Source organism: Mirounga angustirostris, unplaced genomic scaffold, assembly GCF_029215605.1.
Source record: "Mirounga angustirostris isolate CCGP_5_RB_7025 unplaced genomic scaffold, mMirAng1.0.hap1 SCAF_5, whole genome shotgun sequence".
NCBI lineage: Eukaryota > Metazoa > Chordata > Mammalia > Carnivora > Phocidae > Mirounga > Mirounga angustirostris.
In genome coordinates this window covers 164,566,400-164,797,764 of record NW_026991713.1, presented here as the reverse complement: position 1 = coordinate 164,797,764, position 231,365 = coordinate 164,566,400, and the positions used below count along the sequence as shown (strand labels likewise).

At 42.7% G+C, this 231,365-nt stretch overlaps 8 protein-coding genes, 3 long non-coding RNA genes and 3 other non-coding genes across 44 annotated transcripts; 5 read left to right on the top strand and 9 right to left on the bottom strand.

Moving 5' to 3' along the window:
- Positions 1 to 1,027: 1,027 nt before the first annotated feature.
- LOC135364575 (uncharacterized) lies at positions 1,028 to 73,152 on the bottom strand. Its single transcript, XR_010411968.1, has 4 exons — positions 71,897 to 73,152; positions 52,831 to 53,265; positions 10,316 to 10,733; positions 1,028 to 1,242 (listed from the first exon to the last, which is right to left on the bottom strand). It is a non-coding gene; the product is annotated as an uncharacterized LOC135364575 (long non-coding RNA).
- Positions 17,180 to 19,669, top strand: LOC123841772 (uncharacterized). Its single transcript, XR_006790289.3, has 3 exons — positions 17,180 to 17,555; positions 18,334 to 18,402; positions 19,285 to 19,669. It is a non-coding gene; the product is annotated as an uncharacterized LOC123841772 (long non-coding RNA).
- NUPR2 (nuclear protein 2, transcriptional regulator) lies at positions 64,674 to 65,592 on the top strand. Its single transcript, XM_045875452.3, has 2 exons — positions 64,674 to 65,030; positions 65,359 to 65,592. Exon 1 carries the CDS (start codon positions 64,728 to 64,730, stop codon positions 65,022 to 65,024), a length of 297 nt encoding a protein of 98 aa, XP_045731408.1. The 5' UTR covers positions 64,674 to 64,727; the 3' UTR covers positions 65,025 to 65,030; positions 65,359 to 65,592.
- A 2,991-nt stretch (positions 73,153 to 76,143) lies between the features above and the next one.
- On the top strand, positions 76,144 to 80,799 carry CHCHD2 (coiled-coil-helix-coiled-coil-helix domain containing 2). Its single transcript, XM_045875451.3, has 4 exons — positions 76,144 to 76,367; positions 78,134 to 78,383; positions 79,735 to 79,885; positions 80,498 to 80,799. The coding sequence occupies exons 1-4, from the start codon at positions 76,318 to 76,320 to the stop codon at positions 80,506 to 80,508; spliced, it is 462 nt and encodes a 153-aa protein (XP_045731407.1). The 5' UTR covers positions 76,144 to 76,317; the 3' UTR covers positions 80,509 to 80,799.
- Positions 80,800 to 83,900: 3,101 nt separating this feature from the next.
- PHKG1 (phosphorylase kinase catalytic subunit gamma 1) lies at positions 83,901 to 92,507 on the top strand. Of its 3 annotated transcripts, XM_045875446.1 has the most exons (11): positions 83,901 to 84,081; positions 86,228 to 86,342; positions 86,846 to 87,024; positions 87,462 to 87,516; positions 89,789 to 89,854; positions 90,110 to 90,273; positions 90,675 to 90,765; positions 90,903 to 91,056; positions 91,231 to 91,356; positions 91,745 to 92,006; positions 92,335 to 92,507. In XM_045875446.1, exons 2-10 carry the CDS (start codon positions 86,260 to 86,262, stop codon positions 91,985 to 91,987), a joined length of 1,161 nt encoding a protein of 386 aa, XP_045731402.1. In that variant the 5' UTR covers positions 83,901 to 84,081; positions 86,228 to 86,259; the 3' UTR covers positions 91,988 to 92,006; positions 92,335 to 92,507. The 3 variants fall into 3 exon arrangements, with proteins under 3 accessions (XP_045731402.1, XP_064449107.1, XP_054363589.1); XM_064593037.1 differs by having other exon boundaries at positions 91,261 to 91,356; positions 91,745 to 92,507; XM_054507614.1 differs by having other exon boundaries at positions 91,745 to 92,507.
- Positions 92,508 to 92,990: 483 nt separating this feature from the next.
- On the bottom strand, positions 92,991 to 103,909 carry SUMF2 (sulfatase modifying factor 2). Of its 5 annotated transcripts, none has more exons than XM_064593034.1 (9): positions 103,302 to 103,909; positions 101,446 to 101,602; positions 98,801 to 98,915; positions 98,338 to 98,511; positions 97,818 to 97,968; positions 96,924 to 96,979; positions 94,963 to 95,047; positions 94,630 to 94,774; positions 92,991 to 93,215 (listed from the first exon to the last, which is right to left on the bottom strand). In XM_064593034.1, the coding sequence occupies exons 1-9, from the start codon at positions 103,621 to 103,623 to the stop codon at positions 93,131 to 93,133; spliced, it is 1,290 nt and encodes a 429-aa protein (XP_064449104.1). In that variant the 5' UTR covers positions 103,624 to 103,909; the 3' UTR covers positions 92,991 to 93,130. The 5 variants fall into 5 exon arrangements, with proteins under 5 accessions (XP_064449104.1, XP_045731404.1, XP_054363590.2 ...); XM_045875448.3 differs by having other exon boundaries at positions 98,338 to 98,382; positions 103,302 to 103,439; XM_054507615.2 differs by lacking the exon at positions 98,801 to 98,915 and having other exon boundaries at positions 97,818 to 98,092; positions 98,338 to 98,382.
- A 548-nt stretch (positions 103,910 to 104,457) lies between these two features.
- CCT6A (chaperonin containing TCP1 subunit 6A) lies at positions 104,458 to 114,542 on the bottom strand. Its single transcript, XM_045875445.3, has 14 exons — positions 114,307 to 114,542; positions 113,833 to 113,896; positions 112,456 to 112,590; positions 111,281 to 111,454; positions 110,669 to 110,772; positions 109,952 to 110,062; positions 109,510 to 109,669; positions 109,346 to 109,428; positions 107,911 to 108,007; positions 107,448 to 107,595; positions 106,910 to 107,043; positions 106,100 to 106,202; positions 105,134 to 105,206; positions 104,458 to 104,861 (listed from the first exon to the last, which is right to left on the bottom strand). Exons 1-14 carry the CDS (start codon positions 114,441 to 114,443, stop codon positions 104,789 to 104,791), a joined length of 1,596 nt encoding a protein of 531 aa, XP_045731401.1. The 5' UTR covers positions 114,444 to 114,542; the 3' UTR covers positions 104,458 to 104,788.
- Positions 107,265 to 107,404, bottom strand: LOC123845139 (small nucleolar RNA SNORA15). Its single transcript, XR_006790974.1, has one exon. It is a non-coding gene; the product is annotated as a small nucleolar RNA SNORA15 (small nucleolar RNA).
- LOC123845145 (small nucleolar RNA SNORA22) lies at positions 111,557 to 111,690 on the bottom strand. Its single transcript, XR_006790979.1, has one exon. It is a non-coding gene; the product is annotated as a small nucleolar RNA SNORA22 (small nucleolar RNA).
- Positions 114,543 to 114,708: 166 nt separating the features above from the next.
- Positions 114,709 to 163,731, top strand: PSPH (phosphoserine phosphatase). Of its 15 annotated transcripts, none has more exons than XM_054507607.2 (9): positions 114,709 to 114,835; positions 134,481 to 134,628; positions 149,879 to 150,011; positions 150,260 to 150,406; positions 157,631 to 157,789; positions 158,504 to 158,638; positions 159,284 to 159,429; positions 161,056 to 161,204; positions 163,465 to 163,731. In XM_054507607.2, the coding sequence occupies exons 5-9, from the start codon at positions 157,650 to 157,652 to the stop codon at positions 163,570 to 163,572; spliced, it is 678 nt and encodes a 225-aa protein (XP_054363582.1). In that variant the 5' UTR covers positions 114,709 to 114,835; positions 134,481 to 134,628; positions 149,879 to 150,011; positions 150,260 to 150,406; positions 157,631 to 157,649; the 3' UTR covers positions 163,573 to 163,731. The 15 variants fall into 15 exon arrangements, with proteins under 15 accessions (XP_054363582.1, XP_064449109.1, XP_064449108.1 ...); XM_054507610.2 differs by having other exon boundaries at positions 114,731 to 114,856; positions 149,957 to 150,011; XM_054507611.2 differs by having other exon boundaries at positions 114,731 to 114,856; positions 149,957 to 150,011; positions 150,226 to 150,406.
- Positions 163,732 to 165,417: 1,686 nt separating this feature from the next.
- NIPSNAP2 (nipsnap homolog 2) lies at positions 165,418 to 200,291 on the bottom strand. 4 transcript variants are annotated; one of them, XR_010411966.1, is made up of 11 exons: positions 200,118 to 200,288; positions 190,179 to 190,318; positions 190,051 to 190,096; positions 186,532 to 186,626; positions 185,912 to 185,982; positions 184,957 to 185,097; positions 184,019 to 184,050; positions 176,862 to 176,956; positions 172,583 to 172,666; positions 167,818 to 168,028; positions 165,418 to 165,551 (listed from the first exon to the last, which is right to left on the bottom strand). XR_010411966.1 is itself a non-coding variant. In XM_045875434.3 (10 exons), the coding sequence occupies exons 1-10, from the start codon at positions 200,207 to 200,209 to the stop codon at positions 167,982 to 167,984; spliced, it is 843 nt and encodes a 280-aa protein (XP_045731390.1). In that variant the 5' UTR covers positions 200,210 to 200,288; the 3' UTR covers positions 167,414 to 167,981. The 4 variants fall into 4 exon arrangements, 3 of the variants coding, with proteins under 3 accessions (XP_045731390.1, XP_045731389.1, XP_045731391.1); XM_045875434.3 differs by lacking the exon at positions 165,418 to 165,551 and having other exon boundaries at positions 167,414 to 168,028; XM_045875433.3 differs by lacking the exons at positions 165,418 to 165,551; positions 167,818 to 168,028 and adding an exon at positions 170,168 to 171,333 and having other exon boundaries at positions 200,118 to 200,287.
- Positions 195,943 to 200,109, bottom strand: LOC135364574 (uncharacterized). Its single transcript, XR_010411967.1, has 2 exons — positions 199,656 to 200,109; positions 195,943 to 199,009 (listed from the first exon to the last, which is right to left on the bottom strand). It is a non-coding gene; the product is annotated as an uncharacterized LOC135364574 (long non-coding RNA).
- A 3,062-nt stretch (positions 200,292 to 203,353) lies between the features above and the next one.
- On the bottom strand, positions 203,354 to 206,668 carry MRPS17 (mitochondrial ribosomal protein S17). Of its 8 annotated transcripts, none has more exons than XM_045875424.3 (3): positions 206,550 to 206,668; positions 205,778 to 205,917; positions 203,354 to 203,982 (listed from the first exon to the last, which is right to left on the bottom strand). In XM_045875424.3, exons 2-3 carry the CDS (start codon positions 205,898 to 205,900, stop codon positions 203,713 to 203,715), a joined length of 393 nt encoding a protein of 130 aa, XP_045731380.1. In that variant the 5' UTR covers positions 205,901 to 205,917; positions 206,550 to 206,668; the 3' UTR covers positions 203,354 to 203,712. The 8 variants fall into 8 exon arrangements, with proteins under 8 accessions (XP_045731380.1, XP_045731381.1, XP_045731379.1 ...); XM_045875425.3 differs by having other exon boundaries at positions 206,468 to 206,605; XM_045875423.3 differs by having other exon boundaries at positions 206,487 to 206,602.
- Positions 206,669 to 215,088: 8,420 nt separating this feature from the next.
- LOC123845150 (small nucleolar RNA SNORA51) lies at positions 215,089 to 215,219 on the bottom strand. Its single transcript, XR_006790984.2, has one exon. It is a non-coding gene; the product is annotated as a small nucleolar RNA SNORA51 (small nucleolar RNA).
- Between the last annotated feature and the right edge of the window lie 16,146 nt (positions 215,220 to 231,365).

Genomic DNA, 231,365 nt, shown 5'->3' with positions numbered 1-231,365 from the left:
GGCGGAGACAGAGGCGGCGCGGCGCGCGCAGCGGGCGGGACCGAGGGGAGGGGCGTGGTCATAGGAAAGAGGGGCGGGGCTCTGGGAGGGGCGGGTGGGGCGGGGCCTGAGGGCCTTAGGGGATAGGGTGCAATGAATAATAAATTTGAAAGATACCACCCCGTGTGACCGAGTAAGCCCTTGGCCCCTCCCCCTGGGAGATGGTGATCAATTGCCATCGTACTTTACTTTTTTGTCATTAACATTTGATATTTAAAAAAAAAAATTTTTTTTTTTTTTTAAGATTTTATTTATTTGCAAGAGAGAGAATGAGAGACAGAGAGCATGAGAGGGAGGAGCAGACTCCCTGCTGAGCAGGGAGCCCGATGTGGGACTCGATCCCGGGACTCCAGGATCATGACCTGAGCCGAAGGCAGTCATTAACCGACTGAGCCACCCAGGCGCCCAACATTTGATATTTTTTGACCCAATCCAAATTAACCCTGGCCAATGCCCAGAGCTCCAGAACCATGTTTCCATTACCTGATATTCCCCAGCACAACATCCAAGCACCTCCGAGCTCAACAAGTGCGAACTTAAATATATTTTTTAAATTATTTATGAAAAAAACAAAAAATATTTATGAATGCCTTGCTTCTCTGTAAGGTGAACTTGAGATGGCTTGACATAATTAATGTAATATAGAAAAATGTAAAAATGAACTGAAAAACCAGGACAAAGAAAAAGACCAGTCAGAATAAAAGGAAACAACAGGAGTAAGAACACAGATAAGCAGGTCATAGGGTCTTGCATAATTATTAAAATTGAACCATAAATTTGGCTCTGAGGTTCCTGGTGTGTGATTGTCACCATCTCTGAGAAGAAAGAAACACACCATTCCTGGAGATGACCAGCTTTTCCCTGGTTGCAGCTCTCAGATTTCAGGAGCTTTATATAGTGATTTTGAGTAATAAGCAATCTCCTTGTATTATCTATTGTTGGGTAACAGATACCCCAATTTTAGCAGCTTAAAACAAAAATCCCTTATTTTCTCACAATTTCTGTGTGTCAGGGATGTGGGTGCCATTTTGCTGGGTCCTCTGGCTCAGGGTCTCTCACAAAGCTGCACTCAACTCAGCCAGGGCTGCAAGCATCTCAAGGCAGGAGAATCCTTTCAAGCTCACTCAAATGCCATTGGCAGGCCTCAGGTCCTTCATTAGTTCCAGCCACTTGTACCTCTCCATAAGAAGCTGCTATCTTCCCCTAGGGCAAGGAATAAGAAAGGGAAATAGAAGCCACAGTTTTTGTTGTAATCTAATCTCAGAATAGACAGCCAATCACTTTTACTTACTCTATTACTTAGAAGCTGGTCCACACCTAAGTGTCCATCAAGGATGAATGGATAAAGGGGCACCCGGGTGGCTCAGTCGGTTGAGCGTCCAGCTCTTGGTTTCAGCTCAAGTCATGATCTCATGGGCTGTGGGACCAAGCCATGTGACAGGGTCCCACTCAATGGGGATCATATGGCCATGGTGGAGCCCCTGCACGGTAGAGCCCCGGGACCATCGAGCCCCCCAGCAGGCTCTGTGCTCAGCGGGGAGTCTGCTTGAAGTTTCTCTCCCTCTGCCCCTGCCCCTGCTCTCTCTCTCTCAAATAAATAAATCTTTAAAAAAAAAAAGGATGAATGGATAAAGAAAATGTGGTATTGTACATACAATGGAATATTATTCAGCCATAAAACTGAAGGAAATCCTATCATTTGAGACAACATTGATGAATCTTGAGGACATTACTGTAAGTGAAATAAGTCAGACCAAGAAAGACAAATACTCTACAATCTCACTTGTATGTGGAGTCTAAAAAAGCCAAACTCAGAAACAGATAGTAGATTGGTGACTGGCAGAGGCTGGAGGGTGGGGGAAATGGGAAGATGTTGGTCAAAGGGTACAAACGTCCAATTATAAGATGAATAAGTTCTGGGGGTCGAAGTTACAGCATGGTGAATGTAGCTAATAATACTGTATTATATGCTTGAAAGTTGCTAGGAGAATAAATCTTAAACATTCTCACCACATACACATACAAAAGGTAATTACATGAGGTGATGAATGTGTTAACGGACCTTATTGTGGTAGTCATCTAACAATACATATGTATATCAAATCACATGTTGTATACTTTAAACTTATACAGTGTTATATGCCAATTATTTCTTAATAAAGCTGGAGGGGGAAAAAAGATGCTAGTCTCTAGGTCCAATCCGCACTGCACAAAAGCACGGAAACCAGGAGAGAGGATTACTGGGAGTTATCTTACAGGCTGCCTACCACAGTCCTCAGAAAGATCACCACTCTTAACTCTCTAGTGGTTTCCATAAATCTGAGTGAAGTCATTCTCCTGCAACCCCCCTCCTTCTATATTCCTTTCCTGACTTGGTGAGATCCATTGATCATCTGGCTTCTTTCACTATCATTATGTCTGTGAGGTCTATCCATGCTATTGTACATAGCTATTGTTATTTTTCATTGCTGTGTTATAGTTCATTATATGAATAACCCCTATTTTACTTTATATCTTATTTTTTTGTTTCAAATTTTTATTTAAATTCTAGTTAGTTAACATATAGTGTAATACTGGTTTCAAGAATAGAATGTAGTGATTCATCACTTATATATAACACCCAGTGCTCATCATAACAAGTACCCTCCTTAATATCCGTCATCCAATTAGCCCATCCCCGCACCACCTCCCTCCATCAACCCTCAATTTGTTCTCTGTAGTTAAGAGTCTCGTATGGTTTGCCTCCCTCTCTCCTCTTTTTTTTTTTTTTTACCTCGTCCCATATGTTCATCTGTTTTGTTTCTTAAATTCCACATAGTGTGAAATCATATGGTGTCTCTTACTGACTTATTTCGCTTAGTATAACACACTCTAATTCCATCCACGTCATTGCAAATGGCAATATTTCATTCTTCTTAATTGCTGAATAATACTCCATTGTGTGTGTGTGTGTGTGTGTGTGTGTGTGTGTGTGTGTGTACGCACCACATCTTCTTCATCCATTCATCAGTTGATGAACATTTGGGCTCTTCCCATAATTTGGCTACTGTGATAATGCTGCTATAAACATCAGGGTGCATGTGTCTGTCCCTTTGAATCAGTATTTTTGTATCCTTTGGGTAAATACCTAGTAATGCAATTGCTGTATCATACGGTAATTCTATCTTTAACTTTTTGAGGAACCTCCATACTGTTCTCCAGAGTGGCTACAACCAGTTTGCATTCCCACCAACAGTGTAAGAGGGTTCCCCTTTCTCCACATCCTCGCCAACATCTGTTGTTTCCTGAGTTGTTAATTTTAGCCATTCCGACTGGTGTGAGGTGGTATCTCATTGTGGTTTTGATTTGTAGTTCCCTGATGATGAGTGATATTGAGCATCTTTTCACGTGTCTATTGGCCATCTGTATGTCTTCTTTGAAAAAAATATCTGTTCACGTCTTCTGCCCATTTATTATTTTTTTAATTTTTTATTATTATTTTTTTTTATTTGCGAGAGAGAGAATGAGAGACAGAGAGCATGAGAGGAAGGAGGGTCAGAGGGAGAAGCAGACTCCCTGCTGAGCAGGGAGCCCGATGCGGGACTTGATCCAGGGACTCCAGGATCATGACCTGAGCCGAAGGCAGTCGCTTAACCAACTGAGCCACCCAGGCGCCCTTCTGCCCATTTCTTGACGGGATTATTTGTTTTTTGGGTGTTGAGTTTGGTTAAGTTCTTTCTAGATTTTGGATATCAGCCCTTTATCAGAGACGTCATTTGCAAATATCTTCTCCCATTCTGGAGGCTGCCTTTTAGTTTTGTTTGTTTCCTTCACTGTGCAGAAGTTTTTTATCTTGAAGAAGTCCCCACAGTTCATTTTTGCTTTTGTTTCCTTTGCCTCTACAGACATGTCTAGTAAAAGGTTGCTACGGCCAACATCAAAGAAGTTGCTGCCTGTGTTCTCCTCTAGGATTTTATGGTTTCAGGCCTCACATTTAGGTATTTAATCCATTTTGAATTTATTTTTGTGTATGGTGTAAGAAAATGGTCCAGTTTCATTCTTCTGCACGTTGCTGTCCAGTTTTCCCAGCATCATTTGTTGAAAAGACTGTCTTTCTTCCATTGGGTATTCCTTCCTGCTTTGTCAAAGATTAATTCACCATATAGCCATGGATCCATTTCGGGGTTTTCTATTTTGTTCCATCGTTCTATGTGTCGGTTTTTATGCCAGTACCATACTCTCTTGATGACTACAGCTTTGTAGTATAGCTTGAAATCTGGAATTGTGATGCTTCCAGCTTGCTTTTCTTTTTCAGGATTGCTTTGACTATTTGGGGGTCTTTTCTGGTTCCATACAAATTTTAGGATTGTTTGTTGTAGCTCTGTGAAAAATGCTGGTGGTATTTTGATAGGAATTGCATTAAATGTGTAGATTCCTTTGGGTAGTATAGACATTTTAACGATGTTTGTTCTTCCAATCCATGAGCATGAACGTTTTTCCATTTCTTTGTGTCTTCCTCAATTTCTTTCATAAATGTTCAGAGTACAGTTCTTTTACCATCTTTGATTAGGTTTATTCCTAGGTATGTTATTATTTTAGGTGCAATTGTAAATGGGATTAATCCTGATTCCTTGATTCCTTTTTCTGCTGCTTCATTGTTCGTGTACAGGAATGCAACAGATTTCTGTTATGTTGATTTTATATCCTGCGACTTTGCTGAACTCATATATTAGTTCTAGCAATTTTTTGGTGGAGTCCCTCGGGTTTTCTAAATAGAGTATCATGTTGTCTGCAAATAGTGAAAGTTTGACTTCTCCCTTGCAGATTTAGATGCCTTTTATTTCTTTTTGTTGTCTGATTGCTTAGGCTAAGATTTCCAGTACTATGTTAAATAACAATGGTGGGCATCCCTGTCTTGTTCCTCTCCATAACCACAATTTTATCTATCCATTCTCTCCACTGTTGATAGACATTGACCCTGTTTTAGCTGTTATGAATTAAGTTGCTATGAACACCCTGCAAACATCTTTTGGTGGACATAAGCACTCATTTCTACTGGGAATACATCCAGGAGTGGGATTAGAGTCAGACACTGTTAGTACATACTGCCTCTGTCAGTTCAGGTCTTCCACAAAGCAGATGCCAAGGTAGGATTAGATGTGCAAGGGATTTACGGAGGGCAGTGTCTGCCAAGGATAAAGGAGAGAGGGAGCAAGAGTGGCCACGGGGGACCTCCAGACCACAGTGCAGGTCTGACCACTGGGAAAGCCCTGCAGTCTCAGCCAGCATACAGACCGTCCATCACAGGAGCTGTCTGCAAGGCAGGATGGCCTGGAACTAGTACCTCTGCCACTCACAGTCACTGCTTTGGGGCAGCCTGGAAAAGGCATGGCGTCAGCATGAACACCGCGGTGGATCCAAAGGCATGGCAGCTGGGGGCTATTGGCTGACTGGCCCCCTTGCAGGTGGCTGTCTTGAAGGAAGACCTAAGCATGGTACCACCAGGGCCACCATACTACCCCACAGCTTTCCAAAGTGGTTATACCAATTTAAACTCCCATTAGCAGTGTATGAGATTTCCTTATACTCTACATCCTCACCAACCCTTGGCAATATAGACTGTCTTATTGGATTATAGAAGTTCTTTATATATTCTGGATACAAATCCTTTGTCAATATGTGTATTGCAGATATCTTCTCCCACACTGTGTCTTTCCTTTTCCCTCTCTTGGTGGTGTTTTTTTTTGCTGAACAATAGAAGAGACTTTGAATTCCTCACATACATTCCACTACCTCTCACCTTGGAGATTTCAAACTTCTACCTATTCACAGCTTACATAGCTCTTTCTTCTGGAAGGCTTTCCCACCTCTGTTGTAATAGTGAGGACTCTGGGGCGCCTGGGTGGCTCAGTCAGTTAAGCGTCTGCCTTCTGCTCAGGTCATGATCCCCGGGGCCTGGAGTCAAGCCCTGCATGGGGCTCTACTCAGCAAGGAGCCTACTTCTCCCTCTCCCTTTGCCATCCCCCCCTCCTTGTGCTCTCTGGTTCTCTCTATCTCTCTATCAAATAAATAAATAAAATCTGTAATAGTGAGGAGTCTGGTAACACACACCCAGTTCACCAGGCCAGGGACTCAAACCCCATCAGGACTTTCTCTGCCCATCTCCCACCTCTGTGTGTTGATTTTGTCCTCTCAGGACAGCTTTGTGCATTCAGAAGCAAAAGTAACCACTGTACTTCCTCCATCTTGCATCTTTGTTTTCTCCTACCAGAAAGGAACTGCCTATCATCCCTTCAACCAATTTTTAAAATCCTGATGAAGAATTCCAGGTTGACCAGCCTTAGGTCCTGTAGCTAGAAAGAGTGCTGAAGATGGCAGCCCCACACACCCATAGAAGATTCTACGAAGGAGCAGTCCTCCCAAAGAACAAAAAAGTGCTATTCCCAGAAGCAGAAAGAGGTGACTGCACAGACAAAAGAGGAGGCTAATCCATTCATTTATTCCACAAATATTTATTGAGCACCTACTATGTGCAGGAACAACTGCAAGAGTTGGAGCCATAGTGGAGAAGACAAGCAACGGCCCTTGCCTCACAGAGCTTACGTTGTGGGAGAAGCTAGGTGAGGGTGTCCCTGTCGGGGGCTCATAGAGGAGAGCCCCTGTTGTTGTAGAGAAGAAGCCCCTCTGCTCCCAGACAGGCAAAGCTGTTCATCAGCCTTTCTACAGTACCAACAGGGAACCAAGGTCTTCCGCTAGTGGGCACAACTCTGGGAGATTGATTTCCAATTCAAGAATGTAAACGTCAAAATTTATGCACAGATGGAAACTTCATACATTGCTGGTGGGGAATGTAAAATGGTGCAGTCACTTGGAAAACAATTTGGCAATTCCTCAAAATGTTAAGCACAGAATTACCATATGACCCAGCATTTCCACTTCCAGGTATATATCTGAAAGAACTGAAAACATGTGTCCACACACAAACTTATACAGGACTGTTCATGGGAGCATTATTCCTGTGGCCAAGGAATGTTCAGTAAACAGAATGTAGTATATGCCTACCATGGAATATTACTATTCGGCCACAGAAATACTAAATACTGACACATGCTACAACATGGATGGACTTTGAAAACATACTTAGTAAAGAAGACATAAAAAGCTATACTATATTGTATGATTCCTTTTAAATGAAATGTCCAGAATAGGCAAACCCCTAGAGAGAGAAAGCAGGTTTGTGGTAACCAGGGGCTGGGGTGAAGGAAAATGTGGAGGGACTGCTAATGGGCATTCAGTTTCTTTTGCGGGGTATTTTAATGTTCTGGAATTCGATAGCAGTGGTGGAAGCATACCTATATGAATATACTAAAACCACTTTACAAGGGTGTTTTTTTATGGTATGTGAATTATATCTCAATAAAGCTGTTTAAAAAGTGTGCATAAAGAGCTTCTGCATTGTAAATTGCTCACTTAACGCCTGTCTCCACTAACTGCAAATTCCATGAGGCCAGTGGCTGGGTCTTCTCTATTCCAAGTACCTGGCGCAGTACTTGGTGAATGGGTGAATGAATGAATGAGACCTGCTTGAATGCTACCTCATTCAGGAAACCTCCCAGTCTGTGCTCCCAAAGACTCTCTCCCCATTCCCTTTCATTCGGTCCGGCAGGGATCTCTGCTGTAGCTCATCACCTTGGCTTCTGGGGCCAACATCCACGGCGACATCCCCCCCGGACCACTGCCACTACAATCCCCTGCCTCTCCACTCCCTGTGCTGGTTTTAAGGTCTATCTTTCATCAACACCTAGAGATGTGCCTTTCTTCTGCTAAGCTTGGCTGTGTGATGAAGTTTTTTTTCTGAGAACTTTTTTTTTTAATTTCTTTGACAGAGAGAGAGAGAGTGAGCACAAGCACAGGGAGCAGCAGAAGGAGAGGGAGAAGCAGGCTCTCCTCCGAGTGGGGAGCCCAACGCGGGGCTCGATCCCAGGACCCCAGGATCATGACCTGAGCCAAAGGCAGACGCCCAATGGCTGAGCCACCCAGGTGCCCCTTCTGAGAACGTTTTATCCAATATTTCCGTATTAGTATTTTTGTATTTTCTGTGTTGGCTTAATCTACCATCCAAAAATGTTTCCATAAGCTCGTTCATGACCCCAAACCTCCTTTGCTGAGTTAGAATGCTCTACTCTACATTTTTTGTTCGGGGAAGTTCACAGCAAGGATATAGTAGGTCAGTATTGGAAGCAGCTGGTCAGATATCTTTCTACAGCAGAATCTGTGAAAGCCCAGGTCTCCCAGGGCCCTTCAGGAAAATACCACTCAAAGTAAATGTCCTATTGAGAGGATGGACGTGTCAGTTTCTCATTCAAGGGATAGTGGATTCTTTTTTTTTTCTTTTTTTAATTGTTATGTTAATCACCATACATTACATCATTAGTTTTTGATGTGGTGTTCCACGATCCATTGTTTTCGTATAACACCCCATGCTCCATGCAGAACGTGCCCTCTTTAATACCCATCACCAGGCTAATCCATCCTCCCACCCACCTCCCTTCTAGAACCCTCAGTTTGTTTTTCAGAGTCCATCGTCTCTCATGGTTTATCTCCCCCTCTGATTTCCCCCCCTTCATTCTTCCCCTCCTGCTATCTTCTTTTTTTTTTTTTTAATATATATTGCATTATTTGTTTCAGAGGTACAGGTCTGTGATTCAACATTCTTGCACAATTCACAGTGCTCACCATAGCACATACCCTCCCCAGTGTCTATCACCCAGCCACCCCATCCCTCCCAGCCCCCACCACTCCAGCAACCCTCAGTTTGTTTCCTGAGATTAAGAATTCCTCATATCAGTGAGGTCATATGATACATGTCTTTCTCTGATTGACTTATTTCGCTCAGCATAACACCCTCCAGTTCCTCAAGGGATAGTGGATTCTGATATCATTTCATAACTATCAGTACAGAGGAAATGCTCATTTTTAAATACTGATGAGGAGTGGACCAGTACACATCCTATGTATACAGATGACCTGCTGACCCACCAGGTGAAGAGGCTGAGCACACATCTAAGTGCTGGACACTGTGTCAGCCCCTTGATATGACATAATTAAACTTCCTAAGATCTGTATAGGGTAAGTATCATTATCTCCAGTAAGTCTCAGAGGATTAAGTTGCCCAATTACTTAAGAGGTAGAGCTTCACACCAGGTGTTGTATGGAAGTGTTGAATCACTATGCTGTACACCTGAAACTCATACTATACTGTATGCTATCTAACTGGAGTTGAAAAAAAAAAAAAGAAAAGAGGTAGAACTTCAATTAGGACCCAGGCCTGTCTGATTCAAGTGCCCTTCCTCTTTCCACCTATGTGGCTTCCCTCTGGGAAACCACCTCTCAATTTAACCTGGATGCTCTGCTTGTTCCTAGTGGATTGTTCACTGCCTCTCCCCTTCTATTCTACTCTATCAGTTAACTAAGTTCCAAGGTCTTGTGTCTGAGTCTGCGTCAAGGTGAAAAGAGTTATTTCCCTGTGGTCTGCAGTAGGCTGAACCCAGGGTTAAATCCTGAAGTCTGCTGAGATTTCATCTGCACACGGCCATCTTACATACCACGCTGGGGCAGCCTGAGGACCCTTGGATAGGTCTTCATGGAGGTCCCTTCCTCCCAAGATCCATCGATTCCAGCACAGGTATCCTGACTGATAGCCTAAGCTTGGTCCCAGAGCTCCAATAGGAACTCTGAAGCCTGTGACCTCCCCCACCAGGCCTCATATCCCTGTCCTCCTGTTGTAAGTTCTTTACCTGTATTAACTCATTTAATCCTGCCAACAACTGTTGATGTAGGAACTATTGTTTTCTATGGTTTACAGATTGGGAAACCGAGGCTCAGAGAGGCCAAACATCACATAGCTAATAAGCTGTAGAACTGGGATTCAAGTGCCAGCAGTCTGGCTTCCATGTTCTTAGCTCCTGTGCTATGATCTAATAAGAGAAGTCCTCCCCACAGGGATTACTTTTTTTTACCACCCCCAGAACCAAAGGCAAAACTCAGAAGCTTTTACAATAGTGTTTGCCCTCTCTGCCTTCACCATACTTCTCTCAAGTCCTCAGCTTTCCTGAGGATGTCAGTGGCCATGTGATGGCCATGCAATTCCCCTGACTCATCATCCCATATCTTCCTCATGTCTGATGACCTTTACTTTGATTCCATGTAAACTGCCCATAGGAGTGGCCCTTGTGATCCTTTTGAATGGTTAGATTTCTGAATTCTTAAGTTCCAATACTCTGCATTTTGTACTTACGCTTTATGGCAGACTGCATTTTCTAAGATGGCTGCAACGAGATCCCCCATGCCACATGTTCTTCTTCATGGTGATGTTGACCCTGCTCTGGTCAGGGTGGGGTCTATGTTCCTTTGAGTCCAAGAGGGTCTGTGACTGTGGCAGAAGTGACCCTCTGTACCTTCTGAGGCTAGATCATAAAAGGTGATACTCCTTCCTCAGGGTCTTCTTGGGATGTTTGCTCTCTGAACCCAGCCGCCATGCTGTGAGGAAGCCCAGGCCGCTGCATTTAGATCTCCCAGCCAACAGCCCCAGGTCTCCTCTGCAGCCAACATTAGTCACCAGACATGGGACTGAAGAAGGCTTTGCGGTAACTCCAGCCCCAATCACAGCAACAGCATGAGGAACCCAAGCGAAAACCACCTAGCTGAATCGTCAACTCCCAGAACCATGAAAGAAGAAGAAGAAAAAAAAAAAAGATTGTTTTTTAAGCCTCTGAAGCTAAGGGGTTATACATTATGCAGCAAGAGTAACTGAAACACACTCTTTTCCTTCTAGTTCTCCAGTTCTCTTACTTACCAAACCTAGTCTCTCGCTGGAGACCTGCTGTGACCTAATCAATGTTTTCCCCATAGTCCCAGCGGGAGGTTGGCTGGGGCATCTTTCTGTCTTCATGGCCATTTCCAGACCATTTTTCATCCTGCTGGGCTACCTAAATGTCTCTGCATTCTCCCACATTCTATCACCAAGAATATTCAATCTGTGTGACGGCAGCAAGCCCTGGTTTCATAGGGTTCTCTCCCTAAGGATTTCTGAGAGTCTCTGAGGAGGCTCATATGCCCTAAAGAGGTGAGTCAATTTGCCCACAGTCCATATCCCAGCCAGCAGCAAAGACATATGACGGCTGTACCCAGCTGTCCCTGCACCCCACACTTTCTTTTCTTGCATGCACTTCCCTCACTCTATGAGGACAAGGACACTTTCAAGCTAATCAATGTGTATGCTTTCTGTTTAAAGCAAAACACATAATAAATAAACCCCTGCCAAGATGCTGAATTCCTAGTGGCATCATGTGTTAAAAGCAGTTGTCTTCAGGGCGCCTGGGTGGCTCAGTTGGTTAAACGACTGCCTTCGGCTCAGGTCATGATCCTGGAGTCCCGGGATCGAGTCCCGCATCGGGCTCCCCGCTCAGCAGGAAGCCTGCTTCTCCCTCTGCTTGTGCTCTCTCTCTCTCTGACAAATAAGTAAATAAAATCTTAAAAAAAAAAAAAAAACATGGAGAGTTTCTTAAAAAAAAAAAAAAGCAGTTGTCTTCAAACGCAACTCCTATGAAATTTTACCATTTTGTTTAAAACTTCCTAATTAGAGACTTCCCAAGATACCCTATGACCTCCTCAACAATTCACAGGTAGCCCAAGAATAAAAACTCGAAAATCATTAACAAAAGGCTTTATTGTCTTTAATAATTTTGTTGGTGATCTTCCCTTGTTTTTTAGAAGGAACGAGGCCTCTTCCGACAACCTTTTGGCCAGGAGTCACACACAGCACAAGATAAACCTCTTTTATATTAGAAATACATCTCAGGTGCCTGGGTGGCTCAGATGGTTAACCGTCTGCCTTCGGCTCAGGTCATGACCCCAGGGTCCTGGGATCGAGTCCCGCATCAGGCTCCCTGCTCAGCAGAGAGTCTGCCTCTCTCTCTCTCTGTCTCTTATGAATAAATAAATAAAATCTTAAAAGGTACTTAACCTCCCTCCACTGTAAAATGGGGACGTGCGCACCTGCCTCAGAGGGTTTGAGGAGGGTTAAATACATGGTGCCTGGCACATCGTAGGTGCTCAATAAATTTTGACTATTGTTATCTTGGTCTCTATGGAGAAAAGAAAAATGCAGCATTCTGTGAACTTAAGTTTTTCCAAAAGCAATGGCTTAAAATAAACTGCTATTTGAAGATGAAGATTATCATATTGGGTAAATGCTATCCCAAATTGAACGGATATGTATTCCAATAACTACATGAAACACGTCGAATTGTGTAGTTACTTAAAGAACATTTAACAACCTAATGTAAAATGCAGATTCCTGGGCGTCGCTTCTTACCGGATTCACAGCAGAGCAGCAGCCTGGGAATGCGTATTTTTGCCAAGCCTCCAGGTGATCCTTATGATCAGGCAAATTCAGGCAATAACATCGATTGAAGGGTTGGTGAGTGCCTGATATTCCTGGGGAGGGTGATTAGTAAGCCCCACCTGGAATATTCTCTAGGTTAAATGATATTGGTCATAGAGCAGTTGTTTTCAAATTCTGATGTTGCTTAAGAATCCCTGGAGAGGGGCGCCTGGGTGACTCAGTCGTTAAGCGTCTGCCTTCAGCTCAGGTCGTGATCTCAGGGTCCTGGGATCGAGCCCCACATCGGGCTCCCTGCTCTGCGGGAAGCCTGCTTCTCCCTCTCCCGCTCCCCCTGCTTGTGTTCCCTCTCTCGCTGTGTCTCTCTCTGTCAAATAAATAAAATCTTAAAAAAAAAAAAAAACCAATCCCTGGAGAGTTGGTAAAAATTCAGATTCTGGGTACTACCTTTAAGAGATTCAGATTCAGAGATTCAGGTGGCACTTGGGAATCTGCATTTTTTAACCAGCCCCTCCCCTCTAGGGTGAGTCTTTGAGAAGCACTGTTTTTTTTTTTTAAGATTTATTTATTTATTTGAGAGAGAAAGCACGCACAGGCGCCAGCGAGTACGCGGAGGAGGGGGCGAGGGGAGGGGCAGAGGGAGAGGAAAAGAGAGAAAATCCCCAGACTCCTCTGCTGAGCATGGATCCCACGACCCTGAGATCATGACCTTAGAGTCCGCATCCAACCGACTGAGCCACTCAGGCGCCCCAGAGAAGCAGTTTTGACTCTTGTCATTCACATGCTAGAGAGAAGCCAATCGTATTTTGTTAAAAAAAGCTCTGACTTTCCTATGTAATTTGAATATCTCAGCCCTCATCAACTTGTAGGTACAAATAAGGTCACAATAAAGTTATAACTGGATCTTGTGAATTTTGAACACCAGATGGTTATGCAAGAATCAGTTTCCCTCCCCAGGTATATCTGGAGATCTAAAAACAAGTGCTTTCGTGTATGTATGTGTTGTCTTTTTGTTCGCCAGACTGACAGCTCAAATTTCAGCCTCACCACTTACAAGCCACAGGCAAGTTGTTACTTATCTGTTCTGTATTACAAATTATCCCAAAACTTAATGGTTTAAAGCAGCAATAATCATTTTTTTAAAAGATTTTATTTATTTATTTGAGACAGAGAGAATGAGAGACAGAGAGCATGAGAGGGAGGAGGGTCAGAGGGAGAAGCAGACTCCCTGCCGAGCAGGGAGCCCGATGCGGGACTCGATCCTGGGACTCCATCCCGGGACTCCAGGATCATGACCTGAGCCGAAGGCAGTCGCTTAACCGACTGAGCCACCCAGGCGCCCCAGCAATAATCATTTTATTATTTCTCATGGTGTCTGTGGTTTCAGAAAGGCTTTGTTGGCTCAGTGTCTTTCATGTGGTTGCAATCAGACAGTGGTTGGAACTGGAACAGCAGGGAATGGAGCAGCTGGGGCTCGCTGGGTGGGTGTCTCTCCCTCCCTCTTCATGTAGTTTCGGGACCTCTCTATGTGGTCACTGCGTGTGGGTTACTTTGAGCTTAGTCATAGCATGGTGGCCCCATGACAGCTCAAAGCTGCAGGGTAAGTATCTCTGTAAACAAGGTGGAAAGTGCATCTCCTTTCTGACCCTTGGAAGTCACACTGCCTCATTTCTGCCGCATTCTATAGGTTACAAGAGATTCAGAAGTCTGCTTGGATTCAGGTGGAGGGGAACAGACCCCATGTTTCAATGGTAGGAGGACCCAAGTCACATTGCAGAATAACATGTGGGTTAGGAGATATTGCTGTGGTCGCCATCTTTGGACAATGCAATCTGCCACATGCCCTGTCCAAGGCTGAGTTGTAGAAGGAAGATGATAACAATATCTACTTAATAGGGTTGTGAGGGGGCGCCTGGGTGGCTCAGTCAGTTAAGCCACAGACTCTTGATTTCGGCTCAGGTCAGGATCCCAGGGTCCTGGGACTGAGCCCCATGCCAGGCTCCCTGCTCGGCGGGGCGTCTGCTTCTCCCTCTCCCTGAGGGGCAAATGCCTGCTGATTCCCCCAGCCACGAATGTCCATGAAAAGCAAATAACAGAATCAAATAAACAAACAACTCCCTCCCTCAGTACTAAGCTCACTTGGGGAGGCTGGGACACTATTATTTGGGCCCCAAACTGATGGAGAGTAGTAAAACTGTTTTCTTAACTGACAGACATGGTCGCTCTCCCTGGAACAAAAACACTCCTCGGATGGTTTCTGACATCAGACCCAAGGCTGTTTCCTAGGTCCACCTGCTCTTTCCTCTTTAGCCTGGCCCCACTTAAACATCTGGCTATCACACCAAGTGCCATTAGGAATTTGATAATTTCTGTAGGTCTGCTTCCACTGGTCCCAACAAATCCTTCCTACAAATTCATAGAGCTCTAAATTGTGAACAAGGTTGAAGTTGATTTTTCCCCAGGGCCCCCCCTATGTAAGTCAGTAGATGCAGATGGATACTTGGGAGGAAGGGAGCCATTTAGGCCCAGACACGGGACACGTTTAAGTACCACCACTGCCTCTTAGGATACTCTGTCAGACCAGCTGGGACCCCCTCAACCACTTGCTTGTGCAGAAAATAGCGGAAATGCTCCATGTATCTAGGAAAGAGTGTCCATGATTTCCTTGACATCCAGTACGGTGGGCAAACTGTTACCCTGGCTGGGTGAGGAGGCTGCTCCAGGAACAGATTTAAGCAGGGGTTTTGGAGGAGGTGAGGAGGGGCCGCAGCTCAGGCTGAAGGAGCAGTTCTCACAAATGTTCCCATGGGCGCTGGGGTCCACACCATGCACCTTGGTGCACAAATGCCTTGTGGCTCAGAGAAGGCTGGAGTGTCAGGTGGGGCAGTGGGAGATCCCAGGTACCCAGGATCTAAACTGCTCCTACCCTGGGCAATGTCCCACCTAAGGAGGCAGAGCTCACCTCCCACTGAAAGAGCTGAAAACACTAGACACTTGCTTTTCCCAGCTTTGCTGGAGGTGGGGTATGGGGAGACCCACCGGCCTGTGTCAGGGAGAGTAGACGCATCTCCATCTAGTGTCTTCTGGAGAGGACAGTGACAGGGTCCTAGTGTCAGTGGGGACAGGCCAGGTGTCCTGCCAGGGCATCATGGAGACGGCTTTCTTCACCGTAAGAGCCCCCAGATAGGACCTGGACCTTTGTTGCTATCTATAGAGCTTCCCATCATGTTTTCCCTGGCCATTCAGGAATTTTGAAAACTATCCAATATCCAATATTGTTGTAATAAGAAGTTCCTTTTCTTTTTAAATTAGCCCAAGTTGGGGTGCCTGGGTGGCACAGTCAGTTAAGCGGCCGACTCTTGATTTCAGTTCAGGTCATGATCTCAGGGTCCTGGGATCCAGCCTCAAGCCCCAAGTCGGGCTCCACGCTTAGCTGGGAGTCTGCCTGAGGATTCTCTCTCCCTCTGCTCTTCTCAGATAAATAAAAATTCTCTTCTCTCTCTCAAATAAATAAAAATAAGTCTTAAAAAAACTAATTAGCCTGAGTTGATTGTGTTGCTTGCCCATAAGGCTTTGACCAATACTAGCACTTTTAAACATTTTTTAACTCCAGAAGCTTCAGAGCACTGTGCTCTCAGCAGGGACGCAAGTGTCTACAAGGATATGCCACTAGCCCAGCAGGGGTCAGGCCTACCAAGGGGCTGTGGACATCAGCCAAGGAGGGGGGGTGGCGCTGGGGGATGCCCTGGGGTAGCAAACCTGCCAATTCTCAGTAGTACCAGGAAGATACCCTAGGAGACTCCCCTTAATGGTGCAAGGATGACCCTATGACAGTAGGTGACGGTAAGACCCAGAGACAGCTGGGATATTCATGACTATCAACGTGACCCTCCATCTATCTGCAGGCTAATGCAGCCCCAGGAAATCCGTTACTCCACAACCACCTCCACAATACACTAGAGAACCCATCAACCAGGCTCTGGCCATGGACTGTAACCTCCAAATCAAGCCTCCTTAGAATGCCTGGGGCTGAGAAAGAAAGAATTCTGGAATGTGTGGTTTGTTCACATTTTTAATTGAGATATATCAATCTGGTTTTTGTAAAAGCAAAAAAGAAAAAAGAAAAAAACCTCTTTTAATGCCTTTGCCTATAGCAGGTGATATAGGAAGGTTTGAAGAGAGGGAGAAAGGGACAGAAAAAAAGGAAAATAGAAGAAAAGGAAAGATGTAATGTATGGGGATTAACATAAGAATAAAAAAAAAAGAAGAAGAAGAAAAGGAAAGAGGGAAGAGTTTAAAGCCAACAGCATCACTTTGGAACTCCCCTGGAGAATTTTTTTTTTTTTTAAGATTTTATTTCTTTATTTGACAGAGAGAGACAGCAAGAGAGGGAACACAAGCTGGGGGAGTGGGAGAGGGAGAAGCAGTCTTCCCACCGAGCAGGGAGCCCAATGTGGGGCTCGATCCCAGAACCCTAGTATCATGACCCGAGCCGAAGACAGATGCTTAACAACTGAGCCACCCAGGTGCCCCTGGAATTTTTTTTTTTTTTTTTAAGATTTATTTTAGAGGGTGAGGAGGGGGAGAGGGAGAGAGAGAAACCGTCTTAGGCAGATTCCGTGCTGAGCATGGAGCCTCACGTGGGGCTCGATCTCATGACCCTGAGATCATGACCTGAGCCGAAACCAAGAGTCCAACGCTTAACCAATTGTGCTACGCAGGCACCCCAGGGCATTGGAATTTTTTTTTTTTCTTGCCTGACTTGTTTATTTCTTCGGATTCTTATGCAGCCAGACACTTGGCATTCACTGCCCACTCTCCCCCTAATTCTTTAATTTCCCCAAAGCCAAGTTACCAGTGCTTCCCACGGCCATCACCTCACCCCCAATGAACTCCACTATTTCTTTGACCGAGAGAGACACAGCGAGAGAGGGAACACAAGCAGGGGGAGCAGGAGAGGGAGAAGCAGGCTTCCCGTGGAGCAGGGAGCCCGATGTGGGGCTCGATCCCGGGACCCTGGGATCATGACCTGAGCTGAAGGCAGACGCTTAACGACTGAGCCACCCAGGCACCCCACGTGATGTCGTTTGATTGGACAATTTAGTTCACTTACATTTAAAGTAATTATTAACAAGTATGTAATTATTTTCACTTTGTTAATTGTTTTCTGGCTATTTTTTTGTAGTTCCTCTCTATTCCTTTCTTTTTCTCTTGCTCTCTTCCCTTGTGGTTTATAACTTTTTTTAGTGTTATATTTAGATTATTTTCTCATTTCCTTCTGTGTATTTACTTACCATAACTTTTTGCTTTGTGGTTACTATGAAGTTTACATGTAACACCCTATGTATATAATTGTTTAAGTTGATAAATTTGAATATATATATACTAAATTTGAATATATATATACTTATATTTGAATTTTTACTGCCTCTTTTCTGTTTTTTTTTTTTTTAAGATTTTATTTATTTGACAGAGAGAGACACAGCGAGAGAGGGAACACAAGCAGGGGGAGTGGGAGAGGGAGAAGCAGGCTCCCCGCCGAGCAGGGAGCCCGATGCGGGGCTCGATCCCAGGACCCTGGGGTCATGACCTGAGCCGAAGGCAGATGCTTAAGGGCTGAGCCACCAGGCGCCCCTCCCCAGGAGAATTTAGGCAGAAGCATGGAAATGTCCAAGTCGGTCCATCCAGGGAGTGTGGTGGCAATGCCATCTTCCTAAGCTTAGGAGGCCTAAAGTTCATTCCCCAGTGGAGCTACTTCAGGGTTAAGGATGCCCTACCATTCATCTGAAGGAAGGAAATCCAGGGTTTGGCCGCCACTTAACCTGTCTCTGTCTCAGTGCCCTCAAAAAAAAAAGAACAGAAGGGAGGATTCGGGCCCATTTTAACTCTAAGTTCAAATGTTCTTTCAAAAGAAACAAGAAAGGCATCACAGATACGTCTCTAGTAATGCTACAAGACAGGAACCACAATAACAACAAATGGTAAGCGTTTGAGTGGGAGCCCGCCCAGGTGGGAGGCTGGCGGTGAGGACCCTGAGCTTCCCCGGAGGGGGAGGGGAGAGGAGCTTGCAGGGGTCAAGCAGCATGCCCTGCTCCCGAAACAGCTCACACCAGCAGCCCTCTGCCCAGCCAGTTAGTTCTTATGCCCGCAACTGTGGCCAATCGCCCTTCTTCTTTCATGAGGATGAAAAAGTGAATGATTCTTTTTTGGAGGGGAGCAAAGAATTTGACTCTGAAATTTACAGCTGAGGGGAACTTATGAAATGACTGAGTCCAGCCCCTTTAATAGCAAATTTCCATAAAATTAAATCTGTAAATGAAACACTCGACACACAAGAAGGAGTTGTGGAAGAGGAAACAATGTTAAGAGAGTGAGGATTCTTGACCATCTTGGATGATGTGTTGGCTATTTACTGCTACACAACAAATTACCCCCAACCTTAGAATCTTCATGCCTTAAAGCGACAATACTTATCACCTCCCAGTTTCTCTCAGCTGGGAGTCCAGGCTTCCAGAAATCCACATCCTAGCTGTGTCCCTTTCTCAGGGTTTTTACGAGGCTGCATCTAGTCGTCAGGCGAGGCTGCAGTCTTATCTGAAGGCTTGACTACAGAAGGATCTGCCTCAAAGCTCCCTTACGCGGTTTTGGCAGGTTCACTTCCTCACTGGTTGTTGGACTAAGGGCCTCTATTCAGGAGGCTACCCTTAGTTCCTTGCCATCCATATGGCAGCTTGCTTTATCAGAATGAGCAAGCAGAAAAATCAAGAGAGGCTGTCAGCGTGCTAGTGAGATGGAAGTCCCAATCTTTTGTGACCTAGTCATGGAAGTGATAGCCCATCACCTTTGTGCATTCCATTCCTTAGAAGCAAGTCACCAGGTCCAACCCACACTTAAGAGGAAGGCATTATGTGAAGGAGTGAAAACCAAGAGGCAAAATTACTGGGAACCTTGTCAGAAGCTGCCTGCAATAGATGTATATTGAAGGTAAGGAGAGGGTCAGAACCACGGAAATGTAAAATTTTCTGATTGAAATGAAAAGGCCCTGTAAATCTAGCCATCCACATGCTGCCTGAATTCCTGATATAGCTCCCTGCCACGTAGCTTATCATTCTACATCTGCACAATGATATGGTTAGAAATGGTGTCCTTGTTATACTTGGGCTAGAAACCACCTGCTTGTAACATTCATCCATGACCATGCAGGCACCCTATAACCTGTGAGAATGGTGGAAAGGTCAGAAGATTCAATTCTCTTTAAATGATGGTCAACTGCTTTGATGAAAGCTGTAAAGTAAATTGTAACTAAAGATTTGGTCTAGGGGTTCATGGGTGGCTCACAGTGAAGTGTCCAATTCTCGCTCTCAGCTCAGGTCTTGATCTCAGGGTTGTGAGTTCAAACCCTGCATTGGGCTCCACACTGGGTGTGGATCCTACCTAAAAAATTTTTTTTGGGGGGGTCTAATTTTTAAAGTAACCTGAAACATGTAGAATGTTTCTGCAACTATTAGTTTACATATTTTGACACATAAAACACAAAAGATCTCTCTAAGCAGCTGGGCGAATCAGCAAGTTTTAAAGAAAAAACGTAGCAGGAGTATCTAGTATTACCAAAACGAAAGTCAGCAGTTAAAAATTCCAGATCCGGGGCGCCTGGGTGGCTTAGTCGTTAAGCATCTGTCTTCGGCTCGGGTCATGGTCCCCGAGGTCCTGGGATCGAGCCCCACATCGGGCTCCCTGCTCTGTGGTAAGCCTGCTTCTCCCTCTCCCACTCCCCCTGGTTGTGTTCCCTCTCTCACTGTGTCTCTCTCTGTCAAATAAATAAATAAAATCTTTTAAAATAAATAAATAAATAAAATAAAAATAAAAATTCCAGATCCAAGAAAATAAACAGATCAAACAAAAGAGAAGGCCCTAGTGCTTTATTCTTTTGACATTAGGGATATTTTTCATATGGAATTCTGAATTTGGCAAGAAATGTGAACTGTGGCCTCATGACTGGCAGGCAGCACTTCAGAGTTCACGGCATGCTCTCTGGGAAACTGCTGTAGCCAAGGTTGTGGCCTCATGCTTGACCACTCACTTATTCACAAGACCTAGCTCAAATGGCTATTTGTAAAAGTCAACTCTAGTCTCAAAAGACAATTCAGGTTATCAGAAAGCAATAAAGCTAGAATGGAAAGAAAATGGGAGGGAGGGAAGAAAGGAGGGAGGGAGGGAAGTCGGGGGGAAGGAGGGAAGGAGGGAGGGAGGGAAGGAAGAGGGGGGAAGGAAGGAGGGAAGGGGGAAGGAAGTCGTTGGGGGGAGGGAAAGAAGGGGGAGGGAAGGAAGGAAGGAGGGAGGGAAGGAAGGAAGGAAGGAAGGAAGGAAGGAAGGAAGGAAGGAAGGAAGGAAGGAAGGAAAGAAGATTCTTTCCCTCGAATACTACCCCCCCCCTTATTTTGGGTGATTACGAGATTATAGGAACACACATAAGGCCTACCTTGAGGACCACAGAACTATTTTGGGTGGGTGCTTATTGCAAAACAAATCTCACTAATTAACTCATAAAACAGCTGAGATGAAAAGATTTTAGGGAACATGTGGTCTCACCCCTAATTTTGAAGTTGAGGAAATTGGGTTCCAAAGAGGCTAAGTAATTCACCAAGTAGTTGGGGAAGAATGACACTTAGATCAGCTATTCCCACTAGGGGTCCAATATGGAACAGCTAAAGCCAACTTGGTAATGTCTCCATCTCAGCGGAACAGTTCGTCCTTTGCCTTTTGCACCCACTCCAGCCAGAGGTATTTCTCAACATTGTGTTTATGCAAACTCTTGAGCAGCACAAACTCCTGAACTAAGAGACTCTCCACTCTGTGGTGCAATTGAGGGCAAAGGCTAGGATGGCTTGGCCCTGCTCCAAACTCCTTCCCCAGAGGCCTGAGGTGACAGAAAGAACACATGTATTTTTCCTAGTTAGGTGAGTAAAGACCAGGCTCATCAAGTAGGGGTGAAAGTTACTTTAGTCTTGAAGTAAACAAAAAGCATTCAAACTGGAGGGGAGCATTGCCTGTTCCCACTCGGTATGAGCCTTTACAACTGGCCATCTGTCAGGGAACAGGTGAGATAGGGGAGAAACCTGAAAAGATATTTGGTATCTATGCTAGCAGAGACGGAAGTAATTCATCTGCTTTTCTTTTCCTTTCTTTCTTTCAAGCTTCAGAGGTAGTTAAGTGATTCATCAGTTGCAATGTCTGCTTTTCTATATACTTTCTCTCAGCCCAAATTAAACTTAGCTTTTATTTTTTATTATTATTTTTTAAATTTCAGAGTAAGCACCCTGCTTTTTCCCAAATGCTCCACTCTTTGTTGTCATTGTTGTTTTAAGATTTATCTGTATGTTTTAGAGAGAGAGAGCACAGGGGGAAGGGGCAGAGGGAAAGGGAGAGGGAAAATCTTAAGCAGACTCTGCACTGAGCGTGGAGCCTGACTTGGCGCTCGATCCCAGGACCCTCAAGATCATGACCTGAGCCGAAACCAAGAGTTGGTTGCTCATCCAGCTGAGTCACTCAGGTGCCCCTGAAACTTAGCTTTTAATTCCCAATACAAGATAAACAACATGGAAGTACAAGACAGCACATTGAAAAGACCCAAAAGTCAAAGGAGGAAAGGAGTATCCAGAGATGTTTCATGAAATTGGAAGCTAAGAGATAAGGAAAGGAAAAAATGGAGTGTGAAGAAAGCAACATTTTGAAAGTTGAGCAGGGATTTTTATTAGAAATAGTGTTTATTGGACTCCCCTCCATTAAAATATTGCCCATGGAAGTAAGATTAACATCTTTTCCTGTTGGTTCCCGGAATATGAAAAGAGGAGGGGAAAGGAAGACAGGGGAGGAAGAAGAGAGAAAAGGACTTGGGTGAGAACGGGGGAAATCCCCAAGAAAGCTGGGGGCAGGTCCATGTTTTTGTTTCTCTGCTCTCCCTTCCAATTCTATAATTAGCACAAGAAAGGATTCCAAGCCCTACTTTGGCTTATCTCTTATATTCCTAAATCCATGCCTGTTCCTCAAGTATTTAGTTAGGAAGGAAAGCTGTGAGCTAGTGAAATCTGCTCCCCCAGCACCTCTGGAATTTTCCCCACAGAAATAGGACACAATAAAGGCAGACAATGCAAGCATTCACTCTAGGACAGCCAGGGATGCCTTTGTTCTGGTGAACCAGAATGAAGCTTAACTAAATATGTTGGGGAGCAACTTCAGCAAAGTGGAAGGAGAAAATGATTTTCCACTTCTAGATATGGTAAAATGCATTAGCAATAGCTTTGGGGTCTAAGGAAATCCAATGAGTTACAAATGATCAGTTTCATCGTGGCCTAATGAGATCACAGTTGAAGTATGTTAATGACGATTAAAGTTAATGAAAAAGGTGCCTACACAGTTTGTTTTCTTTAAAGTTGTGTCTTTTTTTAGCCCCACTTTATTGAGGTGTGATTGACATATAAAAAGCTGTGCATATTTAATGCATACCACTCAATGAGTTCAGGAGTCAAATCGCGTCCTTTTGGGATCATATGGTAATTAGAATTGCTTAAACATTTTAAACATACAGAAATGCTACATGGATCACTTAAAAGGCAGTGCATGATAATACTAAGTGTCTAAATTTAGCTGTTTTGTAAAGAGCTATCTTTGGTTAGAAGGAGTTTAAAAGACACTAAGTAGGAGTACTCTAGCCAGAAATGATAGCGAGATTGATACAGTGGCGGTGGGCTGAAGGAGAGGGGAGGCAGGCAGGAGAGATGGTCTGGAGGTACAACCAGATAGGACTTGGAGAACAAGCAGATCTAGTGGGGAGCATGAAAGGAGAGCCAAAGAAGGCTCCCAGGTCCCCAGGTTAGATGGCCAGTATGACATGTGGCATCAGTCACTGAGCTGGCAGGTGAAAGAGAAGGATTGCATGTCACCATGCAGCCGGTCCACACGCTCTAACCAAGTGCCTGCAGAGGGCCTTGTGTTCTCCAGATTGCTGCCAGATTGCTGCCAGACTGCTGCCAGGTTATGGACAACTCACTCATCCTGGCTGCCTATCTTCACAGTTACAAAATGAAACTTGGTTTTTGGGGTTTTTTAAATGTTATGTTAATCACCATACAGTACATCATTAGTTTTTGATTCATTGTTCCATGATTCATTGTTTGCGTATAACACCCAGTGTGCCATTCAATACGAAGCTTGTTTTAATACTCTAATACCATCATTGTGTTTAACAGTTGGTGTAGATATTCAGAAGCCCTCAGATAATGTGCACATTTAATGAATTTTATGAGTAGACAAATTAAATAAAATGAACTCTGTGAAGCCAAGAATTACGCCTTTTGGATATCCCATTTGGTAATCCCTCACTTTGCATACTTTGCCACTTAACAAGCATGCTGGGAGAGCAGTCCTTGGTGGTGTGAGAGGGGGGAGGGATGACAGGGGGGACAGGAGACTAAGGAGGTGGCAAGGAACAGAGGGACACAGCCATAGCGACATCCTCCTCTGCCTTGTCTCCAGTCTTGTACCCTTCCTTTCTATAATCCAATAATTTAAAAATGGTTTCCCAAGTGTATAATTTTTGCTTCATTCAATGACAGAATAGACCCTCAACGTTCGAATTTACTGAGAAGGAAAACAATTAAAATACCATTTGGAAACTTTTTAAAAAAACATACATAACAAAGAAACTGAGAAAAAAACTCAGTCAAAGGTTATTAGAGAAAGTAAAAAATAATTTTAAGGAATTTACTGTTTATGCCAATCAGTCTGGTTGGTTTCTTGTCCTTCTCTCTTTCCCATTTCTTTCTCCCTCTCAAAGTGTGGGTTTCATTGACAAACTTGGGAAAAGAGGTATAGGGGGAACATTCATTATTTAGAAACCCACTGCTGCCCAAGGGCTGCTTTGAGTCATAACTAATATACTTCAGCTGGCAGCCTGTAACAATGATTTCTCTTTCTGTGAACTCTTGAGAAACACACACTCCTGAGCTAAAAGACACTCCACTCACTTTGCAGTTGGATGCAGCAGATGTGTGATGAGAGACAGGCCATTGTCTCCAACATCAAAGGAATGAATGAAGATATTGGTTTGAGAAGCCAATGATTTCCCAAGAAGCCTCTACAGCCTGACCTCACTGGGCCTTCACAGGCACTGAATGTGAAGATGAAGGGATCTGGGCTGGGTCATATTTTCTCAGAGGCCCTGCTCAAAACTTGGCCCGGAATGATCAAAGGAAATTGATGTGGTAGCTCTTCACCATCGTCCTGCTCCCTCTCTTGTCCCGCCATGTCCAATTTCTCAACAAGCAGCTAGAATGTTCTTAAAACAAAGACTAGTTACTCAACCCTCCAACAATGCCAATATTCTTAGAATAAAAACCAAAGACCTTACTAGGGGCTCAGAAACTCTTCCTGACAGGCCCCCATGATTCTTCAGATGTCATTTCCTGCCTCTCTCTCCTGCTCTGGCCACATTGGTCTCTCTGCTATTCCTCAAACACACCAGGCATGCTCTTTTCTCAGGGACTCTGCACTTACTGATCTTCATGCTGGAAGACTCTCACATCTTTACGTGATTCTGTTTCTCACTTCATTCAAGTCTTTGCTCAATTCACCTCCTCAGAGAGGCCTTTCCTAATCCTTCCATCTAAACAGTGCCCCCTCACTCTCTATCCCCTTGCCCTGCTTTATTTTTCTTCATAGACTTATCATATCCTAACCTTACATTATATTTTTAGTGCTTATTGTTTGTTTACCCCCACCTTCTGGGAGAAGGAATTTTGTACTCGATGAATGAATGAATGAGTGAATGAATGAATGAATAAAAGTGATTGATGACAGCCAGCAAAAGGTTATTCCCTTTTAATTAGTTTAGATTCAAAAATAGGAAATACCATCAGATGAAATGTGTCAATGGTAGGTAGGATTTCCATATAAAGGTGGCAAAATCCCAAAATCTCCTTCCCTTGATACTCATTCATTCTAAAGACATTTACTGTATACTGCCATATAAAGGTGGCAAATCCCAAAATCTCCTTCCCTTGATACTCATTCATTCTAAAGACATTTACTGTATACTGCCATATAAAGGTGGCAAATCCCAAAATCTCCTTCCCTTGATACTCATTCATTCTAAAGACATTTACTGTATACTGCCATATAAAGGTGGCAAATCCCAAAATCTCCTTCCCTTGATACTCATTCATTCTAAAGACATTTACTGTATGCACCAACCACTATGCTAGGTTCTGAGAAGGAACAAGATGAAACTCCTGCCATACAGTGTTTATGTTCTAACTTGGGGAGGAGGACATGCAATTTAAAAAACAAATAACAAGCTAATTTTTTAAACGTGATCAGATTAGTTCCCTCTGCTCTGAGGGAACTGAGAAGGGTGATGTGATGGGAAGGAGGATTAGACAAGGTGAGAGAGAAATCCTCTGTAGAGCTGGTGCTTGAGCTGAGGCCTGAAAGAGGAGAAAGATCTAGCCATGGCATAGGAAGTCCATTTCATGCAGGGAAGAGCATGTGCAAAGGTTCTGTGGAGAGAAAACACTTGGTATTTATAGGAGCAGAAAAGAAACCCCTGTGACCAGAGTACAATGGGCAAGAGGAAAGGGTTAGGAGATGGCAGGCAGAACCAGATCTGGGATTTGCTCTAGTTTATCTTATCTTATCTTATCTTATCTTATCTTATCTTATCTTATCTTAAACTCAATTCTAAACCATTAAATGTTGTCAAGTGGAGGAATAACATAATATCATTTATATTTGAAAATCACTCTGTGTATCAGTTATTTATTGCTGTATAACAAACAACCCCAAGCTTAGTGGTATAAAATAACAGCAACACTCATTATTATCATTATTATTCTCACAATTCTGGAGGCTGATTGGACTCAATGAGGTGGTTCTTGCTCAAGGTCTCTTATGTAGTTGCCTGTAAATATTGACTGTGGCTGGAGTCATCTCAGGGTTTCTTGGCTCAAGTATCTGGTGGGCTGTCAGCTGGGACCTTAGCTAGGGCTGTCTGATGGAACACCTATATGCAACCTGTCCATGTGGCCTGGGCTCTCTTGAGGAATGGCAAATGAATTGAAAGAGAAACCATCCCAGGAGAGCCAAGTGGAAGCTATATCATCTTTTATGACCTGGGCTTGGTAGTCATGGGCATGTGACTAAGTCCATGTTCAAGAGAAAAGGAACTAGGTTCCACCTCTTGATGATAGAGTGTCAAAGAATTTGCAGACATGTTTTAAACCACCACATCCTGGTTCCTGAGTGGAAAATCAATTGTATGGGGGCAATGGTGGAGGAAGGGAGGCCAGCTAAGCATCAGTGCAGTGTCCAGGAAAAAAATGACAATGGAGTGGAGATGAAAGACATGCAGAATGCTAGACCACATTTGGAAGGTAGAAATATCAAGACTTGGTAGTGGATTGGATGTGGGACACGAGAAGGATGACTCTGAGGCCCTTGGTTTGAGCCACAGGGTGAGTATTGGTGCCATTTACTCTGATGAGAACATTGAGGGAGGAACAAGTGAATGGGAGGCAAGAGATGAAAACCAAGAGTTCTCTATAAGACATTTGGCTTTTAAGATGCATATTAAATATACAAGTGGAAATAGCAAGGAATCCATTGAAATTTAATTTGAGTTCAAGAGATAGGTGTACTCTTAAGGTATAAATATGCCAGTTGTTAACATATACATAGCATCCAAAGTCAAAGGTTAGAAGAAATCACCTAGCCAAAGGGTGTAGACAGACAAGAGGACTAATCTTAGAGATGCTACAACATTTAGGACCCTGTTTGGAAAGAGAACATAGCCCAAAATTAGAAGAAAATATCCCTACAAGTGCTTTGCACTACAGATGAATCAGAAAATAAGAGCACAAGGACAAGAAAACAACAGAACAAAATGAGATGAAAGGAAGATTATAGGACCAAGGAAGCGAAGAGAGGACCAAAATACCACCATTAAAAACCTAGTCAATTAGAGGGGCGCCTGGGTGGCTCAGTCGTTAAGCGTCTGCCTTCAGCTCCAGTTGTGATCCCAGGGTCCTGGGATTGAGCCCCACATCGGGCTCCCTGCTCCGCGGGAAGCCTGCTTCTCCCTCTCCCACTCCCCCTGCTTGTGTTCCCTCTCTCGCCGTGTCTCTCTCTGTCAAATAAATAAATAAAATCTTAAAAAAAAAAAATTCTAGTCAATTAGAAACAAGGAAGAGAATCAATATGATCAAAAATAAAAATTAATCTTGAGATAATCAAGTGAATTCAGAGGATAAAAGAAATAGATTAAAGCACCCCCAAAAAATTATTGATTATGGAAATTAGAAAGAGACAATCTAGGGTGCCTGGGTGGCTCAGTTGGTTAAGCATCTGCCTTTGGCTCAGGTCATGACCCCAGGGTCCTATGATCAAGCCCCACATCAGGCTCCCTGCTCAGTGGGGAGCCTGGTTCTCCTTCTCCCTCTGCCTGTTGCTCCCCCTGATTGTGCTCAATCTCTCTCTGTGTCAAATAAATAAATAAATAAATAAAATCTTTTAAAAAAAGAAAAAGAAAGAGGCAATCCAGGTTGTTAACTGGTGGCCCTGAGGTAGAGAATGTGAAAAATGAAACAGGAAAAGTTTGCAGAGATATAAAAGAATGTAATCAGCAGTCAAAGGGCACACCATATACCTGGAAAAATTAATATAGAATGACTGACTCAGAGTCAATCCCGGCTAAGCTATTGAACTTCAAGGATAAAGAAAGCATTCCACAGGCTTTTGGGCAGGAAAACATGACCTTCACATGAGAAAAATCTTCAGCTAGCCAGCCATTGTGAGGTGATACTAAAGTCATAGCTCAAAGGAAGACTAGAGTCATAGTGCAAAGGAAGGGAATCTAGAATATTCCACTCATAAAGATGTCATCCATGTATAAAATCATTAAGCAGAAACTCTCAAACATGCACCAACTCGGGAAATAAAGCACATATGAGCTAAAATGAAAACTGCACATTAAAAAGAATCATCATAAAAATTTCATTATCTTTTATATAACCTTAATGAATCTTGAAGAAACAAATATCACTTGTGCATAAGCATTTATCTGAAGTTCAGAAAATCCCCCACCATTAGTTTCATTTGCTTCTGTTATATCAAGCAAAATTAAAGTTAACATATGTATTTAAAATATATGTAAAATACGTAAAGTTATTTTTAAAAGATTTTATTTATTTATTTATTTATTTATTTGAGAGAGAGAGAGAGAGAGAGCACGGGGGAGGATCAGAGGGATCAGCTCGGAGCCTGATGCTGGGCTCAACCTCATGACCCTGAGATCATGACCTGGGCTGAAATCAAGAGTTGAAGCTCAACTGACTGAGCCACCCAGGCACCTCTGTAAAGTTATTTTTAATCTATTTGTCTATCTACCTGTTAAATTACATATTTGCACAGAAACAGGTATGAAACGATTATCACATAATGCTAAAAACAGGTTGTTGTTTTTTGTCTTTTGGTGGTAGGAAATTTCATGATTTGTTACTTTCTTCTTTGTACTTTTGTATATGACTTGAATTTTATATAATTAGAAATTATTTTTTTCAAAAACAATAGTTATTTTAAATTGTTTTATTTATTTATTTATTTATTTTTAAAAGATTTTATTTATTCATTCGAGACACAGAGATAGAGAGAGAGAGAGAGAGAGAGAGCACAAGCACAGGGGAGAGGCAGAGGGAGAAGCAGGCTCCCCACTGAGCCAGGAGCCGGACATGGGGCTCGATCCCAGGACCCTGGGATCATGACCCGAGCTGAAGGCAGATGCTTAACCATCTGAGCCACCCAGGCGCCCCTAAATTGTTTTAAATTAAGCAGTCATTAAGAAAGAGTTACAGGCAATAATATTTGCTCAGCACCTATTACATACTAGATACTTTGCACATATTGGTTAATCTAATCCACATGTGGGCGCCTGGGTGGCTCAGTCGGTTAAGCGACTGCCTTCGGCTCAGGTCATGATCCTGGAGTCCTGGGATCGAGTCCCGCATCGGGCTCCCTGCTTGGCAGGGAGTCTGCTTCTCCCTCTGACCCTCCTCCCTCTCATGCTCTCTGTCTCTCATTCTCTCTCTCCCCCAAATAAATAAAATCTTAAAAAAAAAAAAAAATCTAATCCACATGTAACTCATCAAGGTAGGAATTATAAATTCATTTTCCAAAAGAGGAAACTGAGGTCTATGGGTATTTGTTAATTTTCTAGAGTCACACAGCTGGTAAAGGCAGACTCAGAATCTTGCCTGATGCCAAAGCCAATGTCCCTCCTACTTGGCCTGCCTCCTGCTGATTTTACAAGCTCAACTCCCCACCCTCACCCCCACTTGTGTGCACGTGAGTGTTCACACACACATATTTCTGCAATATTCCATCTGCCCAGACCAGGAACTTGTCATGACAAGCCAAATGCAATACCCATTTCCTGACCAAAGCTGTTATTCAATATCTCTTTGATTTGGGGAATAGCTGCTGATTTCACCCTGACAAGGGTCATACTTCGGTCTTAAGAGAGGTAGTAATGACACAGCTTTCTGATCTATGTGGAAGGATATGATATTCAGATATATGCAGCCCTTTGAGATGCTCTGTTGGCAGGTGGTTGAAGTGCAAAGTACTATTGACTCATGGTCCTCTCTGTCCATTTTCATTAGTGATGATATTTTGTTCTTCTTCGATGTTTGTTCCAGGGATGGTTTCAAAAGCCCAAGGAAGCTTATCAGGTTCTTGGTATTCAAATATCTCTTTCACGTTGAAAGTTTGTGTGAAGATATATACATATCATATACTCATATATTCATTGTGTATTCATATATATACAAATCGAAAAGTGAATTCTTTTTTTTTTATTTAAAGATTTTATTTATTTATTTGAGACAGAGAGAATGAGAGACAGAGAGCATGAGAGGGAGGAGGGTCAGAGGGAGAAGCAGACTCCCTGCCGAGGAGGGAGCCCGATGCGGGACTCGATCCAGGGACTCCAGGATCATGACCTGAACCGAAGGCAGTCGCTTAACCAACTGAGCCACCCAGGCGCCCGAAAAGTGAATTCTTAATGACAGATGAAAGCAAATAGCAATAAAGGTGTAACCCATGCTTCCCAGGCCATGCTAATGCTAGCCTGGAGATGAAAAATGAGGCCACCACCATGGTCCTAGGAGAATGTCATTGGTTTTGTCCTACCCACCTGTTTTCTGGGAACTCCATCTGCTGTCAAATCCTGATCTGCCAAGGGCATGTGTCACATGTGTTCTTGGCTACTCCAGTGGATCTTCCTCTGATGTGGCACAAACTTAATTATATCTCGTGGCATTGTTGGGGCCCAGTGTAGCAATGACTGCCAGGGTTATGGCCCACCTGAGGACCCATTGCTGCCACAATATCCACACAAAGCTAACCCTACTTCCACCTGTCCCTCTACAATTTAGTTTCCACAAGACAGCCAGAGTGGTGCGTATAAAACATGAATCAGACCATGTAATTCTCTGGTTCCAAACCCTCCAGAGGCATCCCACTACACATCCTAAATGGCTCGCCATGGCAAGGTCTGGTCCTGTCTGCCTCTATAACGAGTCTAACATGACTGTGGCCTGGAGGATGATGGATGGTGAGAGGAACAGACTAAGCAGGCCTCTCAGAATTACTTTTCCCTTGACCCTGGCCCATCACTCTTGAACCAGACACGTGTGCTGTGGTTTTCTTCCTTCCTGATGAGTCCTCTATCAACAGACCCTGACAGCCCTGCACCAATCTCTGGGATTTGCCAAGAGGTGGGTGCTGGGAAGCTTCAATAGCCTTATCACCTTCAACATCCCTTCACTAAAGTCATGCCAGATAAATCACTATAGAATCAGGTAGCCACAACCCCCTCCAAACCCAACTACCTCCACCCAATTCCTGCCTCTAAGGCTTCTGAGGTAGAGACTCTGAAGCTGCTACAGATGAAAACTGCTATGGAAAAAAAGATGAAAAAAGGACTATGGGACCATGGATAGAAGTCTCCAACTTCCAACAGAAAAGTAAAGAAGATGGCATAAGTCTTAAGCCCAGTTTTTTTTTTTTTTAAAGATTTATTTATTTATTTGAGAGAGAGAGAATGAGAGAGAGCGAGTACATGAGAGCGGGGAGGGTCAGAGGGAGAAGCAGGCTCCCCGCCAGCAGGGAGCCCGATGCGGGACTCGATCCAGGGACTCCAGGATCATGACCTGAGCCGAAGGCAGTCGCCCAACCAACTGAGCCACCCAGGCGCCCAAGCCCAGTTTTAATGTTAAAGAAGAGTTATCATGAGGGCTTTGTATGTTAAGCTAAGCAGTTCTTTTGTTTGTTTGTTTTGTTTTAAATTTTATTTTATTATGTTATGTTAATCACCATACGTTACATCATTAGTTTTTGATGTAGTGTTCCATGATTCATTGTTTGCGCATAACACCCAGTGCTCCATGCAGAACGTGCCCTCTTCAATACCCATCACCAGGCTAACCCATCCCCCCACCCCCCTCCCCTCTAGAACCCTTAGTTTGTTTCTTAGAGTCCATAGTCTATCATGGTTGGTCTCCCCCTTTGATTCCCCCCCTTCATTTTTCCCTTCCTACTATCTTCTTCTTCTTTTTTTTTTTTTTTAACATATAATGTATTATTTGCTTCAGAGGTACAGATCTGTGATTCAACAGTCTTGCACAATTCACAGTGCTCACCATAGCACATACCCTCCCCAATGTCTATCACACAGCCACCCCCTCCCTCCCAGCCCCCACCACTCCAACAACCCTCAGTTTGTTTCCTGAGATTAAGAATTCCTCATATCAGTGAGATCATATGATACATGTCTTTCTCTGATTGACTTATTTCAGCTAAGAGGTTTTTTTTTTTTTTAAGATTTTATTTATTTTTTTGACAGAGAGAGACACAGCGAGAGCAGGAACACAAGCAGGGGGAGTGGGAGAGGGAGAAGCAGGCTTCCCGCAGAGCAGGGAGCCCGATGTGGGACTCGATCCCAGGACCCTGGGATCATGACCTGAGCCGAAGGCAGACGCTTAACGACTGATCCATCCAGGCGCCCCCAGCTAAGCAGTTCTTTTTTTTTTTTTTTTTTTAAGATTTTATTTATTTATTTGAGAGAGAGAGCGAGCACATGAGAAGGGGGAGGGTCAGAGGGAGAGGCAGACTCCCTGCTGAGCAGGGAGCCCGATGCGGGACTCGATCCTGGGACTCCAGGATCGTGACCTGAGCAGAAGGCAGTTGCTTAACCAACTAAGCAGTTCTTTTGACCAATTAATTAGTGGTAGCTGAAGTAAGCAAACACTCCCCAGGAGACTCCAAAAATAACTATTGAGGCATAGGAAGAAAATACTAGAAATTCTATTTATATTTCTTTTTACACTGCCCATTTTCATTCCTCTTTTTGTATATATTTTATAGTCATAATTCCGAGTAGAACATGTATATAACTTAATGTACATACATTGTGGTTGCATGGCCAAAAACATTTTACTAATGGGGTGCAGGAACAAAGTATAGAGACCACTGCTGTAAAAAATGGGAACCCGTTTGAAGAATTTAAGCCAGGGGATGACGAGATCAGATTTTATTTTAGTAAAATCGCTCTGTCTGAAGTGTGGAGAGTGAATTAATTTGAAGTGAAAATACAGGCAGAGGCCCTAGGTTTGGAGCTATCCAAATCCTCTAAGTGAAACTTCAACTGAAGCAGTGGGAAGGGGAATTGAGAGGGGGCTAAGGATAAGGATGGAGGGAATAGAGGATGAGAAATATTCAGCAGACAGAATCAGCGTGACCTGATGATCAGTATATAGGACAGCAAGGGAAACGGAGAAGTTTCATACGACTCTGAAGTTTCTAGCCTATGCGACTGAGTGGAACGAGCATCCAGGATAGGGAAGCCACCCATCAGGCAGGAGCTGGATACTAGAGAAACTAACTGCCCATGTCACAGAAGTCAGCCAACAGGAACAGATCGGAAGCAAGAAGGGAAACTTCCTGCAATGTCTTCTCTGTTACCCTGTACTGACAAAGCTGATCATCGTACCAGCTGGCCAAGGACACATATTTAAAGGGCCCATCTTTATTTCTGCAGAGCTGGCAATAAGAACGGCTCTGAGCTGAGAGGCAGTAAATTAATAATAATGCATAATTCACCTTTGGCTTCTCAGGTTCCATGAAAGATTTGCAGTTTCATCTGGGTCCAAATAGATGTTCCTATTCCAAGTTTTAGGATCATATTCTTTACCAAGTGATGCCTCAACTTTTACATAATTCCCTAGTTTCACGTGGGAATTTTTTACTTTCATTTGGTAAGACTGTAAATTCTTGTTGTAATTCAGCAACCTACATACTTAAATTTGTATTCAATTTTCAAAAATAGCCCTATGGATACAAGAAATAAGGAATTCTTTTAAGGCTGTCATGGCAACTCTTGGGTTCGAAGACCATGACTTAAGTGTTAAAGACTTCAGATTGTGGTTTTTCTCTCTGTAAGTGCTCGAGTACACCCATCCCACACCATAGTCTTCCTAGTCATCATTACTCTCATAAAGGTCAAGTGCAGCAACCACTTAGCTTCCAAGGTATTTGTTTCAGTTGCCATTTCATCACAATAAACAACAAGTGATAGCTTCATTAATTGTGATGTCACTTCATGTCATAAATTACCCACATCCCATTTTCCACTGACAAAGAGCTCAGCACTGCACAAGGGTGAAAGCATGACCAAACTTGTCACCAAATCCCATCTTTGTGGGTCTATCACCTGCTATGACTCCTGATACCAGTTCTGTGTCTGTCAGGGTCTAATCAGGAGACATAAACCACACAGAACTTGAACAGGTAAAGTTTAATATAAAGAATTATTATAACAGAGGATCAGAGTAATGAAAGACTGGCTAGTAAAAGTAAAAAGAACCTTAAAGAATATAAGAAGAGCAGATATAAGGAGTAGCTACTATCCCTGGGTTGACATAGAGTGCCCAAGGGAGGGATTCCCTGCCCCACAGGCCTGAGATCCAGACCTTTTGGAGGAGACACAGTTATGGGTTATTGAAGGCAGAGAAGTCATTGTAGGGCAGCGCTGGTGGAGTTGCTAGAAATCTGCCCTCTGGAACTTGCTAGAAATCTATCCTTCAGGGTTTTTTGTTTTTTTTTAAAGATTATTTATTTATTTATTTGTCGGGAGAGAGAGAGAGAGAGCACAAGCAGAGAAGCAGGCTCCCCTCTGAGCAAGGAGCCCGATGTGGGACTCAATCCCAGGACTCTGGGATCATGACCTGAGCAGAAGGCAGATGCTTTTTTTTTTTTTAATTCTTATGTTAATCCCCATACATTACATCATTAGTTTTAGATGAAGTGTTCCATGATTCATTGTTTGTGCATAACACCCAGTGCTCCATGCAGAATGTGCCCTCCTCAATACCCACCACCAGGCTAACCCATCCTCTCACCCCCCTCCCCTCTAAAACCCTCAGTTTGTTTTTCAGAGTCCATCGTCTCTCATGGTTCGTCTACCCCTCCGATTTCCCCCGCTTCATTCTTCCCCTCCCACTATCTTCTTCTTCTTCTTTTTTTTTTCTTAACATATATTGCATTATTTGTTTCAGAGGTACAGATCTGAGATTCAACAGTCTTGCACAATTCACAGCACTTACCAGAGCACATACCCTCCCCAGTGTCTATCACCCAGCCACCCCATCCCTCCCACCCCACCCCCCACTCCAACAACACTCAGTTTGTTTCCTGCGATTAAGAATTCCTCATATCAGTGAGATCATATGATACATGTCTTTCTCTGTTTGACTTATTTCACTCAACATAATACCCTCCAGTTCCATCCACGTCGTTGCAAATGGCAAGATTTCATTCCTTTTGATGGCTGCATAATATTCCATTGTATATATATATACCACATCTTCTTTATCCAGTCATCTGTAGATGGACATCTTGGCTCTTTCCACAGTTTGGCTATTGTGGACATTGCTGCTATAAACATCGGGGTGCACGTACCCCTTCGGATCCCTACTTTTGTATCTTTGGGGTAAATACCCAGTAGTGCAATTGCTGGATCATATGGTAGCTCTATTTTCAACTTTTTGAGGAACCTCCATACAGTTTTCCAGAGTGGCTGCACCAGCTTGCATTCCCACCAACAGTGTAGGAGGGTTCCCCTTTCTCCGCATCCCCGCCAACATCTGTCGTTTCCTGACTTGTTAATTTTAGCCATAAGAAGGCAGATGCTTAACCAACTGAGCCACCCAGTTGTCCCTATCCTTCAGGGTCCTACGTTAAACTGTTAAGAGGTATCTCACTGGAGGTGCTCCACTAGAAAACCACTCAAGTGGAGTCCTGGGGAAACCTGCTGACCATTAGGTGCTGCTAACCACCATGCACAGCCTGGTGCTGGGAAGCTCTCTACCTGTGGAGATTAGTACACCAGAACCAGAACAACAACAACAAAAGTCCCTTCCTCTTGCACTGTTTCTCTAGCATCCTCTACTGACAGTGTTTCGTATTGCGTCAGCTGGCAAAGGAAACGTTTAAAGGACCGACCTCCATGTTCGCAGAGCAGGCCTTGGAGGGTGAATTTGGAACTTAGAGGCAATCAATTGATAACCAGTACGTGATACATCATTTCCACCTGCCAAGGAAAGAAAGGAAGAAAGAAGAAAGGGAGGGTAGAAGGAAGAGAAAGGAAGCTGGGTCTTCCGGGTTTGCAGACTCAGTCTGAGAGGGACAGGAGAAAGACCATCATAACCACAAAGGTTGAGCCACTATAACTCCAAGACTGCCACCCTCCACTGGACACTTGATGCTTCCAAGAAGTGGTCTGCATGTCTCAAGCCAGCTTTTTATCTCCCCTGTTCCTCAGAAGCTTTTCTGTGCTCTTCATGTCCCTAACCCCAGCAGTCTGCCCCTCACTTGCAGACAGTAACTCCATCTCTTATTTCACAAAAACTTGGAAACCATCAGACAGAAACTTCCTCAACTCTTTGCCCCTAAATCTACCTACTATCCTTTATTTCATTTTTTTCACTCAGGCTATAAAGCAAGCGTTAACCCCCATCTGGTGGACTCCCTCTCACCTCTGGAACCTCACATCAAATGTTTTCCCACTTTCCTGTATCTTTAATCCATCCTTCTTTTTTAGTTCCTTCCCATTAGCATTTAAAATACTCATGTTTCTTCCATTTTAAAAAGCCCTCCCTAAACTCAACGTGTTCCCCTGTTGCTATCCCCCTCTTTCCTCCACTTCACAGCCAAACTTCTTCATGGAGTTGTCTGTGCTTGCTGTCTCTGCTTTCTCACTTCCCATTCCCTCTTCAACCCACCCAGTCAGTTCTCGCCAGTGACCTCCATGGCCCAGATCTGCCAGATCCTTTCTAGAATTTACCTTGCTTGTCCTGTCAGGAATAGTCAATGTCCTTGACCACCCCTGCCTTCCCAATGCAATTCTTTCTTTTGGCTTCCACTATACTTGTTTGACTCTCTCCTATCTCTAGCCCCTCTTGTTTTCCTCTGTGTTTGGTAATCTACATTCTACTATATGAAGAAGAGTTTATTTGTTCATTATTTAGATCATGAATGCCTATATTTGTCAATTGGTTTTAACAAGTTATTATCGTTATTTACTTTGATGGTCAAATTGTCCCAGATTTGGCAAGTAGGAGCTCCTTCAACATACCTTCTTTGTCTTTTTTTTTTTTTTTAAGATTTATTTATTTTAGAGAGAGAGCAGGAGAGTTAAGTGCAAGTGAGGGGATAGGCAGAGGGAGTGAATCTCAAACAGACTCCTCACTGGGTGAGAAACCTGACATGGGGCTTGATCTCACGACCCTGAGATCATGACCTGAGCCAAAATCAAGAGTGGGACACTTAACCGACTGAGCCATGCAGGCACCCCCCTTCTGTGTCTTTCTGGCATGTTCCCATCATTACTTGAACATTTTCTTCACAACAAAAATTTCCAGGTCCATCTTATACCTTCTCTGTCCAAGCCTTGTCTGAAATTAGTCATTTCTCAAGGAGCTCTGTTTTACTTTCAGTGGGGAGTAGTATTTAGAAGCTAAGATCTGGGCACTAGGCATGCTCACAGCTGTTAGGTGTCACTGCTCCCAGGCCTCCTTGGGACAGCACAGGGAATAACTGTATGTCTACCACTCCCCATCACACACTCTTATATCTATACTTATATCTCTTTCTACATCATAAACCATTAGCCACTGTGAAGAAGGGAGCAAAATAAGCAATTCCCTGAATGTCCTAAAGATAAAAATAAACCAATGTGCAATAAGAAATATAACTAGTGCAGGTACTGACTTCAGAAAAGCTTGGACAATGTAGAAGAAATCAGTAAATTCCTGGAACATATAAACTACCAAAACTGAAACAGGAAGAAGTAGGAAATTTGAACAGACCAATAACCAGCAAAGAAATTGAGTCAGTAACCAAAAAACTTCCAACAAACAAAAGTCCAGGACCAGATGGCTTCACAGGGGAATTCTACCAAACATTTAAAGAAGAGTTAATACCGGGCACCCGGGTGGTTCAGTCCTTAAGCGTCTGCCTTCGGCTCAGGTCATGGTCCCAGGGTCCTGGGATCGAGCCCTGCATCGGGCTCCCTGCTCTGCGGGGAGCCTGCTTCTCCCTCTCCCTCTGCCTGCCTCTCTGCCTTTTTGTGCTCTCTCTCTCTCTGTCAAATAAATAAATAAAATCTTTAAAAAAAAAAAAAAAGAAGAGTTAATACCTATTCTTCTAAAACTATCCCAAAAAATAGAAAAGGAAGGAAAACTTCCAAATTCATTCTATGAGGCCAGCATTACCCTGATACCAAAACCAGATAAAGACACCACTGAAAAAGAGAACTACAGGCCAATATCTGTGATGAACATAGTTGCAAAAATTCACAATAAAATACTGGCAAACTGAATCCAACAATACATTTAAAAAAATCATTCACCACGATCAAGTGGGATTTATTCCTGGATTGCAAGCGTGGTTCAATATTCACAAATCAATCAATGTGACACATCGGATCAATAAGAGAAAGGGTAAGAACCATATGATCATTTCAATACATACAGAAAAAGCATTTGACAAAGTACAACATCCATTCGTGATAAAAACCCTCAATGAAATAGGTCTAGAGGGAACATAGCTCAACATAATAAAGGCCTTACATGAAAAACCCACAATGGGGGCACCTGGGTGGCTCAGTCGTTAAGTGTCTGCCTTCGGCTCAGGTCATGATCCCAGGGTCCTGGGATCGAGTCCCACATCGGGCTCCCCGCTCGGCGGGAAGGCTGTTTCTCCCTCTCCCACTCCCCCTGCTTGTGTTCCTGCTCTCGCTATCTCTTTCTCTGTCAAATAAATAAATAAAATCTTTAAAAAAAGAGAGAGAAAAACTCACAACGGATATCATACTCAATTGGGGAAAATGGAGAGCTTTTCCCCTGAGGTCAGGAAGAAGACAAGGCTGTCCACTCACCACTTTTATTCAATGTAGTACTAGAAGTTCTAGCCACAGCAATCAGACAACAAAAAGAAATAAAGGACATCCAAATTGGTAAGGAAGAAGTAAACATTTCACTATTTGCAGATGACATGATATTCTATATAGAAAACCCAAAGACTACACCAAAAAACTGTTAGAATTGTAAGTGAATTCATTAGGTTATAGGATACAAAATCAATGTACACAAATCTGTTACACTTCTATACACCAATAAAAGAAATTAAGAAAATCTCGTTTTACAATTGCATCCAAAATAGTAAGATACCTAGGAATAAACCTAACCAAAGAGGTGAAAGACCCATACTCTGAAAACTATAAAACACTGATGAAAGAAATTGAAGTAGACACCAAAAAATGGAAAAACATTTCATGCTCATGGATTGGAAGAACAAATACTGTTAAAATGTCGCTACTACCCAGAGCAATCTACACATTTAATGCAACCCCTATCAAAATACCAACAGCAATTTTCACAGAAATAGAACAAACAATCCTAAAATCTGTATGGAACCACAGAAGACCCTGAATAGCCAAAGCAACCTTGGAAAAGAAAAGCAAAGCTGGAGGCATCACAATTCCAGGCATAAGGTCTATTACAAAGCTGTAGTAATCAAAACAGTATGATACTGGCACAAAAATGGACATACAGATCAATAGAATAAAACAGAAAATCCAGATATAAACCCACAATTATATAGCCAATTAATCTTCAACAAAGCAGGAAAGAATATCTAATGGGAAAAAGACAATTTCTTCAACAAATGGTGTTGGGAAAATTGGACTGCAACATGAGAAAGAATGAAACTGGATCACTTTCTTACATCATACATAAAAATAAATTCAAAATGGATTAAAGACCGGGCGCCTGGGTGGCTCAGTTGGTTGGGCGACTGCTTTCGGCTCAGGTCATGATCCTGGAGTCCCGGGATCGAGTCCCGCATCGGGCTCTCTGCTCGGCAGGGAGCCTGCTTCTCCCTCTGACCCTCCCCCCCTCATGTGCTCTTTCTCTCTCATTCTCTCTGTCTCAAATAAATAAATAAAATCTTTTAAAAAATGGATTAAAGACCTAAACGTGAGACAGGAAACCATTAAAATCCTAGAGGGAAACACAGTCAGCAACCTCTTTGACATCGGCCATTGCAGCATTTTTCTAGATATGTCTTCTGAGGCAAGGGGAAAAAAAGCAAAATAAACTATTGGGACTTCATCAAAATAAAAAGCTTCTGCACAGTGAAGGAAACAATCAACAAAACTAAAGGCAACCTACAGAATGGGAGAAGATATTTGCCAAGGACATATCTGCTATAGGGTTAGTATCTAAAATATATAAAGAACTTACACAACTCTACACCCAAAAAATGAATAGTCCAGTTTAAAAATTGTCAGAAGACATGACCAGACATTTCTCCAAAGAATACATACAGATGGCCAACAGACACACAAAAAGATGCTCAACACCACTCATCATCAGGGAAATACAAATCAAAACTACAGAGAGGTATCACCTCACACCTGTCAGCATGGCTAAAATCAACACACAAGAGGGCGCCTGGGTGGCTCAGATGGTTAAGCGTCTGCCTTCGGCTCAGGTCAGGATCCCAGGGTCCTGGGATCGAGTCCCGCATTGGGCTCCCTGCTTAGCGGGAAGCCTGCTCCTCCCTCTGCTTCTCTCTCTCTCTCTCTCTCTCTCTCTGTGTCTCTCATAAATAAATAAATAAAATCTTAAAAAAAAAAGTTAAAAAAAAATAAAGAGCTTGACATTTTAACCATTAAAAAAAAAAATCAACATACAAGAAACAGGTATGGGCGAGGATGTGGCAATGCAGACTGGGGCAGCCACTCTGGAAAATAGTATGGAGGTTCCTCAGAAAGTCAAAAATAGAACTACCTTATAATCCAGCAATTGCACTACTAGGTATTTACCCAAAAAATACAAAAATACTAATTCAAGGGATAAATGCACCCTGATGTTTACAGCAGCATTATCTATAATAGCCAAGTTATGTAGAGCCCAAATGTCCATCATCTGATTAATGAATAAGAAAGTTGTGGTATACATATGCAATGGAATATTACTCAGCCATACAAAAGAATGAAATCTTGTTATTTGTAATGACATGGATGGAGCTAGAGAGTATTATGCTAAGCGAAATAAGTCAGTCAGAGAAAGACAAATACCATATGATTTCACTCATATGTGGAACTTAAGAAACAAAACAAACAAGTAAAGGGAAAAGATGAGAGAGACAAAGCAAGAAACAGCCTCTTAATAATAGAGAACAAACTGATGGGTTACCAGAGGGTAGGTGGCTGGGTGGATGGGTTAAAAGGTGATGGAGATTAAGGAGTACACTTGTTGTGAGGAGCACAGGGTGATGTATGGAAGAGTTGAATTACTATATTGTATACCTGCAACTAATATAACACTGTATGGAATTAAAATAAAACTAACTGGAATTAAAATAAACACAAAGAGGGGCGCCTGGGTGGCTCAGTCATTAAGCGTCTGCCTTCGACTCAGGTCACCTGGGATGGAGCCCTGCATCAGGCTCCCTGCTCAGTGGGAAGCCTGCTTCTCCCTCTCCCACTCCCCCTGCTTGTATTCCCTCTCTCACTGCTCTCTGTCAAATAAATAAATAAAATCTTAAAAAAAAAAACTTACAAAGAAAGAAAAATATCAGCCTTTATTCATATTGGCCTTTGAAAAAAAATGTCTAGCTATGCTAGACAGACTTCTCTCAGCCAGAGTCTTCACCTTTGGTGGGTCTTTTATACTGGATAGTGAGTCTTCTCCTCTCTAACTGAGTCTTTCAGTTGTGGGTTTTCCATTGGATGGTGACTAACGGATCCAATCAAAACCCAAAAAAGGCTGATGATGGAAATCAGAGAGAGAAATAAAGACCCCCAAAATGAGAGAGTAGCTGGCTGGATACTAGAATTCCTGACAAGAAGTCTCCCAGTCTTCAGGTTGCCCAGCTTTTCCTTGTAACCTGAAAAGCTATATGGAATCAGTCCCTCAAAAAGAGAGCACAGCCTTCTCCCATCACCAAACAATTCTCCATGTGGGGGAGGGGAACAAGAACATATCAGAAGCCAGGATCTACACAAACAACTATGCACATACTGTAAGGGAAGTGTTATTACTTGCCTTTCACAGATGAGAAAAGTGAGACTCAGAAAGAATAAACAGAAGTGGTAGAATCCAGATGTACGCAGTTAACACCTTGAGTTATAAGCACAGTATCTGTTTTTATATCATTCTCCTGCATCACACTGTGAGCTAGTTGAGATCAAGACCAGTCCTACTAAACTTTGTGCTTCCAACTCCTGGCACAAAGCCTAGCACATAGTAGGCTCCCACTAAAGGCTGAATCAATTAGTCGATAACTCAATAACTAATTGACATGAGTTAATAATCATATATCCCAGATAGATACAATATTATATAATCCCACCCAACACATACATCCAAACTCTAATAACCCTTGGGAATTGTCTCCTGGCTCTGCTGCAGCTTCTGAAGAATACTGGGATCCCATGGACAGTCTACAGACTCTTGGTAGAAGAAAATGCATTATCGAGAATGTCAGTCCATGGTACTGGGACTTGCAACTTCATTTCAATGCATTGCATGCCTAAATTACTCAGGTCATGGAATAGTTAAGCAGATTTCTTTTTACTTAAAATTATCCCTCCCTCCACTCCCCCACACACTCTAGAGTCCATCAAAATTGTTGTATATAATTTGAATCTTTACGGATTGTACCCAGGGAAAAGTATGATTTTTTTTAGGTCCCAAGAAGCAAAGTGTTTCATGGCCACCTGATGTGTTGTGTTTTGTGCCTTTGCTGGAAACCAGTAAGCCCACTGTTCCTTAGTGTTGGCTCAGTGCTCCTCTGTATCAGAACCGATAGGCTCTATTCCTTCACCACAGCCAAGCACTCCCAGAGTGCACCATTTTATATATTATAAGTCATGAATATTTTAAACTGAGTGCCTGTTGCTATAAAGGCCCAGTAAGTACATTTATAATTTTCCTGTTTTCGTGACTTTTGAAGAAACCAAAACCACAAATAAAAACTGTTTTATTTGGGGCGCCTTCGTGGCTCAGTCGTTGTCTGCCTTTGGCTCAGGTCATGATCCCAGGGTCCTGGAATCAAGTCCCGCATCGGGCTCCCTGCTCGGTGGGAAGCTTGCTTCTCCCTCTCCCACTCCCCCTGCTTGTGTTCCTGCTCTTGCTATCTCTCTCTCTGTCAAATAAATAAATAAAATCTTTTTTTAAAAAAACTTATTTTGTTTTGCTTTATGATCAGTTACTTTTTTAAAAAAAGATTTTATTTATTTATTTATTTATTTATTTAGAGAGCACGAGCAGGGGGAGGGGCAGAGGAAGAGAGAGAATCTCAAGCAGGTCTGCACTGAGCAGACAAAGTCTGCCACAGGGCTCCATTTCACAACCCTGAGATCATGACCTGAGCCAAAATTAAGAGTCAGATGTTTAACCCACTGAGCCACCCAGGCACCCCTATGATCAGCTACTCTTAAAAATAAAAATTGAGGGGTGCCTGGGTGGCTCAGTTGGTTAAGCGACTGCCTTCGGCTCAGGTTATGATCCTGGAGTCCCGGGATTGAGTCCCGCATCGGACTCCCCTGCTCAGCAGGGAGTCTGCTTCTCCCTCTGATCCTCCCCCCTCTCATGCTCTCTCTCTCTGTCTCATTCTCTCTCTCAAATAAATAAATAAAATCTTTAAAAATAAAAATAAATAATAAAATAAAAATAAAAATCGATACCTCTGCATTAATTTACCGCCTCATGATTTATTAGAAAGTATTATCCCATATATTGGTTTATTTGGCCCTCGGAATAACCTGGGAAGTGTTATTATCTCCATTTTACAAGTGAGAAGTCAAAGTTGAAAGAGGTTTTATATCTTGCCCAAGGTCACACAGCTAATAACCGGCAAAGCCAGGACTAAAATCCAGGTCTCTGAATAGCAAATAGCATTCTCTTTACACTGGAAAGAACCTTAGTGATATTTAATTCGGAGCCCAAATGAGAAACTGTAGCTCGGAGAGGCTGAATGACCTTCTCCAGCTCATCTGTCTGGCAGATTTGTTCACAGCAGAGGGAGACTATTCAATCTCCCTTCTTCACGCTACCTTAAGGATCTGCCATGTTCGAAATCACACATATACCTAGAGGCACAGAAATGACTTGTGTTATTAATCATTTAGTGATTAGGCTGAGTGAACTGAAAAATACTGGTCACATTCCTTTATCACAGACTTCCAAGGGATTCTCCAAATATCTCAGCTGTGCTAAAATATTGTACCAGAGAATGCTTTTTTTTTTTTTAAGATTTTATTTATTTATTCGAGACAGAGAATGAGATAGAGCATGAGAGGGTCAGAGGGGGAAGCAGACTCCCTGCCAAGCAGGGAGCCCGATGTGGGACTCGATCCCGGGACTCCAGGATCATGACCTGAGCCAAAGGCAGTCGCTTAACCAACTGAGCCACCCAGGCGCCCGCGGAGAATGCTTTAAAAACGGGCTGAAACCATTTCTAGATGGTGCTGTGATATTTTTTGCCGTGCTCAAGTAGTATGTACTTTTCTGTAATTCGGACAGTGAAATTGATGCAATGGGAATTTTGTGACTGGTATGCCCGGTGCCGAAGTAGAAATGCCCTCAGAGAGCAAAATCCACGGACACTGAGGAAAGGAGGTCCCAAAAGAAACTTCTTTGATAGAAATACAAGGAGTATTATTTTGACGTATGCTATGGAAATTCAAGAAACATCATATTACTCCATTTGTTCTAAACGTTCACTGAAGCCCTTACTTTGTGCCGGTCCCTTTAAGGGTATCAGATAAATCCCATTTGTCCCTGTTGCTCCCTGTCTTGAGTCATACAACGATGTAGGATTATTTGGCAGGGCTTTGGGCCACATGGCTCCCCAGCCACCACACCGTTCAGCTTCCACAGCACCCAGCCCCCTGCCAGCTCCCTGGGCGGGCTGGACTTTCTCAGGAGTCACGTGGCAGTAAATCACAGGTCCCAGACCCTCACTGAATCCAACCCCAGAGGCCATCCCCAGTACTCCAACTCTTGAGGTTGCCATTCCACTTCCTCCATCCTCAGTACAGTCTCTTTGTTTTTTGTTTTGTTTTGTTTTTAAAGATTTTATTTTATTTATTAAAATGTAGAGTTTGTCCACTATAGCCAAACTGTGGAAAGAGCCGAGATGTCCTTCAACAGATGAATGGATAAAGATGTGGTCCATATATACAATGGAATATTACTCAGCCATCAGAAAGGATACCCAACTTTTACATCAACATGGAAGGGATTGGAGATTATGCTAAGTGAAATAAGTCAAGCAGAGAAAGTCAATTATCATATGATTTCACTTATTTGTGGAACATAAGGAATAGCATGAGGACATTAGGAGAAGGAAGGGAAAAATGAAGGGGGGGAAATTGGAGGGAGAGATGAACTTTGAGAGACTATGGACTCTGAGAAACAAACAGGGTTTTAGAGGGGAGGGTGGAGGGGGGGATTGGTTAGCCCGGTGATGGGTATTAAGGAGGGCTCGTACTGCATGGAGCACTGGGTGTTATGTGAAAACAATGAATCATGGATCACCACATCAAAAACTAGTGATGTATTGTATGGTGACTAACATAACATAATAAAATTTTTTTAAAAATGTAGAGTTTGAATTCTGCCTGAGCTATGGGGAATCTACAATATGTACTTAAATTTGTCTCTTACAAAATGGGTTTATTATTCAGGCACTCATACAGCATTATTTGGTACTACTGGTCCAATGCTAGAAACTTTGTCTTCCATTATTACTTGCTTTTATTTTTATTTTAAATGTTATTTATTTGTTAATTTAATTTAATTTTTTTAAAGATTTTATTTATTTATTTGACAGAGAGAGACACAGTGAGAGGGAACACAAGCAGGGGGAGTGGGAGAGGGAGAAGCAGACTCCCCACTGAGCAGGGAGTCCGATACGGGGCTCGATCCCAGGACCCCGGGATCGTGACCCGAGCCGAAGGCAGACGTTTAATGACTGAGCCACCCAGGCGCCCCTATTTGTTAATTTTAGAGAGGGAGAGAGAGCATGCGTGGGAGGGAGGGGCAGAAGGAGAGGGAGAGAGACTCTCAAGTAGACTCCGAGCTGAACAGAGAGCCCATCTGGGGGCTCGATCCCACCACTCTTGACAGCATTACTAAAACCAAGAGTCTGATGCTTAACTGCCTGATCCACCCAGGTGCCCCCACTGTTACTTGCTTTTTAAGCTTTGTTCAGCTCTTTGAGAAAATCTGCTTATGGCACTATTGACTTCAAACAAGTTATAGGTTTGATTTCCAACTTTAAAAAAATCACAATTAGTTTTATTTAAAAAACTGCCATACTGTCTTCCAGAATGACTATACCATTTTATATTCCCACCAGCAGTGAATGAGAGTTCCTGGTGTTCCAAACTCTCACCAACACTTGGTGTTGTCAGTGTTTTGAAACTTAGCCATTCTAATAGGCGTGCAGTCATGTGTCATTGTTGCTTTAATTTGCAATTCCCTGATGATATATGATGTTGAGCAAATTTTCATTTTTTTAAACTTTTTTTAAATTTAACTCCACACCCCACGTGGGTCTTAAACTCATGACCCTGAGATCATGAGTCGCATGCTCTACCAACTGAGCCACTCCTTGAACATATTTTCGTATGCATATTTACCATCTGTGTATTTTCTTTGGTGAGGTGTCTGTTCAGATCTTTTGCCCATTTTTAAGCAGACTGTTAATTTCCTTATTGTTGAGGTTTTTTTTGTTTTTTTTTTTTTAAGATTTTATTTATTTATTTGAGAGAGAGAGAATGAGAGACAGAGAGCACGAGAGGGAAGAGGGCAGAGGGAGAAACAGACCCCCTGCCGAGCAGGGAGCCCGATGCGGGACTCGATCCTGGGACTCCAGGATCATGACCTGAGCCGAAGGCAGTCGCTTAACCAACTGAGCCACCCAGGCGCCCCCTTATTGTTGAGTTTTAAAAGTTCTTTGTATATTTTGGATACCAGTCTTTTAACAAATATCAAGTTTTGCCAAGATTTTCTCCCAGTATGTGGCGTGCTTTTTCATTCTCTCAACAGTGTCTGTCACAGAGCAGGAGTTTTCAATTTTAATGAGGTCCAACATCAATTTTTTTCTTTCATGGACCATGTTTTTGGTGTTGTATCTAAAAAGTCAATGCAAAGCCCACGGTTACCTAGATTTTTCACCTATATTATCTTCTAGGAGTTTTATTTTTTTAAAGATGTTATTTATTTATTTGAGAAAGAGAGCACATGAGAGGGGGGAGGGCCAGAGGGAGAAGCAGACCCCCACTGAGCAGGGAGCCCGATGCGGGACTCGATCTCGGGACTCCAGGATCATGATCTGAGCCGAAGGCAGTCGCTTAACCAACTGAGCCACCCAGGCACCCCTAGGAGTAATATAGTTTTGCCAGAGGTTATCGGGAGGGAAGGACAAATACGTGGAGTAGGGGGATTTTTAGGGTGATGAAACTGTTCTCTGTGATACAGTAATGATGGACACATGTCATCATACATTTGTGAAAACACATAGACTATACTACACAAAGAGTGACCCCTAATGCAAACTATTGGACTTTATTTAATAATAATGTATGATATTGGCTCATCAGTTGTAACAAATGCATGACACTAATACAAGATGCAAATGCAGGGGAAACAGTGGGTTGCATGTGGAAACTTCCTGTACTTCTCTATCAGTTTTCCATAAGCCTAAAACAGCTCTAAATATAAACTCTGTTGATTTTTAAAATCACAACTACCCCCAAAATGACTACAAAATAAGCAAGTATTACAAAATGAAATTAGTAGGTGTGCCTGGCTGGCTCAGTCGGTGGAGCATGCGGCTCTTGATCTCAGGGTTGTGGGTTCAAGCCCCACGCTGGATGTAGGGATTACTTAAAAATAAAAAACCTTTAAAAAATGAAGTTAAATTCAAGGGAGGCTTTGTTTGTTCAAGATCATCAGGACTCATGCTTTACCAACACTGTGCGCAGGCAATTCTTTTTTTTTTTTTTCTTTAAGATTTTATTTATTTATTTGACAGAGAGAGACAGAGTGAGAGAGGGAACACAAGCAGGGGGAGTGGGAGAGGGAGAAGCAGGCTTCCCGCGGGGCACGGGGCTCGATCCCAGGACCCTGGCATCATGACCTGAGCCGAAGGCAGACGCTTAACGACTGAGCCACCCAGGTGCCCGCACAGGCAATTCTTGAAAGCCCAAATTGAAAGGATCAACTCTTTACCTTCATGGAATTGTTCCGTTCACTTCAAGATATGATTAGGATTGTGACATATGGAAATCTTCATGAAAATGATTATCTAATCCAATCTATGCTGGAATTGGGAACAGAGAGTTTGTTCATGAAGTATTTACTACTTCATTTGCCGTTATAAACTGTTGCCAGTGGCATTTACAAACCAAAAGCCTCACTCCAGAACTTCTTGCAGGGAAAGGCGGCATCTGGGGCAGAGGTGTTGAGGTCCGCATGCTTCAGCTGTGGGTGCCGAGTGGGACACATTTGTCCATCATCTTTCTTTATTCCAGCTACTGGGAAACTTTGGTTCATCCAGCTTGATAGGGTATCATTTGCTTTCACTGGGCAAGAACCACAAATGCAGGAATGGCCATGAAAGCGCAGGATGGTACTTGAGGGAATCTTGAACTTAGGTGAAGTTTTGTAAAAGGAGAATTAAATTCTTAAAAACTCATCCCAGTCTGTCCAGCCTTGGTTGATGGAGAGGGTCTTCTGGTCATTAAAGAGGTGTGGGTTTTTTTGTTTTTTTGTTTTTTTGTTTAATAGAGATTGATCATCAAGCTTGTTCATGGCTTCTTTCTGATCAGCAGCTTAGTTTCCCAAGAACCTTTACATTGGGACAGGAGTCCTTGGAGAGTGGGCCTGAGTTTTGAGGTTACTACAGGGGTAATGCCCCCTTTATAAAGTAAGAAATGGACCACCTGCCTTAAAAACCAAGAAGTTTCTTTTAGAAAGAACCTTTCCCTAATTCCCTACCTATGTTGGGAACATGAAAAACTAGAGTTCCTGGACCTCTAATATTGCGGGCCACGTTCTGTACTGTGGAGACCTCATTGAGGTAAAGCGCTGCCAAAGCACCAGCCCACTGTCTCTCTGGGTCACTCTGTGTGTCTATGGCTGTCATGTCCCCCAGGAGATGCTATATTCCAGCTCTCCCTTGTGTTTTGTATCCTGCACAGCTCCTGGCACAAGGCCTTGCAACATGGCAGGCTGCTGAGTCAATGTTGATCTACGGCAGCTCTGACTTCAGATTCCATCAGGGCAGTTTTTATTTCAGAAAGTAAACAGGAAAGAGTGGACCCAGCTCAGCACTGGCCACCTTAGCAGTCTAAAGATAATATGCTGTTCAAAATGTGGGCAGTTCTTCTGATTTTCTGGGTTTATCTTTGCTCCCAGGGCCCTTCCGATAAAATAAATTCACTTCTCCCAAGAAACTCTCAAAAATACACTCCCTACTGAGGGTGGATCCATCTATCTTTCTAGAACTTATATCTTAAATTTCCCCTCTTTATATTCTTCCCCTCCTCAGACTACCTCCCACCCTTCTGCAGGGATAGCAAACACAGATCTCAGTGGGGCAGGCAGCCAGTTTAAATGAGGAAAGGGCACCTGTTAATATGAGGACTGGTGGGAATTGTGGCAAACTGAAAAGCATTCACATTTGAAAGTTTTTTAAACTGTCCTGGTCAGGGGCGCCTGGGTGGCTCAGATGGTTAAGCGTCTGCCTTCGGCTCAGGTCATGATCCCAGGGTCCTGGGATCGAGTCCTGCATCGGGCTCCCTGCTCCTTGGGAGCCTGCTTCTCCCTCTGCCTCTCTCTCTGTCTCTCATGAATAAATAAATAAAATCTTTAAAAAAAAAATAAAAAAATAAAAAAAATAAACTGTCCTGGTCAAATCAAATGCATGAACAGGAAGTGCAGTGCAGTGACCAACAGCCACTGTGGGATGTTTGATCTACACTGTATGGTATGAACTGCTTCACATGAACAAAAGGGCCCTTCCCAACTTGGCTCCAACAGCCTGCTCTTCAAGTCCAGCACTCCTACCCATGTCCCTACACTCTGCTTATGTGACATACTTTCATGCATACTCTCCCTGTCACTTTTGCTTGTGCATTCTTTTTGTTCCCCAACATTTATCAAACACCTAATTTGTATCAGGCACTATGATAGGTGCTCAGGAAACGATGGTGAACAAAAGTGACTGACTTCATGGAGTTTACAGTGCAGTGAGGAGACATATATGTTAGACCATTGCCAGCCTGTGATAAGGGATATGAGAGAAGTATAGGGTGTGACTGAAACAAACACAAGGTCACAGAGAGCAGGTTTGGAAGGCTTCCCAGAGGAGTAGAGAGTGAAAGGGCAAGGGTGGGGGTAGGGAGAGGGTTTCCTGGAAGGGGAGCAGTACTTGTTTAGGTCCCTAAGGAAACTAACATTCCACGTGGCTGGAGAGCATGGATGTTCGAAGATGGCACAAGATAAAACTGGGAAGGTGAGCAAAGGCCAGATGTTCCCAAGCTTTGTGCCCAAAAAAGGAGTTCAGATTTTGTCCAAAGGGCAATGGGCAGCCACCAGCAGTTTTTGGTCAAAGACCATTTTGACCCAAATTTGCATTTTAGAAGAATCCCTCTCATGTCAGTGTGGAGAACAGGCTGAAGTGAGCAAGCCTGGAAGTAAGGAGGACAATTACAGGGGTCTCATCATAAACCAGCCAGAGATGATGGTGGCCTGGCCTGAGGAGCAACAGTGGGGTGGAAATCATGGACCAGACTTGGGAGACAGAGTTGATATAACTCAGAGATTGATTATGAGAGCATGAGGAGAAAGACAAGAGGTGTTACTGATGAACTTGGGAGTGCCCTGATCTCCTACTCCTTTCAACTTAATTCTCTCATTAGTCCTCATCGACCATCTAGGCACCTTCTTACCTGCTGCCCCCAGCACTCTGGTTTAGTACAGCATATTGTATGATGGTGAGAAGTTGTATGTTCTTCTTCCTTGTTGTGTTGGGCAGGGACCTGTATCAGTCAGGGTCAAATTAGGAGATGGAAGCCACACAGTAATTTTAACAGCTAAATTTTAATGTGTAGAATTATTAACTGTAACAAGGGATTTGAGTAATGAGGGGTTGGCTGGTAAAAAGTAAAGAGAACTCTATGTGGCGCCTGGGTGGCTCAGTCGGTTAAGCGTCTGCCTTCGGCTCAGGTCATGATCCTGGAGTCCTAGGATCGAGTCCCAATCGGGCTCCCTATTCCATGGGGAGCCTGCTTCTCCCTCTGCCTCTGCCTCTCTCTCTCTGTCTCTCATGAATAAATAAATAAAACTTAAAAAAAAAAAACAAGTAGGGGCGCTTGGGTGGCTCAGTCGTTGAGCGTCTGCCTTCGGCTCAGGTCATGATCCCAGGGTCCTGGGATCAAGCCCCACATCGGGCTCCCTGCTCCGCAGGAAGCCTGCTACTCCCTCTCCCACCCACCCCCGCTTGTGTTCCCTCTCTCACTGTCTCTCTCTGTGCCAAAATAATAAATAAAAATCTTAAAAAAAAAAAAAAGTAAAGAGAACCCTAAAGAACAAAGGATCAGCAGATATAAAGTTCATAGACCACCTCTGACGCTGATGTAGAGCACCCAGGCTGAGAACCGACCTTGCTGGAGAGGACATGGCTGTGGGTGATTGGATGGCACAGAAGTTGCTTGGTGCTGTGCAATAGTATTTGCTGGAAATTTGCCCTCCAGAATTTGCTGGAAACCTACCTTCTGAGCTGCCAAAGAAAGTCATTTCTCAGAAAGGTGTCTCACTGGAGGCACCCAGCTACAAAGCCAACCAAAGGGTGTTTCCGGGAGAAACTACCTGGCTCCCGGGTGTTGCTAACCACTGTTACTGTAGGAACCAAGTTCTGGAGGAGCTACATGAGCTGCAGAGCCATGGTGCTGGAAAAGTCATCTGCACTGCAAGAGCTGGGCACTGAGGAATCCATGCATACTGCAGGAGCCTGCTGGAATACACCAGAATAGGAAGGAAAACCCCTTCCTCGTGCAATTGCTCTCCAGAGCTCACAGCTGGCGAAGCTTAACATTGTACCACCTGACAAAGGAAAAATTACTTTTATAGGGTTCAGCTCTATTTTTGCACAGCAAGCAATGAAGAGTGAATGTGGAACCAAGAAGCAGTAAATGTGTAAACAGCAAGACCCCTTCCTGTTGATCATAGCTGCTGGAGTACCACACAGGCTAGAAATCAACATGTCAAGGAAGGTTCAGAATGAAGAAGTGTATAGTCAAGTCCTTTGCCCATTTTTATTTTATTATTTAAAAAAAATTTTTTTTTTAAAGATTTTATTTTATTTATTTGAGACAGAATGAGAGACAGAGAGCATGAGAGGGAGGAGGGTCAGAGGGAGAAGCAGACTCTCCGCCGAGCAGGGAGCCCGATGCGGGACTCGATCCCGGGACTCCAGGATCATGACCTGAGCCGAAGGCAGTCATCTAACCAACTGAGCCACCCAGGCGCCCCCTTTGCCCATTTTTAAACTGGGTTGTTTTTGTTGTTGGTGATGAGGAGTTTTATACATTCTGGATCTAAATCCCTTCTCAGATACATGGTTTGCAAATATTTTCTCCCATTATGTAGGTTGTTTTTTCACTCTCTTGATAGTGCCCTTTGATGCACAAAAGTTTTCAATTTTAATGAAGTTCAACTTACCTATTTTTTCTTTTGTTGCCTGTGCTTTTTAGGGTCATATCCAAGAACTCATTGCCAAATTCAATGTCATGAACTTTCCCCTATGTTTGCTTCTAAGACTTTTATAAAGTCTGGTCTCATGTCTAGGTCTTTGATTTACTTTAAGTTAATTTTTGTATATGATGTAAGGTAAGGGTCCATCTTCATTCTTTTGCATGTGAATATCCTGTTTACCCAGCACCATCTGCTAAAAACCACTTGACCATATATGCTTATTTCTGGGCTCTCTCTTCAATTCCATTGGTCTGTATGCCGGCCTTTATTCCAATACCATACTGTTTTGATTACTTTAGCATCATAGTTTGTTTTGAAATCAGGGAGTATGAGTCCTCCAAATTTTTTTTTTCCAATACTGTTTTGACTGTTCAGGATCCTCAGGATCGGCTTTTTCTATTTCTGGAAAAAAAAAAAAAAGTCATTGTGTTGTGATAGGGATGGCATGGAATCCGCAGATCACTTTGGGTAGTATGGAAATCTTAACAATATGAAGTCTTCTAATACATGAATTTGTTTTTTCTATTTTTTTACATCTTCTTTAATTAAAAAAAATTTTTTTTTAAGATTTTATTTTTAGTAATCTCTACACCCAATGTGGGGCTCAAACCTACAACCCTAAGATCAGGAGTCACATGTTCTACTGACTGAGCCAGCCAGGAGCCCCTATTTACATCTACTTTAAATTTTCAGCTATGTTTTGTAGTTTCCAGTGTGCAAAACGTCTGCCTCCTTGATCAAACCTGTTCCCAAGTATTTTATTCTTTTTGATGCTATTATAAATGGAATTTTCTTAATTTTCTTTTCAGGTTGTTCATTGTTGATGAAAAATGTGACTGATATTTCAATGTTGATTTTTCATTCTGTAATTTTGCTGAATTTATTAGTTATAACAATTTTTTTGTGTGTATGTGTGGACTCTTTAGACTTTTCTACATATAAGATCATGTTATCTGCAAACAAGAATAATTTTACTGCTTCATTTCCAATATATATGCCTTTTATTTCTTTTTCTTGCCTAATTGTTCTGGCTAGAACTTCCAACACTGTAATGAATAGAAGTGGTAAAAGCAGGCATCCTTGTCCTGTTCATGATCTTAGGGGGGGGGGGTTTCAGTCTTTTACCATTGAGTGTGATGTTAGTTGTGGGTTTTTCACATACGGCGTTTTTTACATTGAGGAAGTTTCTTTCTATTTCTAGCTTGCCAAGTCTTTTATCATAAAAGGGTGATGAATCTTCACAAATGTTTTTTCTGCATCAACTGAAATGGTCATATGGTTTATTTTTGTCTATTCTGTTAATTTTCTTATTTTTTTATTAAAGTATAACTGACATATGACATTATGTAAGTTTTAAGTGTAAAACACAACAATTTGATATTTGTTTACACTGTGAAATGATCACCACAATAAATTTAACATCCGTCATCATACATAATTACAAAAATTTTTTTTCTTGTGAGGAGAACTTTTAAGATCTACTCTCTTAGCAACTTTCAAATATGCAACACAGTATTATTAACCATAGTCACCATGATAGACATTACATCTCCATGACTTATTTATAACTGGAAGTTTGTTGATTTTCTTACACTGAAACATCCTTGCATTCCAGGAACAAATCCCACTTGGTCTTGGTCTATAGTCCTATTAATATGCTGCTACTAGCAAATTTTGTTGAGGATTTTTGCACCAATGTCCATAAAAGATATTGGTTTATAGTTTTCTATAGTGTCTATCTGGCCATTTATGAGGGTAATGCTGACCTAACTGAATGAAATAGGAATGTTTCTTCCTCTTTCGTTTTTTGGAAAGAGTTTGAGAAGGACTGGTGTTGATTCTCTTAAGGTTAGTAGAATTCACCAGTGAACCCATCTGGTCAAGGACTTTTCTTTGCTGGGAGGTGTTTGATTACTGATTGAATCTTCTTACTAGTCATTAATTTATTCAGCTTTTCTATTTCTTCATGATTCAGTCTTGATAGGTCTGTGTTTCTAGGGATTTGTCCATTTCACCTAGGTTATCCCATTTGCTGGTGTAAAATTGTTCATAGTACTCTCATAGTTTTTCTTTTAATTTCTTTTAGATTGGTAAAATGTCTCCACTCTCATTTCTGATTTTAGTAGTTTGAGTTTCCTCTTTTTTTTCTTAGCCAATCTAGCTAAATGTTTGTCCACTTTGTTGATCTTTTCCCAAGAACCAACCTTTGGTTTGGCTTATTTTCTCTATCGTTTTTCTATTCCCTTTTTTATTTATATCCACTCTAATCTCTAACATTTCCTTCTGCTAGCTTGGGGTATAATTTGCTCTCCTTTTTCTGGTTCTTTACAATGTAAAGTTCGGTTGTTGATTTGAGTCCTTTCTTATTTCATGTATATGTTTACAGCCATAAATTTCCTCCCTTAGCACTACTTTTTCTGCATCCCTTAAGTTTTGGTATATTGTTATTCTGTTTTCATTTTTCTCAAGGTGTTTTCTAATTTCCCTTGTGATTTTTTTTCTTTGATCCATCAGTTGTTTAAGAGTTTATAGTTAATTTCAACATATTTGTGGATTTTCCAATCTTCTCTCTGTTATTATTTTCTAGCATCATTCCACTGTAATCAGAAAAGAAATTATGTATGATTTCAATTAAGACTTGTTTTGTGGTCTAACATATGGTCTATCCTGGAGAATGTTCCATGGGCATTTGAGAAAAATGTGTATTCTGCTGTTGTTGGTTCAACTGTTCTATACATGTCTGTTAGGTTTAATTGGTTTACATTGTTGTACAAGTCTCTCTCTTTTTTTTTGAGTAGACTCCATGCCCACTGTGGAGTCCAATGCAGGGCTTGAACTCACAACCCTGAGATCAAGACCTGAGCTGAAATCAAGAGTTAGATCCTTAACCAGCTGAGGCACCCCAAGTCTTCTATTTTCTTATTGATCTTTTTTCTGGTTGTTCTATCCATTGCAAGTGGGTATTGGTATGTCCAGCTATTATTGTAAAGCTGTTTATTTCTCCTTCAACTCTATCATTGTTTGCTTCATATACTTTGGATCTCTGGTATTTTATACATGTATGTTTACAATTATTCTATCTTCTTGTGAATTTATCCTTTTATCAATATAAATGTCCTTCTTTGTCACTTGCAACAATTACTGACTTAAAGTCTTTTTTGTCTGATATTAGTATAGCTACCCCAGCTCTCTTCTGGTTACCATTTTAAAAAAGATTTTATTTATTTATTTAAGAAATAGAGAGAGCACAAGCTGGTGAGAGAGGCAGAGGGAGAGGGAGAAGCAGACTCCCTTCTGGGCAGAGAGCCTGACATGGGGCTCAATCCCAGGGTCCTGGGATCATGACCTGAGCAGAAGGCAGACACTTAACTGACTGAGCCACCCAGGTGCCTCTCTTCTGGTCTCTTTTTCCATCCTTTCATTTTCAACCTATTTGTGTCCTTAGATCTAAAACAAATATCTTGGAGGGCATCTGCAGGGAGCCTGCTTCTCCCTCTCCCTCTGCCCCTCCTCCCTGGTCTTGCTCTCTCTCTTAAACAAAAAAAATATTTTAAAGATAGAAGTACATAAAAGATTACATGAAGTCAATCAAAGGCAAACTTTAAGAACGAAGACCAAAAAGACTAAAAACTTGTATGATGGGCTGCAGAATAAATCAAGCACATCCTTGCTAATTTCAAAAACTACCAGTTCTTTATTGGTGAAAACATGAATCCAGATGGAACGGTTGCTCTGCTGGACTATTGTGAGGATGGTGTGACTCCACGTATGATTTTCTTTAAGAATGGTTTAGAAATGGAAAAATGTCAACTAATTTGGCTATTGCTTTGGATGTATCACTTGTTGTCATAACTGGCTGCTGCTCTTCATCCACACAACACCAGGACTTAGACATCTGATGTCATCTTAAACTCTTCATTAACTTGACTTTGATTTATTTGGATGGAGGCACTGTTTTCAAGAAAAAAAAAAGTCATGTACGTTGTCTAAAAATAAAATGCATTTAAACTCAAAAATAAAATAAAATATAGGATATAGTTGGCTCATTAAAAAAAAAGATCTATTCTGCCGGGGCACCTGTGTGGCTCAGTTGGTTAAGCGTCTGCCTTCGGCTCAGGTCATGATCTTGGGGTCCTGGGATTGGGCTCCCTGCTCAGCAGGGAGCCTGCTTCTCCCTCGTGTTCTCTCTGTCTCGAATAAATAAATAAAATCTTTAAAAAATCTATTTTGCAGGGCGCCTGGGTGGCTCAGTTGGTTAGGTGACTGTCTTCGGCTCAGGTCATGATCCTGGAGTCCCGGGATCGAGTCCCGCATGGGGCTCCTTGCTCGGCGAGGAGTCTGCTTCTCCCTCTGACCCTCTCCACCTCATGCTTTCTCTCTCTCTCAAATAAATAAATAAAATCTTTAAAAAAAAAATCTATTTTGCCAATCTTTGTCTTTTGATTAGGGAGTTTTGTCCATTTATGTTTAAAGTAATTGCTGAAAGGGAAGTACTTACTTTTATCATTTTGTTATTTGTTTTTGTATGTATTATAGAAAATTACACATATTATGGCTTTTTTTGTTCCTCATCTCCTTTATTATGGCTTTCCTTTATGTTTAATTTTTTTGTAGTGACACTTTTTTATTTTTTTAAAGATTTTATTTATTTATTTCACAGAGACAGAGATAGCGAGAGCAGGAACACAAGCAGCGGGAGTGGGAGAGGGAGAAGTAGGCTTCCCCTCAAGGAGGGAGCCCGATGTGGGACTCGATCCCAGGACCCTGGGATCATGACCTGAGCTGAAGGCAGACGCTTAACGACTGAGCCACCCAGGCGCCCTGTAGTGACACTTTTGATTCCCTTCTCCTTTCCTTTTGTATTCTATAAATATTTTCTTTGTGGTTACCATGGGGATTGCATATCAAAGTTATAACAATCTATTTCAAATTGATACCAACTTGACTTCAATCACATACAATCAAAAACTGCTCTGGATACAACTAACACTATCCGTTATTGATAACACAAATTACATCTTTATGTATCATATACCCATTGACATAGATTTATAATTATCCCCAAGCACTTGTCTGTTAAATCCTGTAGAATATAAAAAGTTGAGTTACAAACCAAAATTATAACAATACTGGTTTTTATATTTGCCCATGTATTTACCATTCACAGAGATCTTTAAATCTTTATATGGCTACAAGTTACTGTCTAGAATGCTTTCACTGTAACCTATAGGGCTCTCTGTAGCATTTATTGGAAGACAGGTTCCTTAGCTTTTATTCATCTGGAAATGTCTTATTTTCTCCCTCATTTTTGCTGGGTATGGAGTTCTCAGTTGACAGGTTTTTTTTTTCTTAGAGCACTTTAAATATTTAATCCCACTCCTTTTGGGCCTCCAAAGTTCTTGCTGATAAATTGGCTGCAAATTTTTTTAAAGATTTTAAAGTAATCTCTACACCCAATGTGGGGCTTGATCCCACAACCCCAATATCAAGAGTCTCATGCTCCACTGACTGAGCCAGCCATGTGCCCAGGCTGCAAATTTTATTGAGGATCTCTTGCACATGATGAATCACTTTTCTCTCACTGCTTTGTCTTCTCTTTTGATAGTTTGATTATAATTTGTTGTGGTGTAATCTCTTTGGGTTTAATCCTATTTGGAGTCACTGAGCTTCTTGGACTTGTAGACCCATATATTTCCTCAAATTTGTGAAGTTCTTGGTCATTATTTCTTCAAATAATCTCTGCCTCTTTCTTCCTCATGTCTCCTTCTGGAACTCCCATAATGCATATATTGATCCATTTGATGATACCCCACATGTTCCTTTAGCTCTGTTCACAATTCTTCATTTCTCTCCTCAGATTGGATAATTCCATATGTCCTATCTTCAAGTTCACTGATTCTTTGCCTGCTCAACATCTGCTGTTGAGCCCCTCTAATTAATTTTAAATTGTTATTGTATTTTTTAGCTCAAGATTTTTTTAGTTCCTTTTTATAATTCCTACCCCCTTTTTGATATTCTCATTTTGTTCACATATAATATTCATGATTTCCTTTAGCTTTTTGTGTTTTTATTTAGCTCTTTCGGGGTATTTAAAGATAGGTGTTTTTTTTTTTTTAAGTCTTTATCTAGTAAGTCTGATGCTGTGCTTTTTCAGGGATAGTTTCTGCCAGTTTATTTTCTTCCTTTAAATGGGTCATGTTTTCCTGTTTCTGTGTATGTCTTGTAATTCTGTTGGGGTTGAAAATTGGGCATTAGAAAGAACCCATCTCTCCTAATCTTTGCAGACTGGTATTGCACTCAAGCATTCCTTCTCTAGTTATCTGGCTCTTCTCTAGACCTTGAGATCAGCTTGAGGTCCCTTCTGGGGAGATGTCTTCCCTCAGCTTGTGTGGCTTTACTAGTTCCCCTGTATACATGGCTACTTTTGAATGTCTTAATTTTCCACAGACTCATCCAGCTTCTCGGGGCTCTAGATAATCTCTTCCCTCAGGCATCTGTAGGTCTGTAGTCCCTCTGCAGCTTTCTTGAGCACTGCCCACCACTTTTCCACCTGAGCTTTGGGTTAGACAAAGCAGATACAAGTCCTTCAGTCCCCAGGCAGGTTAGACTGTTACAAGTAAGATCTGCTCGGGGCGCCTGGGTGGTTCAGTCATTAAGCGTCTGCCTTCAGCTCAGGTCATAATCCCAGGATCCTGAGATCAAGCCCCACGTCAGGCTCCCTGCTCGGCGGGAAGCCTCTTCTCCCTCTCCCACTCCCCCTGCTTGTGTTCCCTCTCTCGCTGTCTCTGTCTCTCCATCAAATAAATAAATAAAATCTTAAAAAAAAAAAAAAAGCAAGTAAGTTCTGCTCTGCTCTCTCTGGTTTGAAGGAGGGAATTGGGGACTGGGCTGCTGCTTCTTTCTGGCCAAGACCATTGCTATGCCATGAAAGGTGTGGGGCAAGGACAAGTAAAAACAGTATAAAATTTCCTACTGTTTTGAATGTGATTTTTTTCTTGATTGGGTATTTATTTTAACTGTTTACCAGAACTCCTACAGGATTATTTTAGCCAGTCTCTGGGTGGTTTTTTGTTTGTTTGTTTGTTTGTTTCTTGGTTTTTGTTTATTTGTTCGTTTTTGGTTTTTTTTTTTAAGATTTTATTTATTTGCGAGAGAGAGAATGAGAGACAGCGAGCATGAGAGGGAGGAGGGTCAGAGGGAGAAGCAGACTCCCCGCTGAGCAGGGAGCCCGATGTGGGACTCGATCCCGTGACTCCAGGATCATGACCTGAGCCGAAGGCAGTCGCTTAACCAACTGAGCCACCCAGGCACCCTGTTCGTTTGTTTTAATGTCTTGTGTGGGAACAAGAGTTTGGAGCTTCCTAGGCTACTAATTGCTCATGTCACTTTTGGTGTCGTCATTTTGCCCTTTGCTCCAATACCACCTCCTCAAAAAGAACTTCTGTGTCTGAAATATCACATTCATGACATTTTCATGCTGCATATTTCTTAATTGCACTTATCACTGAGAGATCATCTATTACATATTTTTTATGGTCTGCCTCTTCTAGAATAAAATGCATGAGAGCAGGGAACTTTATCCTAAAAGTCTAAACAATATCTAGCACATGATACACGTTTAGTAAATATATTTTGAATGAATGAATGAGGTTTAAATTATTTAAATTTCACTCACTTTCATTAACACTTTTTAATGGTTTTGGTTGTTTATACATACATATATGTATTTATTTAATAGGCATATATTTTATACCTACTGTGAGCTGGAGACAGGGGTGGGGGCAAAGGTGTTTCTAATCTTATAGGGGAGCTAGAAAAATCCACAAGTAATGCAAATGCATGAGTAAATGGGGAAGAGAAAGAAGTGTTGAATATAAGCTGTAGTTACCTCTGAGTTTGCAAATGACTGGGCTGAATCTCCATTTTTCTTTCCAGTACCTTATGAGGTAGTTGCCATAATTCTTTAGAAAGTGATGAGATAGAGCTTTATAAACTGTGTGTGCATGGTTATGCTAACATGAAGAATTAAAGTCTGCTCCTGGAGTATGATTGTAAGTTGTTTAATCCCCTGGATCTGGAGTCAAACCACCAAATAAGGTACAAAGTCCACTTTAAAATCTTGCTGCAATGATATCATCAGAATCAATTCAGAGTTCTGGGGCAAGAGAGCAAGACAAGATGGTGGCACCTGCTTTTAAATATCATCTTAAATACCATCCTGCAAGGAGGGCAGGAATGTTTAGCAATCTGTGAACCAACAAGTAAGGAGTTTATATGAAGAGGCATAGTAATATGGAAGAGACAATTACCTAGGGATCAGAAGATCTCACTCTTAGCCTGGCTCTGCTTTTTTTTTTTTAAGATTTTATTTATTTATTTGACACAGAGAGACACAGCAAGAAAGGGAACACAAGCAGGGGAGTGGGAGAGGGAGAAGCAGGTTTCCCGCCGAGCAGGGAGCCCGATGCGGGGCTCGATCCCAGGACCCTGGGATCATGACCTGAGCCGAAGGCAGACGTTTAACGACTGAGCCACCCAGGCACCCCCTGGCTCTGCTTTTTATTAGTTATATAACCTTGGGGAAGTTGTTAAACTGTTTCTTCATCTGGAAAATTGGGACAGTAATATTTCACACGGCTTTTGTAAAGACCAAGAAACATAATACATAGCCTTAAGATTGTTGTGTCTAAATCCATTGTCTATACTAAAAAGATCAAGGACTCCTTGGGGAAATGGCTGATTCCAGGGCTGGGGCATACAATGTATAGGATGAGCCTGGATGGACATCTTGGTTTACCAGAAAACAAAGGCATTCTCCAAGACTACTAGATTAATGCCAACAGAACATAGGAATTACATGAAGGAGCTCCCACTGGCCAAAGATGGAACAATTTGAGCATTAAAAAAATTATAAAAATGAATGAAATGGATTGAACACATTGTGTTTTAAAAAGAGCCATGTCCGGGCGCCTGGGTGGCTCAGTTGGTTAAGCGACTGCCTTCGGCTCAGGTCATGATCCTGGAGTCCCGGGATCGAGTCCCGCATCGGGCTCCCTGCTCAGTGGAGAGCCTGCTTCTGCCTCTCTCTCTCTCTGCCTGCCTCTCTGCCTACTTGTGCTTTCTCTCTGTGTGTCAAATAAATAAATAAAATCTTTAAAAAATAAAAAAATAAAAAAATAATAAAAAGAGCCATGTCCATCAGAACCCTGAAAACCCATCTTTTTTTTTTTTTTAAGATTTATTTATTTATTTATTTGACAGAGAGAGACACAGCGAGAGAGGGAACACAAGCAGGGGGAGTGGGAGAGGGAGAAGCAGGCTTCCCGTGGAGCAGGGAGCCTGATGCGGGGCTCTATCCCAGGACCCTGGGATCATGACCTGAGCCGAAGGCAGACGCCCAATGACCGAGCCACCCAGGCGCCCCTGAAAACCCATCTTTAAAAGGGAATTAGGGGCACCTGGCTGGCTCAGTTGGAAGAGCATGTGACTCTTGATCTCTGGGTCATGGGTTCGAGCTCCACATTGGGTGTAGAGATTAAACAAACAAACAAACTTTAAAAAATTAAAGGGAATTAAACATTTGTTTTGCCTTTCTTGTCATAATGTATTTCAGGGTAACCAAATGGCCTAGGTTCATGAAAGAAAGAATTCTAGGAAATAAATGTGGAAGGAATGATTGAATTAGAAAATTACATTTCATAGCCCATAATGAAATAATAGCAAATGAACATAATAGCAAATAAAGCAATGAACTATAGATGAAATCATTAGATAAAAGTTTATGTGGAACCTCAATTTCAAGGAAAGGCTGTTACCACGTAAGTTCACTGATAAGTCATAACATCACTAAAATTGAGACAATGAACTATGGTGGATATCCTGGTGTGATGCCAACACACTTTACTTCCTAGGAAGTTTTCTTGCCCCCAAAATTGAATCTGAGTATAAACAAGCCTCTAGATCCAACCTCAATTTATAGGAAATATGGAAGAGAGAGGAACAAGTTAAATGACACCACAAAGAAGCAGACAAATCCACGAAGTGGGACATTTTACAGGACAACTGACCCAGTTTCTGCCACAAGTCAACGTCAGGGGAAAATGAAAAGGACAGGGAGACTGCCCTAGAATATGAGACTTCCAAGCAAGCTTCATGTATAGATTTCATGTATATTCTGAACTGTATTCTGATGTCTTTTAGACAATCAGAGAAATGTTCTGGACTGGGTATTAGCTAATAACAGGGGTGGTTGATTTTGTCAGGTGTGAAAATAACACTGCAATAAGTCTAGTTTTGTAGAGCTGTATATGGAGAAATATAGGGGTGAAATGACATTAGGTCTGCAGCAGAGGAAAACAGAAAGGGATATATATAAAGCAAATGTGACAGGATCTTGATAATTGTTGAATCCGTGTGATGGGATATGAGAGTTCATTGTTCTATTCTTTGCACTTTTAAGATACCTGAATATTTTCATAACAAACTGAAAAGATTTTTTTCAAAAAGATCATGCGTGGGAGAACAGTAGAAGGAGAAATATTAGTTTCTCTTTTTCGCAATAGCAAATGTAAGACGTGGGTGGAAGAGAAAATCCTCTCGGTATTTTATTAAAAACACTCTCCCGGGACTTGTTCATTTAAGGAACCACCAAAATTGCCCTCAGAGCGTGGTATGTAGGCCACGCCCCACCAGGGATAGGTCTTCACAGTGCCGAAGAAAAAAATCTCAAATCGGCAACAAACTCAGCAAGATCGAATATCTGGGAAGGCCTTTTTTTTTAAGTCGGGAATTATTTTTGATCTATTAAAAAGAAAATCCCCGAGACGATAGCTGCAATTTTTGTGGGAAGAGAATTATCTGGGCTAGTTAAACCTCACCCAAACGAAGGCGTTCTTCGCAGTAACTCCCTGAGAGCAGCGTTTGGAGAGACAGTTAACTAGGTAATGAGACCTGGGAGTCGCCGCGGAGCCTGGGGTGCCGCGGAGCGCAAAGACTCCCGCCCTGCGCTGCAGCTGCGGCCTCGGCGAGGGGGGAGACCCGGCCTTTTCGGGCGCCGTCACCCGGCCTGATTGCTCTCGCACCCCCGGGCTAGCCCGCGGGGGCCGGACACAGCTAAGTCCCCTGCACCGCCGCTCCCTACTCCGGGCCCTCACCCCAAATTGCCGGCGCGCCAGGCTAACAAGTTCGGCGTCCCCTGACCGGAGGACCTGGGCACCCGCGAACAATGCGAAATCGCGCGCCGTTCCAGGCTCTGTGGCAGGCCTTTATAATCTCCCGCTTAATACCATTCATTCATACTCCTTACCAAAAACGGGGACGGCGGGAAGGAAAAAGAGCTAATGTATGTGTGGCCTTTCCAGCCACAAGTACTTTTGGCGCTTTGATGGCTTTCCTTTCAATCTTTTATGTAGGTAGATGTTTTAAAAATACGTTACTGGAATACCAGAGATAGTCTTCAAAGCGAATTTTTCCCTTTACATCATTACTGAGCACTTTCTCATGTCATCAACAGCCTAACAAATTACTGCCGATAAAAGTCCTCCGGAGGAATGCATGGCCCGTGTTCTTTAAGCAGCCCCTCCCCGTTGTTGACACTTGGGTAGTTTTCCACTTCGGGCCGACAGATAACAAAATGTTCAGTCGGATTTTGCCAAACGCCCCTCTCCCGCCAGCAGCGCACAGGCTGCCAGAGAAAAGCGTCACGCTTCCTGGGGCCGCAGTGCCGGAGCCTGGCGTGCGCCTCCTTCCGGGCTCTGTGACGTCACCCGTCAGCCCCACCCCCCGCGGGCAGAGCCAATCGAAACGCGGGGCAGGTCCCTCCAGAAGCGCGCGCGCGCGGGCGGGCGGCCCCGGGGCGCGGCGCGATGGACGCGCTCCTTCTCAGCGCCCGGGCTCGGCTCCCGCCGCAGCCGCCCCAGAGGTGGCCGCCCGTGAGCTCCGAGGACGAGCTCTACGAGTGCCTGGATTACTCCTACCTGCGCGACTTCCCGGCCTGCGGGGCCGGGCGCAGCAAGGGTCGGACGCGGCGCGAGCGGGAACTGCGCACCAACTGGCCAGTGCCCGGCGGCCACGAGCGCAAGATCGCGCAGAAGCTCCTCAACGGCCAGCGCAAGCGGCGCCAGCGCCAGCTGCAGCCCCGGGCGCGCACTCGGCTCGGCTGAGCGCAGGTGCGTGCGGGCTGCAAGCGGCCGGAGCCCTGGGAAGCCCCGCGAGCACCCTGGCCGCCCGCGCGCCTCTCGCGTCGGCCGTCTGCAGCCGGGCAGTGTCGCCCCCTTCCGAGGCTGCTCCGCGTTGGCGAGTCACCGCTGGACCCCCTAAACGCCCCCCTCATCTCTGGGCTGCAGTCAGAATAGTGTAAACCGCTACCTTTTGGATTTTGTAGTTGGGAGAAGAGGCTAGGAAATGCAGAAAACATCTTTTTAAAAAATATAAGTGCAGAATTTACTTCCAGTGCCTATGCATGGGCTAAAGAGAATAATTTTATTTTTTTGTCAGTTTTCTGCAGGATACCCGAAGGCCCTGATAAAAGTATTTTCTCTGACTCCAGCTCTAACTGTGGTCGTAAGGGGGAGAATCCGTGTTGGTCGACATGACTTCTTTTCGACATCGCTTAAGTTTACCGCTTCAGTATCTTTTCCTTACTGATTGTTAATTAAGTAACATCCAAGTGTCCAAGTGGGTATGCCTTTTTAGGGTTTTTAATTAAAAGCAGCAAGAACGGCATTTGAACTCTTCTGGTGGTTTTGTTTTTTGTCTTTTTCAGTTGCTACGGTAACTCGTTTCAAGTCCGCAAATGAACAAATAAGTTCATCTTATGTGTAAACAAGATGAATAGGGGGGAACAAAGATAGGAATCTGTACAAGATTTCATAGATGTGGTGTGCAAGTTTAATATTTGCCAGAACAGGAATATTTTCCGTTGTAATAGTGTATATTGAACATTTGCTAGGTTCTCTGCAATGTTGATCTCACAACAAGCCTTTCAGGTGGACGCTGCTATCTCCCATTTTATAGAGGGGATTCTGAGGCAAAGGAGTTCAAGTCACTTTTCAGAGGTCATACAGCTAGTTACAAAGGACACCAGGGATAGCAGATACTCGAAAGCATTCCCTCCTTCCAGCATCACAGTTTTCCGCTATCATATGCAAGATTCTGTTCAGAACCACCCACAAACTCCACGTTCAAAGACAAGAGTTGAGTTGTGGCTTAAAAATTATACACACAATGTCAGTGTCATGGTGGCTGTCCTTTCTCTTCAGCCTGCATTCCGTTAGGCCTCTGTGCCCAGTGGTGAGTCCTTCTAAGGAGAGAAGAGTGCTGTGTACTGGAAGGAGCAACCTGAATTTTAATCCTCACTATGACTATTCATCGCTGTGGCTTTCGGCACACTTCTGAGGTAACTACTTTCAAGTTACACCACGCTTCTGGTTTCTCATTTGTAAAATGGGAATGATACCGGATTACCGTACCAAACTATGGATTATAGATTAAATATATAAATCATATCACACAGTTAAGGGCCTGGCACATGGCACATAAGAGGAACTCAATAAATAGCAACTATTTTTCAGTTTACAGAACACAATCCCTTCTTCCTCTCTAGTCAAAGTGTTATATTCTTCATTTACTATATTCAGAAGAATGAATAGAGGGCGCCTGGGTGGCTCAGTTGGTTGGGCAGCTGCCTTCGGCTCAGGTCATGATCCTGGAGTCCCAGGATCAAGTCCCGCATCGGGCTCCCTGCTCGGCAGGGAGTCTGCTTCTCCCTCTGACCCTCCCCACCTCATGCTCTCTCTATCTCATTCTCTCTCTCAATAAATAAAATCTTAAAAAAAAAAAAAAATTTAAAAAAAAGAAGAATGAATAGAGTTTGCTATAGTAGGAGTCCTGGCTTTGACGAGTCAAACACCTGTATGAACTTGGGCAAGCTGCTTAAACTCTTATCTGTCCCTTATCTATAAAATGGGTATAATACTGTACCTATTGCAAGAGCTCTTGTGAGGTGTCGGGTGCCTGGGTGGCTCAGTTGGTTGAGCGACTGCCTTCGGCTCAGGTCATGATCCTGGAGTCCCGGGATCGAGTCCCTCATCCGGCTCCCTGCTCGGCGGGGAGTCTGCTTCTCCCTCTGACCCTCTTCCCTCTCGTGCTCTCTGTCTCTCATTCTCTCTCTCTCAAATAAATAAATAAAATCTTAAAAAAAGAAAGTTCTTGTGAGGTGTAAATAAAATAATACATGTAAAGCTCTTAGTGCCTGGTATATAACAGGCCTTCACATGATTAGTATATGTGCTGCTGAAGCAAGCACAGCACTTACATCATTAGTAATGTTTCCATTGCCACTGTCTTGGCCTTCAGGATTTTTCCTTACTCCTATTCTCCTGCTGTGTTTCAGAGATACCATGTCCAGATTAATCTTCCTGAAGACCATTTTAAACATAAAAAAAACCCCTCAAGGACTGCTCTAACCCTGTAGGATAAAAAGCCTAGACTCCTTACATTGTGCTGGAAATCATCTATTAGATTTTCTTCAATTTTGTACCACAACTTCCAAAAACACACTTGGTACTTGACACAGATCTTCTGTCCTGTCCTCACCATATTCGATTCTGCTTCTTCATGTGAATCTGTGCTGTCCTACTTAGCATGCCCTTTTCCCCTTTATCATTTTAATCTTTCTAAAATAAATTCCACCTGTACTTATTTTAAGTGCCACTTTCTCTCCGAATCTTTCACCCACAGTGAATATCCATCCCTTTGAAATCCATAGAACTTCATTTAAACACCACCTAACCACTTGTGTATATAGTATTTTGTATTTTTGTTTTTTGTTTTTTGTTTTTAAAGATTTTATTTATTTGACAGAGAGAGCACAAGCAGAGGGAGAGGGAGAAGCAGGTTCCCCACTGAGCAGGGAGTCCGATGTGGAACTCGATCCCAGGACCCTGAGATCATGACCTGAGCCAAAGGCAGCCACTTAACAGACTGAGCCACCCAGGCATCCCGTATTTTGTATTTTTAGATCAACAGTTAAAAATTCATTCATTGGTTCATTCTTTTTTGTCTGGCATGTGCAAGGCACCACATTCACATAAGTATGTCTTAGTTATCCAATGGAGAAAATTAGATTTAGAGTGTAAGGACCTTAGTGTAAGGACCTTAGGGCTAATGTCAGTTCGTACACAATTCCCAATTCATCACAATCCCAGACAGACATAAGCCATGTTAAAGCAACACTCTGTAGGTGTTCTAACGAGATTTTGCTCACCTTAGATACTAAAACTTTCATAGTTTAAATATAGTAACTGTAGAAATTGTGTATTAGTTACCTATTGCTGTGTAATAAATTACTCCAAAACCTAGTGGCTTACAGCAACAGATACTTATCTTAGTTTCCAGAGGTAAAGAATTCAGAAGTGGCTAACAGGGTGGTTTTAGCTTAGGGTCATGATGTTGGAGAGGAATTAGGCTCCACTTTTTGAAAGAAGTGTCAAAGAATCTGTGGACCTATTTTAAACCACCATGGTATGCTTAATTACTAAAAGTGTGTTCATTTTAGACAAATTGGCAAATATGAACAGCAAAAACAACAACAAAAAAAGGAAGCAATCACTATCCAATCGGTAACATCACTACTTAAGTGTACATAATTCAAGTCTTTAAAATATGTATGAACTTTCTCAGAATATAAACATACTATGTATACCTACTCTTCCATTTAATATATTGTGAAGATACTTTCATGTCAGGTATTCTTTCATAATATTTTAAATGGCTGTATAACATTTCATCATGTGTATGAATCATAACATATAATTCTATATTGTAGGACACTTAAGTTATTTATTGATTTTCCCTATTTTATACAACTTGTTAAATGAACATCTTTATAGCTAATTTCTTTACACATTCATGACTGTTTCTTGAATTCCTAAATGTGGAATTTCTGGAACAGGTTTGCACAATTTTAAAACTTCTGGTACCTACCACCTGACTAGAATTTTATTGCAATCATCAGGGGTCCATTCATCTAAACATTGGTATCACATATATGTTAACAATTCCTCCAAGAGTTATTTGTTCAAATTTTGATCACTATATGTGAATTTGTTGAGAATGACTGAAATCACTATGGAATGAGAAGTTGTTACATAAATTTTACTAAAGAGTGATCTTCAGCAGCCTATCTCGCCTGGGGGAAGCCATGGCCGCAAGTTAGAGCCACATAGCCATTGGGTCCCCTCAGAACACAGTCATATAATTCTGGGGCCCTTTAACTGCGGTCAAGATACCAAGGGCAGGCGCCTGGGTGGCTCAGTTGGTTAAGCGACTGCCTTCAGCTCAGGTCATGATCCCAGGGTCCTGGGATCGAGTCCGGCATCGGGCTCCCTGCTCTGCGGGGAGCCTGCTTCTCCCTCTCCCATTCCCCCTGCTTGTGTTCCCTCTCTCGCTGTGTCTCTCTCTGTCAAATAAATAAATAAAATCTTTAAAAAAAAAAAAGATATCAAGGGCTATTCAGTTTTGGAGGGCCATATTTTGAATTTGTGTAATAAAAGACTGTCCGTTGTCACTTTGTAGGGACCAAGGAAGTCCAAATCTAGGGACAATTTCTCTTAGCAAAGTTTTTGCCACCCCCATGGCTTTTTTACCCAAATCAGGAGCCTGGTGTAAACCCTGTATTACCTTCCATTGGTTATTTTTGGGTATAAAGATTTTTCCCTCATTATTAACAAGCCAGTCCTGTGCATTTCTTGGTCTGAATAGACTGGACTTACAGACTTTATTGGAGTTAAGGCTGGTAAAAGACTTAATATTTGTTTATTTTGTGCTGCCCGCTTGGCTGCACGGTCTAGTGAACTGTTTCCTTTAGATTCTAAGGTCATATTCTTTGATGTCCTTTGAGGTGAATTACAGCTACTTCCTTAGGTAGGTGTACAGCCTTAAGAGTAATAATTTCAGACCCATATTTGACTGGGGTGTTATGGCTTGATAATAACCCCCTTTTCTTCCAAATTGCTCCGTGGGGGACGCCTGGGTGGCTCAGTCGGTTAAGCGTCTGCCTTCGGCTCAGGTCACGATCCCAGAGTCCTGGGATCATTCCTCATGGGGCTCCTTGCTCAGCGGGGAGCCTGCTTCTCCCTCTGCCTGGCACTCCCCCTGCTTTGTGTGCTCTCTTGTGATCTCTCTCTCACAAATAAATAAAGAAATAAAGTCTTTATTAAAAAATTGCTCTGTGGGCATGTAGGACTAGGAAAGCATATTTGGAGTCAGTATAAATTAATTTTTAAGGCTTTGGCAATTGCAAGCACGAGTGAGCACCATAGCGTACCCAGCTTTTCTTATTCCCTTTTTTTTTTTAAAGATTTTATTTATTTATTTGAGAGAGAGAATGAGATAGAGAGAGCATGAGAGGGGGGAGGGTCAGCGGGAGAAGCAGACTCCCTGCTGAGCAGGGAGCCCGATGCGGGACTCGATCCAGGGACTCCAGGATCATGACCTGAGCCGAAGGCAGTCGCTTAACCAACTGAGCCACCCAGGCGCCCCCTTATTCCCTTTTCTTTGAAACTATTGCCACCAGTAAACCAACTGTCATCGGCATTTTCAATAGGGGAATCTTTTAAATCTGGTTGCCTAGAATAAGTAAGATCAATAACCTCTGACCAGTTATGCTCTATAGAAGTATGATGGTCAGGTCCAGGCATAAGGGTAGCTGGGTTTAAAGTCTGACAGGTTTCAAGTATTATTTAAGGCGTATCTATAAGCATAACCTGGTATTTAGTAAGTTGGCCTCCCATCATCTATTGGTGGCCTTTGGTCTCTAAGACACTCTGGGCCTGATGAGAAGTCATTATAGTCAGGGGCTGTCCCATAGTGAGCTTTGAGGCTCCTTTTACCGGGAGGACTGTTGTATGTGTGGCTAAAGGCTTTGTTTGCCATTGTACCTCAATAGAGGTGGCTTTTAGGATAAATATGACTAAAGGATAATACCATCAAGAAGACCTCTGTTTGAGGTCCAGCATTAATTCTATCCTAATTACAAGGAATCACTAGCAAGTGGGAGAAGACTTGTCTCAAGAGATAAGGGCATCCCCAAGTGTATCATCCAATCTAATCATAAAGAAAGTAGGGTCATCCATTATCTCCACAAGTCCATATTAACCCCATAGAGTGGGGTATGCTCTGGCTTTCAAGGAGCGATTTTGTCATTCCAGCCACATAGAGTTGGTCAAGGTGATAGCTCAGTTATACAACTGTTGGGGAATCTATCCCATTTCCCAGTTGTTCAAATAATCATAAGCCCATGCGGTCCTGTTATTAGCCCCACAGAATAACAAGCAAGAAGACTGCTTATACGTGAGCTTTTGTGGCAATTCCTCTTGAAGTTTATCTCAAGTTGTCTAGCTAAAGCAAACAACATCTAAGGACAATCAAAACTAGGATTTAACATCCACAAAGTTGGGTTATTGAAACATAATTTTTCCCTCTAAAATAACCCTCATTTCCAGAGATAGCCAAGTCAAGACTAATTTGTTTGCAAAACAAGTCCAATTTTAACAAACTTGGTCTAATTATTTACATAAGTTCAGCAAGAATAATGATCAAATAGATCTTTTAGAATCTGCTTTGCTGGAACTTTTATAAGGAATCTCTAGGTTGAACTTTTAGTAGCCTCTCCAGGCCAGAAGCCAAGCCAAGTACTTGCCATCAGACATGCCTTATAATACCTGAAGGGGGAATTCCTCTTTGCAAGGTGCCCAAAGTATCCTGAGGTTCCTGCACCTGCCAGGAACCAAAGACTTTGAAAGCAATTACCCATGAAAATTTTGGTAAGACAATTAACCATCATTTTAGTCATCTTTTTACTAACAAATTGCAACAGAGATAACATGAGGTTATTTGACCTTCAGCAAACCTCGATAGAATATAAGTCTCACATTTAGTGCTAACTTTAAAGACAGGTCTATCTTAAACCAACAAATTTAGTTTAAATACTAAATTATGTTCCACCTGGATCCTTCCCATTGTCAGTTTTTACCTGAGATGCTGGTGAGGAAATCTGGAGTGGGCGGTGTTAGGTCCAGGGGGTGCTCTTCTTGCTCCTTTATAGCGAGGGAAGGAGCCATGATGCCTGAGGCACAGAGGATGGTCTAGAAGCCAGTTATGCAGGCCACACCCAGGTGGTGTGGAAATAGAAAGGGGGAGGGGGAGACAGAAGAGGCCAAGTGCTGCCAGAAGGCAGAAAAAGGGTTTCTGGTTCCAGAGCTCATCAGCTCCAACAGAGGCACAGACGCCATGTTTTCCTGCCAACAAGTGGGAATAGGCAGTCCATGTTGGGCTGGAGAAGACGGGAATTTCCCCGAAACAAAAGGAGTTTCAGCAGCTGCTTGGGAATATCCCTCAAAGTTCCTGTCCTGAGGGAGACTAACCACAGTTGGCTCTAGTTATAGCCATTAACCCGGGAAATGAGTGAAGAAGAAGCCCCCACATCTATTAGGAGGAAGAACAGTGAGAGAGTCAGAGTCCCCTTTGCTAGGGAGGGCCTGTGTTTCCTCCAGCAACCTGGGTTAATTCGGAGGCTTATTTAGATAACTATCATCCAATATGTCAGCGTGTGGAGGGGGCTTACTAGCCAGAATGTTCAGGCAAAATTCTGCAAGAGGCCCTTTTAGGTCGAGGTCTTGGTGTAGAGCAATGAAGGCTAGGTATGAGCAATGAAGTTACCCTAGATCTATTTGCTCTATTTCCTGCAGAGGAGCTCTAATAGATCCCGCTGAGGCCATGCAGTGTTACAGGAGCTCAGTCCTTTCCTAAGTTTTGCAATCTGTTTCCAGGGGGTTAAAAGGCACCCCAAGGGAGAGTCCTTGGGAACTGAAGAAAAGAGAAGGTCCATTACCTAGAAAATCCCCCTGCCCCCCAATCCTGACTCCAGGTGGCGTTCCAGGGTAAGTCAGAGGTTCATGGTGTCAAAGCGACCCAAGGCATTTCCCGAACAAAATCGCTATAACCATCGTTGCCAATAAAGGCCCCTGTAGGAGGGATGCTAGCGTCCCCCCATTTCCCCATTGCATCCCAGGCTACAGATGGGTGCCTTGAAGGTCATGTCTTATTTTACCTTGGCTTGAAGAACTTGCCATTTTTAACCCATGGAGAACACTAGAAAAGTTTTACAAGAAATTACCAAATTTTGTAGCTTTAGTTAATAGAGGACATTGATGGAAAACAGTAAAGATAGAAATCCATCATGACCTAAGCGACATTCCAACACATGTAGTCCTTACAGCCAACTTCCCTAGGAAACAGTCCCTGGCTGGGTTTTAATTCAGTCGGGTACTGGTTTCGGCGGACTGCCAGTGGAGGTCCTGTGGCCAGAAGTGGCTAGACCAGGGATGTGAAGGGGATCACATTAGATCAATCAGGAGGAAACCTCACCACAGGAGTCTTTTTTTTTTTTTTTTAAAGATTTTATTTATTTGAGAGAGAGAGTGAGAGAGAGAAAGAGCACAAGAGGGGGTAGAGGGAGAGGGAGAAGCAGACTCCCTGCTGAGCAGGTAGCCTGATGCGGGACTCGATCCCGGGACTCCAGGATCATGACCTGAGCCGAAGGCAGTCGCTTAACCAACTGAGCCACCCAGGCGCCCTCACCACAGGAGTCTTAAGATTGGCGCTATCCTGATGACTTAGGTGGTGTCCCGTGCCCAGGACAAACAACTTCATATAAGGACAGCAGTAAAGAGAGGGCATCAAGTTTCTGGGTCTTACTACCATTCTGGCCAGGGTACTAACTTTCAGCCAAAAGGCAGGCTTTTTCCTCCCCGTAGAGCAGCCACGGGCTAGAGGATTGTGGTCTGAGCAATCGGCATGAAAGTGTTCCAATAACACTTTCATGTGTCCCATACTCCTTGAAGGGCCCCTGGAATGAAAGTAAAGGAAGAGAGAAAGTACAGTACTCACAGAGTTTGCACCAAAGCTCGGAGTCCAGATGAAAAGACTTGGAAGCCCCACATTCGGGCGCCAAATGATGTGGTTTTGGAATAGAGGTGAGGTTTGGGGGGGTCGGGTCCAAAGCCAACAACCAAGAAAGAATTCTTGAGACATCTTTGGTGCAAAATGGTGGTTTTATTAAAGCACGGCGACAGGACCCGTGGGCAGAAAGAGCTGCTGCCTGAAGCAGCTTTTTTATTCCTTTTTATAGTTGCATATTATGTGATGTGACTTTTTTTTTTTTTAAAGATTTTATTTATGGGGCGCCTGGGTGGCTCAGTCGTTAAGCGTCTGCCTTCGGCTCAGGTCATGATTCCAGGTCCTGGGATTGAGCCCCGCATCGGGCTCCCTGCTCCGCGGGAAGCCTGCTTCTCCCTCTCCCACTCCCCCTGCGTTCCCTCTCTTGCTGTGTCTCTCTCTCTGTCAAATAAATAAATAAAATCTTAAAAAAAAAAAGATTTTATTTATTTATTTGAGAGAGAAAGAGAGAAATAGCATGAGAGCGGAGAGGGTCAGAGGGAGAAGGCTCCCTGCTGAGCCGGGAGCCCAATGTGGGACTCAATCCCAGGACTCCGGGATCATGACCTGAGCCGAAGGCAGTTGCTTAACCAACTGAGCCACCCAGGCGCCAGTGATGTGACTTTTTAAAAAAATCAGTATTCTACCGACAGGAATTTAGGTTGTTTCCAATCTTACACAATTACAAAATAACCTTGTACAAATATCTAATATTCTCTCCTCAGTGTAGGAATTAATGACTTAGCCAGGTATGATTAAAATTGTCTCTGTTCTGGATGCTTGTCTAAACTGTCCGAAGTTATGTTTATTCTAAGCTCTTCTTGTGCCAGGATATCCTCTATAAGGCTCCTTTACTCCGTCTCTGCTTATGAATTATCCAAAGGCAAGTACAATGTCATATCATTTGTAAAACTTAATAATTATTAAGTTCTGGGAAAATAAAACTCTTTCGTTAAAGGTTTTTGCATTATTTACACTTTGGTTCCACATACATTCGGCTGTTACTGGAAAGACTGTGTTAAACTCTGCTACCTCTGGTGGAAGGGGGAAATTCCTCTTTGACACCCAAGCGGAAATGGAGGGAACATCCCTGCTTTTCCTCCTCCATAAATCCCACCCCATCCCAAGGACCTTCCATGAAACCCTCCATGAAATGCCACTAGCCAACTTTTCCCCTGCTGTAGATGTTCTAAAACAGTACTGTTACAAGCATGTCACACCAACAGTCACTAAAACACACACCCTTGGGGCCTTGCTGTTCCCTCTGCCTGGCATGCTCTTAACCTCCATAAACATTTGGTTCTTCCAGTGCTTCCTCAAGGAGTCTATTCAAATGCTGCCTCTTCAAAGAGTCCTGCCTCTCCAGCCTCTAACCCCCATCTCACTTACCCTGCTTTCGCTTCATGTCGCCACTACCTGATTTATATAGGCGTTTCTGTCTCCCCCTCCCTGAATTTAAATTCCACTAAGGTAGAGCTTTGTTGGGACGCCTGGATGGCTCAGAGGGTTAAGCGTTTGCCTTCAGCTCAGGTCATGATCCCAGGGTCAGGGGATCGAGTCCCTCAACTGGCTCCTTGCCCCGAGGGGCGCCTGTTTCTCCCTCTGCCTGCTTCTATCTCTGCCTGGGGCTCCCCCTGCTTGTGCTCTCTGACCAAAAAAAAAAAAAAAAAAGGTAGAGTCTTGTTTTATTTGGAATGTATCTATCCCCAGAACCTAGCCAGCACTTGAAAATCATTCAGAACATTTTTAGTTATCAGTGAATGAATACCATCCCAATTATGGGCTGGTACTATGATACATATGAAAAGGGTCTAAAAATGTATAGTAATGAATGTTAAGGCATTACTACAATCTCAACTTTTGTTGCCTGAATCCAGATAAAAGAAATACAAATAGAATCAATCAGCTCTGCCGATGCTGCCTGAAGTATTCGGTTTCCTTCGTTCAGTTCGTATTATGTGCCCACACTGGTCCTCAAAAAATATTTCCCCAAACAAGTAACGTAATGCTGAGAAGTGTCTAAGGTCCAGTGGCAGTCGCGCCAGATATCTGCCTCACTCTCAAGGCTGGATTTGTCTACCACGTTAATAATACAAACGTTTGGAAGGAAGCAACGACGTCCTCCCGCCGTAGGAAGCAAACAGCAAGCGGTCCTGACTCAGGCTAGGAGGGGAGGACGAAGAGCGCGGGCTCACTTCAGGCACTTCCGGTTTCCGGCAGGAGCCTGGCGCCGAGCTCATGACGCAAACCGCGTAGGACCAGGCGCCGCCGTGACGTCCTGTTCTTCCAGTGACCTTCAGGTCCCGCGGAGACGGCGGCGCGCGAGAGGCCTCTGCCTGTGCGCTGATTGGTCGCGAGCCGAGGCCAATCCCGCCGCCTGTTTTCCGTGCTGCCGAAGTCGCTGGGGTCTCGGCGGAATCTCGCAGCTGTAGACGCCGAGCTGCCCTGCAAGTCGCCATGCCGCGTGGAAGCCGGAGCCGCACCTCCCGCATGGCCCCTCCGGCCAGGTGAGGCCACCGCGGGGGTTAGGGGCGCTGCCGGCGCCGTGACGCAGACGGAGGACGCGCTAGGCCTCGCCGCGGCCTGGCGGAGGCCGGTGGAGGCCGCGGGCGCGGGCGTCCGAAGGCCGGTGTGGCGGGGGCCGGCCTCCGCCTGCCGTAGGCTGGTTGTAAATGGGCTTTAGCTAGATTTCCCGTTAGTGGCAAACTTTCTAATTTCGGACGCCCATGAGTACTTAAAATACTTTAGAGCTCATATTTAAGTAATCTGTACACCCAACATGGGGCTGGAACTCAACGACCCCAAGATCGAGGCTCCCACGCTCCTCTTCCGACTCAGCCAGCCAGGCGCTCCTAGAGCTCATTTTAAATTAAAACGGTCATATCCTATAAATGAGTGGGTATTTTTTAGTGTGAAACGGCTGAAACTTCAAAAGTAGCCCCCAAAGAAAGAAAGAAAGAAAAAAAACCAGTGTCGTAGAAAGGTTAGTATAATCGGGAAAATGATCGCATTTCAATAAACTGGATAATCTTTGAGCACCAGCAATGAGCGTTACAGGGGCTCGGCCCAGTTGGGAACGCAGTTACTAAAGTAAAGCCTCACGTGTACGTGACGTTTTCTAGTTCTTTTTTTTTTTTTCCCTAAGAATTTATTTATTTGTCAGAGAAAGAGCACAAGCAGAGGGAGCAGCAGAAGCAGGCTCCCCTCTGAGCAAGGAGCCCGATGTGGGACTCGATCCTAGGACCCTGGGATCATGACCTGAGCTGAAGGCAGACGCCTAACCGACTGAGCCACCCAGGCGTCCCTGTTTTCTAGTTCTTAAAATATTTAAAAAATATACTGCTAATTATACTTTAACCTTAACACCAGTAACGTTAGGGATAGATGTTATTCCTCTTTTCCGGAAATAAGGAAATTCGAGAATCGGAGTAAGTGACTTGTCCAAGGTCACGCTATCAGTAAGTACGAAAGCCAGGTCTGACCCGAGTTTTCCGGTGACCACTTTAGGACGTTTAGCATGGTACCACATTGCATCTCTGGAGTACAGTGGCTTGTGTTCAAATGATACGCTAGGAGTGTAGGGAAGTGGTTCACTTAACGGAAAGAAGCTTCTTTGCAAAGGACAGAAAACCACATTTTTGTAAAGTGATGCCAATCAGGTGGTGGAAGCAAAGTCATAAACTTCTGGCCTAGCCTTATTGGGGGGATGAGCACCCAAGGAGACAATCTAAAAATGGCCAGAGGGAACATAACATGTGAAAAATTTTACTTTATTTTTTTTTTTAAGATTTTATTTATTTGACAGAGCACGAGCAGGGGGAGCTGCAGGCAGAGGGAGAAGGAGAAGCAGGCTCCCCACTGGGCTCCATCCCAGGACCCAGGGATCATGACCTAAGCCACCCAGGCGCCCCGATATGTGAAGGTTTTTAAAGCAGTACTGGACGTGTTAGTGAAAGCCTACTGTTGACCAGAAGCCTTAGCGATAACATAAACAGTCGCAGTAACACGTATTTTGTATGTTATATTACTGTAATACTGTATTCTTACAATAAAGTAAGCTAAAGAAAAAATGTTACTAAGAAATCAGAAGGAGGAGAAGATAAAGACAGTACTATACCTATAGTGTATTTATCGAAAAAAACCCACATGTAAGTGGACCCATGCAGTTCAAACCTGTGTTGTTAAATGGTCAGCAGTACCGTTTCTTTAGGTTGACGATTTCCAAACCTGGTAGGAAGTGGGCACTTCATACTTTTGTTCTTTTTCTTCTTAGCCGGCCACCTCAGATGAGAGCGGCGCCTAGACCAGCGCCAGCAGCTCAGCCTCCGGCAGCGGCTCCACCAGCTGCTGTCGGCTCACCTGCTGCTGCGCCCCGGCAGCCAGGTCTCATGGCCCAGATGGCGACCACTGCAGCTGGTGTGGCTGTGGGCTCTGCTGTCGGGCACACGGTAGGTCATGCCATCACCGGGGGCTTCAGTGGAGGAGGCAATGCTGAGCCTTCGAGGCCTGACATCACTTACCAGGTAAGATTTGGGGTAGTGTTGTCGTTCAGTGGTGCGTTAGGAGAAAACCTAGTTATTTGTAAGTTCCTTAATGTATAGGAACTGTCTGTAATTTTATTTTTAATTTTTTAATTTTTTTAAGGATTTTATTTATTTATCTGACAGCGAGAGAGGGAACACAAGCAGAGGGAGTGGGAGAGGGAGAAGCAGGCTTCCCGCTGAGCAGGGAACCCGATGCGGGGCTCGATCCCAGGACCCCGGGATCATGACCTGAGCTGAAGGCAGACGCTTAACGACTAAGCCACCCAGGCGCCCCAGGAACTATAATTTTAGAATCCACAGTGCTCTTAGCAGAAGATGGCTTATCAAAAGCCATGTTTGGCAGTTGAGTTAGTGCCTTAGACCAGCATCATCAAGTACTGTACAAACTGTATTTGTTCCCAAGGAGTGGAATAGCAGTTCAGCCTGATTTCACTGTAAAACAGCCATTTCCCCCTTATTTTAAGTTTAGTCTCAATCTTAGTTAAGTATTTAAAAATCTCTTTAGTCGCTCTGTGCTCTCTGACCTCTTACGATATTTGCCACTGCCCCTCTTTCTGAAGTATGTGAATTTTCTCCTCTGATGAGCATGAGTGTATAGTGTATACTCTGTTGTGTTTCTGGTGTATTTGATACTCTCATCCGTTTCTCTAGAATAGTCCCACTTTCTCCTCCATGAAACTTCACTGAACCTCACTGGTATTTTGCGTCTTTGTTCTTGAGTCTTTCTGATTATAACTGGATTAAAGCCCATTTGCTTTCTGCCTTTATTTATTTATCTAAGATTTTATTTATTTGACAGCGAGAGAGGGGATACAAGCGGGGAAGTGGGAGAGGGAGAAGCAGGCTCCCCACTGAGCAGGAAGCCTGATGTGGGGCTCGATCCCGGGACTCCAGGATCATGACCTGAGCCGAAGGCAGTCGCTTAACCGACTGAGCCACCCAGGAGCCCCTATTTTTTATTTTTTAAAAAAGATTTTATTTATTTGTCAGAGAGAGAGAGAGAGAGAGCACAAGCAGAGGGAGGGAGAGGGAGAAGCAGGCTTCCCGCGGAGCAGAGAGCCCGATGCGGGGCTCGATCCCAGGACCCTGGGATCATGACCTGAGCCGAAGGCAGACGCTTAATGAATGAGCCACCCAGATGCCCCAAAGACACAGATTCGCTTTCTGCCTTTAAAAATTTTCACTTTCCATGTTATTAGGTAGAAACTTTAATTTGCATCTAGTTGTAGTTGTTTCCCCAGCTGACCTCAAAGACATTGGATACTGTTCTTTGTTCAGGCGTAAATCTAATTTCCTTTCTTAATGGTCCTGAATGTTAACGCCTTTGCAGGAGCCTCAGGGAACCCAGGCCGCACAGCAGCAGCAGTTTGGCCCGTGCCACTATGAGATGAAACAGTTTCTGGAGTGCGCCCAGAACCAGGGTGACCTGAAGCTTTGTGAAGGTTTCAGCGAGGTGCTGAAACAGTGCAGATTTGCAAATGGTAGGTGATAACATCAATCCCTGATTGAACCTGCATCTGTGCAGTTCACAGCATGATACTCCTGGGCCCTAGAGGAGATTTTGTTTTCGTTCTAAAAATAATCTAGTTTTTCTAACAGAGCTGGTCCAGAGGTTTCTAGTCATTATCTTACGCTTTTACCAGTTATGTTGTGAATCTGATTCCTCCTTAAGTGGGTGTAGATTAGTGTGCCAGGTCTTGTTCTGGTTACAGGATGTGGGTGTTACAGCCTTAAAGCTGTGAATAAAAAATTACATTCCATTTTCACTGAAGTCCAAGGTTGGGTATAAAGACTGATAAGTCCTTGGCATTCTTCACAGATTATTTGAGAGATGAGTGTATTCAGTCCCTCAGTGGAACTCTGAGGTTTGGGCTGTGTGGAATGTTGGCAGTGAACTTGTTTTTATGTAACTTCCCCCTGTTGACCTAAGAATTCACCATCTATTAAAATGTTCCGTTTTCATTTTCCTGCCTTCATTTAGGCAAGAAACTGATAACCTTGGGTTTTCATCCCTCCTTTTATCGTTTGGAGGGCTTCTACTTTGTTAAGAATATACAGCTATTTCTCTTCTAACTTATCTTTTCTGTTTGCAGGATTAGCCTAATCAAGAAGTTCAAATTGAAGATATGGAAAATCATCTCTCATAACCAAGTTAATTTAGCATAAAAATATAATTGAAGGTGAATATGTAAGGTGTAAAACCACCAGTAAGCTTCTCCTTCATCATTAAATACAGCTTTCTTCAGAATTGGAATGAAAAAAATTCTTACTGTATAGAAGTTCATTGAGATGGTTTGAATTTGGGGTTGGGCAGATGTTTGTGTGCCTCCTTATATCACCTTTTGTGATGTTCTCATTTGTGAATTAATTAGAATAAAGTGATTTTCTCCCAAAATGTGGTGTCTTTGAAGTGTAAGATTATAAATTAGATACGGTATTTGCATTTTGCAAAAGTACCCAATTGTCTTGTCTTTAAGCGTATCCGTTTTATAGTCTCAGTATTAAATTCGCATCCACCTGGATGATCTGGCCGAGCTCCCTGAGCTTTTGTAGAAAAGTAGTTCTGTAAGGAGTAGCTCACTAGTAAACATAGTGCTTATTAAAAAGGTTCCAGGTGGAAGCCAGTGTTTGGTAAACTGAGCAGTAACAAGAAGTGTGGGAATAGACCTATTACGTGAGTGGGTTCCTCTGGCCAGGTCAGCACTACATGTCACTTCCCCTACTGTATCCAGTTAATTGGTCAGAGATGAAAACCAGCCTCTCAATACAGGCAGTCCCCCTGCAAATGTTTTTCTTCTGTGTAAGGCACTGTAGCTTCCCTTTGCTGAAAGACTCAAGCTAGCTGTGACTGCCCACTCCATGTTGTCTTGAGATGGACTCAATTTGGGGTGCATCATTTTTTAAAAATGAACCCAGCTCCCTTCCTCACAACTCAAAATTTCATTCACTTCTGGAAGTTATCTCCAGCCTACATTGTGCTCTGCACTTTTTTACTTTCCAGTGGACCTTTCCGAGGCTATCTGATTTCTTTTCCAATCTGTAAGTTTCAGAGACCTGTGTTACTACAAGGTGAGGAAAGTGCTATTGAGTAAATTTTTCAGTTGCCGTCTCCTGTTCTCAGCTGTGTTCTTAGAGTGCCCCACTCTTTTTCTTTTAAGATTTTATTTAATGACAGCACAAGCAGGGGGAGCGGCAGGGAGAGGGAGCAGGCTCCCCACTGAGTAGAGAGCCTGACGTGGGGCTCCATCCCAGGACCCTGGGATAATGATCCGAGCCAAAGGCAGACACTTCACCAACTGAGCCACCCAGGTGCCCCTAGAGGGCCCCACTCAGTATTAACTGAGTTCCTGAAAGGGGCCAAGACCACCTTGCCTGAATCACCACAGAAAGTTCATTTCTGGCAAATCCCCCACCATATTTCCTTCTGGATTCATCAGTGGGCTCCTTTGCCCATTTCTGGGAAAGCTCAGGACTTCTAAGTTCATAGTGCTATTGCCCCTTAATGTCCAAGGTGTAATGGTATGTGGTGGGTACCCTAATAGTGTATTGTTGAATCAAGGGAAAATGGGGCACCTGGCTGGTTTAGCAGGTAGAGCATGTCACTCTTGATCTTGGGGTTATAAGTTAAAGCCCCACATTGAGTGTAGAGTTTCCGTTAAAAAAAGTAAACAGCCATCAAAAAGAATGAAACCTTGCCGTTTGCAATGACGTGGATGGAACTAGAGGGCATTATGCTAAGTGAAATAAGTCAGAGAAAGACAAATACCATATGATTTCACTCGTGGAATTTTAGAAACAAAATAGATGAACATGGGGGAAGGGAAGGAAAAATAAGATGAAAACAAGGAGGCAAACCATAAGAGACCCTTAACTGGGGAACAAATTGATGGTTGCTGGAGGGGAGGTGGGCGAGGGAATGGGGTAACTGGGTGATGGGGCATTAAGGAGGGCTCTTGAAGTAATGAGCACTGAGTGTTGTATGCAACTGATGAATCACTGAATTCTACCTCTGCAACTAATAATATAGTATATGATAATTGAATTTAAATAAGGTAAAAAGTAAAAGGAAAATGAACTGCTGACATCAATAAAATGCGAGAGTCTGGCTGTCCTGGCCTCTCCCTGGTAGGAGCCATGGCTATACAGAGATAGACCCAGGGAATAATCCACTAGATACATTGGCCTTTTGCCCTGAGGTTAGAAGGGATTTTATAAACACTGAGGTATAAAGCAGAAGTCAAGTCTATAGCTTAACATGAGGACAACAAAAGGGATCGGGGAGTTTAGTGACAGTGAGTGAAAGGACGAGATGGAAGTGTTCCCATCATTGGAGCAAGATGTTGCATCTCAGCAAGCAGAGGCCTTTATGCATAGACCCCAGGTCATGCGCAACTCCTGTCTAATGCAGCAATCCAGGAAAGTACCTCCCCAGAGTGGAAGAAATAGGTGGTCAGCATGAATAATGGAAAGAGCGCTTGGGCCCACACCTGGGGTTAGTCTGGGCCCTCCTACTCACCTATTTCGTGACCGTGAGCAAGTCACATTCTCTTTACCATGGGCTTAATACCAGAGTTTTAGGATGCAAGTGAAGATGTGCAAGTGCTTTGTGAAATGCTAATCAAATGGGTGCTTGTGGGCCTAGCCTCTGTGTGAAGCACTGTATTACAGCTCCCTTCATTTGTTATATTAGAATTAGGGGTTTGAAAAAGGGAGCTTTAGGGGCGCCTGGGTGGCTCAGTCGTTAAGTGGCTGCCTTCGGCTCAGGTCATGATCCCAGGGTCCTGGGATCGAGCCCCACATTGGGCTCCTTGCTCAGTGGGGAGCCTGCTTCTCCCTCTGCCGCTCCCCCTGCTTGTGTGCTTTCTCTTTCTGACAAATAAAATCTTAAAAAAAAAAAGAAAAGTAGCTTTAGAACAAGAGAGCAGTATCTACTGTGTGCCAGCACGTCACATACATTATTTCCAATTCTGTCAACCTCTTCATCATTCTGATGACCCTCACCCAAACAGCCCAAAGGTGCACCCTGTCAGAGCTCATACGCTTTTTCTGGCACCCGGAGCTCCTCCCAGTGGCCCACAGGCTGAACACCAAATGGGTTAAGGATGAAATCACGGAGGTAGATCAGAGATAGATTCCTAACGGGGATGTTCCCTAACGCTTCAAGTCTGCATTTTGCGGGTCAGCCCCACAAACTGTTCCTGGGTGGGCACCAACTCTGGGTCCCCATGGCAGCCAGGGCTGCTCTGTGGGTGTGCTGGGCTTTCTCCAGAGCCCTGCTCTCAGCACGTACAGAAATGGCTCCCAGAGAAGGGAATGCATTCCCACCAAGGCTGGCTTTGTCTCCTCTGTGCCTGGAAGCCAACGGAGCTCCAAAGGGGAGACTGGTCACCTCTGCTGAGCTTCCCTCACCCTCCAGCAGAGGTCACCTCCTGGTGAGACTTGGCCCCTGCCGGGCCTTGGCCTGCATCCCAAGTTTGCAGTTGTGATTTATTTCTGGTACGTCTGCCTTCCGTCACCAAGTAGCAAAGCCCAAAGGACGAGCAGCAAGATATCCTACTGTGGCCACGAGTGTCTGCGGGGGAACTGCTTCAGCCCTCAATTGTCCCCATTCCCCAAGGGGCTCTGAGACCTTTGGGATTCCTGTCACGTTCACTCAAGGGCCTGCGAGGACCTAACAGTGAGTAGCTGGGCCAGTGATGGACAAAAGCCAGGCGACAGGCAGAGAGAGGGAGAGGCTCTGCGGCAGAGAAGACAGAAACCCCAAGAGCTGTTAGACCCACTTTTCCCTTCTGAAGGCAGATGGATGCAGAGTGACACCATTGACTCTTAAAGCCCCCTCAGGGTATTTGCCTACAGAAAGTGGGTTCCCTGTATTTTCAGGCTCTCTGAGCTTGGGGGAGGGATGTTTTGTTCCAAAAAGAACCAGGTTACCTACTCCCGTCTGGGGACCCCTTCCAAAGGAGTCTTGGGAAAGGGGTGGGGAGTGTGGGTGGAGGCAATGGACAGAAGCACAAAGATGGCCCCAAGTTAGGCCTAGAGCAAGGGGCTGGCCCTCCGCCCCACCCCAGAGAGGTGAGTGCATGCCAGGGAATGGAGCCCCCAGCCTGGATGGCTTCCTGGGGTGGGCCCAGATATACCCTCTGCCTGTAGTGGGCTGGGGAAAGGGAGAGACCGTGTGCTACCCAGTTTGGGGAAGGGGGGGCACAGACGCCCATCTTGGGAACTTAAAAAGGACTTGCGAGGAAATGGGCTTGTCTTAACAGGAACGGATATTTCGGTGCTCGGTTGGGGTTGCTGACTGGGAAGGCTGTGAGCAGCCCAGGCACCGGCTGTTGGCAGAGGAGACTGTTGTTATTCTAATTCTTCCTCTAGTAACCAGGCACCAGCACTGGGGACGCCAGGCTTCCTGGAACAGCTAGCCCCACTTGGCTGGTCGGCAAATTGGCCCCTTTGATAGGCCAGGCCTTCTTGGGCCCAGAAAGGGCAGTAGGAGTGGGACTAGAGGTAGCTTCGGCCTGCTGAGTGTCATCTTGTGCCCCTTTTCTGTCTGCCCCTCTTCCTGTTGGTAGATGATTTTCTCCATCCCTCGAATCCTGAATCTGAGGTAGGAGTTTAGTACCCTGGTGGCATCTATATTCCTGAGGCAAAGCCAGCCAGCTCAGCAGCTCTGGGTCCGGGCCTGAGTATCCTGGCTTTGTACCGCCCCACACTGCGGCAGGATCACTCGGGGCTCACTGGCCAGTATTTTGGTAGGATGTGGGACATTCTGAGGACAGGCCCATCCTGCCATCAGGACCCTGAGCCAAAGGGATACCTCCAACCGTTGACTCATATCCGGGAAGCAGCACTGGGCACAGGGGGCAGGAATGGCTGGGACGTCTCAGAGAAGATCAGTCTAATGGAGGAGGTAACCCCACACACTGACAAATGATACCAGAGCCTGGGACCATTAAGCTCTGCATCCCTCTGAGCACCTGGCAGAGTGCTTCTCAAAGAGTATGAAAGAAAGAAGAGGGAGAAAGAAAGAAAGAGAGAGACAGGGAGGGAGAGGCAGAGGGACGGAGGCAGGCAGGCAGGCAGGCAGGAAGGTTAGGGAAGTCCTGGTTAAGGGCAGAATGAGTAAGAAACAGTGGGAAGCACTGGAAGTGTGTCCTGGAAGGAGGGGAGTTTTCAGGTGAGCACAGTTAGGACTGCAGGTGGTTAGGAGAGTCTATAGGACTGCCATATTAAGACGAAATCATGAAACTTCTCATCTTTTCCACAAGTGCAGCGAACAAGCAGAGGAAAAGCAGGACCAGGCTCATCTCCTCAAAGAGAGCAAATGGCCCTTTAATTTGTCCTCTGCAAAGTTTCTCTGGGGTTCTTTCTAAAAGCAAGGGTGTGCCGGCCTCGTCAGAGCTGATCTTGGGGGCTGATGCCCAACCTCCTGCCTCTGGCCTGGGCTTAGGCCTGGCCAACCATCTGCGGTTGCTACTACAGGTGCGGCAGCTTAGAGCGAGAACATTCGGGGAGCCGCATGGTTGCCTGGGGTTCACAAAAGTTTACATCCAGTGGGAAGATGCAGGTGGACTCTTTCCAAAGGGTTTTTCAGTTCACATTTATTTTGAACACTCACAATAGACCTGCTCTGTGCCAGGAGATACAGACGAGCAAGAAAGGGTTCCAGCCCTCAAAAAGCACATCACCTAGATCAGGATGGCTAATAGCTGCTTCTTCTTTTTTATTTTAAATTTTTAATTTAAATTCAATTTAGTTAACACCTAGTGTATTATTAGTTTCAGGGGTAGAATTTAGCTGACAGCTTCTTTCTATTTCTCTCTCAGAGCCCCTCAGAATCACCCCAGAGTTGCTGAGCATGACGCGGGATGAGGCACTTCCAGACTCGTACTCAGCACAGGGTTTTTATGAGAACTATGAGCCCAAGGAGATCCTGGGCAGGTAAAGCCCAGACCTTCCCCAGGAAGTGCTGTCTTAGGCTCCAGCCAGTTCCATGGGCCCTGAGCACTGACCCTTTTCCATCCCCAAAGCACTGTCCACTTGGAGAAACCCTTAGTTTGGGGTCCTGCCCTCCTGGCCAGGACAGATGAGAAGGGTATAAAAGCACCCGGATAAGAGACCTCTCCCAGCACAGCTCTCCCGGTGCTGTTGACAAGCACGTCCAAACCCAGCTTTGTGCCAAGTGTCAGAGATCAGGGGTCAGAGGGAAGATTATGGCCTTAGATGCTGAGAAAGAGCACTGAACTAGGAGTCAAGAGTCCTAAAACCAGGCTTATTACTCATCAGCTCCAGACAAATCATCCTCCATCTGCCTTCTTCATCCTACCATCCCCCAAAGCTCCCAGGGAGTTGGTGGATGAGGCAGGACATCTCTGTGGGGGCTCGGACCTGGGCTCTCCCTGGGATGAGGGGCCCCCGGGACCACCTGTGCTCTGCACCCCCAGAGGAGTTAGCAGCGTCGTCAGGCGCTGCATCCACAAGCCCACGCGCAAGGAGTACGCTGTGAAGATCATTGACGTCACTGGTGGAGGCAGCTTCAGCTCTGAGGAGGTGCGGGAGCTGCGAGAGGCCACGCTGAAGGAGGTGGACATCCTGCGCAAGGTCTCAGGGCTCCCCAACATCGGTGAGTAATGGCCCTACTCACCCCAGCAGGGTGCTCCACCATGATTCTGCTCTAATAACCCAAGTCAGGGAGTGCAGCCCCACTCTGCAGCTAGCCAGAACCCAGGGTGTCTCGTGTCCCCTGAAGCCCTGCCAGTCCAGTGCCCTGAGGCTTGAGGTTCCCAGCTCCATGCTCACCGCTGCGGAGATTCAGCTCTAAGCCTCCTCTTCCAGCCAGACAGAAGGGGTTGCAAGCAGGGCTGGGGCTGGTTGCAGGTCGGGGAATGGGAAAGTGAAGCCCCTGGGCGGGTCCCTCCCTGGGGGTCCTCCTTTGAACGCCATTCTGATATGGCTTCCAGCTGTTGGGGTGGGTCCAAGCAGTTTTAATCCTGTTGCCCTCTACCCCTGCTGCCTCTCTGCCCAAGCTCTCCTGCTACAAGTTAGTCCTTTCCATTTCAGTACAGCTGAAGGACACTTATGAGACCAACACTTTCTTCTTCTTGGTGTTTGATCTGTAAGTACCCAGCCCCGGACCCAGCCACACCCTAGGGCCTGTCGGAGAACCTCCTATTGTGGTCCCCTTTCCAGTGCTTCCTGGAGACCAACAGCCAGCTCTCTACACTGTGGAGGCCAAGTAGGATCACCAATGCTTTAGGTAGATCAGCCCTGGGGGTCAGGCTGCCAGGTCTTGAATCCTGGGTCCGCCATTTGGAAGCTAGATGATTTCTTTAAGTATCTGTTTTCTCGTGGGTATTACAGAAGTAATAATAGCACAGTGAATGGCAGGATGTAAATGCTATGAATTATTAACTACAATGATGATGACAAAGGTGGTCATTGAATACTCATTCTAGACATGGAGGATACAGCAATGAACAAGACATATAAGGTCCCTGACTTCATGTAACAATTTTCACAGTGAGCGAACCGAAAGCAATAAAATAAGCCATACTACGTGCGCAGTTATGTACATGTACAGATACATAAAGCAGAACAGGGGTTAGAGAGAGGTGGGGCTTCTTTAAATGGTCAGGGAATGTTCTCCAGAAGGCGACCTGAGCAGAGACCCAGATGAAGTGAGGGAGGGATCAGAGCCAGGACCTGAAGAAGGCTCAGCAGAAGGGCAGAAGGGAGAGCCAGAGAGCAAGGGCCCTGCTCCCAGTGGGCCTTTTAGCTCCGGGAGCCTCTGTTTTCTCAAGAAAGGAAAAATGACACCAACCAGGCTCTCAGCATTAAATTCCAACAACACAAAGTGTTCTGTGAACAATGCATTCAGACTTATTATGATTTTTATCAGAAAAGCTTGCCAGAGAAGGGAGCTCTCCAGCTCCTTGTTCCCCCACTCCACTGAGTCCTCACTAAAGAATGCAAATCTCAGCTGCATGAATCATGTTGTGGGGCTGTCTTGATTTCTCCATATATAACAGCTAATTTAGGGACTGGATTTACTTGAAATTATTCAAGTAGATTTTGTATTGTTTCATACTGTTCATACTGATTGTGAACGTTTCATACTGTAGCCATACTGAGTATGTGCAAGGTTATTTTACTTGGAGACACAAGGTAACTTGGTCTGTGTGTTCAATTAAACTACCAACTCCAGGAAGGCAGTACCCAGTGTTTACTGGTAAATCTTTCTGCAGCTGCTAACAGTGAATTCTCCTCGTGTATTTAATATGGAATTAGAATGATAAAAACTGGGGATGGCTTGTTTGGTTAAGCGACTGCCTTCGGCTCAGGTCATGATCCTGGGGTCCTAGGATCGAGTCCCGAATCGGGCTCCCTGCTCGGCGGGGAGTCTGCTTCTCCCTGACCCTCCCCCCTCCTGTGCTCTCTCATTCTCTCTCTCTCAAATAACTAAAATCTTTAAAAAAAAAAAAAAGATAAAAACTGGATTCACACATTACCTTTTAGGAACACAGTACAGGTATTGTGTAAGTAAGGCTCACCTCTGTAAATTCTAGGTTATCTCCTAGATAGAACCCCCTCCCCACCCCACCAGCTAAGCTCAAGGGTTTTCTTGCCTCTGTGCCACCAGCCAAATCCCTTGTGCCTTAGGAATCCCACCAATTTCCCTGGAGGGGTGAATGGGAGAGGGCAGGACATACCTTTCCTATTTAACCACGGGAGACTCTCCCAGGACCCCCAAGACTTAACCAGCTGCAGCTGTCCCAACTCCGCTCAGTGGCATGGTCCTGTAGAGCCTGTAGGCAGCTCAAATATCCCTAACCTTTGAAGAAGTTGCTTGGGGAAGCTATTTTTAATGCTGTCCTGAGTTGCCCTCCAGAGTATAACTAGATTGTTCTAGCAGAGACCTTTCTACGTCATCCCAAGAAGTGAGAAGACTGAACCGTAATTCTTAATCCTAAAATAAGCAAGCTTTGCTCCCCCAGCACTTGTACTATTGCTTCTACCATTCATTCCTGGGAAGAATCAGGATACTCCTGTCCTTCTAATCTGGATCTGGGGCCTTGGGCCAGTGGCTCTGGGTCCCTCTTTCACCTCCCAGCCCTGATTTTGACCCTCACAGATCCTAGTCTGTGCTGTCACTTCCACCAAGGGGGAACCCCGACACTGGTGCCATCCCACCCCTTCAGCATCCCCTGCTCTTCTAATCTTCAGATAGCCTTTCCACTCACTTCCCCAGCTTTTCCCTACAGCCCTGGGTCCTTCACTGTGGCCCACTTTGTCTCTGGAGATATGAGGAAGGAAATAGGTCTCTGGGAGCAGGATAAGGAGGGGGTGGTCTTGGAACCAATCCAGCTACAAACACTCTGTCCCCACAGGATGAAGAGAGGGGAGCTCTTTGATTACCTCACTGAGAAGGTCACTCTGAGTGAGAAGGAAACCAGGTAAGGATCCATCTGTCCCCATCACCACTCCCTGCCCCCGAGTATGAGTGGTACCGCCACCAAGGTCTTGGAGGGGGCAAAGCATGCGTTTGTCTGGGCTGGGGGTGTGCCCTGCAGGCTTTTGTAGCCTTCCCCCAGCCTGTCCTGAGTCCTCCCTCACTGGCAGTCTGGCAGGTATATGGGCTTTGGTCTCCCTGCTTGTTACCTGGCCTGCAGAGGAAGAGATAAGAGTAACATGTGCCTGTCCCACCCCAGAAAGATCATGAGAGCCTTGCTGGAGGTTATCCGCAACTTGCACAAACTCAACATTGTGCATCGGGATCTGAAGCCCGAGAACATCCTCTTGGATGATGACATGAACATCAAGCTCACAGACTTTGGTTTTTCCTGCCAGCTGGAGCCAGGAGAGAAGCTTCGAGGTCTGGTAACATGACCTTGGCCCATGTCAAGGGCTCAGGCTCTCTCATCCATGCTCCCAGGAACAGAAAATGCTTGCATTTCTTCCCCAATTCCCCCTCCCCTCTCCCGCTCCCCCACCTCCGAGATAAAAATCCTACTGTTTCAAGCTGTCTCTTCAGGTAAGCCTCTTCCCAGGGCTGGGCCAGGTTCCCACTGCCTGAGTTCCAGGCCAAGAAACCGGCCCTGGCAGGTGGTCCTAGGAGCCAGCACTCAGCCCCTGCCCTTGGTCCTGAAGTTGGTCAGTGTTAGAATCTGAGTCCCAGCCCAAGCACCGTGGCACTTTCATCTCCGTTGTTTTCTTTGGACCCTTGTCTTCCAAGTGCCCCCGGCTGACCTATCCTGATGGTAACTGTTCCTGCAGAGGTCTGTGGGACTCCCAGTTACCTGGCCCCTGAGATCATTGAATGCTCCATGAATGATGACCACCCAGGCTATGGGAAGGAGGTGGACATGTGAGTGTGTTGGGGAAGGCAGTGACCCATAGGGACAGGGATGTTCCCATGGCTAGGAGCACCTGGCTGGGGAGGGCAGGAAATGGCAGGAGCTGCAGCCAGCCCTCCTGCCTTCCTCCCTGTCCACCTGGTGCCAGGTGGAGCACCGGGGTCATCATGTACACCCTGCTGGCTGGCTCCCCGCCCTTCTGGCACCGGAAACAGATGCTGATGCTGAGGATGATCATGAGTGGCAACTACCAGTTTGGCTCACCTGAATGGGATGATTATTCAGACACTGTGAAGGACTTGGTGAGAGGCCAGGCCTGCTGGCTCCTCCACTCAGGCGAGGGGAAGTCCCCAACAGGGGTGGGGGGCATATCGTGCTATAGAACGGAGGACCCTGCTGGGAAGACCCTATGTCTTTTCAAGTGCTGGAGGGGAGCCTGCCTTGGTGTTTTCCGCTCCCCTTCCTTATTCTCTCAGGTTTCCCGATTCTTGGTGGTGAACCCCCAGGGCCGCTATTCAGCAGAAGAGGCCTTAGCGCATCCCTTCTTCCAGCAGTATGTGGTGGAAGAAGTGCGTCACTTCAGTCCCCGGGGCAAGTTCAAGGTACTGAAGCTCCCCTCCCACCCAGGGCCCTGGGGCAGGACTCCTCAAGTCCAAGCCCCCAAGTCCCCTTCCTTCCCCCAGGGACTCCTCCTTTCACCCACCGGGCTTCCAGAGCACCAGCCCTTCCCCTCCCCACCCACCCGTGATGCTTCCAGCTCAACTTCTGGCTTCAGAGAAGGCAGACATCACCCCTCTGGCTCCTACAGCCCACATCTCTGCAGATGCAGAAGGGGTTGGAATGGAAGGGGGAACACGAGGAAGGGCCCAGCAGTAGGCACACAAGGCTTCATGGCAAACAAGCAAACAAGCTCAGGGACCCCCTGCACCGGAGGGGGAGGAGACCGGCCGGCAGGGGCTGGGCCAGCTTCCCAGTTCTGGCTCTCCACAGGTGATCGCTGTAACTGTTCTGGCTTCAGTGCGGATCTATTACCAGTACCGCCGGGTGAAGCCTGTGAGCCGGGAGATCATCATCCGTGACCCCTATGCCCTCCGGCCTCTGCGCCGACTCATCGATGCCTATGCTTTCCGGATCTATGGACACTGGGTGAAGAAGGGACAGCAGCAGAACCGGGCTGCCCTCTTCGAGAACACACCCAAGGCTGTGCTCCTCTCCCTGGCTGAGAACTACTGAGGGGCTGGCAGGCGGGAAGGTAGGGTGGGGGGCAGGCGAGGAGGCAAAGTCACAGAAATATATGCTGAGGAGTGAGATCATGTCCAGGCCTCTGTCCAGAGGGGGCTCTTGGCCCTGGCAAGGACCCCTGGAACTAGGGCCACTATCCCCTCTCAGAGGCTCTGCACAAGAAGAGCAGGGTGCTCCCATCACATGTTGGTAAGTGTGCTCAGGGCCAGGCCCCACGGAAAGGGAACCAGAGGTGGTTTGAGAGCCTTACTGCTTCTCTACTTCCCAGCTGTACCACCATCTTGGGTCCTTCTCATGGGAGGACCAGAGTTCCTGACACTCACACGTACTTCCCTTAGGGTCCCAGGAGGAGGATAAAAGAGACGACGGTCTGATACACACAATCATGGAGATTTTACTGACCTCACAGCATCCAGTGACACCACGGGAGCAGATTCTTTTCCAGGGACATGTGTTTACAGGCATATGGATGCCCTCATATAATTAACAATAGAAAGGGAAGGTTCTGGTATTTGTCTCTCTCGAGTATTATTTACTTTGTGACTCCCACAATGTAGTTTTGTCTGGCACAAAATTCGATTCTCCTAGACCCTTTGAAGACTCACATTGTGCTTTAGAGAGCCCAGCTACTGCATTCTACATACTGATAACAGAAATTAGGTTCTTTCAGAGGCATACGAAACACTATAAATGAGGCTAATGAAGGAAGTATTTTCCTTCTACAGCAGTTTGCTGGGAAAACAAAGAAAAATGGGGAAATTCTGCCTTGAGAAAACAATGTCGGATCCCTGCATGAGACACTGAGAAAGGGGGAGGGAACAGATTTAAAAATTTTTAACAAAATGCCTTTCAGAGCACTCTGCCCCAACTGTTTGAGGACTGGCCCCTATATGGTTAATATCTGACCTCTAAGAGAAACGCCCAGCTCCCCAGCCACCATCAATAAGTCAGGTCCCTTCTTCAAGGAACAGCGGTACCCCTCCTCTGAGGTCAGAGTCGTCTTCTGGCCTGGTGAGAGATGCCTGCCACAGAGGGATGGTGGAAGAGGCACGAAGTCATTCCTGAGGCTAAAGTTTGACTGTGTTGGGAATGTGGCCAGGGAGTGACACGGGTACCACGGCTCTGCATGGCCGTTCACAACTCCCCAGGCAGTCGGCCTGCACTGGAAGCACAGCGGAAGCCTAGGTTGTCTGAGGCTGAATCTGGAGTGTTGCCCATCCTGCCACCAGAGAAGAGGAAAGAGAATGGACATTCGTTGAGAAAGGGGCCTGGAGCCTTACCCAACTTTTATGCTCAACCTCCTAGGGTCTGCTCTGGTCCAGGGTGCCTGAGGACTGAGGGCAGGGTCTAGAAAGAAGCCTGGTATGAGGGCACTCCTGGGGAAAAGGGGATAAGAAGGGACCTGGGACAGGGTGGAGCAGGTGTGACTGAGCAGTCATGAGAGTCTGCTCTGGAAGGCAAGAAAGGCAATGACTAGTAACTTCAACTGCTCATAGTTTAGAATAACTCAGCCGAAAAAAACCTGTCAGTAAGAAGTGAGAATACCATAGTGCCAGTGAGTACTTCATACTTTCCAAAAGACTTTCACATATATTCCCTCATTTGCCTTTTCTCCACACCTCTGGCAGGAAGGATTTGTTCACCATTTTACAGACCCAGAATCAAGATACTAGGAATATTTAAATGTCTCAGCCAAGGCCAACCACTGCTTCATGGGCACAAGAGATTTAGTGGCAAACCCAGCTTCCTCGTTCCCAGGCCAGTACTTTCTCCACTACTTTGTCCTAGAAAAGGAGGTGAGGGAGAGCAGGGGCCTCAATGTATCCAAGAAACATCTGCAAACCTGACTTCCTGAGGCCACAGAAACCGTGGTCTCTTTCTAGTCCTTCTGGAACCCAGGAATGGGAGGAGGCAGAGGGAAATCATCAAAATAAACCTACAGATGAGCAAAGTAGAGAGTGTCCCAGCAGGGGACTTGGGAGCCTGGGACCCTACCACTCAGGTGCCAGCATCTGTGTGACATGAGCGGGTCCCAGCACCTCTGCGAACCTATTTTTCCTTGACTGTAAAACAACATCGTTATAGAAAATGATTCTTCGGGGCACCTGGGTGGCTCAGTGGTTAAGCGTCTGCCTTCGGCTCAGGTCATGATCCCAGGGTCCTGGGATCGAGCCCCGCCATCGGGCTCCCTGCTCCTTGGGAGGCCTGCTTCTCCCTCTCCCACTCCCCCTGCTTATGTTCCCTCTCTCACCGTCTCTGTCAAATAAATAAATAAAATCTTAAAAAAAAAAACAAAAAGGTTTTTCATGTGCTCTCCAGTTTGAAGGGCGCGTATTTCCATGACCAATACTGATGTGGCCATTCCACTGCCCTGCCTCTGCCACTAGTTATGAAGACGAGGGGAGAAACCCTTATGATGCTGGACACACAGTCTCTCCGGGTACCAAGAGCTGGCAAGAAAAGGCACAAGTTGCCTGAGGCCCTTTTGCTTCTCATGGCAAATGCTGTGTATGCTCTCTTCTGTCCCCACAACTTGGGGTGCAGATAGAGGAGTGGAAGCAGCACTAACACCAGCTCTGGGAGACCAGGACCCAGACCCTCGGCCCCCAGCTACCAGCTACCAGTCTCCTCACCTGGTGGTGACCCGGGCCCGGTGATTGGCAGAGCCATCAGCTGTGTCGATCCAGGACGCCCCCCGAAGGACACGCATGTCCTGCCCTGTAGCCTGGTATGGAGATGCTGTCCACTCCCACACGTTGCCCAGGAGGTCATAGAGCCCTGCAGCACAGCAGGTGGGTCAGTTCCAGGTTGGGCAGTACCATTCCCCATCCCCTGACCCCCAGGTATCAAAGGCTTCGGGAAGCAAACGCTTCCCTGGTGGTGTTTCTCTCTGCCTCATCCTTCAGGCAGAGTGATCCCACCAACCAGTTTGTGAGTGTTGACAGCAACATGATAGGAAATCTTACCATAGTTATTCTGTGGGGGGAAAGCATTCACTGGGGAGACTCCATGGAAGCCATCCTCAGCCTTGTCACCCTTGGGGAAATTTCCCTAAGGGGGAGAAATTTAAGCTAAAAAATTTACCATCCTGTTCCAAGATGGGTGTTCCTGCTTGGCCAGAGGAAAACCAAGGTCATATTGCTGTGTCATCTGGGGTAGGATGAAGGGCATGAGGCAGTACACTGAGGTGCCCATCCTGAGCTCCTAAACTAGTCACCTCATGTCCTCCACCATTACCTCCCGGCTGGATTCGGAAATGTGTGGTTTCCCTGTGCCCACAGTGATCTATCCCACTCCCACTCTCTCCACTCTCAGCAGCTTCCACCCCTCTGCCTTGAACCCCATGTGCTTCAGTGCCTTGGGAAGGCTCCTCTTCCCCTCCTCTGTGCCCAGTACCACCTGCCTTCTCAAGGACGACTGATGCCTGCCCTGTGCTCTCCTATACCATCTCTTTCCTTCTACCACCAACAGGTTTAACTCTCCCTCATCTGCCCTGACTCTACTGTCCTCATCTGCTCTTTACCACCAAAATGCTTGAAAAAGGAACCTATATTTGCTGATGCAATTTGTTCAATCTTCTCAATAAAACTGGGGTTCAGCTCCTCCTACTCTATGGAAACTGATCTCACTAAAGGGAAGATGAAGAGGTAATTATTTACTCAACAGCTACTATGTGTTCGGGCTGCCACATTTATCTCTTTTAATCCTTACAAGGCTGTGAGGCAAGTATTTTCTCCCTTTAAAAAACTGGCAACTGAGGCTCAAAGTGGTTAATTTATCAAAGATCACACAGTGAATCAGATCTGTCTTTTTGCAAAGCTCTGATCCCAAGATCATCTAAAAGATCAGTTTACCCCTTGGGTTCTTTTTAATGCTTCCCCCTGAAATGCTGATGCTGTGCCCCGCCCCTTACTCTACAGAGTCTCCTTGGGGGATAACATTCTTGCCTAAGATATATGCTGATGACTCCCAAACCACTTGCTCTGACCCAGACCTCTGTCCTAAGATCTAGACTCATATTTTCAATGTTTGAGCATATAAATGACAAAGGGCACCTTAAACTAAGCTGATGCTAACCCCATCAAGTTCTATCCCTCTGACCCCAAATGCATATCATCTGTTCTGGATAATGGTAACACCGCCACCCTGTTGCCCAAGCTTAGATTCATGCTTGAATCCAACTCCCTCCCACTTTTCCACTTTGATTATTACAAAACCCCGTCTATCTTATAGGCATGCCTCTCCCATTTGGCTTCTTCCCCATTCCACTTCTACTTAATTCACATGTTCATAATCCCCTGGGCCATTGCCACAGCCTCAAATTCAGAGACCCCTCCCACCCCGCCACCACTGCAGCTCTATTTCATTTAGGCCTGCACAAATTAGCAACTAGCATCCTCCCCAAATCAAATTACGTTGTTAGTCCCCTGTTTAAAAACCTTCATCAGCTCCCCACTGCCTACAGGGGAAAATCTAAAACCGTATCTTGGCACACCCGCTCCTTCATAATCCGCCTACAACCCACTGTCTACCTCATCTCCTACACCTCCCGTTTCCCTGTGCTCCAGCCTCTCTGAATTTGTCCCATCCCTGAACACACAGTACCCTTTCCTAATACAGTGCTGACACTCACGTTGTTTCTTCTGCTGTGAACGCCCTTTCCTCCACTTTTCACTTGGCAAACTCCTATTCCAGCAGCACCAATGTCATCTTCTCTGTGAAGTCACCCCCACCATTCGCAGGCAGTCACTTACTTCTACAACTCTTCAGGATGCAGCCCCACCACACTGTCTTTTGCTTTACCAGTTTACCAGTCCCATTAGAACACAAAGCCCTCTGCAGTCCCACAGCCCAACACGATGCTTAGCCTCAGGAGGTTTCATTCAGTGCTTTGAGAAAGGACAGGGGTGAGGAACGTATGTCTTACCTGCCACAGGTTGGTGCGGTTTGGCTGGAACTGGTTTCCCCATGGGTAAAGCTGACCTGCCAGTAGAACAAGGAGAGAGTGGGGGAGGGGGAGGCGAAGGGTCGTGGAAGAGGGAAAGACAGAGAGAGTGAGGGAACCAAAAGGAAGTCAGGAGGTGATGAGAAAAGAAGAGAGAGATTACTTACTTTTATTTCCCATGCCTGTTCCTTCCACTCACTCACTGTCCTGCATTCAGAGCCCCTGGTCTCCTGATCTGCTCCAGGACAGTGGAATCCCAGGTGTGGTTCTGACTAATGCCAGTCTAGTAAGCTATCTGTTACCAGATCATGTCCAGATAAGTACAGAAATTGAGAGTAAGATTTCAGAAACTTGTCAATTGGACTTAGATTGGATAAATAAGCAACCTCATTTATCACAAGAATTTTGACTATTGGTATAGCTGGTGTTTAAAGAGTTGCAGAGGTGTGGAACATGGGGAGTTGCTGTTTCCTTCTCCTAACTTTTTGTTCAGTTAGGATTGCAAAACTTCATTGTTTGTGTGAGTCCCTTCACACCTACGGAAAAAGCAGTCTGGGTAATTCTTTTCTTCTTCCCTGTGCTATGTTGTTCTGATTATATTAATTGAAATGTAACATGCCTGGGTGGAATCTCCAAGAATAACAAATTTTATGTCTGTTTCTTTATTCCAGTTTTCCAGTTATTAATTTTTTTGGCATTTTACACAAGTATTGGTCTGAGATGGATCAGAATTGAAAACAGTAACAACTGGCCCTCCACCACACAGTTTAAGAAGCACTGCTCTAGGGAGTATGGACCCTTCCCACCCTTCAAAGCTCCCCATGCAGGACAGGATGGGGAGAAGAATAAAGGGAAGTCGCCGTGCCATCTCTATACCCTTCAAGCCCCCTCGGGCAGCAAACTCCCACTCTTCCTCGGTGGGCAGCCGTTTCCCCCGCCAAGCACAGAAGGCACGAGCATCATTCCAGCTCACGTGTACCACTGGGAGCTCCAGTCTCTCTCGGATGCCAGAGCCAGGACCTGCAGGCTGACAGCCAGGATGAAGTGAGACAGGCTTCTGGGAGTGCACAGAAGTCTGAGGAAGGCTAGGCTTAGGGTGCCTGAGTTCAGCTTTTACCACTAGATGGAGCAAGGAAGTTGGAGGAGATAGCCTGGTGAGTGAAGAGAGGCCTAGAGTCAGAAAGAGCATAAATATGAGCCAAGGGAGAAATGGGATGGGCAATGGGAAAAGAGCTCAGGGCAGAGGAAACAGGGCTGCTTGGCTGTTGGCCTTGAAATTTCTGTCACACTTTTAAATTTAGTGTCTCTAGATAGGCAAGGGGTCTCCCAGGGAAGCCAGGCCTCCAGAATAAGAGTCAACAGGGGTAGAAAATGAGGCAGAGGAAACAACCCTTACCTGCCTCCAGAACGCCCTTTCCACTGGAAGCCACCAGAGAAGAGACTGCAAAAAAGAAGTATGACGGCAAGATGCTCTGACCCAGCCAGGGCACCTTCCTGACTGACACACACGAGGCAGAACAAATACTTCAGACTGGGACTCAGGTGGCCCAAGTGCGGCTGTTTCCGGACCCTGGAAAGCAGGACATCTCACTACCATTATTAGAGGGATGTCAAGCTGTTCTCCTGCCAGTTCAGGGAGTAACTTGAACCCTACATGTATCTGGTTCCTTACAGAGTCTCAGTATGCAGAAACCAGCTCAGGGTTAATGTCCTGGGAGTGTATGCCCCTCTGACTCTTCCACAGAGGATCTCTCTTGCTCCTTCCTTGCCTGCAGCTCTCAGGTGGGATTCTCTATGGTGGCTCTGGTGGGCCCATGACCCGCTCACATTCCCTTGGCTGCAAGCCCAGGTTCTCTCACCTCCATCTGATGGGTCATGTTGTTTCTAAGCTCATCGGAGACAAAGTCTTCAAAGACAAAACTCCACCCGAACATCTCAGCCTCTGTCCGGTACTTTTTTTCCCTGACAAACTCCCTGAGAAGAGATACTTCACTTGGTTAAGCGGATAAGGTTCCATGTCCCACTCTCACCCCCTCCTGCTCCAGAATACCTCATATATCTTTCTCCTCAAAGCCACACATCACAGAGTTTCCATCAACAACAAGCAATTAACATGAAAGCCTGAGCAGGAGATTTTCTTTTAAAATCTGTTGCTCTATGTGTAATTCATATATAGAAAGGCACTCTTTTTAGTGCATGGTTTTGTGAGTTTTGACAAAGCATATAGTCACTATCACAATCAAGATACAGAGCAAGTCTATCAAACATCTCTTAAAATTCCCTCATGCCTCTACAACCACTGATCTGTTTTTTGTCCCTATAGTGTTCCCTTGCCCAGAATATAAATTCACAGAAATTGAATCATACATTATGTAGCTTTTGGGTCTGGCTTCACTTAGTGTAATGCTTCTGAGATTTGTCCATGTGTTGCCAGTATTGGTCGTTTGTCCCTCTTTGTTGCAGGACAGCATTTTATTGCATGGATGTACCGAATTTTGCTTATCCATTCACCAGGTACATGCAGGTCATCGGGGTTATCTCCAGTTTTTGGAGATTATGAATAAAGCTGTTGAGAAGATTTAAGGGTGGGAATGGGTCTCTTTTCTGAAAGGTCTTCATCACATACCTACTCTCACAACAATCACGAGAGGGAGGCAGAACGTGTGTTACTATCTCCATCTAACAGATGAAAAAAACGGAATCAAATAAAAATAATGTGTTGAAATTTTAGAATGGATGTTCACATAGTTTGCTATGGTATAGCAAATTCAGCAAGCAAACTGCCAGGGTAAGATGGATTGTTTTTATTGGGCTAAAAGTACCCCATTTGTGCCAGCCCTCTGATATGAGAAGACAGTGTTCACCCATCAAAGGGGCATTGAGAATGGAGGAGGTGATCAGATTTGGCAGCAATAGCTATTTACCAACCTCAGAGCATGTGAACGGTTTGAAAATCTTTTACCAGAGAAGCAGAGACAAATCATGGGTTCTAAGCAAAGTTTAGGGGCTTGCTGGAAGTCTATCATAAAAAGGTCATAAAAATAAATAAATACGTAAGTGCCATAATTTGAAATATAAAAGATTTCTATCATAAAATATGTCATAACTTGAAATATATAAAAGTGCACACTGTGCATCTAGCTAGCTAGCTATTTCTGGTTGTCATGATATAGCTCAAGCCTGATCAAAAGTGATTTCTCCTTCAATTTTAATAAAAATTCTTTCAAAAAGCACATATAAGTAGTGCACATTGTATTACAGAAAAATGAGAAAATACAAGTAGATAAAAAGAAAAAAATTGAAATCATCCATTATCACATCAACTAAGATAAAGCCGTGCATATCCTTTCCTGTTCTGCCCCCCAGCAAGAATTTTTAAATAGCTTTAAGAAGGTGCTTCCCGGGGGGGAAAGAAAAAAGGGGGATGCTTTCCTGGAATTATTTTCTTTTGGAAGTCACAAAAACATGGATAAAATCTGTTACCTAATGCAATGTTACATCTTCCAGTTCTTTTTAAATGCATATACACTCCATGCACATACTTTTAAAAATAGGATCATACCCTGTATATTGTTTGTAAGCTACTTTCTTCACTTAACATCTCACAATTCTTTTTGACAACAGGATTTTAATGGCTACTAAATATTCTGTGATGTTGTTACAGTATGTTTAAGCGATCCTTATATTGTTAATATTTGTTTACAATGGCATCTTTTTAGCTAAATGTTTTAAGACCTTAATTCTTTCCTTAAGGAAAATCTCTAAAGATGGAATCACTAAGTCAAAGGGCCTGAGAAGTACACCAACCATCCTTATGTTTACTTCAGTCTGTGTCTCCTGAATCAATTTTTCCCCATAACTTTTTATTTTAAAGAGTTTTAAATCCACAATGTAACATTTAAGTCATTTCCCACATTGCTTTGTCTTTCTGTTCCCTCCTTTTCCTTTTCCCACTCCTCTTTCTATAGTCCCCCTGTATCATTTAAGGTAAGTTACAGATATCTCCTGGATCATTTTCTGCTTTAGCCTACACAAACACACACAAAACATACCGCCTTGAGGAGACTGAGACAGCTCAACATGGCTTCTTAGACTGAGCTGGAACCATAATGTTTGTCCTAAACTAACGCCATTTCCCTAAGTAAATATAAAGGGAATTTAAGAGACTCTCAGCTACTAAGACCCTTCTCCCAATCCCTCCCTCCTGTGGAAGAGGTTTTTGTTGAGTGCTTGACTTCTGCCCATATTTCTCAGTGCTATACCCAATGTAATGGAAAATCCACTGGCTGAAGAGTCAGGGGATTTGAGTTCCAGGCCCAGCTCTGCCACTAACAGAGAGTGAGTCTCCAGACTTGATTCTTCATCTGAAAAATGTAGGTAACACTTATCCCACAGTACTATTGCAAAGATGATATGTTATAGTAAACAAGCTACTTTCCATTTAGATATTAGGAATGAAAATTAGAAAGAGTCTCTACCCCTCCTGGAAGAACACCTGATGTACCTGAAATCTTTGTTGGTGACAGGAAATATGTCAATGGCAAAGGGTTTTACTGTCACCTCTCGGGCAGGCCCTTCACCATCTCTGCCATCTGGTGAATTTGTTCCCATCTGGAATCTCCCACCTGGTAGCTGGACCATGTTAGTAGTCTGCCCATTCCCTGCAGAGAAAAGGAAGCATCATCAGTAACACATGAATATATATAAAACAAGTGGCAATATTTGGATTATATGTAATATTCATAATGGTGTAATGAAAAAAAAATGTAGGCTCAAAATCTGGCCTTAAATTCTTGTTCTGCCACTTAACTCGTTGGGTGACCTTAGGCAAATTAGTTAATCTTGAGTTTTGCTTTCGCTCCACAAAATGGAGACAACATCTAACTATTTCAAGGGGTCGCTGTATAAATTAAAATTACATGTGTGAAATGTTGTGAGCAGATGGTAATTATTCAACAAATGTTTATTTCTGTCCTTACTGCTCTATTCCTGTATACAACAACTCTTTGTCCCAGCTAGGTAAATCTAGACACTAAGAACCTGAAATACTTCTAGCACCTTTCTATCCATACTTCTGCTCTTGTTGTTTCTCTACCGCTTCTTCCCCACTTCTTGATTTTCACCATTATATCATATGCTCCAGAAAATACCTATTTTGCCACTGTATTCCCGGCATCTAGCACAAGAGCACAATAATTAGCAAACGATTGAGATCCTTCATATCTGCTGTTTGAACATCTCAGAAAATCAGAACTAAAAGGATCATTAATTCAACCCCCTTATTTAACAGGAAAAAAACCAAGACCCCAAAAGGAAAATCACGTGAAGAGCTAGTTAACAAGGAGTAAGGACTAGATCCAGGTCTCTTTACTTCCAGGTCAGTGCTGTTTCCAACCCACCACACTTGTCTTCACACTTTGGAATGTTATGTTTCTTCTTAAGGATATCTGAGTACCATAAGTTCCTTAATGGCAGCAGAGTCCACCGTCTTTGCATGTTTCTCTATCTTTAGCCCTCTTGTTCTCATTCTGACACACACTGATGATTTCATCTACTTCAAGGGAGAAAAAAATGGAGCAAGCAGGGAACTCTCAGATTAAAAGGGAATTAAGAAACAACATACAACTGCAACGTATGAACTTTATTTTGACACTAACTCAACAACTGTAACAAACACAGTAGGTGAATTTGAACACTAACCCGACGTTTAATGATACTGAGAACTGTTATTTTTTTTTTTTTAAGATTTTTATTTATTTATTCATGAGAGACAGAGAGAGAGAGGCAGAGGGAGAAGCAGGCCCCCAAGGAGCAGGGAGCCCGATGTGGGGCTCGATCCCAGGACCCTGGGATCATGACCAGAGCCGAAGGCAGACGCTTAACCATCTGACCCACCCAGGCGCCCGAGAACTGTTAATTTTTTAAGGCAGGGAAAGAGAACGGCATTTTTTTTCATGACTCTTTGTCTTTTCAAGCTGAGTATTTACAAATAAAATTGTGTAATGCCTGGATTCGCTTCAAAAAGGCCCCAGGGAAATGGGAAAGTGGGAGCGATACCGAAACAGCAAGATTAGCTATAAACTGGCAACTGTTTTAAGTTGCGCGACGGGTACATGGGAGGGGGTGTCTTTATGTTCTCTTACTTTATGTTCAAAAAAGTAAAAAAGAAGTTAGATAGGATAGGATATGAGCCGTTAACCACCTGACCAAGTTGGGCGCCTCTGGGAGGTGCCTGCCGCCGCTCCAAGCCCACCCAGGAAGCGGGCGGAGGGGCCACGGTCTCTTTCCCCGACCAGGGCGGGGGACCCACCCCCTTCCTGACGTTTCCCGGGGCACACAGGGCCAGGCCAGCACACTGACCTAGCTCGAACCGCGGACCAGACAGGAGCAACAGCAGGGTCAGCAGCGGCGGCGAGGGGCCCATGCCGGGAACACGAGCAGCGCACACACCGTGGGCCCCGCCGCGCATGCGCCCCGCGTGCACCACGTCGGCCGCCGTACTGCGTGCGCACTGCCCGGTTTTTTTTTTTTTTTTTTGGCCGATGGGTTTGGTTGGTCCCAGGCTACAGCCGGGTCTAGAATTTAACGTGTGTGGAGCCAGATAGGTTGCAATATTCTCAGGGTTAGCGTTGAGGGACCAGGCCATTCCAGAAGCCCCTTCAATACCCCATGAACAGAACATTTTGACTGATTTCCTTCCTTTTTATATTCAAACCCCTTTTGGGCGCTGGAATACCATTTCAAGATCAAAGAAAAGGTTTCAGCTTAACATTTACTGCACACTTATTGTACGCAACGGCCAAGTCCTCAAAAATACAAAGCTTTGCAACACACAACTTCACGGTCCAGGACTGCAGAGATAAAAAATTTTGTGCAGACAGGTGGGAGAAAAAGGGCACTGGAGGGTCTGGGATGGATACTTCAGCATAAGCAAAGGTGCAGGGCTGTGAAAACATGGTCCACTGAAAATCTCTTATCCCTAAGCCCCCATGCTTGAAAGGTCTTCTACCTCTGCCTTTTCTATTTTCTCCACTTCATACTTTGAGTTTATCAACTCCCTTGCCTCTACCTCACCCATCTTGCTGTTCACTAAAACTTTAGGAAGCATTTTTTTTTTTAAAGATTTTTATTTATTTATTTGACAGAGACACAGTGAAAGAGGGAACACAAGCAGGGGGAGTGGGAGAGGGAGAAGCAGGCCTCCCGCTGAGCAGGGAGCCCGATGTGGGGCTCGATCCCAGCACCCTGGGATCATGACCTGAGCCGAAGGCAGACGCTTAATGACTGAGCCACCCAGGTGCCCTTCTGGGGAGCATTTTAGCACAGCTACTTTGAAAGCATTGAAAGTCCCAATGATCCAATAGTTTTACTCATAGGAATTTATACTAAAACAGGGATGCTTTCAAAATTTTAAGTTACTTTAAGTATTTATATTATCATAAAAACTTACAAGTGTAACAGTATAGGGACCTATTGGATAAATTAAAATACATCCATTAGAAGAATTATTAAACCATTATAATTTGTTTTTCAAGGAACATTTAATAACAAGGTAGATAACATATACTTATCTCACATGGTACTTTCATATCACTGAAGCTAAAGCAAAACATCCTTTTCATTGGGTAAAAACAGCCTGCTTAATGTGTGTACATTGCAGTGCAATTTAAAAAAATACTGTAATTTCAGAACTTCAGAATTTAAATGTCAGTGTTCTCTTTTTTCATATGGGAAAAGAAAATGCTTTTGAAAATTATTTGAGGCTTGGACAAAAATTCTGTCGCTATATTCTTAGGATCACTCTGTGGCGTCTTCATGATTCGGATGACACAAGGGAAGCTTCAAATTCAACCTTTTAGAGAAGACATTCCAGCTCTCATGATCTCATCAACCAGGAGTATGTTGGTGGCAATCACAGTGCTGAAAGGAGTGGAAAATCAGATGGCTCAGGTTTGAGATATGAACCCTAATTCAACTCAATTTCCAAACAAACTGCAAATTATATCCAATTAAGTTTCTCCTTTCCCCTCCAAAACATGGAAGGCTAGTTTTATTTCTATACTTTCAGTTGATCACAATTTTTGCAAAACCAAAAAACCAAAACCAAACCCAAGTAATTAAACAGAACACACCAAATTAAGAGTATGATGATTCCCTAAAGGTTATTTTAGTTTTGGCTTTCTCAAACTTACCAGGAGTGAAGAAGCTGTTTCTTTACACAATAGTTATCCCATACGCCTACTTCGGCTGCTACCATTGGCTCACCTGCAAAGTAACCCAGTATTCTTAAAATCACACATAGCAGGTTATAAGATCAGAATGCTAAGACAACAGAGTATTTTGTGATTTGCTCATCACTGATTATTCTCATTATCCAAAGTTCCTCCCAATTTTGCTCCAAACCATGACTCCTGTATACAGCATCTTTGATTAAGTGGCTGATCTCTACTCAGAAGACTTCTAGTAATAGTAATGCTGTATTTGGTTACCAAATGTTTGAACATCTCTATTTTTCAGGACACATTCTTGTTTGTCCATCTTAAAGTAAAGCACTCAAACTATATAATCTGGCCAAAATGGGCTTATCATTTCCCTCATCCCAGAAACCTTTTCTATTAACTTGAATGTAAATGATGTTATTGACAATAGGTCTTACACATACCGCATGGGTGTCTCTCTCAGTTCTCTTTCTTCCACTTACTGTATTTGTCGATTTTGTGTTATTGCATTTAAGATGAGGGCTTTAAATCATTTCACTACGACTTGGTCCCATCTTCCAGCATTTGCTATCCTCAGCCTTTTCTCACCCATGAATATGATCATCTAATGTATTTTCTTATTAAAGTCCCTAATAAAAGATTGAGTAAAGCCAGCCCAACATGAAATCCTTCCATATTAACCTTAACCACCTACCACTACTCAGCAATATCAAAAATCCATACTCTTTGAAATTATACAAATGTCTACTCTATTCCACTAATTACTGTATCTAGTCATTCCATTTTTATATCATTTTTTAGAACTCAGGGTTCCCTAATAACACTGGTGTCAAACTGCAAAGCATCTCTCCAAGATTCATTTGTCTGCATTTTTTATTCTTCCTGGCTTCATCTCACCTGAATCTAGTTCTCCCCCTACTAATAGTTGCATTGTCTTACCTGTGTTTAAGTCCACACCCACAAGTTGACCTGATTCTGAATGTTCTGCTTTAACTTTAACTAGTGTTTCCTGAAGGTCAAAACCAGAGTTCTGAGCAAGTACCTAAAGCAAACAAATTTAATCCTTTAAGGACAGAACCCAAGAAGTGATAGTCAATCTACAATAAATGAACCATAATTCCAATTAAGAAAAACGAACAAAGGGGCGCCTGGGTGGCTAAGTCAGTTAAGCATCTGCCTTCAGCTCAGGTCATGATCCCATGGTCCTGGGGTCGAGCCCGCACTGGGCTCCCTGCTCAGTGGGGAGCCTGCTTCTCCCTCTCCCTCTGGTTGCAGCTCCCCCTGCTTATGCTCTCTCTTTCAAATAGATAAATAAAATCTTAAAAAAAAACCCCAAACCCTTAATGAAGACAGACCATTATTTATGTTCAGAGAATAGGCATCTGTTACTAACTCATTGATCCATTTCAAGCCCAGCAACACACCGATCATAAGCAATACCCCCAAATGAGCACACAATAGAATAAAAACAAAAAGCAAGCTTGTACTCTAGTATAACCCCTACACTGCAAACCCTCTAAAAACAGTTTATCTCCTGCACCTGAAACTTCAGATACTCAATTCCCTTCCAGAGGAACCAAATACATTTGGATGATGAGAGATACCTGCTCTAGCTACGTTCAGGAGAAAGCTGATAAAACCTGTTTACTCAAAATCTACATTATGAAAAAGACCCCACATTATCAAATACTTTCATCAGCTAACTCATTTTGATGTAGTTAAGAACACGGACTGTTAAAGCAGTCATACCTTGGGAATAATGAGTAATGCATCAGCAAACGCTTGAACTCCCAGTTGGGCCCTGCCCTTTACACTGGGCTTGTACTTAATCAAGGCTTCTGCCATTGCCACTTCCACTGCACCTGCACCCGGAACCACACAGCCTGGGGGAGGCGGGGAGAGGAGAGAAGTGCTGAACTAACAAAACTGTAGAATCATTTTAAGGAAAGACATAAAACATAACATAAAAAACATTAATTTCCCGAGAATGTAGTATAGCCACCACAATGTTAATACTGCACTTGAAAGCATTATAAGCAACACATCAAATAGCAAAATGGTTCAATTCAACTAGTACTTGCAAGCTCTTAGTATTAGTTCATTTACTTGTATCCACTTTTAAAAATGGTATGCTATGAAAAAGCTTAGCACACCATCACAGGCATTTTAAAGGGAAGACTTTACTTTTGCATGGTGTCTGGCTGTGTAAACTACTGATAAAAAGAACACAGTATTCAGCCATGCCTTTCACACTAGCCAAAGAATATAAATACAGTAAAGATCTTACCATCATCAATAGCATTTTTAACAGCCCTCAAGCCATCTCTTATTGCATCTTTGATTTGAGTGAGTGTGTGCTTATTTGGTCCTTTGATCAATAATGTGACAGAGCGAGGATTGTTACATTTCTCAATAAAAGTGAATTTCTCTTCTCCCTATGTGAATGAAGAAGGGAAAATATTTTCAAAAACAGGATATGGTTGTACAAAGAATGAAAAGAGTAGAGGGCTTACGGAAGAATAAGTAGTATATTAATAAGGGAACAACACACCAATCACATTAAAGCAAATTACTTAAAAAAAAAATGCGTATAAAAGTGATTTTTCCCATCAATAGCTTATCATTACTACACATAACCTTCAAAATGTATGTAAACAAAGCAAAAATCTGATCCTAAGTTTGAATGAATTTTTACTACCGAAGAATTCATGAACCAAAAATTATTATCTTCGGAAAGAAAATACACTTACCAATGTATATTCATAGACAAGTCCTGCATATCCCAAACAATCAGGATTTAGGTCATCAAAGGAATTTAGGGCTACTCCACCACAAGCAAGAGTCAGCCTGAAATATTGAAGTGTGTTTTGGGAGATGTATAAGCAGCTTTGTTATGTATGTTCAAAGAGATCTTTAATAATTTTTATGAAGCAACCTTTCAGAATTACATACTAAAATCCTAAAGTTATTTTTTAAATAACCTTGAACCTTCCCATTCACCACCAACCAGCTAAAAACCAGTCTTTTTTCCTAACTCGACATTTAACCCACGCTTTTTTTTTTTTTTTTACAAGATTTTATTTATTTATTTGACAGAGAGAGACACAGCAAGAGAGGGAACACCAGCAGGGCGAGTGGGAGGGGGAAAAGCAGGCTTCCCACCGAGCAGGGAGCCCCATATGGGGCTCGGTTCCAGGACCCTGGGATCATGACCTGAGCCGAAGGCAGACGCCTAATGACTGAGCCACCCAGGCACCCTAATCCACTCTTTCAAAGTCAGCAAATACTCCTCTGATAAGAAATCTAAAGATGGGACGCCTGGGTTGCTCAGATGGTTAAGCGTCTGCCTTCGGCTCAGGTCATGATCTCAGGGTCCTGGGATCGAGTCCCTCATCGGGCTCCCTGCTCTTTGGGAGCCTGCTTCTCCCTCTGCCTTTCTCTCTCGCTCTCTCTCTCATGAATAAAAAAAAAAAAAAAAAAAGAAATCTAAAGATGAACAAGAGCTCTTTATCGTGGTGAGATCTGGGGAAAAAGTAGTTCTCTGAAACCCCCTGATGCTCTTTTGACATGGTTGGTAACATACATATACATGTCATGGTTTAAAACTAAAGCATACACCAATGTTCACAGCAGCATTATTCACAACAGCCAAAAGGGAGAGACTTAAATGTCCACTGATAAATGGATAAACAAAAGGTGATACACATCCATACAATGGAATATTATTCATCCTTAACAAGAAATGACATTCATTCTAATATGTGACAACATGGATGAACTCTAAAAACATCATGCTAAGTGAAATAAGCCAGCATAACAGGACAAATATTGCACGATTCCTTTATATGAGGTACCAAATTCATAGAGACAAAATAGAATAATAGTATTTACCAGGGGCAGGGGAAAGAAACAAAGTTACTGTTTAATGAGGCGAATTTCAGTTTGGGAAGATGAAGAAGTCTGGAGATGAATGATGATGATGGTTGCACAATAATGTGAATGTAACTTAATGCCACTAGATTGTACATTTGAAAAAAATGAGTAAAATGATAAATTTTATATTATGTATATTTTAATCACAACAAAAAAGGAAAAACACAATAAGAACGGGGGGAAAAGAAGTAATCCCACTTAACTTGCAAAATAAGTAAAATCTACATCACTAAAGTAATATGCTATCCGTACCTTTCCATATTTCTCCTTTTAGCTCTACGGAGAGCTACTATACCTTCTTTTGCAAGAGCATCTAAGGAAAAGGGGTCAATTCCCTATAACAAGAACAAAAGTTAGTTACAACAGAAGTCACCTTAAAAATAATAATGGACAATATAGACTCATTTCATTCTCACCTTTTGATTAATAACAACGAATCCTTTATCTGAATCACCACAGACTTTCTTTTTCAGTTCTATTATCTTTTTAACTCTATCTTCAATGAATTTTCTTTCAGCTTTTACAAGTTTCTCTCTCTCTTCTGCACTCTTGTAAAAAAAGCCAGAATTCACTTCTCTATTTAAAAAAAAAGTTACAAAAGGGGAGTGGGGGAGAATGTTTATTTTTTGAGAAGATAAACCAGTAGCCTCAGAAACAGGTCTTGAGATTTAACAAACAGCCACTGAGCTCCAATCCTGCCCCTGGTGTATTTTCAGAGGTTATTTCCTATAATTCACCCGAACCCAACTGAGGCATTACTGCCCTCACAGTGGGGAAACTTAAGTCTCGTAAGTGATGTGCCCAAAATACCAAGCTCCTCCACCTCTCTTTTCCATTTGTAACGGGCTATAAACTCACGTTTTCTCATATTCTAATGACACATTGCATGTGAGGATGTATGCATCTTCTACTCTTTTTTTCATATCTGGATGCCGTGCCCCATGGTCCAAAACAAGACCTCTGATTAAACTGTTGAAACACATAATAAGTCATGTTGTTATTGATTTCCAGATAATAACATACACTAATGAAATTCAAATACTGAATTGAGACTGTATTGATAATTTTCACACAACTTTATTTCTTGAGTTTTTGAAAAAGACTTTTGGGTGAAACCTAGGCAGGTTCAATTATGAAAAAACAATATCCAGAACACAGCGCAAAAACAAGCCATTCAAACAAAAGTAACAATGCTTATCTTGTAAAGAAAATTCTGCAGAGAAACAGTTGCAACTGGTAGGCTCTCAAATGTCATCACCTCCTTTAAAAATTATTTTTTAACTAGGTCTTTGAAATGTAATATATATTCTAAATTCCCCAACAGTCTCCTACTATGCTTTGTAACCTAGTTTAATAAATCATTGACATAGCTCGCTTTTCAGAATCATACTGACTATAAACATGTAACAATAACCTCATTTCAGGAGGAAACACTACTGAGCAAACTAAATATTCATCTAGGCAATACACATAAATTAAAAGAAAAAGACATCAGCCAAATAATATGTATTATATAAAGTGCCTGAAAATTTGTAAACATACATTGTAAGTATTTCATAGCATTCTACCACCTACCTTGTATCAGTTTCAGATTTATGTTTCATCTCCATGATCTCAACCATGAAGAGGTCAATAGGTTCATCTTGTTTTTTAATGGCCAAAATGGAGTCCACTACGGCCTACAATAAGAGCAGAACCATTAGATGAATTTGATTTGCAGTCCAGACACTTATGTGGCTTGTTCTTCAGAGAAATATACATTTCTTTAAAACCTGAATCAATCTTCGCCTTCTTCTATGAGGTAACAGAATACATTACTCGTAAAGGATTGCAGTCATTTTACATTTCTGACATCTCAATTCGTAATTATGTAAAGAATCATTGACATCCCTACTATTCTATTAAAAATATTGATAACAGGAAGTTTTTTCACAATAAAAATCTCAATTTTATAAACCTTTAATGAAAACTCCAATATATCTTTATAGTATGGTCAGGTATACTATTATTTGATGTTCTCATTTCACATACATCAGCCGCTCATTGCCACAAAAAAAGAAACTACTTATCTCACATGGTAGGATACTGTGAAAGTTTTAGATAGCACCTTGTAATTCCAACCAGAAAGTATGCCATGGGTTTCAGTATATAGGTGTACATACCGGACATATACCACATTTAACATACCTCTGTTAAGACATCAGCAAGTTCAGCATGCACTTTAGTGCGTAGAGATGTTCTGGCCACATCTATAAGTGTTTCCCTGTCCATTTCTTTGCTTACTTTGACTTGTTCCAAAAACTGAAGTGCCTTTTCCTTTGCAGCTTCAAATCCTTCTGTTATTATTCTGGGATGAAGACCCTGTAAACATACAATTACATAACCACCACTAACTGGAGTTCTTCAATTAGATGAAAAAGTAAATTTTAAAGCAATATTCTGGATCATTCATATGCTTTAGTATAATGTGCTGATTTTTTGAATACATTTAAAAGGATAAATAGTCCTTTCAATGCAGAGGAAAAGAACAGACATTACTCTAGCACAGAATCAAAGCCAAGGGAACTATAAAGCACACTTGGGTGTTCACTGTGCAGACCACAGGAATAATGCCCCAAACCTAAAACTGTACTCAGTAGGACCATTTATCTTTCCAATTCACATCATTTACTAACAAAAACAAACAGGGAGATGAAGGGTCCACTTTTTCTCTCTTCCAAGAATTTCTTGGCACTGGATTACTACTAAGGTTTGCTTTAACCTTCAAACTAACTCAGGGCTAAAAACGTAGTGTAATTCTTCTTTAAATTTACGTTTTAGTTGGCTTTCCTTATAAATATGCCTAGTCCTGAATATCCTGTTTCTAGATCTCAACTATCAATCTGTTATAGACAGACATATGTAAGTAATATGTGATGCAACTTGATTAAAAAAACCCTGCAGGCCGGGCGCCTGGGTGGCTCAGTTGGTTAAGCGACTGCCTTCGGCTCAGGTCATGATCCTGGAGTCCCAGGATCGAGTCCCGCATCGGGCTCCCTGCTCGGCAGGGAGTCTGCTTCTCCCTCTGACCCTCCTCCCTCTCATGCTCTCTGTCTCTCATTCTCTCTCTCTCAAATAAATAAATAAGATCTTTAAAAAACAAAACAAAACAAAAAAACCCTGCAGGCCAAGGAAGGTTCCTTAATCTGTCCAGGATCACAATAAACTTGTATTAAGACCAGGATATAGGCTCTGGTTCCCCGAGTTAAGCCCCCTGCTCTTTACATTCTACCATATGGCCTTGCTACTATTAACACCTCAATTTATATAAATAAATTTCCTATATATATAAACTACCATGGAAACACAAGAATCATGTATACTTCAGAAATGTAGAGATCCGCCTGTTTCAGTAGCTCTCCAATGATTAGAACATTGGAAGTGGTACCATCACCAGTTATGTCATCTTGGGCTGTTGCTACTTTGGCTATTAAGGAGGCTGTTGGGTGTTGAATTTGCTGAAAGTAGAAAAAGAAGAAAATTACTTAAGTTGAAATAGTCTAAGTATACCTTAAAATGTGTGAAGGGTGTCCTTAAGTGCATCTATTTGCATAAATTGCCCAAGTGTTCAGCTACATGCCATACTGATTTAAAACTCACCATTAACTATTTTGTACATCCATTTATGGTAACCCAAACATTTTCACATTTAGATTTGAGAAGATTATCTCCACTCTACTGATGAGGAAATCTGAGGCCCAGTTAAGTTTTACTGAAGATGACAGAGTTAACAGTAAGAAATAATTTCAAATCCATGCAAGCTTCTTTAGGACTCTTGTGAGAATAAACCAGGTTCCTTCTAAAATTAAACCTCACTAGCCTCCAGTGTTACTTGGATTGAACAAAAAATTAAAAAGACCTTTTAACAAAGATCATCAGTGAATGCTAAATTGCTAAAAAGTTCTGTAAAAACAGGATATTCATTATGTCTCCAGTATCACCCATAGATTCTTAATTACAAAGGACGCAAACAACGCTCCTGAACTGCTTTTGGTTTTTAAGTCTCCTTATTCTCCTGTAATCTAGAACGGTTTCCCAGCCTTTTGTTTTTGGGGACACTGACAGTTTTAAGAATCTAGGTCAGAGGGACGCCTGGGTGGCTCAGTTGGTTAAGCTTCTGGCTCTTACTTCAGGGTCCTGAGTTCAAGCCCAGGCTTGGGCTCCAAAAACAAAAACAAAAAACCCTAAATTTTATTCTGAACTCAAAACACAGGCAAATCATTTCCTTTTCTTGGATTTTAAGTGCTAGATTTTGGAAACTTAGGGATGAGTAAAACAATTGCTCCTCTCAATAGTCTCACACTCTTTGTCAGTGGGAGGTGGAGAGAGATGTTGACAGAAATCCACGTTTTAAAAAGAGAAAAAGTATAACCATTTTGCGCTTACCTAACTATGTCAACCGCTTAGTTTTTCAGATTTTAACAGAGTTAATTTTAATAACTACAATCCTTTAACCAAGGACTTACATGGCAAGAATAAGGATTCAAAAATAAGTAATCAGATTCCAGGGCTCCTCCCGGCATCGTACTGTCAGTACTATTACTGACTGCATTCCTTTTCTACTTCCTCCATTGTCTGAAAGACCTGCTGAGAGCTGACTCATTTCTCCTATCTTGAATATGAACATTAAAAATCTCACTGCGAATCACATGCATTACGGAAAACCAAGACATTTTCGACCTAATATAGCAGCCTCTCACCATTTCATGAAGCAGGACATTGCCATCTTTAGTAAGCTTGATGTCTCCAGCACCAGAAACAAGCCTGTTCAACGGGCACAAATGAATCACAGTGTGACTTTTTCAACGGAGACCTAACTAAGAGTCCCATTACTATCGGGCTTTACCCAGATCCTAAGGACCTGGGGCCACGCGGCTGGTTCTCCCCACCCGGTAACAGGAATGGTGCAGTGCCCACCCCCTCCCTTCGGAGAAACAGCCGGCCCAACTCTCAGTTAGGGTCCCAGGGCGCAGGGGCGAGCCGCGCACGCGGGCAGCTTTGTTCTCAGCAGAGGTGGCATCGATTACAAGAGGAAACGGCCGGGGCAGGGAACAGGAGCGACCCGGGAGTCTGCGGGTAAGTAGGGCCGCAGCGACGAGCGCAGAGGCCCGGGGGCGCCAGGCCCGTGATGGCGCTAGGTACCAGCCCCGCCAGCCCCGCCAGCCCCGCCTTACATCTTCATGGTGCCCTTAGGCCCCAAGTTGGTCCTCAGCACGTCCTGCAGGCCCCGGGCCGCGCTGATGTTCACCGCCAGCGCCGCCTGGGCTCGAGCCACCTCGGCCTTGGGGTTCAGGGTCTTCACGGCCGCCATAGCTAACCAGCACAGGAAGAGGAGGAGAGCCGGCGTGCGGAGGGCCCAGAGCCCGCTCAGCGTGGCCAGGAGGCGTTCGCGGCGCGGGTCTTCTGGAAAAGTCGGGCGCGTCCGGCCCGCCCCCAGCGTGCCCGTGCGCCGCTACCATTGGGCCGCAGGTCGGCCCGCGCCGCTCATTGGGTCGCGGCGCCTACGGTCCCGCCCCTCGCGGCCAGCCCCGGCGCCATTGCGCGCAGGAGCGCCCTGTTCCGGGGCAGTAAGGGCTCGCGGTGGCCCGGTGTCGCCGCCCGCCGGGCCCCAGCTTTGCAGACCGGGGACCTGAGGACGGAGGCGGGGCCTGTGGGCCGCGCGCGTCCGGGCGTGACTGCAGAGCGGGCCGCTCTCTCCTGGAGGTCTCTGGCCGCAGGTGTAGGGTGGGCTTCCTCTTTCCCCCCGCGCGCGGTTTGCCCTGCTTCCTCCCCTCGCTTCTTTCTTCCCTGTCACCAGCGTTTTCTTGACTATCTACTGTGTGCTTAGAGGGGTTCTCGGTGCTGCGGGGATACAGAAGTGAATCTGATAAGGGCTGCTCGCCCAGTATTGTAGGTGTTTTAAGTTTAGGGGAGACGAATGCAAGGTAGAAAGTGCTCGATGCCTTTTTAGCAAGCTGCAGGATCGGTGTGTTGGCGGCTGAGGAGAAGCTGGTCAGCCCACCCTTCCTGCTCAGGACACACTGCTCTCAAGGCAGGTTTTATTTATTTATTTTTAACAACTTTATTTATTTGCTTGTCAGAGAGAGAGCACAGGCAGAGGGAGTAGCGGGCTCCCTGCTGAGCAGGGAGCCCCATGAGGGACCCTGGGATCATGACCTGAGCCGAAAGCAGATGCTTAACTGACTGAGCCACCCAGGCGTCCCTCAGCAGGTTTTAAATCTCAGATGATTGAGTAGTAGTCTCCTTTTTAAGGCAAAATTCCGAAAGATGTCTGCAGTTATTTTCTAGTATCCCGTATTCACCCCCCCCATTAGATATACAAGATAACGTCTAGTATTTCGTTTTTATAATAACAAAAATTGTTAGAATTCAAAGGTGCCAAAGGGCATATGGTGAAAAGTACGTCCTTGTCCCTCTACTTCAACTTCCTTCAGACAAGCATAATTACCCTTAGATGCTCTGAATTTCCCAGATGCTTTCTGAATTTATAAATATGGATATGGATATAAGTATTTTTCCCACACAAAATGTCGATTTATGATACACACTGTTGGGTGTATTATACTTAAAGTATCTTGGCGATTGTACCATATCAATATGAATAGGGATTCCTCATTCTTATTAACAGCTGCATGATATTCTTTGTAAGAGTGACAAAATTAGTCATTCACTGGTTGATACTTAGGTTGTTCCCAATCTTTTGCTATTGAAGTTGCAGTGAATACCCTGGTATATAATGCTTTTAAGTGGCATTGTATATTTGAGAATCAAAAGCACATATATAGTGCTCGCTTCGGCAGCACATATACTAAAAGCACATATATAAGTTTGAGTAATAGCAGTACACAGGAGACTTGTGCTTACCTTATTTGGTAAGTATGCATATTTATTTACTGTTACAGATGTAAGGGGAGACATGAGCAGAGATGAAGATTGTGGAACTTTCAGGCATGTGCTTGCAGGTGGAGAAAGGGGGAGCGGATCTCCTGAGGTACACAATTTAAACGGGGCACCATAAAACTCAGTAATTGAGATCAATAATATTTTAATGCAGTTTTTTTTTTTTTAAAGATTTTATTTATTTATTTGAGAGAGAGAGAATGAGAGAGAGCACATGAGAGGGGGGAGGGTCAGAGGGAGAAGCAGACCCCCTACTGAGCAGGGAGCCCGATGCGGGACTCGATCCAGGGACTCCAGGATCATGACCTGAGCCGAAGGCAGTCGCTTAACCAACTGAGCCACCCAGGCGCCCTTAATGCAGTATTTTTTTAAAAAAATCAAAATTAATGCAAGAAATCCACAATGAATGGAATTTTAATTAGGCATCTCTACTAACATCACACCAAAGTCTCAGCAAAACAGAAAGAGCCACATGATCCCTGTAGAGGCAGTCTGTTTGCATATATCGTTCTACTGGTCTCCGTTACCACACTTTCAAGCAAATTAATTGTTTTCATTATATGATGCAAAAGAGTGTAGCAAGGGTGTGTTGTCTATATGGTAATGTATGTATAGAGTGGGAAAACTTCAGAATGTCTTTGGAGAATTTCACACAAAAGGTCATGTTGTGGGAGCAGATCCATTTCAATCCATGATTGAAAAAAATGAGGTGGTAGCAGATGTTTAGCCATTTGATTCAGAAGGGATTTCAATACAGAATAAAATTTTGAGGAATGAACCCTAATGAGGCAAGGTGGTATGTTAGAAAGAATCCTAGAATCAAACAATTTGAGTTTGAATTCTAGATTTGCAATGTTTACCACTAGGTGAACTTGGATAACTTATTTAACTTTTTTGACTATTTCCTAATATATAAAGCAGGGGTAAATGACATCTTAGAGAAAATTAAATGAGATTGCATGTGTAACATGCTTTGTATTGTGCCTGACATGGAAGGTGTGAAGTAATTGCCACTTTTGCGTTCCTATGGTGTAATTAAGGCATATAATTCTTTTTTTTTAGCTATATAATTCTTATAGCACCTTCACATGTAGTGTTTCATTTGATCCTAATATGAATCCTTTGAAATTTAATAGGTCAGGTATAATCAAACCGGTTTCATAGATGATTAAATCAACACAGAGAAAGGTTAAATGACCAACAGGGTCATGCTGTGTTGTATGAGGAGAGGGCCAAAAACCTAGGTTTCACCCTTGACTTCTCCCTTTGCCCCAGCCCCCCACATCCACTTACTCCCTGAACACTTTCACTTTCTAGATATATCCATCTCTACTTACACCACTCAGGTTTAGGCCATGATGATTTCTTACTTGTACAACTACTATAGTGCCCTAAGTAATTGTTCTGCCTTATTCCCCATGTTACTACTGGAGCAACCTATCAAAAGTAGATCTACAAGCCACAGCTCTGCTTATAATCCCTGTTATCCTCAAGACCTTAGACTGAAATATAAATGCCTTAATTTGCTTCCAGAATCAACTACATCTTGTGCTTACCTCTCTGGGTTAAAACCCTTTTCTCTCTCTCTCACTCCATGCTCTGGTCATTCTGAATTTTTCAGTGCTTGGAACATTCTACCTGCCTTTCTTCATGAAGCCTGAACCACTCTTCAGGGACCACTTCTCTCCTCATTCTTATCCCCATTCCCATCCAGTGGGTATAGAAATAAATAAAATCCCTAATCCTCAAGAAAGTGCATGGCCTAGTTATGGAGATAAACTTGTAAACAGGTAAATGACCATAAAGTGTAGGATGTAATAGTTAAGAGATAAATGAAGTACAATGAGCACAAAGGTATTAGCTTTGAGCACCAAGGAAGGTTTCTTAGAGATGAGGCTAATGGGATTTTGAAAGATAGATAGATCCTTTTTGGAAGAAAAGGGCTTAGGAGAGTGATTCCAGACAGTAACAGTGAAAGGACCTGGCATGCCCATTGAAAGGTGGATACTTAGGATGAAGGGAAGAAGGTTGCAAGAGACAAATCTGGAGAAGTAGCATTTCCTGACTGTCATGTCCTGGTTAAGACATCTGGGCCAGAAGTGGGAACCCAACAAACTAGTGATGAAGATTACTCTGGAGGTGGAATGGAGGATGAACTAAGGGAGAAGACGAAGGATAGGGCATTCAGAAAGAAGGATGTTGAAAAGTCCACGCAGAAGGTGATGAAGGCATATTTAATGACATAAAGAGGTGTTCTTGATAAGAGGGAAAAACATTTTAAGTGGTATAAATTATATGTTCTCATTTTTGTAACCACTCCCCATGTATCTATACCAAAATAAGGGTATGCATCAAAATATTAATATATTAAAATTCAGAATATTTTTATTTTTGCAAACCTCCCCAAATTTATGTATCCACAGAAGGGAGATGCAGAAGTATATACATGAAAATATAAAATATACAAAGTATGTCCAGTGTCTTATTTTTATTAAGTCCCCCAAGTGTATGTGTATATGTGTGTGTATATGTATATATATGTATATATACGTACACATATGTATATATATCAATAAAGAACCGAAAGAATATACATCAACATGTTTAACATTTTGTTTCTATGTTTGCCAATCTTATAGGTGAAAAATGGTATCTTAAAAGTTTTGTTTATTGAGAGTGAAGGTGAGCATATATCTTACATATCTTTGTAGTTCTATTTCTGTGAACTGTCTATTCATGTCTTTTGTCTGTTTTCCTGTTTGGTTTCTTGTGGATTTGTAGGAGCTCTTTTATGTTTTCTGTGTTGCAATTAACTTGTCTCAATACTGTTTGTACAGTATTTTGTATTTATGTCTTTTTTCCAATTAAAAATTTAAAAAATTATTTTCATGTAGTCAGATGTATTTTTTTTCCCCTTTTATGGGCATTTGGATTTTGTGCTATACTGTGTAAGACAGGCCTTATGCTCTTAAAAAGTATTCTGAAAGTTCTCCCATGTTTTCATTTGTATTTTTAAGGTTTTAGTTTTCATTTTAACCCTTGATTCATTTAAAATTTATTTCAGTAAGGAATGTGATAATCTGTTGTATTATGAAAATATGTATTTGGTCTTTGTCCCTGGTTCCTGGCACAGAACTCCTTAACCATTTCTGAGTGATGGGAGTATCTATTGTTTTCCATAACCATCCCCTTTAGAATACACCTGAGTCTTTGCTAATGATGTGAGTTGAGGTGGGAACCCTAGATAGCCTCAGGGTGGGGACTGGTCACTAGAGAGACCAAACACAGTGATTAGAGGGTGGGGACTCTCAGTCCCATTCCCCCATCCTCTGGGGGAGTGGAGGTGGGCAGCAGATAGGTTATAAAAATGATTGAATAACCAGGGTGGGTAAACATTGATACAGTGGTAGGGTGGTGTACCTAGAGGGCTTGGAAGCTCTGCTCCTTCCTCAATACCTGGTCTTGTGCATTTCTTCCATTTGGTTTCTTCCTGAGTTGTATCCTTTATAAATAAACCATAAACCCAAGTGAAGTGATTTCCCAAGTTCTGAGTCAAGTCTCAAAAATTTTCAAACCTGAGGAAGGAATTGTGGGAACCCCCAAATTTGCAGCCAAGTCAGACAGAAATGGAGGTAGCATGTAGGCCTGGAACTTGTAACTGGTGTCTGAAGTGGAGGCAGTCTGGGACTGAGCCCTTCACTGCAGGGTCTGTGCTAATTCCAGGTAGAATTAGAATTGAATTGAGTTGGTGGACACCCAGTTGGTGTTGGAGAATCGAGGAAGTTGTTGTCTGAGGACTGAATTGGTAATTGGTGTTTGGAAAGAGCTCACACAGAATCCACTTATTTTCTTCCAGAATAAGTCACATTTTGCACCATTAATATGTAATGCAGTTATTAGCATATGCTACGTTCTCCTATGTATCTGGGCCCACTTTGGACTATATTCGTAGCTAAGTCCATACAAGTAGCAACACCATATTTTATTTACTATAGTTTTACAATATGTTTCAAAATTTGGTAGAGCTGAATCCTCTTCATCAGTCTTTCTTCAGAAATTTTCTGGCTATTTTTTGTTTTTCCTAAATGAAGTATAGAATTATCTAGTTCTGAAAAATCTGTTCTTTTGACCTATGCTTTCAAAAATAAGCATGTATTACTTTTTTAATAAAACACATGTTTTATATGTGGGATATTCAGATTAAAGCAGTGGACATACACATACCAAAAGGCCAGGGACTATAGGCATTCTTGAGGTAAAATTGACAGAATTTTGAAACATGTACTACATGGTTACCATTTCTAGTCTAGGAGTCTGAAGAGGTCAAAGAAATCCCAGAAGTGGGGCAGGTTTAGAATGGGTAGGTGGACTAATAGTATTGATTTGGGGTAATATTTTTCTGTTATTGGCTGTTCATTCTTTGAGTGTACTTTGTGGCAGAGTACTATGCTTGGGGTAAACATGCACATGAAAAGAGAAGGCTCTTTCCTTTAGAGCCTTCCTAGTCTATTAGACAAACATACAGGAGGACACACAATATATACGATGTACTGGACAGCTATAATGGTATATTCTGAGTGCCATGCTACTAGGGAAGACTTCCCAAAGCAAATCTTTTTTAAAAAAACTATTAAAAATATATATTTACTTATTACAAAGATAATACATGATAATCATAGAAAAAGTAACAAAAACAAATTTTTAAATAAATTCACAAACTCCTCTCAGAACCATTTGTGATGGTTAATTTTATGTGTCAGCTTGTCTGGGCCACGTTGGTTCCCAGATATTTGGTCAAATATTATGCTGAAACTTTTGTGAAGGTGTTTTTTGGATAAGAGATTAACAATTTAAATCGGTGGACTTTGAGTAAAGCAGGTTATTCTACATAGTATGGGTGGGCCTCATTCAAAGTTGAAGGCCTTAATAGAATAAAGACTGACCTCCCTATAACAAGAAGGAATTCTGCCAGCAGACTGCCTTTGGATGCAAAGTGCAACTCTTTCTATGCTGCAGGTTTTGGATTTACCAAGCCTCCACAATCACATGAACCAATTCCTTAAAATAAATTTCTTTCAATCTCTCAACAGTAGATAATGCCCTCACTATAGGTGGATATATAGATGTATACACATCTTGTTGGTTCTGTTTGGAGAATCCTAACTAATACAGATTTTGATACTAAGAGTGGTTCTAAAGGAACAGAATCTTAAGGATGAATTCTCTGAATTGGCTCTGGTGTTTCTAGAATTGGCTCTCTGGTCCGATTAGATTTAAAGACACTAATGATTCTGTTTCCAGTAGTAAAGAGAGTAGAAGTAATGATAAAGTCTGTGACATGATATAAAAATAGAAATATGCAAAATATCACTATTGGATATTCCTAATCAAACACTTAATAAGAGGCAAGGAACTGGATTACCATGTACATGATACCTTCAAACATTGTTGTCTAATGAGTATAATGAGATTGGCTGTTGCTCCTGATGGAACTGAACAAAGTGGGGAGAAAAAAGGATGAGATTAGGGATTCAGATTCCCGGCCCAAGCACTGTATAAAGGATTGAAAGCTTCTATGTCTATCCTGAAAGATACTCCTATAGCTGCAGAGCTGAGATTGCTGAAAACCAAACCCAGAATCTCACCATGTTAGTAGCCGAATAATAGTGCGAATTGAAAAGTGAGGGCATTGATGAGGAAGGAATGGGATCCTGATATTTGGAATGGAATGTGTGAGAATACCCTGATGAAGCTGGGGACATTGGGCCTGTAAATTCTGTTGTACTTTGCCAGTAGAAGCAGTCTATAGCTCCTGTCTGAGGAGATATACCCTGCTTTGCACTAGGAAACTGTAATGGTCTCCCCCAAGGCAGTTGCCTTGAAAGACACTGCTGATTCTCTTCAGAACCCACCCCCACCACCCCTCTTTGCTTCTAGAACTGTAACTAGACTAATATCCCATTAGGCCCTGGAAGCACAAGTAATTATATGAAGATGTGGCCCAAATATTCATGGTCCCAACTCCTGCTATCCTACCTTCTCTCTCCCAGTCTGCACCTGTGGCTTTATAGGAAGTTCCCTGTGATCAGGTGACAGAGGAAGAGAAAACTTGGTCCTGGTTTACAAATGGTCCTGCAGGATATGCAGGCACCACCCAAAAGTGGGCAGCTGTGCACATCCATGAAAGGCAGTGATAAAGGGAGATCCTCTCAGTGAGCAGAACTTCAAGCAGTTATATATACCAATTCATGGGCTGTGGCCAATGGTTTGGCTGGATGGTCAGGGACTTGGAAGGAACATGAATAGAAAACTGGGGACAAGGAAGTCTGGGAAAGAGATACATAGATTGACTTCTCTGAATGGGTGAAAAACATGAATATATGTGTCCCATATAAATGCTCACTCACCAAAGGGTGACCTCAGCAGAAGAGGATTTTAATAAGTGGATAGCAATTGGCCTCTTCAAGCCACCACTGTCATTGCCCAATGAGTTTATTTTAAAAGTGGCCATGGTGGCAGGATGGAGGTTATGATGGGGTCAGCAACATGGACTTTCATTCACCAAGGCTGACCTGGCTGTGGCCACTGCCAAGTGTCCAGTTGGCAGCAGCAGAGACCAACACTGAGTCTCTGATATGACACTTCCTCGGGATGATGAGCCAGCTACCTGACGGCAGGTGGATTACATTGGACCACTTCTGTCATTGAAGAGGCAACAGTTTTTATTGGAATTGACACTTACTCTGAACATGGATGTGCCTTCCTTGCACACAGTGCTTCTGCCCAAACTACCATCCACGGACTCTCAGAATGCTTTATCCCCCATCATGGTATTCCACACAGCACTGCTTCTGGTGAAGGGACTCACTTTATAGCAAATGAAACTTGGCAATGGGCCCATTCTCAAGGAATTCACTGGTCTTACAATGTTCCCCACCATCCTGAAGTAGCTGGTTTGACAGAATGGTAGAATGGCCTTTCAGACTCAGTTACAGTGCCAGCCGGGTGGCAGTACCTAGTGGGACTGGCGGAAAGGTTCTCCAGGAGGCTTATATGCTCTGAATGAATGTCCAAGATATGGTGCTGTTTTTCTCATAGCAAGCGTTCACTGGTCTAGGAATCATGGGGTGGAAATGGGAATAGCATCCCTGGTAACCCAGTAAATTTTTTGCTACCTATCCCTACAGCCTTATGCTCTACTAGCCTATCTTAGTTCTAAAGGGAGAAATGCTTCTAACAGTAATAATTCCAATGAATTGGAAATTAAGACTGTCACTTGACCACTTTGGACTCCTCATGCCCTTGAATCAACAGATTTGTCTTTTAACCTAATGGAGTGTTTTTGTCGTGTGGAAACATTTTTATTTACATGTGGTCAAACTTATTAATGTTTTTGTAAATTTAAATACTCATTAAAAATACCTCCTTTACTGCAAAAGTAAGTTTATTTCTCCCTATATCACTGGTAATTTTTGCTTTATGAGTATGATATTTATACAACATAATTACATAATTGATTTATACAATGTTATTACACAATTGATATTTGTAACTTTTCGTTATGAATTATAACTGTAAGCAGTAGTTCTTACTTAAAGATTTTTGGCTTCCACCTTATCTTCTATTAAAATTATTACTCCTGCTTTCTTTTATTTGCCCTTGACTAGCAGATCTTTAGTCATCCTATTTCAATCTTCTGAATCACATTAGGTGAGCCTCAATAATGCAACATACAGTTTGGTTTCACTTTTAGATGCAAACTGAAAAAAATTTTTAAAGATTTTTATTTATTATAAATATTAGGGGTAAACACCTATTAGTGAAATTACTGGGTCATAGGGTATCTCTATTTTTAACTTCTATTTTATTTTATTTTGTTTTTTTATGTTAGTCACCATACAAATACATCATTAGTTTTTGATGTAGTGATCCATGATTCATTGTTTTCGTATAACACCCAGTGCTCCATGCAGTACATGCCCTCCTTAATACCCATTCCGGGCTAACCCATTCCCCCTCAACAAAACCCTCAGATTGTTTCTCAGTATGGAGGTTCCTTGTTTTCCAGAGTGGCTGTATCAGTTTGCATTCCCACCAACAGTGTAAGAGGGTTCCCTTTTTTCCTCATCTTTGCCAACTCCTATTGTTTCTTGTATTGTTAATTTTAGCCATTCTGACTTCTGTGAGGTGGTATCTCATTGTGGTTTTGATTTGTATTTCCATGATGCTGAGTAATGTTGAGCATTTTTTCATGTATCTGCTGGCCATTTGGATCATGTCTTCTGCCCATTTCTTGACTGGATTTTTAATTTTTGGGGTGTTGAGTTTGGTGAGTTCTTTATAGATTTTGGATATTAACCATTTATCTGATATGTCATTTGTGAATATCTTCTCCCATTCTGTAGGTTGCCTTTTAGTTTTGTTGTTTCCCTTGATGTGCAAAAACTTTTTGCCTGATGACGTCCCAATAGTTCATTTTTGCTTTTGATTCCTGTATCTCTGGAGAGATGTCTAGCAAGAAGTTTGCTGTGGCCGAGGTCAAAGAGGTTGCTGCCTGTGTTCTCCTCAAGGATTTTGATGGATTCCTGTCTCACATTTAGGTCTTTCATCCATTTTGAGTCTATTTTTGTGTATGGTGTAAGAAAGTGGTCCAGTTTCATTCTTCTGCACATAGCTGCCCAGTTTTCCCAAAACCATTTGTTGAAGAGACTGTCTTTTTTCCATTGGATATTCTTCCCTGTTTTGTCAAAGATTAGTTGACCATAGAGTTGAGGATCCATTTCTGGGTTCTGTCTTCTGTTCCACTGATCTATCTGTCTGTTTTTGTGCCATACTATACTGTCTTGATGATTATAGCTTTGTAATACAGCTTGAAGTCTGGAAATGTGATGCCTCCAGTTTTGATTTTCTTTTTCAACATTCCTTTGGCTATTTGGGGTCTTTTCTGGTTCCATACAAATTTTAGAATTATTTGTTTCAGCTCTGTGAAAAATGCTGGTGGTATTTTGATAGGGATTGCATTGCATGTGTAGATTGCTTTGGGTAGCATAGACATTTTAACAATATTTGTTCTTCCAACCCATGTGCATGGAATGTTTTTCCATTTCTTTGTGCCTTCCTCAAATTCTTTCATAAGTGTTCTGTATTTTTCAGAGTACAGATCCTTTACCTCTTTGGTTAGATTGTTCCTTTCTTATGGTTTCTGGTGCAATTGTAAATGGGATTGATTCCTTGATTTCTCTTTCTGTTGCTTCACTGTTAGTGTATAGAAATGCAGCAGACTTCTGTACATTGATTTTATATCCTTCAACTTTGCTGAACTCCTTTATCAGTTCTAGCACTTTTTTTGGTGGAATCTTTTGGGTTTTCTACATTTCATGTTGTCTGTGAGGAGTGGAAGTTTGACTTTTTCTTTGCCAATTTGGATGCCTTTTATTGCTCTTTGTTGAGTAGACATCCTTATCATGTTCCTGACCTTAGGGGAAAAGCTCTCAGTTTTTCCCCATTGAGGATGATATTCGCGGTGGGTCTTTCATATATGGCTTTTCTTTTCTTTTCCTTTTTAAAAATATTTTATTTATTTATTTGACAGAGAGAGATAGTGAGAGCAGGAACACAAGCAGGGGGAGTGGGAGAGGGAGAAGCAGGCTTCCCGCCGAGCAGGGAGCCCGATGTGGGACTCGATCCCAGGACCCTGAGATCATGACCTGGGCTGAAGGCAGACACTTAACGACTGAGCCACCCAGGAGCCCCCATATCTGGCTTTTATTTTATTTTATTTTTTTAAAGATTTTATTTATTTATTTGAGACAGAATGAGAGACAGAGAGCATGAGAGGGAGGAGGGTCAGAGGGAGAAGCAGACTCCCTGCCGAGCAGGGAGCCCGATGCGGGACTCGATCCTGGGACTCCAGGATCATGACCTGAGCCGAAGGCAGTCGCTTAACCAACTGAGCCACCCAGGCGCCCCCATATATGGCTTTTCTGATGTTGAGGTATGTTTCCTCTATCCCTACATCGTGGAGGGTTTTTATCAAGAAAGGATGCTGTACTTTGTCAAATGCTTTTTCTGCATCTATTGAGAGGATCGTATGGTTCTTATCCTTTCTCTTTTATTAATGTGGTGTATCACATTGATTGATTTGTGGATGTTGAACCACCCCTGCTGCCCAGGAATAAATCCCACTTGGTCATGTGAATAATTCTTTTAATGTACTGTTGGATCCTATTAGCTAGTATCTTGTTGAGAATTTTTGCATCCATGTTCAACAGGGATATTGGTCTGTAATTCCCCTTTATGGTGAGATCTTTGTCTGGTTTGGGGATCAAGGTGATGCTAGGCTCATAGAATGAGTTTGGAAATTTTCCTTCCATTTCTGTTTTTGGGAACAGTTTCAGAAGAACAGATATTAATTCTTCTTTAAATGTTTGGTAGAATTTTACTGGGAAGCCATCCAGCCCTAGACTCTTGTTTGTTGGGAAATTTTTGATTACTGATTCAATTTCTTTGCTGGTTATGGGTCTGTTCAGGTTTTCTGTTTCTTCCTGTTTCAGTTTTGATAGTTTATATGTTTCTATGAATGCATCCATTTCCCCCAGATTGCCTGATTTGTTGGCATATAATTGCTCATAATATTCTCTTATAATTGTTTGTATTTCTTCAGTGTTGGTTGTGATCTCTCCTCTTTCATTCATGATTTTATTTATTTGGGTCCTTTCTCATTTCTTCTTGATAAGTCTGGCTAGGGGTTTAACAATCTTTTTCATTCTTTTAAAGAACCAGCTCCTAGTTTTGTTGACTTGTTGTACTGTTGTTGTTTTTTTTAAATTTCTGTATCATTGACTTCTGCTCCAATCTTTATTATTTCTCTTCTTCTGCTGGATTTGGGTTTTATTTGCTGTTTTTTCCCCACCCCTTTGGGTGTAAGGTTAGGTTGCGTATTTGAGACTTTTCTTGCTTCATGAGGAAGGCCTGTATTGCTATATACTTCCCTCTTAAGACTGCCTTTGCTGCATCCCAAAGGGTTTGAACTGTCATGTTTTCATTTTTATTTGCTTCCATGTATTTTTTAAATCCTTTAATTTCCTTCTTGACCCATTCATTCTTTAGTAGGATATTCTTTAACCTCCATGTATTTGTGGTCCTTCCAAATTTCTTGTGGTTGACTTCAAATTTCATAGCATTGTGGTCTGAAAATATGCATGATATGATCTCAACCTTTTTGTTCTGGTTGAGTCCTGATTTGTGACCCAGTATGTGATCTATTCTGGAGAATGTTCCATGTGTACTTGGAGAGAATGTGTTTTCTGCTGCTTTAGGATGAAATGCTCTGAATATATCTGTTAAGTCCATGTGGTCCAGTGTGTCATTCAAAGCTCTTGTTTCAGGGTGCCTGGGTGGCTCAGTTGGTTAGGCATCTGCCTTTGGCTCAGGTCATGATCCCAGGGTCCCGGAATTGAGCCCCACATTGGGCTTCCTGCTCAGTGGGGGGAGTCTGCTTCTCCCTCTGCCCCTTCCCCTGCTCATGCTCTCTGTAGCTCTCTCTCGTGTGCTCTCTCTCTCTCAAATAAATAAATAAATAAAATCTTTAAAAATTTTTTGAAGAATTTTTAAAAAAACACACAAAAAACAAAAAAGAAAACAAACCTCTCACTTCCTTGTGGATCTTCTGCTTAGGTGAGATGCCCATTGCTGTGAGTGGGGTGTTAAAGTCCCCTATTCTTATTGTAGTATTATCAATGAGTTTCTTTAAATTTGTTATTTTTTTAAACTCTTTTTTTTTAAAGATTTTATTTATTTATTTGAGAGAGAGAGAAAGAGAGAGAGCACATGAGAGGGGGGAGGGTCAGAGGGAGAAGCAGGCTCCCTGCCGAGCAGGGAGCCCAATGCGGGACTCGATCCAGGGACTCCAGGATCATGACCTGAGCCGAAGGCAGTCACTTAACCAACTGAGCCACCCAGGCGCCCTTAAACTCTTTTTTTAAAAGAGTTTATTTATTTGATAGAGAGAGAGAGAGCAGCAGAGGGAGAGGGAGAAGCAGACTCCCCACTGCGCAGGAAGCCCGATGCGGGACCTGAGCCGAACGTAGATGCTTAACTGACTAAGCCACCCAGGCACCCTCTGTAAGTTCATTACTAATTGATTTATGTATTTGGCCACTCCCAAGTTAGGGGTATACATATTTATAATTGTTAGATCTGGTTGGATAGAGCCCTTTATTATGATATAGTGTCCTTCTTCATCTCTTATTACAGTCCTTGGTTTAAAATCTAGTTTGTTTGATGTAAGGATTGCCACCCCAGCTTTCTTTTGATGTCCATTAGCATGATAGGTGGTTCTCTACCTCCTCACTTTGAATCTGGAGGTGTCTTTGGGTCTAAAATGCGTTTCTTGTAAGCAGCATATCGATGTGTCTTGTTTTTATTTTTCTCTCTGATACCCTTGTCTTTTGATTGGAGCATTTAGTCCATTTACATTCAGAGTAATTATTGAAAGATACTAATTTAGTGCCATTGTACTACCTATAAAGTTGCTGTTCCTGTAGATTCTCTGTTCCTTTCCAGTCTTTGTTACTTTTGGTCTCTCTCTCTGCTCAAAAGGTCCCCTTTAATATTTCTTGCAGGGCTGGTTTAGTGTTCACGAATTCCTTTAGTTTCTGTTAGTCTTGGAAACTCTCTCTCCTTTATTCTGAATGACCAGTCTTGCTGGATAAAGTATTCTTCGCTGCTGCATATTTTTCCCAATTAGCACATTGAATGTATCATGCCAGTCCTTTCTGGCCTGCTAGGTCTCTGTGGACAGGTTGGCTGCCAGCCTATGTGCCTACCTTTGTAGGCACGGTACCTCTTGTCCCAAACTGCTTTCAGGTTTTCTCTATATCTTTGTAATTTGCATGTTTCACTATAGTATGTTGAGGTGTTGACCTATTTTTGTTGATTTTGAGGGGAGTTCTCTGTGCTTCTTGGACTTGAATGCCTGTTTCCTTCCCCAGATTAGAGAAGTTCTCAGCTATACTTTGTTCAAATGAACCTTCTGCCCTCTTTTCCCACTCTTCTTCTGGGACTCCTATATTACGGATGTTATTTTGCTTTATGGAATCACTAAGTTCCCTAGGTCTACCTTTGTGATCTAATAGTTTTCTTTCCCTCTTCTTTTCGTCTTCATTATTTTCCATAGTTTTATCTTCTATATCACTGCTTCACTCATCTGCTTCTTTCATCTTTGTTTTTGTGGTCTCCACTTGGGACTTCATCTCAGTTACAGCATTTTTACTTTTGGCCTGACTAGATTTTGGTTCTTGTATCTCTACAGTAAGGGATTCTCTAGTGTCTTCTATGCGTTTTTCAAGCCCGGCTGGTATATTTATAATTGTTGTTTTAAATTCTAGTTTGGATATATTACTTATAGCCATACTGACTAAATCCCTGGCTGTGGGTACTACCTCCTGTTCTTTCTTCTGGGGTAAATTTCTCCATCTCATAATTTTGTCCAGAAAAGAAAAGAAGAAAGAAAAAGAAAAGAAAACAAAAATAACAACAACAACAGAAACAAAAAACAACAAAAACAAAAAACTAGATCCTGGTGTGTTTTGGTCTGCTTGTTAAAAGAAACTAGATCCCAAAATAAGAAAGAAAGAAAAACATATATATGTAAAAGTAAAATAAAATACAATGAAAGGAAACTAAAAATACATATACAAAATATATATAAAATAAAAATTAAGAAAGAATTGAAAAAATAAGAAAATAACTGAAAAAGTAACACTAAAAGACTAAAGAATAAAAATACAAAGAATGCTAGATACTGTCTTCCCTTAGAGCTGAAGCTTTGCAGCGCTCTATGATCAGTAAACTGGGTGCGAGTGAGTTGTTTGTGGTGGTCTTCCGGGGGAGGGGCCTGTTGCGCTGATTTCTCAGGTGGGCTCGCCCTAGTGGAGATGTGCCTCCCTCCAGTGCACAGCGAGGCAGGGCTCTGTGTAAGCACCCCTGGGGTCCACTAGGTGGTGCTGTTTGGCTCCCTGCAGGCTTTCAGCACTGATGGGCAGGATGAGTATCTCCTTGCCCAGCTGTCCAGCCGCAGAGCTGAAAGTTTACATCCCAGACTCTTCAGTGAGCCCTCACAGGAGAGCAATCAATCACTGGTGTCCACCTGGTTTCTGCCAGAACTCTGGGTTCACCCTGCCTGTGTCTGAGCGTTTTTCTCTCAGGCATGCACTGAGTTCCAAAACTCTTAACTTTTAGGGACTCCTGCAGTGCAGACCCACACTCTTCCTCCCAGGGAGAGTCTCACCACCTTTCTGCCTTGCGCTGGACCCGGCCCATGAAAGTGGTCACACGACCCTGCAGCGGTTTGCAGTTTATGACAACACAGAGCAGACAGCTGGCGCCTAGGCTCACTGTTCTCAGCGGGCTTTCATGCTGCTATGCCTGGGAACCGTTAGGCACTCAGACACCACCTGTTCTTGCGGACCTGGGGCATCTCAGACCTGGCGGTCACACCTGGGATTCCACCCTGCTTCGCCACCAGAGCACCTTTAAGCCAGGCGCATCCCCCACTCTAGCAGACTTCTACAGGTTCCAGTGTTGGCTCCGCTGCTTCTAAGACTTTGGGGTAGTCTCCTTAGGCAGGCTCTCTCCCCGCTACCATATCCTTAGATATATCATACTGGATTCAAGTCTGGACATCTCCTACCTTCCAAATTAGTGGTCGCTTTTCTACTAGTAGACTTGCAGCATTTGTTTTCTCAGACTTCAGATTGATTTTTTGGGTGTTTAGAATGATTTGATAACTATCTAGCTGTATTCGAGGGATGAGACAAACTTAGGGTCCCCCTATTCTTCTGCCATCTTAACTCCTGTCCTGAAGAGATCTTTAGATCCCCAAGAACTATATGGATCTCCAGACTGCATCTCTCACAACTCCCCCATTTCATTCCTCTGGGCCTGTTTCAGACGCCATTATCTCTGGCGAGGGCAACGGCTCTTGCTTTCAAACGGCCTTTAGAAGTGAGGACCACACTATGGTTCATCTTGATGGGATGAGTGTCCTGCAGATGCTGGAAAGAACAGGAAGGCCTTAGCATGGAGCTATGACACTAGGTCCAGGAGGGGGAGGAGCTGAAGGAGGACAATGTGGGATCTGCTGCTGCTGGTTCCCTTAAACACTTCCAAGTGCCACTTCCCATGTAGTTGCTGCCCAATCTCAGCTGCTCTTGGTAGCCCTTACTCAGATCTTGGAAACTCTAGTTGCTTTTCGTCTCCTAGTATTGTGGAATACAGGATTTTCAGGTCCCCCTCAATCATCTCTCTGTTGCTTTGTAGAATTTCTAGGAGGAGGAGAGGGAAGATTCAGTCATGAATTGCTGCACTTTTTATGTTGTATCATATTGCTTTGTAATATAAATTTTCCTATTTTTCTCCATTATAAGGATAGCTTTGTGTTTTCCCTAATGACAAACATAATACATAATGCATAGCCACGTAGGAAAGTCAAGTAATACAAAAGAGTACAAGGAAGAGTGAAAATCATTGAGAGGCAGCCATTCAGCATTTTGGTAAACATTTCAAATATCTTTCAATTACATACAGATTTATATGGATAAGTTCATACTATATATATTGTTTTGTATTCTGCATTTTTATTCAGTAATTTGTCCAAAGTTCTTTGTCAATAAATATAGATTTACCATCCTTTTAAATTGCTATGCTGTATTCTATTGTACAATAAATGTATATACCATAAATTGTTTAACTTATCTAATGAACATCCTAAAAGAGAAATATTTATGCATTGATTGAGCTCTTTGGGATAGGTAACTAGTTAAGGTAAAAAATTGCGTGGATTTATATTCACACTACCAATAAGTGCCCATTTTCCTGCATCCTTATCAACCTTTCCAATCTTGTATGTCTGTGAAAAAATTTGTAACTCATTATTTTTCTTTGAATTTCTTTACTAGTGTTAATTAGATCTTTTGTTTGTTTATTGGCCTTTAGTGAATTGCATATTCATGTTGTTTGCCCATTTTTCTACTGGAATTAGTTTTCTCCTCTTATTTGTAGGTCTTCTTTGCAATCTGTGCTGTTCTTTGGCCTGCCTTTGTCATAATCTGTTCCTTGCTCTTCCTTTGCTCTGCTCTGACATCTAGGAAAAATACATTTCCCCTCAAGTTCCTGTGTCAGCTGGCTTCTCGCTAGATTTGGCCAAGAGAAAGCCCTGAAGAGAGGAAGTGAGAAACCAGGGTATTTCTCCCCCATGTTTCAGGTGGCAATGTGTGCATTTCCTCTGTGACTCCCGCTTCAACTGGGCAGGTCACTGCGGTTCCAGCTCTACCGGATAATCCTGTGCCTAGTAATACCACTTCCCCAGAGTTGGTAAAGGCTTCTTGGAATTGTTAATCTCTGAGCTGCTTTACCATACCCTGTTAGGCTTCTCAGTTCTTCCATTAAATATCTAACTATTTCTCTGTCTTAACGTCCCTTTATTGTATATACTCATAATGGTTTTAATTTTACTATAGCTTACTTTTTTAATATTTAAAGACTTTATATTTTTAGAGCAGTTTTAGGTCCAGAGAAAAATTGAGAGGAAGGTACAGTTTCTATATACCCTTTGCCCCCATGCATGCATAGCTTCCCTCATTACCAATGTCCCTCTCCAGAATGGTACATTTGTTACAATTGATGAGCCTACGCATCCTAATCACTCAGGTTCATAGTTTATATTAGAGTTCACTCTTGGTGTTGTACATTTTTTGGGTTTGTACAAATATGTAATGACATGTATCTATCATTATAGTGTCACACAGAGTATCTTCACTGCCCTAAAAATCCTCTGTGGTCTGCCTCTTCAATTTATCCTCCTACCCCATACCACCCCCTGCAAACCCTAGCAACACCTGACCTTTTCACCTTTTCCATTGTTTTGCCTTTTCCAGAATGTCATATAGTTGGAATCATATAGTATATAATCTTTTCAGATTGGCTTCTTTCACTTATTAATATGCACTTAAGCTTCCTCCATGTCTTTTTAGGCTCAATACCTCATTTCTTTTTAGCACTGAGTAATTAATATTTTGTCTGCATGTACCACACACAGTTTATTTATCCATTCACCCGTTTAATTTAATTTTTTTTATTGTGTGTTTTTTTTTTTTAATTTGAGAGAGAGAGAATGAGAGACAGAGAGCATGAGAGGGAGGAGGGTCAGAGGGAGAAGCAGACTCCCTGCTGAGCAGGGAGCCCAATGCGGGACTCGATCCCGGGACTCCAGGATCATGACCTGAGCTGAAGGCAGTCGCTTAACCAACTGAGCCACCCAGGCACCCCTAATTTAATTTTTTTAAAGTAAGCTCTATACCCAGTGTGGGGCTTGAACTCATGACCCCAAGATCAGGAGTTTCATGCCTACTGACAGCCAGCCAGGTGCACCCCTACCCAATCACCTATTGAAGGACATCTTGGTTGCTTCTAAGTTTTGGCAATTATGAATGAATAAAGCTGCTATAAACATCCGTGTGCAGATTTTTGTGTGGACATAAATTTTTAACTCATTTGGGTAAATACCAGGGAGTACAATTGCTAGGTTGTATGATAAGAGCATGTTTAGTTTTTTAAGAAACTGCCTGTCTTCTAAAATAGCTGTACCGTTTGCATTTCTCCCAGCAATGAATGAAACTTACTGTGTTTACACACCTTTGCCACATTTGGTGTTGTTAAGTGTTCGAATTTTTCTAATAGGTGTTTACTCGTATCTCATTGTAATTTGCATTTCCCTGATGATATATGATGTGGAGCATCTTTTCGTATGCTTTTTTGTCATCTGTATATCTTCTTTTGGTGAGGTATCTGTTAAGATCTTTGACCCACTTTTAAATTTATTTTTTAATTTATTTTTGGCCCATTTTTAAATTGGATTGTTTTTCTTTTTTCTTTCTTTTTTTTTTTTTTTTTAAGATTTTATTTATTTATTTGAGACAGAGAGAATGAGAGAGAGCACATGAGAGGGGGGAGGGTCAGAGGGAGAAGCAAGCTCCTTGCTAAGCAGGGAGCCCGATGCGGGACTCGATCCAGGGACTCCAGGATCATGACCTGAGCCGAAGGCAGTCGCTTAACCAACTGAGCCACCCAGGCGCCCTGGATTGTTTTTCTTATTGTTGACTCTTAGGACTTCTTTGTATATTTTGGATAACAACTCTTTATCTGATATATCTTTTGCAAATATTTTCTCCTACTCTGTGGTTTGTCTTCTCATTCCCTTGACATTGTCTTTCACAGAGTAGAAGTTTTTAATTTTAATGAAATTCAGCTTTAATGAGCATTAAGTATTTCTTTCATGGATTATGCCTTTGGTGTTGTATCTAAATAGTCATTGCCATTCTTAAGGTCATGTAAGTATTCTCTTACGTTATTTTTTTTTTTTTTAAGATTTTATTTATTTATTTGACAGAGTGAGAAAGCACAAGCAGGGGAGCAGCAGAGGGAGAGGGAGAAGCAGGCTCCCCAGTGAGCCGGGAGCCCGACATGGGGCTCCATCCCAGGACCCTGGGATCATGACCTGAGCCGAAGGCAGACGCTTAACCGACTGAGCCACCCAGGTACCCCTCTTATGTTATCTTCTAGGAGTGTTATAGTTTTGCATTTTACATTTAGGTCTGTAATCCATTTTGAGTTAATTTTTGTGACGGGTGTAAAGCCTGTATCTAGATTCATTACTTTTTGCGTGTGGATGTCCAGTTGTTCCAGCACCATCTGTTGAAAAGACTGTCTTTGCTCCATTATATTGCCTTAGCTCCTTTGTTGAGGATCAGTTGACTGTACTAATCTGGGTCTATTTCTGGGCTCTCTATTCTTTTTCACTGATCTATTTGTCTATCTTTCACCAATGCCATACTGTCTTGGTTATTAGTAGTTTTATAGTAAGTCTTAAAGTCTTAAAGCAGTCCTACTACTTTGTTCTTTTCCTTCAATATTGTGTTGGTTATTCTGGTCTTTTGGTTCTTCATGTAAACTTTAGAATCAGTTAGTTTATACCCACAAAATAACATGGTGGGGTTTTGAGTGGTATTGCACTCAATCTATAAATAAGTTGGGAAGGACTGACATGTTGACAATATTGAGTCTTCGTATTTGTGAACATGGAATATTTCTCCATTATTTAGTACCTGTTTGATTTTATATATCGGTTTTGTAGTTCTGCTCATATAGATCTTGTACGTATTTTGTTAGACTAATACCTAAGTATTTCATTTTGGGGAGTGCTAATGTAGGGGAGTGCTAATGTAAATGGCATATTTTAAAATTTCAAATTCTCTTTGTTCATAGCTAGCATATAGGCAAGAGATGACTTTTATATATTAACCTGTATCCAGCAACCTTGCTCTAACTACTTATTAGTTTTTTTTGTCGATTTTTGTCAGATTTTCTATTAGATGAACATGCCATTTCTAAACAAAGACAATTTTATTTCTTCCTTTCTGATCAGTATACCTTTTATATCCTTTTCTTGTTTTATTGCATTAGTTAGGACTTCTAGTACAATGTTGAAAAGGAGTGGTGAGTGGTAACATCTTTGCCTTGTTCCTGATCTTAATAGGAAAACTGGTTTCTCACACCATTAAGTATAATGTTAACTGTAGGGTGTCTTTTTAAATTTTTTTGTAGCTATTCTTTATCAGATTGTGGAAGTTCTCTTTTATTCCTAGTTTACAGAGAATTTTTATCATGAATGAGTATTGCTGTGTTTGTATTTTGTTGTATTTTCTTCATCTATTGAAATGATCATGTGATTTTTATTTTTTAGCCTGTTGATGATTACATTAAGTGATTTTCAAATGTTGAACGAGCCTTGAATACTTTGGATAAATCCCACTTGGTTGTGGTATATAATTCTTTTTATATGTTGTTGGGTTTGACTTGCTAATATTTTGTTGAGAAATTTTGCATCGGTGTTCATGAGAAATATTGTTCTATAGTTGTCTTTTCTTGTAATGTCTTTGTTTTTGATATTAGGGTAATACCTCATAGAATGAGTGGAAGTAAGTATTCCCACTTCTTCTAACCTCTGAAAGAGATTGCAGTGAATTGGTATAATTTCTTCTCTAAATGTTTGGTAGACCAGTTATCCCCATTTAGGCCTGGTCTTTGGTTTTAGAAAATTATCAGTTATTGGTTCAATTTCCTTAATAGATATAGGCCTATTCAAATTGTCTTCTCCTGTGAGTTTTGCTAGATGTGTTTTTCTAGGAATTGGTCAATTTCATCTAGTTATCAAATTTATGTTTATAGAGGTGTTCATTAGTTTTTTTTTTTGTTTTTTTTTTTAGAGAGAGAGAGCATGTGGGTGGGGGTAGGGGAGGGGAGGGGCAGAGGGAGAGGGAGAGAGAGAATCCTAAGCAGGCTCCATGCCCAGCATGGAGCCCTGTTTGGGGCTCCATCTCACGACCCTGAGATCATGACCTGAGCCGAAATCAAAAGTCAGACACTTAACCAACTGAGCCACCCAGGCGTCCCCATAATATTTCTGTATTATCATTTTAGTTGTCATGGGATCTGTACTGATGTCCCTGCTTTCATTTCTGATATTTGTAATTTGTGTCTCTTCTCGCTCTCTTTTAGTTAGCCTGACTAGAGTCTTAATAACTTTATTGATCTTTTCAAAGAACCAGCTTTGGATTTTGTTGCTTTTCTCTATTGATTTCCTGTTTTCAATTTCATTGATCTCTGCTCTAATTTTTGTTTCTTCTCCTTACTGTCAATCTAATTTGCTCTTTTTCCCCCTAGCTTCTTAAGGTAGAAACTTAAGGTGGATCTTATTTTTCTATTCTAATATAGCATTCAATACTATAAATTTCCCTAGAGGGAAATATTTTGTTGAGAAATTTTGCATCTGTGTTCATGAGAGATACTGTTTTTACTGTATCCCATATATTTTGATCAGTTGTGTTTTCATTTGCATTTAATTAAAAATATTTAAAAAATTCTCTTGAGAGTTCTTCTTTGACCCATGTGTTGTTTAGAAGTGTTGTTTAATTGCCACATTTTGGGGGATTCCAATTATCTTTCTGTCATTGATTTCTAGTTTAATTTCACTGTGGTCTGAAAGCAGATATTGTATGATTTCTATTGTTTCATATTTGTTAAGGTACATTTTTGGTGTAGAATGTGGTCTATCTTGGTGAATTTACATGTGAACTTAAGAAGGATGTTCTGTTGTTGGGTGAAATAGTCTGTAGGTGTCAATTATATCTAGTGGATTGATGGTGTTACTGAATTTAACTATGTCCTTATGTAACTTAACTTTTTCATTTAGTAAATATGAACATCTTTATCAGTGGGGGTATCCTATACACATAGGTATGGGTGACCATGTATCCTACACAGCATTATTGATGAGACCATATTTCATTGACTGTGAAATATACGATTTATTTAATCATTCTTTTTGGAACTTCAGATATAATTCAGTAGTACTAAGTATATTCACATTGTTGTGGGTAATAGATATATAGAATTTTTTATTTTGTAGATCTGAAATTCTCTACTCATTCAACAACCACAGAGCATAAGCTTTTAATATTGATGAAGTCCATTATTATAATTTTTTTCTTCTTTTCTAGATTGGGATTTTAGTATTGTCTAAGAACTATTTGCCTAACCCCAGGTCATAAGATTTTCTCCTACATTTTTTTCCCTAAAAGTTTTAGAGTTCAGTGTTTTTATTTAGATTTATGATACATTCTGGATTAATTTTTATTTTTTAATTTTTTTAAATTTTCAAAATTTTTTAAAAGATCTAATTTATTTATTTGACAGAGAGAGACACAGCAAGAGAGGGAACACAAGCAGGGGGAGTGGGAGAGGGAGAAGCAGGCTTCCCGCCGAGCAGGGAGCCCGATGCAGGGCTCCATCCCAGGATCCTGGGATCATGACCTGAGCAGAGAGGCAGATGCTTAATGACTGAGCCACCCAGGTGCCCATCTGAGTTAATTTTTAAAGGAAGTGTGAACTTTAGATCATGGAGGTTCATTTGCTTTTTTTTTTTTTCCTGAGCATATTAAATTCTGATTGTTCCAATACCATTCATTAAAAAAGCTATCCTTTCTCCACTGACTTGCCTTAACACCTTTGTAAAAAAATCAATTGGTGATAATTTGTTTGAGTCTGTTTTGGGATTCTATTCTGCACCCTTGATGTATGTGCCTATCCTTTTCTAATATCTTACTGTAGCTTTATAATAAATCTTAAAATCAGGTACTGTGATTCCTTCAAATTTATCCCTTTTCTTCAAAATTGTTATAGCTAATCTAGCCTTCCCCCCCCCCCCCATTTATTTAAACTTAGAATCAGCTTGTCTATATCTGTAAGAATATGCTGGGGATTTGATTGGAATTGCAAGAAATCTATAGATCAATTTGAAGAAAGTTGATTTCTTTAGTGTATTGAATATTCCAATTTGTGAATATGGCATGTCTATCTATTTAGGTCTTTGAATTTTTCATCAATATTTAAAAATTTTCAGCCTACAGTTCTGGATATGTTTTATTAACTTTATTCAATTTATACCTCAGTATTTCCTTTTTAAAAAGCTATTATAATTGGTCTTGTTTTTTAATTCTTTTTTCAAACTCTTCGTTGCTAGTATGTTGACTTTTGTGTGTTGACCATGTATCCTATTATCCTGTAACCTTACTAAACTTTTTAGTTGTAGATTTTTTTTTTAATCCCTTGGGATTTTCTATGTAGATAATCATGTCATCTGAAAAAAAGGACAGTTTTATTCTTTTTCTTGCCTTATTGCACTGCCTAGTGCAATATAATGTTGAATAGGAATGGTGGTGAGAATGGACATCCTTGCCTTATTCCCCATCTTAGGGAGAAAGCATTCAGATTTTCTTAATTAAGTATGAGGATATCTCTAGGTTTTATGTAGATGCCTTTCATCAGAATGAGGAAGTTTCCTTCTATGCCTCGTTTGCTGAGAGCTTTTATCATGAATTAATGTTGAATTTTGTCAAATAATTTTTCTGCATTGGTTAATAAGATGTGTTTTTTCTTTTTTATATTGTTAATATAGTGTGTTATGTTGATTGATTTTCTAATGTTGAACCAGTCTTGCATATTTGAGATAAATACCACTTGGTCATGGTGTATAGTTCTTTTTATTCATTGCTGGATTTGATTTGCTAATATTTTTTTGAGAACTTTTGTGCCTCAGTTCCTGAGATACCAATCTATGGCTTTCTTCTCTTCTCTTTTCTTTCTTTCTTTTCCTTTTTCCTTTCCTTTCCTTTCCTTTTCTTGCTTCACTCTCTCCTTTTTTAGGCACTACCTTTGTCTACTTTTAGTATCAAGTAATATAGGCCTCATGAAATGAATTGGAAAGTATTTCCTCCTGTTTTATTTTCTAGAAGAGAGTGTGTAAAATAGATGTTAATTCTTCCTTAAATGTTTGATAGAGTTCTCCAGTGAAACCATCTTGGCCTGGAAATTTTTTTCAAAAGGTTCTTTAAAAACCCTGCAGATTAAATTTCTTTAGTTAATATAGGAATATCCAGATTATATATTTTTCCTATTGGTTGAGTTTTGTAGCTTGTGGTTTTCAAAGGAACTGGTCCATTTCATCAAAGTTGAATTTATGTGTATAATATGTTCTGAGTATTTCCTTACTATCCTTTTAGTATCTGTAAGGTCCTCAGTGATATCTCCTCTTTCATTCCTACACTGGAAATTTGTGTCTTTTTTTGGTCAATATTGCTAGAGGCTTGCCAATTTTATTGATCTTCTCAAAGAACCAGCTTTTGGTTTTATAGATTTTCTGTATTTTTTGGTTTCAATTTCATTCATTTTTGCTCTAATATCTGTTATTTCTTTCCTCTGCTTGCTTTGGGTTTGCTTTGCTCTTCTTTTTCTGTACCATCCCCCCCGCCCCCCGCCTTGGTTCTTTATTGATCTAGCTGCAAGTTGACTGACCTTTTCCTTTGTAGTCTTCTATATGCTGCTAAATCAATCCAGTAAATTTTTATTTAGTATGTTTAATTTTTAGTTCTATATTTTCCATTTAAAAAGCTTCCATTTCCTCCTGAGATTTCTCATCTGGGCAATCAATGTGACAATTTTTTCCTTTAGGTCTTTGAATATATTTAGTTTTAGCTTCATTGCTTTAAAATCTTGTATGGGAATTGTAACATCTCTGTTATCCTGGGGTCTATTATATTGATTGCCTTTCCCCCCTTGATTGTGAGTTACATTTTCCTGTTTCTTAGAAAGTCTTAATTTTTGATTGGATATTGGACATTTTGGATATTTTGGATTGAGTATTTTCGGGACTTAGTTTCCACTATCTTTTTCTAAAGAATGCGTACATTTGTTCTACCAGGAAGTTAAAATACTAGTTGATTGCTTTGTACTTGTGGTCTCTTGATATTTTACTTTGTTAGGTCACCAGCTGGCCCTGAGAGGGCTTCACAAAGCATCTGGGAGACACTCTGGAAGCTCGGCCACTCTGGGCTAAACTCCCTAGGCTGAGCCCAACACCTATGTCTGTCCCACTGTCCCCTCCTGACCTCTCAAGCAAACCCTTTGAAGACTTGGCCCCTTAGTTTCATCCTTAGGTCTCAGTTTTCGAGCAAATACTTTGTTCTGGGACATAATGTTTACTCCTAAACTGTGGTCCTTCTGGGGTTTTAGTGGAAAGCCTAAGATGTGTACCAAACCCCTCTACTTTGACAAGATTCAAATGACAAACTCTGTTACTCTATGGTGGACAGCAGCTGAAATCTCTCTTCAGCTTCCTTTAGCCTTCCACCTACAGATAACAGAGGGCTCACCTCACTGGCTTAAACAAACAGGATTTTTTTTTAAAAAGGAAATCTAAAGATGGGTGGCTGCTGGTATTGGGAACCATGGTGCAATCATTTCAGAGTTGGGTTGCTGTCATTCTTTTGGTTTTTCTTCATGGTTGCAAGATGACTGCTGTACCTCCATTCATCTCATTAATATTAGAGGTTGGAGGAAATAGAAGGGGAGTAGGCCAGAGATGTTATTCTCCTCATATTGGGAAAGCAAAAGCTTCCCCAGCAAACTCCTCAGCATGTTTCTGTATGAATCTCACTAATCAAATCAGGAATGCATGGTCACCCTAAGTTGAAGGAGAGCTGGGAATGTGGATAACAGGAATTCACAATTGGCTGAGATCAGTTAGCAACTTTAGATAACTTTTTGAATATGTAATCATTTGACTTAGCAATTTGAGGCATTTATTTATTTATTCATTCGTTTATTTTAGATTTTGTTTTATTATTTATTTTTTACTGTGGTATAGTTGACATATAACCTTATATTAGTTTCAAGTGTACAACATAATGATTTGATATTTGCATGTATGGTGAAATGATCATGGTAAGTCTAGTTAATATCCATCACCATACATAGTTACAATATTTTTCTTATGAGAACTTTTAAGATCTACTCTTTTAAAAAAATTTTGTTTATTTATTTGAGAAAGAAAGAGAGTGTGAGAGAGAGAAAGATCATGAGCAGGGGGGAGGGGTAGAGAGAGAAGCAGATCCCTGTTGAGCAGGGAGCCCAATGTGGGACTCGATCCCAGGACCCTGGGATCATGCCCTGAGCCAAAGGCATACACTTAACCGACTGAGCCACCCAGGCGCCCGAAGGGGCTCAGTTGTTTTTCTTAAGATTTTTTATTTAGGGGCTCAGTTGTTAAGTGTCTGCCTTCGGCTTGGGTCATGATCCCAGGATCCTGGGATTGAGCCCCGCATCAGGCTCCCTGCTCCATGGGAATCCTGCTTCTCCCTCTCCCATGCCCCCTGCTTGTGTTCCCTCTCTCACTGTCTCTCTCTCTGTCAAAAAATAAATAAAATCTAAAAAAAACCACATTTTAAAATTTATTCATGTGTGAGAGAGAGTGAGAGAGAGCATGAGCAGCAGGGGGGGGGGGCAGAGGGAGAAGGACAAGCAGACTCCCTGCTGAGCACGGTGCCCTCCGGGTGCTCAATCCCAGGACCCTGGGCTCATGACCTGAGCTGAAGGCAGATGCCCAACTGACTGAGCCACCCAGGTGCCCTGAGCGTCTTTTGTTCTAAGAGAGCAACTCTGGGTGGGCTTCTGGATGAGACCTAGTCACCAGAAAGACCAGTCCATGATTAGAAGCTTGGAAATTTCAGCCCTGCCCCCCATTCTCTTGAGAAGAGAGATGGGCTGAAAATGGAGTTAATGATCGATCATGCCTATGTGATGAACACTCCATAAGATCCCAAAAGTATGGGGTTCAAAGAGCTTCCAGGTTGGTGAACACATCCACATGGGGAGGGTGATACACCCTAACTTCATGGGGACTGAAGCTCCTGCACTTGGGACTCTCCCAGACTTCACCCTATGTGTATCTCTTCACTTGGTTGCCCATCTGTATCCTGTAGTAAGCTGGTAAATGTAAGTATTTCTTGAGTTCTGTGAGCCACTCTAGCAAATCAATTAAACCTAAGGAGGGGGTCACCGGAACCTCTGATCTATAGCCAATTGGTCAGAAGCACAGATGATAACTGGTATCTGAAGTGTGTGTGTGGAGGGGGGCAGTCTTGTGGGACTGAGCCCTTAACCTGTGGGATATTATGCTTTAAGAAGATAGTGTCAGAACTGAGTTAAATTAGGGCGCTTGGGTGGCTCAGTGGTTAAGTGACTGCCTTCGGCTCAGGTCATGATCCCGGAGTCCTGGGATCGAGTCCCACATCGGGCTCCCTTCTCGGCGGGGAGTCTGCTTTTCCCTCTGACCCTCTCCCCTCTCATGCTCTCTCTCACTCTCTCTCTCTCTCTTAAATAAAATAAAAATCTTAAAAAAAAAAACTGAGTTAAATTATAGGATAATAGGATATACAGCTGGTGTTGCAGAGAATTATTTGATATGGGGTAAAACTTCCACAGAAGTAAAGTGTTTTGTGTCAGTAGTAAAAGACAACACAGGAGGAAAGAATTGGGTTTTGCTTCCTACATGGGAAGGAAAAAACTGAGTTTTTCTCATTTTAATTACATACCCATAACTTACTTATTTATAGCTGGAAATTTGTACCTTTTGGCCACCTTTACCTATTTCACCCTCCCCCTACTCCTAAAGCATTTAGTTTTAATTGATACACAAATCATTACAAAAGTAAAAAATGTTTTTAAACTAATCTCAACCAATATGAAACCAAATAAATTAGAAAGGTAAATTCTTCATTCCTTTTACTCCCCAGAATTAATTGCTTGCCAGAATTACTATTGATATACACAGAGTTTTCTTCTTTCAGAAATGGGAATCGACAAATATATATTGTTCTGCAGTCTGCCTCACTCACAGGACACATCATATTTCCATGGTGTGACTTATTTTGAATGTCAATGTTTACATTAAGTTGTATTTTTCTTTAACTATATTCTTTTAAAACATTTATGATATTTCAGTGTATTGGTATTTAATGTATTGATATACAAATATCACATGTATCATAAAATATTTTATATATACACACAGATATAAAAAAATCTATATACTCACTGCCATTAAAGAAATCTATAATTTCTTCCCAGTCTCATTTTCTTTCCTGTATCCAGAGATAACTACCATCCTGAATTTTATGTTGTAAGTTATCATTTATGATATTAAATGATACTCTCTTTTTTAAGTTTCTGGTCAATGACTATATGTATACAGTATTGTTGTGAACATTCTTTTTTTTTTTTTTTTTTTAAAGATTTTATTTATTTATTTGAGAGAGAGAGCACATGAGGGGGGGGAGGGTCAGAGGGAGAAGCAGACTCCCCGCCGAGCAGGAAGCCCGATGCGGGACTCGATCCTGGGACTCTAGGATCATGACCTGAGCCGAAGGCAGTCGCTTAACCGACTGAGCCACCCAGGCGCCCTGTTGTGAACATTCTTATATGTGACTCCTGCTACTCATGGGCAAGAGTTTCTTCTGAGTGCATTCCAGAGGTGGAATTGCTGGGTCATAGAAAATGTGCATGTTTAGTGTTATTAAATGATATCATATTGTTTTCTGGAGTGATTGTTCCAACTTACTCTATTTTATTAGCACTGAATAATTTTTATTAATTTTTAAAAAATATTTTATTTATTCATTTGAGACACAGAGATACAGAGAGAGAGAGAGAAAGCATGAGCAGGGAGAGAGGCAGAGGGAGAGGGAGAAGCAGGCTCCCCGCTGAGTCAGGAGCCGGATGTGGGGCTCGATCCCAGGACCCCGGGATCACGACCTGAGCCGAAGGCAGACGCTTAACCATCTGAGCCACCCAGGCGCCCCTAGCACTGAATAATTTTTAAAAAGTACGTGATTCTAGGGCGCCTGGGTGGCTCAGTTGGTTAGGTGACTGCCTTCGGCTCGGGTCATGATCCTGGAGTCCCGGAATCAAGTCCCGCATCAGGCTCCCTGCTCAGTGGGGAAGTCGGCTTCTCCCTCTGACCCTCCCCCCTCTCGTGCTCTCTCTCTCTCATTCTCTCTCAAATAAATAAATAAAATCTTTAAAAAAAATAAAAAGTACATGATCCTAACACAGTTAATCATCAGTCAATATATTAGCTTATAAAACTGTGATCTATAGGAAATTTTTCAGGAACACTGCTAGGATTACCTGTATTACTTCTTACTAGCCAATTATGATTAAAACTTTGCAAATAATTTGCTAATATTTTTATTATACTGCATTGTATTTGGCTCACATGTGCTATTTAACATTATTCCAGAAGAACAACAATGAAGCATATTATAATCTGCTTGTATAGTTACGGCTTGTCAGGCAAGATTACTTTGTGATTCTTACATGTATCTGTGACCACCCATTAGCTTCCTCTGGACATTTTTTTTTTTTTTTTTTTAATGTGGTTTGTGTCTACAACACTGCCACCTCATGACCACAAGTGTTAGTACAGGTGCGATACAGAGACCATGAGTAGCTGACAGATTTTATTCAGTACAAATATTTTATTTGAAATTATTAAACATATATGAAATATGAACATAGCAGAAATTAATACTGCTTTTTCACATTATTGCACTTGGGTTTCTTTCCCCCTAGAAATACTCAATTACCATTTATACTTATATATATATATACCAAGTATACTTATATACTTAAATATATTTATATACATATATACTTATATAACTTATATTACATCTATATACAAATATTTGGCAATGTTTAACATCTTGTTCTTTTATTATGCTTATTTCTAAGTTACTACAAAATATAAACAGGTTCTTGACTAGATTCTTGCTTTAGATCCCCTTATTTTGCCCTGCCCCATTAGTGGTATCATTTTCTAGCTCGTATTTCAAAACACCAAAATTCCTCCTCTCCACTCTTCAGATCAGAAGCCTCTTTGACCCATCTGGGAGAAACTAAACCAGGTGTGCCCCAAACATGCCACCATTTTCTTGCTGAATGTCAAGGGCACGCCTGACTAAAGAGCTGAATGTCATTTTCTTGCTGAATGTCAAGGGCACGCCCGACTAAAGAGCAGCGGCACTCCTGTTCCGGGTAGAATTGTGTTTTTGAGAGGTTCTGTAGCAAAGGGCAGGGATGCGGTAACCACATGTCCTGCTCCAGCAATTGCATCCGCTCTGCCTGAGTGACCACTTGTAGGGAAGCTGAACTGTTAGCATCTGAGGTTTCAGGTTGGGTTTTAGGGCGGGACCTCCGTGCCCAGCTCCAGCCAGCGGAGCCAAAGGTAAATGTTTGGAGGTGCTCACCCCATTTATTATAGTCAACTTAAAAGTAGCTAGGCAAATGACACCTAGCAGAAAATAAGATGACAAGAAAAAAGAAAAGAAAAAGGCTGCAGGCTCATTTTGTCACTCATGGCTTTCTGCATTTTAGTTGCGAATATAAGTAGTTTTGCTTTTGATAATATATATTTTTAAACTGAAGTATAGCTGGCATATAATATGATATAAGTAGTTACTGAAATTCTCTTGGAGACCTACATTCTTAGAAGAACAGGGCAAACGCGGATTCAGAAAAGGTCCCTAAGGCGCCCTCGTTAATTGCAAAATCAGCACAGAGGTGCCTGGCTTCTCTCTTACCCTCATCCCTAGTGGTGCGGGCGGGGAGCGCTTCGGCCCCTCCTCCGCAAAGCGGAGGCGGTGAGGCTCCCGGCTCCACCGCGGAGCGCTAGTCTCGGGCGGCCGCCCGCAGCCCCGCGGGGCGGAGGGGCGGGCTCGGGGAGCCCCACCCAGGGGCGGGGCCCGGCGCTTGTGCCCAGCTCGGCTCTGTGGAGTGTGAATGTGCAGCCCGCAGTTTAGAAAAGCACATGCGAAGCCTACCAGAAACCACCGCACCATCGGCAGATCTCATATGACTGCTTGGTAGACGCTCTGCGGGTCTGCACCGGTCGCCTCCTCGGATCTCCGCGACTGAAGGTCGCAGCCAGCCCTCGGCCCCCCCGCAGTCGGAAGGCTAGAGCCGCGGGAGCCCGGGAGGCGGTGGCGGCGGCCCAGGAAGGAACAGCAGCACCCGGGTGAGTCTGGGCGTGTGTTGATCTCTCCGGGTGCCCAGCTTTCTGATTTACCAGTCTGCCTTTTCCGCATCCAGGGCTCCGAATCTACGTGCACTTTTCTTAATCGGGTTTTTTAAAATTTCATGGGATTTCAAGGCTTTCTTTTCATCAATTTACTTTTGAGTAGTTTTCCCTTGTTTTATCCCACTGGTGCCTGTTACCAAACAGCATGAATGAATGATGCAATCCTGCATAGGGGAGTCATCAGTACAGATTGGGAAAATCTCGGGAATTTAGAGTGGCTGTGTCTGTCTGACTTTGTCATCTTCTTTCCCATCCGAATTAGAATTTTAAATAAGCACTTACCAGATATATTGTTGTAAAGCGACAACTTCAAGGTGGGAATTAAATATTCTTTCATTCATAAAGTTATTTACTATATATATATATATATTTAAAGATTTTATTTATTTATTTGAGAGAGAATGAGAGACAGAGAGCACGAGAGGGAAGAGAGCAGAGGGAGAAGCAGACCCCCTGCTGAGCAGGGAGCCCGATGCGGGACTGGATCCAGGGACTCCAGGATCATGACCTGAGCCGAAGGCAGTCGCTTTAACCAACTGAGCCACCCAGGCACCCACTATATATTTTTTTAAGCAACTTGCACATTGTAGTTACTCTTTAAATATTTGAATGGCTGGTATTGGAATGAGGATCAGGGAAGAAAATGATAAAATCCAGGATTTCTAAATTTTATTACAACTACCTGGTAGGTTTTCAGTATAATAATAGTGCTGTCGCTTATATGTTGGTGAAATAAAGTAGTCAGGACGTTTTAAGTTTTCAGATGATTTGATACATGCCTAATAATTTTTTTAAGGCTGACTTTTTCTTTCTTTCTTTTTTTAAAGATTCTATTTATTTATTTGACAGAGAGACACAGTGAGAGAGGGAACACAAGCAGGGGGAGTGGGAGAGGGAGAAGCAGGCTTCCCGCCAAGCACTGAGCATGATGTGAGGCTCGATCCCAGGACCCTGGGACCCAAGCCGAAGGCGGATGCCTAACGACTGAGCCACCCGGGCGCCCCAAAGCTGATGTTTTCTTGATGTATAATTTAATGCAATAATATGCACCCATTTTAAGTGTATATTTGGATGAATTTTGACAATTGCATACACACTTACAATCACCAGCACAATATAACACTTCCATCACCCCTGAAAATTTCCTAAAGTCTTGTTGCAGCCAGGTCGCACCCCCCATAGCCCCAATGACCTGATTTTTGTCATTATAGCATTTGTTTGTGTTTTCTAATATTTCATATAAATGTTGTATGTACTCTTTTGTGTCTGGCTTCTTTCAGTATAACGTTTTTTGTATTTATCCCTGTTTTGGCATGTAGTACTAATTCCTTCCTTTTTATTGCTGAGTAGTATTCCATTGTAGGGATATACCGCCATTTGTTCATCCATTTATCTGTTGATGGACATTCTAGTTTGGGGTTGTCACAAATAAAGCGCTCTTGGATTTCTCTTGGATAAACCTCCAGGGTGAGATTGCTACCCTACCATATATGTTTATAAGAAACTGCTAAAATGTTTTCCAAAATGGTCGTACCATTTTCTATCCCGGCAGCTCCAGCTGTTCCATGTCCTCACCAATACTTGTAATGGGAATAAATAATTCAGAGGGTTCAAAGAGTTCAATACTCTTTTTTTTTTATTGTAGTCATTTTTTTTTCAGTTTATTTTCATATCTTCTTTTTTGGAATGTCTATCCCAATATTTTGCTCATATTTTAATAAGTTGTTTGTGTTATTACTGAGTTGTAAGAGTTCTTTATTCTGGATACAAGTTCTTTGTCAAATATGTGTATTGTAAATATCTTCTCCTGTTCTATGGCTTGTCTTTTTCTTTCTTTCTTTTTTTTTTTTTGTTTTTTCCATAATGGTATCTTTTGTTGTTTTGTTTCTGTTTGTTTTTTAGAGAGGTGGGGAGGGGCAGAGGCAGAGGGAGAGAGAGAATCTTAAGTAGGCAGTATGCCCAGCGTGGAGCCCAACGTGGGCCACCATCTCACCACCCTGAGTCGTGATTCTGAGCTGAAATCAAGAGTCAGATGCTTAACTCACTGCGCCTCCCATGTGCCCCATCATGGTATCTTTTGAAGAGCAGAAGTTTTTACTCTTGATGAAGTCCATTCTATCATGTTTTCCTTTTATTGTTCATGCTTTTGGGGTTTTATTTAAGAAAGTTTTGCCTACCTCAAAGCTGTTATTCTAGCTGTCTATTGCTGTATGACAAATTACCCCCAAACTTAGCAGCTTAAAACAACAAACATTTATTTTTTTCACAGTTACTTTGAGTTAAAAATCTGGGAGCAGCTTAGTTGGGTGGTTTTAGTTAAGGGTCTTTTAAGAGGTCATTGGCCAAGGTCAACTTACCTGAATGCTTTATTGGAGAAGATCTGTTGCCTAGCTCCTTGGTAGGATTCAGTTCCTTGAGGGTTGTTGGATGGAGGGCCTCATTTCCTTTCTGGCTGTTTCCTGGGGGTCCCTTCCAGTTCTGTCACATGGGCCTCACCATAGGGCAGCTGCCAATATGGGAACTGCCTTTCCTTAGAGCAGGGAGGGAAGCTGGGCCAAGATGGAAGCCACATTCCTTTTTTTGCTTTTGAGATTAACTCAGAAATCAGATGAGAGAAAGGTTATGCACAGACTGGATTTTGAACCCTCTGAATTATTTATTCCCATTACGGTTCCCCTCCTTTCCAATCTCTTTGCTTTTTCTTGCCTCATCTTCTTAATTATTTCTTTTATCTTTTTTTCTTCTGAGTTTTGGCACTTTTACCTACTATTTACAGTTTTAATTATGAGGATATTAATTCAAAATTGTTGGCTGTGTTCCCTTGATATTGGGCAACGGGACTCTTCTGTGACTGTTCTTGGCATGTTGGCGACTTTGTGTACTCATTTTGAAGATAGCAGGATCTGTTTTGCAGAGTCTGTGATATACCTGAGTCAGCTCCTCTGTGTCTGCATGTTGTTCTCTCAGTAGGTCCTCTCCCTTCCCTCTCCTTGGCATTCTGCTAATCAGGTGTGGGTGATTTCCTGTCAGACCTGACGCTTTTACAGAATCGAAGCCACAGAAAATAATGTGTTTACCCCTCTGCAGTGCTGAAAGGAGGCAGAAGTCAAGCATTTCGCAAGGGAAGCAGTCTTAGGGCACTTGGCATCTGACCCTTCTTCGTACCAGTCTACCAGGGGGAGAGGGAAGCTCGACCGTTTCTCTTTCTTCTCTTGTGTCTGGACCTTGATGTTCATTTCCTCCTCTCCTTCTAGGCTCTTCCTCTTGCAGAACTCACAAGGTCTCTTGTAAAGAAATTTGTAGTCAGAACTTTATGCTGCATTTTTATTCAGGAAAGAAGCAGGAAGAGAAGAGTGTCATTTCCTAGGAATCCAGCACTGGAGAAACGTGAGTCCGATTTGTCTTTTGTTGTTGTTATTTATCAGTTACCAGTATCCTCTTCACCTGAATAAAATTGTGTGCTATAATGTATGTGGGATCCATAAAATCTCAGGTTCCCCAGAACAGCTGTTCTTTTTTAATCATAAAATGTACTATAAATGCATTGACCAGGAACCCTAGGCCTAGTTACCAGAGGCTCTTTGACTCTCCTTTGATCCAGAAGCTTCTCAGGCTGCATTTGTGCATTGTTGCAGTGCCCAGAGGACCTGAAACAGACTCAGCCCTCCTACCCAAGGTGACATCCATCTAAGCCTAGGAAGTTTTGTTCTCTTGGGTGTGCTTGATCTCCACAATCTCCACAACCTCTGTACCAGCTTGCATTTGTTCTTACACGAGTGAAGGTAAGAGGTCAGTCCTAATAAAAGAGTAAGTTGGTGAAGGTAACTCTGGATGTCTTTCATGAAATACATAGATGAAGAAGTTCAAAGAGAGTTTGGGTGAAGAGGTTTTTCTTATCTAAAATCGGACCTCCTAAGGCTGGCTCTGAAGGACCACTTGCTTTTGTACTTTTGGAGCTGGGGGTGAGAAGGAGTCGTCAGCAGAGACTTCTTTAACATTTAGAAGAGGCCCTCTTTCCCCCAGATGGACCAGCTGGGCGCCGGGCGGGTGGGAGACCTGTTCTGACCCATAGAAGGGCAGTGGCTCAGCGGTCAGGACTGGGCCTGGGAGCTGCCATGGCAAAGCACATGCCCTTCCACCAGAACTTTTTCCACCCCCAGTCCTATCCCCCTCCCAGGGCCACATGTAAGGGATCCAGAGTCCATTCTCTAGCAGTGATTTTTGTGTGTGTGAAATTCTAATGTACACAATTTACTTTGAAGCACCTGAACTTAGCAGATTTCCGCCCCCCCACCCCCGCACCCCGGTAGCCGTGAGAATTTTGACTATGAATTATGAGTGGCTCCCAGTTGAGACCTGAAAACGGAGGCAACCAAAGTGAACCAGGAGGCAGGGCATTTTACAGTGTGGGCTGGGAAAGGCTGAAGGAGGCTGAGGCCGTCTGAAGTCTGAGCAGGGAGCTGAAACCTGTGTCAACCCAGTGGTGGAGGCCATATCCCCTGCCGTGAGCATTTTGTGGGCAAACTTAAGGTTATATAATCCAGCTCTGTCTCCTAGGGAGGGCGTGGAGACAGAATCAGACTTCCAAGTAAATTCAGTGCAACTTTTGTCTCAAACATCCTCTTTTCTCTGCCTTTGGCGCCACCACGCACCCCAGGAGGCAGGGATCAGCATTTCGGAGTCCTAAGTCAGGACTCGTGTTCATCTGGGGATCTGGAAATCAGTCCTCACTTTATTTGAGGAGGTGTGTCTTTCCTTTCATATTTGAGGCTGATGGTCTGGTTGAAGCTATTTCTATTGTCAGTGGCTGGGGAGAGGCTTAAGCCACTGGCTTTTCAGACATGAACAGTAATGATTTGTCTGGTCATCTCAGGGAGCCTGGTGGCCTCTTGGAGATGGTGCCCGTTCTGTACTTCCCAGGTCTTCGGCGAGGCATGGGGGCCAGTGTGGACTGGCTTTGCTGTCAGGAATTTTAAGGCTCAGAAGCCTGTCAGTCCTTCTCAGGAGTATTGTCCATTCTTAGGTACATTGTATTGCCTCATGCACAGTCTTTAGCCTGTCCCATTGATCTCATTTGAGCTCTTCTTCTTTTTTTTTTTTTAAAGATTTTATTTATTTATTTGACAGAGACAGAGACAGCGAGAGCAGGAACACAAGCAGGGGGAGTGGGAGAGGGAGAAGCAGGCTTCCCGCGGAGCAGGGAGCCCGATGCGGGGCTTGATCCCAGGACCCTGGGATCATGACCTGAGCCGAAGGCAGTCGCTTAACCAACTGAGCCACCCAGGCGCCCCTCATTTGAGCTCTTCTTATGTTATTTGTCTGTTCCTGGCTTTCCCTCCACTACATGTGACTCGTTCTCTATGCTCAGTGGGGTTGCATTGCACTAAGCACTGCTTTTCCGCGGACAGACTGCTGTCTTCTAGGCTGGGTTAGCGAGCCTGCCTAGCCGTGTGGTATGAACTGTGTTGATTCCCTCTGGACCAGAGCCATATGGGTGGTCACTGAGCCACAGAGAGAGTGGGATGTGAAGCTCCTTGGTGTTCCCCGGCTTGGTGGAAATTCGACGATTTATGAAACCTGTTTCTATCTGCTGGTCTCCCAAAGAATGTGCAGACTTTCTTCTTTCACTGTTAATGAATCATCACCCATTGTGTTGCCCAGCTAGCAGAACTTTGGTCTGAATTCTTTTTTTTTTTTCTTTAAGATTTTATTTATGAGAGAGAGAGAGAATGAGCAGAGAGAGGGACAGACAGAGAGGGAGAGCAGGCTCCTTGCTCAGTCCCAGGGCCCTGGGATCATGACCTGAGCCAAAGGCAGATGCTTAACTGACTGAGCCACCTAGGTGCCCTCGTCTGAATTGTTCATGAAAATCTTTGACATTTCCTGAGTCCACATAGTTTATTATCAAATGTTTAACCTTATTTAGTTCTGCTTAATTTATCTACCTCTCAATTTATCCGCCTCTTAATTTATCCACCACCTTTTATGTTGTGTCTGTGTATTTGAGATCCAAGTTTTAGTTCTTTAGCCAGTGCTTAGGAGCTGTGTGACCTTGGATCATTTAACTTCCTTATACCTCTAGTCGTTAATCTGTGAAATGGACACATTAATATCGTTCCTGCAGAAGAGCATGGGGCCAGACCCAGGTGATGGCTTTGAGGTTTCTTCCAACTTCAGAATTTATGATGTCAGTTCTGTTTCATTGGCGATAGTCGTCATTGTGGTTAAGGATTTTAATTTTAGGCTAATAGCACTCTAAGTTGGAATAGTTTTATTGAGAACAATAATCTCAATTCTTGCCGAGTTCTCAATAACTTCTTAGATTCAACTCTATTTAATTTATGAAACATTTACTTTACACCTGCTGGGTCCTGGAAACAGAGATGAAAGATATTTCAATCAAGGAGAGGAATGGGAGTGATTAATTAATTCTCTGAAGGAGTAGGAAAGAGATAATGTAGTATAGGGAAGGTTATTTAATCTTCATCTTGAGGAATAAATAGGAATTTGCCCACTGGGTGTGAGGGATTAGGTGATTTCAGGCAGAGGGAACAGCATTTGCAAAGGCATAGAGGTTTCAAAAACCATGACATATTTAAGGAACAAGACATCCTCTGTATACCTTGAGCATAAGTTGTGTGTGTGTGTGTGTGTGTGTGGTGTGGGGGGTCCAGTTTTGTGGAACTGAACCCTTAACCTGTGGAATCTGGTGCGATCTGGGTAGATAGTGTCAGAATTGAATTGACTTATAGGGGACACTATGCTGGTGTCTAAGAATTGCTCAGATATATAGGAATCCCTCCATGTTGGAATTGGGGTACAGAACCCTTTTTACTGGGGTTGTTGATAAAGCATGATTTGCTATGATTGTTGAAGGAGGATGATGCATATATGGAATTCATGTATTCATTATTTCTGTTTTTGTATGTATTTGAAATTCTCTACAATAAAAAGTTAAAAAAACAGTTGTGGGTATGTAATTCATGGTTATATCATTTCATTTATTCATTCAACCTTCAGAAATTAATTGATCATCTACTCAAAAGAGGCTCAGAATAAGTATTTTGGAAAATTTTGGATCTTAGTATAAAAAGCTTGCGATCCAGGAGTGGAGGTGACATGCACATAAATAAGTTTAAGATAAGTAGGAATATTATGGATTTCATATATTGAAAACAGGTCTACATAAAGTACTGTGGAAGTTCTGGGGAGAAATTTTTTCCAGCCCCAGGGAATCAGGGGAGACTTTATAGTGAAGACGGCATGTGAGCTTTATTCATTCACTTAATTCAACAAATATTATTAAGCCCTACTGTATGCTAGGTACTGTTCTCAGTCCTAAGGATCCAGCTGTGAACAAAGGTGATAAAGCTCCTACGCTTGTGAAATTTACATCCTAATTAGGACAGATAGATAGTACATAATAAACATAATAAGTATATCTTATCATATGTTAGAAGATGATAGATGTTACGGAAAAAAGGAAAAGTAAGGCCTAGTGAGGGATTATTAGTAAAGTTGGGTTAAGGATAAGGAGGGAGAGGTTGCAGTCATAAATAGGGTGGTTGGGGTTGGCTCATGGAAAAAGGTGATACTTGGGCAAACTCGTTTTTTAAAATTTCATTTTCTTTTTTTAAATTGAAGTATAGTTGACACACAATGTTGTTTGGGCAAACTCTTGATAAGGGATTGGCCAAGTGGGTATCCAAGTGAAGAGCATTCCCACCAGGGGCACAGCTGGACCAGAGGCCCTGAGCAGGAAGCCTGGTCCGTGCATTTCCAGGACAGCAGGAGGACCAGAGTAGCAGAGGGGGAGAGTAGCAAGGGGGAGATGAGTAGGAAATGAGGTCAGAGGTGTAATGGGGAGGGTGTGGAGGTGGTGGTAGTGGTATGAGGGTAGGGGGCAGACCTTACAGGTAATTGCAAGAACTTTGGCTTTTACTCTTAATAAAATGAGAAGCCATTGAAGGATTTTGAGCTAGAAGTGTGACATGATTTGGCTTTAGCTTACAGTGATTACTTTGGCTGTTATGTTGAGAACAAAAATGGGTGGGAGACCTTTTAGGAGGCTCTTGGTACCGTCTTGGCAAGAAACATTGGTAGCTCAGGCTAGAGTGATAGCAGTGGATAGGGTAAGAAGTGGTCAGATTTGGTTGGTAGAACCAACATAGTTTCCTGAATGATTGGATATGGTCCATCAAGGGAGAGAAGGAAGGTGCAAGAATGGCAGTTTTGGCGGGACAAGAAGATCAGGAGTTCAGTTTTAGGCATGCGAAGTTTGGGGTGTTTCCCAGCACCTTAGTGGAGGTCAGGTAGGTGGTTTGAGTTGAGAGTTTGGGAGAGAGGACTGGGCTCCAGGTACAGATTTGGGAGTTCCTGTCCTAGAGATGACATTTCAAGCCACGGGCCCGGATGAATTCATCAAGGGAGTGAGTATGGTTAGAGAAGACCAGAGGTGGACCGTGGTCATTGCAACATTAAGAGACTGCAAGAGGAGCAACGAGCAAAGGAGCTGAGTCTCTGTTTAATGGAAACTTCATTTACATTGAGGCTGATATTAGTTTAGAGTTTAATATTCTATTGTCATTGGATTCATGAATTGCCTCCTCTTTCCCCCATTTTAGTGGGTCTCCTGTGAAACTCCTGTTTCCCATGAAGAGCACTCTTTTGTAAGGGTTCCACACAGGGGTCAGCAATTTTTCTGTCAAAGGCCAGGTAGTAAATATTTTAGGCTTTGCAGGCCTTTCAACCTCTTGCAGCTACTGATCCTCCTCTGTTGTACGAAAGCAGCCGTGGACACATAAGCAAGTGAACGTGGCTGTATTCTACTGAAACTTTAGTTATGGACACTGAATTTTGAAGTTCACGCGGTTTCCGTGTATCACAAAGTTTTATTCTGTTGATTTCTTTTTTCAATTATTTAAAATATAGAGGTACCTGGGTGGCTCAGTTGATTAAGTGTCCAACTCTTAATCTCAGCTCAGGTCTTGATCTCAGGGTTGTGAGTTCAAACCCTGGGTTGGGCTCCATGCTGGGTGGATCCTATTTGACAAAAAATTTTTTAAAAATGTAAAAATTAGTCTTACTTCACAGGCTATACAAAAACAGGCTGATTTGGCCTACTGGCTATAGTTTGCCAGCCGCTGGCGTAAAATGTCTGGTTAGAAATCAGTTGTGAAGTGTGTTGGCCAGCCCCTTTGAGTCTGTTTTTAGCCAGTGTCTATTCTAAATATAGGTTATTTGCATCATCTGTGTGGCCTCGTACATGACATATTTGATGAGAGATGGGTCTAGGCAACTTCTAGGATCCCATTTACCCCCAAGATTCTAGTTCAGCGATTTTCTTAAAAAATAAAAAACCCCACAGGATTCCTTTTGAAACTCTGTCCTCCATAGTTTCTGCAGCACTGTGGTCTCTCAGTCTCTTCCTGTGCATCTTGACCTCCTTTTCCTTTTCTTCCCAGGCTCCTGATCTGATCCTTTCTGTTCCTGCGGGCTGTGTTCTCAGCCCTCTTCTTTCCCTTCTCTCTCCATTCTCTGGTGACTTTCATCAGGCCATGCCCTCACTTACCGCCTCCGTACTGGTGATTAACAGATGTGCAGTTCAGCTCTCCCCTCTCTTCTGTGGCAAAAGTTTCAAGGTTTTCCATTACCTAGATGTTAAAATCCAAACTCATCAGCCTGGCCCAGGGCCCTGCTGGTGCACCGCCTGGCAGTCGGACTCCACTGGGCAGCTTCCGGCATGTCGTCCATCATTCTTGTTCCTTGCCTTTGCCCCTGCTCTTCTCTCTGCCATCATTACCCTCTCTTCTTTCCTCCATCTCCTTGCCCCCTACTCCCAGCACCCACCAAACTGATACCCTGCCCTTTAACAACCCACTCAGGCCACTTACCCTTCAAGATTCGGTTCGAATTTGTATGCCCCTGGAAGCCCTGTCTCATAGGCAAGGTTAAGCATTTTTCTCTGTGTACCCATAATATCTTTAGTATCTTATGCATATTTTCACTTCAGAACTTGCCTTATTGCAATAATTGTCGGGTCAAAAATAGCCGAATATTGGTTGAACATCAAATATATTTATAAGTTGGTACCTTCAGTAGAGAAGAGTTTGGTCCTGTACATCTGTGTATCCCCAGAGCCTGACATTTAGAAGGTGCTTACTTTGTGTTAAAAAACCAATGAGCCCGGGCGCCTGGGTGGCTCAGTTGGTTAAGCGACTGCCTTCGGCTCAGGTCATGATCCCGGAGTCCTGGGATCGAGTCCCGCATCGGACTCCCCGCTCAGCGGGGAGTCTGCTCCTCCCTCTGACCCTCCCCCCTCTCATGTGCTCTCTCTCTCTCATTCTGTCTCAAATAAATAAATAAAATCTTAAAAAAAAAAAACCAATGAGGGGCGCCTGGGTAGCTCAGTTGGTTAAGCAACTGCCTTCGGCTCAGGTCATGATCCTGGAGTCCCGGGATCGAGTCCCGCATCGGGCTCCCTGCTCGGCGGGGAGTCTGCTTCTCCCTCTGACCCTCCCCCCTCTCATTCTCTATCTCATTCTCTCTCTCAAATAAATAAAAGAAAGAAAGAAAGAAAGAAAGAAAGAAAGAAAGAAAGAAAGAAAAGAAAGAAAGAAAGAAAGAAAGAAAGAAAGGAAAGAAAAAAGAAAAGAAAAAACATGGGGCTCCTGGGTGGCTCAGTTGGTTAAGCGACTGCCTTCGGCTCAGGTCATGATCCTGGAGTCCCGGGATCGAGTCCCGCATTGGGCTCCCTGCTCGGCAGGGAGTCTGCTTCTCCCTCTGACCCTCCTCCCTCTCATGCTCTCTGTCTCCCATTCTCTCTCTCAGATAAATAAATAAAAAATCTTTAAAAAAAAACCCAAAAAACCAATGAGCCCATGAGTCCATGTTTATGCGGGATATGCTGACTTTGATACGGATCAAAGTAGAGTGGCATTAGCAGGCAAAACTGGGTCTTTTTATGATGGTGGGTCTTCACGTATATTTATCTTTTTCTGTTGCAGGGGGAAGGTTCTCGCAAGGATGGTCTCCCATCCCGAGTTGCGGCGACTTTTCTGTGCGGCTGACGCAGTGTGCTTTGATGTAGACAGCACAGTCATCAGAGAAGAAGGAATTGATGAGCTAGCCAAGTTCTGTGGAGTTGAGCATGCGGTGTCAGAAATGTAGGCACAGTATTCATTCACTTTACGAAATGATAAAGAATTGCAAAAGAGGGTGACTTTCGGATGACATGCGGGACCAGGGCCACAGTTCCCCGATTTTTCGTCCCTGACTGCAAATCATGGGCAGTAAGCTTCTTCCGTCACTCAGAGCTGAAATAGCTCGTGCACATCATCCAGTCATCCATTTATACGAATTCTTACGACCAAAAAAAAAAAAATTGTTGCCTCTTACAAATAAATGTGGATGACATGCTTTTAGCTCAGTCAGGGAAACGATGGCCGTAACGAACCAGAGAAGATGACGAGGTGGGGCATCACCAAGCGTCCAGTGCTTTGTGTCGTGGTTGAATTGTAGCCTTAGTCGTTTGCTAGAAAGCGAGTTCTGGCTCAGAGTCTCTCAGCTTCTGCCTGGGTGAGACTCTTCCCTCCTTCCTGCCCTCCGCACTGCTGCCTGCAGTCACCAGGTCACGGACCATTTCATGTCCGGCTGCCTTTGCTGCAAGACGTGGCCACAAATACTAATATGATTCTCCAGCAAACTTTCAGTAAGTGTATTACCAGGCCTTGCTCCCATGGCGTTGTAGCATGTCTGTTGTATGGTGGGGCTCTAGGCAGCACCTTCCGCATGGTGGACGTTGGACAAGCTGGGGAGGTAAGGTGTAGACTTCAGGGACATCCGACATGGCTAGCCTCATTGTTGGGTCTTCCTCCTAGGACACGGCGAGCCATGGGTGGGGCAGTGCCTTTCAAGGCTGCCCTCACAGAGCGCTTAGCTCTGATCCAGCCCTCCAGGGAACAGGTGCAAAGACTCATAGCAGAGCACCCCCCACACCTGACCCCGGGCATAAGGTAAGAGGAGCCCCGGTCTGGGTACTGCCTCTGTCAGCACCTGCATTTTGGGGCATGTCCTCTTGAGAGTATCTCATCATCGCTCTAGTCCTCCCTTCTGCCTGCTGCTTTCAGCTCTTACGTGTGGTCCTGTCTGAGTGGTTGGCCCTGCCCAAGTCATCTCTCCCGAGGGAGAGCCTAAGCTTCCTCTTCATTTTGTGTTTCTAGGTTCATGGGCAGAACAGCGTTGTGGGATGGTTTCCTAAGCAGTCCAGCCCCACCTATTAATTTAGTGCCATTTAGAAAAACATACATGGGGCACCTGGGTGGTTCAGTTGTTAAGTGTCTGCCTTCAGCTCAGGTCATGTCCTGGGATCGAGCCCCACATCGGGCTCCCTGCTCAGTGGGGAGTCTGCTTCTATCCCTCTCCCTCTCTGTGTGCTCTCTCTCTCTCTCTCGCTCTCTGTAGCTCTCTCTCTTAAATAAATAAAAAAAAAATCTTTTAAAAAATACATAAAACATTATAATTAACCAGGCAATATACCTTATCCAATATATTTGGGCAAATGCTTTGAGAAGAAAAAAATGTATTTTAGTTTCCTTTTCATGTTTCATGTTTTCTCTTTTATATTAATCGTTTTGGTGTTTTATATTTCTTTTTTTCAGGGAGCTAGTAAGTCGCCTCCAAGAGCGAAATGTTCAGGTTTTCCTAATATCTGGTGGCTTTAGGAGTATTGTAGAGCACGTTGCTTCAAAGCTCAATATCCCGTCAACCAATGTTTTTGCCAATAGGCTGAAATTCTACTTTAATGGTAAGATTTTAATGGTACCATTTTCCCTTTCTTGTCAGTTTTATTGTTCAATATCTTATGTAATGTCTGTTGGAATGCAGCTTAAGCAAGACAGCCTCAGAGTTAAATATTGAGATGAAGGATTCTCTTTTTTAAAATTTTATTTTATTTATTTTAATTAATTAAAATATAGTGTATTATTAGTTTCAGAGGTAGAGTTCAGTGATTCATCAATTGCATAGAACACCCAGTGTTCATTACATCACATGCCCTCCTTAATGCCCATCCTCCAATTACCCCATCCCCTTACCCCTCGCCCCTCCAGCAACCCTCAGTTTGTTTCCTAGAGTTAAGAGTCTCATGGTTTGTCTTCCTCTCTGATTTTGTCTTATTTTATTTTTTCCTCCCTTCCCCTATGATCCTCTGTTATGTTTCTTTAATTCTACATATGAGTGAAATCCTATGGTAATTGTCTTTCTCTGATTGAGTTATCTCACTTAGCATAATACCCTCTTTTTTTTTTTTTTTTTTTTTTTTTTTGAGATGGAGGATTCTCTCAACTGGAATCTTTTGCTCCTTGGTATCCTTTGTTCTGTGAAATAGACTTAGGCCATCACCTCTCCTGGCTTTAGTGTGTCCATCTAATCTCTCTCAGTATATAAATGTCTGCACTTGATTCCTGGGTACCCACGTGACTCATTTTGTTATGTGTTATATTTCAGTTTTTTGAGAGCTCTTATGTATTTGAACCAGTTTAGGCCCAGGAAAGAGAGTTTGTTAGCAGCGAGTCACTGCTCTGTCACTGGGTGTGAAGTGCCTCCTGGCCCTTCTCTGGACGATTGCAGAGCTGCAGCTGTGTTTACTACCATCTCAGGGGGTCTCTAGTTAAGGCAATGGGGGGCTGACATCCTTAAAATCAAATAATGGTTTTAAAAAAAATTTTTTTAAAGACTTTATTTATTTATTTGACATAGAGAAAGAGAAAGAGAGAGAGCACAAGCAAGGGGAGCTGCAGAGGGAGAGGGAGAAGCAGGCTCCCCACCGAGCAGGGGGCCCGATGTGGGACTCGATCCCCAGACCCTGGGATCATGACCCGAGCCGAAGGCAGATGCCCAACCGACTGAGCCACCAGGTGCCCCAAAACCAAATAATGTTAATTTTAAAATGTTAAATGTGTTGGTGGAACATTTTTGAAGGGTCTACAGGCAGAGACCATTAAAAAAATGTAGACAGGGAGTGTGGTAATTACTGTAAGAAAGAAAATCCATCAAATATAAGTTGGAATCTCCTCTTTGATGAAATTATATATTAACTTTTTAAAAAACGTCAATATATTATTGTTTCATGGTGTTCTGCCACCTCAGCGAGGTTTGAGAATTACAACTCTGACAGCTTAGAGGATAAAACCGATCGACCCCAACGTGTTTATGACCTAAAGGAGTAACCTCAACAAGAGGGATCTGCAATTTAAAGGCAGAGGTTGTTTATGCGGGGAAGTAGGTATGGAAATCCAGGCTGTGTTACTTTACTGAGGGCCATTTTTAGCTTTCTCGGTGACATTTAAGTGAGGGTATCATCTATGCACAAAGCTGGCCCTACTGGTAGAATTCTGTGGATCACTGACACTGTTTTAACTGCTCTTTTAAGGTGAATATGCAGGTTTTGATGAGATGCAGCCAACAGCCGAATCTGGTGGGAAAGGAAAAGTTATTAAACTTTTAAAGGAAAAATTTCAATTTAAGAAAATAGTCATGATTGGAGATGGAGCCACAGACATGGAAGCCTGCCCTCCTGCTGTATGTATCGAGTGTGCTGGTTTTTTCTGGTTGTGTTTTTGTTTTAGACGGCTGATTTAGAACTCCGTAAGATTGGTGACCGTTAAACGAGAACATCTAGGTATCATTGTAAAAAACCAAAACAAATAAAACAACTTCAATCTCAGCATGTCAGCCGACTTTTTGCAAACCTAAGGAAGAAAACCACTTAGAACTTTATGACCCTGTTCCTGCCACCTCTCAGCCCAGGTGTGAGCTCCAGGTTCGGCTTTACTTCCCCAAACAATACCACAAATAATAAGACAGCTCTTATAACTGTAATCCAAATCTTAATGTCTTTATATATATAAGATTTTATCATTTGAGAGAGAGAGCATGCACGTGCATGTGAGAGAGAGAGAGAGAGAGCACGTGGGGGGGGGGGAGAAGCAGACTCCCCGCTGAGCAGGGTGCCCGACGTGGGACTCAATCCCAGGACCCTGGGATCGTGACCTGAGCTGAAGGCAGACGCTTAACCCACTGAGCCACCCAGGCGCCCCTGTCCTTTTTATATTTGATAAAGTATTTCTTCATACATTATCTTCTCCTTGTTACTGATTAGGGAACTGAGGCTCATGAGGTTTGATAATGTGCCTGTGTTAAAACATTTTGTTCTTCTGAGTGAATGCTCTTTTCTGAGACTAGCAGGAAACCCAGGCTGTATAGCAAGTGTCCTGAATATCAGATGTGCCCCTTTCACGTAGGACTTTGCCCTTATCATCTCATCCTAAAGAAAAACTGAACCAAAAATATAGTGGTGAACTTTTTATTATTTTCCTGAGATCTAAAAATAGTTGTCTCTGTAAATAATTAACCCAGAGTGGTTAAAGAATCTTTGGATCCTTTTAACTGACTTGAGTCAATTCAAGGTAAGACATCTTTAGATGATTTACAACCCACATTGGGGTTGACTAAGTCACAAAAGCTGGGCTAGTTTAACGAGGAGTGTGTGGAAGGAAAGGATGCTGAGTTCTGTCAGGGAGCTGCTCATCCTGATGTCAAGAAATGACAAAACTATAAATTCCAGAGGACCCTAGCAGTCATCAGAAGATGACATGGCCTGACTGAACCAAGTGCGAGGGTGTGCATGCAGGTGTGTAGCCCTCAGAAGTGGGCAGAGGAATGAATGATCTGGAGGAAGGTCAGCAGCCACCGCGTGAAGGCCTGGCAGGACCGAGGGAGGGGGGCCTGGCAGGACCGAGGGAGGGGGGCAGCAGAGCAGAGTGGGGATGTACTAGGCACGGACCTGGGCCGGTCAGGGGGCAAGACCCGGCAGGAATGGGCTTTCTCTTCAGCGACTGCTGAAGACTTTACGTATCAGGCTCTTGGGTGTTCCTGTTAGGTCGTGGGGAGCCCTGGAAGGCTTCTGGACGGAGAAGGAATGCATCAGTGTGTTGGGACAGCTGAGTTGGTGGTGCATGCAGAAAGGGCTGCCACAGAGGCAGGAAGCTCAGTTAGGAGGCTAAATTTAACTGGAAGGTCAGAGTCTTGTTATTTTTGCCCCCTAGTGTGGTCTGAAAACAAAAATGAAGAGAAAAGGCAAGTAAAAGGATTTTGAATGTCCATATTAGGTATAATGTGCCTATATCCTGGCAGAAAAAGAGGGAATACCATTTAAAAGATCAAAAAGAGAAAATGCCATTTAAAAGAAGGTATCACTTGGTAGAAATTCAGGAAACAATGTAGACATAACATTAAATAATTTTAATGATGGAAAGTGGAGTGCTGCCGGCAGATGGTGGGGCTGTCATCTCCTTCGGCCCAGAACAACACCTTCCCTGGCAGGGAGGTCCGTCAGATTCACACAGGGCACCTGTCAGGAGATGCCTGCTCTGGTCCTGGTTCTAGGCGCAGTGGGACTTCAGCTGCACCCCAGGCTTCTCTGTCATCTTCCCTCTTTGAGATTGCCTGGCTGGGCCTGCATCCAGTTGAGAACTAAAGACATTTACCACCTGATGGGATTTTATCTTTGTAAGCAATTTTATTGGTTTTAAAGGGGCTTGATTTCTCCTGGAAGCCTGCAATGTCCCCAGCCTGAATGGATTTGCAGCGTGGTACACTGACTCATTCGTTCTTGGGACAGGGGAGGCAAGGAGGCTCCCAGGGAGCTGGGGGGGCACCCCCTCGAGGCTGGGCTTTACCTCTCTTTGCACAAACAGTTTATTCTTTCAAATAACACTTACTGCCCCAGGTGCTGCTGTATCTTTTTTTTTTTAACTCCTTTTTTTTTTTTCCCTCTTAGGATGTTTTCATTGGATTTGGAGGAAATGTGATCAGACAACAAGTAAAAGACAATGCAAAATGGTACATCACTGATTTTGTAGAGCTTTTGGGAGAACTGGAAGAATAATATCAATTTTTATACGGTTCATAACAACTTCAGGTTAATTTCTTAAAGTTACACAGTTTGATACCGTTTGCTTACAATTGCCTATTACAACTTAATGTATAGATTTGGTACTGATTATCTGTACTTCCAAGTAAACTATGGAAAATTGCTCTTTTTTAACTGCAGTCCCAGCATTAATACGGCCATTAATTACCTGGAGAGTTTTATAATCTGAGTTCTTTATGTATTTTCCTAGCGATATTTTATTTGAAACCTTTTAAAGGTGGATAGTAAATGAAACACCTTCCCTATTGGAGATATGGGTTAGGCAGCTTTAAGTGAATGTTGGTTTTCCCTTTGGTAGGTAAATAAAAGTTCATCCATATATCAGTACAGATTGGTGCATTGTCACTTTCTGCCTATCCTGTATTTCAATATCAAGTATTTCAAGCACTTTCAGTGTTTGAGTAGAAACAACCTCCAGCCAGGAACCAAGGAGTTGGAGACCCCACCCTGCTCACAGGGCATCCTGCTGGTCACCGCGCAGCCCCCACCAACCCTCACACTGGGCCGGAGGGCTGGAGGTGCTTTCTTAGCTCTTGGAATTTGTCATATTGGCACTGTTACAAAGGCTTTAAAAAAATGGAGCCTTAAACAAAAGTAGTGACCTTAAAGAATGGGCATTTGAGGGGCGCCTGGGTGGCTCAGTCGTTAAGCGTCTGCCCTCGGCTCAGGTCATGGTCCCAGGGTCCTGGGATCGAGCCCCGCATCGGGCTCCCTGCTCGGCGGGAAGCCTGCTTCTCCCTCTCCCACTCCCCCTGCTTGTGTTCCCTCTCTTGCTGTCTCTCTCTCTGTCAAATAAAATCTTAAAAAAAAAAAAAAAAAGGGCATTTGATAATCACATGAAGTAAAAGAACTAAGAACACATTTTACTCATCCCAAATGAATTTCGCCTTAAATGAATTACGAAATACCTCCTAAGAGCCTATATGAACCATCCTTTCTTAACAGAGGACTTGGAAAGACCTGAAAGCCAGGTTTGTGTTTATTCTGCGCAGTGCCAAGAAAGAGAAATTTCAGAACATGCTTCGAAAGTATGCGGTGATATACCCTCCCTGGCAGAAAAATGGGGGAGGATAAAGCACAGGTCTAGGGAGAGGCATGCAGTCGACAACTAAGCAGAAAAGGCCGGAAGGGTTTAATACAGGAAATTACTTGAAAAACTTACAATTCAACCAAATAATCAAATTTGGGCAAATAGTCAGGTAATTATGTGGCCAAAGAACCAAATCAGATGAATCCGATTTCCTTCCAAATCCGAGTTGCGGGCGGAGAGCCGCGACAGGTGTGGCAACGTTTAAACGAGAGCCCACCCGCCGAGGCGGTGCGGATGCCTGCCGGCGGCTCGCCCGCACCCGTCCCGGGGCTTGGGCCCTCGGAGCCGAGCCGAGCCGAGCCGAGCCGAGCCGAGCCGAGCCGAGCCGAGCCGAGCCGAGCTCCGGGCGGGCCCGCGCGGGCCGCCTCTGCGCAGGGCTGCGCACTGCCGTCCCCCAGGGAGCCAGCGCGGGAGCGGGAGCGGGGGCCGCGGGCGGTGGGCGGAGGGCCCACGAGCCTTTGGCCCCCAAGGCTCCCGAGGCCGGCCTTCCCCAGCTCGGCGGCCCGGACAGGCGCTGCGTACTGGATTTGGCTCGGAGGCGTCCGATCGGCCGGGAGAGCGTGGCCCGCGTGGAACCTCTCCAGCCGGTTACGCAAGCGCGCTTGGCCACGGCGAGCCGCGCGCACAGCCGCCCCTCCGTCGGGTTGGCGGGAGTCTGGAAGGACGGCCGCCCTGCGCGAGCGTCTTCCGCGCCTTTCGAATCCTGCGCTCACGGCCAACGGCCTCAGATCGGCCCTCCCGAGGGTGCCGCACGGGACGGTAGTAGGACAGGAGGCAGAAAGTGCCGGCGGTGTGATGCGCCTTGCTGCCCGTGTGACGTCATTTTTCATTCTGATGACGCACCCTGCTTATGTAAACAGAGAAAGGTAAGACTTGGGGTCGTAAAGTTAAGAACTGAAGTTTTTCGTGGTATTAAATGGAAACGGTACAAGTCCCTCAAAGCTTTTATCTGCTTAAAAAAGAGAGAACCCCATGGCATTTATCTCCTACGCCAGCCCCCTTCTCTGGTTTGCTGTTACGGTTCTTCTCTCTCTTCTCCTGGAGACAGGTGTTTCGCCATGACTCCTCCTAGGGCGGCCCCCCGGGCTGTCACTCCCAAGAGCTGCGCAGAGCATCCCAGACCTGGGGCAGGAGCCTTGGAGGATTCTAGAGGATTCCAGAGATTCAAGGGGTCGGCCTCAGTACATGTGGGCACCAACATAATGGCTTTGGCCTCTGTGACCCTCAGGATCGTTGCGATCAGGTTCAGAAAACCTGGGCGGTGATCTGGCCACATGTCACACTGCTTACTTTCACATTTCCCAGGTGTTTTCACATGTCCTCATGGGATTCTCCCAACCCTGAGGTCAGCAGTATAGATATCACTGTCCTCTTTTTAACAGGCGGCAGCAAGCTCACAGAAGTTAATGACTTTCAGAGCTGGAGCTCGGGCCAGTGACTTCCACAGCATTCTTTATCGTGTGCGTTACTGGAGAGTTAATTCACTGGGGCCAGGAGAATCTACCGAAAGCTAACACTTAACACTTTGATCACAGGTGTTAATGTATATTAATGCAGTAGATGAGATTTTATTCCCTAAGTTGGAAGACCTGTTTTACAAAATATTCAAGTGGTTTCATTTTTAATGGTCATTGAACTCTGCAAAAAGTACTAGTTTTAGCACTAGTTAAGAGAGGACCATTCAGTACTTTGCTGATCAGTTTCCACCTCTGAACATATTTTGATGTATGTTTATTATTCTCCTTTTGAATTGTTTTTACTGAGTTTACCTAGGCATGTATCTTAATTTCCAAGGATCGCTAGAACTTGCATCAAAAATAGTATGAATAAAGACAGTGCCCTGCTTTCTGAGAGCCTCATGTATTTTCCAGTTGGAGCTGACAGTCTCCATACTTTCTCTTTTAAGATTTTATTTATTTATTTGAGAGAGAGCACATGAGAGGGGGTTGGGTCAGAGGGAGAAGCAGACTCCCTGCTGAGCGGGGAGCCGGATGTGGGACTCGATCCCCGGATTCCAGGATCATGACCTGAGCCGAAGGCAGTCGCCCAACCAACTGAGCCACCCAGGCGCCTTCCATATTTTCTCTTTTCTTATCTTCCCTTTCTCCCTCTCTCCATTTACTTTCCCCCTCCCTTCCTTCTGTCCATTCATCAAGCACATTATTGAACATATGTGTCCCAGCCAGAAACTGAAGGTATCAATTTAATAAATACAATGTGGAACTGAAGAAAAGGCTCTTTCACAGGCAGCCATGGTATGAATAAGGGGGAAAGAAATAGGTTCTGTCAAATGTTGGTCTTAGGAGAGCAAAGTGTGGGTCCTAGAGGGCTTTTAAAAAGAAGTAGGGATGATATCACATAAATGATAATTAAAAATGAGTGGGCTTGTGCAAGTAATATTCACCAGACTAGGGGACGCCTGGGTGGCTCAGTCGGTTAAGCGGCTGCCTTCGGCCCAGGTCATGATCCCAGGGTCCTGGGATCGAGTCCCACATCGGGCTCCTTGCTCAGCAGGGAGCCTGCTTCTCCCTCTCTCTCCCTCTGCTTGTGCTCTCTCTGTCAAATAAATAAAATCTTAAAAAAAAAAAAAAAATATTCACCAGACTTACACCCAACGAATGGAAAATGAGTTTGGAAGTTTTGAATATTCCTAATGAAAATTCGTAGGACAAAATAATACAATTCATTCTTCTATGGGCATTTAATAAAAGGATTTGACAAAGTGGGCAGGAATTGGTAAAATAGTGATTATTTGATAAATTAGCATAATGAGAGAATGTTCTTGTAAGTCACCGAGGGACCGCCTTGTTGCTCAGTTAGTGGTCGGTTTTCAGATCTCCTCTATCCCAGTCTTACAGCAGCATTTGACACGGGTGGTCTCATCCTTGATGGACTTGGTTCACTTAGCTTTCATGACATCCCACCTCCTTGAGTTTTTTCCTATCTCCCTGATGGGTTTTCACTCTCTTCCTGGCTCCTCCTTACCCTGGCTGTCTTCTCTGTCTACACTCACTCCCCGTAAGACTTTAAATTCTATATGCAGACAATTCACAAATGCCTATCTCCAGGTGAGACTGCTCTCCTAAACTGCAGAATTCACATGTGCCTACCTGATATCTCCACCTGGGTATCTGCATCGACCATCTCAGACTCAGTATGAGCGAAACAGTTCCTGATCTTCACTTCCCCAGATCTGTTGCACCTACTCCACCTACAGCCTTCCATCCTTCCAGTTGTGGAGGACAAGACTTCGGTCACTTGATTTCTTTTTCTTTCATTCACACTCCGCAATCATTCGTTCAGGAAATCTTCTTGGCTCTGCTGTTGAGATAAAATCAGAATTTCACCATTCTCCCTACTTCCACTGCTACCCCTAGTCCAAGCCACCATTTAAAATGTAAGTCAGATCATGCCCTTCCTCTGCTCAATACCTTCCAGTGGATCCCATCTCAAAGTAAAAGTCAAGGTCCCTCCAGGGGCTCCCAGCACTCTACTGATCCAGCCCCAGGACCTCTGGCTTCCCCCACCAAGTCCTCCCTCTCCTGTTTCAGCCACTGGTCTCCACCGCTCTAGTGCATGCCAGGCATGACCCTGCTGTAGCCATTCCCTCAGCATGGTGGGATTCCCTTCCAAACGCTGGCTAACTTTGTCACCTCCTTCACGTTTTTGCTTAGATGTCAGCTTTTCAGCGAGGCCAACTCTGACAATACTGCATACCGCCTCTCGCAGCCCACCCTTAGGTTCCTGATCTCCATTACCCTGTTCTACCTTCCCCCACTAGAACACGTATCAACTTCTACCATATCATGTAACTTAAGGGTATTTTATATTTTAATTGCTAGTCTCTTCTCAACTGGACTGTAAGCTTCACAAAGGCAGGGATCATGTTTTGTTCATGATGTTATTCCCTGTGTCTGATGCTTGGCACTAACAGAAACTCAGTATTTGTTGACTTGAAGGAAGACTAAAGCCTAGCGTGAGGCAGGCTGCTTTGTGAAATCCAATGACTTAATTAGGACAGAAATTCCTCTTCCTAGAGTAGGGTATATTCTGAAAGAGCTCCATTTTACGGTCAGTTTGTTGCTCTGTGCTTTTTCTGAACAGAAAGCTCCTTTAAGAAAGCAACACAAAAAGAGAAAAGGAAAGTTTCTGAAAGAAAACCTCATTCTTGCATATTCTGTTTGGCATCTGGACATCCTGGTGCTCACCAACCGAATGGCCCCTGGATAGGGAGTTGGGTGGATGATGCAATTTAGAGAGCCTCATCTAACTCATCCACCAACTGTGAGCTCAGTTGTGAGGGTTAATTTTATAGGTCAACTTGATGGCCTAAGGGATGTCCAGGTGGCTGCTAAAACATTATCTCTGGGTGTGCCTGTGAGGGGTGCTCCTGGAGGATTAGCATTTGATTCAACAGAATGAGTATACACATCCTCCTCATCGATGTAGGTGGGCATCTGATCCATTGGCGGCCCAAGCGGAACAAGGCAAAGGAAGGGCAAATGTAGGCTGTCTGCGTGAGATGGGACGTTCATCTTCTGCTCTCAGATACTGGAGCTAGCTCCTGGTTCTTGGGCCTCTGACCTTGGACTGGGAGTTAAACCATCAGCTCTCCTGATTCTCAGGCCTTTGAACTTGGGACAGAATTATACCATTGATTTTCTTGGTTCTCTAGCTGGCAGATGGCAGATTCTGGGACTTCTTGGTTTCCATAACCATGAGCCAATCCCTGTCTCTTCTTATGCATATCTTATCTAGATATCCTATTGGTTCTGTTTCTCTGGAGAACCTTAACGCCCCAGTGAATGATAGAAAATTCCGGACTTCTGCAGTGTTCAAGTCCACACAAGTTGTAAGTGACAATTCCCTCCGTTCCTAGCAATTTTTTCCCAGTTCCGAACAGCTAGATCACCAGTAAAGCTAATTCACCAGTAATACTAATTCTACCATTTTTCTTTATATAGTGTAGAAAGCAGTTTCATATAAATAATTCATTCACATCCTACAAACATGCTCTGGGCATCCAATCAGTACAACTGTTAAAATGCAGGTCTTCTATGCTGGAGCTACCCATCCCTCCTGCTTCCCGTGGCACTAAGGAGTTACAAAGATTCAGAGCTGAAGGGATGTTAAATGCCATCGGATTCCACCTCCCCATTTTATGGATTCAGGGAACTGAACACCGAAGATGGGAAGTACCTCGTCAAGGAGCAGAGCCTGGACTTGGAAGCGCTTGTTCTTCTACCAGCTGACCCAGCCCCCCAGGTCCCAAGCCCTGGTACAAACACCCGGTCCTCAAAACACTTCGTTAAACGGCTAGGGGGACGCTGAGGAGCTTTCTTAGCATTTTGCTCTGTAGACTCACATATGCCCACTAAGCAGGGACAAGCTGTTTTTCAAGAGGGGCAGGGTCATTTTCAGCACAAGTTCAGTAAAAAAAAAAAGATTGCAAACAAGTAATATGTGAAAATCAAGAGGATTTTTATTGATTTTTATAGGTTCTTGGAGAAAACCATTCACATGTAAAAGTTTGACATTTGCTGTGATATTTATTCACACTTTATTTTACACATAAATCCTTTAATTTGGGGGTCAGACATAAGTTTTCACTTCAACGGGACTTTCACATGATGACAGTCACAAAATAGGCACACTGTGTTAAAAAAACTAAATCAAACAGAGCTAGACAAAGTATGCACTTTATTCCAACTTAAATCTCAACATGCACCACCCCTCATACATGATCTTGGAAGTATCTGCTATGAGCTTACTAAAACATTAACTACAGAATGTCTGAGGTCACAAATGATTGTTTACAAAATAAAACCTCTTTTCCTAATGCTACTCATTTTATTATAGAAAAATATTACAAATAAAAATTAGTGCTATTCAAGGTGTTCATTTCAAAATCACATATGATACATGGTTCAAGCCATTATTTCCCCTCATATCGAGCTATCACAATACACTATGTAAAGACTGAATTACTAAGTGTACCTCAGCAACCACCACCAGCTTAGTAATGACATGTCGTTTACTATGCCAACTGATTAAAAATGAGAGTGAATTAAGACATTTTCAGGTATTGGGTACGCTCTTAATTTGTTCCGAGTCTGAGGCTCAGAAAAACTGCTAGAGTAACATGACAAAATTTATATTTCTTCCTGATACAAGAAATTTGTCTAAAAATCTGTAACTATAAAACAGATTTGCTTTTTATAAAGAAATTGCTAACTTTTTTTTCATGGTTAGGTTCCTATTTGGAGAGGATTCAAATTTTAATTTGGGCCCTCCTTTCCCAGAGGGTGGGGAAGGGTGCCTGGTAGTATAAGGTGTATGCAACTAACATAGGGATGTTTCAAAGAGGACTACAGAGCACTGTTACGATCCAACTCTAAGTTTCCTTCTTGTGATTATGTAAATTTTAAAGAAAAGAGGTCTCTCGTAAGCTATATACAGCAGTTTACACTTCAGTGTTTCTTTTTCACTTGATATACAATTAAAATTAATTTATGACAAATACTTGTCACATAAATTTATGTAGGCACATCTAAAATCTGTTTACTGGAGGGGTGAGGTCTTCAGTGGGATCATGATTCTGGATTCCATTTCCTGAATAAGTGGGACTGAAAACAAGGATCAAGATTATTGTGCTTGTTCTTTTCTACACAGATTATGGTAAATGTACAGTAACAAACAGGTTGCTGAGAATGTTCAGAAGACATGCTGCTTGGAATCAGAACAGAGTACCGGAAAACAGAGAACTGATCTCAGCGACAGAAATATACAAGCTAATGGTAGATCAGTTAACATCCCAGGAGATGTTTTTAAAATTAAAACAGATTCTATCTGGAGATCTGTTTCACTTGTCGGAACTTAGGAAAGTCCACGTTGTAACAAAAGTGGTGCTTTCTCAAAAGGTTGAGAACTCTCAGCTAAAATAAAGTTATATAAAATCAAATCACACTGCATGTGACTAGATAACCAGCACTTCTGAAACTCACTGCTGAGTCAAATACGCCTCTGGGAACTGATGAACATGTAAGAATAAGCAGCCAGTCACATACAATTATATGATGTTTGGAACTAAAAGACAAGATAATACTTATTTTCTGGAACAAAGTACTCTTTGATTTTCTTAGTAGTATACGGGCTTAAATGTACCTGACAGGCCACATGATTGGTACTTATTACTATGTCAGTATTACTGGGTTGTATTCAGCCCAATTGTTCTTATAAAAATCAAGCCTCCAGGATTTCATAGTATACGTGTACATGGCTATCCATGCCCATGCATACACATGTATACACCGAAAGTCAAAATGTCAAATTAATTTTCAAAATTACTTTTTAATTGCTGTATTATAATGTTTTGGGGAATAGATAACTTTGATGAGAAAGGGAAAGCTTAGAAAAAAATTGTGTAATAAATATTCAGAGAATATAGAAAAGTACAAAAAAAAGTAATGATGGAAAATTTCCAACATACAAGTGTCTGAAAACTGTACCAGACAATATACACACTTGCTATATATTTTTTAAGATTTTATTTTTAAATAATCTCTACACCCAACGTGGGGCTTGAACTCACAACCTTATGAGATCAAGAGTCGCACACTCCACTGACCAAGCCCACCAGGCACCCCCCACACATACTTGAAAGAATGAAATTTCCTTATTGAAAAGAAGGCATGTAACTATTAAGGAAAAATCTGACTATTCTCCATCCCCCCAACCTTATGATTCACCATCCTAGAGCAACATACTATTTAACAACAACAACAAAAAACCAAAAAACATATTAGCCTTGAGGGGAAAGAACATAAAACAGTAAGATGAGAAGAATGACAGATTTTATGTTTATGAAAGTATTACCTGTATAATATACCAATTCTTCCCAGCCATGTTTATGCCATGCTGCATTCCGTATATCTTCCCTGGTTTGAAGATCCTTGTAAGCTGAAAAAGAACCACACAGAAGCAAGGCTTAAACCCAACAAAATGTCCTGCATTCCACTAGTATGTCCATCAAGTCAGCTGCTCAGCTAGTTTTCTCAAAGAGACCACTCTGGGGATTTAACAATAAGCTGAGATCACTGTGAGCTGGTCACTCTGAGCAAAAAATTATGTTAGGCCTTGTGAGAGAAGCAAAATAAACAACTCTTTAAATTTAAAAATCTAGTGGATCCAAGATCTACCTTTCAAACCAAGTGAATTTCTTCAATAACACGTTAAATTCATAATCAGAAACCGTCAGACTACAGATAAGCAATATTCGATTCCATTTTGCTCAACATTTCCAAAGCACTACAATGATGTGCATGACAGGCTGTGTTCAATGCAGTGGAGAGCAAAAAGACAAGTGAAGGCAAGGTCAGCCCCTGCTGAGCACTGTGGTATATTTAGAACAAAGCCCACAAGAGCACGGAGGAAATGAGAGAGCTGTCTGGAGGGTGTGATTTGACCAGGTGGGTCTCGAAGGTTGCAAAGAATGTCGACAGGAACAGAAGAGAAAGCTGCTCCAGGTGGAGAGAAGAGCATGGTCAAAGGCATCAGCATCTTCGGTGTCATGTGGTACAATTCAGGTACCTCATCTGGGTGCCTTGGTTTCTGATTCCCAGCCTAGGCAACCTCCTTCCGAGTTCTCACCAGGGAAATACCTCCTAGGCATCTTGACAGGGGGTCAGTCAAGACAAAGACAAGAATCAGGGCTTCTAGTTTCTATTTTGGGACACACACCTGTTCTCCACAAGACTTCCTTTTCCTGATGAGAAGACCTACCCTTGTCGGCCTAGGAGTTTAACCATCTAAAGTTTCCCTCAAGTAGTAAAGGAATATACATTTATTACATGCAATTTTGAAGATGCTGAAAAACAGAAGGAAAACAAATCTTGTACCTCTCACCACCCAGAGCAAAACACTAAGCATTAACGTGACAAGAAGCAGCATTCCAACTGAGGTCAAGTACATGGCCGGTGCACTGTGTGCTGACCCCTTGCAGGGAACACAGGTTGGGGAGGGCTGTGTTCTTATTTTTTCATTTCAAATTTTAATTTTCTTAATTAAAAATTTATTATTATGGTAAAATATGCACAGCCAAATTAACTATTTTTTTTTAAAGGTTTTATTTATTTGTCAGAGAGAGCGAGCACAAGCAGGGGGAGCGGGGCAGGCAGGGGGAGAAGCAGACTCCCCTCTGAGCAAGGAGCCCAATGTGGGACTCGATCCCAGGACCCCGAGATCATGACCTGAGCAGAAGCCAGACGCTTAATGGACTGAGCCACCCAGGCACCCCAGCAAAATTAACTTTTAACCATTTTATTTATTTATTTATTTTTTAAAGATTTCATTTATTTATTTGACAGAGAGAGACACAGCGCGGGAGGGAACACAAGCAGGGGGAGTGGGAGAGGGAGAAGCAGGCTTCCCGCCAAGCAGGGAGCCCGATGTGGGACTCGATCCCAGGACCCTGGGATCATAACCTGAGCCGAAGGCAGATGCTCAATGACTGAGCCACCCAGGCGCCCCAACTTTTAACCATTTTAAAATGTACAATTCAGTGGCATTAAGTACATTCACAACTGTCCCCTTCATTATTATCCATCTCTCAAACTTTTTACCATCACAAATTAAAACTCTATCCACTGAACACTAACCCCCCATTCTCCCCGCCCCCTCAGCCCCTGGTAACCTCTACTTGGCCCTGTCTCTATGAATTTGCCTATTCTAGGCACCTCATGTAAGTGGAATCTGATGTTTTCAAGGTTTATCTATATTGTAGTATGTGCCGGCATTTCACTCTTTTTTACGGATGAATGTGCGTACGTACCACATTTTGTTTATCTGTTCATCCGTCAATGGACATTTGGATTTGGGGAGGCTTTTATTTTATTATTGTTTCTGTTAGCGAGGCTTTTAAAGGTGGGAGGCACTTGAGCATATACATATTACTGGGGAGGGAGCCCCTAGATGGGTGGTGCCGGAGCAAATGGATGGAGCAAGGCCTTGAGGAAGGTGGGGAAGGAGTGGCGTCAGGTGCGAGGGTAAAAGGAGGTGCTACGTGCTAGGAAGACCTGCTTTGAAGCCAGACACGCCCAAGTCTGAGCCTGGTTCAGTGACTTGACAGCTGCAGCTTCTAAGTGATTTATTTATCATCCATGAGTCACAGGTACCTCACTGTGGTCTGTGGTTGTAGGGATTAAAGAGAATGATGCTTAAAATAACCAACACACTGGAGGTGCCTGATCAGTGTGGTTCTCTAAAAAGTATGGAAAAGTGAGGCTAAGTTTTTGGGGCAGGCAATTGAAAATTCATTTCTGCATATCTCAATACTTTTTCCTGTAAAGGAGGAAGCAGGCAGTGGACATTTGGGACACTAACTGGGGACAACAAAGGAAGGCAGAGAAAGGCACCGCCTCAGAAAAGACACGAGCTGCAATCTGGCCACTTTCCAAAGCCAAAGCACCACATTGTTCCTAGCTTCTGCATCTGCGCACGGAGGATGATCTTGGTGGACTCCTCCGCATCTTGCTGTTGCTGTGTGAAACCTCAAGTCCTTTCCGTGGGACAGAGTTAAGGGCCTGGGACCCCCTGGTGCCTGCCTGTCTCCTCCTTCACCTGGGAGTTCCCATCCAGACACACTGTAAGCCCTGACATGAGTGCAGTCCCTGCGCTCGTGTACAGAGGACGTCTGGGAAGGTGTGCAGGCGCCAAGCCTGAGAGGAAAGTGAGCAAAGGGGACAGGCCTGACTTTTCAGTTTATATTCTCCAGACAGAACACATACTATTTAAAAATAATAATAATAAAAACGATGTCACCCCTACCTCAAAACCCAGAAAGGTTAAATTATGTTTAGCATAATCTCTAAAGGCAGATTTTAAAGATGTGTTTCCAAATCTGTTGGAAATGTTATCTACATTAAAATAATTTTCAACTGCATTTGATAGTTAAAAAACAATTAGTCTTCATATCATACAACTTGCTCTGAGGGCAGAAGAAATCTACTGATTCTTTTCATACACCATACATTACATCAGGAGTCTCAGCTGAGCTTCATTTTTTTTAACTTTTTAAAAAAATTTTTTTATGTAATGTTAATCCCCATACATTACATCATTAGTTTTAGATGCAGTGTTCCATGATTCGTTGTTTGTGCATAACACCCAGTGCTCCATGCAGAACGTGCCCTCCTCAATACCCATCACCAGGCTAACCCATCCTCCCACCCCCCTCCCCTCTAGAACCCTCAGTTTGTTTCTCAGAGTCCATCGTCTCTCATGGTTCGTCCATTTTTTTTTTAACTTTAATACACATATACAGATGTGCCCCAAATGAACCAAGCTATTACTCAGACCCAGTTCCTGTTCTAGCAGGGACACAGACACAAATAGCCAGAGTGTGACAACCTACATGATACCAGGCTCTGGGGGCTCAGGAGGAGAGACATTCACTGGGGGGCAAGGGGGCACGCCCGAGTCAGGCCCTGAGAGATACCGAAGATGGTGCCAGACAAAAGTGGGTGGGGATGGAAGAGGTGACAGAAGGGCCTCCGGAACGATGGAATCAGACACAAGGCAGGCAGTGAGTGAACATGTGGAGAGCTGCCTCTCTGGACAAAATGCAGGATAATTTCTGAGGAGCCATGGGAAGTGTCTAGAAAGGGACAGCAGCTTTATCATGTTCCCTCTCCCATGGCTGCGTGCTTCACTCCTCTTGTTCCTTTCATCATTATCCCCACTCTCATAATGAGCCTACTAATGTGCCCCGAGTCTATGGGCCTTTCACTGTTGACTCTTTCCTTCTAGATAGCCCAGCACTTTCTATCTGTGATGTTTGGATTTGCTCCAGTGTTTATTTTTTTAAAGTATTTATTTATTTGACAGAGAGAGCAAGAGAGGGGACACAAGCAGGGGGAGTGGGAGAGGGAGAAGCAGGCTTCCCGCTGAGCAGGGAGCCCGATGTGGGACTCGATCCCGGGACCCTGGGATCATGACCTGAGCTGAAGGCAGACACCTAACGACTGAGCCACCCAGGCACCCCCTGCTACGGTGTTTAAAGTTACTGACTTGAGATGTGCTTTATTGCCTAGTATAGCTTATTTGGTAATGAACTCTGAAATCCTAGTAACACAAAAATGAAGGAAAAAATACATACCCCAAAGATGATGTACCATATACAGCTGCCCAATCTGAGAGAAGAATCCTCCCACTGCTTCATTACCATCCTGTCTGAAGCGAATCGCACGAGCCCTGTAAGGAAAAAATGACAGTGTTCAGATACTGAACTAGGTATGTTGAAAAGAATCAGTAGATTTCTTCTGCCCTCAGAGCAAGTTGTATGATATGAAGACTAATTGTTTTTTAACTATCAAATGCAGTTGAAAATTATTTTAATGTAGATAACATATAAGATGTAAATGTACTTTTCTGTAGCTGTAACAGTCATTTTTGGGGGAAGTGGACAGTAATTAATGACTCTTAGAATCAGTGCTTGAGAATACATAGTCAAGAAAATTGGCTGAGGATAAGACCCATCAACTTAAAAAGAACTGCTTCTCTAAGAATGTGCTGACAGGGAGTGAGGGAAACGTGGATGCCAGACCACTCAAGATGCCAGAAGTTATTGTGTCTTATGGAGACAGGGACCACCCCCAGAGAATGGGGTTTAAGACAGAGATGAAGGGAGCACAACTTCAAAGCACCTGCAGACCATAAATTCTGGAAAACACACTGAAGAACCATGAACGTGGAGCTTCCGGGCAATACAGCATCACTATCAAAATGGAAGCTGCCTCACGGTATTGTCATAGTGTTGTGGGGTGACAGACGGCAGCCACACTTGGGGTGAGCACAGCATAATGTACAGACTTGTCAAATCCCTGCTCTACACCTGAAACTAGTTTAACGTGTGTCAACTATACTTCAATAAAAAATGAAACAAAAAACCCCTGCTTGTTTTCTTTTTTTTTTTTAAAGATTTTATTTATTTATCTGAGACAGAGAGAATGAGAGAGACAGAGAGCACATGAGAGGGGGGAAGGTCAGAGGGAGAAGCAGGCTCCCTGCTGAGCAGGGAGCCCGATGCGGGACTCGATCCAGGGACTCCAGGATCATGACCTGAGCCGAAGGTAGTCGCTTAACCAACTGAGCCACCCAGGCGCCCTGCTTCTTGTTTTCTTACCAGAACAAACCATCAGGATAATGAATACCCAATGGCATTCGTATGTGTGGAAGAATGTGTGATATATATACGTGTCTATGTGTCTAACGTGAAATTGTGATTAAGTTGGCTAAGAACTGGCACTTGTCTTAAACTTTCCTTTTTAACATTTCCTACTGCAAAAGGTATCAGCTCCTTAAACACCTTCTTTCTTATTTGCACCAGGTACTTTATTTTTGTATCTAGTGATGCATCTGAAATCCTAAAATGGTTTTAAAAAAATGTACAGGGGCACCTGGGTGGCTCAGTCGGTTAACCATCCCACTCTTGATATGGGCTCAGGTCACAATCTCAGGGTCCTGGGATCGAGCCCCTCATCAGGCTCCACACTCAGCGGGGAGTCGGCTTCTCTCCCTCTGCCCCTCCCCCAGATCGGGTGTGTGCATCCGTGCTCTTTCTCTCTCAAATAAATAAAATCTTTTAAAAAAAATGTGTATGTTTTCCAAAAGCAGTTTTCTTTCAAGAATCAAACTTGAAAATGAAGGAAGTGGCTTGAAGTGATATAAGGAGGTCACCTGGGAAAGCATGGCTGGAGTCCATCAGAGACTCCACACCACAGACCACCAGTGTATTTACATCAACACTGCCCAGGTTTGGGCCTCAAGTCTGTCACATCAAGGTACCAGAATTGACAGGACTTGGGAAGATGGATTCATTCTCATTAACTTAAAGGAGCTGGAGGCATATGAACAAGGATTCTTATCTACTAACATCTACAGAGAGACGTAACTCTTGAGGGACAAGAGATTCGAGTTGGCTTGACCAGTACACTCTCGTCCTGGAGGCAAACTTTAGAGCAACTGAACTGGCACATCTCAAGGCAGTGGTGGGGCACAGGATCAGAGCAAGGGCAACCAGAGTGGGAGGCATAAAGCCAGACTCCTCAAGATCGATTTATGCATCTCGGCTCTCATCCCCATGAGCTCAACTCTGAGGGGGACCCAAGCTTTCAGGTTCTTCTGTGGTGAAGGAGGGATCTCTTGCTATTGCCCCATGGGTTACCCCCAAATGATATTAAAATCTTTAACCCTTATATTTAGAATTAAGTGATCAATAACTTCACAAAAATTACAAATCCGATTGGTAAATTATTGAAATTAAGCAAATCACTTTAACGTGCACTCTAACTCAGAGAGGGAAAAACTGTCTTTCATTGATAGTGATAAATATTCAGGATTATTCATTCCATTATGACGTTTTCTAACTCAGTTTCAGTAGGCAAAGAAAACATACTTGCCTTAGCCTGGTAATAATCAGAAGCATGTACTGAGGAGGAGATCACCATCTTAAATAGTTACCTATGTGCCAAAATATAAATTGAATGCTGAACTGGCTTTATAAATACTTGGTTAAGTAACTAAGAATAACCTCAGTACTTCCTTGCGAAGTCCATGGTGGGCAAGTCTTAATAGTAACATGCAAACATAGAACTAATGAATGATCCTATTCTGTGGGCAACTAAATGATTTCATTTATAAGGCCCCTCCCGAAAAAAGGTCTCTTAATAAAGTGGTGCCTGTAACAGTAGTATCCAATTAAATAGGTATGTCTTAGTTTTCAAGTTAAAAAAAAAAATCTTAACTTGCATTATGTAGCCTTTGATGACCCAAGAAGAAAATATTTATTAGAAATAAGAATCACAGAGGTGCCTGGCTGGCTCAGTTGGTAGAGTGTGTGACTCTTGATCTCCGGGTTGTGGGTTCAAGCCTCACGTTGGGTATAGAGACTACTTAAAAATAAAATCTTAAAAAAAAAAAAAAAAAGTCCAGAACCGTTTTTTAGAGCTAGAAGAGATCTTAGAAATTATATAGTTCAAAGCAAGATATTTCATAACTGAAAAAGGAGAACACATCTAAGTTGAAAATAAAAGTCACAGGTTCTCATTTAAAGATAAGGAAACCAAAGGGTTAATATCTGACTAATGGCCAATAACCTACTCTTGTATCCCTCTTAATTACTGAGGCTTTATATTATTATAACTTCTATTTGTTTTTTTCTCACAATAGGATTTTCAAAAACTATATAAAATTATGATGGTAAAAGTTGGTGTTTTGTGATAATGCTAATAATGAGTATGCTTCTTGCGTTTCACCATTAAGTTTAATGTAGCTGTTAAGATGGAAGAAATGGAAAGTTTTATCATTTATAGATCAGAGCTCGCAAAATAGACCCTCAGACTAAATCCCACCTTCTGTAGCTTGTTTTCATGGCCCAGAACCCAAGAATGATTTCTACCTTTTTAAATGCTTGGAAAAAATCTCATCAAAAGAATAATATTTTCATGACACATGAAAATCATGACATTCAAATTTCAGCATCCATAAATAAAGTTTTGTTGGAACACAACCATGCTCATCCATTTACAAATCATTCTTGGCTGCTTTCACACTAAAACAGCAAAGTTAATTGTTTTAGACAAAGAATGGTCCACAAAGCCTAAAATATTTACTAACTGGTGCTTTACAGAAAAGTTTGCCAACCCATGATTTAAATAAAATATTCTCTATTCCTAATTTTTTTTTTCTTAAAGATTTTATTTATTTATTCATGAGAGACAGAGAGAGAGAGAGGCAGAGGGAGAAGCAGGCTTCCCGCGGAGCAGGGAGCCCAATGCGGGACTCGATCCCAGGACCCTGGGATCATGACCTGAGCCGAAGGCAGACGCTTAACCATCTGAGCCACCCAGGCGCCTTCTATTCCTAATTTTTAAAGTGCTTCTTATTAGAAATTAAGTGTCATGAATAAAATAAAACTGGTATTGACTCTTATCAAATGCCTTCTGAACATGTATTAAGATGATTTTTATATTGTTAATTTGTGCCCATTAAAACACTCTGGCCACCTAGATTTTTAAAACATCAATACTTGGGCGCCTGGGTGGCCCAGATGGTTAAGCATCTGCCTTCAGCTCAGGTCATGATCCCGGGGTCCTGGGATTGAGTCCCATATAGGGCTCCAGTCCCATATAGGGCTCCCTGCTCAGTGGGGAGCCTGCTTCTGCTTCTCCCTCTGCCTCCACCTCTCTCTCTCTCATGAATAAATATTAAAAAAAACAAAACAAAAACATCAATACTTTACATTTTCTTATATTTCATATCTTTTCAAAAAGAAATGAACACCATAGAAACAGATGAAGCTCCCTTTGCATTCCTCATCCTCATCCCCTCCCCCCATCCCTAATAGTCACCACTTTGTGGAAGCAGTTACCTCTCTTTTGAAGACAAGTCTTCCTATCCATGGCTTTATATTTCCACTTCATGTGTATGTATCCATGAACAATAATTATATCTTTTTATAGAAAACTTGTTTATAAATTCTCTTGTATCATTCTAAAATTTACTTAAAAGACATCATGTTGTACATATTCTCTAACTAGCTCTTTCTCCTCATCTTGGTGTTTTCAATATTTATCCGTGACCCGATCTGTTTTACTTTATTTATTTTTTTGAAGATTTTATTTATTTATTTGACAGAAAGAGACACAGCGAGAGAGGGAACACAAGCAGGGGGAGTGAGAGAGGGAGAAGCAGGCTTCCCACTGAGCAGGGAGCCCGATGTGGGGCTCGATCCCAGGACCCTGGGATCATGACCTGAGCCGAAGGCAGACGCTCAACGACTGAGCCACCCGGGTGCCCCTGGTCTGTTTTACTTTAACCACCGTGTAAGATTCTACTGCACGAATATACTATAATCCATTTCCCTCAGACACATAGGTTGTTCACAGGTTTGGCAATTGACCTTTTCTTCATATGTAACTACCAGTTTCCACCATCCATTCAGCGTTTACCAGCCACCCAGGATGTGCCAGGTCTTGCAGACAGAGTCGTAGAACTGGAAAGTGTGGCCGCCCTGGGGTGACAAGCGCTCTAACAGAGGCATGGAGGCAATGTGCTGGGGTGCAGAGGCCAGACACGGTTCACACACTTGACTGGGTTATATTGATCAATTTCCTCATTTTGAATTATCCTTGGATTCACGGTATAAATTCTCTTTAGTGAAGTGTGTGTCATTAGCAGCTTCACCGAGATATATTTTATATACCATAAAATTCAATTAGATGCACAGAACTTCTTTTTTAAGTAAATTTACAGACTTGTGCAATCAGCAATCCAATTATGCTAAGATTCCTTGTGCCCACCTATAATCCTTTTCTGTTGCCACCCCCAGCCCCAGGAAACCACTCACCTTCCTGTCTCTATAATTAGACTTTTCTGGACATCTCGTACAAATGGAATCATAGACTATGTGCTCCTTTGGACTCTTCCACATAGCAAGTGTTTGTGGCACAAAGCAGTAGTTCACTCCTTTTTACTGCTGGATAGTATTTCACTATGTGGATATACCACAACTCGTTTATTCTTTCCTCGGCTGATGGGCATTTAGGTTGTTTCCACTATTTGGTTATTATGAAAAATGTTATGATCATTGTATATGAGTTTATATGATGGATGCATGCTTTCATTCTCTTGGCTATATACCTTGGAAGAGAACTGCTGGGCCATATGGTAATTCCATGTTTAACATTTTGACTAACTGCCTGTTTTCCCAAGTGGCTGCACCATTTTACATTCTCACCAACAATGTATGAGGGCCCCAACTTATTTGCAACCTCCCCAACATGTGTTATGTCCATTTTTTAACTGGGTTATTTGTCTTCTTATTATTGAGTTGTAGGATTTTTTAATACATGCTGGATACAAGTCCTTTATCAGATATGATTTGTAAAATTTTCTCCCAGTCTATGACTTATTTGCCTTTTAATTTTAAAATGATGCCCTTTGAATTACAAAAGTTTTTAATTTTGATAAATTGTAATTTATCATTTTCTTTTGTGGGCTGTGGTTTTGGTGTTATACCTAAGAACTCTTTGCTTAGCCCTAGGTCACAAAGATTCTCTCCTATGTTTTCTTCTAAAAGCTCTGTTATGGCTAATTTTGGTATATATGTAAGGTAGGGGTCTAAATTCATCCTTTTGCAAAGATATCTAGTTGTTTCAGCACCTCTGTTGAAAAGACTATCTGTCCCCATTGAATTGACTTGGTGCATGGATTGAAAACTAATGGCTCATATATGTGAGTTTATTTCTGGACTTGCACGTCTGTTCCATTGATTATGCCTGTTCTTATGCAGTACCACACTGTCTTGATTACTCTAGCTTTGTAGTCAGTTTTGAAATTGAGAAGTGTGAGTCCTTCAACTTTGTTCTTCTTTTTCAAGGTGGTTTTAGCTATTTTGGGTCCTTTGCATTTCTGAAGCCTTCTGGGGTTTTGACTGGGATTGTGGTGAATTTATAGATCAGTCTGGGGAAAAATTGGTACTTTGCTACTTAAATGAAGAAAAAAAAAGAACAAGCAACTGTGTCATTGTGGTGCTGTTTATATGATAAAAACAACACTCAGGGGCGCCTGGGTGGCTCAGTTGTTAAGCGTCTGCCCTCGGCTCAGGTCATGGTCCCAGGGCCCTGGGATTGTGCCCCACATCGGGCTCCCTACTCGGCGGGAAGCCTGCTTCTCCCTCTCCCACTCCCCCTGCTTGTGTTCCCTCTCTCGCTGTGTCTCTCTCTGTCAAATAAATAAATAAAACCTTTAAAAAAAAACAACAAAAACCCCCCCCCCAACATTCCAAAAAAGGTAATATCCAAGAAGAATATGAAATAACCTAATGCAACATTGGGGTTTTACTTAAAAAAAAACCCAGAATCCTTACCTCTTAGAGAGAGATATATATATAAATATTTAGGGATGAAATGACATATTATTTTACTGTGAAATTTTTAAAAAATTCAATTTAATGATATATTATTCAGGATTTACCTTCAAATAATCTGGGTTGGGAGAGTTAGACCTAGGCAAGGTTGGCCATGTGCTGGTAACGTCTGAAGCTAAGTAGTGGGTATGGAAGGTGGAGAGATCCACAATATTATTCTCTCTAGTTTTGTATATGTTCAAAAAATTTCATAATAGAAACATCAAATAAAGCAGTCTAGTATCAAATCATGGCTTTATCCCCAGATTTTATTTCTAGAATTAACACTATGACCTAAAATAATCTATTAATAAGATTGCAAACTCACCATTTGGGAATATACTCACCAGTAATTGCCCCATTCAATCATAGTTCCTGGCTGAAAAGAGATTTGGATTTTGGTTTGTTAGTTCTTCTGTGAAGAAATATGGAAATAGTATAAAAAATATCAAATGACAAAACTAACTTAAAAATTACTTTTAATAATGGGAAGTATAACAAATAAAAAAGGTAACAAATTAATATTATTCACCATGCTCATTTCTATTCCATAGTGGGAGTAATATTCTATTCTATTTCATATAAGAAGGCAATATTTACAGTAAGTCATCCAATTATGGTCATCAAAACCATAGGCAGGCCCATCCTCCAGATGTACTGAACTTATGATTAAATTGTTGGTATCCATTCAGACTTTACTGTGAAATTTTTAAAAAATTCAATTGAATCCCTATTTTTTCCCATATAACGGTGAATCTTAGACTCTTAAGATCTACTGCTTCAATGTACTCCTTTTAATAATGTTGCTATGTTGCCATCTGGGGCTTTCTTTCTAGTAGTCACTTAGTGGGGAAACATGACAGTCTTACAAAATATTATTCCCTTTGACTCTTACAGTGCTGTTTAATTTATTCAGCAGTCTCACATTTATTAGTTGCTCTAGTTCAATTACAGCAAATGCCACATGTTACAGCTAGTCCTGCATGTTAGGTCTCTCCTCTTAAAAACAGCAATGCTACATGGAAAATGTCAAATAATAAACATTATATGGAAGATTATAAAAAACAAAAGAGCTTAGCAGAAGAGAAGGAATGATAAAGAAGAAGATAAAAAAAAAAAAGGAAAGAAGAGAGGGACTGGACAGCGGAGAAAACAAACCAATCAAAATACTATGCCAAACACACATCACAAAATGTAAACTCAACTTTTGTTGCTGGCACTAAGGGGTGCTCACGCCTCCTCACAGAAGAATGAGAGGGCCGTTATCCCGTATTTCAGTACTTACTCGGAGCTGGTAAGATCTGAGTTCATATATATTAGGTCCTGACCGTGGGACAGGCTCATTCCAGAAACTGAACTCCAACAGCAGCTGATTCCTCCTAGAGAGAAGCATGTTGCTTCTTGCCTTGCGGAATTCCACAAATTCCTTTGAGGAGGAAAAAAAAAAAAGTGCTCATGATATCCCCTAATATTTACATATAAACCCATTTTAGTACCATTTATGTTCCTCCTATAATAGAATACTATCATAAAAAATGGTCCCAGGTGGCCCGAGACAGCCCTGGTTTACATTTTGTTGAACCAACATAATAACTATAAGCACTCACTTTCACTCTCAAAAGTGTCCAGATTTAGATGACAAACTACATGGCCATCCTAATTATTTAAGTAACAATGTAAGCAAATTTAATTTCCTACATTTTTAAGTTCTCCTAATGGTGTCTGACAACATATTAATAGAAGTGACACAGAGACTACAAAATACCAGATGGCCCGAAAGCCACTTATATTTGGACTGGGAATCTACACAAAAGGTTTTCTTTCCTAATAATGTATGGCTGTTAAAACTCTCTTCCCTGACCTGTACCTATTACTGAAGGGAGGGGGAGGAGATGGAAGTCAGCCCCAGGGAGAGACTATGTGATTGGCAGTTCCCGAAGCAGACAGGCGTTAGGTAATCCAGGGCGGACTGTATCGACCATGCTGACTTACTGGCATCAAAGTACCAGCTCAGCAGTTTCAAAGTACAACTGACTTTTACAATAAGAACTGTTATGTTAATAGTATCACAACTGGTTAATTATGTTTCAATACAGCTTCAAGAATCCAAATAATAAAACTTTACTACAAAGAAGTTTATTACTGTTAAAAAAACGAGGACAGAAAAGAGTCATTTAATTCTGTACTATCATTTATGATATCATTAGTCTGAATAAGTAAACATTTTTCAAAATCATTACCTGATTTTCTCTGAGTTTATTCATGACCTCTGTGAGGGCTGGATAGCCTCCTTCATACCTCCAGAGGTGGACTGAAATATATTTTAAAAGATAACAGACATTTAGAGTTTCACGATACTCTTACCTTGAAAATAGTCTAATACACATAATGTTAATACAAAATTGTAATGTGCCATGTGTTGGCATATGAGTTACACCATAAAGTTTCAATAATGAATTCAAATGTTAAAACAACAAAAAAAAGTAGTTTTTGAAGTCAATTACTGGAGAAACTACTTTAACCACAAAACTAGACTGAGACTTGGAAAGCTTTGATTATAAAAACAAGCATTAAGGGGCGCTGGGTGGCTCAGTCGTTAAGCGTCTGCCTTCGGCTCGGGTCATGATCCCAGGGTCCTGGGATCGAGCCCCACATCGGGCTCCCTGCTTGGCCGGGAGCCTGCTTCTCCCTCTCCCACTCCCCCTGCTCGTGTTCCCTCTCTAGCTGTCTCTCTCTCTGTCAAATAAATAAATAAAAATCTTAAAAAAAAAAAAAAAAGCATTAAATTGAATATTATTTAAGTCATTAACAGTAAAGGCTTAGGGAATAAGTGTTTATTCCAAAGACTTCTGCTTCCTACCAGCTTGATCCTGCTCGCCATACCACGTGTTCCAAGTCCCCACCAAAGTACAGGGGTAATGCTTATCTTCATGAATCTTTGGCAACACCTCTTGACTTAAAGAGAAAAAACAGCAACACTAATTAAACAACTGACAAGATTATACCAGGTCCAACACATCATCAACAATAGAAAAAAGGCCATCTACTCTGTTCTGACAACTGACCTCAGAAATATTTATGATAAAAATACGTGCAGAATTAACCTTTTAGCTGAATTCTACTGCACTCTAATATCCCACTTATCAGAGGCTTAGGTTTCTGTTACCCCAACTACCTAGAATAGTTGTAAACAACTCAAGTATAGTGATAAAAATGGATAAAGAAGAGCCAAAGGTCCCAGGATTCCAGGAACCCTACATGGGTCTACTATTTGCTATTTCAGGAAAAAAAAAAAGAAAAGAAAAGAAGCACCTAGGAATGGTGAAGTTTCTAAGAGCTAAGTTCTGCTGGTTCCCAAGATAGGAAGGGGAGAAACAGAAATAGTAGGAAAAGAGCACGGAAGAAGAAATAAGAGAAGGAAATGATGTTTGAGATAGGGGAGACAACAGAAGCGGAACGAACAGGCAGAGGGGGCAGGGGCAGAGAGCAAGCTGGCTGTAAGGAGGGAAGAAGAAGACAGACCTAGAACCCGACACAGTCTGGAAGCAACCCAGTTCTAACAGTCCCCAAGGGCATCACCATGGCAGAGGAACCCAAATTAAAGATACAGCACGGAGCCTAAATTAGGTTCTATTCAATTCAACCCGCTGACAGGACTTAAGAAGTATCCTACAGTCCCATGTGCACACCCCCCAAGTTCATTACCAGTGATTGTGCAGGACTAGCAGGAAGGCCATGACAGTCATGGCCGTATATTAATTTAACAGAGGTGCCAGAGCTTGGCTCCAGGGAAACCTTCCTATGGTACAGATTCTAATATACAGAGCAAGGCAAAAGGAAGAGACAGAACTGTGCCATCCCAAAATAAAAGCTAAAACCTGCACACTTTTTGAACAGAAAAATTATGATGAAAAAGTACAATACGGATTCAACAATAAATGCAAAAGGGCATCAAGGGTCGGAAATGGAACCTGTTCGAACTATCTGCTGACACTGAGTGAAAATTAAGTTCGTGATCACCACCAGAGCCTGGGGCACGAGAACTGAGTGTATATGCAGTTAACAGAGAAAAGCTCAGAATGGTCTTATGTCTAAATGAAAGCCTGTACATTTTCGTGACCTCGTACAATGACCACACCGTGTGTATTTTCTGAAATGCATACACATGGTGTGATCACTGTACAGGTCAAAAAAGATTTATGTTAGAAATAACATGGGACTGGGCACCTGGGTGGCTCAGTTGGTTAAGCGACTGCCTTCGGCTCAGGTCGTGATCCTGGAGTCCTGGGATCGAGTCCCGGATCGGGCTCCCTGCTCAGCGGGGAGTCTGCTTCTCCCTCTGACCCTCCTCCCTCTCATGCTCTCTGTCTCTCATTCTCTCTCTCTCAAATAAATAAATAAAATCTTAAAAAAAAAAAAAAAATAACATGGGACTGGGTGCCTGGGTGGCTCAGTCGGTTAAGCGACTGCCTTCGGCTCAGGTCGTGATCCTGGAGTCCCAGGATCAAGTCCCACATTGGGCTCCCTGCTCGGCAGGGAGTCTGCTTCTCCCTCTGACCCTCCTCCCTCTCATGCTCTCTGTCTCTCATTCTCTCTCTCGCAAATAAATAAATAAAATCTTAAAAAAAAAAAAAAAGAAAGAACATGGGACTGATGGAAATCAGGGGTGGGGAAAGACGGATTATGTCAAGTTATTGGAAATGGATTTCCTTTTTTGTCATGACATAAACAACCCTGAATGAGAGCCAATGTAGAAGAAAATCTGTACAAATGACCCATGTGGGATCCAGAAAGGGGCTGGGGCCTGACAGTGAGGCCTAGGTTATTCACCAATACAAAGTCGTATCTTCTTTGCTGGGGACTCCAAAGCTGCTCTTGGAAGCCCTGGCTTTCCTTACATGAATGAAGGCTGTAAGGAAGGTAGTACTTGTACCCAGAACTGGCTGGGTTGGGCAGAACCTCATCGTTGGGGCCCCTAAAAACCAGGCAGGAGTTAAGTCTTGATGTACTGAAAACAGAGAGCTGCTGAAAGTTTCAGAGAAAAGAAAAAAACAGGATGAAGGAAAAAGGAGAACTTCAGGGAGATCATTCTGACAAACTTATAAGCAATGGACTGGGTGTGGGATAGGGTACAGGTACAACCTTGAGGCCAGGAAGGCAGTCAGCAAGGAGGTTACTCAGAAATGCGGCTCAACAGGCTGGGAGAGGGAGATGGAGACGGAAATGAAATAGAACCAAAATGCAAGTCAAACGAAGAATGCACAGCTCTTAGCAACCAATTGCAAAGAACTAAGGAAAAGGTTAAATAAGACCATGGTGACTGACACATGTGGGAAGCAGGAAGGGCCAGGTGATTCTACATGTTGAATTTGAAGGGGGAGGAAGACATCCAAATGGAAATACGAATAGACAGGAAATGAAAATCTGAGACAGGCGATGAAGTGATACAAACAGGACAGGAAAGATAATCCAGGGAAACATTAGCATAGATAAGAAATTTTATTTTATGAAGAAAGATTTAGAAATAAGCATCTGCTTTGTTTTAGGACATTTTTAAATAAAGAGAACTGTGCTGAGGTGATTAAGAAACTCTATGCTAATGTTGTATTTCATGAATCACCTCCCAAAATAAAACAACAAAGGATTTTTGCATCTGAAAATTATGCTGATTCTGATGACAAAATTATTTGCTTTCTTATGAAAGTAGCAGACATGAAGGTAAAAAAAATGCTTTTTAATGATGTTTGCTCACAATTGATCATTAAAATACAATTTGTTAGCTTACTTAAGAACGAATACACTTCTCTCTTTGGTCTTAAAGTTTACAAATTCTGTAAAAGCATATGGATCTCATTATCATATGAAAATCTGCCAAAGGGACTTAAATCCTGGTGAATGAAGACTTGAGAAGAAATGGTGGCTATATTCAAATACATACAGGACTTTCATGTGGCAATTTTACTTAGAGGTAAAACTGGAAACAACAGAGATCACAGGAATGTGAATTCTAATTCATAACACTCAAAGCGATCCAGAGATGGAATGTATGAATGTACTTAAACACACCAGTCAGGAAGGTCTGCAGAAAGGACTCAAGCACGGATGAGTAGATGGACTAGACGGACTTATAAGGTGCTTTCCAACCTTAAGAGTCTAGAACATTCTAACGTCTGAGAGCTTATGTGATGAGTTAGCCGTGTGAGTCCTTAAAATCAAAATGCCCTTGGCAATCCCACACAGAGCTCAACTTAAGAGCCTCTGAACATTCAGCTTCTAGAAGAGGGATCAAAGATCTCACTCTGCTATCAAGTGTTAGCTGAACCAACAAATATTCAAATTGTTAATTTTCCCCAAGTAAAGGATAGTTTGGTATACACACCAAATTTTGTTGTATGCTTCTAGGCATTCCGGTTTAACATTGTGAACTGAAACAAAAGAAAATTCAACGATAAACTTATGAACAAAGGGAAAAAAGTCAACTATGAAGAGAGCAAACCTATCACTCACACTGCAATTTGTATAGACTGCTTGTTTCCTTTTTGGCTAGGAGATTAGAGTGAGCATCTTTTCTTGGATCAACTTTCCGGACAAATAAGGATTTTAACCAGCTGTCTTCTCGCGGTCTATTATTGGAGGACGTCAATCTCCTATGAATAACAAATATAAAAATTTGAGTCTCATTAGCAGTATGAAGATTTCAGCATCTTTATATAATGTCACATAGTACATTGTTTTCATAAAATCAATCCACTCAGCAAACATGCCTTGAGCAACCTATTCTAGGCACTGTTACAGAACCTGGGATACCACAAAGTGTCCACTCTCCATTAGGAGCAAAGTGTAAGAGATGTAACTTGTGGTTCTCCTAAGAGAGTTCTTATTTTTTTTTTAAGTTATAAGTATAGTTGGCATACAATGTTATATGAGTTTCAGGCATACAACATATTGATTCAACAATTGTATACATTAAGCTATGTAAGTGCAGTTACCATCTGTCATCATTCAGCATTACTACAGTATTATTGACTACATTCCCCATGTTGTACTTTTCATCCCTGTGACTTATTTTGTAACTGAAAGTTCGTACCTCTTTTTTTTTTTAAGATTTTATTCATTTATTTGAGAGAGAGAGAGACTGAGTGTGGGGAGAGGGGCAAAAGGAGAGAGAGAATGCCAAGCAGGCTCTGTGCTGAGTGCAGAGCCCGACATGGGGCTAGATCTCATGACCCTGAGATCATGACTTGAGCCAAAATCGGACGCTTAACCAGCTGAGCCACTCAGGTGCCCCTGGAAGTTTGTACCTCTTAATTCCCTTCACCTATTTTGCCCATCCCCCCTCCACCCACGTCCTCTCTGGTAATTACCGGTTTGTTCTCTATAGTTAAGAGTTTGTTTCTTTGTTCATTTGTTTTGTTTTTTAGATTCCACATATAAGTGAAATTGTATGGTATTTGTCTTTCTCTGACTGACTTATTTTACTTAGCACAATATCCTTCGGTTCCACCATGTTGTCACATGATCTCATTCTTTTTTTATGGCTGAATAACATTCCATTGTGTATATGTGTGTATATATATGTATATCTATACATATCTTCTTTATCCATTAATCTATTGATAAACATTTGGGTTGCTTCCATATCTTGGCTATGGTAAATAATGCTGCAATAAACATATGGGTGCATATATCTTCTTAAATTAGTGTTTTCATTTTCTTTGGTTAAATACCCAGTAGTGGAATTACTAGACTGTATGGTATTTTTCTTTTTCCCTATGTTTCTTATGCTGTACCCTTCATCCTTGTGATGTATTCATTCCATAACTGCAAGCCTTAAACCTCCTACTCCCCTTGGCATTTCTATTTTTAATTTTTTTTTTAAAGATTTTTATTTATTTATTTGTCAGAGAGAGAGAGCACACAAGCAGGGGGAGCAGCAGAGGGAGAGGGAGGGAGAAGCAGGCTTCCCGTGGAGGAGGGAGACCGATGTGGGGCTCGATCCCAGGACCCTGGGATCATGACCTGAGCCAAAGGCAGATGCTTAACGACTGAGCCACCCAGGCGCCCCTCTATTTTTAATTTTTTAAGGACCCTCCATATTGTTTTTCACAATGGCCGAATCAATTTATATTCCCACCATCAGCGCATGAGGATTCCCTTTTCTCCATATCCTTGCCAACACTTGCTATGTCTTAACTTTTTGATACTAGACATTTTGACAGGTGTAAGGTGATATCTCATTGTGGTTTTGATCTGCATCTCCCTCATGATTAGTGAGGTTGAACATCTTTTCACAGAGAGTTCATATTTATCTTTGCCATTTCTGCTATGTGTTTTTCCTTCCTCCAAAGCAATTTCTGACACAGAAAAAATATATATGGAAACCTAGAATAATCAGTTTCATAGAGAAAGAAAGTAGTAGAGTGGTTGCTAGAAGATAAGACGAGAGGAGAATGGGGAGTTATTGTTTAACTGGCACAGAGTTTGGGAAGATGAAAAAGTTCTGGAGATAGATGGTGGTAATAGTTGCAGAACAGTGTGAATTTACTTAATGTTACTACTGAACTATACACAGATATGACTAAAATGGCAAGTTTTATGTTATATATACTCTACCACAGTAAATAAGTGTGAAGATATACAGGGAAAATGAAATAAATTCTTTCTTTAAAAAAATTATATCGGGGTGCCTGGGCGGCTCAGTTGGTTAAGCGTCTGCCTTCGGTTCAAGTCATGATCTCGGGTCCTGGGATCGAGCCCCGCATCAGGCTCCCTGCTCGGTGGACAGTCTGCTTCTCTCTCTCCCTCTGCTGCTCCCTCTGCTTGTGCTCTCTCTCTGGCTCTCTCTCTCAAATAAATAAATACATTTTTAAAAAAACCCAAATTTAAGAATACAAATTTCATTGACACTTTTTTTTTTAAAGATTTTATTTATTTATTCGACAGAGAGAGAAAGAGACAGTGAGAGACGGAACACGAGCAGGGGGAGTGGGAGAGGGAGAAGCGGGCTTCCCGCTGAGCAGGGAGCCCGATGCGGGGCTCGATCCCAGGACCCTGGGATCATGACCTGAGCCGAAGGCAGACGCTTAACGTGCCCCCGACACACAATTTTCTCATTTTCATTTTATAATTTCTACTATACAGACTGTTAGAAAGCAAGGATAGGGGCGCCTGGGTGGCTCAGTCGTTAAGCATCTTTTAAAATTTTAAATTTATTTAATTTTAATTTTAAAATTAAAAGAATAAATTATACATAAAATTATTAGCCTTTTAGCAAAACCCAAAACCATATGGTGTTTGTTTCTGTTTTCAATTTATTCTGATTATATAAATAAATTCTGAAGGCGGCAATTCTCCAAATGACCACAGTAAAATTTATGTCAATAAAAACATTTTGTCAATTTGTTTAAGTGTTTTAAACATACCACGTTTTGGGATATTTGCTTAATAACATCGTGAAGCACAATGGCAAGCATATAAAATTAGTGATATACAAAATAGAAAGTTTTAAGATTTTTTAATAAGACTATATAATTCCTGTTTTTTATTTTAGATTTTAAGTTCACTAGACAGAAACTGTGTTTAAAAATTTGGGGGGTGGTTAAATAAATTGTAAGAGCTTAGAAATAACTATTATGAATAATTAAGAAAGGGGTACAATGAAAGTTTCTAAAAATATCAGCATTAGGGAATTTCATTTAAAATAACAAATATTCACCAAAGCAACCACTACTAACAGTTTTTAATTCCAGAAATGCACAGACATGCATCATCATGTGTACATACAGACATTTAATTTCTACATTTAATACTTTATAAACTGAGAACATTTATTAGCACCTCGTTTCCAGTTTTTTCCTAGTATAGGCAATTTAGATAACCATTAACAGGGACTGGTCAAATAAATCTGGAATATCCAAAATCGGAATAGAATGCAACCATTAAAAAGAATGAAGTAGATCTACATGCACTGATATGTTGATATTTCTGAAAATAAATTATGTGGAAAAAGCAGGTACAGAACTGTACCATAAATACACAAAGTAAACTGTTAATAGTAGTGATATCTGGGGAATGTGACTGGGCGTGGGGTGGGAGTAGAGTTTTTCCTTTTTACTGTATAGCCTTCTGGACTATTTGACAAATTTTCCATATACACACATTATTATTATACTTAAAATTAGCTATAAAAGTGCACATCAGTAGTCTTTATAACATCATACATATGCTGAGTGGCACTTTACAGAGGGTGGGGTGGGGGGGCAGTACAGTCTACAAAACATTATTTTTATTGTGTTTTCCCAAAGATTTTATTTTTAAGTAATCTCTACACCCAACGTGGGGGCTGGAGAGATCAGGAGTTGCATGCTCTACCAACTGAGCCAGCCAGGCACCCCACAGAATATTAGACTTTAAACAGAATAAGCCTTATGTGCCATGGAGCGCCTGGGTGGTGCAGGCGGTTAAGTGTCCGACTCTTGGCTTTGGCTCAGGTCATGATCGCAGGTGAGACTGAGCCCCGCGGTGGGCTCCAATCAGTGCAGAGCCTGCTTGAGACTCTCCCTCTCCCCGCTGCATGCTTTCTCTCTAAATTAAATAAATAAATCTTAAGAAAAAAATAAGCATTATATGCCAGGCTCTGTGGATATAAAGGTGAACCAGATGCTTCGCCTATTCAGTCTCATAGGAAAAACACAGTAAACATCGAGTGGTCTCAGATACTATAGACTTACACACACACACACACACACACACACACGCACACTGTGGGAGGTCAAGGGAATGAACCACTGGCTTGGCCTGTGAGGAGAGGAACTCCAGCTGACCTTCTGGCTCTGTCTTGGAAGACAACACAGACTGGTGGACAAGGCAGGCGATAATCCCAGTCAAAAGGAACAACATGTCCAGGGGCATGGAGTCGTGAAGCTGTATGGCGTATTTCTGAGCAGCAAAGAGTTCAGTAAGGCAGGAGAACGGAGTGTGGGACGATGGTGAGAGAACGAATGGGAAGGCAAGGAGGGCAGAGTGGTTAGGTTAGGCTCGCGCACCGTGCCCACCAGCCAGATTTTATCCTGTACATGGTGCAACGCTACCAAGTCTGTGAAAAGCAGCCTGGCGGTGGTGTGGTGGGTGGACGACGACAACAAAGGCAGGGAGCATGGTTCCTGGGCTTCCTGCTGGCTGCCGCATTCACTACTCACCGGATGGACCAACGGACAGTCCTGGGTTACGAGTATGGTGGGAGCAATGAAAGGGAAGGAATACCTTCAAAAGATATTCCTGAGGTGAAAAGCAGAAGACACGGGTCCTGACTAGGTGTCTAGACAGTGCTGTGATTCAGTTGGAGCAAACCACAGATGGGAAATACATTTAACACTGAGACCACAGGATGAGGCAGCAGTGGTGAAATGGATTTCATTCATTTGAGCACCAAATAGCTATTGATTGTGCATCGCATGTGCCAAGCACTGGGCCAGGCCGAGGCTATAAAGATGAGTACACCCGGCCCTGACTTCACAGAGCTGTCTGCTGGTGGGAGCGGACGGACAACCATGATCACAGCCCAACGGGAGATAAGTCCTCGATGGACACATGAGGTAGTGGTTGTGACAGCGGTGGGGGCAGAGGAAATGGAGTCTAAGTTGGCCTGGGGGAGACATGAACCAATTCTCCAAAGAAGCACTTGTTGAACTGAAGACTTGAAAGATGAGGAACACTTGTCAGGTAGATGCCCAGGAGAGGAAGCAGAACCATACCTGCCAAAGCCAAGAGTATGTGAATACAGAAGGAGATGAGGGGGAGAGAGGAGGCTGAAGGGCCTGATCCGAAGAGTCTTGCATGAAAGCAGTCACTAGGTGACTCCCCTTCTCACCACCAAACCCCCTGTCACCCCAACAAACCTGTCTTCCACACTGCTGCTACAGAGAGCTATCTCCTAACTTTTCATTTTTAAAAACTACACAGAGGAGCACCTGGGTGGCTCAGTCGTTAAGCATCTGCCTTTGGCTCAGGTCATGATCCCAGGGTCCTGGGATCGAGCCCTGCATAGGGCTCCCTGCTCCACGGGGGGTCTGCTTCTCCCTCTGCCCCTCCCCAAATCTTGTGTGCCTCACACTCTCTCTCTGATAAATAAATAAAATCTTTAAATAAAAACTGCAAAGAGATGAAGGAACAGTATAACGAAGACCTCTATACCCTGCATGTAGGTGAAAAAATGAACATTTTATCATTTTAAATCTTTCTATATATATTTGTTTTTATTTTTACCAAACCGTTTGAAAGCAGAGCACAGACCCTATGATACTTTATCCCTAAATGCTTCAGTATGCACCTCCTAAGAACAAAGAGAAAACCATGATATGATTTTCACATCCGAGGAAAAGAATAATTCTATCTAATATACATTTCATATATTAAACTGTCCCCAGGGATGCCTGGGTGGCTCAGTTGGTTAAGCGTCTGCCTTTGGCTCAGGTCGTGATCCTGGGGCCCTGGGATAGAGCCTGCTGAGCAGGGAGCCTGAATCTCCCTCTCCCTGCCACTCCCCCTGCTTGTGCTCTCACTCTCCCTCTGTCAAATAAATAAAATCTTAAAAAAAAAAAAAATTGAAACAAAAAACTGTCCCGTTGTTCCCAAAATGTCTTTTATAGTTTTTCTTGGCAAGGGTAGGGTGGGGTGGGATGGGAAAGAAAAGGGATTAGCATCCAGTCCAAGTTCACGTCATAGAGATCTTTCTAATAGGAAAAAGTTCTGCTCAGAATTCTTTAGTTGTCCCCTTCACCAACAGGTTCAAGTCCTTACTCTTCATAGGACTCCAGACAAGTGTTGCCAAGAGTTGAGGTAGGGGAATGGTGAGAGAGAAGGTAGAGTCAAGATGTGCTGGAGGTAGAACTGACAGATCTGGCAGCTGGCTAGCTGGGAGAGAGCAAGACGGGGTGGGTTTGGGGCCACTAAATGGAAGATGTACCATTTCTGGGGAGAGAACCCGGGAGGGACAAGCAGGTTCTGTAGGAGGAAGATGAGTTAAATTCTGGGTACAAAGGCATCTCAAGGACCAGTAGGACACTAGAGCAATGTCCACTAAGCAACTGGAACTCCAGGCCTGGCACTGAGCAGAGCTAAGAGGTGCTGGCAAATAAGTCTCCTGGGAAGGCTTCCTCCTTCCCCTCTGAAATCCCGCTCACAAGGTCACTCAGACTCCTGTTGGCAAATCCAGTTTTCTGTCATCTTAACTTTTTAGCAGCATCTGGCACAGTTGACCACCACCTCCTTGAAATACCTCCCCTTGGGCACTGCCACAAACAGTGAGTGACCTCGCTGGCTCCTCCTTCCCAGTCTCCCTTGCTGCCTCTCCTTCCTACATCTAGCCTGTGAATGAATGTTCCTTCCTTCCTTCCTTCTGCCCTCCCTCCCTTCTTTTATTTTTTTAATTTAAAGATTTTATTTATTTATTTTTTAGAGAGCGAGAGAGAAACAGCATGAGAGGGGAGAGGGTCAGAGGGAGAAGCAGGCTCCCCGCTGAGCCAGGAGCCCGATGTGGGACTCGATCCCAGGACCCTGGGATCATGACCTGAGCCGAAGGCAGTTGCTTAACCGACTGAGCCACCCAGGCGCCCCTATTTTTTTTAATTTAAATTCAAGCTAGTTAACATATAGTGTAGTATTGGTTTCAGGAGCAGAATTTTTTGATTCATCACTTACATATAACACCCGGTGCTCATCCCAACAAGTGCCCTCCTTAATGTCTATCAACCATCTAGCCCACCCCCCAGCCCTGTTTGTTCTCCATATTTGATTCTCTTATGGTTTGCCTCTGTTTTTATCTCATTTTATTTTTCCTTCCCTTCCCCTATGTTCATCTGTTGTGTGTCTTAAATTTCACATATGAGTGAAATTATATATTTGCCTTTCTCTGACTGACTTAATTTGCTTAGCGTAACACCCTCTAGTTCTATCCACGTTGTTGCAAATGGCAAGATTTTATTCTTTTTGAAGCCTGAGTAATATTCCACTGTGTGTCTGTCTGTCTGTCTATTTATCTATCTATCTATCCATCTTCTTTATCCATTCATCAGTTGATGGACATTTGGGTTCTTTCCATAATTTGGCTAGCCTGTGAATGTTGACACACCTCAGGGCCTGTTTCTTAGCCCCTTCTCTATCCACACTCTTCAAGCAATCTCCTCCATTCCTATGGTTTTAAAAAATGTTTTATTAAGAAAAATTTCAATTAAATGCAATACAGTATAATGAAACCCACGGATCTATCAACATTTGGCATTCCTATAAACCAACAACTCCCAAATGTAACCTGTAGTCCAGACATCTCCTTTGAGGGTCAAATAGATCAAACAGGCCAAATGCCTTTCCATTGAATAGCTCACAGCCATCTCAAACTTTACCAGGTTCAAAAGTGCTCTGGATTCCCCTCTCCCCACACCGTATCTGTTCTTCCTCCTCCCAATTAGGAGCAAGCTCCCAGATGGCAACAACTTTATGCACGGATATTTCCCAACAGCGCCTGGCACATGGTGGGAACTCATATGCCTGTGGAACCAGTGACTTTCAGTAAATGGCACCAGCATCTGCCCATTCTGTCTCCTTTCCAAAATCAGACTGATATGTTAAAAACATAGATCAGATCATGTCACACTAGAATGTATACCCTTAAATGTCTTCCATGTCTCTTGGTATAAAATCCAAACTCTCTAAAATGGCTTGCAAGGCCTGGAATCACAGGGCTCGTGCTCCCTTCCACCTGTCTTCCATCTTCCTAGGCTTTTCTGGAGTTTCCTGGTATGCCTTACTCCTTCCCAGTCAGGGCTTTCCTGCACACTGACCCTTCAGGTCTCAGCTTAATGGCACCTTCCTGGAGAGGCCTTCCATGATCTCACGGGGTAGGTTCCCTGATCTTCTCTCACACCACCTACTTCAATCTTTAAGTCTATATGAATTTTTACCGCTGCCATGGCTTCCTGCGGAGAGTGACCATGGCTATTGTGCTGAGTTCCACAAGGCTTCAAAGACATCGTATACATTCAAAATTTGTAGAATCAGTGAATTAACTGGGTCTAGATTGAGTCCCAAAAAACTCCTACAGTTAAGACAGTCAAAAGATACAGGGGGCCTGAGAGAGTAATCCAAGAGCCAACAGGCTGGGCTTCAGTTTCAAGAGCATTTGGCCCCAGCAGGAAGTGGGGGCACTGGGCAGACCCAGGTCCAAATCTCCAATTTACTAGCTTTGTGACTTTGGGCACTTTAGGTGAATATGTTGGGTGAACACCTTCAGCCTCAGCTGTCTTTTTGGAAAGAAGAAAATATGAATTTCAGTTTCTTATCACCTGTGTGGAAAAAAACAAGACACAGTGGATGCTCAATAACAGAATAAAAATAAGAGGTTGACTTGTTAATCAACTTGTAAACATAAACATCAAATTTGGAAATACAAGCTGGGCATCGGTCCTAGGAAAGGTGCTGGGCCCGATAAACTTGAGTTCAAATGCCTTTTCTAGCTAGCTGTCTCACCCTCTTTGAGGTTCCATCTCATTTGTAAAATGCAGATCCTGTTACTTAAGATTGCTTCTAGGATTAGATTAAATAAACTCTCTGGCTCATAGTCAGAGTTTAACAAACAGGCAGTCAGTCCCTTTACCCTTTCGTTAAGTGACAACTGAATTTTCTAAAGGCTCATTATTTAACTACAAACAGATAACGTTTAAATTATCCAATGTAAAGAAAACAAGAAAGCCAAATCTGCGTGTCAGTCAGTATGAGGTGGGTTTTTGAACATGGAAAACAAGAACGGACGTCAAAGGGATGGATTAAACCGAATATTTGATCCAGTGCGTTTTGAAGAAGTTTAAACTTGAACCCAGTGTTGGTAACTTGTAAGTACTTTTTGACCCGTTGCCTACTTTTCGACGCAAGTCGGACTGTTCGTAGTGCTGAGACTTCCCCACTACTCCCTTCGTCTCCCTGAGGGCTCACCCCGGATGAGTTATTTTATTTCTTCCTCGCCACCTCGGAGGTTAAGTAGTAGCTCTACTGCCATCTGCGGATGCAGACGTCGCGGCTTCGCGCGGCCGCGCAGCCTTCTCCGGGCGCCGCGACAAGCCGGAGGCCGAGGCCAGGGCCTGGGGCCTCGGCCGCGCGCGCGCCCTCGGCCACCGCTCGGGTGGCGCCGGGTCAAGGTCCCGCAGGCCGGGCCCTGGCACCGAGCGCCGTCCCCGCCGTGACCTTGAGCCCGGCAAGCCCGGAACGCGCTCCGACTCTGCCGAGGCTCCCGCCCGCCCCGGCCGGGCCGACCGCGGCCTCGGACCCGCAGCCCCGGCGGCCATGCCCGAGGGAGCGCTGCCGGGCCGGGGCGGAGACCCGCGCCGGGGGACCCCGCGCCCCCCGCCCCGCGGCGGCCACTCCCCGGCCGCTCCCGGAAAGGGCGGCGCTGCTCACCGGAGCGCGAGCTGGAGGCTGCAGGGGGCGGCCCGCCGCAGGACACCGCCGGCCGAGGCCGCTCCGCGGGCGTGTAGTACTCGCGCCGCCATCTTGCTCTGGCGCCTGGGCTCCCACCACCCGGGCCGCCGCTGACGCCGCCGCCGCCGCCGCCGCGACCCCTCCCCCGGCCGGGCCCGCCGAGGCTGGGGCGGGGCGGGGCGGGGCGGGGCGCGCGACCGCTGCAGCGCCGGGCGCCGCCGCCAGGGGCAGCAGCGCGCACGGTCCCCGCGCGGGGAGGCCCGCCGCTGTGAGGAAGGCGCGCTGGCCGGAGAGGACTACACTAGGGGGCAGTAATCCCCTGCGAAAGGAGCTGGGTGTCCTGAACAGGGTGCGCAAGAGGAACGTGGGCAAGGCTTTACTGTACAAGAAAAGAGTAACACTGTGTTAAATCCAGGCTTCTCCCCCAATACCTTTTGAACTTTGTACCGTGTAAATATATTACCTTTTCAAACCAAAACCAGACCCCAAACAACGCTTTAATAAAAACATTCTGGATGAAAACATACTCAAGTTATCTCGTAGTCTCGGGACTACATTGTTCCTGTTCATGTCAACACTGGCGGGCGCTGGTCGGGCCTCCATTGTCAAGCCGGTCCAGTCTAGTAGCAGCAGGATGTGAAACAACGATTGGCTGAGTGTGTCAAGTGTTGAAATGAAGAGGTTCTCGGGACGGGAGGGGGGCACAGACGGGAGATCGGGTAAGTGGCCGTGGCTGTGAAGCAGAGGATAGAGGCCGAGTTGCTGGCACAACAGCGCAGTCCCAAGGGAAGAGGAGTTGACCAGTGGAAGGGAGGACATCTCGGCCAAGAAACCCTGGGTGGCTCAGTCCTTAAGCGTCTGCCTTCGGCTCGGGTCACGATCCCAGGGTCCTGGGATAGAGCCCCGCATCGGGCTCCCTGCTCCGCGGGGAGCCTGCTTCTCCCTCTCCCACTCCCGCTGCTTGTGTTCCCTCTCTCGCTGTATCTCTCTCTGTCAAATAAATAAAATCTTAAAAAAAAAAAAAGAAAACAACTTAAAGGTCTGGGTCAGGATGGGCAATGTATCCTGGGTAAGATAAAAGAGCCACAGGTGTACCTTGAAAACTGCAACCAAGAGGGGGTAGGCAGAAAGGGAGCTAGACAGTGAGAGAAGGGGGAGGCACAGGGAAGAGTAGAGGCCCCAGCCAGCAAGGCGAACATTTGACGGACAGTGCAAGAGTCTGCAGAGGCCGAGAGGAAAATGCCCTCAGGACTGGGTAGCTGGGAGGTCTCTGTTACCCAGGCCGGTCTCTGCGTAAGAGGGGTGGGGGCAGGAACTGCGCTTCTTGGAGGCAAAGGAAGCATTGGAGCTTAAAGGGTGCAGTTTTCTGACTGGGGGGAATATTTGAACATGTTAATATGTCAAGGAGCCGCCAGGGAGGACACAAAGGGACCCTGTGGATGGAGGAATGGCAACAAGGTTTCTTGGAGGCCAGTGAAAAGAAGACCAAGGGACGCAGGACAGGAGGCCAGAGGCTGTGTGGCTGAGCAGGTTCCTGATCTCAACTGGCCAATGCTTAGTGAGCCTGTAAGAAACTGGAGAGGCCCAAAGGGAGGCTGAAGTGAGCTTTCCCAAGGGCAGAAAGGACATGTCCCAATCCTCCGCTGCAGGAGACAAGCCTCTTCAAGCCAGTGGTGTCACTGTACCCTTGTGACTTCACACAGGGTCTCCCAACTTCTCAGTTAATCCAGAGACAAATGCTTTCACATGTATTTCCCTGAGATGTAAACCTGGTAAGTATTTCTTGGGTTGACTGCTTTTGTGCTATTTAGTATTAGGCCACTTATTCTGCATTTTTTTCTCCACTATCCTCTTGCTCCAGAGTTCCATTAACCCAGTGCTTTTTACTGGGCGAGGTACTCTTATTTCACAGGTGTATAGCTTAGGTTACTCAATGCCATAGAAGAAATACTGGGCATATTCCTGGAGCATAATTTTTACACCAAGATTATTTGGAAAGGTATCTTAAGATAAAAAACAATAGAGTGTATGTAAGCATTTTAAGTATTTGAGGTTTTTGAGATGGCTTGTATAGGTGTCCTGTCTCTTCCAGGATAACGGGTTCCATATAGCTTCACCCGTGGGAGACATGCACACCCTTTTGCTTGTTGGAAAATCATCTATCCTTTCCTCTTTCCTTATCCAGCTCAGTTTAGGTCTTAGGGCCAGTCTTTGAATAAGTCTGTCTCCTTCCTTCTGATCTTTCCCCTTCCAGTCCCATTCTCTACATGATGCTATTACTTTTATAGGAGTGTGAATCTAATTATATCATTCTCTTTAGAAATGTCAAATAACCCACAACCACTTAAGTGTAATTTCCACCTACTTCTCTTTTTTTTTACACGATAGAAGTTTATTAAGCAAGGATACAGAAAAAGCTCTCAGGAGAGGGGTCCTGACAGGGTTGCCCTCCGCCTATTCCTTTACCTGAGCTCCACTCGTGTTCAAAATGTCCCAGCAGTCCTCATCAGCTTACAGAAGACCTTGGTTATGCTCCTTTCTCTCATACTTTCAGAATTTTACACTGTTCCCTCTGCCTTGAATGCCCTTTCCACAACCCTCATCTACTAGCCTGGAGACTGCTCCTTTAAGATTCAGTTCTAGCACTATCTAGTCTCTTCTGGGGAAGTTATCCTTATTTCTTCCCTACCCATATGCTTCTGTTTGCTATTAAGGAAACCATGCATACCTCACTTCCTAGATTATGAACCTTCAGTGGGTGAGCAGTGCTTGTGGTTACTGTTGAAACCCTGTGCTTATATAATACACATATTAGTTGAGGTTGAAACATGCTCCAAGTCTCTTTCTAGGAGCTAGGAAACTGAAATATGTAACTCAAGTGTGTCTTCAGGTCAAAATCTAGGTTCATAGTTTATTAATAAGCAGCAACAAAACTGAAACTCTCCAACTCAAATGCATAGTGTGAGCTCTAAAACTTCATCAATGTATCGGATTTTATGAATTCAGTCCTATCTAATCTATGCTAGAATACAGGATAAAAGAAAAGTGAATTTTCAAGTTTTATTTTCTATGTGTCAACATTCATAATACAGACTTTAATCTGATAAAGTCTGACCCCAATCAGACTGTTGATTATTTCGATTTGTAACTGATTAAATCAGAGAAAAAAAAATTTAATTTCGAATATATGCCACCAAAAATAAAGATTCACTTAATGCAGTCTTATTTGTTTTATATCAAAAGATTTTTCCTCCCCAAATAAAGATTCTAAGATAAATTCAAGATTCCTTTGAATGAAAAAAAAAAAATACACCTTCTAAAACAGCTTACAAAACAATGCAGGGGATTGCTAGGCACACTTACTGTAAGAGGAAAGTGTGTTCAATGAAAAGGAAATTGAAAACATGACCTTAACCTTTTATGAGAATTTAACAAGGCCTTTGCTTTATTTACCTTTAGCTATTCCATAAATACCGGAAGAGAAATTGGACACTTTGTTATGAAACTTAGAAAAATTTCTTTTTTCCATAAAGCAAACTTATAAATCCCTTTGGCTCCTTCTTCCAATCCTCCTTCACTGTGCTGAAGAGCTATTGAGTTCTTCCAGATTTTTTGTTAGGCAGGTGGTTTCCAAGCTGACTGGGCTTTCCAGGTAGGTAGTTCCTGCACAGGGTTTTCCAGTCACCGGATCTATAACTTGTCCAACTTTGAAAATGATCTCGGCCAGTTCATGTTTCACATGCTTTGTTCGTGGAACAGGTAGAGCTTTGAGAAGCACAATATCCCCAACTGTGCACTGCTGAAGAGCATCGTGAGCAAAGTAGGTTTTACGCTTATTAAAATACTGTTGAAAGAAGGAGGAACAAATCAGTAGTTCCCATCTGTGATCTGACAATATAGTATAGAATATGAAAGAGTAATGCACAGAAAACAAGCTGGGACTTGGGGAAAAGAGATAATATACTTAGGAGGCTTCTAATACAAAAATTAGCTGCTTAATTTCTGGAAAACAGTATATTTTAGAGTGGATCATGTCCCTGAGCTCTCCAGCCTATTACCCTCAGTATCCTTGTCTATCAATCATCATCCTTCTTTACCCTTATTTAAACTCTTCCTTCCTAGGGGAGCCTTCTCTCCAGCCTATAAACATGCTACTTTCACTTCTAGTTCTGGGCCAAGTCACTTAATCATTCCCCATCATAAGCTCAGTTTTTTTTTTCCCCAACATAAAATAAGGCTCCAATATCTCCATCTCTAAAGTTAACCAGAGAATCAAATGTTATAATATACATAAAACACTTAGCTCCATGGGTGGCTCGAAGTACTGCAAACAAGCCACAGATGGTCATAAACAACCTTGCTACAGAAGGTATTCTCATTCTACATATGAGAAAACAGGCTCTGGAGTAAGGTAATGGGCACAGCTAGTAAACAATAGTCAATATTCAAGCTAAGGTCTTCTGACTCTCAGGCCAATGATCATGCTGCCACTCTTCAGCTTGCTCCTGTGTTGTTGTTAATAAAAGGCCACTTTATTTTGCTCCTTAACCCACCTGGTGCCCCCTTCCCTCAACTCTGTCACCTCTGGGGGCACCTGGGTGGTTCAGTCGGTTAAGTGTCTGCTTTTGACTTGGGTCATGATCTGGATCGCGTCCCGCTTCGGGCTCCCTGCTCAGCAGGGAGCCTGCTTTTCTCTGCCCCTCCCCCTGCTTGGGCTCTCTCTCTCTCTCTCAAAAATAAATAAAATCTTTAAAAAAACAAAAAACAAAAAAACCCCAAAAAACCCTGTCACCTCTGCTCCTGTGTTTTTGATCCTAGATAGCAAAGAGCATTTCTACCTTCCTGTGTGCCCAACCTTGAATGCAGAGCCATCCCTGCACTTTCCTCTTCCTTCCTTGCACATCTAACAAATCAAGGACTCTGACTCTTCTTTCTGAAATCTACTTTTCCCACTCCATTCCCACTGCTCCAAGGACTATTCAGGTCCTTATATCCAGTTCTAGACTTCTGCAATAGTCTTCTTACCCACTTCCTTACCTCCAGTTCTCACCCTATGTCTCCAACTCTGCCTTCCTTTGCTTATAGGAAGAAATCCAAAAATACCACATCCAAGACCACTCTCAGTCCAGCTCCCAGTGTTCCTGCATTCACTCAGCAACAGTCAATGCCTACTTAGGGTCAAGCTCTGGGCTCGACCTTGCCAAACCACTTGTTCCTGCAGTGTCATGCCCTTTAATGGCTAAAAGAGCTTCCATAAACCACTCACCATGGCCAGAATGACCCCCCCAAACCCGTCCTTTGGATATAAGCCTTTCTGAGATTCAGCCCAAATGAGTCTTAACTGAGGATACTCTCCTTCAGCCATGTGGGAAGAAACAGGTGTCCTGCTCTCTGCTCCCAGTACTTTGCACATAGAATGACTATAGCAGTTATCCGCTGAGTTGAAATTAACTCTATGTGTCCCCAGAATTTGAGAATGAACCATGATCAATTCACTTTGTTATACCCACAGATCAGCGCAGTGGCTGGTTCACAGCAGATGCTCAGTGCATCTGTACTAACAGGGAACTGTTTCTCTGCTTAGAACCCATAACATGCTGTGACTTATCAATGCCATGTGAAAAAGGGACATCCCTCACCTTTAATAAGTAGGGATCCAAAACAAGTCTGGTCACTCTCACTTTAGCTGTTTTTTGCATTGCTGTTCCAATCACCTTCCCCACGATCCATTTGGCATGGACGGATGAACGAACTACGGACATTATGTGGCTTTGGTCACCTGAAAAACAAATTTCAAAGTGTAATTTGCTGGTTGTTACGACTCACCAAATGAATTTTGTTACTAGACCTGCTGAAGTTCAGAAACAGTTTTTGTTGGCTTTCCGGAATCACCACTCTAGAGATGCTTACACGTTTCACTATTTCCTTAGCCCAACCTTTCAGCTTCATACTGTTTACGGAGCTGTCGTTTTAACCCAAGCCTCTATTTCCCCCTGTGCAAAACGGGAATAAGAACAGGATCTACTCACAGGAGCGCTTTCAGGGTTTAACCTAGAAGGCGCTCAACAGCGCTAATAAACGTGGGTCTTTACTGGTGTCCCTTACTTCTTTCCTTCCGCTGGGCCAGCCTGTCCCTGAAGGCTCCAGCCCCGCTACTCGCGCGCTCACGGCCCAGGCGGAAAGGCCGGGGGCGTCCTCCTCACCGGAGGACACCTTCACCTGGGACTGCTTTCTCGATCAGTCGATGCTGAGTCCGTCCGGCCGGACCTGGGGTAGGATGGGATCACTGACCCTCCCGCCCCGCACTACCCCGGGATCAGGCCCCTCGCCTCGCCGCCAGGTTCTCACGGGGGTGGCGTCTCGCTCGTCCGAATCCAGCCCCGACAATTGCAGGGCTCGACCCGCGCCCACCTTCCGGCTCTGTTTTCCCGGCGCGTGTAGTCCGGATGGGCGGCCGGAGCGTGACGACGTCACGTCCTTACAAGGCGCTGCGCCCGGGACGCCTCCTCTCATTGGCCGCGTGTCCCATCAGCGGAGGGTGAAGGCATGACTCCGCCCACTCCCCCTTAAAGGGAACCGCGGACCGTGGGTAAACGCGAGACTTGGACCTGCCCTTTTTCCACGCGCGGAGCCGCTGGAGCGTGGAGGATCCCGGCCTTTCATTGAACTCTTCCATTCGGTTTCCTCTTCTTCCGCCGAGCTCCCAGGCTTGGACAAGGCCTTGCAAATCAGAGGAACCTCATTCATTCATCAAACACGGAAACATCGGACACTGCTCAATGAGGAGACTTAAGCATTCTACGCGCACAGCTCCTTTAAAGATAAACTTCTGTAGGTTTTTGTGCCCAATTTGATTTTAGGTGTTATTTCTCAATATCTACGAGACAGAGAGAAGTCCAGCGTGGGCACATATTTATGTGTGACAGTTATGAAGGAGTTCGATGGGCCGTGAGCAGGCTGCTTGATGGCGCCTTCTCAGAGGGAGGACTGGGAATGTATTAGGAAATTAAGAGAAACAGAAAACAATAGGCTACTGGCACAGACAATTTGAGGGCCCAAATATGGGTATAGTGCGTTGTCTTTAATCATTGAAACATCTTAGCGACTGGTGAGGGAAGACTGGGAAAATAAGAATTCTCCCACACAGTCTGTCCAACACTCATTTCTTTCTTAGCAAACAGGTATAGAACACTTCTTAGACTCTGTGCTAGGCAAAAAGATGAATCAAAGGAGACTCCCTCTCTCAAAAAGGCCACAGTCTAGTAGGGACAGGTGAGTAAAGAAATAAGTGTAAAACAACTGTAGGTAATGTGAACCTTGAGAAAGGAATGCATACTTTTGTGGAGAGGAGACTTGATCAATACATAGCCCTTGACCAGGGGCTATATGGCTTGAGAGGAGAGGGACGTGGGATGTGGGAAGGGCATTTGAGGCATAAAGGAGAGCATGTGCAGGGGTGCTGGGTTGTGAGAGACAGTAAGATGAGCAGGAGGCTGATACTGCCAGGATATACGGTCAGGAAGAGAACGGCAGGGATCTAAGTTGGTCAGAGATAGGCCTCTACCTAGGAAGCATTTATTGTTAAGGGCCTGTCCTCACTTTTTGTTCTAAATGATGAGAAGCCTTTGAGAGATATGAATAGTTTTGCTAGCCTTCAACATCATTGTGGTAGGAGTGTGAAGGAGAGAACAGAGGTTGGAGAGATTGGAGGCTAGATGCTTTGTCAGCGGATGGTGAAAACCTAAATTGCAGCAGCGGGAATGAAAGAAAGTGGGTTGGAGAAGTGATTGGGAAATTGGCTGTGTGAGGCAAGGGGACAGAGAGGTGGTAAGAGTTCGTGTAAGTATGGCATAAACAACAGAAATTTATTTTCTCATGGTTCTGGAGGCTAGAAATCTGAGATCAAGGAGCTGTCAGGGTCAGTTTCTGGTGAGGGCTCTTCTCCTGGCTTGCAGATGATCACTTTCATGCTATGTCCTCACGTGGCCTTTCCTCTATGTGTGCACAGGGAGAGAGAGCGCAGACAGACTGGTGTCTTCTTTTTCTTTTACGAGAACTCTAATCTTATTGGATTAGGCCCACCCTTATGACCTCATTTATTTATTTATTTTAATTTAAAAAAATATTTTATTTATTTATTTGACAGAGGGACACACAAGCTGGGGGAGCGGAAGAGGCGGGCTCCCCACTGAGCAGGGAGGCCAATGTGGGCTTCGATCCGAGGGCCCTGGGATCATGACCTGGACTGAAGGCAGACGCTTAACCAACTGAGTCACCCAGGTGCCCCTGACCTCATTTAATCTTAAATACCTTCTAAAGGTCTTGTCTTCAAATACCATCACATCGGGGGTTAGGGCTTCAACATCCATATGAGTTTTGGAGGGGGGGACGACACAATTCAGTCCATAACAATAAAATCAAAGAAGCAAAGTAAAAGCCTTGCAATCTTAAATTCGATTTGGAAATACAGTATGAACTCATGATTTATTTTTCTCAAAAAAAGTTTTTTCTAGAAAGCCTACAAACCCAGTATCAATCAGTTCCAAGCATCCAGATTGTGGTATTTATATACCATTTTTCTCTGAAAGGAACAAAGGATCCTTGAAAAATCACTGACTTCAGGTCTGGAGCAGGAAGTGTGTGAGTTAAACTTGGGACATCTTGTGTCAGAAATCAAGAGAGCTATTAAAGGTGAATGGGGTCAGGTCAAAAGTCAACCTGGAGTTCCCACTGAACTAAGATGAAATTATGTGAGGCTTAAGAGAATTATAACTGCAGTGAATTGAAAACCATAAAATATACGAAAATCCATGAGTTCATAATGGTACCTAAAAGTAAAGCCTCAAAATGGTACCTAAAAGTAAAGCCCCTAAAAATGGGTGGCTCGGTCGGCTGGGCATCTGCCTTTGGCTCAGGTCATGATCCCAGGGTCCTGGAATTGAGTCCTATGTCGGGCTCCTTGTTCAGCAGGGAGCCTGCTTTTCCCTCTCCCTCTGCCTACTCATTCCCTGCTTGCTCTCTCTCTCTCTCTCTGTCAAATAAATAAAATCTTTTTTTTTAAAAAAAGTGTGACCTGTGACCAACAAAGAATAACCAGACCCTAGGGGGAGGTGGGGCATTGAAGCTGTTATCACTAGTCCTTGCTCAATGGTGATATCAATAGAGATGTTAAAAAGATTTAAGTTCCGGGGTACCTGGGTGGCTCAGTCAGTAAGCGTCTGCCTTTGGCTCAAGTCATGGTCCCAGGGTCCTGGGATCGAGCCCCGTATCGGGCTCCCAGCCTGGCGGGGAAAACTGCTTCTCCCTCTCCCACTCCCCCTGCTTGTGTTCACTCTCTCGCTGTATCTCTCTCTGTCAAATAAATAAATAAAATCTTAAAAAAAAAAAGATTTAAGTTCCCTGGTTAGCTTGCTTCTTTTTTAAAAAAATTTTTATTAACATAAAATGTATTATTTGTTTCAGGGGTACAGGTCTGTGATTCATCAGTCTTACACAATTCACAGCGCTCACCATAGCACATACCCTCCCCAGTGTCCATCACCCAGCCACCCCATCCCTCCCACCCCCCTCCACTCCAGCAACCTTCAGTTTGTTTCCTGAGATTAAGAGTCTCTTACGGTTTGTCTCCCTCTCTGGTTAGCTTTCTATAAAAGATCAATCCTAAAGGCCCTCACTGGCAACCCTGTCGGGACCCCTCTCACTCTGGAGGGCTTTTTCTGTATCTTCACTTAATAAACTTCTATTATCTTCACTTAATAAACTTCTATCGCTTTACTCACTCTCCTTTGTCCCAAGATTCATTCTTCGACTTTGTGAGACAAGAGCCTAGCTCTCCTGCATCACTTTGGTGCTGAACCCAGGATCACTTCCACCGAAGGGTGAGTAAAAGCGGACTCTTTGCTTTCCTGGGAGACGTCTCTCCCTTAGATGACCTCTTCTCATAAACAGCAAAGCCGGGCACCTGTTGGCCAGTTAAAGGTGATTAAAGGCCAGTTAAGCGCTGCTGCCAGTCTTAAATCGCAGGTGACAGGCTTCTGGACAAAGGTTTGGTCAATCCCACTTCCTCAAAAGAAGGGTCTGTTGGCCTAATTCTAGGCAGTTCTGCTTTCTCCCTTCATTGGCTTTTTTTTTTTTAAGATTTTATTTATTTATTTGACAGAGAGAGACACAGCGAGAGAGGAAACACAAGCAGGGGAAGTGGGAGAGGGAGAAGTAGGCTTCCCACCGAGCAGGGAGCCCGATGCGGGACTCAATCCAGGGACTCCAGGATCACGGCCTGAGCCGAAGGCAGTCGCTTAACCAACTGAGCCACCCAGGCGCCCCTTTCTCTTTTCTTTTTGACAAGTCTGGTCAGTGGTTAATCGACCTTATTAATTCTTTCAAAGAACCAGCTCCTGGTTTTGTTGATCTATTTTATGGTTCTTTTGATTTCTATTTCATTGATTTTTGCTCCAATCTTTATCATTTCTCTTCTCCTGCTGGATTCAGGCTTTATTTGCTGTTCTATTTCCCGCTCGTTTAGGCGTAAGATTAGATTGTGTATTTGAAACTTTTTTTTTGTATCTTGAGACAGGCCTGTATCGCTTTTTGCTTCTCTCTTAGGACCACCTTTGCTGCATCCCAAAGGTTCTGAACTGTCATGTTTTCATTTTCATTTGTTTCCATGTATTTTAAATTCCTCTTTAATTTCCCAGTTGACCCATTCATTCTTTAGGAGGATGCTCTTTAACCTCCATGTATTTGTGTTCCTTCCAAATTTTCTCTTGTGATTGAGTTCAAGTTTTAAAGCACTGTGGTCTGAAAATATGCAGGGAATAATCCCAATCTTTTTGTACTGGTTGACAACTGATTTGTGACTCAGGATGTGATGTATTCTGGAGAATGTTCCATGTGCACTCAAAACAATGTGTATTCTGTTGCTTTAGGATGAAGTGCTCTGAATATATCTGTGAACTCCATCTGGTCCAGTGTGTCATTCAAAGCCCTTGCTTCCTTGTTGATCTCCTGCTTAGATAATCTGTCCATTGCTATGAGTGGGGTGTAAAGTTCCCACATTGTTATCAATGTGTTTCTTTAATTTTATTATTAGTTGGTTTATATAATTGGCTGCTCACAAATTTGGGGCATAAATATTTACAGTTGTTAGATCTTCTTGTTGGATAGACACCTTTATTATGATATAGTGTCCTTCTTCATCTCTTATTACAGTCTTCGGTTTAAAATCTATTTTTTCTGCTATAAGGATTGCTACTCCAGGGTTCTTTTGATGTCCTTTAGCATGATAAGTGGTTCCTCACCCCCCTTACTTTCAATCTGAAGGTATCTTTGTGTGTAAAATGAGTTTCTTGTAGACAGCATATTGATGGATTTTTTTTTTTTTTTAAACCAATCTGATACCTATGTCTTTGATTGGAGCATTTAGTCCATTTACATTTGGAGTAATCATTGAAAGGTATTAATTTAGTGCCATTGTATTACCTGTAAAGTCACTGTTTCTGTAGATTATCTCTGTTCCTTTCTGGTCGTTGTTACTTTTGGGCTCTCTCTTTGCTCAAAGGGTCCCCTTTAATATTTCTTGCAGGGCTGGTTTAGTGTTCACAAATTCCTTTAGTTTTTGTTTGTTCTGGAAACTCTTTATCTCTCCTTCTATTCTGAATCACAGCCCTGCTGGATAAGGTCTCCTTGGCTGCACATTATTCCCATTTAACACATTGAATATATCATGCCAGGCCTCAGTGGACAAATCTGCTGCCAGCCTTATGTGTTTACCTTTGTAGATTAAGGATCTCTCGTCCAGAGCTGCTTTCAGGATTTTCTCTTTATCTCTGAAATTTGCAAGCTTCACTATTTTTTGTTGAGGTGTTGAATTAGTTTTGTTGATTTTGAGGGGGGTTCTCTGTGTTTCCTGCACTTGAATACCTGTTTACTTAGTCAGATTAGGGAAGTGCTCAGCTGTAATTTGTTCAAATAAACCTTCTGCCCCCCACTTCTCTCCTCCTTTTCTGGGACCCCTATTATTTGAGTATTATTTCTCTTTATGGTATCACTGATTTCTTGAAGTTTCCCTTCATGATTCAGTAGTTGTTTTTCTAACTTTTCTTAGCTTCCTTATTTTCCAGCATTTTGTCTTCTAGATCACTGACCCTCTCTTCTGCCTTGTTTATCCTCACTATTAGAGCCTCCATTTTTAACTGCATCTCAGTAGTAGCATTTTTAATTTTGGCCTGATTAGATTTTACTTCTTTTATTTTTCCAGTAAGGGATTCTCTACTGCCTTCTATGCTTTTTTCAAGCCCAGATACTATCTTTATTATCATTGTTTTGAATTCTAGTTCAGACATCTTTTGTCTATCCATATTGATTAATTCCCTGGCAGTGAGTACTGCCTCTTATTCTTTCTTTGGGGGTAAGTTTCTCTGTCTAATCATTATGTCCAGAAAAGAATAGATGAAAGAGAGAAAAGACAAAAATAGCAGCCACAACACTAGAAAAATACAAATAAAACAAACCAGAAGAAAACAGAAACAAAATAAGAAAAAAAAAAATCAAAGAAAAAGTAAAACAGAACAAAATGATAAACTAGATCCTTTGTTTTGGTCTGTTAAGAGAAACTAGATCCCAAATAGGAAAGAAAGGAAAACTTATATAGACACAAAAATAAAATAAAATAAAATACAATACAATGAAAGGAAACCAAAAATAAAAAAATAACATGTGTATAAAAATAAAAATTAAAAAAGAATTTAAAAAATGAATTGATAAAAGAAGAAAATAGCTGAAAAAAACCTGAAAGACTAAAGAATAATAATAATAATAAAACCTCACAAGTGCTATATACTGTTTTCCCCAAGAACTGAAGTTTTGCAGTTCTCTATGATCGGTAAACATGGTATTATCCGGTTGTTCCTCCTGATCTTTTGGGGAGGGGCCTGTTTCACTGATTCTCAGGTGTCTTTGCCCTGGTGGTATTTCACTGCCCTTGCTAGGTGGCCGGGCTCAGTGTATGCGGCTCGAGATTGCACTATGTGGCATGTTTTTGATCCCTGAAGGTTTTCAGTACTGTTGAGGGGAGGGGAATGAAATTGGCAGCACCCAATCTCTAGCCCTGTCTGGAGCTGAAATTTCGCACCCCCCCCATCTCTAGTGAACCCTCACAGAAAAGCAGTCACTCTTGTCTCCTTGCTGTCTGTCTTAACGCTGTGTTCACCCAGCCTATGAGCATTTTTATCTCAGGCATTGGACCCAGTTTACAGTCTCCAAACCTTACGGATTCCTGCAGCGTGGACCTGCGCTCTTCCTCCTGGGGGAGGAAAGGGGGTTCTCACAGCGGTTCTGCCACTTTCTGGGACCCTGCTCAGAGAGTGGTTGCCCAACTGTGTCTCCGTTCATGGTTTATGGCAACACTGAATGGAAAGCCAGTGCCTAGACTTGCTGTTTTCAGCCAGCTTCCCTGCTCTGATGCTTGGGAACTCTGTAGCACTCAGGTACCCATTCTTTTTGTGACCCCAGGGATCCTGAGACCACACTGTCCCAACTGGGATTCTTCCCTGCTCTGCCACCTGAGCATCTTTAAGCCAGGAATGTCCCCAAGTGTAGCAGACTCCTTTAAGTTCCAATTTTGTGCTCTACTGTTTATAACACTTTCTGGTAGCCTGCTTAAGAAAGCTCCCTCCCCTCTATGGTTTACCTTCTGATATATCGCCCTGGATTCATGTCTCTTCACCTCCTACCTGCAAAAAATGGTCACTTTTCTATTTGTGGAATTGCAGCAATTCTTTTCTCAAATCTCCCATTGATTTTGCAGGTGTTCAGAATGATTTGATAACTAGCTGAATTCCCTGGACCAGATGAAATTAGGGCCCCCTATTCCTCTGCCATTTTAACTCCTCTCTCCCAGAGGTTTGTCAATTTTTTTTTTCAAAGAACCAACTCCTGGTTTCAGTGGTCTGTTTTTTGTTTGTTTGTTTGTTTTAGTTTCTGTATCATATATTTCGGCTCTAATCTTTATTATTTCCTTCCTTCTGCTGGTTTTAGGCTTATTATTCTTTTTCTAGCTCCTTTCGGTGCAAGTTAGGGTATTTATTTGAGATTTTTCTTGCTTCTTGAGGTAGTTTTGTATTCCTATAAAGTTCCTTGTTAGAACTGCTTTTGCTGCATCCCAGAGTTTTTGGACCACTGTGTTTTCATTTTCATTCCTTTCTATGTAATTTTTCATTTCTTGTTTTATTTCCTGGTTTACCCATTTATTATACAGTAGCATGTTGCTTAACCTCCATGTATTTGTGGTCTTTCAAGATTTTTTTTCTTGTGGTTCACTTCTGGTTTCAAAATGTGGTCAGAAAATATGCATGGCATGATTTTGGTCTTCTTGTATTTGTTGAGGTGTCTTTTGTGGACTAATACGTGATCTCTTCTAGAGAATGTTCCAAGTCCACTTGAAAAGAATGTGTATTCTGCTGTTCAGGGATGGAATGTTCTGAATATATCTGTAAATCCATCTGTTCCAGTGTGTCATTCAATGCCATTACTTCCTTGTTGATGTTCTGTTTAGATGACCTGTCCATTGCTGTGAGTGGGATGTTAAAGTCCCTTACTATTACTGTATTATTATTGATTAGTTCCATTGTGTTTGTTATTAACTACTTAATGTATTTGGGTGCCCCTAGATTGGGTGCATAAATATTTACAATTGTTTTATCTTCTTGTTGGGTTATCCTCTTTATTATTATATAGTGTCTTTCTTTGTCTAGTGTTATGGTCTTTGCTTTAAAGTTTACCTTGTCTGGTATAAGTATTGCTACTCTGATTTCCTAAGGCATCCATTTGCATGATAGATGTTTTTCTATCTTCTCACTTTCAATCTGCAGATTATGTCTGAAATGAGTCTCCTGTAGGCAGCATATAGATGGGCCTTTTTTTTTTTATCCATTTGTCACCCTGTCTTTTCTTTTCTTTTTTTCCCATTCTTAATACAGACCAGGCAAAGGGTCTGGGCTGGGGTGTATATGGGTGGGTTTACTCTGCCTCCTCTTTCTGTACAGCCAGTGTAAGAACACAGCATATGGTAAGCACCAGAAGGCTTAACCTTATGTGTCTTGATTGAAGCATTTAGTTCATTTACATTCAAAGTAATTCTAGATAGATAGTTATTTATTTTCTTGTTTAAATCCACTAAGTTTGGGGTGCCTGGCTGGCTCAGTTGGTAGAGCATGTGACTCTTGATCTTGGGGTTGTAAGTTCGAGTTCCACATTAGGTGTAGAGATTACTAAAAAAATAAAATCTTAGAAAAAATAAATCTGGAAAGAAGATGTGGTACACACACACACACACACACGGATATTGCTCATCCATAAAAAAAAAAAAATGAAATCTTGCATTTGCATGACATGGATGGAGCTAGAATGTATTATGCCAAGTAAAATAAGTCAGTCAGAGAAAGACAAATACCATAGGATTTCACTCATCTGTGGAATTTAAGAAACCAAAAAGATGAACATATGGGAGTGGGAAAAAAGAAAAAAGAGAGAGGGAAACAAATCATAAGAGACTCTTAAAGATAGAGAACAAACTGACAGTTGATGGAGGAAAGTGGGTGGGGATGGGCTAGGTGGGTGATGGGCATTAAGGAGGGCATGTGTTGTGATGAGCACTGGGTGTTATATGTAAGTGATGAATCACTGAATTCTATTCCTGAAACCAATATTGCACTGTATATTAACTAACTAGAATTTAAATAAAAAATTGAAAAGAAAAAAATAAATCCACTAAGTTTGTGGTTGTTACAGCAGCAGTAGCAACCTAATATACCCTATCTTTGCTCAGTGTTCTTTGAACTACCTTTTATCTATTCCATGCCAAAATACTACCTACTCATCCTTAAGAACTTGGTTCAGACAATGCTTCTTTCAGAAAACCATTTTCAAAACTTCTAGTCAAAGAACCGTTCCCTTATGCTCTGACAATACTTGGAGTTGTTATGGCTTATGTCCCATGTTGACTGTCTTGGTCTGTTATGGTTTATATCCTGTGCTATTTTGTCCTGATTGTATACTCTTTGGAGGGAGAAGGCCCCAGACCCTTTCATTTTGATTTCCACACAGCATCTATCCCAATACTTCACACAGATTGGATACACAAGAAATATTAGGGCATAAGTGAATGGGCTACATAAAACAAGGTTTTCCTGTAAACAGTGCACTCTCTTCATGGTGTGTGTATAACTGCAGTGTTGGATGGAGTTGAGGAAGTGTGAAATAGTGCAAGGCACTAAAATCTGACTGTTTTGGGTTCTTAATAACACTCTGAACCTAAGCAGTGAACTTCCAATGTCTGTAAGCAAACCCAAAAAGTGATCTTAAGAAAAAACAGAAGAAATCAAGTTGAAAGCAGAAATTAATAAATTAGAAAATGAGAGAATAGCAGAATAAATTAATCAATTAATCCTAAATCATTACAGCCTTTTTTTTTTTTTTTTGGTGAAATGACTATTGGATAGATAAAATCTAATGTGGGGTAAAAAAATAATTAATACTTGTAATCCAGTCACCTGAATTAGCAAATACACACTAGAGAATGGCATGGATGGTTTATAAACTAACAGGGATTTTGAGATGTGGAATATCTATATAGATATTTCAGCTTAAAAAGGAAGTGTGAGGGGCGCCTGGGCGTCTCAGTCGTTAAGCGTCTGCCTTTGGGTCAGGTCATGATCCCAGGGTCCTGGGATCGAGCCCCGCATCGGGCTCCCTGCTCCGCCGGAAGCCTGCTTCTCCCTCTCCCACTCCCACTGCTTGTGTTCCCTCTCTCGCTGACTCTCTCTCTGTCAAATAAATAAATAAAATCTTAAAAAAAAAAGGAAGTGTGAATTATACTTACACTTATACCTACTTCAGAAGAGACAATAGGTAGGAGTGGGTAGGCCATAACAGGAAGAAAGAAAAACTGGCTGTACTAATAAGCTCAGACACTACAAATCTAGTGATGTGGAAGACTGTATTTTCCACATCTCCTACCCCACATGTTCTTACAATATGATCTTGACACTCCTCCCATCAGGTGAAGGCTCATTGCTTCCTTCCCTCTGAACCTGGGCTGGCCTTGTGACTGCCTGGACTAATAAAATATGATGGAACTAATGCTTTGTGACTTTTGAGGCTGTGTCATAAAGTGTCATACAGTTCCACCTTGTTTTCTTGAAGTGCTTACTCTTAGGATCCAGCCAGCTTCCCCTGAGGAAGCCCAAGCAGTCTGTGGAGAAGTCTACTTAGAAAGGAAAGAAAAGGAGGCTTCTGGCCCATAGTCCAGGTGGAGCTCCCACCCAATAGTTGGCACCAGTTTGCCAGCTGTGAAAGTCAGCTATCTAGCTCCTCATCAAGTTCCTCCTGCTGATACCGTGAGCACAGGTGAATTGTCCCCACTGACTTGTGACCAATCTGCAGATTGATGAGAGAAATAAATAGTTTTTATGGTTTTAATCCACTAAGTCTGGGGGTGGTTTTTTTTTTTAATGAAGTACTAATTCACCAGAACAGATAAGAACACTGAAGTCTCTCAGAGGTAGATTTTCCTAGGATAGTCTAAGAGGGTGCACAGATGCTGACATTCAGACTTCGTATTAAGAAGGCTAATGTGTGTTGTATGACTCTGTGTTGCCTAGCTGGAAGAATCTCCTGGGAGTCAATATATTACAAGCCAAAAGTTACCTGATCCCACTAACAAAACCTCTTACTCTGGAAGTGGGAAGAAGAGTTGGAGACCAGATGCCCTCTCCCGAAAAGCATTTCCGAAGTCCAGTGTATGATGCCGATAATAATCTAATTGTTATATAAAGCCAGAGAGGGGATGATCACCATGGGTTGGAGTGGGTTAATGCTTGGTACATGTCCAGCAGCAGGAAAGCATAAAATGTATTCAAGGAGAGCAACATTTTGGCTCCTCCTCACACCCTGAACACAAACACACACACACACACACACAGTGAAAATTAATAAAAGGAAACCTTGTTTAAAATGGTATTAGGAGGGATTGAGCCCTGCGTTGAACTCTGCTGGGTGTGGGGCCTACTTAAGATTCTCTCTGGGGCACCTGGGTGGCTCAGATGGTTAAGCGTCTGCCTTTAGCTCAGGTCATGATCCCGGCGTCCTGGGATCAAGTCCCGCATTGGGCTCCCTGCTCCTTGGGAGCCTGCTTCTCCCTCTACCTCTCTCTCTCTCTCTCTGTCTCTCATGAATAAATAAATAAAATCTTAAAAAAAAAAAAAAAGATTCTCTCTGTCTCTGTCTCTGCCCCTCCCCCGTCCCCCCCTCTCAAAAAAAAAAAAAAAAAAAAGGAGGGGGGTGCCTGGGTGGCTCAGTCAGTTAAGCAACTGACTTGATTTTGGCTCAGGTCATGATCTCAGGGTCATGAGATCGAGCCCCATGTCAGGCTCAGGGTTGAATGTGGAGTCTGCTTGAGAATCTCTGTCTCCCTCTGCCCCTTACCCCACTTGCACTTGCTCTCTAAAATAAAAAATAAAATAAATAAATAAATAAATAAATAAATAAATAAATAAATAAATAAAAAGAAGTGGGATCCAGAGAAGATCCAATAAATAAATAACAAAAAAAAGGAAGTGGGATCCAGAGAAGATCCAAGTGTCAAGGAGGATCAAGGCTTGTGAGCAAACAGGTGCAAGTACTCATAGAACCAACTGGGTTCATTGCTTTCTCTCTGACCCTGGAGTTTGAGGATAATTTTCTCCTACATTTTGAGCTCCACTCTTCGTATTCAAGCTCTCCAAGCTTTATTCAGGATCTGTTTTAAGAACTACCCACCCCCCGCCCCCAAGAATACTTGTTTGGCCTTCAGTCTGAGACTCTTTTTTTGGTTTCTGCTGAAATTGTGCTGGCCTTTGGTCTGATTCCTTCTGGAACAAGTCTATTCCACTCCCTGGCTGTGCTGTTTAAGAAAATTTCTTTCTTTTTTTTTTTTTTTTTAAGATTTTATTTATTTATTTGGCAGAGAGAGGCTCAGCGAGAGACGAAACAAAAGCAGGGGGAGTGGAAGAGGTAGAAGCAGGCTTCCCATCAAGCAGGGAGCCCAATGTGGGGCTCGATCCCAGGACCCTGGGATCATGACCTGAGCCAAAGGCAGATGCTTAATAACTGAGCCACCCAGGCACCCCAAGAAATTTTCTTTTTGGTCTAGAGAAAAACCTAAGAAATGGGATCCTAGTCATCAAAATGCTTTGGGGGCAAACTTCCTTTCCTGAGGGACTCCACTGATTTTATGTTTAAAATCTGTGGTCCCATCCACATGAGTGTTTATAACTAAATGGAATGACTTAACCAAAAGTAATTTAGAACCTTAATGACTATTATGGGGAACTTTCAATCTTTCCAAACTTGTTTTACTAAAAATTAAATTAGAAGGCTGTGGCTCCTAGGGAAAAAAAAAAAAACCTGAATAGGATGCCTATTGTAGATGGTACCTTGAGGCTTCCAAATGTTTTCAGGATTCTAAGTTTGCCTCTTTGCAAAATACTATTTCTAAATTAATGGAGACAAACAATTGAAAGAAGTCAAATGGCTTTTTTTTTTTAATTTTATTTATTTATTTATTTGTCAGATAGAGAGCACAAGCAGGGGGAGTGGCAGGCAGAGGCCACTGAGCAAGGAGCCTGATGCAGGGCTCCATCCCAGGACTCTGGGATCATGACCTGAGCTGAAGGCAGTTGCTTAACCAACTGAGCAACCCAGGCATCCCTCAGAATGGCTTTTGATGCCTCTTTCCCTCCTCTCCTGTACTCCTTGTCTGCAGATATGTGGCAGCTACTTTGTGCTCAGGCCCCACCCTCAGTGCCATTTTCCTCTATTCTCTCTGCTGAACTTCCTTTTTCCTCCAAATCTCTCCCCACTTGCTCCTCTCTTGAACCTATTAAAACCTGCCTCTTTAAATTTAAGCCTTCTGAGGCTTGAAATAAACCACAGATTTCTTATGTTCCTGGACTAAGGCTGAATTGTGAGCCATAGTTAAAGAGTTTCCTAAAGCAGCCTTTTAGAAGAGAGTAGGGGAAAGGAAGTTTATTTCCTCAGGCAGGTGTACCAGTCTACTGGTATGCTACTGTTGAAGACTATGCATGTATCTTAACAGTGTGAAGTCTGGCTGGGCAAGACTTATATTGGGTCTTCTTGGGCAAATTTAATCATATAAGATTGTTTTCTTCTTTCCTTTCTCAGCTCAGATCTGCCTGTATGGGGAGCGGCCATACTCCTTTTCCATTTTATTCTTTCCCTGTTCATCACTCCACTTGTCAGCTGCTCTTACATCATATCTACATATTGAAGAGGAAAATCTATCTCATACTCACTTTGGTATCTTTATATTTATTGTATTGGTTCCTCAGTCAAAACTGAGGCAGAGAGTCCCAGTCTAATATCCTGTTACACTAGTAAAACTCCAACTTGAGATAAAATAATCACTCACTATCTCCATGTTTACACATAAGCACCTGAACATAGCTGGTGGGAAAAACCTGCACAGGTGGGCAGACTGATTTCAGTAAGTTTATCTCATAAACCTCAAATTAATTCTGAATATTGCCTCACAGTTCTTTTATTTTTAAGATTTTATTTATTTATTTGACAGAGAGAGACAAAGCGAGAGAAGGAACACAAGCAGGGGGAGTGTGAGAGGGAGAAGCAGGCTTCCCGCGGAGCAGGGAGCCCGATGCGGGGCTCGATCCCAGGACCCTGGGACCATGACCTGAGCCGAAAGCAGATGCTTAACGACTGAGCCACCCAAGTGCCCCTTGCCTCACAGTTCTACTATGTTTCTGGCCAGTCTCTAAATCTGGCGATGCTCTAGGGCCTGGTCCTGAGTCCTCTTCTCTCCTAATACTCTTACTGTAGGTGACATCAACCCATTTCTATGCTGATGATTCTCAAATTTACTCATAACCTTAACATGTCCACAACTGAGCTCCTTGTCCCTCAACTTTGTTCCACCTCCTTTTCTCAAAGGCATCATCATGCACTCAATTAGTCAGGCACATCTTGATTATACTCTCCTTCTCTCTTCTTTTGTGAGTATTGTCGTTTCTACTTCCCAAATATTTATTGTCTATCTATTTCCCTCCATCTCCACTAACCCAAGCCACCATCATTTCTGACCTAGACAAATGCAATTGCCGTCCTTCAATTATTTGCTTCCATTCTTGCTTTTCTCTACATAGCAGTCAGAATATACACATTAGATCATGACATTTCCTTGTTTAAAAACCCTAACTCCGGGTGCCTGGGGGGCTCAGATGGTTAAGTGTCTGCTCAGGTCATGATCTCGGGGTCCTGGGATCAAGTCCTGTGTCAGGCTCTCTGCTCAGCGGGGAGTCTGCTTCTCCCTCTGCCCCTCCCCCTGCTTGTGCTCTGTCTCTCTCTCTCTAATGAATAAATAAAATCTTTAAAAAAATATAAAAACGCTAACTGCTTCCCATTGCACTTGAGTAAATTTCAAGCTCCTTAATAGGGCCTACAAGGTTGTACCATTTAGGAGTGCTTTTGGTGAATGTCTGCCTATCAGTCAGTTAAACAAATAGAAGTTCTTAGGGGTGTGTCCCATCATGAACAGGATGTCTAGAGGTTGGCAGTCCAGGGTTAGTGTGGGGCTCAACAATGTCATCAAGGAGTCATGTGCTTTCTATCTTTTATCTGCTATCCTCAGTGCTTTGGCTTGTTACCTCATGGCTGCAGGAGTACCAGGAAACACATTTAATATCATGGCATAAAGGAGCATCAGCCCAGCCATCTTTTTATCAGGGAAGCAAAAACTTCTGCTTATGTCTGCTTCACCAGAACTATGTCACATGGCCACCTACTAAAGCCTCAGTTTAAAGACAGGCTGGGAAGATTTGTATACAGCATCTTTACCTCTGTGTTGGAAGCCCACAAATGAGAAAGGGGATTGGGAATGGAAGTTGGGTTAGGTATTGCAAAGTAGCTGCCATAAACGTCTTTTGTTTACTTCTCCAACTCAGTTTACATTCATTGCCCTCTTAGCCACTATGCTCCAATTATACTATCTCTTAGTTTTTTGCATAAGCCAAGTATAGTGAATCCTTTTATCCTCAGATTCTAGTCTTTCTTTACTACAGAGAGATTCCTTTTATCTTACCTTTCTTCTCTCTCTTCCTCACTTCCTCCATTTTCCCCTTCCCCCCTTTATAGTTTCTCTTCTTTTCTTTGTAATTCTTTCTTTCTGGAAAGTCTTGAAGAATTTAGATTTTTAGTAGGTTGAAAATGTACATATTTGTACCTTTTTAAGGCCTTGAAATACACAGGAATTTTTCAGATGATTAATGTAATTTATAATCTATTATTTTTTTAATCCCTGGCAAAAGTATATTTCTTACAGCCTTAGAACATGTCATTGTTTCTCCCCCACCCCTTAGATATCTATGTTCTATCTGGCATTTCCTTTTTAGACAATCCAGGATTATGTACATTAAAATTTTTTGGCACAGTTATAAAACCTTTTCAGTATTTGAAAATCACTCCTGTATGTAGGTTTTCTTATCACATAGTTTTACAGATTTGATTTTATGATTATGTGATTCACTCATTTTATATTATATTAAGCCAGCCACACTCTATTTTCCATCATATCTCTGAAGTGGATGCTAATTCCTTCATATCTCTGAATCATCATTAGATTAAGTTGTACACATTTTATTTTTTTAAGTTCTTATCTAAATTCTAGCTAGTTCACATATACTGTAATATTCATTTCAGGTATACAATATAGTGATTCCACACTTCCATATAACACCTGGTGCTCATCACAAGTACAGTCCTTAATCTCCATCACCTATTTAACTCATCTTCCCACCTCCCTTCTGGTAACCATCAGTTTGTTCTCTATAGTTCAGAGTCTGTTTCTTGGTTAACCTCTTTCTCTTTTTTCTTTGCTCATTTGTTTTGTTTCTTAAATTCCACATAGGAGAGAAATCATAGGGTATTTGTCTTTCTCTGAATGACTTATTTTGCTTAGCATTATATTCTTGAGCTCTATCCGTGTCATTGTGAATGGTGAGATTTCATTCTTCTTTATGGCTGAGTATTATTTTAATATTGAAATATTACATATATATATATCACATCTTCTCATCATTTCTCATATATATACATATATATGAGAACATATATATAGTCATAAATATATGTATATCTCACATCTTTTTTTAAATTTTTTTATAATTTTTTTAAAAGATTTTATTTATTTATTTGAGAGAGAGAGAATGAGAGAGAGCACATGAGAGGGGGGAGGGTCAGAGGGAGAAGCAGACTCCCTGCCAAGCAGGGAGCCCGATGCGGGACTCGATCCAGGGACTCCAGGATCATGACCTGAGCCGAAGGCAGTCGCTTAACCAACTGAGCCACTCAGGCGCCCTATCTCACATCTTCTTTATCCACTCATCAGTTGATGGACACTTGGGATGTTTCCATGATTTGGCTATTGCAGATAATGCTGCTATAAACATTGGGGTGCATGTATCCCTTTGAATTAGTATTTTTGTATTCTTTGGGTAAATACCTAGTAGTGCAATTGCTGGATCATAGGGCAGTTCTATTTTTAACTTTCTGAGGAAATTCCACACTGTTTTCCAGAATGGCTGCATCAGTTTCCATTCTGACCAAAACCTGTTGTTTTTTGTGTTGTTGATTTTAGCCATTCTGACAGGAGTGAGGTGATATCTCATTGTAGTTTTGATATCCCTGATGGTGAGTGATGTTGAACATCTTTTCATGTAACTATTGGCCATCTGTATGTCTTCTTTGGAAAAATGTCTGTTCATGTCTTCTGCCCATTTTTGAATTGAATTATTCATTTTTTGGATGTTGGGCTTTATAAGTTCTTTACATATTTTGGATACTAACCCTTCATCAGGTATGTCATTTGAGAATATCTTCTCCCATTCCATTGGTTGCCTTTTAGTTTTTTTGATTGTTTCCTTTGCTGTGCAGAAGCTTTTAATTTTGATGAAGTTTATTTTTGCTTTGTTTTCTTTTTTTTTTGAAAGATTTTATTTATTTGACAGAGAGAATGAGAGAGAGAGCACATGAGAGGAGGGAGGGTCACAGGGAGAAGCAGACTCCCCGCTGAGCGGGGAGCCCGATGCGGGACTCGATCCCGGGACTCCAGGATCATGACCTGAGCCGAAGGCAGTCGCTCAACCAACTGAGCCACCCAGGCGCCCTTTTGCTTTGTTTTCTTTGCCTCAGGAGACATATCTATAAAGAAGTTGCTACAGCTGATGTCAAAGAAGTTACTGCCTGTGTTCTCTTCTAGGATTTTTATGGTTTCAGATCTCACATTTAGGTCTTTCATCCATTTTGAATTTACTTTTGTGTATGGTGTAAGAAAGTGGTCCAGTTTTATTCTTTTGTATGTTGCTCTCCAGTTTTCTCAACACCATTTGTTGAAGAGGCTGTTTTTTTTCCGTTGGATATTCTTTGTCAAAGATTAATTGACCATATAGTTATGGGTTCGTGTGGGTTTTCTATTGTGTTCCATTGATCTATGTGTCTATTTTTTGCCAGTACCATACTGTCTTGATCACTACAACTTTGTAATATAGCTTGAAGTCTGGAATTGTGATTCCTCCAGCTTTGCTTTACTTTTTCAAGGTCGCTTTGGCAATTGAGGGTCTTTTGTGGTTCCATACAGATTTTAGGATTGTTTGTTCTAGTTCGGTGAAAAATGTTAATGGCATTTTTTTTTTAAAGATTTTATTTATTTGACAGAGAGAGAGAGACAGCTAGAGAGGGAACACAAGCAGGGGGAGTGGGAGAGGGAGAAGCAGGCTTCCCACCGAGCAGGGAGCCCGATGCGGGGCTCGATCCCAGGACTTGGGATCATGACCTGAGCCGAAGGCAGACGCTGAATGACTGAGCCACCCAGGCGCCCCTGTTAATGGTATTTTGATAAGGATTGCATTAAACCTGTAGATTGCTTTGGGTGGTAGATATTTTAACAATATTTGTTCTTCCAATCCATGAGCATGGAATGTCTTTCCATTTCTCAGTGTCATCTTCAATTTCTTTCATCAGCGTTTTTATAGTTTTCAGAGTACAGGTCTTTCAGCTCTCTTAGGTTAGGTTTATTCCTAGGTATCTTATTGTTTTTGGTGCAATTGTAAATGGGATTTTTAAAAAAATTTCTCTTTCTACTGCTTCATTATTGGCGTATAGAAATGCAACAGATTTCTGAACATTGATTTTTGTTCTAGCAGGTTTTTGGTGGAGTCTTCCAGGTTTGTTTTCTTTCTTCCTTCCTTCCTTCCTTCCTTCCTTCCTTCCTTCCTTCCTTCCTTCCTTCCTTCCTTCTTTCCTGCCTTCTTTCCTTCCTTCCTTCTTTACCTCCTTCCATCCATCCATCCATCATTTCAATTTTATTTATTTGACAGAGAGAACACGTGCAGGAGAGCACAAGCAGGGGGAGCAGCAGAGGGAGAGGAAGGAGGCTCCCCGCTGAGCAGAGAACCTGATGTGGGGCTTGATCCTAGGACTCTGGGATTATGACCTGAGCCCAAGGCAGATGCTTAACCGATTGAGCCACCCAGGTGTCCCTCTTTCAGTTTTTTTATAGAGTATGATGTCATCTGCAAATAGTGAAAGTTTGACTTCTTCTTTGCTGACTTGGATGACTTTTATTTCTTTTTGTTGTCCAATTGCTGTGGCTAGGACTTCCAGTACTATGTTAAATAATAGCAGTGAGAGTGGACATCTCTATCTTGTTCCTGACTGTAGATGAAGAACTCTCAGTTTTTCCCCATTGAGGATGATATTAGCTGTGGGTTTTCATATATGGCCTTTATTATGTGGAGGTATGTTCTCTCTAAACCTATTTCGTTGAGGGTTTTTATCATAAATGGATGTTGTACTTTGTCAAATGCCTTTTCTGCATCTACTGAGAGGATCATATGGTTCTTATCCTTTCTTTTATTAATGTGATGTATCATGTTGATTTGTGAATAATTGAACCATGCTTGTAGCCCAGGAGTAAGTCCCACTTGATCATGGTGAATTATTTTTTAAATGTATTGTTGGATTTGATTTGCTAGTATTTTGTTGAGGATTTTTGTCTTCATGTTCATCTGGGATATTGACCTGCAGTTCTCATTTTTTGTGGTGACTTTATCTGGTTTTGTTATCAGGGTAATGCTGGCCTCACAGAATGAATTTGGGTTTTGCTTCCTTTTCTATTTTTTGGAATAGTTTGAGAAGGATAGGTATTAACTCTCCTTTATATATATTTATTTATTTACATAAAATGTATAATTTGTTTCAGGGGTACAGGTCTGTGATTCATCGGTCTTATACAATTCACAGTGCTCACCATAGCACATACCCTCCCCAATGTCCATCACCCAGCCACCCCGTCCTTCCCCGCCCCTCCCCTCCAGCAACCCTCAGCTTGTTTCTTGAGATTAAGAGTCTCTTACGGTTTGTCTCCCTCTCTGGTTTTGTCTTGTTTCATTTTTCCCTCCATTCCCCTGTGATCCTCTGTCTTGTTTCTCAAATTCCTCATATCAGTGAGATCATATGATAATCGTCTTTCTCTGATTGACTTATTTCAATTAACATAATACCCTCTAGTTCCATCCACATCATTGCAAATGGCAAGATTTCATTTTTTTGATGGCTGCATAATATTCCAATGTGTATATATACACCATATCTTCTGTATCCATTCATCTGTCGATGGACATCTTGGCTCTTTCCATAGTTTGGCTATCTTGGACATTGCTGGTATAAACACAGGGGTGCACATACCCCTTTGGATCACTACATTTATATCTTTGGGGTAAATACCCAGTAGTGCAATTGCTGGGTCATAGGGTAGCTCTATTTTCAACTTTTTGAGGAACCTCCATACTGTTTTCCAGAGTGGCTGCACCAGCTTGCATTCCCACCAACAGTGTAGGAGGGTTCCCATTTCTCCGCATCCTCGCCAACATCTGTCATTTCCTGACTTGTTAATTTTAGCCATTCTGACTGGTGTGAGGTGGTATCTCATTGAGGTTTTGATTTGGATTTCCCTGATGCCGAGCGATGTTGAGCACTTTTTCCTGTGTCCATTGGCCATTTGGATGTCTTCTTTGCAGAAATGTCTGTTCATGTCTTCTGCCCATTTCTTGATTGGATTATTTGTTCTTTGGGTGTTGAGTTTGATAAATTCTTTTGGATACTAGCCCTTTATCTGATATGTCATTTGCAAATATCTTTTCCCATTCTGTTAGTTGTCTTTTGGTTTTGTTGACTGTTTGCTGTGCAAAAGCTTTTTATCTTGATGAAGTCCTAATAGTTCATTTTTGCCCTTGCTTCTCTAGCCTTTGGAGATGTTTCTAGGAAGAAGTTGCTGCAGTTGAGGTTGAAGAGGTTGCTGCCTGTGTTCTCCTTTAGGATTTTGATGGATTCCTTTCTCACATTTAGGTCTTTCATCCATTTTAGTCTATTTTTGTGTGTGGTGTAAAGAAATGGTCCAGTTTCATTCTTCTGCATGTGGCTGTCCAATTTTCCCAACATCATTTGTTGAAGAGACTGTCTTTTTTCCATTAGACATTCTTTCCTGCCTTGTCAAAGTTTAGTTGACCATAGAGTTGAGGGTCCATTTCTGGGCTCTCTATTCTGTTCCATTGATCTATGTGTCTGTTTTTGTGCCAGTACCATACTGTCTTGATGATTAAAGCTTTGTAATAGAGCTTGAAGTCCGGAACTGTGATGCCACCAGCTTTGCTTTGCTTTTTCAACATTCCCATGGCTGTTCAGGATCTTCTGGTTCCATAAAAATTTTAGGATTATTTGTTCCATTTCTTTGAAAAAAGTTGTAGGTATTTTGATAGGGATTGCATTAAATGTGTAGATTGCTGTAGGTAGCAGAGACATTTTCACAATATTTGTTCTTCCAATCCATGAGCATGGAACGTTTTTCCATTTCTTTGAGTCTTCCTCACTTTCTTTCATGTATTCTAGTTTTCCGAGTACAGATTCTTTACCTCTTTGGTTAGATTTATTCCTAGGTATCTATGGTTTTGGGTGCAATTGTAAATGGGATCGACTCCTTAATTTCTCTTTCTTCTGCCTTCTTGTTGGTGTGTAGGAATGCCACTGATTTCTGTGCATTGATTTTATATCCTCCCACTTGACTGAATTCCTGTATGAGTTCTAGCAGTTTTGGGGTGGAGTCTTTTGGGTTTTCCACATAAAGTATCATATCATCTGCAAAGAGTGAGAGTTTGACTTCTTCTTTGCCAATTCGGATGCCTTTTATTTCTTTCTGTTGTCTGATTGCTGTTGCTAGGACTTCTAGTACTATGTTGAATAGCAGTGGTGATAGTGGACATCCGTGCCATGTTCCTGACCTTAGGGGGAAAGCTCTCAGTTTTTCCCCATTGAGAATGATATTCACTGTGGGTATTTCATAGATGGCTTTTATGATATTGAAGTATGTACCCTCAATCCCTACACTGTGAAGAGTTCTAATCAAGAAAGGATGCTGTATTTTGTCAAATGCTTTTTCTGCATCAGTTGAGAGGATCGTATGGTTCTTGTCTTTTCTTTTATTAATGTGCTCTATCACACTGATTGATGTCTGAATGCTGAACCACTCTTGCATCCCAGGAATAAATCCCACTTGATCGTGGTGAATAATCCTTTTAATGTACTGTTGGATCCTATTGGTTAGTATTTTGGTGAGAATTTTTGCATCCATGTTCATCAGGGATATTGGTGTATAATTCTCCTTTTTGATGGGGTCTTTGTCTGGTTATGGGATCAAGGTAATGCTGGCCTCATAAAATGAGTTTGGGAGTTTTCCTTCCACTTCTATTTTTTGGAACAGTTTCAGAAAAATAGGTATTAATTCTTTAAATGTTTGGTAGAATTCCCCTGGGAAGACATCTGGCCCTGGGCTCTTGTTTGTTGGGAGATTTTTGATACTGCTTCAATTTCCTTTGTGGTTATGGGTCTGTTCAGGTTTTCTATTTCTTCCTGGTTCAGTTTGGGTAGTTTAGACATCTCTAGGAATGCATCCATTTCTTCCAGATTGTCTAATTTGCTGGCATATAGTTGCTCATAATATGTTCTTGTAATTGTTTGTATTTCTTTTTATTTTATTTTATTTATTTGACAGGGAGACATAGTGAGAGCAGGAACACAAGCAGGGGGAGTGGAAGAGGGAGAAGCAGGCTTCCCGTTGAGCAGGGAGCCCCATGAGGGGCTCGATCCCAGGACCCTGGGATCATGACCTCAGCCGAATGCAGGTGCTTAATGACTGAGCCACCGAAGCGCCCCTAATTGTTTGTATTTCTTTGGTGTTGGTTGTGATCTCTCTTTCATTCATGATTTTATTTATTTGGGTCCTTTCTCTCTTTTAGAAAAGTCTGGCGAGGGGTTTATCAATCTTATTCTTTCAAAGAACCAGCTCCTAGCTTCGTTGATCTGTTCTACAGTTCTTTTGGTTTCTATTTCATTGAATTCTGCTCTGATCTTTATTATTTCACTTCTCCTGCTTTATTTGCTGTTCTTTCCCTAGCTCCATTAGGTGTAGGTTTAGGTTGTGTATTTGAGACCTTTCTTGTTTCTCAAGAAAGGCTTGTATTGCTATATGCTTTCCTCTTAGGACTGCGTCTGCTGTATCCCAAAGATTTTGAACAGTTATGTTTTCATTTTTATTTGTTTCCATGATTTTTTAAAATTCTTCTTTAATTTCTTGATTGACCCATTCATTCTTTAGTAGGATGCTCTTTAACCTCCATGTATTTGAGTTCTTTCCAACTTTCCTCTTGTGATTGAGTTCTAGTTTCAAAGCACTGTGGTCTAAAAATATGCAGGCAATGATCCCAGTCTTTTGGTATGGGTTGAGACCTGATTTGTGACCTAAGATGTGATCTATTCTGGAGAATGATCCATGGGCTCTAGAGAAGAATGTGTATTCTGTTGCTTTGGGATGGAATGTTCTGAATAAATCTGTGAAGTCCATCTGGTGCAGTGTGTCATTTAAAGCCCTTATTTCCTTGTTGATCTTTTGCTTAGATGATCTGTCCATTTCAGTGAGGGAGGTATTAAAGTCCCCTACTATTATTGTATTATTGTTGATGTGCTTCTTTGATTTTGTTACTAATTGGCTTATATAATTGGCTGCTCCCATGTTAGGGGCATAAATATTTACAATTGTTAGATCTTGTTGGATAGACCCTTTAAGTAGGATACAGTGTCCTTCCTCATCTCTTATTACAGTCTTTCGTTTAAAATCTAATTAGTCTGATATAAGGATTGCCACCCCAGCTTTCTTTTGATGTCCATTAGCATGGTAAATGGTTTTCCATCCCCTCACTTTAAATCTGGAGGTGTCTTTGGGTCTAGAATGAGTCTCTTGCAGGTGGCATATCGATGGGTCTTGTTTTTTTTATCCAATCTGATAGCCTGTGTCTTTTGGTTGGGGCATTTAGCCCATTTACATTCAGGGTAACTATTGAAAGATATGAATTTAGTGCCATTGTATTGCCTGTAAGGTGACTGTTACTATATTTGTCTCTATTCCTTTCTGGTCTATGTCACTTTTAGGCTCTCTCTTTGCTTAGAGGACCCCTTTCAATATTTCTTGTAGGACTGCTTTGGTGTTTGCAAATTCCTTTAGTTTTTGTTTGTCCTGGAAGCTTTTTATCTGCCCATCTGTTTTCAATGACAGCCTAGCTGGATATAGTATTCTTGGCTGCATATTTTTCTCATTTAGTGCTCTGAGTATATCGTGCCAGTCCTTTCCAGCCTGCCAGGTCTCTGTGGATAGGTCTGTTTCCAGTCTGATGTTTCTGCCGTTGTAGGTTATAGATCTCTTGTCTGAGCTGCCTTCAGGATTTTCTTTTTGTCTCTGTTACTTGTAAGTTTTACTATTAGATGTTGGGGTGTTGACCTATTTTTATTGATTTTGAGGGCGGTTCTCTGTGCCTCCTGGATTTTGATGCCTGTTTCCTTCCCCAAATTAGGGAAGTTCTATGCTATAATTTGCTCCAATATACTTTCAAATATACCTTCTGCCCCTCTCTCTCATTCTTCTTCTTCTGGGATCCTAATTATTCTAATGTTGTTTCATCTTATGGTGTCACTTATCTCTCAAATTCTGCCCTCGTGATCCAGTAGTTGTTTATCTCTCTTTTTGTCAGCTTCTTTATTTTCCATCATTTGGTCTTCTTT

Excerpts from the sequence above, each read along its gene's own strand:
- NUPR2 (XM_045875452.3), top strand. The coding sequence starts at position 64,728 with ATGGACGCGCTCCTTCTCAGCGCCCGGGCTCGGCTCCCGCCGCAGCCG.
- CHCHD2 (XM_045875451.3), top strand. The coding sequence starts at position 76,318 with ATGCCGCGTGGAAGCCGGAGCCGCACCTCCCGCATGGCCCCTCCGGCC. Across the intron at positions 76,368-78,133 it reads CGCATGGCCCCTCCGGCCAG|CCGGCCACCTCAGATGAGAG; the intron begins GTGAGGCCACCG and ends TTTTCTTCTTAG. Across the intron at positions 78,384-79,734 it reads GGCCTGACATCACTTACCAG|GAGCCTCAGGGAACCCAGGC; the intron begins GTAAGATTTGGG and ends ACGCCTTTGCAG.
- PHKG1 (XM_045875446.1), top strand. The coding sequence starts at position 86,260 with ATGACGCGGGATGAGGCACTTCCAGACTCGTACTCAGCACAGGGTTTT. Across the intron at positions 86,343-86,845 it reads CCCAAGGAGATCCTGGGCAG|AGGAGTTAGCAGCGTCGTCA; the intron begins GTAAAGCCCAGA and ends CTGCACCCCCAG. Across the intron at positions 91,057-91,230 it reads CAGACACTGTGAAGGACTTG|GTTTCCCGATTCTTGGTGGT; the intron begins GTGAGAGGCCAG and ends TTATTCTCTCAG.
- SUMF2 (XM_064593034.1), bottom strand. The coding sequence starts at position 103,623 with ATGTTCTGTTCATGGGGTATTGAAGGGGCTTCTGGAATGGCCTGGTCC. Across the intron at positions 97,969-98,337 it reads AAAGGGCGTTCTGGAGGCAG|CCTGCAGGTCCTGGCTCTGG; the intron begins GTAAGGGTTGTT and ends CCTGGCTGTCAG. Across the intron at positions 93,216-94,629 it reads CGGGCCCGGGTCACCACCAG|GATGGGCAACACTCCAGATT; the intron begins GTGAGGAGACTG and ends CTCTGGTGGCAG.
- CCT6A (XM_045875445.3), bottom strand. The coding sequence starts at position 114,443 with ATGGCGGCCGTGAAGACCCTGAACCCCAAGGCCGAGGTGGCTCGAGCC. Across the intron at positions 110,773-111,280 it reads TTGCTGATGTCTTAACAGAG|GCCGTAGTGGACTCCATTTT; the intron begins GTATGTTAAATG and ends CTCTTATTGTAG. Across the intron at positions 105,207-106,099 it reads GGGTGTGGACTTAAACACAG|GTGAGCCAATGGTAGCAGCC; the intron begins GTAAGACAATGC and ends GTTACTTTGCAG.
- PSPH (XM_054507607.2), top strand. The coding sequence starts at position 157,650 with ATGGTCTCCCATCCCGAGTTGCGGCGACTTTTCTGTGCGGCTGACGCA. Across the intron at positions 158,639-159,283 it reads CACCTGACCCCGGGCATAAG|GGAGCTAGTAAGTCGCCTCC; the intron begins GTAAGAGGAGCC and ends TCTTTTTTTCAG. Across the intron at positions 161,205-163,464 it reads TGGAAGCCTGCCCTCCTGCT|GATGTTTTCATTGGATTTGG; the intron begins GTATGTATCGAG and ends TTTCCCTCTTAG.
- NIPSNAP2 (XM_045875433.3), bottom strand. The coding sequence starts at position 200,209 with ATGGCGGCGCGAGTACTACACGCCCGCGGAGCGGCCTCGGCCGGCGGT. Across the intron at positions 190,319-200,117 it reads AGCCTCCAGCTCGCGCTCCG|GAGATTGACGTCCTCCAATA; the intron begins GTGAGCAGCGCC and ends TGTTATTCATAG. Across the intron at positions 185,983-186,531 it reads TGGCGAGCAGGATCAAGCTG|TCCACCTCTGGAGGTATGAA; the intron begins GTAGGAAGCAGA and ends AATATATTTCAG.
- MRPS17 (XM_045875424.3), bottom strand. The coding sequence starts at position 205,900 with ATGTCCGTAGTTCGTTCATCCGTCCATGCCAAATGGATCGTGGGGAAG. Across the intron at positions 203,983-205,777 it reads TGGATCCCTACTTATTAAAG|TATTTTAATAAGCGTAAAAC; the intron begins GTGAGGGATGTC and ends TTCTTTCAACAG.